General features: G+C 38.7%; 2 protein-coding genes across 2 annotated transcripts; both read right to left on the bottom strand.

Annotated features, from left to right (window-relative positions):
• Window positions 1-17,229: 17,229 nt before the first annotated feature.
• SLC15A1 (solute carrier family 15 member 1) lies at window positions 17,230-44,533 on the bottom strand. The gene is made up of 23 exons (XM_075717757.1): window positions 44,439-44,533; window positions 37,693-37,771; window positions 36,891-36,975; window positions 36,655-36,796; window positions 33,818-33,937; window positions 33,541-33,640; window positions 33,210-33,300; window positions 31,221-31,304; window positions 29,967-30,049; window positions 28,714-28,800; window positions 27,624-27,713; window positions 26,296-26,340; window positions 26,172-26,204; window positions 25,952-26,040; window positions 24,657-24,738; window positions 23,185-23,310; window positions 21,653-21,802; window positions 21,179-21,228; window positions 20,459-20,566; window positions 20,226-20,322; window positions 19,638-19,784; window positions 18,717-18,824; window positions 17,230-17,409 (listed from the first exon to the last, which is right to left on the bottom strand). Exons 1-23 carry the CDS (start codon window positions 44,531-44,533, stop codon window positions 17,230-17,232), a joined length of 2,271 nt encoding a protein of 756 aa, XP_075573872.1.
• A 23,279-nt stretch (window positions 44,534-67,812) lies between these two features.
• Window positions 67,813-203,769, bottom strand: DOCK9 (dedicator of cytokinesis 9). The gene is made up of 53 exons (XM_075712502.1): window positions 203,656-203,769; window positions 162,052-162,168; window positions 155,135-155,224; window positions 153,398-153,480; window positions 152,209-152,278; window positions 148,086-148,181; window positions 147,323-147,457; window positions 144,230-144,404; window positions 142,794-142,861; window positions 138,801-138,875; window positions 138,563-138,703; window positions 138,002-138,202; window positions 137,741-137,863; window positions 135,257-135,339; window positions 134,688-134,810; window positions 132,823-132,902; window positions 132,554-132,741; window positions 132,366-132,431; window positions 131,686-131,778; window positions 131,279-131,402; window positions 130,773-130,894; window positions 129,303-129,389; window positions 128,577-128,666; window positions 122,227-122,342; window positions 122,025-122,094; window positions 121,766-121,891; window positions 121,566-121,637; window positions 116,134-116,280; window positions 115,343-115,426; window positions 114,595-114,706; window positions 110,493-110,671; window positions 109,587-109,703; window positions 108,039-108,159; window positions 107,107-107,240; window positions 103,807-103,921; window positions 102,140-102,206; window positions 99,533-99,580; window positions 97,577-97,713; window positions 93,564-93,679; window positions 88,740-88,877; window positions 88,242-88,424; window positions 87,478-87,591; window positions 87,122-87,337; window positions 85,337-85,394; window positions 83,588-83,694; window positions 78,414-78,536; window positions 77,946-78,059; window positions 76,284-76,430; window positions 74,018-74,228; window positions 72,725-72,915; window positions 71,375-71,475; window positions 71,040-71,178; window positions 67,813-67,935 (listed from the first exon to the last, which is right to left on the bottom strand). Exons 1-53 carry the CDS (start codon window positions 203,767-203,769, stop codon window positions 67,813-67,815), a joined length of 6,270 nt encoding a protein of 2,089 aa, XP_075568617.1.
• Window positions 203,770-223,019: the final 19,250 nt, after the last annotated feature.

The following is a 223,019-nucleotide window of genomic DNA, read 5'->3' as shown; positions in this document are numbered from 1 at the left end:
CACTTGGAGGCTTTGAGAAAGGTCACGGTCATGCTATCGCTCTGCTGAGGTATATGGTTTCAGGAAGCACTTGACTTCCTGTCAGAAGTTGCAAAAGCAGTAAACCAAAATGTTTTTACAATGCTTCCTAAAGGGAAGAAGAGCGGGTCAGCACTCGGGTCTCCCACACACAAGAGAAGCCCTGGAGCCGTGCAAAACCCTTAAGAAGCTGACAATGTTATATTGGCCTATTTAAGCTGAGATTCAAGAGCTCCATTACACAGTTTCCAATGCACTATGGAACACCCCAAGACGCTCTCCTTCCCCCCTCCCCCCCCCCCCCCCCAAAAAGAAAAGCTAGGTAGTTTCAAGAGTGTTAAAATTACTGAAGCCTGGCAGCCAGTGCGTCTGGGATCCACAGGCCAGTGGTTCGCTGTCTTTTCAACTGAATTAAAGAAAGGCAGGAGCATCCACCGCAGCATAAATTACTTTTCAGTAGGTAATTCACTAGAGAATCCGTACAAATCTCTTAACAGCAGGAAACGCTTTAAAATATAAAATGGGCTTATTGATACGTGGTTAGACGTAAACTCCCACCAAAGTTTTTCCTATAGTTATGATATTCTTTGTTGTCTAATATGGGCTGAGCTAATGCTACACGATCTTGTTTTCCTGAAACTTGTAGAAACATCTTGGGTCTCTCAGATTCCTACCCCCCAGTCAAACTCAAATAAAATTAGCTAACAGCCTCATACAGGCATGCATGTGTACACACACACACTGATTGTTTCCTTGAGGCATTAGACTAGATATGAAACATGGAAAGGATGATGGATAGAAACTGTGTAGAAAATTGAACTATTGGAATTCTTTTATTAGTTGTTCATGAAGTAGTTGCTGGTTTCCTTAATGCTGGAATTGAGTTTAAATTATGGGGTTTTTAACTTTAGGAAATATGAAAAAGTTTCCACTGTTTACTGGTGTGTAAGCCATGTAAAAGATTTCAGTTACATCAGTCAAAAGGCAAATTAAATAACAGTCACAAGAATCGGTTTCAAAACTTTGTTTAGATTGTTTTCTAAAGCATTTTTGCAATCTTAAAAAAAAATAGAGCTTTAGTATCTCCATGGTTGCTCCACTCTGCAGTAAATTTTTTTAGCTTGCTAGGGAGAAAATCAATGGGCTACAAGTGAACCTTTTCCTTTGTCCCATGAATACCATTGAGCTTTCGCTACCTCACATAATATTAAAAATCCTCACTGAGAAAATGTCAGGTTCACCATTGCCTGTGCAGCTTTATTTTTGCTCTTTGCTATCTAGTCATTAGGATACAGATTTTTATCAGCTGCTTTACTTTCTCTTCAGTTGCACATTCAGCATAGAGTGAAAATAAAAAAGGTAGAAAAATAAGTTTTACCTTTTGTATTATGAAAGATATAAAGCTATTATTTTCTGTCCATCAGTATACTCTTTGGGACTTAAATAATTTTCATAAGGAATGGATACTTAATTTGCTAGAGTTGTGTATGTTTTATCTTGCTAATTCCCTCTCTACATTTAGTTTGTAGATTCTCTAGCTCAAGGCTCATAAGCACAAAAAAGTTACCATGTGCTAGCTGAAGTAACTTTCCCCATGAAAGCTCCGAGCCTAGGGCCACTGTGAGGTCTTTCTCTTGCTTGTATGATGTCATTGAGTAAAGATCATGGATTTATTTCATCTCAAGGTTTCAGAGTTCTGCATTACATCTTCAGCAAGAGACTGCGCCTAAAAAATGATTGTTTGAGCCAGTGGAATAAGCCCTGTGAGCAGATTTACTTGTTAAATACATGTAAACAAAGGAACAGATTCAAAATACAAACTCTATGTCATAAACCAGATACTAGTCTAAGCTGAGTTCTAGTGAAGTCAGAACAACATATTAGAATGTCTACTTTCTGCCAGTTTCTGTATTGTATACTGTATCTTATGTTCTGATACACTTCCAGTTTCTCCCCTGGACTTGAAGAAATTTTAACCAAAATAGTTTTGAATGTAATCTTAAAATAATGAACATGTTTCTGTTAGCTGTTAGTTTTGTAAATGCTAATCTTTCAGTCTAAACTTCAGCTCCATCCCCACAGACTAAGTAACAGAAGCCTTGCAAATTTTCCTCTCCTTTTCTCAACCTTTTCTGAGAAAAAAAAGGGTTTATGTATTATACTCCAAAGAAAGGCTGCTCTTGCAGAAATCTTTGTTAAAAATAGAATGATTACAGTTTCTGATAGCCCGCCATCCAGTACAGTGACAGAGACTTAAAAAAGAAACAGGTTTTATCATTAAGACGGTTCCCTGTTGTATCTTTTCGAAACCAGATGTTTCCAGCGTGCAAAGATTCAATTTATTTTATGTGTAGACTTCTCAATACCCGGTTTGCTTTCAATTTAAAATGATACTCTGAATATGCAGAAATTTTCTGCTTTGTTGGTTATATAAGAAAAAAATTACAAAAGAAAAATATAATTACATCATTGTAATGGTGGTGACTGTGAACCTCTATTCATAAACTACCTGTGAAGAAAAAACATCTTTCTTACTGACCAAGACCAAAACTTCTCAAGTGAGCAATGTAAGACCATTGATGTTTTCCAAGAAGAAAGGTGCACCAGAAACTTAGCTCTTTTAGAATTTGTAATATACCATAAATAAATAAACAATCCTATCTTGAAATAAATACACTACAGAAAAAGGACCATGGATTCTAACAGGCGGGACATTTGTCTACAAAATAGGGCGCATGAGAAATGCAATGCTGAATAAAGTAGCAGGCACAAATTTACCGGGGGAAGAGAGAAGAGTGAGGGGGCGGAATACATGACAATATTGCTTGCTGTAAGGTATGGCCACGGGATTATGGAGGCTCCCACGCAGCTAGGGTTGTTTGTCTGTCTTGTATGGCAGCGGGGGTATCCTGCCATCCTCGACCTGCGGGCTGTAGAGCAATTAACCAAATGACAGTACTATACTGTTCACCGCTCAGCTTGTTGCTGGAGGTTTTCTCTCGCTTCCTTACCATCTTTATCCACCACTGTCTTTTGTCTTTCCTCTTTTCTTTTTCTACACTTTCTTCACTGATCCATTTCTTAGTAAACTGTCTTAACAACCGGTATAAAAATGTGTCATTTCTTAACCATATGTATTAGGTTCCTAGTCTTACCCTTTTTTTAATTACCCTGTTAATAGCCTGATGGACTATGTGCTCAAAATGAAATTCTCAACAGTTTGTCAGCAATTTTTTGAATTTTGAATACTTATATTTTAAATGTATGACACCTGCCTGTATCATATAATGCAAAGCAGCTTTAACAAGGTTCTTCACAAATGGTCCTTAAAGAATTTAAGTGCTCCTGGGGATAAAAGGGTCCTCACATGGGTTTATAACTGATGATAGAGAGGAAAGAGAAAATAAAAACATTTCACAGTAGAGCATGTTACCAGTGGACTGTCACAGGAATCCATCTGGGACCAATCTTGCTTGGCATATCCATGAATGACCTAGAAGAGAGACTAAGGAGAAATGACAAAATAGTCTCACATTGCCAAGTATGGTGAGGTAAAAACTAAAATGAAGTGCAAGGACTGGCAGAAGAATGTCAGAGTGAGTGACTGCTGAGTGACATACCAGCAGATGGGAGTTCAGCGTTGACAACTATACGGGGGGAAAGTATACAGGAAAAGAGTTTAACTTTACATACTGGAGTTCTTACCAAACAAGAAGGAAATCTTGGCTGTCACTGGTTTCAAATCAGTCAGAAGATAGAACTACATTAGGGGTTGTTAGGAAAGGAATAAAAAATAAGGGAGACAACATTATTATACCTTACTATAAATCCATGCTGCTCCTGTAGACTGTATCTTCAATTTCCAAAATTATACCATAGCATAGAAAAAAGGTACCGCAAAGCGAAGAAAACCATGATCAAACGTTCAGAAAAAATTCTCTAGATAGAGAAATTAAATGCATTATGGCTCCTCAGCATAGGAAAGAGACTTTTCATGAGGGCAGTAGAGTTCTGTAACCTCATGAATGGCCTGGAGAAGATGACTAGGGTGTGACTGTATACTTTTTTTCCTAACAAGAGGTACCAGACAGAAACTTTAAAATAGAGAAAACAGGTAACAACACAAATGAATAATGGAGCTCCCTGCCATGAGATGTAGTGGGGGCCAAAAAAGAAATTTTTTTTTATTTAAAAATTGACAAATTCATGGAAGACTTGTTTGTACAACAGCAACATGTTAGAAATAACTTGTTCCTAGCTTCCCAATGTCAATCTATAGTCTTTGCTAAGACAAATGAAAAAGAGGATTAAGTTTTGATAGATGAGAGTACTAGAAGAGAAAAAAGTAACAGGACTCTGGAGAGTCCACTAAGGAGTAATGAAAATCAAAGAGAGAAAGTCAGGCTTTAAGCTTCACGTACAGTGTCTGAACAGTGAAATAATCAAATAGCCTACCTATGTAGCCAGATGGGTCCCATCCCTTTTCATGTGGTTTTATATTGACATCAGGAACAGAATTTCTCTGAATGAAAAGAAATAAGCTATCAGAATCTGCTCTTTTGACTTAGGTGAGGGCAGGATTAAACCCTCATATTACTGATTTGATATCATAATTATAGCTGAATTGGCACATTCCCATTTCAAAACTTTTTTTTTAAGTTTAAATAATCTGTATTTGCATGCTAAGCGTTTATTTACCTACAAGTTCAGAAACAAAACTGTGCATCCATTTCTGAATTGGGTAGAAATGCAGTGTGTCTAACACTGAAGATTTTTATTTGGGCTTACTTTGCCCTTGGTTAAATGGGACATGGCTGAAGGGATTTTTTTCCAGGGACGGAGAGTTGGTAGGGAACACTGCACTAGAACTTGTAAGCTGCAAGGCTGGGTATATGGTCTGCTAGCGAGCTATGCAAAAGTGGAAACAGCCGTTGGCTCGTATCTCACCCTTGTCATTAGTGCTTGTTGCAGAGTGGGATTTCCTCTTTCCGGCTGGGTAGGAGTCCTGCCCCGCTGTCACCCTTGGCTCCCTGCTCACCCTGCTGCTCCCTGGCAGGGGGTACGAGAGCCTGGCGAGAGAAATAAGCACGGCTGAACCCCACGGGCCTGGGGAGTCACCTCCTGATGGAACAGCATGTGGAGGTCAAACAGCAATAACTGAGCAGCCTTGCCCCTCCTAGGAGACTGATGAGGTAAAGGACTACCTATATCAGTCTCCTCCTCATCCCTCCGCTACAGCTGCGCACGGTATAAGAGGCTTATTCTCCAGGCTGCCCTCCGTACCTTTCTTCTTGCACTTCATAAATGACTCACCGGCTGTTCCACTCTCACTACGCTCTCCATCAAGAATTTGACAATGAAGATTTAATGGTCTGCCTAACTCTATGGCATGAGACCCCTTATGAGGTCCTGAACCCAAACTGCCTTTGAGATACAGAAATTTACACCCTCCAGCTCTTCTTTGGAAACATTTTTTAGCACTAAATATATTTAAAAAAATCCTACCCATGTCCAGGTCCTCGGTTCATCCATGGAAGAATAAGTCCCTGCTTGAGCAGACTGCTCAGAAAGTAGAGCAGAAAGGACTGGGCATTGTTCTGAAATGAGAACCCGTAGTCAGCATGACTCAGTGTGCAGAAATGAACTATAATTATATCTGTGGGTTTTCATCCACTGATTTAGATATTTCATGTTTATAAAGGTTGCCCAGAAAGCCTCTTTTCTTTAAGGCCTTGTTAAGGGTATTTACAACACCCATATTGGGACATTCTTCTACTGTGCTGAAGGAGAAATGCACATTTCCCTGTTAATAGCAAAAAAATATTCTTGTGTTGTCCAGGACTGATGTTTTCCCTGCCTTTAATTGTGTTTGCTCTACAAGATTAGTTTCTAGTGTGCTTTCAAACTCTGTGGGATCATACCCCTACAAAACATTGGGGTTTTCTGTGTTTCCGCCAAAATTTGAAACGGAAAAGGGGGTCCCTTCTACAAAGCTCATGCTGGAGCATTTCTTCCTGTCAACATGCCATGGGTAACCCTGCAGCCATGTATTTATGCCAGCAGAGGAAGCTTACGTAGCTTCAAAAGCACACAGATTGCCTTCTGCAACTAGACTCAGCCGTGCCTTCAAGTTCTGGTTCAACAAGCCATCTTGTCAGAAAATGATTTTGTCTATTACAGAAGCAGAGTCTGAAGTTCAAACAGTGACATTCTGCTTTAGGTCTCGTGAATGCTGAAGGGAAAAAATTGGCTATTAAATTATGTTCCCCAAAGAAAAATCCAGTATTTTACTATGTTTGTATAAAACATGCTGTTCTATATATATATTTCACTTCCTGCAGTGATGTACTTCATGTCATTCATAGAAAATTGCACATTTTTGAGAGTCTTATTAATAGGAGAAAATTCACTTTCTCATAGTATTGAGAATCATAATGGATAAGCTGAGATGAGGCAGGAAATGGAAGAAATGTCTCAAGTGTTGTATGCCCTTTATTAATAATGGGCAGAATGTAAGTGCCTGAAAGTATTTTAGTATTCCAGGCAGACAATTAAAATTAGATGGGGACCTAGAGCTCATTAAGAAACATGAGATTGATTATACTGCACTGTGCCTCTGCCCCCAAAGAGCATCATTTCATTAAATCGTGCTTTTTATAAACCTTTCTCTTGGCCCCTTGTCACGCAAACCAAACATACGCGAACAGAAGAAAACATACCTTCTCTCTCTTCTTCTCACATTTCACATTTTATAATGGAGACATCAATTTTTATCTCAGATTAATGTCTATGTACACAGCAGGCTAGCAAAATCTCCAGACTAAATGGATCCATTAAGGCTGACCCTGTAATTGTGATGAGATGCTCTAACCTATAACTATGTCCCTAGACAGTCCGTGTCATCACAGATCTAAAATGCTTGCTTGCAGGCTACAGTCATCCCGGCAGAAAAAGTTGCACGATATCTCATTGATAACTGATAAGTAGTGGTCTTATAACTGACTGCATTATTTCACTATTTTAATTCAAGAACTATCACATTTTACCCTTCATTAATCTCATGATATACCAGAAGCTACCTGTAAAATCTTGTGTTGACAGAAGTGTATAGTATTCATCTGTTGAACACAAAAATATATGGATTCCTGCAAGTTTCAGTTGTCAGTCGGTGTTGTTAACAAATGAAAGTGATCGTGATGTGATGGTTTTTTTAGGATACAGCTTCATGTTGCACTTAATCCAATTTAACTGCGGTCTGCTGCCAAAGTGCTGATCCTGCTCTTCCTTTCTCCCAGCCCTGGCTCCCGTCCTTGCATTAGCAATCACATGCCGGCATGGTGATTTGGATCAGTTCACCGATCCCACGGGAAATGCATCCATATCCTGCTGGATTAGTCTCCTGTGGCAGCAGTCTCTGGGTGTCACGCAGCATCGACACCATGTGTGTAGGAGGGAGGGAGGCCAGCGCATCCCATTCACTGGTAGCCCGCAGTTAGCTCAGATGAGGCGGAAGGTGAAACTCCATCCAGAATGTCCTGTATGAAGCGGGATGGTGGCTTCAGCTCTTTCATAACACAAAATCCACATCCTCAGCTTGCAGCAATGAATGATCCCACCTGTGGTTTAAGCCCAGAGCTGCGTATCTGGAGCGGTCGGTCTTTGCAGAGCAGGTACAGAAGCAAACAGCGGAGGGATGACTTTGCTGCCACTAAACAAACCTCTTTGCTAAGTAATCAGAGACCCTCAGTACTTAGGAACACCAGCCTGCAGCTTTCACAGCCCCAAAATTTAACACCCGAGAGAAAAGCCAAAAATCACGGAGCGCCCCAAAACGATGAGTTTGTTATTTTGGGAGGGTTTCTATTAGGAAAATAAATTACAGGTTGTAAGCTGTTTTCTAACATTTGAACCTACCATCATTCCCACTAAGTATGCGTGTGGGACAGTTACAGCCTGTAATAACTGTGCCCCCGCAAAAATGCACGTCCTGTGCATGTGCCTTCCCACCCTCCCCATCGCTCCCATCCCACAGCCTTCTAAAACTAGTTACCCAGTAAGTTCCTGTAGTGCTCACAGTGCTCTGACACGCTCCAGCCATCTTCCACCTCCTCCTACAGACCTCCTTTCATTCACAAAAATCTGCTGCAACCTCCCACTTGCGCCAGACCTTTGGCTAGATCCCAAAACCTCGCGCTCCTTTGGCATCTACAGTTGCCAGCTTGGTTTTCCTCCCTTCTTTTTCATGAGAGCAGGCTTCCTGGGGATTTTGGTCTTCTTCTAGCTGAGATAGTGGGTACTTGATGCTTTATTTGCGAAGAAGAGCAGATTTTGCTGCTCCATACCAGCACCAGTGTTCCCTGCTCAGAAGAAAATTTGCAGGGGCAGTTATGGGCTGTAGGCTCGTATTAACACTGCAACGGAGTAGCAGAGCTGCACAGACTTCCCATCCCACTGTCTCCTGATAGCAGAGGGATTTGCCTCAGCACCATAGCTGCTTGTAGAAATGATCAGAGGGAACTGCAGGAGGCCACAAATCTACATGTATTTTCTGATGAGGCTTAAGTGAGAAATATACAGATAAGCCCCTGAATCTGCTATCAAGAATTACCTGTATGACTCTGTATCTTCTGAATACAGCAAGAAATACAAAGATGATCCTGCTAGATGCTTTGTATAGACTTACTTGGGCTAAATGCAGATTTCTGCTACACTCAGTGTGCAGAACTCACCTAGACAGTCTGTTCTTCCTGGATCAGGTTCTAGTTTCTTATTTTAATACTGCAATTGTCTTGCACATCTCCTCTCAGTTCTGCTCATTCTGGTTCTTGCACCTAGAATATATCCTGCCCCAACTGCGCCTTCCTCCCAAACTCCCTTGGTGCAAATCATGAGCTTCCTCACCCTTCTCTTGAGAAACTCTCCAGTGCCAACGCACCACCCACCTGGATCAGATATGGAAAGGTGCTGTAGTTATGTGCACTGAGGGGCTCAGGCAAAACATACTGATATCAGTGGAAAGATTGTCATCAGCTTCACTGGACTTTCGATTTCTGCTGTTTGTAGGTAGAACATATGCGCCTCAGCCCATGGCACATCTTCCTTTCTCACTTGTATAGAGGCTGACACTCTAGCCACTGACTTATATCCATGAGCAATTTTCTCAAAGAAAGTAATGCAGTTCTATGCTTGCATTTATTTGTATTTATGAAAGTAAAATAAAAGTTTCTAACCTGTTCTTTATTACAGCTCAAGTTTTTACCACGTTTTTATGTCATTCTTCCAGCATGTTCTGGCTGTTAAACAAAGAAGCACTTTCAAAATATGCATCTCTGTGATTTTTATATATGTAAATTGTTTGTATTTAATGATTTGGGTCTTTAACCAACTTCTGTAGAGATTATTTTTAAAGCATTTCAGTTCACCTTTAAAATTAAATTCCAGGCTTCCACAAAGTCCATATGAGGATGAGGGGGCAGCATCATTAGGGGTTTTAACTGCTCAAAAACTGCCCCTCCTGGTGACCACCTCCTTCTTCAGCACTGGCATTGTTTCATATTAACTTAATCTGAGCTGGAAACCGCATCTCTTCACTACGGCAATCCTGAGCTTAAGTTTCCTCTGCTTTCCATAGGGCAGACACAGTGAGGACAGAGCAGGGAGGAGCAGCTCTGGGGAGAGGGATCAGGGTGCAGCAGTCCTTGCACACAGGTCTGTGGCCCCAACCTGAAGATCTGGTTAGAAGTGCCTCAGGGGTTGCCATCCAGTGACTCTTCTAACTCCTCCCATCCCAAAACTTCGGCACCCAGTGTCCCAAAGTCTCCTGCGTCAGCCCTTCCCAAACTATTTCAGCATGCGACACCAGGGTAATCCAAATCTCTCCTCCTAGCAGTCCTGCCTCCCAAAGCTCTCCCATCCAAGTCACAACTCACTGCAAATCCTTCTGCCTTGAAGACCTCCTCAAGACCAGTTGCTTGAGGGGCCATCGAGACCCTGCTCACAATGCTTTCAGCCTCTGCAGCAGCAGCACCCTCAGCCCCACAGGCTATGGAGGTTCCTTGTTGCCCTCCAAGGCCTATAACAGCCCTATATCCAAAGCTCTTTCCTAAGCATGTCCGAGTTTGACTCTGAAGTTTGCAGGATAGATCAAAAACCTGCTTCTGTATACACTTGAGAAGACGTCAGTGTGAAAAGAGCAGTGTTTAGGAGAGGTCTAAAACTGGATGTCATTCAGGAATGAGGTGCTCTTCCAGCAAACTCCCTCAATGGACTGTATCTAGCTGGCATGGCCTCACCAAGTGCCGTCTCAGAGAGCTGGGGCCCCTACCAAATGTGGTGATTGTGGCTTTGTTTTCAAGAATACAACAGATTAACAGCTTGGGAAGTCACCCAGGAGGCAGGAATCTGAAATCGGTGCTTCCTTAGTCTGTCAAGACCAAATGTAGATTCAGCCCAAAATCTGTATCTGCTTAAAAAATAATCTTTTGCTGGAGTGTCTATACATCCCTGTATTTACCATGGTGCTGGTTTCTCTGGGGATGAGTTTGCTGTGCCCACAGGAGCCAATTTTGCTTTGCCTGACTGCCATTTTGCTCAGTTACAAAAACTGCCCCGAAACCTGCTTGTGGCTTTGCTTCTTAGGGCAGGGTTTCACGCCCAGGGTTTAAGTCCTGCAGTTAAATTGGATTAGGCATGACATGAAGCTGTACCCAGTGATTTTATCGTCTTGCAGAGTAAGAGCGTTGGGTGCTGCAGCACAGTCGGCTTTGTTCTTGTTCTTTACTATTCTTCAATATCAAAGTCTCTTTTTATAATACCACATAGGATTTTGGCAGTTTTAACAAGTTTTTTAAAGTTTTAAGGAGGGGTGACTTCCACCGGCGCTGCCAGGGACCATCTCTTGCTTAAATCCATCCAGATATTTTTATTTTCCTCAACATACAGCAGCCCTATGGTCTTCAGACACAATGCTGATCTATGCAGGAGGTATTTTTGTAGCGATAACCTGCAGCTTTTGTGTTAACCACGAGTGAAAAATCATGGAGGCGAGGATGCAAGAGGGTTTCGTGGGAGGGCCCCGGCCCTTTTCCCGCTCCTGTGGAGTATTTTTCTGCCATCTTGTGGTGGGAAGCGACCCGCCGCTCCCGGGCGGGGGGTGGATTGCTGGGGACCTCAGAATGACCCTTAGAGAAGCTTTGCCTGAGCAAGGAGCCTGGAGTTGGTGAAAAAAAAGGTTAAATAAAGGTAGGAGAGCGTCATATAGTTTATCCCTATTAATATTACCTGGAATCTGTAGCGCAGGCTGGCGCTTCGTTGCAAAAATGCCCGATCTGGGCAAAGCAAATAAATCCCTCCTGTTCTGCAAGCTGCCTCAAGGCAGGTCGGAGATGGCTCAGGGTTTCTCTGATTCCTCCTGGTTCTCCCAGCCTCCCTGAGCTGGAAGTAGGTGGCACAGAGCGGCACCTTGGGGTCTGCATCCCACAACCAGGGTGGCAGCAAGTTAGGAGAGGGAGCAAGTTTCATCAGCTGGGTGCTGTGCGTAGAGTCGCTGGGCGCTGGGGCAGCCATCTGCTCGGACGCTGATGTAGTGGAGAAATGCTGACTCTCACTTGCAATGAATGCATGAAATAAAGAGCCAAAACAAACAAAAAAACCAAACAAAAGACCCCAAACCCCAGCCCGGGTTTCCGTAGCTCAGTCAGGAAGGTGATGCTAACTGACTGCAGCCTGGTCCCGAGCAGGAGGAGGAGATGGTCTGCGGCAGTAAGTTCTTGCCCCGCTGCGGCAGAGAATAGTGTGACCATTAGCCTCATATTCCAGCTCCCCGCAGAGCTGCAGAAGGCCAGGGTGCGAATGTAGAGGACCCGGACGTCCTCTCTCCCCGCGCCCAACTCATTTCCACGCTCAGTTTCTCAAGCGCGGTCCCCCCTCCCCGTGCCCCCCACAGGTTCAGCACTCAGCGAGGCCTCGCCAGCACGGAACATCGCCGGCTCTGACTTTAGTACACTCATGCAGCGGCGTTGCCCCACCACGTTTGGGATCAGATTTCAGTAAAAATGCATTCAATATCATTACTTCAGTTAGGCGGTTACAGAACCGATCTCAGGCACTCTGTTGAAGTAAAGTACCAGCCTGAAGGAGCGGCACCAATTGAATTAACCTTTACTTGAAACATTTTTTTGTAAGATAAGACCTTTAGGAAATAGGGTTCCCATCTAAGTAGAACACATTTCCAATTTTTACTGCCAAAGAAGCATGGCAAGACTCCAGGAGCACTGAGGGTTTGTTTGGTTGTGGGTTTTTTTTAAGTTTATCAGGCTTAAATAAATTATTTTTCCCAGCTGTAAGGACTGGATGTTCAATCTGGAGTAAAAAAAGCCCTATATGGGCTATGATGGAAAGAAGCTCTGACAGGGACATACATTGCAGTCAGCTGAATCTCACAGGAGGAGGACAAACACTATTTCACATAAGCAGACAGCTGAGATTTAATTTTAATGTCATGAGGGTTTTAGTCACCACTAACAGCAGAAGTGGGTCAAACAAGGGGTTGCAACAGCAGCTAGAGAGCGAGCGCTGTGAAAGTGCCTCACCCTATTTCATGCCTGGCTCTTGCATCATTTTTATTCATTTTTTTTATTTAGCCGTGCAGCTTCCACAACTTCAATTTTTATTTCGCCCTCACCCCCAAAATACAGCAATGGTGTTACAGAGACAGAGCCACTTTCACTACAGGTAATCCCCTTATGAGTGTTTCAGAAGGTCTTACGGCCATTTTGGCTTTGCAAGGTGTCCTGGTTTCGGCTGGGATAGAGTTAATTTTCTTCTTAGTAGCAGGCACAGTGCTGTGTTTGGATTTAGTAGGAGAAGAATGTTGATAACACGCTGATGTTTTTAGTTGTTGCTAAGTACTGCTCATGCTAGTCAAGGACTTTTCAGCTTCCCATGCTCTGCCGGGTGCACAAGAAGCTGGGAGGGGGCACAGCCAGGATAGTTGATCCAAACTGACCAAAGGGCTATTCCATACCATATGACGTCATGCTCAGTATAGAAACTGGGGGGGGTTGGCTGGGGAGGAGCGATCGCTGCTCGGGAACTGTCTGGGTATCGGTCGGCGGGTGGTGAGCAATTGCATTGTGCATCACTTGCTTTGTATATTATTATTACTATTATTATTATATTGTTGTTATTATTATTTTACTTTATTTCAATTATTAAACTGTTCTTATCTCAACCCAGGAGTGTTTCTCACTCTTACTCCTCCGATTCCCCCCCCCATCCCATCAGGGTAGGGGGAGTGAGCGAGCGGCTGCGTGGTGCTTAGCTGCTGGCTGGGGCTAAACCACGACAAGGGAAAGCCAGTTTTTTCTTTCCACAACGTCTGCTGGCAAAGGCAAGCCTATCTGATCAGCTTCTGCAATGATTAGGATTCCTTTAGGATGCAGTCAGTGACAGTTGTAACCCTGCTTAAGATTGTCAGATCGGTGTTTGATATGCCAATATGAAGGAAATAATGACATGTAGTTTCTATGAGCTGTCCCATTGCCAAAAGGCTTTGGGTTCTGCATCTCATTGAAAATGACCCTTTACAAAAGCACAAGTGGCTTGGCTACGTCCAGCCCAGCAGCTACCCAAGAATGCAGTTATGAAGGCTACACAAGGAAGAACTGTGCCTGCTGTGGCACCGGCTTCACCCGTGAGGGTGCACTGCCTACGCCCCACCTTTTGTCCGAGCTCACTCAGGCCCTGCTGCAAGAGACCTTCTCCCAGCTCTTCACTGAGCTCTCCACACTTATGAAACACATACTAGAGCCAAAAAGGTGACAAACCAATTCCCACACCCTGCCCATTTTTTCCCTGACTGACCCCCTTCACCCTCTATCTATAGAGTCATCACACCAGGATGCTGCTGAGAGCTTCCAAGTGATGGGGTTGGTGCCAGCAGCAGGTGTCATCGCACCACATTGAAAATGGGCCTACAAGCAGCACAATCCTTTCAAAGACTTCTCTATAGTTTTAGGCAAACATCTATACCAGGTTGTTGGGGTTTTTTTACTAATTCCTGGAAGTAATTGCAAGCCACCTATATATACTGTTACTCTACAAATTACTTTTACGTTTTTCTTTCATACCTTGACACAATGCTTTAGCGTAGTATCACTGACCATCTTGCAGAGATTAGAATATTGATAAAAAAATAACTGGATCATGCCTTAGAGTGTGAGAGAGAGACAAGATTGTCAAAGGGGAAGTAGCAACTCCTGAAACCATCCTACTCCACCAGGAGGTGGTTCAGGACAATCAAGGATGCCCCATTTCCAGCCTAATTCAATCACTGCTGTTCCTCCTAGAGACACCACTGCAGAACAGGATTTTATGGTGTTTAGCACAGTACAAAGGCAACATGAAAGCCCACAATTCAATGAACTCTCCATTATTGCTGTTAAATTTTTATCACCTTCCCATGCTCATTCCTAATCTGAGTCAAAGCTCTGCATAAATACCTAATGCCCACAGGTGGATAACAAGTCACAGTCCATGTCCCAGGGAGTTTAGCGGCTGATCTGACTGCATACAGGGGAGAGGGAGAAGAGGAAGACAAGCAAAACAGGGCCTGTGTTTTTCAGAGAGTAGCTACGTGGTTACCTGGATCAGTTCAAATCACAAGTACACTTTAAGAGGCTTACGTGAAGATCAGCTGCCACCTGCTGCTGGCACCAACCCCATCACCCCATGGTATATTTATAATATTAGTAAGCATACAGACATACACATTCCTGTATCTACCTGGCCAGACATGAGTGCAGATTTGATTGCTAAAACAGGCTTTCATAATTCACCACTCTTGCATTTTTTAAAGGTTTTTGTTTGTTTGTTTTAAATAAGAACTGAAGTTAGAATGATCAACTGTTAATTTTGTTGATTTCAGGGTATCTTCTCTGTAACAGAAAAAGATAGGTGAAAGACCCTCTCAGCAGTCTGGTAGCCTAGACAGCAGCTAAACACTGTCAGATTTAGAGGTTAACCTTGCCTCTTTAATCCTCAAAACGAAGGGACTGAAAACACTTGATTCCAGCCCGAAGACCAATTTCCTGCACATGGCTTCTAGACAGTCACAGCAATGCTGACAAGAGCTGCCCAGGTGTCCATACAACATTCCCTGATTTTTTTCACATCGAATTTTGACTGAGAAGGCACATAGATATTTTAATTTTAATTACTTCAATCCCTTTTGAAAATGAGATAAAAATCTTGTCACATACAACTGTCTCCATACTACATTACAGGGCTGAAGAGATGGGGGAGTTTGTTTTCTCCTCGTCAGAAAGCTTTCCCATCTAATTCTACAGCATTAGTGGCTTTCTACCTATAAAACACATCCATCCTTGTGGCAGACAAGTTAGTGGGTTTGCTAAAGTGCTAACGTCCAAGAGCTTATGATATAAAAAAATAGATACATGACCTGCGTACCAAAGGAAAAAAAAAAAGAAATTTTAAAATGCTAAACAAACATTTCACCTGGTATGGGCAAAATGGTGGACAGAGGTGCTATCTTGTAGGGAAACAGTTAAGAGAATTTATTTTGCTTAACTTGCATGGCGAAGGAAAGGCTGGCTAGTCTACCACAAGTAGAGCTGGTGCAAAACCCCCTTAGCTCCTCAGAGGATGGCAGGCAGCCAGCTCCTCCTAGGGATGTCCTAGGAAATCCTCAGCCCCATGGGCTGGGGGGACACCCAGCATCCTGAATCTGTGGGAAAGGCTCTCCCTGGATGCCCTTAGAGACCAATAGCGGCTCCTGCCTATGGGGTACAGGACTAACTGGGGTGTAGGGGAAGAACACCTTGGACTTGGCTCATCAAACTCCATTTCTAACTGTTTTCATGGGTGAGGGACTCTATTCTCTGTGCGCATGCGTACATGGAGGTCTAAGTGCCAGCAGCTGGAGTGGGAACCAGGGGGCACAGGGTCCCATGCACCTGCACTGCCTGCAGCACACACCTTGATTGAATATGTATGTCTGTGAATGCTTGCACATAGAATCATAGAATGCTTTGGGTTGGAAGGGACCTTGAGAGATCATCGAGCCCAACTCCCCTGCAGTAAGCAGGGATTGAACCTGTGAACTGGGCGTTATTAGCACCATGCTCTAACCAACTGAGCTAACCCGGCTGAGATATAAGCTGGACTTGCTGTAAAATAGGGTAAGAGTAGTGGAAGCCAGGTATCAAAGCAGCTATAAGTCTGGCCAGGCTACTGGAGGGGCCAGGGAGTCCAAGCCAGCTGCTGGAGAAAGTGTAGGATGTGGATCTGAAAATAGGAATTTTCAAGACTGGTACTCCATAACATGGTCCGCAGGGCTACAGCATCCTGTGTATTATAGGTATATTAAGATAGAGAAGACTGACACGGGCCCACTACCTTCAAGTGGTGGAACACAGATGAAGCAGCAGCAGAAAGGTGGTGTCAAGTTTTATTAACATACAACTGTAAGTCATACTCTTATATCACTTCATTATTTTGTTACAACAAAAAGTCTTACTGCTGTTGCTTATTCCAAATGTCATTTGCCATCATCTGTTTACCTGAGTGGACACCTCATTGATACATTTAATTAAAAACATAACAGGAGTTAAATGGGTAATTAACAGGCACATAAAGCATTACACTACAGTGCATGTCCACATTACTGCCATGTGGAGCACAGACAGTATTTTAATCTGGGCAATGCCAGAGCTTTGCTCCCATTATCCATCAAGAAGTACAAAAGATTTTAAGGCACATGTGACCTGCTGCTTTCAAGTAACAGTGAGGCTAGAGGGGTCATGCAGACGGCTTGGCTTCGATTACTATTTCTTGGCAATACTTGTTTCTTTCAGGATATAAAATTGAAATGCAGTATAAAAATACATCTTTCCACAGGGTCTAATAGTGCTGAGTGCAATTTCAGTATTTTAATGCTATAGTATTTAAGCTTGAGGTACATTAAGAGTGCAAATTCTGCTGAAGTTTCTTCAGGATACCGTGTTCAGTACAAGAGAGACTAATCTTTTCCTCTTGCTTCCCAAGAGAGGCTGCGCTTTAAGTGAAAACAGTTCTTCTTAACCTCTCCCATTGGACATATTATCCAGGGATGTTACTGGTACCATGATTCCTCTTACTGCAGGGGTAGTTAATGGGATACCATAGTTTACAAACACTCCCTGAATACACCTTTTACATCTGAGAGTCAGCTTCAGCTTGCTTTTCTTGATCATTTTTTCCCTGTTTCTTTTCTTCCTCATCAATTTGGGCTTCAATCTCATTTGGATCAACATAGGTATAAAAATAAGCCATGACAGCAAAAATGATGCAAACTGCCAACAGCAAGGCAGCAAACAGCACATATTCTGCCCACTGTAAAAAAAAAAAAAAAGTATAGTTTATCCATCAATATTTGTTCCTCAAAAGAATTACACCTTTTTACTGTTTGCAAGGAATGAAGTTAATTCAGAATGTGAAACTGAGCACCTGTAACAAGCACCATAAGACTTAAAGGATTAAGTATTAGATGTATATAATACATACTAAAGCAACTCTGAATTGAGGCCCTTTCAGCAGTTCTGTCTTTAATGAGGAGACAGAAGTTCTACAAATGCTGGAAAGTTCTACAGTATCCTCTTCCTGGAGGCATGGGAATGGAGCAAGAGCCTGAAGAGGAAACTCAGCCCCTCCTTTTGGTCAGGCAATTTAGTTTTTAACTAGGCTGGCAGTGATCCTGCTTCCATTTAGGTCAGCAGTAAGGTTTCTACTGACCACAGACCTGGGCAGAGAGCAAGACTGGGAACTCCACCTGGAAAGCCTCAACAGCTCTATTTCATGCTCTTTCTCGTTAATTTAGCTGAAACCAGGACTGCCAGACCCATTTCAAAGACAGGCTCTCAGCTTGCTCAGATCTCCCTTTTGATTCATTAGGGAGTGCCACAAGTGGTCTGAGAAAGTCTTGCCGAAGTGCTCTTCACCACGAGAGCCACAGCTTTCATGCCCCAAGGAGTAAGGTTCGAAACCAGTGGAGCCAGCAGAAGGGACATGGCAAGGCTGAGGTATGCAGGTGAAGGTTCATTAGCAGTAACTAGAATTTTGGTAGGTTTTAATCCCATTAGCCTAGAACTTCAGCCCAGAAGTTCACAGCATTTCCACACCGTGAGAAGCAATTTATTGTAGAGGTGCTAGAAACTGCTGCTTGCAAGAGAAGGGGCCTGACAGAACAAGAGTTAGGAATCGCAAACAGCAGATAAGAGGTAGAAACCTTTGCTGAAGTAGCATTTGTTGGAGTTATTTAAAGTTTGTGTATGTACACGTGTACACACATTGGGGGAGTGCTGGGGAAAAAGACCAACAGAAACTTTAGAAGTGGCTCCAGAAGACAAGTTACCACCTTGTTGTCACAGCCTTCAACACTACTTTTAATCCAGATAGCTTAAAGATTCTTAAATCCACTACTACATATTCTAATGAGATTCAGTCAAGCACTAGTTCTACAACTGACTGGTACACTCTTGTAGCTAACACTAACCTCCTACATTCCAATTATAAATGCAAATCCACCGTAATGCTGATGTTCAAAAGTTGTGGTTGAGGATTATCAGCCGTGACTCCTTCCTATATTAGAGCTGCTTTCTCATCGCGTAATATAGAAGCACGCCAATTGCTTGTGTGCTTACCTGCTCACTGAGTTTGGATGCTCCAGCCACGATAAGGACAATTATGTTTCCAACAGCCACCGTTAGCAGCCATCCCGCCTGCAGCACTGCCTTCATGTTAGATGGGGCCTGTAGAAGTAAAGGCACTTCAAACACTGCTATCACTTATTTCCTGCTGTTTACATTATAACAAACACTGGTTCTCTGGGGAGGATGGGGATTTCTTGGTTAGTTTACAGTTGGGATTTTTTTTATTTTAATTAAAAATTGCTAGAGAACTAAACAGGCCTGAGGAAGGCTTTGAGGAGCAAGATATTACTAGTACTAACTATTACACCTTTTACTTTGTACACACTGAGTAACTAACAGGCACATTTTACATCTGACTCAGTCACACATGGTACGCATTAAATCAAGAAGTTGAGTGCATTGTAGTCTAGCAAGCCACATCTTACAATGCAGTTTATAGACTCAGAATTAAGGGAGGAGATACACACAGCTAATAAGACAAACCAGAGTTGGAAGACAAAGGGATTAAGAGTATATAATTAAACTACTGCTAAAGACTGTATGGAGGAAATTGGTGTGAAGATAAGGTGTCAGCACTTTTTCATTTTATATTTGAGGGCTCGCCAGTTTGGTTTTACAGCAGCAGTACAGTTCCACTTATTTTCAGTGGAAAGTCACATGTGAGAAGGAGATTTGAGGACTAGTGGTCAAGTCTTCGATTGATATAATTCAGCATAGCTTTGTGGAAAGCACTGAATGCTATTGAAACAAGGCCAGTCTGCACCAGCCTGTAGTCCTACTAGGGAGCTCTAGAGGTTGTCATTGCTCAAGCAAAGCAGCAATACAGAACCACCACTTAAAAATAAATCACAGAAGATCTTAGTTTGTACCAGGTTTCTTAACACAATGAGAGCTCTGAAGGGTGAAACCTACCTGTGAGTAGGAAAACTCCAGCCCAGTGACAGAGAAGACTACTTCTGCACACGTAAGAATAAAATACTGAGGGATCTGCCAAGCCATATGGACTGTGTTGGGTGCGATATCTTCAGAATATGTTACATTAAGTCTGCCTCCAGAACACTGGAAATTAAAATAGCACATTAGAAACAGTGATAAAGAGTCTGTACACTAAAAGCACTCTAAGCAGTTCTATATCATCTCTATAATCATATATACACAAAGTTCTGCGTAAGTAAGAAATATTGTATATGAAACACTTCATACCTAGTTATAAAGTAGCAGTTATTTTACAGCAGACTTCATGCAAATCCTTAGTGTCTAACTGGGCTAAAGACTTAAGGCCTTTAATGATATAATGCAAGAATTCATGTTCATCACTATCATACCCATCACTATTTTTATATTTAACAATGGTTTTATGTTCTGTTTAACATACAATAATTGTCACATATATACGATTAAAGGCAAGAGGGATAATTCTACAACTGTTTTTTTAATTAAAGAAAATATTGACATGAAAAGTAATTCTGTCTTGTCCATCCAACAGCACTGGCAACTCACCTCATCAATTACAATTGTATAGGCACCGCCAAATCCAAGTGCTTTTGAAACAGCTGAACAAGGCATTGAATTTCTAATAGCCATAATCATATCCTTTCTGAAAAGGAAAAAGCATGGTTCAGGCCACAGGTATAGACAATTCTGTGTGTTATATAAAAGAAGAGCTCTATGTCCTTTTCCCAAGGAAAAGTACGCCCTTAAGTGTTAGATTCAGGTAAAGGAAAAATGCTTACCTTCCTCCTGGAAAGAGTCTGTAATTACTGGCAGAAAGAGATGCCAGTATTCCATAAGAAGTGTCACCCATAGTGACGTTGATGGGATCAGGCAAATTGTTTATGAACCTTTAAAATGCAAGAGTGATGAAATACTAAACAGAATATGCCTAAGTCAAAGAACACAGGTTTTACTTTTAATTATATACTGGCAGCACAACAAGTATCAAGTCTTCCCCTTTCACTTTTATCAGTTAACATTTTTGAAAGAACTCTAAATCTCTTAAAATGTGGCTAATGCAAAAAAACAAGTTAGACCCACATCAGCCCACTGCCTGCTTAAAAGAATGTCAAAAGCAAGCCTTTACTACAGCCAGTAGCAAATACATCTGCAAATGGAAGTTGCAGAAAAAAACCAGAGAAGTGGTAGGATACTTCCTACCCAAGGTTAAAAAGGAGATACAGACATGCAATCTGTGCTGGTTGTCTACAAAGAAGTCTAAACAATGAAGCAAAGCATGCACTTCCAATTTTAGCTAAATTATACCCAAAGTAGATACGCAAGATAGCTTAGGTGAATCATGCCCCAGAAATTCCTACACCCCCCCAAACATCGCGTGAGGTGTCCAGCAAGCAGAGATTTCCTACAGTATAGAAAGCTATGTTAAGCAAGAAGAGTCCACTCAAGAGGCAGATTGAAGTCACACTACTGTCAAAATCTAGGAGCAAAACAAACTCTACCTGATGAGATTATTTCCTTCTTCTGGTTTTGACGTGACATTGTCAGCCAGCTGGTGGAAGAGACCATTATCAAGATACTTCATTAGCATCAGCGAACAGCTTAAATGTGCACTATTACATGGCAGTGAGAATTAACAGAGGCTTCAGAGCAAGACTCCAGACCTTTCCTTTTAGGATCCTACTAAGATACATGCCTACTAGAAAACACTGTATGACCACACATTTAAGTCTTGGTGAAAGGATAACTGTCAAGTTAAATACTAAGTTGGTAATTTTCTTTACTTTTGTTTTTTAAACAACATCCGGCCCTGCTCTCTACAGCTCACCAGTCTCATTGATACAGCAGAAACATGGGAGACAGAAAACGAGACAAAGAAAAAGCTGCCCAGAGCAGCTTGTCCTCTCAGCTTCACACACTCCACATAGATAGCTGTCAAGACATTAATGTATATCTTGGGAATTAAGCACACTTACCAATGTAGCAACAATGCCTGTCTGAGTATTTTTAACTTCAAGAGTATGACGGTGTCCCCCTGGCAACTCCTTGTGTATAGTTTTACTTTGATTTCCAGACTTTATGTCTAACGATTGCAACTGAGAATTCTCAAATGTCATGTAGCCCGTCTACAAAGACAAATGAATTGCTATGAATTTCCATGCATGTTTGTCTACACCTTTGAGGGAGTGTTATGGACTTGGGGGGGGGGGGGTGTCAGCAGTTTACAGTGTTGTTACTTCTGAAGTGCCAGAGATTATGAGCATCTCCCAACTTCCATTTTTGTTAGGTTTTCTACATTAAGCACTAATTTCATTTGATCATTATTTTTTATTAATTTCTTGTGTTACACAAGCTTCAAAGTAACATGAGGTTCCCACAAGCATTATGGAATAGCTGTCATATTTTGCTGTGGATTTCTTGGTCCAAATAGATCAGGCTCACCACCACCACCACCAAGTAAAATTCTGTTTAGCTAGAGACAGCACTAGCGTAAGATCCAGCATTTTCCAAATGGCAACACCTCCTAAGAGATGCAAATGCAAGATTCACCTTTACAGTTTCAGCATAACAGGAGTGGCTAATACCAGGACACGTTTTAAATATTCTAAATACATTTCATCAGCATAAAATACTTAAAACATTAATAAACATGTTAATGTAGGAATAAAATAACCCTTCTGTTTTATAGGATTATAAAAAGCATTTTATAATCCAAAATACCTGGATTATAAAATGTCTATAGTAGGGAGTGGAGCATTTTACATCCTTCATTTTCAGGTGTGCATCATGGTTATATCAATTTCACATCAGCATAAATTTGGTGCCCTTATCTTCTCCTGACAGGTCAGTTTCCATGTGAGGCAAATTTGGAGAAGAATGGAATAGGGTTTCTCCTCTTATATGGAAACAGAACTGCAGGCGGTCAGAGAACACCCTTCCTAATATCCATTACTAAGAGTGTCCATCAGCTCCACCACATTTTTCTGTCAGTAGAGCTATCAGGGTTGTGCTGCAATAGAACCCAAGAAGGTTCTTTGACAGCAAAATCTGACGCTTACTATATGTGATGTAGCCACAGAAAAAGCTCCCTGTTCAAGTAAGTGATCACTCACAGTAAGAGCAGTGACTTGCTAGAGCTGAATGCACTTTTATTGAAGGACAGGGTGTTCTTGCTGTTAAGAAATTGTACCTTTTTAGCAAGAGTGAAATTTTCAATTAGTTCAAAATTGCTATTAAGTTTCTTAAACTTTCTCAGGGGAAAAAAAAAACCCCAAACTCTTGCCAAAAAAACCCTAGTACTACTTAGAATATTGAAATAACTACTGCTTCTTCATTCACTTTGTTTTCAGTTGATTGATTCTGCAATTAAAAAAAAAAATCTTTAAAATGAATAGAGAAAAAAGTAGAAAAGAATCAATTTTGAACCATTAGTTAAGAACCACTTTTACTTACTCCATTAGATTTTTTTTTTTTTTAAACTTACTATTCCCCTTCTCCCCTTACTTACCGAATCCATAAACTTTACATTCACAGTCTGAAGTTGAGGTTGAAACTGAACTGTTACATCTTCAGTACCTAGATTTATTACTTTGATTTGGGATTGCCTAGCTGTAGGGAAAACTGGAAGAGTTTTCTGTAGGACAGAAAAAAGTAAAATCAGTGCCCTACCCTAAGTCACATGGAAGAAGTACTGTAATTGCTGTGATCTTAATTATCTCATGATGAAGATTAGCATTTGCCTGATGATCTGTGATTGTCAGAGGGATGCAACTTTAATAATGGGTTTTGTTCCTAGTCTCACAAGCTGCCTTACTTCTGCCTCAGGAAAGAATTGTTTCATCCCCAACAGTGCCTCCACGGCCAGATGCGGTTCCTCTTTGATCATGTCCTGAGTCCTGGTTTCACCTGGGATAGAGTTAATTTTCTCCCTAGTAGCTGGTGTAGTGCTGTGTTTTCGATTTAGTTTGAGAATAATGTTGATAACACACTGATGGTTTAGTTGTTGCTAGGCAGTGCTGACACTAGTCAAGGACTTTTTCAGCTTCCCATGCTCTGCCAGGTGCACAAGAAGCTGGGAGGGGGCACAGCCAGGAGAGTTGACCCAAACTGACCAAAGGGGTATTGCATACCATACGACGTCATGCTCAGTATAGAGACTGGGGGGAGTTGGCTGGGGAACAGCAATCGCTGCTCGGGAACTGTCTGGGTATCGGTCAGCAGGTGGTGAGCAATCACATTGTGCATCACTTGCTTTGTGTATTCTATTATTGCTTTATCTTCCTCTGCTGTCCTATTAAACTGCCTTTATCTCACGACATGGGTTTTACTTCCCCCGCCCCACCCCCCCACCCCCCCCCGCTCCCAAGGTGAGCAAGCAGCTGTGTGATGCTTAGTTGCCAACTGGGGTTAAACCACATCATCCCGCAGCATGCTGCCACTACCAAGGCTACTCTGCAGTTCAAGGAATGGGCTTTTCCCACATGCTATGGCAGCCTGGGTTCCCGAGTTTCTTTGTACCATGTTCTGACTCATTCTCCCCCAGCACTGGTGCTGCTGAACTGGGCAGAAGCATGTAATGGGCACTGCCCGGTGTGATAACCCAGAGAAACTGAACTTCTGGAGACTCCATTTCCCATCAGATCTAACAGTAAATAGCTTCTGCTCTTGCAGAGCTGCAAGAGTTGTTTCTGTTTCAGTTCTGCCTCAACTTTTCCTCCCTTCCCATACTTCTGTCCGCTTCAATCTCTTTAAGTACACCACACAATAAAAACAGGTCCATCTTTACATTTCTGTAGGAAAGTATTACTGAAGTATATTGCAATAGTGCGATTAGCATAGTATTTCCCCTCCCTCTACTTCTGTGCTCATATGCTTTGTTCTGAATTTGGGAGTCTTGGCTCATTTTCACTTTAAAACACACTTTGTTCTGTATTAACAACTAAATATTAATAGTAAATACTTGCACGTGGCTGAACTTACGTCTATTTGCACTTGCACAAGGGCAGCAGCAACAAAAGCCAAACTTGCAAGGAACATCCCAACAGTGATCTTCCTCAGGGGCCTAGTACAGCAACAAAACACATACGTGAGCTATAAGACAAATACTAATTCAAAGCTTCAGCTGATAGTTATTTTCTTTCCACAGTAGGAAACTCAAATGGCCACAACTAGCACGTTATCACCATCTGAAGAGCTGATGTTGTTACAGAAAGCATTCTGCTAAGCTGGGTGCCTCAATTCATAGTTACACTATCAGGTAATACATCTTTCCTGCAGCATCGTAATAACCCATTACTCTGCATCTGCTGGGCTCAAACGTTGTGTGAACATAATTATTATGTTTCTGGAAAAGTCTGGTCTGCAGGAAGGAAAAATGAATCCAGTATGGTTGTTAGCTTTAAAACAACAAAAAGCCAAGAAGTCATGCCTTTTAAAAAAGGATAACAACTTGTGTTTATATTGCTATGTTTAAATCAAAGCAATATTGAATAGAAAAAGTCAGGGAAACATGCTGAATTAGGAAGCATCTACTGACATTCAGGTAAACTGTAAGGGTAAATTTAAGGTAGGTATTTTATTTATGGTATCATTTGTCAGATGTAGGGTGTCCACAAATGAATGATAATGTTTCCAGCAAAGCACACACCCCCTGCCAAATTTTTCATAACTAGATGGAAAACCAGCATTACAAGAATGTTTTAAGAACTGTAAGAATTGTTTTAAGAAGTATATTCTCTTCTACCCCTCCAACTTGCAAGCACTAGCCACTTCTTTACCAACGTTAAAAATAACATGCAATGCCCCCTGAAACTACACCTAGAAGTATCCAGTGAGCCAGACTCCTCACTGGGACTGAAGAGGAAACACATCTTGTCTCAGGTAGTTTTAAGCCCCAAACATGACACATGTTAAGGATGTGTGTTGTATTTCTACTTCTTATCCTTTAGGAGGGAGAGGGTATAGATGCAGGGGAAGTGGAAAACAGTAAAAAGCATCTCTCCTGCAGTCAAAAGACTTTGCCCTTAACTGGAAAATATTGTTACTTTGCTATTAGATTCTCTTCCTCTAGTCTGTGGTGCCTGTACATACCACTTGCAGAGTCCTATATTTATTTATTTATTTATTTTCATTTGTTTAAAATATTAACTCCATTTTAAATACACTATTTTCTCCTTAGCTGGATGCTTGCTTTTGTTATGTTAGGGCTGAAAGAGCAGCTCAAAGAAACCACTAAAATGAACCTCTGTTGAAAGCAGGTAAGTACATCAACTTACGTAAAGTTGATCTTGCATTTCTTGATTAAAGGATAAACCACAGCATCTACAACTGGGACCATTACGATAATCAGAATTGGATTCACAGTCTGTTGAATATAAACATAAGAAGGGAAAAAATTAAGTATGTTTCAAAGTCCTTTTTTAAATTAAGGGCAATTTTAAAAATATATATGTAATCTTTGGGAAGTACTTAGAATTGTCAGATAGATTACTATACCTGCATTTGGTCTGGCTGAATCTGAATAGCTCCCTGGTGAAGAAAAGATAAATAGGTTTTAATATTATGACAACAAATAAAAAGTAAATGTTAATTAAGAAAAAAACAATAAAAAGTAACCTACAAAATTGCCATCCATTGTTGTGGCTTGCAGTGTCCATCTTGACCCCTTAACAAAAGAAGAGAACGTTAAATGCCACAGTAAATCAATCCTCCAAAGTTCCTCTTAAATTGTTTTTATACATCAAGTGATGGGAAAGACATGCAATATAATAAAAAATAAAACTAGCTTGCTATGGGATTATTCTTTCTCTGCAATGTAAACATTTGAACAAAGTGATCCTTGTGGCCCATTTCACTTTATTTACTAGTTCCGTAGTGGAAGATAATTTAGATGCAGAGATTAGCCGGAGGGATGGCAGGGACATCCTGCACAGAGCACTGCCGCGTGCTGTGCACGGAAGCCACCCGAGCACCTTTCGTGCTGCCCGCCTGAGCCCGAACACCCCACACCACTGGCATGCCCATTTTTCCTTCACGCAGCCCAGCAGCGAGTGGCCAAGCCAGGGCTGGACCTGCCTTGAGCCCTCTGCCCAGAAAACCTGCCTAGAGCTGGGTCAGGAAGGGCTGCTGACTTTCAGCTTGAGCCCAGGGTGAGACAAGAACATGCAGCGCTGCATCTGTGGCGAGAGCCTTTAACCACCTGTGATGTACCACTGAGATGCGATAGTTACTATTCATGCAATGAGTATTTAGTCCTGCATTTCGCAGCAGGGCTGCCTATTTGTAACAGGTCACGCTGGCCGTTACAGCTCACTGGTACCAGACTAAAGCAGCACGATCCAGGCAATCTGGACCAAGCTTCCTACACTCTGCCTTGGATAAAGTTTTCAGCCCCCAGTTCTCTCAGATACCCTCCTAAATTCACACTTCAACACTTAACTCTGAAAGCCTGCTTTCATGAGTCCTGAGCGCTCAGTCAAACAAGTGAAGGAGAGTTACAGGCTCATACTTATGCTTGAAGGTGTGAGGTATTTATAACAAGTTTGAGTGATTAAGCCAACAGGCATCCAGCTCATTTCATCCCCAATTCTCCAGAGTATTTACACTAGGACTCTACATTGCATCTCCCAACTGAGAGCGGAAGAAGAGTTAGAACTAAGAAAGCTTTAAATTACTGTTTCATGCTCCGAGTCCTGGCTGATAAAAGATTTGGAGAGGCCTCAGTCACCAAACCAGTCCTGGGCATGCCCAGATAAACCAAGTTTCCTCCAGCTGCAGAACATCCCATACTAATGTGACTCAATAACTACCCCTTCCCATAAGAAACAGGTTAAAAATTTGCAAAGAATTTGCACCCTCATATAAAGACCTTTTATGTCTGGTGACCTCAGAGTCTATAGAGTGACATGGTACAGCCCTAATTGCCAAGCCAAGCATTTTCTACTTTACCTGCTGGTCAAAAAGTGCCCAGAACATGGGGAGAGGGATGTAAAGGAAAAGCACCTTCAACACCATCTTAGTCTGAGCAATCAGTAGTTTCTGCAGCAAACGAGAATTACAGAAGAGGAATTAGTGAAAAAGAGAGACAATTGCAGCCCAGCAACAGGTAAATATACATCACGTAATGTTTACCCGCATTCTGAACTTTCTATATTGTGGGTACTTCTGCTGATTTCTGTCAAAAAGCCCAAGGTCTGCCTATGGGTGTGGGAAGGTCTGCCTGTTAAAGGTGACATTGATATCGGAGAACCCTGCGTCTCTTGGCATGTATACGGATGGCAGCATGAGATTTAGCACTTAGTGCTGCTTTGTCTTTCTAGAAAGGAGGTGTTTGAATGATGGGTGACTGAGGAATGCATTTCACATATGAAAAATGCATATAGGCAAAAGGAAAATAAAGGGGACAGGCTAAGGTTTGTGCTGCTGCTGACAACAGGGCAGGGTAGATAGGAGGCAAGGGACATGGCTGGGGACTATGGGACACAAGGCTTTCAGTCATGGGAAGGAACTTGTACTGAGGCTGTGAGGATGCCGTATTTACCCACTCAAGCTGAAATTCCTAAGCATAATTCTGCCGTTTGATCCCAAGACAAGCATTATGGCCCTGGGCATTAACCATGACAGTCAACACCATGCCCATATTTCCCCTCTGCAGTCATTAAACCAGCATATTTGAAGCTGGTTTACTGAGAAAAACAAGAAGCTGACAGGGAAAATGCTTGCTGTTTTACTAATTCAAAAACTAAGAGGTGCTTGTATTTGTTCAACAAGGGAAACGGTCTTTTCTTCATCTCCCTCAAATTTCCCCAGGCAGCCTATGATCACACAGAGCAGACTCATACACAGCTCTGCTTTCTCCCACAGGAGCTGGGGTGGTAACCTGCAACCCCAGGGGAGCACTGAGGTTTGGACAGACCATTAGCTTCTAAATGATTGAGAGGCCCAAAACTGTTTGTCCAGCACTTGAGGAAATGGATCGCAGCAGAGAGGCTGAGGGTCAGGGGATGGCACGGCACAGGAGTGTTCACACAGTACTTACGTCATACTTCTCACTCGCCCAGTCTAGCCAGTGCTCTCTCTTGGGGTACTCCTTGCTGCGATGCCGAAACCGGTTTTTGATGGCAAACTGAGGAGAAACAGAATTTTGTTCAATGGCGTTACAAATATTTGTAATGCTCTAGGCTGTTTCATCATTAAAGATGACACTCCTGCTTTAGAGGGTGCTAGAGGTGACTTACTTCTGTTAACTGCTCTAGGCATCTAAAGGAATATTGCATTTAGGGCCTCCCACTGCATGTCCGGTGAAGTGTGCACCTGGGATTAGGTGAACCAAACAGCTCAGAGTAGTCCCTCTCAATGTGGGTTGCTGTTAGGAACTTGAAGACCTGCCTACTTCAGACTTACTTGCGTACAACAACAAATAGAAGAATGTCATATGCACAGGTTTTTCAGAGATGAATGGCTGTAAGAGTACATTTCACCACAAGAAGCTGCATCTTGTAGGTATTCCTCATACCTTGACACTGAATATGCACAAATATAGTCCTGAAGAACTCCTAAGACTTTCTGCATGCAATAACATGCAAGGCTGAGCTGGGCCTTAGAGGCAGCACTCTAAGCAACAGCAAAAGTCACCTATAGAGATTTGGTTTTGACGGTGCTTACAAGACAAGCAATGATCTGGGCTATAACAAGCTGGCAGATCTGTATGGAGAATGAAGCAACCCATAAATAAAAAAAAAAAAATCCCCCGATCTCAAAGCTGAGGCACTGCAAAGTTGGAAAGTACAGTGCTACTCATGCAGATTTAGCTCCCTTCCTTGCAGGCTTGCACCGACGTGTAACCCCCCGACCTTCTTAATACAGTAGGGATCAATATACATCTGCATTGTAAATAACATTCTTTTAATAAACAATAAGTTTTTGCTGATAAGAGCTACTGGTAGCTCTGTTCTCGACTCACGTCAGGCATGTTTATCTCATCCTACAGGGCTGCATAAGGGTCCACAAATGAGGAAGGAATCATTCCCAGAAGTTGAGATAAGCTTTTACACATGACTGACATCTTACTTTGTTTCCTTTGTGTATAAATTCAGATATAAACCAAGATATAGATAAATAAAAAGGCAGTCTGTAAATCTGGAGGTGTTAGTAAAAAGCCTTCTGTAAGGGAAAAAGTCAAACAACTTCAGAAGCTTTCTTTGTATTATGACAGATTTCTGATCTAGGTGAGTGCACTGAACAGTTCTAAAAATTGCTGTCAGGGTTTTGGGGAATACAAATAGTACTTACTCCAATGCATTTGGAAACTTGGATCATTATATTGCCTTGAGGTTGAACCTTCTTGTACATCCTGCTTCCAGCTATGAACACAACTACAATACACAAACAGAAAGCAACTCAGGATTAACTGAAAATCAGGCAAATGTGGTATGGCAACCTCTATCAAGGAGTTACATCAGGGTGGGAGTAAGCCTCCTAAGGAGGAATGAATGTGCCTACTGGCATGTTATCATACTGTAAAAGAAATCATATGAATACCAGCAGGTTGCTACTATTTAAGGCGAAGGACTAAATCCCGAAACTCTTAGGGCAAGTCCTCAGTGGGACATGAGTTTAATTGAGGATTGTCAAAACAAGGGCCACTTAGGACCTTGGCTCTGGCCTTGCTGTGCCAGATTAAGACAGCTTTACAGGCTCCCTTTCAGGAGTCAAGGGCGCTGCAGCTCACGTAACGCAGGGACACGTGAGGCTCTGCCCGAACTGCAGGACTCGCCGAGGTGTCCCAAGCTGCCACGCCTGGGCACATTCCCCGGCCTCGCCCTCCCACGTGTGGGGCAGGGCATGGGCAAACCCTCGCAGCCGCCGTCCGCCCTGGGTTGGGTGCGCAGGTAAGATGTGGTCACCAGCAGCTGGAGGCCCACCCTGGGTGGGCTCCCAGTCGGGACCACGAGGGGCCAGGACCATGAGGGATACCCTGCTACACACTGGCCACAGCGTTCAAAAAAGCTCCCTCACCCCCAAGTTTCTTGGTCTTTGTGCTGCAGTGGAAAGGCTTGGTGAGCAACCCATAGTGCAGATAGTAAAAATGCAGGTGTTTGAGAAATACCGACACACCGGGATGGCATTTCTCCAGTGCAGGCGCAGTTATCTTACGCAGTTCACTATCCTGGACTATAAGTAGTTTGCAAGAAAAAAAGCTGCTTTCCTGAGAACTCTCACACTATATTCATAAGATCTTATTTGTACACCCCGGCAGTCCAAGAAATATAGACAGTAAATTACATAATGTACAGAATTTAATGGTATAGTTGTGCCTCCCCCCAGCCCCACCAGTCTCTCCTTGTAAGTCAGTCTCTTCTGCAAAAGTGAGTGTTTCAGGTTAGTCCCACCCCCACGAAAAAATTTAAGTCAAAAATTGCAGAAACAATGAGGTATCGGTAGAGGTTGGTACCTGGAAATTTCTACCACTTTCATTATTCTGAGATCATCGTCATCTAATCACATCTGAAACTGAAGCAGCAAGGTGGAAACAGTTCTACTTACCCAAGGCAACAGCCATGAGGGCAGCAGGAACTCCAAAAGCTAGTGGGTAACACCGCTGTTTGCTATGAATGCCACACACTTGAGCTGAAGTACAAAGTAACATTAGATAAAAGTTCCAGTCAGCACTGCCAGTATTTTACATAGGGTTTCTGTTCTTTGCATTTGTTGTTGACGCAAGGAAAAAAAATCTCTGCTGATGTTATTGACAGGGCGAATGATCAGTATCAAACTTATCTTTCATTATCAAAAAGGGGAATTATATATCACAAAAAAAAAATCACAGAATGGTTGAGGTTGGAAGGGACCTCTGGAGGTCATCTGGTTCAATCTCCCTCCTCAAGTAGGGCCACCTAGAGCTGGTTGCCCAAGGACCATGTCCAGACAGCTTTTGAATATCTCCAAGGATGGAGACTCCACAACCTCCCTCGGCAACCTCACAGTAACAAAGCATTTCCTGATGTTCAGAGGGAACCTCCTGTGTTCCAGGTTGTGCCCACTGCCTCTGCTCCTGTCACTGGGCACCACCGAGAAGAGCCTGGCTCTGTCCTCTTTGCACCCTCCCTTCAGGTATTTATATACATTGATGAGATCCCCCTGAGCCTTCTCTTCTCCAGGCTGAACAATCCCAGCTCTCTGAGCCTCTCCTTATAGGAGATTTACATTTCATTTTACACTGAGGGGTGAAGAATCCTACTAGAATGGTCAAATGCATGTTCTTGGTGAGAAAGGAACTAGATTATAAAAGTCTGGGGACAAATTCATAAAGATATAAGTAACATAGTAAGTGTAGGTTGTTGAAAAAAATTCTCAAACAGCACACACACCCCACCAGCAGTAGTCAGTGATTTGACTTTCTAAACTTCATGCGTACGTCCTGAAGCGACGCTCAGAGTGTGGACATAGCTACTAACAGGGAAAACTAAAAGACTGAGCAAAACTGTTACCTTTTTGTGAATACTTCTTCTAAAAAGAGAATTAGAGAGTTTGATTTGAAAAAAAAAAAATTAGCTTGCAGCTAATTAATGTCTTGATTTAGTTGTATTAGCCTTTTAGTTAAGCCTTTACAGAATGTAATGGTATCACTTTGCTCAGTTGAATTCATCTGTTTTTCCAAGGTAGCTTTCCCCCTGCATCAGTATGGCAGCAAACTGCATGTTGTGCCTTATGCATAACTCCCTCCATTTCGGGAAAGGATAGAATTTGCATCAAGCAAACATCTAGAAATGCTTCTACACAGTCTGTTCCAGTCAAGAAATCCAAAGAACAGAATTTCAGCCCAGTGCTTTAGGGTTATTCCAGAACTCACATGCCATTTTCTTTCTTTGAGAAAAACAGCCTTCCTCAAACTCCTGTCAAGCACATCCATACAGTACCATCTGTGTAAGCTTGCAATGAAAATCCATATACATATGGATCAGTGATTTGTTTGCTTTTTGTTTAGGATCACACTATTCATTATAAGCAGAAGAGAAAATAACTAACTTTCTCCTTTAACGATATGAAAAAAACCCACAATTTACTTTGTCACATGGATATATGTGTTGCCATGTGCATAGTTGCTTCTGTACTTTGCATGGGCACACTTTAGAGTAGTCTCCACTTCCAGAGTAGAGGGCTCTCTGCCCCCTTCCCAGCAACAGTGCAACTCCTTCTTGTGTGATGGTTTTTAAGGCATTGGAAGAGGTGCCACATTTGTACCTCTATGAAATTAAAACATGTGTTAGGCATACAAGTTGAATGCTTCAGCATGTCTCTTCAGACCTAGTACTTCTGATCCTAAAGGCAATTCAGACCTCAGACTGGCTTGTTTTTGACAGTACCTCACCTGTTAGACATTGGATGACATACATGAAAACTTGACATCTTGTCGAGTTATCTAGCAAATAGTCTTCAAAGAACAGACCTTTCATTTAAACCGAACTGGAATGCAATCCAACACTCATCCTTTACTGATGTTCATCTATTTTAGAAACAAATGTGTGGCCTTACCTCTGAGAATTGGGGTGATTATAGTAGATAGGAGACTTCCAGCATTAATAGACAAATAAAAGATAGAGAAGAATCTAGTTCTTTGTTTTTCCTACAGTAAAAACAAAAAGATTTTTAGAAAGGCTTAGCCAGAACCACATTGTTCAATCTAGGCTGATCAATCAGCAGCTCTGTTTGCACCGTTCAAGACAAATAGTTATCCAGCTCCTTCAGCTACTCAGGAAACACTACAGTAAGGCACATGTCTAAAAACATATATTATTAGAGTATTATAATAGTGAAACATTAGTAAGTGTGTCTGTATGATTGAAAATCTGAAAGACATTGTTACCTGATCATCTTCAAACTGATCTCCACCAAACGCTGACACGCAAGGTTTGATCCCACCAGTACCAAGTGCAATGAGGATCAATCCAATCATGGACAGAGCACTGGAACAAAGTAGAAAAGAGAAAAAGAAAAAAAAAAAAATCACTTTGCTTTCTTACTTAAAACAAGTGTAAGAGACTGATTGCAAGACAGTTGAAATTCAAGTAGCATAAATTGAAGGCTTAAGTTGTCCCACCCTTTGTCAACCTGGAAAAAAACCCATGTACAAGGCAACTCACATGTGCACTGATACATTATCAGGAGAGCCATCCCGGTTGTGATCCGTCAGGTCATTTATGGAGCTCACAGACATGACTGTCTGCCCAATCGTATAGACAATGGACAGGGAGACAATGGTCCTGTTGTAGAGAGAGGAGATGAGTTTTTAGATATGTTAACACAATTACACATATATACATACACACCCACAGAGATAATGCAGACTTTTGCTCATTTCAAAGATACTTAGTAAAGAAGCATAATTAACAGATATGACAAATTATGGACTCAACTTATCACAAGCTACTGTAAAAATCTGTCCACATACCTCTGTCACAATATTCCTATTCTGTTTATTATTTTAGGTAGCCTTGTTTAATTAAGCAAGGCAAGATGACAGACAGGTTCTTTAGATGTCACCAGGTCATGGGAGATATTTAAGTATCTTCAGTGGTTGCCTTTTTAATAACCAGCTCGAGAATGCTATTAGCATATTTCATATATGATGAAGTTCAAATGGACTACTTTACAACACTGAAGCATGCAATTTGCACTGATTTTAATATTGTTTAAATATTCCCTATTACCCCACTCTCTCAGTTGCGAGTGTACCAACATCTTTAATCTCAGAGCTGAGCGAGACCAGCGCTGAAGAGCACAGAGTGCAGGCTTTCAGCCTGACTTTCCTCTGCCATGGGGTGCCTAGGCAGGTAATACTACAGAATTACCCACCCCGGCCCTGCCATTCCTTTAGGGTCTGTTCCTCTTTCCTGTATGTGAGAACACACTCCATTTTAACTTTGTTGGAGCTTAAGTACATGACTGTAGTTTAACCCACATTCATCCACTTCTTCGGTTGGGGCTCCATTCAGTAGGCACAGGCCCAGGTCTCTGGTTTGGGTGAAAAGCAGGAGAAATAGGATGCAACAATGTAACGTGTAATACCCTAGTTTGCAGAAGAAGCAGTCCCAAACCCAGTGCAGCCCATCACAGTGAAGGGCAAGGCTCAAGGACCTAGAACAATCCAAATCTGTTTGAGGAAGGCAAGAGGTCCTCACAGCAAGTTTGGGGCACCCCAATACAAGAGGAAGCATCACTCACACCATTGACCAAATTCTTCTCACTTTAAAACAAGAAGTTTTCTGACTTTTAAAAGTGCTTTTCCCTGTAGCAGGGTAAAAAATGGGGCAACAGTGAAGCCAAATCTCCTATTTATTGGTATTTATTAGATAAAATTGAACTTTTAAAAAAATAGCTCTTCCATATAGTTACTTCAGTTGCTTGGCTTAGGAACTTAGGAGAAAGTTTCCAGTGGAGACGAAACCTGAGCTGACCAGGAAAGAAACTCTGGGGTTTATTGGTAAAGCTCATAAGCATGCTGTGAAGACAACAGTTATATAATTGGCACTGCATAGATGTTTCCCAATTTAAAAAGAAAGAACAAATTGTAATTTCTGTATTGTTTTCCCCAATAACTTCACATCTAACAATACATGAGCAGGTCCCAGCATGCTCCTTGGCAGACATAGCATGAAGTACATGGACTGTGGAAGATTTGAGTCTCTCCTATAAGAATGTTTAACAGTGCTTGGGTAACCTCCTCTTCCTCTTGTTATCACAGATTTTTTAAATGAATTATTGTTTAAGCCTTCCACATGGTGCCCTGCTGTATTTTTGGGCACCTATACATTAAACCCAGAGAATTATTTCATTTTTTTTCCAAAAGCTTAAAGTTCCAGTTTCAAGCCCTGAGCCATCCTACTGAGTGCCTGTTAAGGGTCTGGTGGCCAAGGGGCTTGCAGCTGTGGCACTGGTATACACAAGTACCAGAGGAGAAGGGATGCAAGGTCTGCAAAGCTTCATCTGATAAAACAGGTAAAAGCCAAAATAGTTTTAAAAAAAAAAATTCATACCATCTGAACAAGTGAGTGCACATATATTCAGGCTGCAAGATATCAAGCTGCTTGCAGTGGCTTATATTGATCAGGCCAGCTCCACAGAGCACACCTGACAGTGGCTGCAGCCCCAGTCTCCCAGAAGCTGTCAACACGGCAGAAGATGGTGCAGCCTTCAGCTGACCAACTGCACAAACAGCTTCATCTCTAATCTCTAGGAGACCTTTGACAAGTCAGCTAATGTTCCTGACTCATATCCCTCCATAAAATCTTTATTGTGCCTTTTTTTAGGCAAAGTAAACACTATTAGAATCGCTACATCAGTAAAGGAGAGAGAGATCAGGCTGTTGGAAGTAATTTGGTTACATTTAAAGGCACTTCATTCAGCAGTACTTTTCTGAGCAACTCATACACAGGTAAAAACCCAGAACTGATCATTTAAAGAAAGAGTTGCAACTCCGTAAAACCTCCCACTGAGCTGTCAAGTCCATAGTGAAATCACAGAATATTCTAGAATATATTCTAAGTCCCGGTTAATACCAGCTAACACAGTATTTCACTATTTCATTGGCCACCTGCAATAGGTAAAGAGGCAGTCCAATGTAATTATAACCTGCAGTATCTATTTTCACAGCTTGGTGAATAGTTTCCCTGGTTTAGCTTATGTTTTTGTCCAGATGAGAGGAAAAACATACAGCATGCTTGGAAAGCGAGTTACTACCGTTAACGGATTAGCAGAACTGTAATATTTGCTAACTCACAGAGCAGTTTCAGGTCTGAGCTAAATCAATAAAACCTCAAGCTTTGGAGAAAAAAAAAAAAAAAAGCCCAAACTATCCTGGAGTAGCCAACACCAGCTCTGAAGCTGGTTGTTCTGAGCTGCTGCTTTAGGTGATGGGTTAAACAATGCTGATCTCAGGTGAGCTTTCATGATTTTGGTTGTTTTCTGAGGAAGCACTCACTTAAACTTCCCCAGCCAAGAGTCCGCAATGAGCGCTCCAAGGATTGGTGTCAAGTAGCAGAGAGCAACAAACGTGTGGTAGATGGCTGTAGACAAGTTGTCATCCCATTGAAGGAAATATTTGAAATACAAGATGAGCACCGCTGTAAGAAGAATAACAAAACAACAGGTTACAAACCAAAGTCAGGGCTGGGTGAGTAATGGTAGGCACGAGGACACACGGGACACAGGACATACCTCGCATGCCATAGTAGGAGAACCGCTCGCAGAACTCATTGATGACAATGAAGAAGATGCTCAAGGGGTAGCCAAAGCAGCTTGGCTGGAGGGAAGAGACAGACAGTGTGAGCTCAGAGCTGTGCGACAGACTGACATCGCTCACTGTGACCCACAGCTTGAGCAAGCTCAATACAGACTCAACAGGAGTGGGTAGGTACTCAGGGGTTAGGAGGCTGCACAGGCTTCTGTGGAACAACACTGTTTTACCTGAACCAAGAGTTAATTCTCATTTTCCCCTCTTGGTCCCCAGAGCCCTGCCAACTTCTCATCTGCTCTTAGCAAGAGATCTTTAGCAATGCTGTATTTGACCTTCAAGTGTTGCGTTATGCACATTTGAAGTCTTCAGCACCTAACCCTTAGGGCAGTCTTAATTGGTGTCCAAAAATATACAAAAAGCCAATGTTTTTGAAAACAGTCAAAATCCCAACTCAACAAAAACCCACCACACACCAAAGGTAGAAGCCTGGGACTATTTTTAAATACCTCCAGCTGAGACAGATAAACACATAAACATTTTGTTCAAGCAAATCTCTCAGGAAAGCTCCCTATCCTTACAAATACTCTGCTTGTTGAAGAATCCTTCATTTCTTCAGATTTACTGATAAAACTGACTTTACTCCTAATCTAAAATTGCATGGCATTAACTGCCAGATTTATTGAGCCGTCACCTGCTGCGATAGGCATTGCCACAGTCACTATCACACAGCTTGTGACATGGCTCTTGCCGTTACGACAAGGGGCAAAAGCACACATCACGTACAAATCTGGCATGATCAGTAGAATTGGAAGTTTCACTTTTCTTAGTGGATGAATACGTGATATCATTTCTATTAAAATTACTAGGAATGCAAGTTGAACATAAACCCATAAAAAAGGTAAAATTTTTAATAAGCCTCAGAACATCCCAGAGGTAAAACAGTTATGAAACTTAAGAAGCATGGACAAGGAAAAAAATATGGCATTGTTTGTCTTCATGTCATGAGGGTTTAGGAATCAAACCAATCCATATTCTGTGTGAAACAGAAAAAAAGTTAACTCTGTAGACCAGAAGGAAAGAAACCTTACGTGCGAGAATCCTGCCTGACATGAGTAAATTGGAGAGCCCATATCTCCAGCAAAGCCTTTGGCCAGAGCCTTAATGAACACCACAACACTTTGTGAGACTTGTGTGCTACAATGGGCTTTCTGTGAATAGTGCAAGAGAAATGAAAATGAGAGTGGTGAGAATATTGCTGACTTAGTCTGACTCAGGCATAAGGACGTCCAAGCAGCCTGAACAGCATTTGTCTTTGTTATCAGCTGAACCAAGTATATAGTGCACATCTTACCCATGGTTTGATAAGCAAGCTTCACTGAAAAAAACCCTGACTTCAGCCGAGGTGAGTGCCAGGTGGGGCTCATCTAGCTTCAGAGGAACAGAAATTACAGGCCCAAATAGAGACTTGTCACTCTTGATTTATCACATCCTCCATGGGCAGAAAGAAGTGCCTCTGAAGGGAGACCATCCACACATATCCCCAAATTAGATAAAATTCACTTGAAGGTGCCTACTTCCCTTGGCTGAAGATAGCAGGAGGTCTAGATGACTAGTCCCAACTTGGACACAGCTTTTGGTGGACTGGAGTTCATACAGAAGAATGCCACCCGGCCCTGACCATGCACCATCACTAAGCCATGCAAATGTTCATGCTCCTGAGGAGGTGGGTGGGGAACCACACCATGCAGGTTTGGCTCAGCACCCATAGATACACCCAAAAGGTTTTGATTTCAGCAGTTGTTGGGTCAGGCCCTAAAACAGAAACCCACACTGCGCAGCTGGTTTCTGCCAGTGTAATTGGGTATAGCCCAGCTGGGGAGGAAAGGATGTCCCCTCTGAAGCTGGTCTGCCTACAGAGAAAAAAGGCACAGAGCAGTCCTGGCAGGACCCATCCCCACCAGAAAAAAATCACAAAGCGTCACTAAAACCTTTTTGTCCTTCTTGGTGTTCTCAAACCTCCCCAGTATTACACCATCACACTGCCCAACAGCTTATTGCTTAAGCTGTGTTATGTGCTGATCTGGGGAGGTAACAAAATTCCACCAAGGTTGGGTTTCTGTTTTAAGGCATGAGCACTTATGTGCCTGGCCGAGATGTCCTGCAGTCACACGCTGGCACAGCGGCCATGGGTGGGATTTTCCCAGCTGCTCCTGAGCTGGCAGAGATTTGCATGTCACAGCTGGGGCTGAGCACAAACAGGGGCACGCAGGAGAAAGCTACAAGGTCTTTCCCAAGGTAACAGACCTCCTATTTTTCCAAGATGAAACAAGCAACAAGAGAATATGCAGTTATACCTTGATAATATATGACCTGTACTATTCTTGTTTTGCACTATACTGTCCTCTTAAACCTCTTGTGCATTATACATGCGCGTACACACACATTTATTGAAACGTCTTCCATTTTGAACCCTATTGACCAGAAAGCACTGGATCCACCACTGAAGAGGTAACCTGAAGGCTATGTTTTATAATGCTCTCCATAACCTTCCCCTGTCCTGGGGATGCCAGGCACAGGTCTGACACCACCCTGCTGCACAGCTTTGTGGCTGCTGAGGAAGCCACTAAGGTGCGAGAAAGCTGCGGGGAAAGTCTGTGGAATAAAACCTTGCGAGATAAGAAAAGCAGAGACACAGAGAAGGTTGCTGAGACAGGTGTTATTAGCAGTTCAAAGATTCAAGGGGAAGAACACTTACACCAAAAGGTAAAAGGGTCCTAAGGGAGAGTCAGCAGATGACAACTCAGCCACGTGAAGGGTGGGCTCCAGGGATCCTCCCCCTCCCAACCGATGTCTGCCCCGTCAGCAAAGGCTCTTCAGACATTTTATCAGGGTGGTGAGCACGCTAATGCTTAGCTAGGATTTAATGAGCTACCAGGCTGTTTTGTGTGTGTTGGCCAATAACTCATTATTTTATACTTTTAAAGTATGTTCATAGGATGATATTTTTTTTTTTTTTTGTGCACTGCTAAAGTTACCCAAACAAGGTAACCCAAAGATAGTCAGTGTAGCAACTTTTTATAAGAGAAAACAATACTTACCACTCTGCCTTTACTTTTTGCAGCTGTGGAGGGAAAAAAAAAACACAAGTTAATGGAAACTACTAAGTAACATTCCTTTAAAACCACTGCAAGACATGAGAAAAGTTCAGCTCGAAACAAATCATGAAACAAACACAGTATAGTTCAGGGTGAGTAAGTTCTCAGTTTGTTAAAAGGGGACTTTTTATGGTGCAAGGAGGTTATTAGGAAAAACTTTGCTTGATTGCCTTTTGTTCTTCAGGCTATGCATAGACTCACATGCACTCCCAGGGAAAAATCAAGAAGGACTGATGAGACAAAGCATCCCACTACGACTGCTCACCACACATCATTCAAGGTGGTGGTAGACCACCCTACCATGTACAGAAGATGAATCCTGGTTTAATTCACTCTCATTGATGTTATGCTTAAGGCAATTCAAGAGTAAGGAATAGACTGAAGATGCCCTGCCAGGGTGGATACCAAGTCCTGAAAAGGGACAATCTTCACATGGCTCAGACTTAAGGAGAGCTGAATACATGGCCCAACAGAGTGATCCACATTAGTGGGCATTCCCATAACCTGCAGATTAACCTAGGAAGCCCTGGAAGCACAGGAGGGGTCTCACCGAGGTCAGCAAGAGCAGAGAGCTGCTTGCAGCCCCAAAGTCACTTCCAGCTGCTCACGGTGGGTTCGCTACCCCAGCAGCCCACCAAGCACTGTCCTGCAGGGCTTGCTTGGCTCAGGGGACAGGCTTGAAGGCTGAGCTTGCATCGTTTCAGATAAAGGTGCTGTGGCCACATAGTGGGTGTCAGCATTTCCTGGAACACCACATGAGCGAGTTCTTTATCATTAAGACAGAACCAAGTACAAGATGTGAACTTTGAACTCCCTGCTTGCAAATGAAGTGTGCCCATAATAGATCTCTATAAGAAAAATACGCTTGCGAAGGTCATTATTTAGTCCATAGTGCACAACAGATGAAAACAGCTGACAGCAACACTATGATTTAGTGTTTGACATGATATTGAATAAAGTCACCTCCAAAAATTATTAAAACAAATTAATCTGATTCTTTCCTTCACTGCCACGGACAACTACCTTCACAATAGAGACAGAGGAACTATTATGCAGGTAGTTCAAGAATATATTTTCCTAGAAAAGAAGTAACATCCAGAAAGTGCTAACACACCAACATCAGGGCAAAGGCTCAGATACCTGAGTCATTAAAGTTATTGATAATGTCCCTTGCACAACTCATGTGAGCAGATATGCTGAAGGGTACCAAGGCATTACTGATAGACTATCTTCATAACAATTTCTTGATTATTTCCAATGGTTGGCCTTTCCAGCACACACGCATGATACTGCCAGTTTTTCATAACATCAGTTTGAGCAGCTCACTCCTGTCTGTTAGCTAAGCCTTGGGAAAAAAAAAATCAAGGAACTTGTAGTTGGTTGGGTTTTTTTCCTTTCCAGAGGGTAAAAGTATCAACTCTGCAAGAAACCCTACACAGAGGACATTGCACAGGCATTTTTTCCAGATAACATTGACCGACTTCAATGTTTAAGAGACAACCCTATTTCTCAACCACTTTGACTTTTCCCCTCTATTCTCCTTTTACAGCAACAGACAGGGAACTCCTGATGCCATTAAAGCCAACATTTCAACATAGGCACCTAAAATGTTTGAGGAACTCCACTGTTGGGCAACTTCAGGGTTAGACCACCAAAAGCACTGATGCAAAATGCTGGGTGCTCTATTTCAGTGATAAATCTGGGGTTTGCTAGTGGTGCATTGGAGCAGTCCCTCCTTTGGGCAATCCTTGGTACCTCTCATTCTCTCCCCACAAAGAATGACCTGCAGAAGTGCTCATTTTCACCACAAAATACTAGAGAGCTTCGCATTTTTCAAAATAAAGTTCTTTAGAACTTTAGTTCTAAAGCAAGTTCTTTTTAGTTCTTTAGTTATGGACTTTGTATTCCCTTAAGATATTAAATATTTTAAAATACTGTAAAGACAGAAGCCACTCAGTTCTTGGCTTGAGCACTGAATCTGAATAGTTTTTTATCGGTGGGTCACTCTCTTCTTCCCACATTTGCAGGCAAGGTGGGGGACAGGCTTCTGGCTCTGACCCCTTCCCCAGCAGCTCACACCAGTATGATTCCCTGCAGCCACAGAGATGCTGTGGGATGCTGCAGCTCTTGTGGCTCATGGTCCATGTCACAAGATGGAAGCACCATTGTCTTGCTCCATGCGGCCATTGCAGCAACTTTACCTGCTTGAAATACTTCATGTCTGTGGCCAGGCTAAATCTGTACACAACCATACTGTCACTTAGGATGTTCCTGGCTCCAAAGAAACATTGCTTTCCCACCACCCTACTCACGGCACAGCCAAACCCGTTGCTTCTGCCCCTTGGAGCAGCCTTAGAGCACCTACACAAGGATGCTGCTGCTACCAGGACAAGTAATTCCAGGAGTCCCTGCTTCACACCTCGCTCTTCCAGAAAGACACCGACACAGAAACCGCCAAAGGCAACCTATAATATTAGCAGCAAACCTGATGCTACATGAGCAGACCCAGCTGCACAAGGTTTCTCTCTCTTCCCAGAGCCATCACCATTTTTCCGGCTGGCTGCCCAAGTCAGCGAGACCCTGGTGCCTGCCTGGGCAGCAGCACTGCTGAGCTCTGCCTGCTCATCACTACGGTTGCCTGTCCCCAGAGCACAGATCTGCCTACTGAAGATGCAGTGGTACTTTCTCATTTTTTGGGCACCTCAGGTTCCTCCCCTATGGGAGACAAGGTTACCCCAGCCTGGGAACTGCTTGCTAGGAGAGGCACGCCAATGTACTCAGACACTGCAGGACCATCGCCTTTTGCTGGGCCCTCGGAGAGCTATACCACAGAAAAGCATCATTTGTGCCTTTACTACTCAGTGTTCCAGCTTAGACAGGAGCGAATCTTCAGGAATAACTAGCCAGATGGGCTCTGCCCTTATCTGAATCTTCCAGCTGCGTTTCTATGTATTTAAAGAATACTGATTAGGTCAACCCTAGGTAAACTCTCTTGTGAAAAAGCATTATTTAAGAGCTATGAGAAACACCACATTTAAATTGTACCAGGATTTTAAACTCCACATGCCTTAAAAGTTTGAGAGAAACCTTACTACCAGCTCGGGGTTCAGCCCAAAAAGCTTACAGAGGTTAAAGCAACACAACTCGGCTTTTGCTAGGGTTTCAAGGCAGGTTCATACAGCCTTTGCTATAGCATCGCCGGAGGGAGAGCCCCCCCAGAGGAAGAGGACTGATGAAGAAGCAATAGCTGGGGACTGCCCAGAGGAGCACAAGGCACCCAAAGATGCCCTCAGACCTACACTGAGCAGCAAGAGCCAGCCCTGGGGTCCGGGGACCCCTCAACCATGCTGTCAGCTCTCCACGGGCTGCTCACAGCCCAGCACGGACACGCGGGTCAGAGGGGGGTGACTTGGGGACCCCCTGGTACCCAGCCCGGAGGCAGCAGCATCCTTCCAGCAGCCCCCGCATCGCATCCCACCCCACCCCTGGGGCGCTGCCCCCAGCAGCACCTACCCATGCTGCCGGCGCGGTGTCGACGGGGCGCCGGGGAGGGCGGGAGGGCAGGACGGAGGGCAGGAGGGTGAGCGGGCGGGCAAGAGGGAGGATGCCCGGGGCGGCCGGGCTTTAAGGACGGCTCGGGGGCCCCGCCCGGCCCTGGCTGCTCCGGGGCGGTGCCGGCGGCTGGGGCAGTGCAGGTGGCAGGGAGGGGAGCGGGGCAGCTTCGGCGGGGGGAGCTTATCGCCAGGGCAGCGATTGCGGGGCTCACCCGCCCTTGACCCGCCAGTTTCGAGCCCTGCTGCGTTAGAGCAACGCGCCGGGGAGGGTTTGAGCTGCCGGTGCCAGCCCTTCCCGCCGCCCTCTGCCCCCTCGGCTTCTCCATGAGGAGTCTTAACTCTCGGCTCGGGGTTGTTTTTTTTTTTTTTTCTTTCTTCTCTTTCCGTGGCTATGAGAAAGCACAGAGCCAAGGCTATAAGCTAAATCGAGCACTGTGCAATACTAATGCCACACGTCGTCATCCCTTTGATGTCGACAGCATGATGGAAAACTTACTAAGTGAGTAAGTGGACTACATGCTGTGTGGAGGACGGCTTTCTGCCTCATTCCATCCTCTCCAGCCAGCGAGACAGAGTTTCTCCCAACCGCTGCTGCCAAATGCAAGAGAAAACACAAGTTTGCCGGCTGGCACTCGGTTTCTAACGATGACTGCAGCTCCCAGAAGTTGCCCAGAGAAGTTGTGGATAGCCCATCACTGGTAGTGTTCAAGGTCAGGTTGGACGAGGCCTTGAGCAACCTGACCTAGTGAAAGGACGGCCCTGCCCATGGCAGCAGGGGTTGGACTGGATGATCTCTATAAAGGTCCCTTCCAACCCAAACCATTCTGTGGGTCTGTATTTCAGTAACCCAGTTCGCTCATCATTTCGGTAACCCAGTTCGCTCATCATTTCGGTCTGTCCGCAGCAGATGGCCATCCTGCGTGCCGCGTGTGCCACCAATCTACAGGGAAAGCTGGGAGAATGCTGATCGGTATAACACAATGTACGCTTCGTGCTGAACTGTAGCGATGCCTGCATCTTACTCAATTAGATTTGTATGTGAAATAAATGGATGAGAAGTTTAGCGTGAGAATCACCAGAGCTTGAGGCCAACGAGAAGAGCGGATTAGGGAAGCTGCACAATACTAGGACTCGAATGTACTTAGAATGCAGAAACAGAAAAATAATAGTAGGTATTGCCAAAAAAATGAAATTTCTGAAAGAATAAACTCCTTTGGGGCTTGCTGATGTTGTGTTACACTGGTCTGTGGTTTATGCAATCAGTCCGATGGCATCTCCTACAGCGTGCACTTAATAATTACCTGGCTGCTGAACAGGTTGATTTCTTCTTAGGTACAAATCAAACAAGAGTTGCAATATATTGCAATGTGGAATATCTGCAGTCAGCACTTCAGGTGCTAAAAAAAGCTGCCATGATGTAGAGCTACAGCTGAACCCAGATATCTTAAACTGTGTTTATATGGGGGTAATCTGCTCAAAGGAGCTCTACTTTCTTATCAGCTACTCATGCTCTTGACTGTTAAAATTCATTAATAAATTCTTAAGGTAAAGAATGAGTGTGTGGTTATAGCTGTATTTATAGCACGTACTCCTGTAAGAAACACAAATCTTGCTGTATAAGTTCCACTGCCACAGCTGATGCTAGTCAAATATCACCGCTCTGTGAGAGATATATATATATATACACACAGATATATAGATATATAGAAATGGCCGCACAGCACAGGCAGTGTTACGTTTCTCTATCATGTTTATTCCAGCAAAACAAGCAGTCTGTAATGCAGTGAGGAATGCTGAAATCACTGATAGCTCCTTCGCGTACAGAAATAATTGAGATACTACCACCATTTTGGAGCTGTTAAAGTATGAAATGAAAGATGCCATTTCTTCCCTGAACATTTGGTCTCTTCTCTTGCATAAACAACAGTGGTGAATGGGAATTTCAGTTTGTTCCCGAGCACATCTTATATACCCCCGTGCATTTGGTGGAAACAAAGAGTAGGCCTTTGAAGTTTCTTCCTAGAAAGGGACATACCAGTAGGAAGCAGAAATTAAGAAAAAAACACCTGTTTTCTCAGCAATTTGAGATAAATGGGCTAGTTGGATTGCCCTGGCTTCTGCTCATGTTATCTTTCAATATTCAAGGTCTCTCTTAAACCAAAAATAATAATAATGATAAAAAATTACAGAAGTCTCCAAACAATACTAGAAAAGAATTCACCCTGATGAGCACAAATGTTTTAATTTGCCTCATGGAGAGAGATAAAGGTTCACACAATTGCTTCACAGCTACTTCTGAGGTGGATTGCGGTCTGGTTTCATTTAGTAAGCCGATGCCATGAGGTTGACCTCTGTAGGGCTATTTTGTGTTCTCAGAAGATCTGAGTTTCCTAGCGAGGCTCACTTTCTAGGAAAGCTCAGAGCACAGCAGGGCTTTTAAATATTCAGCGAACAAAGATGAAGATGTAATTCTGCTTTCTCCTACAAAGCTCTGAACTCACAGGAGTGCATTTTCAAGGTATGATCGAAAACTCAGGCAACATAACTTGGAATAAATAAGTATAAACCACAGTCAGTGTTTAGAAAGTACAGTATGTGATTTCTGTAAACTGCACAGCTTAAAATGACACATTATTCCAGGACCATATCCTAGCACCAACCGTTTGGCTGTGTGGGTAGACATTTTAATTGATGGGTACCTTTCTCTGTCATTAGTTAAATGCCACAAAATATCACACTCGGTTAAAGGTTGTAGGGAAGTTGGTAAGATTGTTTCTTTTTGTCTCGTAGGTAGGAAGAACATGATCATTTCAGAGAAGCTGGTGAGGTGAATCCATAACGTGGAATAACTGATCACAACTATTCATTATTTAAGTTCTAACAACCTGAATTAAGATTGAAGTATCTTAAAGAAAATGAAGACAAATTACTATTTGTTTAGAACATGTGCATTTTATAAATCTTAATAGATGTGTTTGACTCAGTATTTTAGATTGGAAAAATGATAATAAGCATAAAGAACTTGCAAGGGTGTGCAGCTCATCTTGGGATAGCCAGTATTGGGTGAGATGCTGAAAACTGATTTAGGTAGTGCATTAATGCCATTATGAACAAAGACCAATTTATTTTGCTCTATAACCACAATTTGCTTGGCTTTCATGATGGAGGTAGCCAAACACTAACACTAGTCACTTCCCAGTAACTACTCCTCCCAAGATAATACATCTTTCCAAGAGAAGCTTATCCCCACCTTCCAGACAGGGAATCTGAGGAAAAATGTTATTAGTGAATCAGCTGGTGCATACAAAAGCCTTCCACAGAGGCGCTGCACTTTCTAATGTAACTGAGGCATCCCACCAAAACCATGAATGTTCAGATAACAAAGAAAACAGAATTTGTTTGCTGTGGCCTTTCTCGTAGAACTGTGTCTTGTTTTCTTTCTTGAAGACACAGCTTGCCAGCAGAGCAAATAATTGGTGGGATGGTCTGGAGGAGACAGGGACTGGAGGGAGGGAAGGCAGCAGGGCCCTCTGAGAAGGGGTCTGCAGCAGCTCAGCTGCATTCAACCACCAGCAATCCAGCAACTGTGCGCTTTCATAAGAGGTGCTAGGTTTGGTATTTGAGAAGCTCACTTCATTTCCATGCAAAGATCAACTTCGGCCCCAAAACATGTGGACTAGCTACTTCAGAAGTTTGCTAAACCAGACCAGGGATATGCAGAGAAAGAGAAGTTTTCTAGCAGCCCAGCTCAGCAGCGTTTGGTAGGTATTCCTCCCCAGAAGAAGGAAAAGAGCTCATGTTCTGTAGCCCAGAAGGGACTTGGCTTCTCTGGCAGGTCTGTCTGTACACACTGAACGTGTGGGTGGAGGAGGAAGCAGGGGAGGGGGAACTAGAGCGGAGACCCGTACATAAATAAAGTAACTAAGTGAACTTGATTTACCTGGAGCTGCCCCACACTGATGCCAAAAACCTTTGTCTCCTTAGTAGTCCCTGTGGCAACACGCAAAGTTAACATAGCAGATGCAGACCTAATGAGGTAATGGTACACGATACATTGTGAAGTCACTTCTGCTAAAAAGTGGGTTTGTTTTTTTTATTTTTGCTGAAAACATAACTCATATCTTGAGGTCAATAACTCAGAGTGTTTTATTTTTAGTTCGTTTACTCTGTTTGAGAACATCATCTTCTGTTACATTCACAGGTATTTTTATTGGTGAGGAGAGCACAGGATGGATTGCCAGTAAGGGAAAGAGGCCCCGTGCAGATATCTGTCAAAAGTAGACCGCAAGGAGCAAGGGTTGTCCCCACTGAGCTGGGATTTACCCCTTAGTCCACTTCCCCTTTATATCCATCTCCATCATGACAACACCTTTGCTGCTTTTTTCCTCAGGGAATCCGAAGTGTTTTGTGCAAAGCCTGGATTTAATAGGGAACTTCCGTTCTGGAAGTGCAGGTCTGCATGGAAACCAGTGTTAGCTGACAGTTGCAAGGAAGTGTTGAAAAAAATCTTGATTTTTGGGCTTAGAGATGTTACCATCCTTTCCAGCCTTGAAATGCCTTTGTGGGTTCAGCCTTCAGCCTTAACCTTTATATCACGCAGTCAATAAATTAAGAGAGCATGCATTGTGTTGTGCCTGTGTAAACACATCAGGCATGAGAGCGGGAGAGCAGAAACATGCAGTTTTGGAGCTGAGTTACCGTCAGACCTTATGCAATCCATCTCTGAGGCTCGGAGATTCTCGCCTGCCAAGCAAGGGCACTCCCAGCAGGTATGTGGGGTAGACAAATAGGAGTGTTAGCATAACTATTAAGGGCAGCTGGTAAGGGAAGTAGGGCAGAACAAAAGAGTTCCTGATTCAAAGCCTTTCTGTATTCCCTTCTACTACAGAGAAACACATACTTTGAAGCATGTAGCCATATTTAAGAAAAAAGCTAACAACAAAGGTCTAAGTACCCTGCACCCAGCTAGGATTCAACTCTTTCATTGGGTAGTGAAAGCTTTTTTTTATTCTGAATTATGTACCTCTGCCTTTCTTCATATTAGATTTGAATTTGCCTGACACACAGCATCATCCTCTCTCATCTGAGGCAATGCAAGTTTGCTGAAAGTTGTTCAAAGCATACTGAAAGCACCCAAACATCTCTTTGACAGTTTGTTTTCTTTGTACTTCCACATTGATATTCTTCTTCTGAAACTTCAGATTTGTGTTGTGGGACCTGACATTTTCAAGTGAACTTTTTAGCTTTTCATTGTATTGTGTCTGCTGAAGTTTCATCACTAACATGTTTTCAGACAAACTGTACTTAGCTTTTTTTTTTTTTTTTTTTTTTTAAGAACAGCACATCAGAGTGTCAGCAGTGCAGCAGCTGCTGGGGCTGGCTGGATTATCTTGTCAACTTACGCAACCAGCCCTACAACATGAATCATGTTGTTGACTGGACAACGCAAGTACAAGTGTCATCTCTTGACCAATCTGTGTTTTGACTCAAGCACATGTTAAAAGACTGGAGTTAAACTAATCCAATATTTAGGAACTGAAGTGTGATTTCTATTTATCTTGTGGAGGTGATTATTTACAAGTGACACACACTTTTTTCCCTCCCTCAAATAAATCATAAGATTGGATGCTCACATTTTCAAGGGAAAACATCCTTTGACTTTGTACACCATTTTTGGGGTGGGAGAGGCAGTGCTGCTATACAAAACATGCATGACTTTGGATGACATCAGTGTCCACAGTGGAGAGAACATATTTTGAGTTCAGGTAATAGGACAAGATCATATCATTTTCTAGAGATGCATTTTCCAGTGTTGAAATTCTGCAAATGGAGAGCAAGAGCTGACACCACCTAGCTGTTGCAGCCCTGTTAGAAGTTTGCAGATGGGCTCATCCCTCCTAAAATAGATTTTCACGTTATTTACACAGACATTCATTTTTTCACCATAGGATACAAAGCTTCCTTCTTGCCATTACCCATAGCTCTACAGTATCTCACTGAGATTTAAATGAAAACTTTAGCAGCAGTATCTGACAGAATTTAATATGTAATTAAATTTCAGTGGATTCATTTATCTCACTGCCCTCTTGTGAAGTCACTATAAAGTAAATTTTCCTATTTCATCTCAGAAATCTTGGCCAGTTTTGTTGCTACTGAAAGATCCAAGCATTCAGGGCTCAACTGGATTAATTCAGCCCACTGTGTTTTGAGGGGTCAGTGAGAGAAGAGGATGGGCAGAAGGGACAGTGTAGAGGAGGAAAGGGCTAGAAGAGGGTTTCATGGTGGGGGTCCCACACTGAAGGGGAGTACAGTCTGAAGAGAGGGGCAGGAACATCTGTAGCTTACTAACCTGGGTAGGTGGTCAAGGAGGTGCTGAAAAAGAGAGAAGCTCATTGCCCACAGCCTCAGTGAAATTTAAGACCTCCCAGGTCCTTCATCAGCTGTGAATACCCACCCCAAGCCCTCCCCGTCACCTTCTCATGTGAAGCATCTCCCAGCCTCCAAACCCCTTTCACCCCTCCTGCTCCCCCCTTTTGCATTCGCAGGCCCTCACCTGGACCCCCACTCCTGCAAAATAGAGTTTGGTCTGCGGCAGCAAGAAATACTGAGATGGCGCTGGACAACATGGATTTACCCATGAAGCAACAAAAGCATCACCTGCACACTGCAGTATCTCCGAGGGCTTCCCTGGACCTCTACTTCTCTTTGGTCTTTTGCAGTAGAACCCTCAACATTCTTTAACTGGCCTCCTTATTTTTTTAATACTTGTCCAAATTAGAAAAAAAAAAGAGAGGTGTTACTATTGACCTATGCAGTTATATTCTTATATTCTTATGTTCTTTGTTCTTGGCACTCTCTTGAGCAACTGATTCCCAGTGGGCAGCACAACACCATTCAATTACTTTGTCCTTTCAGCTTTTAAAACAAGGATGTCCCCTTACCTTCTTAGGCTTGGAAAGCCCGGGATTAGCTATTACTTGGATTTGTTTACACTTCCTGCTAATAGCTCAGCCCATTTTCCCCTTAAGGGAGGAGAAGATTTTGAAAAGAAAGAAAAACAATTAAACAAACAAACAAACATACATACATCAAAAAAACAGCCAGCAACAGCTTTTTGCTCCTTGCAAAGGCTTCTGGGTAAAATGCATTCAGTACAAAGGTAAGGTTACAGTACGACAGTATGTAAACCACCTAAAATTACATAATATCTTTCATAAACGGAAACAGCAGCACATAAATAAACTAGTCCTGCATGTCAGTGTAAGGTGTTGCTGGGTTACTTGCCGCTTCCCTCAATGTGATGAGTTTTCCAAGAAGCAGGAGACGATAGTCTTCTGAGAAGAACCAGAGAGAGAAGTAGAAACCAAGCAGCACATTCCCATATTTTCAGGTCAGGCCAAAAGCAAAGCCTAGTTGCTTAACAAGTGCTTCTCAAAATGGTAAGACTTCTTCCTGCTCTGGATAGACTCGTCGTTGGAATACACCCAGCCATTTCTTTTAAGCGTGCATTTTTCTTACATGTTGAAACATATTCTCTTTGTCAGAAGTGGCTCCTGGAGATCCCAACAACCAAATGAAAGATAATTGCAAATCTACTCGCAAAAAAGATTGTATATGGCCTTCTAGCACTGTCCTCCCGAGAGAAGTAGCATCAGTAACACAGAGATTTTAATTCCATAATTAAATTGCCTGCAATTTTGGTGCTGGAAGCTATCCTGCAAAGAGTGAATGAAAAGACTCACTTTTTAGCAGCCTCTAGACAGAAAACATCTTTGATATGTACATCTGAGCTCATGTTTTGAAGAACAGTAATGTAGGGAGGCGAGTCCTTTTCCTCCAGTGGGACGTTTCACCTTCTGCTTCGTCTCAGCTCCCTCCTCCTCTCACGAGACTGGGAAGCAAATTGCCATCTCTCAACCTCCAGCTTGAAATCCTGTTGTTGAGGGAAGGTTGTGATGGGAAGAAAAAAGAAGGGTATAACATGTGATTGAGCTCTTGCAGTCTCCAGTTCTTCTGGTCAGCATGGCTGTTATGTATGGAAAAGGTAAGGATCACAAACCCTATGTCTTATGTTCACAGTTCAAAAAAACCCCGATAAATGTGATACTGAAAAGTAAATCAAGTTCTGCTCATAATTCACTTACTGTCTTGTGGTGGGAGAAGTGTCCAATTAAATCAAATGTAAGCACTGAATATAAGCATGGCAGCAATGTATCACGTTTTTTGTTGTCACAGATGTCACCTTTTGAGAATTCTGATTATTCAGTGCTAAAAAAGACATTTGAAGGTACAGCTGAAGTTTCAGGAGACTTTGGAAGTTACTCAAACACCTGCAGTTAGCTATACAAAAAATGAAATTGTTTAAAAATAATATGCTGTCTAATCAAAGGTTATACCTTCCCCAATATATTGATCAATACTTAGTTTTCACTGCTCTCTTAACTGTCAAGATTTGCAGAGTTTGTAGTTGTTTTTCTATTGCTGATTTTTATAAATGAGCAAGTTTTGCAGAAAGCCGTTATTAATCAGAGAGTACGGGCCTAATGGGTTGAAAACAAGGATTTAGAATTCACAGCTTTAATTCTTTCTTTGCTGTTGACCCGCTGACACTTCAGTGAATAATCTAAACTTCCTGCATGTTTTTCTGTCTGTAAAAACATAAAAGTTGTGAACCTTTGTTGATATTAATCAGATTTTGAAAGAGAAAATTTTCTACTCCTTTACCCTAAAAATGCTATGTAATATGATGATGCCTTGCATTCAAAATTATCTAAGTCTTCTTATAATGAGATCATGGGGTTAGCACATTGGAAGTCTTGAGATCCCACACACATGCTACATGAAAATCTTTCTTTTGAAAGATTTCAAATTGCTCAACCTATACAACAGATATACTATATATGTCTTCTATAATAGAAATAGTCCCTCAGGGTGCAAAACCAATGCAGAGCAATGTTTCCCTACAATCTATGTTGAAAAGAAAAAAAAAAAAAAAAAAAAAGGAAAGGGCATGCAAGCAGAATAAGTTGCGGAATAGATTAGCCTGCAATGTGGTGCTTTCTTACATAAACAAGCAATTATATCTGGTCAAGAATAAAGCTCTTCAAAACACTCCTAGCTAGTTATAGGTAAAAGCTCTAAAAAGAAGTAGCCTAAAATGGAAGGGCTCGTTATTATGGAAAGGCCTTAAGACACTTGAGCATTTTAGTGACAGGCTATAAGATCATCTTCCAGAGAACTAATATAGCATAAGCTACACAAACCACTTGAACTGGAGTGGTTGAGAATCAGTTTGTGTATCAGAAGTTAATCCAGGCTTATCCCTCCAGACCTGCAGATGCTTCAGATGAAGCAAGTACTAGAACAGAGCCCACCTTTATCTGTTTCAATACTGGAGCTGAACTTACATACTTTTAAGTATATATATACAAAGTTAAGCTTGTATACTGTTATTAGAAAGCTGTTCTTTATTAATACCAGTTTCTAGTACACTATTACCTTCCTTTTTACGAATGTAACATTAATCAGAAATGCTTTCTTTACCAAGCCCTGCTACTGCTGCAGTAATACCCGTCTTTTGCTTGTGGTAAAAAATCAAGTCTGTCCAAGCAGAAAAGGTTTATCTGCATGCTCTCCATAAAAAACAGGAACACCCGTTTCATTATGGTGTACGTGTCGAATAGCTTTGTACTTTGTGACCTGCTTTCTGATACAATCAAGTTGCTTATTTATTACAATCTCTCTAATACTTATTGGTGTGTCCCAATAAGAGGTATCCACAGCTATAGTCATCCTCGTATTGAAAAAGATTAATGTTGTTCTCTTTTTGAGAACATTTTCTAAGAGTGGATGAGAAAACAAGGTCAAAGAACACGGTGTCACCCTCTTGCTGGCATACCCATTCACTTACAGCTCCTGGAGACAATGAGCAATTCCTGGCTTTGCATCCTTCTAAAATTACTTCCTTTTCTTTCTGTTATCAGATAACACGAACTGCTAATGAGGCCTCTCAGCTATTGCTGGTTTCGTTAATATGCACACTGAACTTTCCTTTATGGTTCACTTGGGAACAGCTGACATGGGCATCTGCCTGAGACTTAAAATACTCCAAACAGTAACCCCTGAGGAGCTTCTCTGGAGCCCTGCAAAACCTTCCAGAAAAGGTGTCTAATTGCACTCAGCTGAGACCACAGATTTTTCAAACATTGCCTACTACAGAAAAAATCCGGTATCTTCAGAAACCTTGTACAGAGATGGATGCTGCCCCACCAAAGATCATTAATGACACCCCACCTTGTTGCATGGGGTCATTAATGAGCAGGAAGACAGTTCTCTGGTGCAAGATGATCCTGGTAAGGATGGATTGAGATGAGATTTAGGACACTATTGTAGTACATGTGCACAGTTTAAAATATTTGTATCTGGCTCACCTTAAACCTGATGAGCTGAACCATGACAGGGGGACGATGGTCAAGAAGATGTTCTGTCTGATGCTGACCACTACTGTTTTCTGAGCCTGAACGCTGCTGATGCATGCTATGAAAGAGGAGCTGAACGCCATGAAGGACTTTGGCTAAATGGCTTATTTGCAGGGAAGACAACTATTTTTTTTGGCCTGAACAAGGCCACCAGACCTGAAGAGAATGGAGAACGGACGAAGAGGGGTGTTCGGAGACTGGGCCTTGCAGATGGACTGCTGAGGAGAAAGACGAGTGAGCAGTCTCCCAAAAGGGAGACCTTATCTAAAGGAAGCTGTGGTACAGACAGAACCAAGCACCGAGAGTATCTCAGCAGTCAAACAGCTGAAAATTAACTGGAACAAAAGTCAGGTTGAAAGGTTAGTCCTGGCAGAAGAGGTATACTGCACCTGACTTGTTTTCCCTTCTCACGATCATTTATTTTTTACCCCTGCTGTTATGCAATGCAGTTGGACATTATGAAACCATTGCCACATCCTCCTAACAGGTGTTGCCGCATTTTGTATCGGGGTGAAGTTGGAATCATATGAATTGTTTTTTAAGTTATTTGGGATAGAGGGGTGCTATTTAACTTTCATTGTAGTAACTCAAAAAAAATTTTTTTTAACAGCAGTCTGGCATATTTTGTAATCAGGACAGACAGAAGGAAGAGAGATGATAAAATACAGCCAATTTTTTTTATTTAGTGGCTCAGTTCTCCTAGTGAAGAGATTCTCAAGAATCAAGACCTGCAGTAAGGGAGAAGCTAGGCCTGAGGCAAGGTCAGGAAGCTGGATGACACTGTAACTTAACCCAAGTTTTTCCCCTCTTACAGCACCAATAAATAAAAAAAGTATGTATCAGCTATTGTTAAATACAGGATCTCAAAAATGGTTCTGATGACAAGTGTACATACAAATTGCATACAATACATACAAAAAGGGAAAGGACAATTTAGTGCAGGTTTTGGGCAAGAATTTGTGAGCTTCAATGACAATATAACACATCCTACTAGGAAAAGAGGGAGATCTGTTAATGTCTTAATTTACATATAGTGATATAATTAGCTAAGCATAGAGTCAAGCTGATGTGTATTAATGTCTTAATTGAAAGGAATCATAATTAATTAAAATAGACAAACAAGACAAGTAGACTAAGAAAAGGGGGTTGAAACAGGTCGAATTGAAATGCTTTCTATCAAATATTTAACTGACCAATAACACCAATGTAATTCAATCATATGTAGGTGACTTGTAATTGGGGAAAAGGAAAAAAAATAGCCAAAATGAAAGACTTAGGATCTCCAGGAGGATGACAGCTCAATAAATGACTTTTACATTTAAAGAGGACAACAAAGTATATTGTGGAATTTTTCACATGCTTATTAATTTAAATTAACTCAGTTTTCAGTAGAGGCCCAGTCAGGTATCTGCAGCTTGAGCAAGAACAGCTGTCAGCCAAGAAACAGGAAAAGGTTTAAGCTCGTAGCTGTTCCCAGTGCATCATCAAATAGCTACATGAAGTTAGGTCAGTTTAAAAATGACAAATTAAGACACAAGACACCTCGTGTATGAAATTGGATTGAAGAATTCCAGGTTCTATGAATTTCAACCCAGGGCCTTGTTTCTTTTAACAGGTTTAGGCAAAAATCCAACTTTCATGCTGCATGGACCAGAAGGTTTAACTATCATGTAGAAGCTGCTACGTACCACCCAAAACTAGAATAATGTAACTTTCTGTCCTGGTTTTGGCTGGGATAGAGTTAATTTTCTTCCTAGTAGCAGGCACAGTGCTGTGTTTTGGATTTAGTAGGAGAAGAATGTTGATAACACACTGATGTTTTTAGTTGTTGCTGAGTACTGCTTATGCTAGTCAAGGACTTTCCAGCTTCCCATGCTCTGCCAGGGGCACAAGAAACTGGGAGGGGGCACAGCCAGAATAGTTGATCCAAACTGACCAAAGGGCTATTCCATACCATATGACGTCATGCTCAGTATATAAACTAGGGGGGGGTAGCCAGGGAGGAGCGATCGCTGCTCGGGAACTGTCTGGGTATCGGTCGGCGGGTGGTGAGCAATTGCATTGTGCATCACTTGCTTCGTGTATCATTATTATTATTATCATTATTATACTGTTACTATTAGCATTACTATTTGACTTTGTTTCAATTATTAAACTGTTCTTATCTCAACCCAGGAGTGTTTCTCACTCTTACTCCTCCGATTCTCTCCCCCATCCCATCGGGGTAGGGGGAGTGAGCGAGCGGCTGCGTGGTGCTGAGTTGCTGGCTGGGGCTAAACCAGGACACTTTCTCACTGCTACCTGAAAGGTGGAGGCAGAGGAAAGGAACGAGACTGAAGTTCTAGGTCATCCATACAAGACGCTGTTCTCCCAAACAAGCATCCCAGGCATTTCTTCACTTACAAGCATTTCAAATCGCTTCAAACACTGGAAATATTAGCACATAATTGCTTGCCAACTGCTTCACTAGTGCTTGCAGTCCAGGCTTCTGCTGTGACTAACAACTGGCTGAAACCTGGCAGCTGAGCACAAGTCTTTTGGTAGGTGACAACACGCTGTCCTGAACAAAGACCCAGTCAACAATAAGACCACTTCCTAAAATTATCGTGGTACAGACTGCATGCATCTGTTTTTCCAGAACGTTGTTATAAAATAGCCGCGAAACAGAACAAGTTAATAGTAAATAACATTAGCTTAAGACAGCTAATGATTTCATGCTATTTTTCAAATTTTGGCTTTAGCTTTTAGACCTAGGAGAGGCCATTAGCTCTGACCTAACACACACAGCCAGAGCTTTGTACCACAGGTTACCTATGCCTGAAATAAAGAAGTAATTAAATAAATAACATCCCCTTACTATAAAGAATATCTGACAGAAGACGCCCAGAACTTTGGAATTCAGCACCATCCATGGTGTTTGATGTAGGTGGTTAATGGGGATTAAGAGCCTGATTTGAATCACTAATCTGAATTTGCCTGGCTTCAGCATCCAATCTCTGCTATATCTTCCTTAACCACATCAAAAAAGCCTCGCAGCATCCACTATGCTCTTCCGCAAGATTGCTTTTGTATCGTACGCCCCTTCTTGAATTTCTACTTGGTAAGTCGAAACACTCTCCCCCAGATCTCCTACCAGGTAAGATTTTCCTCTGCTCCTTGAACTCGGGGGTTTGTGACTCTTGTATAAATTCTTCAGTTCAACATTTTAAAACCTTAACCCCAGTGTCTTCCCAGTAGCGGAGTGGTTTCACAGGTGCTGTAGGGCAGGGGCTAAAACCACCATGATACATTCTGTTTACACCCACTTGCTGCATTGGTCCTCTTTACCACGGAATTACATTAGGAGTTTGCTTATGGGAAGCTGTATGTTCAGAAAAATCTTTAAATCCTTTTCACTGGTGCTATTTTCCAAGAGACAATGTGTACATTTAATTTTCATTTCTTGTTCCTAGTAGTATTACTTCGTAGGTGATAACACTAGCATACTATGTTTAAACATCCTCGTTTGGAGCAATTCAAATCGGAGGGATTGAGCTTTGTTTTCATGCAATTTAAACTGGCAGGTTTTTTTTGTTGTTGTTTAAATTTGTTTCTAGAATACCAGTGAAAATGTTGAATACTACCACTATGACACCAATATTTTGGGGAAGTCTTCTAGAAAGCATCTCCATCGATGGTCTCTAAAAGCATTTGCCAGGCTGCACTTCAGCATCTGGACACACGCTCTGTTATAATGGCCCAATCGAACTATCGTGCCGTGCTGCAGGGAGCTGAAACAGAAACATTAAGATTAGTTTGAATGAAATATCAGTGGGAATTATTTATGTGAAAGCACGAGCAGCAGCACGGGTTGAAGGAACAGCATGAATTGATAACCAACGAAGTGATTAACAGCAATTAAACTGGTAAGCGCTGAGGAATGTGCTGTTTACATCAAGACCAGGAGACCTGAGCTCCAATAAGGCCACAGCAGGATGTCTTATCAGCGGAAGACCTGAGGTCTGATAACAAGAGGATGGCAGCAGGGTTGTGGCACACTGCATGCGCCAGTCCGGGGCTTGTTGTCCCAGCAGAAAGAAAGGCTGTAGCCATAAAGAAACCCAAATGAGGAAACCCAAACGACAGGTAGCAACCCTCCCAAAGGTTTAGAGGGGGTGAGGTAAGCAAGATTATGTTGGAAAATCACTTTGTAATAGCTGAAGGGTATAAATACCTGGATGATTGTTGTGGTTTAACCCCAGCCGGCAGCTCTGCCCCACACAGCCACTCACTCATCCCCCACCCAGTGGGATGGGGGAGAGAGTCAGAAGGGTAAAAGTGCAAAAACTTGTGGGTTGAGATAAAGATAGTTTAATAATTAAAGGAAAAAAACCACCCCGCCCCCCCCCCCCCCAAAAAAAAAAAAAAAAAAAAGAAAAAGAAAACAAAGATTAAAAAAACCAAAAACCAAGAAAAACAAGTGCTGCCAAAAGCCTAATTGCTCACCACCAACTGACCAATGCCCAGCCAGTCCCCAAGCAACTGCTGCCCTGGCCAAACTCCTTCCCCCCCAGTTTTATTGCTGAGCACAATGTCATATGGTATGGGATATCCCTTTGGTCAGTTGGGGTCAGCTGTCCCAGCTGTGTCCCCTCCCAACTTCTTGTGCACCCCCAGCCTGCTCGCTGGTGGGGTGGGGTGAGGAGCAGAAAAGGCCTTGACTCTGTGTAAGCACTGCTCAGCAGTAATGAAAACATCCCTGTGTTATCAACACTGTTTCCAGCACAAATCCAAAACACAGCACCATACCAGCTACTATGAAGAAATGTAACTCTATGCCAGCAAAAACCCGCACTGAAAAAGTTTTCCACTGCCAAGGAAGATCCCCAGTGACATGGCGTTTACTCAAGAGCCACCATTCCTTGTCTTCCATGGGGATCTCCAGCCTGCCTGGCCTGGCTGCTTGGACATGGGCTTCTTGGTGCTCACGAGCATGTGGGTGTGAGAATATGGCTGGGTGAAACCTATGAGAGACTCAACATGAGTGACTGAGAACAGTTTTAAATAAAATAAATACTGCCTTCCCTTTCCTTCTGGACCCGAGTTGAATTTTGTCACATTAATTTCCTACTGCACACAGTCAATGAACGACAAAATAGTCTCTAAATTTATAGTCTCTGCAAAGGAGGATAGCTGTTTGACCAGACCTATTTTCTGTATAAGCCTATTTTAGTTCTTTGTAATTCAAATCTCATAATAGATTTCCCAGTGTGGTGTTTCACACCAGTACCATGGCAACAAGCATATCATCATCCCACACGCTTTCTCGGAATATTGGGACAACGTGAACATTATTCCGAAATTTCTGTGAAGGAACATTAGCAGGCCAGTGCCTTTTCATCAACTCTTACTCCACTTGGTTTCGGTTTTTAGGCCTGTAAATACTGAATACCCAATAGAAATAAACTTCCTTTTAGATTATAAGGGAGCTATGAAATACTTCATTATCTTAATGCAAAAACACGTTTTTGTCATTTTTTCTATAGATAGAATATAACCACTTTGATGGTTACATATGTCCACGCTTAACAATTTGACCTTTGACCACCTGCGTAGTAATGAGGCTATATTGCAGCTAGCAAGTATTTCAGCAAAATCCCCTAGTATCTTCATCTGTATGAGGTCGCTTTTTCCAATCAACATCTGAGATGCCTTAGCAAATTTCCGTAATTTGTTTCCTTTGCTTTCCACTTAATACTTGATTTCTTTTTTTAAAGTGCCAGTATTTCATCACTATCCTCAGTTTGTCAAAAAGCAAAAGCATTTCCTCTCTTGCTGTCATAGCTTTGCGTCCATCTGGTCAACTTTTTTTTTAAAGCTTCTAGTTGTTACCAATTTATTTAATTAACAAGCTGAACAGATTTACTTTTTTGGGAGTAAAACGTAAATTTCTTTTTAGGGTTCTCTCTGCCAGTTGGTAACAAATATTACCAAGTTTTGATCACTGCTACCTAGACATGCACCAAAATCCAGTATGGTAATTGTTTAATTATAATCATCTATAATCCAAACAAGCTGTGTATTGTTAGATACAATGGTTTTCTACAAGCATATTGTAATAAGCGTATTTTACTATTGGCTGTGAGTCATCTTCCCCCGCAGATGTGCATGGCAAGTTAATCATCCAGTTCTGAGCTTTAACAACACAGCTCTTTGCCAACACATTGCTGCCTCATGCTTTACCAGCCAGTGCATTCCTTCATTTCTATTTTAGTGTCTATGGTTTGGAGTTATCAGTATCTCCAAAACAGATAACAACCAATTTTAGTGTAGGGTGTCACCTCCCCTGTTTTATCTTTCTTAAGTAAATAAGTGATTAAAAAAAAAAATCCCAGTTACATAAGTACTCTAGGCACATTTAAATATATTGTTTCAAGGTTTTATTATGTATTTTTACAGTCTACTAGCACACTATGATGAGAAAATAGTCAGCTGTTTCAAATTATGGATGCAGAACAAGGATCAGTCACTGGTGATGATGAGAGAAAAAAAGTTTTAAGCAATCTGGAAAAAAAAAAAAACCCAAAACCAAAAAACAACCCAAACCTCAACAGGCTGCTGATGGATGAACAGAAATTTTCCTTTTTGTCACAGGCCTTTTAAAAGTCTAAATAGTTATGTTGACAATTCTTCCATTTTATTAGACCAACTATAAAAGCTGTTTGTCCCCTTATGTGCCTTGCTATTGATTACTCTGGGTAAGGTGGCTACCAAAGCTTCACTAAATCAAATACAGCTGTGGACTGGTCTCTCCCCAAGCAACATTCACACAGTTCTCAAATTATGGAAGGAGCAATGGATTGAACGGGTTTGCTTAACTACGGGTTGTTTTTCTTACAGTTATCTGTACGTCCTTGGGAACTTCTTATCTCTTCCATTTATATTTCATGTCATTGAAAAAAATCACATTACTTAAGAGGTCTATCAGAAGTTTCTAGCTCTCTTGGTAGTTGTGCTAATAATGTTGACTACTGCAAGACGATGCAGCCAACTTCTGTTCAGATTTCTTCCAGGCTTTGGATTCCATTTTTTCAAACTCTAAATGCCAGCTCGAACTTACTTATTCAGCAGTTACCAGCATTTTCTTGTATATAGTCTGATAACTGTTCTAGTGTGGTAGACATCCGTTTTTCCTCATACACTTGAAAAAAATCTGATGTCTCACTTTCAGTAATTTGTCTGTGTAAAGCTGGTTAAACCTTATACCAATTCTTAAAATATTAAATGGAAACTAAACTAACCTAAAAGAATATTTATTTTGGGACATGAGTCTGTATTAAAAGTCTCTCAGCTGCAGTTCTGTCAATTTTGTTCACAATTTTCATGTCCCCCATCTTAATTTGTTGAGTCAAACATTCCCATTTTTGGCAGTCTGATATCACAGAGACAAACCTAAAAAACCTACATAGCAGTAGCTACAAAACCCACCATCCTAAGAAGCTACACTTGCTGTTCAGGTATCTAGTGTCAGTGAAGCTTACAGGACAGAGAGACAAAGTTAAAAAAAAAAAAAAAAAAAGTGCAATTTAAAACCAAACACGCATTACGTGAATTTGTGCAGTATTGTATTAAACCGGCTGCAGCAAACCTGCAGTCTGTGGCTGCATTATCCAGTATTTGGGGGAAGAAATAACAGACATGTCAACACAAGACAGAAGGGAAGATTCTCCACCCAAATGTTGGCTTTAAACGGTATGCTATCCATTTAGCCACAACTGCATGGCATTTAAAGTCACCCAAGGCCTCAAGCTTGATCAAAGTAGCAGTTGAATGAGCCCATGCATACAGAAAGGAAGATGCTGAAAGGATTCACAGTGAAAGATTATTTACCTAAATCCCTTCGGCCTCCTCTTTTCTGTCTTTTCCAGCTAGCTCATCTTTTATAGCATAATCCAAACAGCAAAACTGAACCATGCAGCTAGCAAAGCTCTCGGTGCTTTTTCATCATTCACAACATATATCAATTAAACAAGGTGTAGCATTCCCAAGGTACTTCACTAACATCAATTACATCTTTTTCTTGCAGAAAAAACAATTACAAGTTTTGCATAGAGAGAAGAAATTATAAAACTCCTTCTTATGCAGAAAATGCCAGCAGAACCCCTAATATCTACTACAGTTAACTTGAAAGGGAAATACTGCCTAATCACTAGATAGAATTTAAATTGTGTCAAGACCAAAAGATATTTAGAGTCTAAATGGCTTTTAAATAACTCATTATACATTCAATATAATACTTCAGAAAGGAAAATGCCACCATCAAAAGGTTTTAAAGGTGTTAAAATGGTCACTTCTACAAATAGCATAGAGACTACTGAAGTTAGTCATTACCTGCCTAAAGTTTCCGTTTTTTCTGCCCTTTGTCCACAAAGCCCCAGAACCCCTAGTCTGAGCACAGTTAAATACAGAGTTTTTTCAGTTCACAAAACACACAGAACACTAGTTTTCCCAAACTTCACCAGATAGCCTTCATGACAGACAGTGACTTACATGTCTTCTATTTACTGAAAAAAAGTCTTCTCACAAAGAAAACAAAGCTAAAAGAAACTGGGTAAGAAAAAAAAAGCATTCCTGACTTACTGGACTAGGTGTTTTCATTAAGAGCCAGGTTCATCTAAATACACTGTTTTATTTGAGATCATTCCATGTAATTAAACAGCATTTTAAAAACACTTATAACATTATGGTTAGGTTTAACATTATGTTTACCATGTCCAGCCTGAGAACTAATGGCAAAGACGCCCAAGACCACATTACAAGTTGCTATTGTATATGTAACACAGTAAAATAGAGCATGCTCAGCATCTCGAAAAAAGATTTTTGTAGCACATGTGTCCCAGCGGCCCAGTTTCCTGATTTGTCCGTACACCCCCTCATCTCTACTTGCCTTAAGCCCAGCTCGCCTCCTCATTCCTGTGACTTTACCTCCTCTCCTCTGCAGTACGTGTAGTTTTCTTTCCACAGTACACTACCTACCCACAGTACGCTGTGGAGTATACCAGCGTCTGGGGAAGGAAGCCATATTATCGCTTGTTTTGGGTTAAACTGATGCTAATTTATTGGGCACCCTGTGCATACTGATTTGGCCAGGTGGAGAGCAAGTCATGATCACATTGCAGTGCTTCCGTAAGCAAGGCTACGAATTTAAATCTATCACCTCTGCCAGGCAATTTTTTCATTAAGCGTGTAGAAACTCTTCAGCCAAATTTGGCAAAGATCAAGACTGATCAATGGCTTCAGAAGTTACTAGGGAGAACACCAAACTGTTGGATGAATAGAGTGAATTGCATAAGCAGAATTTTCTTAAGGAATCAGGCTAAAGAAAGAAGAATTAAAAATACCCCCACATCTCACGGGTAGGCAAAAAAACCTGTATCATAATAATCACCTGAAAAATTAAACAAAACATCATAGTATCTGCTGGTGAAGTATGCAAGAAAGCTGTTCTCCCCAAATTTTCTGAAACTGTGCCCATATTAAACGTCTTAGCTGTGCAAACATTTAATGCATGTTGAAATTTTTAAAGCTTCAAGAACCAATGCACTGTGATCACCCAGATCAGCCTAAATATTTTTAATAGGAAATAATGGAGAAAAGTATTATAATATTGTGATACATAAAGAAGAAAACTATACAATTATTATACAGTATAGACAGAAAAAATACAAGAAACAAGGCAAGGTAGACAAGCAATTGTATTTAGACAGCTTGGCTTTAGCTAATTAATATCTACATTCTTTCATGTATAAGACGCTGCAAATGTGTGTTACAGATATATACACAGATATCATTCCCTTAGTCTATGGGCCACCACTGTAAAATGTCCATAAAACATCCAATGAGTTCATTTAGTCCATGACTTCAGGCTCCATCTGGTTATGGTGGTCACTCAGGACCTTCCAATTCCTGACTACTGGCCCCAGTATCCCAGCAGTGGAGAAACCAGCTGGTAATTTGCTTTTCTGGATGATGGCTGGAATCTTTTTGCTCATCTCGCAGTTCACTTAGTGATCACGTGGTTTCTGACCATTTGTATGTCTTCAGATCCAGAGACCCTCCTCTTCCCCTTGAGGGTGCTGAATAGTGCTCAGTGGGCATATGCCAGGCCCTGGCACAGGGCAGTAAGTTGTGTCTCTGGCATAGCCAAGTCACCCTTTTTTCAAACATTCTATCACTTCATCAAGATCCTGCACTTGTTCGGGGGTGAAGTCCCAAACCATCAGAAAGGACAACCCTTCTAAGTACCTGCCCATATTCTCGCACATGCCTTGCTACCCATAACCATACTGCCTTGGGACATAGCCCTCTGTGATATTCCTAAAGAGTTGGTTAATCTTTGGAAAAGCTGGAAAGATATTCTTGAAGCATGCTAATAGGAGTATTTTGGTTACCCAAGGATGTTCAAGATACTGAAGAGTTATTGTAAAAAGGGAGAAAACATCTACCCTGCAGGAAGAGAAGGGGAAGGTGCCACTCCTTGTTTCATCCACTGATTAGTTCTTGGAGGAGAAAAGGGGAAAAAGTGTAATTGTTAATTGTCTTCATGAGACGGTTCCTGAAGTAAAGGGAAGGCAACAGTGCAGGGCCCAAATACCGGATTAGGCTCAAGGCCAATGTTTTTATCATAGTTCTCCTAGGCAAAACACAACCAAGTGCTATGCTGCACAGCAAATCGCAGAAGTCAAATACAGACTTTAACAAGCTCTCAAATTTGATGTACAAATGATGTGCAAAAAAAAGGGAGTATGGCATTAATCAGATAAACCAATGCTGAAAACAAGTAAATCAACATTGTGACCAGCAACTGTTAAACAAATAATAATTGTAAGTTCCCCCTAACACACTATGGTCAAATCTGTTATCTCAAACCCTTCAACAAACAAAAAACCCGATGGCTCACCACCAGCTGAGCAATGACCAGCTAGTCCCTGAGCAACCGCTGCCCTGCCAAACTTTCTCCACAGTTTTTATTGCTGAGCACGACATCACGTGGCATAGGCTATCCCTCTGGCCAGCTGGGGTCAGCTGTCCCGCCTGTGCCCCCTCCCAGCTTATTGCATGCACTCCCAGCCTGCTCACTGGCAGGGTGCTGTGAGAAGCAGAAAAGGCCTTGACTCTGTGTAAGCACTGCTCAGCAATAGCTAAAACATCCCTGTGTTATCAACACTGTTTTCAACAAATCCAGAACGTAGCCCCATACAAGCTACTGTGGAGAAAATTAACTCCATTCCAGCCAAAACCGGTATGGAGCCCAAGCCTTTATTAATAAAGAATAACCCATATTAGATACTTAATTTGCATGTTGTGGAAGTAACAGCAGAAAAGGGAGGCTGGTACAGAATGAATTATTCAGGAGGTAAAACCCAACAGTTATAATCTGCATATCTAAACCCAAAACAATACATTAGAGGGTGTGTTCTCTCATATAAGTGCATCATGTAAGATTATAAACAAGATGTCTGTAGACTTAGAGTTGAACACGTGCTAATTATTAATACTACCCTATGTAAACCTATGTCAACCTTTTGTCAACTACATTTCACTGTTTTTCACAGGCCAACTTTCAGCAAATAAGCAACACAGTTACAGGTATATTTAGATGTATATAAATATACATAGATACATATTCAATTATGACTACATACTACATTTATAGGTTGGTTAGCAGATACAACTCCGTCAAATTGAGGTCTCAGTACAACTAGGAAATTGTCAGTTCTGCTCCCAGGGACAAAGGGGAAGTTAGAAAAAGCAGGATAATTACAAGAAGCCACCACGATGTACACAATTTCTACTAATATATTGATATAGAAATCTTCCTGAATGGCAAAACAACTTTCCAGGATGTTTTCTCCTAATAATGAAATACCCTTTGAGACTAACTACACTGATACGTAACAAATTATTCCTCTACCCCTTTCCACAAATGAACAAAAAAGTGAAAGCATATAGGATGGAGGGGGAGAAAGGAGGCTCTCTCTTTATCACAGCATTATGGGTTCACTGTCTAGAAGTATTTATCTGGGGGTGGGGGTGGGGTGTGTGTGGCCTTTTGGGTTTTTGTTTTGGTTTTTTTTTTTTGAAAGGAAAAGAATTTTAAACAAACAGAAATTTTGTTTCAGAAACATAACTGGAAAAAGCAGAGTTATGCAGCATTTCACTGCCAGGATGAGCTGTTTTGGAAAAATCTTTGATGAGTAATAGCAACACATGAGTTTCATGCTACACTACAGAAAATGGCAGTAAACCTTATGTTATAAGGAAAAGATCATTTCTACCGTCATTTGATGAAAAGTTTTGAAGACTTCCTAATATTAACTGTACTGGTGAGGAACAACCTTTAGTTACTGTAACACGCTACTTAAGTCAAATGAGATGGACCCAAAACTGATGTCTTAACTACTAACCTAAATTCCCTTTATTGACAAGGAATAGGAAACACACCCTAGAAGTGTCTGCATCTCATCTCGTACTTAAGCTGCAAAAAGCCATTTTTTTTAAATCAAGCTTTCACCTTTCCCCAGTCTCAGGGATAAATCTGAAATAAAAACCAGAGCACGCAGTGAGAAAAGTAACTACTTTTTTCCTTTTAATATAGATGTAGTACAGAATGTTTAATTACAGCAGGACAGTGCTTCCAGTTAAATAAAATTAAAACCCTTTATTTCCCCCAAATATAAAATTACTAAATTAATGTCTTAAAAGAATAAGAATATGGAAAAAGCTTTAAATTATACCACCATTTACCACAGTAACCATGATCACCAATTACATACTCCATTGCTTTGGCAAAAAAGTTTTTTTCTTTTAATAACTGCATATAAACCTAACATAGCAAAGACTGTATACATCTTTATATTGCACTTATTTATACACAGGAATAAATGAACTGTAAAGTCTGCATATACTTGGAATGAGCAAAATTTCACAATAAACTGAAAGCAGAAGGATAAGAGCTGGTATGAATATTAAAAAAATGGTTAGAAATGTAATACATTTATGTACAGACTGTATGGACTGTATTAACAAACAATATGTACATAATGATTTACTACTATGATATTTTAGTGTAACTCAGTGTTCATTAATACAGACCTTTGGTTGTATTTAGTTGTTTAATAAGATCTAAGCTCACATACCTCCAAAATGCAACAAGGTATAAAATAAAGCACAACAATTTGCCAAATGGTACAAAAAACTACTATTGTCAGTTCCATTAAACCCAAAAAACTAGTGTCTCTGTCTAGCCCCAAAATAGTTCTTGTACTTGGAATCAGTCTCTATGTGCCATACACAAAAAGAACACCTGAATGTTACATATCTGCAAAATTACATCCCACAACACTTTTTTGTAATGTGCAATTAATTTGAATAATACTTTCTAATGCAAAAGAGAAATTAACTTCAACTTTATAATTTTCCAACACGCAGTTCTTCAATGACATTGTGAATGCTTTTAAATGTTACGAGCAACATTAAAAAAATATATGTGCGCCTCCCTTACTCTAAAAGGCTATTACCAGTAACTGCTATTTGCTAAGTGTGCTCAGACATTTGTATGAATTATGCAGCTTGCACGTGCCCAACATTTAGCTTCAAAATCATCCTGAGTTCGCACACAATGAAGCAAATCCACATACTTTAAAAAAACCAAACATACTTTCCTTTACAAAACAATCATGCAACTGAAGAAGAACTGGGCATCCCATGAACTGTTGTGCTTGTTGGAGTTCCACTTATGGCGTTGAAAATGTGTAGCGAATTAGGCATAACACTCGCCTTTTCTTCAACCGGAGTAATCTTAAAATGGAAAAGAGGTATTTACCAAAATATTACAAAATGACACAAGCATTTATAAAACAGCTAACCGATTTCCTAATGTGTTGCTTAGCAATTCAACTTTTTAGTACTTTCTCAATTGTACAGAACTTTTTTGGGGATGGTTACTCTTTTCAGCCATCCTCTACTAGATTTAGGAGGGCAGTAGTTATTTCTCCAGCATCAGTTCTCCTAATTTAGGTATTACACTATCCTCTCTAGAGGAAGATTGACTAGCTTCTCTCATTTCTCTTGTTAACATTCAAAAGGAGTTTCACAAGGGCACTGGGCTTGCTTTTTGCCCCCCCCCCCCCCTTTTTTTTTTTTACTTAGAGGTATGATTTGTGCATTTCTTATCAAAAGCTATCAAAGCACCAAAAAGACTTCATTCTTAACATACTGATGCTAAGATTAAATATTGGAAAGAAAGGAATTATATAAAGATTAGACAAACTAAGAGCAGAAGTAAAGAAAACTAATTACCATCCCATCTGATCATATTGGCAAGCAGCAGAGGAGAAAAAACAAAAATCTGTTAAGATTCTTTTCTATATTTTTCATAACAAAATTTTTGCAATTGTTTAAAATCCATGCTATTATAAGACAGCTAAAAGTTTTTTTTTTTTCCCACTGACATTAGAACAAACATTGTGAGAAGCTTTTTCCAAATACAGCAATAGGCAGGCATACAAAGGTGACATTTTTAAAGATTTCAGTGAATGGTCTCATGATTCTAAGCCTTCAGGGGAGTGATCAATCTAATTTTTTTTAAAAAAACAACCCAACAATATAGCATGTTTTAATTATTTACAACTAATTACATTTATATAAAAAGAACACAGTGGTAGGCTAATAGTACATATTACTGCAGTCAGTGCTGCACGTTCATATTCTGTTCACACTACCTTATAGGTATCAGTTGTTTGCCCCTTCTCTTTGTTTACTTTTAGACAATGTGTATTCCTGAAGTTTCCGGCATTAGATGCTTTTTCTTATTGCCAATCTTTGGAAACTCACACAGCTGAGCATTTCTTAAACATAGATATCTTGCACTGAGTTCAGAGTATTTTTTTCTTGTGTACAAACTGTCATTATATCCTTTTCCTTTCTCCTACACCAGAGGAACATTAATCTTTCATTTATTATCCTTATCATTAAATTATTTGACCAAAACATTTTCCTTTCTTTTCTGAAGGGGTCTTCTACACATCTGTCTAATTCTCCCATGTACTTCGTTCATCTTAATCAGCTGTCCAATCAGCTATCCTCCTTTTTAAAACCCTCCACTGCTTTCTGCTTTTCGATACATCACATGGAAATACAGTCAAACTGTCTCATTTTTGTAACCTACACAATCTGTTTTCCTGTTCCAGGGATCTTTCAAAACTGTTTTCCTCTACATGCATATCAGAAGGACACTTTTTTTTTTAAAAAAAAAAAAACCCACAACAATACATGGATTCTGACAAAATGGCATCACTCCCTACAAACCTTGTTTCACAATATTGTCTGTCATTAGTGGTTAAAAAAAAAGTTAGTTTTGTAGTAAGCTTTTCCCTGAGATGGTATAACAACAATAAGGGAATGAAAATAAAGCCTATATGCTTGCTGTAGTCTTGTGCTTCACTATAATTATATCATAGCAGAGAGCTACTCATAGCACAGTACCTGAGAAAACCACATCAGGAAATGGAGAGCAAGAAAGCGTGTGAAGTGAACTTTAGACACATGACACATTTTTGAACAGAAAAAAAAACCACCGTGAAACTTTTGGAAACCATCTAAGCAAAGGTAGAATAAAGGCAAACCTTTCTTATATAAGCCTATGGTTAAACTGTTATACCAGCAAGCTGACTAGCTTTTTGAGCAAGTATTTCTTGGATAATAATTTAAGAGATGTCAAAAACAGTAAATAGGTAAAGTCATTGTACGTAGAAAGGATGCAATCCTGAAAAAAAGCTGGAACATTAACACGGCATTTAAATGTCAGCTAGACTTAACACCTCACACCTCAGGTAGGTCTCAAGTTTGATTTTTCCTGTACAACTGGATTTCTGAGTAAAGCCTATAGTTTTCATATGGACAACAGAAACTCAAGAGCTCCTCTTTGTATCACCTGATTATCCAGACTAGGATGCATTGGTTCCTAGACTAAGAAAAGTTGCTATTATGGTCATACATCTAAGGAAGTCTCATAGACATGTATTTGTAAGATAAAATATTATCAGAAAACACAGGTATTTCTTGTGGGCCAGAAATGCAACTCTTGAGGGTTAAGAACTACAAGCCACTCTATGGCTCTGGGAAAAGATAATACAAATGACAGTGGATGAAAGAAAAGGAACTGGAAGTGATGAATATGATGAATAAAAATGTCAAGAAGGCAGGGATCAAGCATGAATCTTCAGCCCTTCCTGTCCTGGAAACAATATCCTTGCCTCTGAAGTCAGGAGACATTTCTACCAGAGATTGCAAATGCAAGGTCCTATACCTCACTCCACAAGAGTTCTGGTTTTTCTTTTCTCATATCTCCAGCTTGTCTGTAGTGGATTCCCCTCAAGAAAATGTGTTGGAATACCTCTTGAAAGATGTTTAACTCTTTATTGTAAAAGTAAATACTTACACCTCCAAAATCTGAAGACAAAGGGCTAAGCTAGCAGATCAAATCCCCCTACAGTTACCAGAAGGTATAGACGAAAATGAACTTTTTGGGCCACTGAACAGAGACCCCTGTAAATACTACACATATGAAGTAAAAATGACATATACATTCATGTCATTAAATTTGTTTTATCTTTACTGTAGTCGTCTTCTCCTTCAAAAAAATAGGCTGGTGCCAACCAGATTTACTTTCTTAATGAGGAAGACTTAATTCTGAAGATCAAGAAAGCATCTGCACAAAATTCACAAAGAGGGCAAAAAATGAGGAAGTTCCAAAATTCCATGATATGCTTATACTCCAACAGGAAAAAAAAAAAAAAGGAAACAATCCTTTTATGTAAAGCATTACATACACTTTTCCTAGTGGGTTCACATTACAGCTACATTCTAAATGCTCGTATGTATAATTTAATTTCAGCACATACTTGCTCATGCATTATTTCAGAAAGCTCTTTTGCCATTTCTCTGTAGTTGGCCTTCATTTCTTCTTGATATTCCAATTGATCTTCCTTTATAAGTCGTTCATTTACACCCAGAGCATGCCCACAAGCTTCAACAAATTGCCTGATTTAGGTAAAATAATAAAAGAGATCTCAATCAGGAATACAAAATCCAAAAGATTAATTCACAATGCCAGCTTGAAGTATGTTTTTAATGCAGTCAGAACACTATAAAAGGTAAAAGTTTTTAAAAAAAAAATTCTTATGATATCAGTCTTGGAGAAAAGTATCTTTTTTTTTTTCTTTTTCAAAAAACATACCTAAAAACTTCCTTTAGCAGCTTTACTTTATTGTCTGGATATCTTTTGGTGTTTGTGTCATCTAAGAAAGCTCTTGCATATGCTAATGGACCAGCATTAACCTAAAAAGAACAAGAATAGCAAAATAAAGTCAGTTCTCTGACATACTGTCTTAACTATTACAGATACTACAGGTGTCCTATTTGCTTTTCTCAGGAGAACACACTGATTTCAAAAAAGCAGGACTTATGAAATAAGATGACTCTGGAGTTGGAACATAAAAGCAGGAGAGGTCTCTACAGCACTTGTATGAACCTGTCCTGGCACAAAGAAACCACTTTGAAGATGTGGCAAAGTAACTGCTGATAGTGTCAATTTGTCATCTCTTTATGAAATCAGGGTGGGAAAATGAGGAAAATGAGCTAAATCTACTACTGTTTGGTCTGCTTATCTATTGAAAACACTCTTCCAAGCTGAAAATTCTGCAATAATTTGCAGAAATGTAGTTGCGCTGTTATGGCACCTACACGAAAAGTGGATTCAACAATTTCTGGCTCATTCCTATTATGCTTTTATATTAACAGTAAAAGCCCCTTCCCTTCTCATCCCAAACGCTAGCTTAACAACTTCCTGGTTCTGGAATCTTGTTTGGGGTTTGGGGGTTTTTTGTTTGTTTATTTGTTTTTGTTTATCTTCTTTCAACATGACAACAGTTCATTTCAGATAACTCAGTTTACTGTTCCTTTGTTTTGAACCAGTTAAAAATAATAGAGCAGTACTTTTGTCACTGCATTGTTAAGACCCTTACCATATTGATTTGTACATGCTACAACTGCTTTATGTACCCTAGTTTGGTGAATCTGATAATTTCTTTATACATTCGGTTCTTGCTTGCCTTCAGCAAAATGAAATGTTGCGCAGTGAAATTTTCTACTATTACCCTCCTCCTATATTTTGGCACTCCCTCTTCCTCTCCATAGGGATCTGACCAAAATACAAAAGCAATAAAGACCATGTTGAACCTACTGTGAGCAGACCTATATCTAGGCAAAACATGTTCATTCGTCCTCATATGGGAAGTCACTATTTTATGGTAGTTTCAGCTTTACACCAAAACCTGGTGGGGCTTATACCACCATAGATTCCAGAGATTAATCTTAATGCTTTCATGTAACTGTCCATGACCATTGTCTATATGAAATATTTTTATTGCTTTTCCTATTCTGGAAATAATTGCAAACAGTGAGCATATTTCTAATTTAAGACATTCTTGAATATACAGAATAGAAACTAATGATAAAATGCTACTTATATAATTTTGCAGGGACAGAAACAAGTGAAATAGCTGAATGGCAAAGTATATGGACTTACCTGAACACTGACACTTCCTTGTAGCTTCAACTGCAATTTGATCATATCTACTTCAGCTGAAGAGCAAAGCTGCCTAAGTTCTGCAACTTTTTTACTCATTTCATCAATGGCTACTTCAATTGGGTTTAAATCAGTATGGTGCTGGTACATTACTGGAATGCGCTTTTTCACATATGGGAAACAATGTATAGCTGTGGACAGAAACAAGTTTAATGTAATTAGAAAAAGGTGTGTTTGGATAGAATTTTATGCTAAAATCTCATTTTGATGTAATTAGTTGCCCAACTTAATAACATATTATATAATTAGAAATACTACCAAATCTACAGAGAAACAAAATATTGAAAATGTAAATATGCATAGCTTTACATGTATTACAGCAAAGAAAGATCATTGTCATCACTGCTACTAATAATAACCAAGAAATAAACCACTGGAACTTAATTCATATGAGAACTGTAAAAAGAATTGCTTATCATGCACATAACTCAAAAAGGAGAAGAATTAAAAATAGCAAAGCTGTATTTTCTATTTCCTCACAAGTATTAGCTATGGACAGCTGACATTATAAAGTCATTTAGTTAAGCTGCTTTTACCACTATATTAAGACAGTGATACAGAAGCTCACACTTAACAGAGACAAAACACAAAATAGGCTTTTTCTAAGAACCAGGAAAGCTAGACTTTAGATTCACAATTCTTGAAGCTTATGGAAAAAAACCAAACAAAATTACTTGAGGATTATCCCTTGAAGGAACCAGTCTGAAAACTTAGTTTTGGCTAAAAATAGGAGAAGTATTTTAGCTGACAGCTATAAAGGACTAAGTGAAATGGAAAAACCCATACAGAAGAGAGTTAGACCATTTGAATTAATGCTTCCAGTCAAAGCGCAACTTGTTATTTCACAAATTCAGATTCACACGTTATACAGAAACATCGCCAAACACACCATAACTTTTAGTTATGTCCCTTAAAAGTGCAATAAAATGTTTTGTATCACTGAACTAAACATCTTTAATCACACAATGATACACGTATTCTCAGATGGTAATTTATAAGTATTTGCATATCATTTATTTTTAAGTATGTACTAATTTTGAAAGGTTGTTTTGTCTAACAGTATTTTGGTATCCTTTGCAATTCTTATTACCTCCAACAGCCTTGTGTTAAATCTTCTACAGGATTTTTTCTGACAAAATACACATGTAGAAAAACCTAGTATCAAGAATTAAGTATAAAAAACACAATAAAAAAGCAATTTTCTTTTAAAGGAAATTTCCATTCAGTCAGTACCTGTCAAAATAGTCCGTCGCTTACACTGTTCTTCTACTCCTCCTTGTCTTTTACCAGCCTGAGTAAAAGGCATCTCAAACATAAAGCGACGAATATTATGAGTCCTTTCAAATTCTGTTTTTCTTTCTTGCAACTCTTTTTCTTCAAAGTATGGAATTACATGTGTAACTTGAATATATGCATATTTTGAATCTAAATCCTTAGGATTTACCTGAAAAACATGACAAAAAAGAATTCAAATAGCTACATTATGACTAAAGTGGATTTAATTGTAGTCACACAACTTTCAGAAATTAAATTTCGTCTCTTAACGTGTAAATTACTAAAAACACAGGAAACAATGCTCTCATGGGGCTTCTCCACATTCAGTTTCTAACTATTAGGAAGACAACACAGCTAGATGCATTACAAAATGTTGCGGGCGTTTTTTTGCCTTTTTTTTTTTTAAAAAAAAAAACCAACACCCATTATCAATAATTTCTGTATGCAGAACTGCAAACAAAAACATAATACAGAGTTATACCCATGATTAACACTGGAAGGCACAGATACAGAAAACCCAGAAACTAATACTTGTCCTCCTTGACAACTGATACAACAGCAGATTGGAGACCAAAATTTGCTAGTGATAAAAAAGGTTAATAATTAAAAATAAACCCCTACATTGTAAATAGTTAGATCTCACCTTCAGAAGGCACTCCTCCCAACCTGTCTGTCTCAACTCTGACACCCTATGAGGATCCCAAAGAATATACTGGTGGGAGCAGGGCAAATTAAAGGCTTCACTATTCAGTTCATTTTGTTTCTAGAACTGGATGAGTAAAAGCCTCATGGACTGGCAGATCTTTAATTTGGTAAAAGCAGCCACTAGTCCTCAGTACCAACAAATAAGGCCTCCTAAGTCTTTGACCAAGGATATTCTTTTTTTCCCCCGTAAATTCCGGCAACCATGGGATAAAGAGGGCATCCTAAACCTGTGCATCTTTCTAGAAGTTGTTGCCTGCCATTTTAGTTCCACACCAAATATTCATGTTATCTCTTCTTGTCTCTGAGCCATTTCACTTCTATAAACTAAGGGGGAAAAGCAACAGTGCAAATACACACATGAAGTCACCAAGAAATTCCTGGAGCAAACCGGGAACAGAGCTAAGGTCTCCCCCACTGTTATCCATTTTTATTGGAAATGCTGCTTGATTTTTTTTTTTTTTTTTTTTTTAAAATCTGCAATGTTTTCAAGATTATTGGACTGGAACTTACGTGGTAATTTATGTACTCATTCTGATACAGCTGATAGAAAATGTACAAATGCTGACAAACACATGCATTATAATTAATTGTAAAGAATTCAGGAGAGTATACTGGAAGAGCTGTGAAAAACTGAGATTACAGTATAAATCTCTTGCCTTCCATGGCATGAAATCTAGCCCTTGCATAAGTCCTCCTCTCCTTTTAAAGTTCCAATATTGAAAAGCGCACCATTGCTGCACTTTCAGGCTAAGAAGCACAGAGCTTTGTGATCTTACTGGTAAAATCAAGGAACAGAAGAGACAGGAAATTATAACAAGAGAAAATCACTATAAAGTCTGAATCCAAACAAAAACTGGCTGAGGAAGGGAACAAAAGGAATGCAGAGAGGCATCTTGTGCCATATGTGTTCTTCTCGGTGTACAGGATACTGTAGCCCTCTTCAGTTCACCAGTTTTGGAGCCTTCAATTACAAAGGAAAGGATTTCCTATGACAAATCTAGATTTAACCAGATGATTTCGAGCATATTTTTTCTACAGTTTAAGCATTTATAAAATTGAACAGGCCTAGAAACATAAGCAAAGGATAGCAAGAAGAACTGATACAGAGTTAAAGTGTTATTTACATATGGTACTTTTCTCAGAAGGGTCTGTTTCTTACTTCAGAGGAAAGTTTGGACTCTGCTCTTGAGGTGCAGAAAAGGAAAAAGCTTCCAAAGAATGACTGTGCATGAATTGGCAAGAAATGTAGCTAAAAATAACACCGGATATGATCATAATGCAAATTTGTTCTAAGATACAATTAATATTTTGAGACGTAACACTATGCAAATTAAGCTTTTTGGTTGTTCTTAAAAGGAAACTTAATAGGGCACGATATTTCTCTCATTCCCTTCAACCAGTATTCTTTAGACACATTTGTTTGTGTACCAAATGAGTAACAGACAGGGATCCTACAATATTTCAAGGGGATTAGTGGAAGTAATATATTAGAATTTTTTAGAGAGAATAAAGATCATACTTTGCCAGAGTCCTGAATCATTTTGACATTTTCAGATCCGAATTTGTCAGAGTAGAGTTTCTGGAGTCTTTGGGAAATTTCCGAGAGAGGCGTAAGTTTAGGCTCTTTATAGATATATTCCTTTCCGTCTTCATCCTCAAAGAATCCCTGTAAAAAATGAAGTAATCAAAATCTTGGGAAAAAAACACATAGGGCAATGATTTAGATGAGCATAATGTGTGTAGTACAAAGCAAATATAAACATTTAACATCAGGATTCAGGCAAATGTAAATAAAGGGAAATTAAAATTAAGTAAAAAAGGTTTCCTAAGAGAATAATAAAAAAAAAAACCCAACAGAAAATGTAATTATCTACTACAGAATGAGTGAAAGATAATGGAAACACACAATTAAAATTTTAAAGGTTTATTGTAATTTTATGGTGTGCCAAGCCTTTGAGATAACTTTTCTTCACTTTTAATAAAAGTGAACTTTCAAGCACTGTTTCACTTGCCAAAACAGAAATCTTGTTGCCCAGTAGGACTATCTGATTCACAAGTCTGTATTTTGGCATTGGTTTACATAAAAAAACCTGAAAAAATTCTTTATGTAGTAATAAAAAATTAATTCCAGAAAATGAAGTTTAATTTATGTAAAAAAATTAATTTTATGTTGTACTATATTGGCATATACTTCTTTATTTTTACAACATAAAGCATTTGTTTTAAAACCGTAACTAAATGCAATATAGAGTGCATGGAAAGTGAAACAGGTTATTGGTTTAAAACAACAAGCTGTGTCCCAGTTCATGTTTGAAATCACAAAATAAATATTTTTGTCATAAACAAAACAGACAAAATAGAAAAGCACAACATATCATGTATAAACACAGGCTAGATTGACAAAAATACCCACATCAAACTAAGGTGAAATGCAGTAGTTTTTACTGCATTGCTTGCTTTGTAAGCAGTTACTGTAATTACCTCAACATCTGTTTCACTGTCTGTAAACTGGTATTGCTATAAAGTTATAAAAGACAACAGAATACATGTAAAGTTATACTGCTCAGAGTATTTTACAATTCTCCATGCTCAGCTGAACAATTAGCAACTGGGCTATGCATGTAGAAAGTGTATTACTTGATACTGTGTGATACCATACTGACACATAGGCATTCTAGACATACATTAGAGGATGTCAAGCTGTCCAATACACAGCCAGAACTTTTGTTTGAAGCATGCAATACTGATGCATAGAAAAGAGTGATTTGTTCTCTAAATGGAACTTAATGGTTTTGTTTTTTTTTTTAATTGCAATGGCTATTAATGCATACCAATCTAAGAAGCAGCCTTGCAAACCACACTGTAGCACTACAGACATTAAGTCAATACATTGCTAAGAACCGACATTATAGAAAACTTACCGCTGCCTTAAGGTAGTAAATAAAAGAAGAAAAAGAAAAAAATGCAAAAATTTTACTGAGGAAAATAAGGAAGAACTGTATCGGAATTACATGTTCTAAACTATATTATTGATGGTGTTTAATTATTTCTTACAGACCATATTTCTTGTGGTTTTTATGTCATGGTATCGGTATGGATGACGAAATAGTATACCTTGTAAAATAAATTCAGGTATTTCTTACTGCATAGAGCAGACAAATGTAAGTTAAATAATACTCACCTGTCCAAAGAACGCTACCCTGAAATAAGTTCCCAGCAGTCTCTTGCCTGTATGCATAACTTCTGTTACTTTACTGTATGCTCGATGAAGAGTGTCATATAAATGAGCAAGTCTCTAAAAATAAAAGAAAACAATCATGGGGTAAAAGAATAACATAGGACTTCCTTATCTTAAAACAACAAGAATTATGTCCTTGTAGTTAATAACTAGAAACATTGTTTTATTGAAGAGTAGTAATAGGTTTAGCACTTGTATCATAATGACAATATGTAATATTAATTTGTAATTATTTATATTTAAAGAAAAACATTTTTAGTTATTTAAAATTAAAACAAAATTTTCAACATATTGATATTTCAGTTACAACTGTAATACTCTTGTTCTGTGAAGTGCAATGTGTCATGCAGTTAGACTAGAAAAAGCAGGATTTTTTTTCTTGTTCAAATTTACTTATGGTGAATTTATTACCTCAAAATCTCTCCGTTTTTCATAGATGGGAATTATAAGTTTATATATGTCAGCAATGAGTTCATAGCGTTCTGCCTTCCAGAGTCCATCAGCACACTGCTCCAACAATTCCATGAGCACATCCTAGATTTGGATACACATTAGAAAATGTAAAATAATTCAGTACTCATGAAAAGCATGGCAAATAATTATACCAAAGTTCTTCCCAATGAAAAAGGAGATCCTGCCTCAAAACTAAATTATCTACATATAGTAATTTAAATCATTGTGGCAATCAAAAATTGCTAAAAGGAAACAAAACAAAACAGAATGGTCTGAGTGTACACATGTACTCTTTGTATTCACCAGGAACAGCACTTTTCTTTCAGATACTCCTGACCTCTTAAGCCTCCAAATGACACCTGTATGAGAACCCAAACTTGTCTTACCTCATAACATGTTTTTTCAAGGTGTTGTTTCCTTGGGTTTTTTTGGTTTTGCACAAAGAACGTTATTTTAAAAAGGCAGCTATACAAACACTTGAATGTAATACTTCTGAAGGAAATTATCAAACAAATTACATTAACAATGAAACAAAAAGATACAATACCAAAATCTGTACTCAGAAGTAATTATCAAGGTACAACAGTGGAATTTGCTATACTTAGCCCAGAATGAAAAGATACATAACAACAGTTAGAGAAGCTGAGAAATCCTGAAGGGTCAAAACAGAGTCACAAGCAAGAAAACACCTTGGGTTTCCTGGGTTTGACCCCAATATCCTCGTAGCAAAAAAAGATAGTTATTTAAGGTTAAATAAGAACTATGCTTACCTGTATGTTAGAATGGAGGCATACATTTTGCATTAGAGCAGTTACATCATAATTATATAGTCCCTTCCTTCAGTTTGTCATAATTCTTTATTTTCCATGCATTTAATTTCTTCTACTTCAATAAGTGTAATGTGGCTAAGATAACATTATTACTTTGTTCTAATTTTCATAAATTTAAAATTACCTGGCTAACTCCATTAACTCAGTTATAACAAAACAATTTTACAGATATTATGGAACAGCTTATAGCTCCTGTGATGAAGCTGTCATATACTTGGTCATGGCTTGAGGTGACAGAACCACGGTGAAGAAGCCCATTCACATCCACATACCCTAACAGATCTCAGTCCTCTTCAGTCATGTCTGGAGCTCCAAGAACCTCCACGAGAATCCAAGTCTGAGACTGACAGGTGTCAGAAGACGTGACATTTCTAATTCTTGAAACCTTCTGGTACCACTCTTGCATTGTGGTGGTGAAGCCAGAAGCTGGAAATAACTTCTTTTATCCTTAGAAGGGATCCAGTGCTACTCTGTTCCCCTCCTCCCTTTGGTAGAGGACTAAGACAGCATAAAGACATCACTAAGAAAAGCCAACTTTAATACTGAGAGCAAAATAAAGACTGAAAAATGCTACCCTTATTCACGTGCTGCAATGGTCCCTAAAACATGTCCTCCTTTCCTCCAGTCATTACGGGGTTGTATAGACTCCCCAACATCTCCATCCTCAGCAACCAGGAGGTGAGAACTGAAAGAGCAGTGTCACTGCTGGACCACAAAGGCTGTCTACAAACACTGTTTTATGAGAAGAGTCTTAACTCAGACACCAGAGGGCATCCAAATGCAGCAAAGCTGTAAAATTTTGTTTGCACACAGGAAAAAAATACAAAGAGCAAAAGCTTCATGTGGAGAGCTGTTAGGAGGAAGGAAAAGAACACAATAGTTCTGGGCCACCTGTCTCAGTGTTATCCATCCTCATAGGATGAGGTTTTCTCCACATACCCAGAGTTTCCCTTGTAATCTGTGAGAACACCCCTTACTCTTCTACGGCGCACTGATTCTTCTACTAATCACCTTAGGAGCTGGGCTTTTTCCAGTTTGTTGGTATCTCTCTCGACTTCGGGGCGGGGCGGGGGGGCGGGCAGGGGCAGGGTGGTGCTGGGCACAAGATTACAGATGGGGCACCACAAATGCCAAGCACAAGGGGGAAAACCCACTTCCCTCCACCTTCTTGACTCTCTGCTCTTTCTAATACAACCCAGCACGCGGTTGGCCTTTATTGCCACAAACCTACACTGCTGATTCCCATTCAACCTCTTATCCACTAGAACTCCCAGGTCTTTCTGCAGAGCTGCTGCCCAGCCAGTCTGTCCCCAGCCTGTACTGAGACACTGGGTGATTTTTTTGCAGATGCAAGGCTTTGCACTTGTCTCTGTAGAACTTGGAGAGGCTTCTGTGTACCTTCAGTTTGAGGTCCCTCTAAATGGTAGCCCTGCCCCCCAGCATATCAGTCCCCCTCCATTTAGTTTCATCCACAAACTTGATGATATGCTGTAACCTAGATTGCTAATGAATATGTTAAACAATATTAGCCTGAGTATCCCTGAAGAATACCAGCCTTCACCACCATCCTTAAACTATCTTGTGTGTTTGGGTAAGTACCTATTTCTGTTTTTCATAAAGTGCTTTAATATATTGAATTACTCTGCATGTTCATCACTTACAAGAGTTATAATCCCATCTGAGCTGTGAAGCTCTTTCATTTACCAATCTGCATTTTAGAATGATTCCTCTAATGGAAAGTCATAGCTAATGAGAGACCAGAAAAAACAAATAGGAAGGTAGAGATTGAATTACTATCTGTGGTAGAGCTGTATTCTAGCAGAGTTTATTTTGGAATAAAACAAATATGAATGAAATTGTTTCCAACCTTAATCTGCATGGAATCTGGCACCTGCCACAGGCCTGTTAGCCATAAGTCAGATCTCTACAGATGGACTGCTTACAGCAAAGTCTAGCACAGAAACAATATGAGGCTCCAGGTTTTTACCTTCCTATTTCTGACACACAGAAGATTTTTTAGTTCTGCAAGGGCAATTTGACTTGTGCCACTGAACAGGCTGTCTGGGTACAACTGTTTTAATGAAACACATAGAGCAACCATGTTTAAAAAAAAAAAAAAAAGAACAAAATTTTGGTTTTACAACTGGCTAGTTTAAGAAATGAGTCAGGATAACCCTGGCCAGAGAGAGATTTCTTTTAAAATGAGAATTAAATAGAGAATTTTAAAATTTTCAATTTTTTAAATGAAAAACTATGTAAAGTTTTAAGACAAATTTCACTTAATTGGGAAGACTTTATATAAACTGGAGAAGATAAAAGACATTTTGCCTCTTTTAGAAACATGGAGGGATCCCCCCTGAACCCCCCATACTTGCAATTACTCTTTTGGATATTTAACTCTAAAGTAACTAGCATCCAGGGAAATCCTAAGTTTAAAGAAAGAAATTCCACATGACTCTTGTTGCCATGTATAGGAAGAATTCCCATCAGAGCATCATTTTGCTCAGTAGTAGTAACGTATAGCTTGAAAGACACATTTCTGCTTTCTGATTTCTGTACCCAATTGATCTGTCATATGATTTTTTTTTTCTTAGACTAATAGAGTTTTGCTTATGTAAGAGCATACTGAGGAAACACTCCATATATGAATATGTTCCTATTCATGAAGCAACTAGACTACCTGTTTTGAAGTACTTCTGTAAGATACTAGTCATCTTAATTTAACCATGATTTTTAGTCTACTAAAAACCAAACAGTTCTTCCCTACTATTACTCTTCCTGGAGTGAACTATAAGAAGTTATCTGAAAAATAGTAACTTTTTTCAATATTTAATCAGTTAGAGTACTACATGGTTAAGTCTAAAAAGGGTTGCATGCAGGGAAAAATGAAATTTGGCAAGGTTTGATCCTTTTGCAAGCTCCACAGGCTTATAATTTCAATCTTGGCTTATGTCCGTTCCATGGAAATACTGAGAGATGGAAATAAATTTGCGTAGGGTTCAATGACCCAGAAAAAGCAGTATATTCTTTTTGCAGGGACTGACTAATGAGAAAAAGAATAAAGACATTCCAATTTAAAAAATACAAAAGAATTTAGCTCTGACAAATGGTTTGTCAGGTAGACACTGACAATAATTTCTAACAGTTTCCCATCAGCAGTAGTCACTAGAAACCCAACTCTTGGCTCACTTCAAGCAGCTTACATTTTGCTTTGAGTAACATGCTAAATTCCACGCTGGATCAGGAGAATCAGTGGTTTAAAGAATATAGCACATAAAGTCAAAAAAGCAATCTGCTATTGAGTGTCTTTGGAAAGAAGCAGCACTGTATTTCTCATTTCAAGTAATTCCAACTCCTGTCTTCCCAGAAACAGGCAAGTCAACAATATTTGCCTTAAAACTATAGAGCAAAGCAGTACCAGAACTTAGGAGTAAAACACAGGTATCCTAGGCCTAAACCCAGGCTTAAACCACTAAGTCTTTAATCTCTTCCTCCTAAATCTGTTAGTATAGCCACAATTTGCACAGTCAAATAATTTTGTCATACACCTTTGCCATATACAAACTAAAACACAAAAGAAAAATATTTTTTGTTGTACAATTATGCTTATACACCAGTGATTTTTCCAACACAGCTACTGCAAGTAGTGGTCTGTCCCTCCCTCCCTCACCTATACTGGCAAATACATAGTTTACATGTAGCTCTTCATGAGCAAGATTATTCATAATATTTTATATAGGCTTCTTAATAGTAAAATTTACTGTAGAGTCAGCACAGATGGATCAGTGAAGACACAAGGAGTGAAACTTAAGCCAGAAAAAACACCCCAACATTGACGCAAGTCTAGTGTCAGTAAAACCACTTTCATTGTTAGAGCATATTTGCTTAGGGAAACCAGCAAAAACCAGTGGATACATTTTCATGATTGCTCGTGTTGTAGCAATCTAAATCAAAGTCAGTTTTAAAAAAAAAACAAACCAGATCTTGTTAACTCTCATAAATAAGCCACATTAGTGTTCATCCTGTCAACTAGCTTAAAAACCCGTTTTGTTTACTTTTACTCCAGTAGTGGTGTTGAGTTGATGTGCTAGTGCTTTATTTAAGATATATGTATATAGTAAATTCTCTAAAGCTGGGACAGCTCACAGAAATTTTTTATTTCAGTTTTAGGATAAGAATAGTGGCTAAGAAAACAATTATAATATCCATCGTATTAGTCAGCCTCCAGATTGAAACACGAAACTTGGAAAAATAAACAGCACTTCAATGTGCATCAATTCTAACACTCTTACGTTTACTTACTTCATTGAAGTGAACATCTTGCATTCCAACATCCTCCATCATTGAAGCCTCTTCATCTATATTAGGAGTGATTACTCTGAAAGCAGTACAACCTTGCCTAAACATCCCTGTCATTAAAAAAGAAAAATAGACAAATTTACTTTTCTCCACCAGGATCATTTTGTGATGCTGGATAAGGCACAAGCCATATTTAAATATACTTACCATCAAATAACTAAAAAAATAAATAAATCCAGCCTCCTACTACATGATTAAAATACTAGAGCTCACATTACTGTGTAAATATAAATGAGTTTTTAAAACCACAATATCTGGACTCTTACCTACCAAAATAAGTAGTGTCTGAATCTTCCTATTTTATCTTAAACCTATGTCTAATCTACCCCACCCTAAGCCTAAGGTAATCAAGGTAACTTTTACAGTATTTAATTAAAAACCCACGTGAAGTCATGCTGGAACTGTGTACACAAATGGGCCCTGGCACATCAGCTTTCCCAGTCTGAACAATATGAATGGACTGACATCAACCATACAAAATGATCAAAGGATGGCAAACCAGATTATTCAGCTGTAGATACAGAAAGCAAGTCTACAGGCAAGAAAAAAAACCCCAAACAACCACCCAGCAATCTAACTTCCTTTACTGAAATAAATATTTAGCAAAAATGGGGTTTAGAATGTTCTAACAGGAATCCTACCTCTTTTACCCATTCTGTTTAGCTCTTTTTTATTACATCAATTGCCTAATTAAGAAATCAGGATTTTTGGCCAAAAACTGTATTAATTAAAGCCCCAAGAGCAATCAGTAAATACCACAGAAGCACAAGGACTTGCACATATTTATTTCACAGCTCAGTCCTACAAAGATTCTTTCTGCTCAGGTGGGAGTCTGACCAGAGGTTTTATTGAATGATTGCCTCAAATGCATGGTTTTGTTTGGCTCCTGGAAATACCAGAGGTAGAAGTTTGACTCTCTGCATTACGGAGAGGAACTAACTTTCACACGACAGTAGACAAAAATAGCAGAGCACCCAAAGGAATCACAAATTAATACAGATTATCACTAGTTATCAGTCAGTTGCTATCAGGCTTTCAAGAGGACATAGTAACAACAACAAAACACTAGCTCAACATTATAATCAGTCTTAACAGATTTCTGAAGTTTTCTTCTAGAGATCTATTTTTCTTAATAAAAGCCATATAATCTTTTATTTTCTCAAATCCCTGACTGAGAACTCATTGGATCCTATAGATGAAAGAATTTTCTACTACCCTACCTCAAGAGTCATCAGAAACCCGCTCTTACAGACAGCTGCTAGCACAGAACACCGAGACAGGTGAAGCATTCTGAGCACTATTACCACTGACTCAGCATTTGAAAATTTGTACGAATTTATTTTGCCTTCTCTGGCAATGCCAGATTTCCATATATGCTGTGAGAGACTACTTGTTGAACAAGAATATTCACTGATAAGCTTGCTTTAGAAAGGGTCTGACCTCAGCTATTAGCAGCTCCGGTGTAAAATTTAAATTTTTACTTTCCTAAAAATTTTACTTTACTTTCAGGTGAAATGCTGCCCCTTAGATATGCAAATATACTCTTAAATATGTGCGTATGCTATCTGGTTAGGTCAGAATTTTTTCCTTGGTGAACACTGAAATGCCTACAACTTCCTTGGGTAAACTATTGCTTTTCCTAAACTATAATGAAAAAAATATAAACATTAAAGTAAGATTTCAAAATCATACCTTTTCGTGTGAGATATTCTGCAACCAGTGCTGCTACATGGACATAGCACATTGCCGCCTAAAACAGAAATAGTAACAATTTTATAAATTACAATTATAATGGAACTACTAAAAACAAGGTATATAAGAAAAGCCCTAGCCTGAGATAATTTCTTTGGTTTTCCTTTTTGCTGCTTTGCAGAAGACGTCCTATGACTGCTGTAAGAATTCTCCACCTCACTTATGTAAAACAGTAACCATGCAAGAGCGCTCACTCCTTCTTTACCAGAGCATTGAGTAGCATGGACAGGAGCACACAATCTGAGAGTGACCACAGATCACAAATTAGAAGGTAGGACTGCCATGCTATAATAAGAACAGGCAAATCTCTTTTGGGGATGTATTTTAAGTGTTATGTGAAACAAGAGAGCTATTAATTATTCTGCTCAACATTTGATGGTTCTTCTGCTAACCTGTTTTGTCTTCCTTTTGGCTCCAGACCAAGAAAAACGTAGAAAAAAATGGTGACAGACCATTTGAAAGCAGCAAAAGAAAAAGAGATCAGATCTGACCTATGAATGGAATTTGAAGGAATTTGGTTGGTGTAGTCTGGCAAACAGAAGAAAAAGAAGAGGGACAGAGTCGTCTTCAAATATTTGAAATGTTTTATGAAGTTGACACTGATCACTTTTCTTCACAGGACAAAAAAAAGTTAAGATTCTTCTTTCACTAAAAAGATTTAGGCTTACAGCAAAGTGTTATTCTAACTGTAGTTTTCAACAGAACAGCTTACATATGGAGGCTGCAGAGTCTCAGACACTGGAGGTGAAGGAAAAAGGTAAGTATCTGCCAGAAATTCTCTCCAATTCATACTTTGTATGGGTTTGTTGGGCTTGGTGATTTACAGAGGCTCTCATCTAGTCATACCAGTCAAAGATTTTAAGTTTTGTATTCAAAAAACAGACCTGAAAAGGACTAAAAGAGCTTGTCTTCTGAAAGAGCTGACGTTGTTTCCTTCAAAATACAAGCTAATAACAGAGTATTGTATATGCCTTCTGTGTTGCTACCATATAGAAGAACAGAATTCTGGTACTAAGACATGAGTAATACAGCAGCTACTACTTCTTGGAGACATTTAAACTTAGCATCATGTAAGCAAGTAACAGACATGTTTATGAAATTCAATAATGTCATGCAACATGATTTACTTTCAGACAGAACGAACTTCCAGAAAGAGACAAAATTTGTTCTGTATGATGATAAAACAATTACATCAAGACATAAAGAAATCCCACTCCCGACTCTCCTTTTTGCTAGAATTAAGTGTTTTAACAGCACAGTTAAATCAGATAGCTTTCTTTTTTCAAACAAAAAAATTGCAATTTGTCAATTTTAAGAACATTAGGAGTTTTTAGTAAGCATTCTGGAATAGAATCAAGCTAATTCTGTAAAGACAACTGGAGAGGAATTCAAGGAGTGGCTTTAAGTGTTTTAGCAACTGATAACAAAGATATTTTTAAGTAGAAGGTCTGTGTCTTCCATGGTTTGCATTGAGCGTTCCTGGCTTAGTAGCATGTCAGCTACAGTAGTTAAACATGTACATTACATTAGCAATCAGAATTGATTTACAGATGTACTTGGGTAGGACAAAAACTTATCAGAAACTAATCTACTAACAATTCAAAATTTATTAAAAATGCTTATTGTATTGGACACTAGCAACTACATATAGTACATTCCATTTCAATAAAGATATAAGCTTAAACTTATTATGAAGCTAAAACTAGTTTGATTTTTTCCTCTTACCTCCGAAAGATCTCCATTTTTAACATGGATCCTTGCCATGCTGTCTAACCACGTCTTCCTCAGCTCAGGTGTACTAGCATAAGACTTTGCCAAACTGTACTGGAGGTCTACAAGCATTTCTGGATCATTCTCATGCTCCTTCATCTGAGCTGTAGCCATCAGTACTGTACGAATCCGTTTTGTTAAATCCTTAACATCAGAAGGGAATGTAGTGTGCTAAAACATGGAAAAGTTAGGTTACCTACTATCTTTTTCTATTCTTTGCATAATAAAAAGTTGAAACATAACTGCAAAAGATGCTATGAAAGAGTTTTCAAGCATCCTTCTACAGTATGGAAAGAAGAATAAAACCAGACCTTTATAATTCTGTCGTTATTGGCACAATTATTGATGATGGAAAGAGACTGCTGAAATCTAGTTCCTCCAATTCCAACAACATCAGCAATTAACTGGCTTACTGAAATAATAACCTTGACAGAAACAAATGTCTTGTTAGTGCATATTTCATGAAATACCCTTGAGATGTACCTATGAAGCAATTACAAAGGAATTTTTGTCCTTTTTAATTAGAAGATTATTCCCTGAAGTAAAATTATATTTGATTTTTTTTTCCAAGTTACTTGTGCAATAACATAGGCAAGAAAAATTGTGTAAATTTAATGCACACGCATCCTCTGCTCTAAAGACTGATTGCTAGGTGAACTAGCGAGAGGTCATAATAGTAGTAAACTATTGTTCCCTGCTTTGTCAGAACACACAATTTTCTATGTATTCATTTTAGTTTAGACTTCTACGTGCTTGTTGCTGCATTCTTCTCTCCTCCAGGCGCAACAGGGTATGCCATTTAACAATCAAAATAACATCTACAAAACAGAACATTTGCTACTGACAAATAAAAGTTACTTCCTACACAACACAGGGCCATCCATTTGTTTTTAAGTATTTCCTTGTACTGAACACACTTTTCTTGCCATCTTCTTACTCTTAAAATAGTATCAGCCTTGCTTGAACCCAAAATTTCTTTTATGTCTTTATATGATGGGGCTTTGCACACTGGTATGCAACTGTGCATCTACAAACACAGTATTTAAAAAACGAAAAATAAAGGAAGTATACTAACTTGCAGATGTGTCCTAACAAAAGACTTCTTCCCTGTGTAATCAAAATTATTTCTCATTAAGAAGTACAGTAACTGTGAAGCTTCAGTACGAATTGAACTCAGTTTGGAATTACAATACTTCAGAATTTCATAGCACAGTGCAGAACACATATCAGCTCTACCTTCATAAAATGTAGAGGGAAACTGAGGAAAAAGTAGAAAAGAAAGAAGTTATTAATTAAAACTAGCTTCAGTTCTTGACAAAATAAGCATGTCAAGAAATATGCAAATACATTAATATACCCAAACTGTGGAAAAAAATATACAGCTATAGTAGTTCATGACACAAAATGATTTTCACAGCAATTCAAAGGACAAGTATTCTACACTGTTGGGATCAGATCAGTACTTACTCACCAATTTTAATTTAGGATTTTAATTCTTACATTTTTACATAGTATATTGTTTACTAGAGAACCGGATAAGTACTTTAAGATTAATTATTTTTAAACTTCTTACCTTAAAAATGAGTGCCCTTAAAGCAATGAAGACATTTTTCAGTGCTATTTCAGACTGATTCTTTTGAAGGAAGCAGAGGTATACATCAAATACTTTCTTCATCAGTGGATTATGCCCGTGATCAGCCAGTAGTTGATTCTTTAAATTGATAGTGAGAATTTAGGAGTTTTGTACAGTGATATTTTTATACTACTCTAAAAACATACACAGATCATCCAAAAGCAGGATATTAAAAAAATACAATCTGCATAGTATTACCAAGATGTTCAATAATACAAATATATCTGAATTTCAATTAGGTATTTCTAACACTGCATTAATCTTGCTTATAAAGAAAGTGTTGGCTTCTGAATAGACTTACAGAATACAACTGTTTTTAACAGCTGTTAATGAAATCAATTACTATTAACATTCCTTGAGAGGCACACTCAAAGTATTAACACACTTTGGTTACACTGGCTTTAGCAGCTCAGACAGTGGAATTTTCTCACAGCAGTACCTCCTACTACAATGCTTTCAAAAAAACCTCCCCCCCAAACCAAACCCCCACACACTCACTATCTTGCATTACTGTCCTAGAACTGAAACTGAAAGGGCTCTTAAGGATGAAGGTATTAGTTACTTTTCAGAGTTTTACCTGCATCAATATTCCACAGCTCATTCTGAAGCATGCAATACACAGGGTTACTCTTGATTTCTGTATCGCCAATAGCTGCCTTCCATCCAAACTTTTTTTGTAAATCTGGTTTCTTCCGATTTCTCTAGCATAGGCACTGGCTGTGCATCTACTTTTACCAGTTCATATCGCTTCTGTTTTGCTCTGGGGACCCCATTTTCTCCCTTTGATTACTGAACATATGCACTAGATTCCTATGGGACTCTAGGACGAAACGACAAGGTCTCTCCTCTTACAAAACACCAAACTAGGTTAATCAATTCAGGGACTGCTCAATCCAGTCAAGGGAGTCCAGAACTGAGAGGACCACGTCAAGTATTGCTCCCTCTGACTCCACTGGCCCTCCAACATGATCCCACTAGGTCTTGCACCTTCTGCAACTCCCCTCTGCACACTCCATTCTTCCTTGTCGTTGCTATATACAGGCATCCCAAACAGTACACTGCAAGGCAGCTCCATTACTATCTCAAGTAAGTTTTAAGGTAATTTTAACTCAAAGAATCTAGTTTAACACATTTTTTAAAAAGATTCTTGAGGCCCAGTATAGACCTGCGCTTTTGTAGCATGCCTGAAGCTCTCTCAAACATGGAAGAGATGTCTACCTGCAGATGTCTCCTTTTCTATTCATGGAGACACAGAAGAAATTCTTCAGGCTAAAGAATTTCAGCATAGCCCTAGGCATTTCATGCATTCCTCAATATTAAAAAATTGAAGGAGGCAGTACTCCATTGTCCTGGTTTCAGCTGGGACAAGTTAATTTTCGCCCTAGTAGCTGGCATAGTGCTGTGTTTTGGATTTAGGATGAGAATAATGCTGATAACACACTGATGTTTTAGTTGTTGCTAAGTAGTGTTTATACTAGTCAAGGACTTTTCAGCTTCCCATGCTCTGCCAGGTGCACAAGAAGCTGGGAGGGGGCACAGCCAGGATAGTTGATCCAAACTGACCAAAGGGCTATTCCATACCATATGACATCATGCTCAGTATATAAACTAGGGGGAGCTGGCTGTGGGGGGCAGCGATCGCTGCTCAGGGACTGGCTGGGCATCAGTCAGCAACTGCATTGTGCATCATTTGTTTTGTATATTCTATTATTTATTATTGTTTTATCTTCCTCCACTGTCCTATTAAACTGCCTTTATCTCAACCCATGGGTTTTACTTTTTTTTTTTTCTGATTCTCTCCCTCATCCCGCCATGGAGGGGGCAGGGAGGGTGTGTGTGAGTGAGCAGCTGTGTGGTGCTTAGTTGCCAACTGGGGTTAAACCACGACATCCATTAAAAGCCATTCTGATAATGTGACTTGCGGACCAGAAGAACTCAGTGTGGTTTCAAGCTTTGTGGATGAATGAATACAAATGCTTGCAGGAGACCAAAGATCTCCAAATGCTATGCAGTGAAGCCCCAGGCAGGTCATTTTAGAGGAAGCTAGACAAATGGTTGCATATAAGCCAGTCAGCCTATTTGGTCACAGGAAAAAGTTTTATCTCTTGGAACAGTATACAGATCTCTGTAGATGACCCAAACCTAAACACCTAACTGCAAGTTCTAAAAGATGGTAAGATTTACTACTACCAGATTTACACCAAAATAATGAAACGTCTTCTTACAAACCCCTATCATTATGAGGAAATTGATATAATATCTTTTCTTCAGATGTCCCAACATCAGAGGTAGGTAGTTCACTAAAACCACCTAGAATAGTAGGAATTCACACAGTATCAGTTAAAATTCTACCAAGAAGTAGACATAACTTGTGATTTCCCTGCTGCAATAGATAACAGAGATCTGGATCACTACTAGTGAAAGATGATCTTGAAAAAAAAAAAAGTTGTCTGGCGTTCTATATATTACGCTAATTACTCCCCAAAAGAAGCAGATTGGTTATTACTAATCTACTGGCCTTCTATGATGGAGTGACTGCATCAGTGGACAAGGGAAGAGCTATGGATGTTGTCTATCTGGACTTCCATAAGGCCTTTGATAAGGTTCCCCACCACATTCTTGCCACTAAATTAGAAACATACGGGTTTGATGGATGGACTGTTAGAAGGATAAGGAATTGCCGGGATGCCTGCATCCAAAGAGTTACACTCAATGGCTCAATGTCCGAGTGGTGTACGACGTACGAATGGTGTCCCTCAAGGGTCTGTATTGAGACCAGTACTATTTAATATTTTCATCCATGACACAGACAGTGGGATCGAGTGCACGCTGAGCAAGTTTGCAAACAATACCAAGCTGAGTGGTGCAGTTGATGTGCTAGAGGCTTCCCTGTAGCATGCCATCCAGAAGGACCTTGACAGGCTTGAGAAGTGGGCCCATGCGAACCTCATGAAGTTCAACAAGGCCAAGTACACCTGGGCTGGGGCAATCTCCAGGATCAATATAGACTGGGGGATGAAAAGATTGAGAGCAGCCCTGTGGAGAAGGTCTTGCTGATAATGGTGGATGAAAAAATTGGACATGAGCCAGCAATGTATGCTTGCAGTCCAGAAAACTAAATTGTATCCTGGACTGCGTAACAAGAAGCCTGGCCAGCAGGTCGAGGGAGGTGATTCTCCTCCTCTACTGTGCTCTCATGAGACCCCACCTGGAATACTGCATCTAGCTCTGTGGCCCCCAGTACATGAAAGACCCAGACATGTTAGAGTGGGTCCACAGGAGAGCTACAAAAATGGTCAGAGGGCTAGAACACTTCTCCTATGAAGAAAGGCTGAGAGAGTTGGGGCTGTTCAGCCTGGAGAAGGGAGAGCTCCGGGGAGACCTCACTGAGGGCTTTTAACATATAAAGAGCGCTTACACAAAAGATGGAGAGAGACTGTAGCGACAGGACAAAGGGCAACAGTTTTAAACTGAAAGAGGGTGGGTTCAGATTGGACATAAGGTGGAATTTTTTTTACAATGAAGGTGATGAGACACTGGAACAGGCTGCCCAGAGAAGCTGGGGATGCTCCATCCCTGGAAGTGTTCAAGGTCAGGTTGGATGGGGCTTTGAGCAACGTAATCTAGTGAAAGATGGCCCTGCTCATGGCCACAGGGGTTGGACTAGATGATCTTTGAAGGTCCCTTCCAACCCAAACTATTCTATGATGCTGTGATTTTATGTATTTTAGTGCAGTTGATTGAATAGGAGCTCCTGATTTTCCTATGTGTTTTGTTCGGATCTTGTAGACTATTCTGGTATAGTCTTACCTACTTTCTCAACATACTACATACAGATAACCTTAAAAGACTTTCATTCCAAGCATGATGGGCAGATGATAACTAAAAGATTAGTGTTCATGCTTCTTTAAATCTTTAAAACTAGGTATCTTCATTTTCAATTCTGTTATGAAGTCTGTGGACAGAACTGATTCTAACTCTATCTAATTAAATTACTAATAAAAGGAATCTCATTATAAATAAGCTCATGTTTTCATAACTAGATTAAAGATAAGAGTAAATTTGAATCTTCAAGCAAGGATCTGGATACACTGCTCTAATTAGGGGAGAAACCAGCTAGAGCTATCTTCTCTCCTTTTTATAGCTTCACCTTTAATGTTTGGAAAAGCTCAAAAAACCAGACAGGAAAGGGTATGCAAGTGGGCGTGCTATAAAAAGATTCCACAGGAGAGCTACAGTTACTGATACAACTAAAAAGAAGTCTTATTAGTGGACAAATTGAAATAGTTACACAAAAGGAACACTCAAAAATTACTGTTAATTAATGAGTGACTTAATATAAGAAGAAGCCAAGTTCAATATAAAAGTCTGATAGTGTCCCCTTATGAATTATGGTTTTGCCATACAATAGATCTTTCACCCCACATGGCCTTTAAAAGAAAGCTTTACCACTAATATTAGGTAGACACTAAAGTTTCTACAAATATTTTTAGGAAGTTAGGATGAGGAAGGAGCTTTTCCCACAGATTACTGCCGATCAGTAAGGAGTCTGCATGCAATGTGTAACGGAAGCCAAAGCATTTTGCTGCACGTGGTTATCAGCTGTTACATGGCATAATAATGAAATACAATGCTAGAAATGCTAAAAATACAATGCTATATTACTAAGCTATAAGATACAAATATAATCTTAAAATATTTTTTAAAAATATTTTTTTCTGAAAGATAGTTATGGGAGATGTTAACACCAAGTCAAGAACAAACCTTAAAAGCCATTGTGAATAATGATAGAGTATCCAGAATTGTAAGGCAAACTTCAGTGGCAATATTTGCTTCAAGTAAAGACTGGTGAAGAACATCTGCATCTGAATGGCCATAGCCTACAGAAATTCCAAATGAAGTGTAAGTGCTGGGTATACTCATTTAAATGTTTCTTATTTCCAAAAGACTTGCTGAATTATGAAAAGATTAACAAGTAAAAAGCCTGAGAGAAGTTAGTATTCAATGCAGAAAAATAATTCATATGTATTTAAATATTTTTCAAATATGTGGATATAATTGTTCTAATATAATTTGCACAAGATCATAAAACATATTAACTACAAACATCAACAACAGAAGCATTAAACAGCAGTTAAAACAATAGATGTTTCATATATATGTGTATGTATGCATACACACATGTATATATATAAATGTACACAGTTATATATATACACATATATATTCTTAAAATAAGTACTGCAGTAGGATGGAGTTACAGCTGAAAATATGTATTGGTAATTTAACTATATTATAATGATCTCAAAGTCAATCATAAGTCAACCATTATAAAAATACAAAACACTAAGTTTTGAAGGAATACAATCATGCACTTAATATGCAGCTGAAGACCCAAGTAATTAATTCTGCTCTGTAACAATACCATGCAATAACTCCATATTTAATCAAATTTTTTTTTTGCTTCTAGCTCCATACTGTATTTAAATAATTCTAAAAATATATCCTGCTTCAGCACTGGTTATAGTATGTTGTTTATGTTCCCTAACATTGATCTTTAAGAACCAGATTGACAAATGTGCCCTGGTTGCTTTATAAAAATTTGGTCTGGATCATTTCTGCATGTTAGATTTATAGTCAACTTAGCATCACTAAATCAACTTGTTAAGACCAAGAAAAGAACAGAAGAAATGACATATTCTTTTATAATGACACCTGGCCACTTTCTGCACCTTCTTGCTTCCCTGGCTGAAATACGCATGCATCCTCATAACCACCAATTTCTTTGGATTTATACATTCTTTCTGTTAGGAAGTATACATCTCTTTCCTATCATCTTTTGCATTCTCTCTGCCTCCACCTCTTCCTCCTCCCATGTATTTTCTCTGTGGTTTCAATCCAACTACATCCTTCACCCCTGTAATGATGGAAAGGAACAACCAGCATTTGGAAGCAAGTTTTAACACACCAGCTGTTTGCCAAATTCAAAGAAAAATCCTTTTTCATAGCAATCAACTTCATTTGACCAGGAATCCTTAAGTTAGCCTGTGGTTTTGGTAATGTTGAAGATACCAAGAGATGGTGGGTTTGGTAATGTTGAAGATACCAAGACATAACAACTATTTTGAGAACCGCACTGAGGACAGGGGAAATATTCTTTAAAGAAATACTTTGTTTGCTCTTCCAGGAAAGAAGAAAGGTGCAAGGTTTATTGTAAATACTAAGTAGAAATTGTAGTCAATGGACAGGATTCCAAACAGTTCAAATTTTGTTCTTCAGATAAATAATTTAGAACAAACAAATAAATAGGTCATTGATTGATTACTCCGCATTATTACTAGAGACAGAAATTTTGGGTAGGATGTAAACTTAAATGAATTGAGTGTTCCTTTGAAAGACGGATTTAGCAGTGTTTTTTCCATATACATCCTAAAAACTATCCTTGTTTCAATGTTCTATTATTTTAGAGAAGTTAATATTGTATTCTTCATGTTTAACTAACATACTGGATTCTATTTTTCACATGTAACTTAAAAAGAAAACTATGGAACTACAATTACCATATATAACATGGACAACTGCCTGGACATGCACATGAACATGCACCCATACATTCACACTACTGCAGAGTAACTGAATTTAAAATGATCTAAGAATAATGAAAATGGGATAATCTCTAATGACTATGAACTTGACAATGATCATACTCTGCTATTACAGATCAGCGTATATCTCTTGTATCGGAGTACGTTTGCATCTCACTATTCTACTGAGTATCCTCCTCTCCTTCAGCCTGAACAATACACATATACATCTACATTCCTGTAGTTTGTATCGAGATGCTTTAGAAATGTGAACAAAGGGCCTCATTTCTTTCATACTTAAGAACAGAACTATACTGAAATTCCTCAGCTGTGAAATATCACTTACACTGTTACTTCAGCTCTATTCCTTGCTTAAATGATTAGAAAGGGAAAAATTAAGTTTATAATTTACATTTATAGAAAACTATCTTGCCAAAGAATCACAGTTTTAGAAACAAGTAAAGCAACTATTTCCACCAGATACATCTTTCCTGTAGGTATCCCATACAGGATACCTACAAGATTTATTCAAGTTCTGAAAACTACTTTGGATACATGATACAGGCAGACTGACAACTAAACAAAACTAAAAGTTAGACAACAACAAGACCAAAGATATAAAAATCAATTTAATGTTTGATATGGCTTTTACAGCAACATATTTTCACTTTGTAAAACCTCAGTCAATACAAGTCTAATATCCTGATATCATTAAATGTCCAACATAAACCCCCCCCCCTTATCACTTTTATGCAGTTATCTGAATGAGACACCTTCCTTCATAATATCCTTCAGATGGAAAAGAACAGAAAGTTTCTTTTTACATAAGCATGCATTTATTAAAATCTTTCAGCTCCCTGTTTCCTAAAAATCAGTAAACTTTGCCAAGTAGTTCTGGAAGTATGAAATCTCTTTGCACAGGGCCCAGAAACAGCCGTGTTAGTTATTTCCCAGAGATTTAAAAAAAAAAAAAAAAAAAAAAAAAAAAATATCAGTTTTTATCTGCAAAGTATTTTACCTTGCTGAATGTGTAGTCATGTAGTGTAAAAGCTCTTTCTTTTGTGTATCAAGAAAATCTAGAAATTATTATGATACAGCAGTAGCAGACTGATTACAAGAAAAAAAAGTAATTTGCACAGCTATATAGTTTTCTGACATTTTTAAAATCAAATAACTGCATTTCTTATTTTTAAAAACAGGCATGAGAATGCATTTATAAACAGAGAGGTTTGGTGGGATTTTTTTTTTTTTTTTTTTTTCAGTTTTCCACTAGACTATGTGATAAGTCTTGTGCAGTTAGGCTAACTGTTGCTTTATATTACAGATAACGAGCTAAAAGATTTTAAGAGACAGTTAGATATGCTTTGGGAAATAAAAGGATGAACACAGTGAACACAGAGTTAACTCAAATAATTGCTTTACTGCACACAATTCTTTTCAGTACCAGTGTTGTATTTTACTGGATTAGTCAACCAGTTTCATTGTTTTTTGAAGTTGAAAATTGAAAAATGGCGCTTCAGAATACTTCACATACAGCATATTTTGCAATTTAAGAGCAGCATGTTTAAAAAGATAGGCCACAAGCAGATTTAGTTTTCCAAACAGCAGTCTTATACAAGCTGACTTCAACCTGATTAAATCTTACCATTGTCTACAGAAATTCCAAGAATACTTGATATCTTTCTCACACTGAAAACAGAAAAATCACTTCATTATTGGACGCTTTTTCACTTCTAGACAAACCAAATCATGGGCTTCACAATCTCCATAGAAATTCTAAGAAACTTATTTTTCCTTAGGGGATGTCAAAACATGGAGATATGGTCAGTGTGCACATTTTTACTTTTAGACTAATCATTTATAAGACCAAGTGGGGGAAAAAATGAAGCTTAATAAGGCAAATAGAAAAAATAAGTACATTTTGTAACTATGTGCAGAACAAAGTTGAAGTGCATGTAATTAAAAAAAAAAAAATTTAAAATACACTGTAGTTAACCATGCTCCATGTTATGGCATCAGCCAGCATTGATTGTTCTATCATAAGGCAGGGAACAGGCCATCGACCGATTCCAGCTATTTGCTTGACCTAGAACAATAAAAGTCATTGAAATGCACTGGTGTGGCTCTGGGACCTGTCTCTGGTGTTGTGGTACTGGTTGAGGATGATGAATGTTATCATGTCATGAGACTTACTGTGGTTAAAAGTGAGAGAGTTATCCAGGCTGCTCAGCTGCTGCAATCTGGCATGCATCATTCCTGTTCTGTTACGGGAAACAGGCAATGTCTGAGATTTTCGATCATGAACTATGGATCCCAACCCCTCCTGGTTCCTGCAAGATGGGTGAAATGGGATAGAAGCAAAAGTTAGACATGTCAAATTGCAGCAAGACAGGAAGCGTTAGTTAAGCACAAGAAGTTTTATAGAAAGAATTATAATGCAACCTATTTACTGTTTTATTTATAAAACAAAAATAGGTAGCTTTAAAAAAGCATCACAGCAAACTCTTTCTTAAAACCTCAAAGAATGAAAGCAAAAGCACACAAGCGGTCACTCTTGAAGTACTAAATTTACTTCAGAGCTTTTGAAAACATAAATTTTTGAGAATATATATATTCTGAAAATATTCAGAACCCAAAACCCAATCCTCTATTTTGACTGTAAAAATTTTAGAAAAAAGTTAGAAGTACATACAGTGGTAAAATTAGAAAGCATTCATGCAACAGAAGAGCAGGAATTAACTGAGGTATTATCATGTACATCTTACCCAAGCAGGAAGGGAGAAGAGCCATATACTTTGTTAAACTTGCAGCAATCAAGTGAAGAAAACAGAAAAGTGATCTGTGTTAGCAATCAGTACAGGCTAACTTCCTATCGTGTACCACCACCAGAGCTGATGAAAAATGAAAACCAGTGCTTGAATTACAGAATTCCCTGTTCCCTTTCATTCTGTCATTTGTGTATTTTAAGAGTACATGCAATGATTGTGATATACTTCAGTGTAATGACAATGTAAAAGACTAGAAAGCTACATTTACTGGGAAAATTCAGTATGTCTGCAGAACACCAGATGATTTCTATAGCTTAACACCTTTAGCGTTAACATGCAGTACACAGACTTGGTGATCAGTAAACAAAAAGGAAGTGTGATAGACTTCTCTACAAACTAGTCAAACAGATTAGTTTAAAAAATTTTTACAAAAAGCCTGAAAAGTACAGACTCCTGTAAATCCAGACTTTGAAGTACATTTAAACACAAAGGTTACAACCAAAACCTTAAGAAAGCCAGATTTATTTTGGCCTTGGATTTTTTTAGGATATATGAACAGAGATTAGATTTTTTTTTTCTGAAAAATTTCCAAGGAGATAGTCAAGTTTGTTGTTTGTAAAAAGAGATTCACATACCATTAAATCTAAATTAAAAAACAAAAAAGCTAACATTTTAGTTAGAATGCTTTAACACCCAAAGTCAGTAACAACTTTCTCACTGAGTTCAAGAGGGCCAGTATTTCAACCCCACAGATGTAATTATTACAGTATTACCATGTCAACCACAGTCTAAGGCCTAAACAAGTTGCTATATTTTACTCCAGTAAAAAACTACTTTGCTTTAAAAAACACACTCATACAAAGATATTCAAATAATTTAGTACATGTTTCTGACTCCTGCAGATTTTCTCCTAAACAGCCTTCAATGGGAATGTACAGGTATCTAATGGTACTTCGGACTTCAAAATGAAAAACAGCAGTGTTTGAATATTGACTACTCACCTTTCAGTAAAAACACTACATATAAAATTTCTAAAACATTTCAACAGCCATGGTTTTATGGCCAAGTAAATACAAAACAAATCATAAAATTTCTTCCCCAAAGACACTACTTCAAAGAAAAAAAAGCTGTAAAAGATAGCATTTCAGGGGCGGATTTTAAAGTAATTGGTAATAAACACAGCACACACATTATTCTTAAACAGGTACCAGACTTTCAGACAGGACACAGATTTGTTAATATAGTAACCAGTTACTTAACTTCAAACTGTTATGTATCATTTCACAATAACTCTTCTACTCATGCACTTTATTTGTAATAGACATTGAGGCCATACTGTACACATTATTATTCTTAGTGAAATTTAAATTCCACACAGTACCTGGCTATGTATCGTTTTCCCATGTACTGGAACTGATGTAAGCACACTCTGCAGAGAACACAGAAGTCAGAGAAACAACACTTAAACCAATCTCTTCTAGATTTACGTATATGGGAATTATTCAACTATTATTTTTGTTTAACTTTAAACTCTTACATCATAAAACTTCTTTATTTCTCCCACCCTTAAAATTCCCTTCCAGTCCCCAAGCCAGGAAAAGGTAAACATGGCTCTTCAGAAATCAGTCACAGATGGTTGTTGTTTTGGTCAAATTGGGATTAATAGCAAAAGGCACATAAAGCTGCCTCCAGTGCTCACCTATCTCAACACTCTGAATCAAAACAGCTAGTGTGAGTCTAATAGTGACAAGCGAGAAGGGCCAAATGGCGAAAAAAGAAAACACCTTAGAACTCACTGTTTACAGTTTTCAAGTGCTTCATCTTGGATAGATTTTAATTATTTATAAAGAAGAAATATTTAGCCTCAACTATCAGAGACAAAATTTCATTATGTGAAATGAGGCCCACAGCTATTTACAAATGCACATCAATCCAGGACAACTAACATGAAGGACTGCAGCAAAGACATAACCAGACACTACATATATACACATATTTTGCAAAATGTGTATAACGGTTCAAAATAAGGGCAATACATTTTGCTTTTTTTCCCCTTGGCCTAAACTCTCTTAGTTCCAGGTTGGGGTTTTTCTGTTTTGTTGGGTTGTTTTGTTTGTGGTTGTTGGGGGGCTTTTTGTTTGGTTGGTTTGGGTTTTTTGTTGTTGTTTGGGGGTTTTGTTTTGTTTTTAAGATTTCCAGATTCCAGGATAACAACAGGGCTTCTGACAGAACTATTTTCTAAAGGGAATCTGCTTTTACAATAAGATGTTAAAAATCTATACTTCAATATGATGTTATATTTTAAAGAATCATAATACTACTGGTTCAGATCCAGCAAGAAACTTGAAATTGTAACCTAATTTGCCACGTGCCTCTGCTTGTCTTCACAACTGGTAAGTACACAACACTGATGACTAATAAACTAGAAGTCACACTTTAAAAATCAAGAAAAATGGTTTGAATGAAGGCTGTAATAATTATTTTATTTACTCTTTTCCCACTGTAAGTAATTATCCTGATAATTCAGAACACTTAATGCAACTTCCCTTGTCCCTTGGGTAAGAATATTCTAAAAGTTCTTCTTTAAAGTGTAAATCCAAACTGAAAGCCAGTTTTCAGCTTTTCACTTCCATGTGCCAGTTGTGAATACGGGAGAAGAGTGGCAAATAGTCTCTTCAACTCAGCTCCATTGTGTACTCAGACCTTAAGCAGATTAGCTGTCTCCAAACTGTGGAGACAGAATGGTGTTTCCCTCCCCCAGACTTGCCACTCTATTTGAAAACTAACCTCAATTCCCCTTTCCGATGTCATCTTGTCTTTTTTAGAATTTAAGTTTTTCAGAAAAAGTTCTTTGCATGGCAAGTACCTACCTACCAGAAACACTGTCTTACTGAGGTAATGAGAAACTACTGTAATGACCTGTGCTAATCAAAACCATCATCGATTTTGCTATTTGCAAAAATGAACGGTATTTGCATTGGCAAAATACTCCTAGAATTGGAAGAGGTAGAAGACTTTTATGAGCCTTGTTCCTAGTCTGAGGAACTGTAATATCATCCACTGCACTAACAAGATGGAAATTTTATTCTGTATTCCATATACTGCTATTGTGATGGAAATCTTTGATAATTAGTAATTTGAGATTACTGATTTGATCACAAACCAATCCTATCCAGCCCTTTAATAAGAAGTATCTAATGGCAAAATAGCGTTCAGCACTGATTATGTACAGTTTACACCTCAGGCTTCAGAGACTCTACTAAGTAGACTGTCTACAACATATTCCTAAAATAGACCTTGAGTAGCACATTCCATAACACATTTAACAACTGATATTATATTGATTGAGCCTCTGCTACAGAAACAAAGGAAAGCAGTCCAGTAAAACAAGCAAGGCAAGCAGAAATGCTTCTGTGGCACAACACTTCAGGCAAACAGTGCCGCCTTCACTTTTTATTAACATATCAGTCAATTCTCATGAACACACTAAGTGTGCATAGGGATGGAGTGTAGCCATTGATAACAAATAATGGATTCATCCTATATCTTTTCCCTCACAGAATGGCAGAAGACACAAGAGGAATGCTAGGAGGACAGTTCATATCCCTTTGTTTCTGAAATTATGCAATTCAATCAATTTTGTTATGCAACCATATAATTTCAGCAGTTCAACGTTACAAGATGCATTTTAATGCAGACAGGTAACAAGACAGTTGGTTCCTCTTCCATGAGCATAGCAATATTCTGAGCACTACCTGCTGTTTAGGAACTTCCTGAGATCACTTCTGTATAGCCTAATTCCAGAAACTATCATGGAATTGGACAGACATGCAATTGTGCACATCAAGTTAAGGACTTCTAAACAGACCAAGATGGCATTATTTAAAACAAACAAACAAACAAAACCCCCAACATATATACACACTTATATCCACACTCATGTTTTTAACAGCATATGATTTTATGACAAGCTCAACAAAAATCTTACTCTGTAATCGTGAAAAAGTCCATGAGTTCAGATTTTGTAGCCTTGTTCCAATATGTAAACAATGCGTCTAGGAAAATGAAAAATATTAAAAACAAGACAAAGGCAGCAAACACACAAAAATATTAAGTAGAAGAGTTAAGATCAGTACTTAGTTTTCAGATAATGAGGATTCAGGAAACCTAAAAATGGCTTGTGGGGTACAGATAACTATTACTATATAAAGTTTTCCTTGAAGCTGATTATACAAATGCGCATATCAATTCTCCAAATTACTTTCTACAATATGCTTTTAATTAATCCATAATATCCCCATACAATTTCATATTTTAAACAGTAATAATTGTGTAGTCAGTGACTACAGTGTTCTAAAAATGTAAGACTTCTGAATACTTTGGACTGTTAGTCCTACAACCTGCTTCTTTATAGATTGGACTCAACATTTTTTAAATTCAAATTTATGATTTCTTCTTTTTTAATTTACAATGCCTTACTATAGATAGTTTTTCAGCACAGGTTTCAGATTTTCTTTATTTGCACAGATTTAAAAAATGGCTATATATTTTTTACAAAGCTTGTAGCTACATAGCCAAGACCTGGTCTCTTTTGCCAAAAATGTTCAAAATTAGCTAACAAGTTCAAAATTATTAAAGATGTGTGGCAAAGTTTATTTGACACTTGTTCTTTTCCTGGAGAACTGAGACCAAAAAATCCCCACTGTGCTTATGTAAATTTTAACTTCAATTTCCTAGAAATTCTGACTAATTTTTACGTATTTCAAAGTGTAAAATAGTGAAAAAGATATTTTGGACTTTTATTATCCTTTGCAATTAAAATACATAAAAATAATATTGATGTAATTACATGAAAATCTAATGGTGTGACTGGACATTGAATACTTGTTAACCTTTCAATTCTCATTCTTGATTAAGTGGTGTAATAAATTAGAGCTCAAGTACTATATACACTTGATGCTTAGAAATTAACATCAAAATAGGCACAGAAAATAAATTAACTACTTTTGATATGTTTAGTGCAAACTGAAAAATTCAATGTTTTTACCAAAAGGGACTTGCCCTCCTTTTAAAATATTGATCAGGGATAGGGATGATTCCGAGTTGTATGATCCTAGTAAAAAATTAAGTTTTGCCATTCATGCAGTATATCTATACTTCTGCAACCTTCTCCAGCATAATATGACTCTTTCAAAAATTCAATGGATCATCTCACAAACACCCCAGGAGAATGAAGAAGCACTAATATCCCCATTCCAGAAATGGAAATACACACAGCAATCAAATCATTTGGTTCCCTATCATACAGGAAGTTCTGCAGAATGGAGGAATGGACTAGCTCAAGACTCTTCTACTGATCAATGAACTACTCTTCTCCTCCATTTTCCAAACCAGCCTGTACATTCACACAAAAATATTCGCTTTCTTACCAAGTCCCTTAGTTAGCCTCACAGTTTGAAGGAATAATGGGTTATTTAATTCTTACAAGGTTTCAGTCAGAGTTTAATTTGATCAGTCACACATATTTGTAAAACACAGCACAACATGGTACCTACACCTAAAGTATTCTGCTCATTTTGAATAGGTATTAAAATCACAGGCATAAATCCAACAGATGATTTTGAATTTATGAAAAAAATAGGTGGAATTACCTACCTTCTGACATACTTCTTAAAATATAAAGGAAACACATAAGCAGACTTTTGATCTCTGCTTGGTCAAGTTTGTCATATCGAACTACAGAACTTCCTAAAGCGCTGCTCTGTTGATTCTGAAAAGAAAGCAGACATATTTTGGCTGAAGAGTTCTTAAACTGATAATAAACTAAAATCTTTTAAATTGCCTTATTAATTCCTGCAACAGAAAAAGGATCTCAGAACAGAGACAAAAAGGTTTCATGTAGAGACAGGTCACTAAAACACACATTACACACATGAAGTATACCAAATTAAGCCTCTTTACCTTTGTTTATTTTTATTTCCTTCTCCATATGATTTTTTCCCCCCCAGAGGGAGAAGTAAGAGGGAAAGTTACCTAACAGTGATTATTAATCTAGTTAATTATACATAGATACCCACATTATAGAAATCAGGCATGCCCCTTCTGCTTAGATGACGTACTTTAAAAATAAATGCTACTGTGTTAGGCGATACATATATGCTCCTTTGCTTTTGAAAAGACTTTATGCTGAACTGTAGACAGACCTGCCTCTACAAAATTCCTTCCATTTAAAGATGTAAGAACCCCAAGGAAAACATACATGAATGGCAATAGTATGCATTCTTGCCTGAAAAAAAAACCCCAAACCAACATCAAACCACCTTTCTGCCTGCTTCATTTGTTTATACAGTTCCTACACTTGGGGGAAGTGAATCAGCAATGCTCAATACTAAAGTCTATCCAAAAAGAAAAAAACCCTGTAACTCATCTTTCAAAATGTGTACCAAAAAAACAGAAAAAGTAAAACTGTGAGAATATATAAACTGAACTTTAGGCAAAGACTTATCTGTAAAAGAATAATTTCCACACAATCGAGTGTTACAAAATCCTCAGTCTGAGGCTTTTACAGATATACTATATAAATGTTTGTTTAAAGGATAAATTATGTCCTTTTTAGTGCCTAATTCTCACTTCCAATACAAGGCCACTTATGTGAATGAAAAATGAAACAGACATTTGGTAAGTTTTCTGTAAAGTCAACAGTCTGGTACAATTGATCTGTGCAACTCTTTGGTTCCTACAAGAAAGTTGGATCATCTTGGCTCCATGACCTTATTAAGGACACATACCAGTGTTGGAAGAAATTCTTCATATCAAGATTAGAAAAAAATAAAAACATAGACTTAAGGGAGAAAAGCACTTGGTTTCACAAACAAAGCAAGAAGTGCCAATACCTCAAGGGTATAACCACCCCTCCAGGAACGCTCCTCACTGAAAGCAGGAGACATGCTAACCCTTGAGGGAACATTTCACAGCATACACATCAATTGAATGCTGAGCCCTTGAACATATTCCATGTCAAAGGAACAAATTGCCGTCCTAAAACAATCTGTGTAAATCTGTCACATACTAGCCATTGAATGGATGCGCAGTGAAACTGAATGTGAAACTATGATTAATGCTAGCCAGAAGTTACTGTAATTTAGGAGGAAATGGACACCTACATAAGTCTTATTGCAGATTCTAAAGACCTCAAAAACTGTTTATCTTTGAAATATCTCTGGTGAACAAGGAGGTGCTACTGTACAGCTTTATGGATACTGAAATAGAGCAGGCAATTAATGGGTGGCAGAGCAGAAGCAGAATTTTAGTTTCCTAGACTTTCGGATACTGTCCAGAGCACTAGATAATATTCCCTCTAAAATAGTTGAACATATCCATGGATAAATCTAGGACTATAGCTACTCACAAGCTTAATTTAAAATCATGTCAATAACCTATAAAGTATGCACATATTAAAATAGAAACTGATATACTTCCAGCCAATTCTGATTCTACAAGTATAGTTCTACAGGTTATGAAAGAAAATTAGAACAAAAACATGGCTCTTCAGTAATAATATCAAGCAATGAGCAAAAACTCGAAGATAACGTGCACTGAACAACTGATCTACTAGAAAGAAAGTTTGGAAAGCAACGAATAATAAGCCAGTATTAAGTATTATTCAGGGAAAACATTAACAGCATGCAAAACATAAATCCTGTATTACCTAAATTGGCAAACCAGAGTAGAATTTTCAAAGGATGACAACTCCTTTGAAAACCCTTTCACTTGGTAAAAACACTACATATTAGTAATTAACAACATGACAACTAAGTAATAGATGACAGCATTGCCATTTAGCAACAGTGTATGCACAAGGTATTTCTTTATTACTTGGTCAATGTCAAAGAAGATTTTTTTTTTTAGTTCTATTTACATTAAAAACCCTAAGACTCAAATTCTGCTGATATTTAAGCTGATTGGATTTTTATGCTTAAATTAAATCATGTACATGAACTATTCCAGGTTTGGCATTTAAAGGTATTTTACATGGTTACATTGTAAATATTTGGCTTGGATTCAACTGTTGCAAAGAAGTGGCAAAACCACTGATCACACACTTCACTCAGAAGCTTAACTATACCAAGCACAAAAACCAAATACTTCTTGCAACTGAAGAGAGAAAGCAGCATGCAAGATTTTCTCTGGCAAAGCTGGAATTGTCAGAAGTGAAAAATCCATAGTAACACGGTTTTTCTTTGCAGGGTGAGAATTTTCTTCTTCTTCTCCATTAGGGCGCATAGCATGAGCAGAGTGCCTTCTGAGAAGCTTCTCTCTCTGCCACACGAAGGCATGTCATAGAGTCAAGGGGAAAAAGTTAACATGTTGTGACTTGCACAACAAGATCTAAGAAAATGAAATGTGATCAGTATCAACACAAGCTCTAGAAAGACATGACTGAACGCCTCATAGCTACTGCAGCCAGAGCTCCTAATTTGTAACAGCTTTAAAGTGAAATGATTTAGAAAAGTCAAACTAATATAAAAGAAATCACCTAAAGAAAGCACAGCAACTGGTTTTTCAACATTTTAAAAATGCTATGATATTGTGTACAGAAAAGGATGAAGGTCTTCACAAAATCAAAGAAGCTGTCCTAACTAGAATTCAGTTCTCTCAAGCGAAATTCAATACACTTCATCTAGTGCCTTTCTCTAGCAAAGGAAACAACTGCTTGGTTACGTCTCTACGTTGAAAATCTGTTTGTATTTTCTGCAAAACAGCTTAATAAATGCAATGCAAAAAGAGTTCATATGATAATTATTTTGCAAAAGAAAAACTTATGTAAAATACTGCTCTACAGTTATTCTAGAAAGCCCATTCCCAATGGAGATAAAGAAGGTAACTCCTATGAGAATTAATATGAAATTTGAGGAATACACTTTTGAGTTTTTTATTTCGGTTTGGTTTTTTTACCTTGTCAAGAGAATTACTCTTGTCACTGTGTCTTTCTGGGAGACTGTTTCCCGAGTCTGTACTTATAAGAGAGCCTCTTGAGTCAGCATTCCTCACGCTATTAATATTTGGAGTTGACGTGGTGTATGGGGAAGCTAAAAAAATCCAAAACAATATAAATATCTCAAACAATACATATACTGAAAAAAGATACTCCATAGTTTAGTCAGACTTCTAAAACCACCAAATATGTATGTATTTTTTAAGAAGGCAAATAACTAATTCCATTTACTTACTTTTAATGAAGAGAAACTTATTCTAGAGTTTCAGCAAAGTATATATGTATGTACATACACACAGACTTATGTAGCAATACATACACACACAAAGCAGCATGTATATTTAAAAAATTCTCCTTCCCCATTTTTGAGCTTTTTTTTTTTTTAAATTGACTATTAAGTGACACAACTAATTACAGCAGACAACAACAAATAGAAAAACACATTAAGATGACAAACAGGAGGATGCCCACAGGTGTGCACAAGCAGCAATCCACTTAGAGGTAGTCTCTAACATCACATACAAAATCATGGATTATAGCACTCTTGCCATAAGTGACTAAGCCTAGTCTTGTCTCCTATTTCTCTGCAACAAGACAAGAACTATCACCTTTGACAGGGAAAAAAACAGTTCTCTCCAGGAAATAGCTTTAGTTTCAAATAGAAAAGCAAAACCAAAAAGATCCCAAAAGAAAGATTTCGTGTACAGACTGTGAATTCTGACCCACGCTGAACAGTTGATTGCATTAGAGTTCTGTTAACGAAAGTAGCAGTAACATTCAAGTATATATGCAGAAAGCAACCGAAGTTGGACCACAGAACAATTATTTCTGGTAACAAATGAAAAAGGAAACTGGTTCTTTTTTAAATTATTTTATTTTTTTAAGCACTTACCAATACCAGAGATAACACCAAATAGATCTTTAGGAAGACTGTTATCCAATGTGTTTCCTGATTTTTGTGGTGTTACTAGCTGACTTGCAGTTGGCAAATTAAGTGCATCATCCTTTGCACTCTGTTTGGAAGGAGCGGAAAATGTGATTATTGTTTTCCAACGTTATGGACTTAATGAACATGACATACTTTAACTTCTAGAGCAGTATTTGTTATATAGTTCTTTCTTAAATTTTAATTTCTATTAAATATACTCAAAAGCATGGAATGAGATGTTTGGGTACTTACACAAGCTTGGGATAATCTAGACCTTAAGATACCTCAGGAAACATTGAAGAAATGAATATTCCATTGAATTTTAAACACTATAAAACAGGTATTTGCAAAAGACCCAAATGACTTTTATTTCAAACACCCAATCATTTCTCTTGTTGGAAGGGTATTGTGAATTTCTTTCTTAATACCAAATGGAACACAGCAAGATACAGAAAAAATAAAATACATTAATAATTAAGTCTTAGATTCAATAATTGTATGCAACTACAATGTATCAATATACACCTTCCCAAATTCCATTTGAATTCTTTCTCCTGTAGCCCTCTTACACTACAGCTGTTTCAAAAGCACACTCCTTCAAGGTTAAAAATTCTTCTCCAATTTCTAGAAAATTAACCATTTTTTGTTGTGGTCCATTTATTTCGGTGTTGGACTGAATTGAAAAATAAGATTTAAAAAAAAAAATCTACCACCAATATACAATCTTTTCTGCTGAACACCATCAGCAACTACTGTATCTGTTGGGATTTTAGCGAACATAACTAATTCTCTATGTGTCAGATGTCAGGGGAGTACCTCTTGCATAAAAATGAAGTATGTGCAAGTGCCTCCAATGCCAGGATCTACAAGAATAGAGGCAAACTGTTTATACAAACTGGCAGGCAGACTAAGGAGACAATTTAATGAAAACTCGTCTCACAGAATTGTGTCAAAACTGGGTAACAGATACAAACAGAAGGCCATTAAATTGCAGAAACAACTGATATTTTTTATTTCAGCTACACTGTTCCTTCAGCTTCTTTGGCTGCTCTTCTTAGAGGACTCAAAAAGATGCAGCGGGTCCAATCCTGTGTGGTCTACAGTTTATATTGAAATATAAGCACATGCACCAGAGATATCGAAAAAGCAAGTCATTACATGGCAGTATAATCACATGGCATTAGAAGGATGCTGTGGCAATCTGTGTAGCCTAGCATTCTCCAAAATTCTTCAGAGGTTCAGGTGGAGATCACTAAGGGCACTGTAACCTGTGTGTAGGACCAAACTAGCCAATTATCATGTTAGGCATAACTTAGCTGGACAAGAGAAACTGCAGCCAAAACCATAAAGGTTAATTAAGCTTTTAAGCTCAGAAAAAGCAAGGAGAACAAACTTGCAGAATTCTGAAGCTTATGAAACTTTGTTTGCCAGAAGTATGCAGGTTTCATATACATGTTACCAGTAAATTACAACAAAAATAATTCAGAATACCAAATAGAAACAGTCACTCACATTGCTGGAAGGGTTAACAGGAAATGGAGACACATCTTTAACATTGATTCGCTGAACATTTTCTATGAGTAGTCCAAAGAGCGGCAAATACATAGTGGCTATTCTTGCTTGATGGCTCTAAATAGAGTTTAACAGTGTATTAACAAATTACAGATTTAATTTTCAATCACCAATTATTTTTAAGCTATTGATTCCTAAATTACAAAAAAAGAGCATTTAATAAATATTTGCCAACCCAGAGCCCACATTCATAAGTTCATAAATGGCAAAAGCAGCGATCCTCACTGTATTTCATTCTAATTTTACAGAGGGGGGGTAAATTTTATTCCTGTTTTAATATAATGCAGAAAAAAACCCTATATTAACGTGATTTTAGCTAAGACTAACCAAGTAAATTAATATTATGTTAGCTTGATAAATTAATGATATCTTCCATTAAAATCTTATGGCTTCTCCACAGCACAGCTGATGTTAAAAAAAAGTCAGGAAATTAAAAATCACTCAAAATTTACTACCATGACTTGCAGCTTTCTTATACTCATTTTATGAATCACAGATGATGGAAGGACAGCTGCCAAATATTAAGAGATAATGTTTAATGAAAACAAGAAATGAAAATAAGAGCTTTAAAAACGTTCGTAAAAATCTGATTACTTTGAGAACAGCAGTTAATTACACTGTGGTACAATGTAATAAACACATGCAATTATGTTAAAAGGTGCTTTGTGCTTTCATTTGGTAAAAATAAGGGATTTGCAGATTGATTTTGATACAATTTTTGTACATATTTTCATCAGTCTAAGCAGTCTGCAAATTAACAAGTTTTTCTGTGAAAGAAACAACTTTCTGTATGTGTGCACACTTAATCACTTTTATTCTGTACTACTAGCATAGCAATGCACTTACCCTGGAAGCATATCTATCATCAAAAGAATGCTTTATCATCAAATTCTTGAGCACACTAATAGCAATCTGCCGCACGTCTCTGAACTCTTGTAATGCATTGCCCACCTCCCTTAGAAGCAGTCCCACTAAGAAGTGATTTTTACAGAACTCATCAGTTAATGAATAGTCCAGGTGAAGGTCTGGAAGTAAAGTACAAGTTCTATGTAAGGAATGGCATTATTTAAATCAATTTATCAATTAACTTAAGGCTGAACTAAAATGTTTCCAACATTATTGACAAATTCATACACGTTTCACATGCAAATATATAACTGTAGTTATTCATATGTCCCTTGCCCAATTCACTGCATAATGATGCATTTATTAAACAATGATTACGCATATTCAATCAACAGAAGCTGGAGAATTCTAAATACATTATTTAAAAAAAATACTTTAAATACTGTCTAATATTCAAAAGTATTCCTATTAAATTTAGCTGGATCAGCATCTTATAGCAACAAATTCAAATTTCAAATCTATATTCAGGCACTGAAAACGCACACAGTACACAAAGGTTGTGCACATTCTATCTTTCAGGAATTGAGTTGTATGGTAGAAGTAGAATTTAATTTTTAGTCTGTGGTTCAGTGTCATGTTAGTAAATTCAAAGGACTGCAAGCAAAACATGGATTAAGAAGTTTTAGATTTCTGTAGTGCGATTTTAAGTTCCTATCTTACACATGTATCTATTATGAATATAGACTATAAAGCCTGCTAACAACTGTGATCTTGGTTAATTGACATTCTCTAAGAAAATGGTCCCAAAAATTTGCAGTGTGTAGTAGAAGTGTAATGAAGAGACTGCATTTGCAATACACGTATCCAAGTTAAGCAATTTATTCTCAATATATCAGAACACAAAAGGACACAATAATATTTAAACAAGATAACTTAAATGAATCTGTGGAAATTAGACCTGCATTGTAATACAGTAGACAATTTTTCTGCTACAATTAAACAATACTGTATTTTCCAGAAAAATTTATATATTCAGTGTTAACTGCAACAGAATTGGAATTAAATAATATTTTATTTGAACATTTGTGCTTAAACCACTGCAATGCAATTTTATTTCATAAAGTATTCCTAGTAGTAACTAACTGTAAATCTATACTAAACCCCATGTAGATATATAGATATTATACAGACACATACACACACACAAAACCCCAGCACATCTGACACAGCAGAGTCAAACTGCTCTCCTTTAGAAGTACCTATTGTGTAATAAAATAATCCAGTTAATCTCTGTACTGAATATATGACAGCTTAAGAGAAACTTTAGCTTGAAGATCTTATTTATTAGAATGTACATATGTTTAAAATTTCAGCTGAGGAGGTGTTCAAGAGTTTCTCATATTCACTATCATTGTTCAATACAGTAATCAAAAAACAGATGTTAATCTCAAAGACCTTTCATTTTTCAAAGAACTCTCCCAGTAAGGGAATCCATTAAGTCAGAAACACATGTAAGACAGCACAGACATTCTGTGGGCCTTCTTGTAACTCACTCAAGAGCCAACCACATCAACCAAGACCTCTTTTGTTTGAGAAAGCAAAACAGCCAGAAACACTTCTGATAAAGGTCATCTTTCCTGGCCAAACTCCTGGTTCTCCAAAGAGCAACATTTTACACTGTTCTTTATTGCGTAATCAGAAACACTGTTTTCTCTAGTTTTGCTATTTTCCTAGGATCCCAAACCCAACAACTCATAGGCCCTTTTCTATGGAAATATTTATGCAGTGTTATTACCCAATACATTCCTGAAGGCTGAAAAAGCCAAAGACAGAAACAAGTTCTATGCAGCTGTCCAGCTCTTAGCCCCAAATCTTGTTCTACCACCTTGATGAGAGTGTTAATTAGTTATACCCAACTTTACTAAGCCAGCAGAGTCCACTGAATAAATATTTCAGACAAAAATAACGTAATCTACAAAAACACAAATGTTAGGCAGGTTTACTTGTTACTTGCAAAAGCACGTTCCTCAACCTCTGCTTATTGATGCCTGCTACAGTTCAATGCCTGGAAGAAATTAATAATGTCTTCACAGCCACAAATACAATAGCTAACGTACTATTTGTTTTGGTACAAGGCTAGATGTATCAGGAGCCCAGCTGGGCTAAACAGGGCATTCATGACTGAGCTCCAGTGCAAAAAGAAAGCATGAGGTAGAAGCAAGAACAAGCTACAAAAGAGGAATACAGAAGCATTGATCAAATATGCAGGGATAGTGCCAGGAAAGCCAAAGCTCAGCTACAGCTGAAACTGGTAACAGACATCTATGGCAACACGAACAGCTTCTACCACTACATTAACATTAAAAGCTTGAAAAAGGAAAACGGGATATTTTCTGAATGGGGACTGTGATTTAGAGACAGTGGACTTGGGTAAGGGCCAAAGTGCTCCATACCTTTGTTACCCTATCCTTCACTGCCATGGTTCCCAGGCCTTAAGAGTCTAGAGACTAGCTTCAAGAAAGAGAATTAACAGCAGTGGTTAAGGATCAGGCGAGGGATCTCCTGAGAGACCTCCAGTCATGCAAATCCAGAGCACCAGATGAGATGCTGAGAGAGTTAGCTGATAACATTGGAAACCACTCACCATCACCTTTGTTAAGCCATGGTGATCTGGGGTCTCCCATAATTGGGACCTTGCGATGACTGCAGGTAGACATTGCACATATCTTCAAAAAAGGGCAAGAATAATTCAGGGAACTACAGGCCTCACTTTGGTCCTTGGAAAAGTCATGGAGCAAGTCCTCTTGGAAGCCATTTCTTGGCAAGTGAAGGAGAAGAGTGTGACCAGGAATGGCCAGGATAGATTTACCCAGGGTAAAGCATGCTTGGTTAACCTGTCTTCTACAATGATCTCTACTAGATCTGTGGATAAGGGGAGAATGGCAGATGTCCACATGGTCACTGTATCCAAACCGGGACATTACAGTCTAGGTGAACAGACACTTAAATGTGCAAAAGAACTCAAAGGTTGGTGGTTAACAGTTTGTACTCTACTTGGAGACCAACTACAAGAGGAGTTTCCCAGGGTCTACCCTACTTAATACTACTTCATCAATGACCTGGAAGAGGAGATAGACTGCATCCTCATCAAGTAAGTTTGTGGACAGGGTACAGTTCATATGCTCAAGGACAGGGCTGCATTTCAGAAGATTCTACAGGAATGGGTCAACAGAAACATCAATTAAATTCAACAAGGACAAATGCAAAATTCCACCCCTGGGGTGGACAAACTTCCTGCAATGGTACCAGCTGTGGAATGACTAGCTTGGGAACAGCTCTGCTGAAAATCACCTAGGGGTCCAGGTGGACAGTAGCTTCAACAGGAGTTGGCATGGTATCCTGGCAACAATGAAGGCTAACAGCATACTGGCCTGTATCAACAGGATCATAGCCAGTATATCAAGGCAAGTGTTTATTCCCCTTTACTTGGTATTTATTAGACATATCCGTAATATCATGTATAGTATTTGGGCCTTGTAGTACAAGAAGGATCTTAGCTTGAGTGAGTTCAGCAAAGGACCACCAAGGTAATTAGAGGGCTGGAACACATGCCCTATCAGGAGAAATTGAGGGAACTGAGCTTGTTCCATTTGGAGAAGGAAAGGCGACCTGAGCAGGAGATTGGACTACAGACCTACTGAAGTCCCTTTTAACCTGAATGGGTATATGAAAAAAAGTAAGAAGTACACCAAGCCTCACACTGTACACCTACCTACAGGAGGAGTGTTGCAGGCTTCCGCAGCTAGTGAATGAAAAGCTAACTCATGAAAAAAAAGCAAACTTAATAATCATAGCAGGAAAAGGAGGCAGAGCCAAGGATGTTGTTTACCATATCTTTCAATGACTAGATACTTTGAATAGATTACTCTGCTACCTAAACTATTCCTTTGAGTTTAAATGAAAGGATTACAACTTTAGGTTTCCATTTAACAATTTTGAGGTTTCCAACATCTCATAGACCTGAAGTTACACAGTCTACATGTCCAATAATAAAAAGCTGACATCCAAGAAATACAGCATACACTTCTTTGGAAGAATTTACCTTGGTATCTCTGAACTCTGCCTTTTCCAAATGGCATTGGTAGATTCAAAGGTATGTAGTGCTCATGATTACAGACTACACGGAGAAATTCAAATTTGAATTCAAAAAGAGTCTGCAAAAATAATTTTAAAGTATAAATAAACAACTGATGCAGTGATTTGAACAACACATTAAAAACAGCTTTCTAACACAAAAGGGTGATTTCTCACAGTCTTGCAGTATGAGGGATATAGACCTGTCAAAGTTCCATATGTCAGTATAAAATAATTCCAGCATAATTCATACTTGACAACTGGATATAGTTCTATTTACTGTTCCCATTGTCCAAAGTTATTTAAGGTTACTAGCATATTATGTACTGATGGAAGAAAAGTTTGGACCCACAGAAGAAATTTTTTGGGCATCTGGTACATGGATTCACCACTACAGTAAATGTACAGAAACTTATCAGATATCACCTCTTCCAACTTTAGCCTTTCTCACATTCATGCTTAAAATTTCTGCTTAGTGTTGCACCCCCACTCGCCACCACTTTCGCAATACACATGCTCTAGGGTGGTAAAGTTGCATCTGAAGATAGGAATCAAAATATGAAAAAGTTATTTGATGGGGACAAAAATGCTCTAGGCACAGCACAGGGATTTCTAATGTAACTGGAAAGAAGTCTGAAGATTTAATGCAGGACTCTATCCACATGCATCAAGCAGAAGCAACTCCTAAAAACAGTTTGTTTAAAAACACTGAGTACCTTTGGATCTCCTGGGGCAAAGCAGCTGATGTAGTTATTGATTTGCTTGAAAACAAAGCCTCTATCCATAAAAGTAAAACACCTCTGGGGAAAACAAGAAAAAACAAGATAGAATTGATTTAATACTGTCTCAGTGCTCAGTAATTATATTTCTGTATTTAATAAGTTTATTTTCCAAACACATTATTGATATTTCAGTTTGAATATAAAAACCAATAGAACAAGCAAACTAAATATAAGTATACATATATGAATACCAAATCTTACCTTAGAGTACACAATGTAAACAAATTGCAAATAAAAAGCAGTTTGAAGAGAAGAACTCTGTCTTGACAGAAACAAAAATGACATGCCACTAGCACCTTTATCTACCTTTTTATGTCCCATCCTTTTTTCTCCCTGCTGAATCTTACTGGCTGAAAAAGGAAAGACACTGAAAGACTGTCTATATAAAATGCATGCAAATAAAACTTTACTCAGTGTATGAAGCTTTTGTAGCATTAGAAGGTAACCTAGATATTTTTAAAGTAAAAAAAAAAAAAAAAAAATCAAAATACATTTTGGATAAAATATGAATTCATTAAAAAAATAGCAAACTTTCAAACAGATGTCTTCTAGATTACAGATGCAAATTACACTTCAATGCATTTTAACTTGGACATGGAATTATATTTAAAAAGCATTATGCATATTCAGTTTTATATGAGTTGGCTTTAAGATTCTTTAAAATCCATGAGGAAGCAGTATTATTGAAAAAGTAACAACTGAGCCCAAGTCACTTGTGTACCTACTTTTATAAAGGCAGCAAGGCTATGGTTTGCATTTTTTGAAGCCTCTGGATTGTCTCTGTACTTCTGAGTGATGTGTGGCATTAGCATATTAACAACTGTTTCAACCGCATGATGAAAGGAAGCGGAAAATCTCTGGTTTCGCAGCAGCTAGAAACAAATTCAGATACAATATTTAATATGGTTTATAACACTAAATTATATCAGAAAATTTACTTTAGATAAGATACAGATAACCTGACAGGGAGAGGGGAGACAAAGAAAGTTTTCAAATTTTCTCATTTGTCATTTAAAGTAACTTTTTTTTTTTTTTTTTTAATTGAAGATTTTCCTGAGCTTTCTAGACTGAGGGGGGAAAAAAGGAAAAAAGAGCATTTGGTCAAAAGAAAATATTACAACATGCACTAATATCTGTTATTAAAATTCAAGCAAGGCAGTCTTTGATGACAAACACATGTTTAAAAGTTTAAGTGTAATGCTTTCATATTTTTTATACTACAATAAACTTGACGACAGAAGCTAAGAATAAAGGGAATCCTTTCACTTTATCTATCTTCCTTTCCAAAGCAGACATGAGCTGGATCACATATAGTAATGGCATTATTAGACTCTCTTTTCTGTCTTGAAGAAAAACAAAACAAAACAAAACAAACCCACCAAAACCACCAACCAGTTTTTGCTGTTCCACAACTATCTTTTTAATAACTCCTTTGCCTTTTGCCATTGTGGAAATCCTCATCCATGCTTCTTTCTTTCTCTTGCTTGTCAGCGACTTCAAATCTCTGCTCTTTCAGGCTTCAGAATCTTACTCTCCATGTTTTTAAGTTTCCACAATCAGAACCGTTTTCCCTTGCTTTTAGGTAGTCTGCCAATTGGCTTAAAAGATTTACTCTACATTCACAATTTCCTCCTTTCCACTCACCATCTACATTGTCTTCATCAATGATTTTGTACATTCTGACCAATATTGGTCAGTAAGTTCTCTTCAGCTTTTAGGCACTGCACAGTCTCTTTTATTTCTCTACATCTCACAATCTTAAATAACAATTCTGTCTTTTGTCTGAAGGGACTTAATGACAAGTGGTGTGAGACTGAAGAAGTTGACGTTGACAAAAACTGTTTCAACTGTACAGTCATCATGTCCTTCCTTTCTGAAAACTGAAACCAAAATATCCAAGTGCTCTGAAAACTTTGTTGTTTAAATAGTTTTTTGAACTATATTGAATGCAACATTCCTAGGCAGAACAAGTCATTGTCAAGGTCCTGCATAAATCAATAATTACACAATTTTCTCCCTTTGTGTTTGACTGTGCTCCAAAGTCTCTAGTTCTATTTTTTTTAAAAATATTTTTTGTTTCAATTATATTTCAATTAAGGTTGAAAAAGATCCTCATATAAATATCAACAGTAGTCATTAATGAAATAACAATTAAAAATTCTGTTGGTGGGTATGCCAGTCAGCATCCTGCAGTATCTTGTAAGTCAGTCTTTGTTGGACAGTAATTAAACATTTTAAAAAATACTACAAAATACTTGCTATAGAAATAATTTTGCTGCACCCAGAAATGCATCTTTTTATCAGATCTCATAAGTAGGAAATACAGAATGCATGCTTCATTTATTACTTTACCCAGTAAGACAGAAAAAAGCTAGCAAAATAATTTATTTAAGGGGCTTGTAAATCAAGAAGCAGTGTTCAGGAATGAGGATACATGCAAACAAGAGGTGAGTCCCGCTCCTTTTTCTTTCATGTCATAGGGAAGATGACAACAAGGTTAGTTCTAAAAGTGGAAACATCTTTTTTAACATGAAATGTGGAGACAACAAAAATCTGTCATAAAAAGTGATTCCAGTAGTTTATCAGCTATGAACCTTACTTCATGTTATTGCAGGGGAAGAGTAAGAAAGAACAGCAGTTCAAGGTGATACACAGCAAAGTACTAGAATCTAAAGGTGCATGTTAAAAGAATCTGTTTCCTTTGTACAATTGAACAGTTCATATTTGGGGGTTGCTTCTGAAGATATTATTAAAAACAAACAAAATACTAACCTGAACTGAATGGGGTTCCTATACAAGAAGTATACCTAGCATACAGAACACTCTATTGAGTGGAACATCAACAGAAACTAGATACCAGACAGGTATCAAGCTTAGGGTTTTGGTGGTGGGTTTTTTTGTTTGGTTTGGTTTTTTTTTCCTCTTCAGGTAGAATTACTGCATGTCTCTATACCTGTAAGTGCTAACAAAAACCATGGCAATATTTTGGTACTTTCAATGCTGCATAAGAAAATCTCTGCATGAACTGTTATCATCTTAGAAAGATTTATGGCTACAGAACCTACTAAATCTATAAAAAACCTCACTGTGCATCCTTATTTTCTGAAATAAAATGAGGTCTCAGAGAGTTAAAAGTGCCATCAACATTTAAATCACATTTTTGTGGTTTATCTACTACTTTAGAATCATAAATAAAATGTAACTAGCAATTAGTACTTTCTTTGAAGAGAGTTATGCTCTTTCCATGCTCAGTATTTTCTCAGCCCACCTTCTACAAAATACGTGTTTACAATTATGCTGTTAAGAGGTAGAGCAAACATTCATTAAAATGAAATTACATAAGTTTTTAGCCTACCTGAAGAATTTTGTAGGGCAGAAAGATTATGTAAAATGAACAAGACTTTTTCAGAATTTATATGATCATATAACCCCATGTGATAGACAAAATTTGATGCAACAAGTTGATGTAAAATATCACTTAAAAAAAAGGTCATAATTCCTAGACCAGTTTTCAGAAATATTAACATACACTGAATTGTCTCTTTTCTACATCTTTTGGTGCATTTTAATGAAAATCCTAAGCTTACTCATAACCACCCTTAGAAATCAATCTCAGAAGACCATAGTTTGTACAGCATGTAATTTATAGCATACAGTAAATCACAAAATGAACTGCTCAGTCTTTCAAGTACAGCAAACCTGAGGCCATTAGGCCTCACCTACTGATTGTTACTACTAAAAAAAGAAAATAACCTGTGACTTCTCTTATAGTTACTGAGGTCACTTAGACACCAAAGACATGGAGGTCTTTCCGAGTAATATCTATGGTTTTGCCTATCCCAATTCACACCATATTTCCATAACACCAGGTAATCAAATCAGTGTAACTGACACACTGTTCCTTTACCAACTTTGTTTTCCCTAAAATGAAAGTCATCTTAAATTGAATTTGTTCCTCAGACATATACGTGCTGGTGCTCTCCATATAATTTATCATCAGGATTACATGGGTCAGTAAAGACACATTAACTTTGAGCAAATGAGTCAGTATAGCACTTGTGGAGGAAAGAAATAATAATAAAAATTTTTAAAAAATATCAAGAAGTACTAGTAATGTGAACGCTCATCAATGGTAATATACCATACTGTATAAGAGATGCAGATTATATGGGAGAGGATACTAAAAACATGGACACTGGCAAAGTCATTCTGAAAAGTAAATTGCATTTGGTTTTTGTTTGTTTACACAGATTCCTGCTTCAAAAAAGATGATATTCTACTGTACTTATTTTATCCACCATCTGATCTCAATTTAAAAATGCAATCCCTATTGTAAGGAAGTTATAATTAAATTAAGGAAATGGGTTTGCATGACAGCAAGTTAGTGGTTTCTTTGAAGCTTTTTTTAAAATCAATATGCTGTTTCCAAACTTGTGAGGACTTCTGTAGGTTTGTTAAAATCAGGAAAAATTACATAAACTTTGTTTAGCCAAGCAAAAACAGCATGTTGTTGTTTTTTAGAGTATCACCTACAAAATCTAATAGAAAACTTCCTCAAGCTATGCAAGTTTCACACATGCCATGTTTTGAAAACCTTGCCCAGATGCACTACGTTCTGTAATTAGCAAAACTGTATCCTTCTCACAGAGCTGAATATTGTAAAATAAAAAGTACTGCCAATAACGTCAGGTCAGCATTGAGACCAACAAGAATTCTTTCAGTTTTTTTCAATATAATTTTTAAATTATAAAATTTTAATTCAATTCCAGAAGTGTCTAGAAAATTTCAGCTTTAAGTAAGAAGCAGTGTTTTCTGCTTTATAAGATCATACTTTCATTTCAGTTGAATTGATTAATTGAATTAATACAATTAATTTAACTGATTATAATAAACCCAAAATAGTGGTGTGAAAAGAAGCACAAAACTCCTTCTCAAGGAAGATCAAATCAATAATGGAAATTTAAGTTTAAAGATCCTGAATTATCTGAACAGATACTATGAAACAGAAAAAAGTGAAGAACAGGAAAATGTCCATCTGAATATTTTTCTTTGGTTTGAATTAACAGTATTTCTATTGATTAGCGGTAGAAAGTTGTAAGTCTTTTCTTTTTGCTATAAATTTTTGAGGAATTCCCAAACAGCTTATCAGTTAAAATGAGCAACAAGTTTGACATCTTAAATGCAAAAGGATGCACCGCACTACATGCACAGCAAACCCTTTGTGCATATATTTGCATTCTAAAAACTCCTAAACAAATGGTAGCTGTCACACTTCCCTAGACAGTTTAAGTTAGTGATAAAAGCTTGCCTTCTTCCACACTTCAGAAGATTCTTAAATCTGTAGTACTAGCACCATGTAAATACTCAACTTCCCCCCACCCACAAAAACTAAAGGCTTCAAAAACTTCAGACTGCCAGTTATGTTCTAAATACACAGTGAAAATACTGATAAAGATTTCAGAACAACTGGGTATGTTACTCAGCTAGGACTATTTTGTATACTTGAAACTTTACTTTCGAGACTTGTTTTAATACAGAAGTAAGTAAACTAAAAAGCTGTCACCAATGTAAGAAAAATTCTGCTTATACGCCAAGCTGGTAGAAAAATGCCTGTTTCTAAAATTTTAGGATTCTCCTTCCAGCATAGGAAATAACACAGAATTAAATGTTGATACTTCTTATCACATACAGAAGGACTGTAAACGGCATCATTCACTGTTCTCAGAGTCATTTTATATCACAGCTACTGTACTGCTCAGGAAAAAGCCCACATATTTTTGGGTAGTACTTACATCAAAGTCCACAGTTTTATCTATTGTTTCCAGCTTCATCGTACCATAAGTATTAAGAAATCTTCCTAGAGAGTCTGATTATTTACACAGACTGCTCTATTGTATGGATTTTAAGGGGTTTCTATCCTTTTACAGTAATGTTGAATCTAGCCCTGTATTTTTTTTCTATCTAATATTTCAACTGATTTCTCCTGCTGCTTTGCTCCTTCCCTCCCTTTCTTGCAAGAAAGTTATTATATATATAAATCATAACCACATATATGTAAAAATTTTTCTTCTAATATGCAATAAAAATATGTGATTGGAGAAAGAAGAGACTATACAAATTCTCTTTAGAATAACTTTTTTTTTAAAAGTTGACATACCTTCACTTTAGAGTTTTCTATCAAATGCTGAGCCATTGATTTTATCAGAACTTCAAAGAAAAACCATGAATACTGCAGAGAAAAGAAAACATTCTGTCAAATTGCCACATGCATTCAACAACTATTTCAATACAATTAGTTCCTGTTCTTCAGTTATGACCAGATAAGAACATACAGTAAAAGGATAGTTCAATATATACCTTAAGTAGCTTGTTGCTTGTAAGAAAGTCAGCAGATGGCTTTAAAATTGTTGTCATGGACTTTGTCAATTCTTCATGTACTGTCTTATATTCAGAAGCAACATAGGGTTCAGCTTTGTAAGCATACTTGGGGAGGAAAACCAGAATATAATATGAAACTATGACATAATATGAAACAATTGAAATTAAACAGATACAACAAAATTTAAATATACTCTTTTTAGAGAAATAAAAAAAGGAAACATTTACTTTTACCTACCTTGACATAAGATCTCAGGTAGCTATCCAAGCCTTCTTCATGACACTGAGCAACAATATGGATAATAACCCTAAACAGAAGTCAGAAAACAAGTAAGCCTACAAAGAAAACTATGATTGAAATAGCAAAAATGCTACTCAGTTACAGATTTATGTGACAAACCCAGTCATCACAACTCTATGAAGCACTTAAAATTCTTTACCTTGTCACATTGACTGCAACTTCCTCTTGACTTGCTCTAGTGAGAACTCTGAACAACTGGTTCAGAACAGTTGGCAGGAAAGCTATCATCACATGGCCTTCCATAGCATGAAGGCTCTAAAAGAAAGCAGTAGTACTGTCACTCCCTTGAAACAATGGCATTTAAATCACAAATTCTGAAACAATACAATTTACTGCAAGTCTTTTTCCAAAAATTTGGAAATTGCTTGCACTATTTGGTGTTAATTACACGAAATACTGCACAGAAAGCAATTTAGAATAGTCTCCAACATAAATATTTGGTAAATATTTTCTACATTAAAATAAATTAGGGATAAAAAAATAGGTTTTATTGAAAGCATTTTAAAAGACATTATTTGTACTTTTCCATGGAAACGCATACTAGGTTTCAATGAAAAGACTACCTGTGTACACCACAGCAAACTGACACTCTGGTATACTTTGCTATTTCATCCACCAATGCAGCCATTTAGCAAACAGAAGTTCCACAAAAACATACAGATTGCTGTGATAAGTGCAATACTAGTTATACTAGTTAGTGCAAAACAATGAACTAATATGTTAAAAACCAGAATGAACTAAAATCCCTAACTACATAATGCTGGAAATTGGAAACAGTGAATTACTAACCACTCAACTTCTTCATGATATGGCTTTGCATTCCATCACATGCAAAATATATTATAAACATAACCACCCTGACATAAAAGGCAGTGCATGGCATTTCATCCCACATCGCTTTATGCCACAAAATTCCCTGGAGTTAAAGGGAGTTTGACCAAAAAAAAAAAAAAAAAAAGAGTATATTTGCTGAACATGCACACAGACAATGCATTTCAAACATTTCCATTCAGTGTTAAGTAACTGTCTTGTCTTTGAATGTTTGCCTGTATGCACATTCACACTATTCAGGACTCAAAACACTCTTCCTTCCTATGTGGTCTGTGATTCTTCTTGGAAACAGCAGTCATATGCTACAGCATCTTTTCTATAAGCCTTGAATATCAGAGCATTGGGTAAACATGCAAACAGAACTTCAGCTCACACTTTTGTCCAGGATGCAGACATTTTTTGGTAAAGGTGCTCTTTTAAGTAGGACTCTGAAGTGGACTTGTAACCCAGCTTCTGATGCCTTTAAGTGTTCAATTACACTGATACTGCCAAAAATAGCTGTGCCCTTTGATCTCTCAGGCAGCAATGGAGTAACTACAAGCAGATATCTCAACTTATGAGGTGCTAAAGTAATGTTTGGGCTCATGAAACATAAAGGAGAGCATACAAACATCTTGAGTCCGGTGAGTCTCAGAGAATTGTTAATTAGAAGTGTCAGAGGGTGCTTACACAAAATCCTGTTGGGGAGGACAAGAGCAGAAAGAAGAGAGAACGCGAGAACACTTGTCAGGTTCGGTAACCCAAGCTACTCTGCCAGTAGCACACTGACTTCATGGAGAAAAGTAAATCCTAAGTATTTAAATGTGTCATTGCCATTATAGCACAGATATTACCTGCAGGAAACTGTCACCAGCAAACTGAAATGTTGATCTTCAAAAAACATTTAGCACTCAGGCTGGCCAAGTCTGGCACAGGTAGGTACAGGCTGACACCCAGAAGGCAAGCTCTCAATACACAGGAGAAGTAAAAAATATTTGGGTCCCTGTGAGGCCTCGCTAGACAGGAATTTGTTCCAATGGAATTGAGAATAGCCATAATTTGTAGCTGACACAGAAGATAGCATTTGTTTCCTGTTACCTTGAAGTGAGGCAACAAAGTCAACATGATGTGTTAATCTCATGGTGTGGAACATGTTCATACTGTGTGGTGAGTGTTCTGTTGTTTGATGACAAACAAGAGTTATAAAGAGGCTCTGCAGTTGCATTACTCTGTCCCAGGGCTTTTGGCAAGATATGGTCTTGTCACTGAACCTAAAGATTTTACTAATGTGGAATTAATATAAATAAATTAAGTGTTTAAGCAAAGGAACAAGCCACCCAAATATATTACAGTATATGATACCGGTCATCCCCAGGGTACTCAGGCCCCTGAGCTAGAGGATAGGGATGGGGACCAGAATGCAGCCCTCATAGTCCAGGAGGAAGCAGTTAATGACCTGCTACGCCACCTGGACGCTCACAAGTCTATGGGGCCAGGTGGGATCCACCCGAAAGTACTGAGGGAGCTGGCAGAGGAGCTCACCAAGCCACTCTCCATCATCTATCAGCAGTCCTGGTTAACAGGGGAGGTCCCTGATGACTGGAGGCTTGCCAACGTGACGCCCATCTACAAGAAGGGCCGGAAGGAGGACCCGGGGAACTACAGGCCTGTCAGCCTGACCTCGGTGCCGGGAAAGATTATGGAGAGGTTCATCTTGAGCGAACTCAACAGGCAAGTGCAGGTAAACCAGGGGATCAGGCCCGGCCAGCATGGGTTCACGAAAGGCAAGTCCTGCTTGACCAACCTGATCTCCTTCTATGACCTGGTGACTCGCCTGGTAGATGATGGAAAGGCTGTGGATGTCATTTACCTGGACTTTAGCAAAGCTTTTGACACCGTCTCCCACAATATTCTCCTTGGGAAGCTGGCAGCTCATGGCTTGGACGGGCGTAGTCTTAGCTGGGTTAAAAACTGGTTGGGTGGCCGAGCCCAGAGAGTAGTGGTAAATGGAGTTAAGTCCAGTTGGCAGCCGGTCACGAGTGGTGTTCCCCAGGGCTCAGTTTTGGGGCCAGCCTTGTTTAATATCTTTATCGATGATCTGGATGAGGGGATTGAGCGCACCCTCAGTAAGTTTGCAGATGACACCAAACTGGGTGGGAGTGTCAATCTGCTGGAGGGTAGGATGGCCCTGCAGAGGGACCTGGACAGGCTGGACCAATGGGCCGAGGCCAACTGGATGAGGTTTAACAAGGCCAAGTGCCGGGTCCTACACTTCGGTCACAACAACCCCATGCAGTGCTACAGGCTTGGGGAAGAGTGGCTGGAAAGCTGCCTGGCCGAAAAGGACCTGGGGGTGTTGGTAGACAGCCGGCTGAACATGAGCCAGCAGTGTGCCCAGGTGGCCAAGAAGGCCAACAGCATCCTGGCCTGTATCAGGAATAGTGTGGCCAGCAGGAGCAGGGAGGTGATTGTCCCCCTGTACTCGGCGCTGGTGAGGCCGCACCTGGAATACTGTGTCCAGTTTTGGGCCCCTCAATACAAGAAAGACATTGAGGTGCTGGAGCGTGTTCAGAGAAGGGCAACAAAGCTGGTGAAGGGTCTGGAGCACAGGCCTTATGAGGAGCGGCTGAGGGAACTGGGGTTGTTTAGCCTGGAGAAGAGGAGGCTGAGGGGAGACCTTATCGCTCTCTACAACTACCTGAAAGGAGGTTGTAGCGAGGTGGGTGTTGTGTTGGTCTCTTCTCCCATGTAGTTAGCGATAGGATGAGAGGAAATGGGCTCAAGCTGCGCCAGGGGAGGTTTAGGTTGGAAATTAGGAAAAATTTCTTTACAGAAAGGGTGGTCAAGAATTGGAACAGGCTGCCCAGAGAGGTGGTGGAGTCATCATCCCTGGAAGTGTTCAAAAAACGGGTAGATGTGGCACTTTGGGACATGGTTTAGTCCAGTCTACCCTTGTTTGGCTTAGAGTAGACTTGGTAGTGTTAGGTTAATGGTTGGACTGGATGATCTTAAAGGTCTTTTCCAACCTAAATGATTCTATGATTCTATTCTATATATGATCATATATGACTGAAATAAATGATGTGATTTGGGAGTGATCTGGAATTGTTCTTTTGAGCTTTCCCTAAAATGATACTTAAATATCTGATAATCACTTTCTCCTACCAGACTAACAAGAGTTGTGAATATCAAGAAGAGAATCAAGCCTTTGCTTCCAACCAATTGTCATTTTTGACGGTCCGCGAGTAGCAAGAGAAATCCGAAAATGCCATGCTAGTCCCTGGAAGAGATTTTGATTATATCAGATTCAAGTAGAGTGCTCATAAACTTAAGAAACAAAGTGTTTTCTCGAAGTACTATGAATCCCAATGAATCAAACAGGTCAGAAACTGACTGAGGGTTGTTTACAACTTCAACCTCTGAGGTAAGAATCAACCAACTGCCCACAAAGTACAGGGCTGTTCCATTCCTCATAACATGAACAGTCACTGCTGCCAGGACCCTGGTAAAGAGGCTCTCCATGGTGTGCAAACTGATTTTTTGATAGTAGTGATTCAGACTTGTCATGTGGGTAGAGACTGTAGTAATAATGGTTCTTTTCATGTAACATCTCACTGTTTCCCACACCAACTGCTTTATATTACAGCACCAGAAAGACCAAATTCTGGTTTTCACGTGAACTTAGCAGTAAAGACATTCAATTCCGTGAGGTCCAGTATGGGCAACAATCCTTCCCTTCTTCTGGATACTAGAAAACACCTGCCATTTTCTCTGGCACCTCAAGTAGCAGGAAGGCTACATTGCTTGAAAAAACGTGATGGAAATGATACTGACAATTTTCAAGAGCTTCAATGAGCCACAGGTCAGACTCCAAGACCTCTAATTCATGATGACAGATACTCAGAACATAGCATCTTTATTATACAGAAAGAAAAATGGAGAGGTTAAGTCCAGCGATAAAGGTTCAGTGTCCCAGCTGATCTCAAAACCACAACCAGAGGACAAGAAGGCAAAGCTGCACTAACGAGAAAAATGCCTTTTATGACTAGGACTTCTAAAAACCTGCATGACTCCTTTGTTTGTATTTTGATAGAACATGGGGAGGAAATTGAATACCAGCAACTTTAAATCCCTTGCCAGAAAAGTACAAATGGTAGGAAGTGAGAGGTAAAGAGGTTCCCTTCTTCAAACAGAAATCTCAGACAGCAGGACCACCATCTCCCAGAAAGATTACTTGGGGAAAGATGGAATATTCCACTTGGCCTCAAGGCAAGATGAAACAGTCTGAAGCAGCGGTGGTTCTCCTATCTCCGTTGGAAAGATTTCTTCAGGGCACAAACCACATGTACACAGTTAGAAAGACTGTATTTTGAAAAGCGTCATGATGACAGAGGATTTGCAAGTGTGGTATCAGGGAGGGATTCTGCACATCAGCTGCCTCTAACTCCAGGAGGCCCTCTTGATACTACAGAGTGCTGACTTTTAAAGCCAAAACACTACCAGGCTTAGTGCTAGTGCCATGTAACTGGGGACTATTTGGTACAATTACTGCTGCAGAAAGCAGTGGAAATAAGGATGGCTCCAGATCTAAAATTATCAAGGAACTCAAAACAGATACTTTAAGTGAGAAACACAGAGAAATGACATCTTATATCAAAGCAAGAATGTCAGTAGAAGAAACCCAAGTGAGAGGCATCTCTAGTGAGTCATTCTAAGTAACCATGGGGGATGATGAAGTTCAGATACAAGACTATTTGTTCTTTGCCTTACCCTTTTGATGTGAAGCTACCATGGCCAGAATCCCTTTTAAGGGGTTATATTATTGAAGTAAGCTTTGCCAGCACATTTTGGGATTGCAAAATTTCAGAATAGTAAGACAAATAAAAGACTGAGAAACAGGTCTGTCAGTAAAAAATGGTAATAATAATAAAAAAAAACTATTTCCAAATAGACTTATTCCATCTTCCTGCTGTGAATGTACTGTGATCTGGTTTGTACCAAAGTTGATCACAGAAGTCTTGGGGCAAGAAATATGACTCAGAGCCATGGTTTTGACATAACGAAGGTCACAAAGCAAGTCCTGTTCAGTAGTGTGCCACAATCAATAGTTAAGTTCTTACTTAATTGTCCTGAGCAGACAGTCCAGTTTTATTAATTGATGGTATTCAATTGCAACAATAAACTCTGTTGCACTTAAGAAAATCAGGAGTTACTTGTGATATCCTGCATAGATTTTAAGGTGATTAAATTTTGGGCTTTGTGTTAAAAATCTGGCCTACTTGGTTAAGACACAATTGCTGTGCAAACCATCCACTCTATTGATCTAATCCTGAAAGACAACAGTAGACATAACAATGATGAGCTCCTAAGCAAAATTTTAGAAAAATCAAGAGTCATCATTCCTTACCATTCTCATGCGCAGTTCAATTTGATTATTTCGACAAACTAAGCCATTAGTGTTTCAAAATTATCACTCATAAGGCTGAGCAATACTGTCTCATTATTTCCTCGTTGTTTCCTCTTATATTGCAATTGTAAATTTATCTAGGGCAAGAAATATCTTTTTGTTCTTTTTATACTGCGTATTCCATTAATGAGACCTAGAAAATGTCTGAAGTTCCTAGGTTTTGCAAAAGTATAAATGAATAATATAATCTGTTATCCACTGCCATTCTGTACCTTAAGATATTTTACAAGATCAGTTCCTAGAGCACGAGCTCCAGATTCTGTTTTCTGACAGTACTGAAAAAAATTATGCAAGTGCTGGTCCTGTCAAAGACAAAAAGAACAAGTTAAACAATATCTAACATTACTATCCATAATCCAAACCAGAACACATTAAAAATACTTAAATACAGAAATCCATATACGTGTCCATTCAAAAATAATTGAAGTGCACTACTCTGAAGACTAATTTAGTCTGCATGTAACATTGATTTTTTTTAACCCATATAAGAAATTTCTAGTGACTTTTTTAATACCCATTATATAAAATACCACCTATATTTGCTTCACATCAACCAACATGCAGAAAATAGCACACTTAATGTTAGTTATCCCAACCAATCATAATACGTATTTTATGAGCAGCTATAACAGGACGCATCACTTTGTAGACATGCCAGTAAATGGCTTTCAGACAGCTATGACCTCTCATCTAACAGGAAAATTCAGATTGGAATGGATGACAATTTTAGACAAAAGGCTCACATTTTGAATAGTTTCCATTTAAGATCTGCTGTTTTTCACAGCTGATGTGAGAGAGACCATGCAGAGTGTACAAGAGACAAAAAAGTAAGAGATCAGCATATTGAGTTTAAGAATCTTCCCAGATACTGGATACACATATAATAAACAAACATTATTCCTAAAACTTTCTCTAATTTAATTTGTTTTATAACTCACCTGCGTATACACAGTTGACACCAGATGAGTGGATATTTTTAACAGCTGTTTGCCTCCATCTACCCATTTAATTTCAGGACCAGAATGCTGCACACACACATGTGGAGGAAAAGTAAAATAATGTAGTGGTATGCTAGAGTAAAACAATTTTTTAATAGCCACCACAAACAACACTTTTTTTTCCCCCCCAAACAGGTTGAAGAAATGTGTGCAATGAATAAAGTCATAAAAAAAGGAAAATTATGCAGGCAATATTACCAAAAGCATTTATGAAGCTTAAAATATTTTTTAAAATTCCCACAGTAGTTTCCTCACTGGCTAACAAAATTGTTTTTCTATACGTCACAGATTTCATGTTTCCCCTACAAATCTGCAAAGAAACTTCTGACTAGAGAGAAATATCTACTAGTTTTCTGAGAAAAATAACACAAGAATTTCCACAGATACTGACACAGTTTAAGCCTTAACATAGGTCACTGACAGGCAGCAGCCAGTGATTCCTTCCCATCCCATTTCCAAAGAGCTGAGAATGGGAATGCTCACCTGTCTACCCTGACAACCAGTTAGGGAGAGATTTTACTGCTAGATCTACAACTAGTCATATTGGTCCTAACCTTCTACCCATAGGCATGAGCAGAGACAAACAGCAGAGGCATAAAGAATACACCTACAATGTGAAAAGATGAAAGATGTGAAGGAGACAATGGTTGGAAAGCTTACAGCAGAGTTTAAAAAAGAAAAGGTGGTAGAATAGGAGGAGAGCAGCACCTCTTGCTGTTGATTTTAGGTCTCTTCCAAACGGAGTCAATTTTGTCTCTGCATTTCATTCTCTTAGTCAAATCCCCTATCACATTTTACATTTTGTATCCTCCTCAGTATCATTTTTATTACTACAATTTTGCAAGCTTTCTGCTTTGAAAAATACAACCATAAATTTTACTAGTGAAGTATAAAGATCACAAAAATCAAGATGTGAGAATAAGACTTTTTCAGGAATAAAGGACTTACTGAAAGGAGACAGCATGAAATGCTAAAAAAAATTTAGTAAAGGACTTCAGATTATTTGCATATCTTCATAAACTCAAAATAGTTTAATATATTTAAAAATTACTGTAGCTTCTAGTTAATCATTACTACAAAAAATGAAACTTAAACATTTCCTAAGTACATCAGCTAAATAATAACAGAAATAAGTACTTAACAATTTAAACAAAAAACTGTATTAGGGCAGGTTGATTCAAATTCTCATAAAAGTCAGAATTTATTCGTAAGTTTTGTCTCCCATTTGTGTTTGGGTTGGTTTGTTTCCTGTAGTCAGATGTCTAACATTTGCAAAGCACTCCATTTCAACTATCAAAGAAAAAAATTTCTACTAGAAAATTACTTAAATCTTATCAGACTGGGGAATTACAACCAAACCTTCTCTCTACATCTTTTTTTGAAAGATTAGAGCAATTTTACATAACATACCTTTCCAACCCCCACTTCTTGATAACTAAGATAGCCTGACGGAAGATTTGCTGACACTGGGATGTGTTGCTCATTGGTCACCACTCTTCCATCTTTTATTAGAGGAAGCCAAGAATACCCAACTACAGAACACAAAAGGCAAGTAATTTAAAATATCTTATGAATCTTTACATGAACCCTTACAAAAGTCTTACTGTACACTTCTGATATGCAATTCATAAACGAGAAAATGTTACTGTAAGGGCCAAATAATTTGAACTCAAATGATTACAAGTAATTAAAAAGGCAAATTGTCACAGAGTTTGAAAAAAAACATACATTTGATAGACATTCTTAAACAACATTTGAAACATTTAAATTAAAAGGAATACTTAATGAAATCTTTCAGTCAGTATAATGTAATTAGAAAGCATTATATCAATCACAAAAATCACAGGTTACCAGATAAGCATACTTCATCAAAATCTCACCAGTAGTTACTGAAAGTAAAGCATTAGCATACAAACCTTGTGTTTCAACAACATCTTTCTTCTTGGTACTCCCTTTGCTTGAATTATCACAGCTGACATGGTAGAAGGTGAACAACAAATGGTGCTTTTCATGTAACTGAGTGGGCAATTCTATTTTAATCTGAAAGGCAAAGAATCACGACCTTTGTAGAAGTCTTCAGCTAGAGCAGTGACATGTCTTACTGGATGAACACTTAAAAAGTAATTCCAGGTTGTATGTTATTTGAAGCAAGATCAAGAATCACACACACAAAATGTACAAAAATTTACTTACAGTGAAAAGGGAGGGTCTGATTTAACTAAAATCATTATCAAGAACTTTGCAATCTTCAAATCCTTTCTTGTATTTTTGAAACTTACATAATGCTTAAACCAGTAAAAGTTACCTCAGAAAGGTAGCTTACCTCATCATAAAACTCTGGATTTTGATGGTGATGCAGAACAGCAGCAAACGCACTTCTAGTAAATACTGGTCCACCTGGCCTACCATAGATACACTAATAATAGAAAAAAAAGGAAAAAAGAACAAAAAACACCCCCTGTGATCCTTTTTCATTCTCTGCTTAGAATCTGTTTCACCTAGAATTTGAAATATTTTAATTTGTGTTTAACTTGGTTCCGTTGCACAGACAGGGGATTACATGATCTGTAGTCTGCCTGCTGTGCAGTAGAGCTGACACTGTGATTTCACCTCAGGATTCCTATACGTTTTTCTACCCCTTTTCTTCCAGGCACCTCTTATACACTGTGGTAGCTCATAAACAAAACACGGAGCTTGGCTCTGCAGTTGATCTAAAGCTTTACTGTTTTAACTTAAAGAATTGCTCCTGCGGAGTAAGCATAAGCCACCCTTGTTTGCAACAATTTTATTCTTGGAATTTTTGTTGATGTAAAGAAATTAAATGCTCTGAGGGTTCTGTAGTAATCTTTAATATCAAAAACAAGCAACTCATCTAGAAGTTACTCTTATGCCAAATGCAAAAGGAGGACAGAAAGCTGCCATCCCAAACTAGATAAATTAATCCTGTACAACTGTGTTACTGTGCTATTTTCTTCTATCAGTCACCAAAATCAAAAGACTAACCTTTAAAGGCAAAGAATCCTCTTCATCAGAATCCTTGAACTCAATGCATACTGCAATATTTCTAGCCTAAAGCAGTGTTTAAAAAAAAAAACCAAACACTTAATCATAAGGATCGTCACAGAAACATAATATGTAAACAATCTTAACCAAACCTGAGAAAGAAGAATGTACAGTTTTCCTGTACTCACCTTTGCAAAAGACTTTTGACTATCATATTTCAAGTGCTTTGGATAAACATAAAGATGATTGTTGTAGATAGTGAAAGGCTGAGTGTGTTTTGGTATACAAGGAACAAATTCCTCTATTTCAAACGTTATTAGTGTCTTGGTACTGTTTTCAAACTGTTTCATGGGAATGTATGATGAGTTAACATAATCTGAAAACACATAAAAAAACAAATAAAAAACTGAAGAGAAAAAGCCTGAATGTCCATTTAACAGTGTTTATTAATACTTACTTGGAAAATCTGGTGACACATTATCAATTGTAACATCCAGGTTTCCTAAAATAACAGGAAGTTTGGCCATCTTTTCAGGTCTATAGGAAGGAAAAAAACCTCAAAGTCAGGCTAATGCAAAACTATCAGATGCCAGAGAAAAGAGATAATAGGAAACAGAGGCAAAAGTAATATCCTGACATAGGGGTATGAGAGGAAAGGTAGTCTGGGGGCGGATGACTGATCTGGTCTTGCTTTTTTGCCTAGATTCACAGTGGTGTTCTCCTTTAAATTAAAAAAAAAAAAAAAAAAAAAAAAGGCGTTATCCACAAGTGTGGAAAAGGTTAAGAAAAAGCATGATTTTCTTTCTTTAAATCAAAATGAAAAACTTTGTTAAAGATAGGTTTTGTTTGCCATGTAATAACTCACTATCATTTGCAGCAAAGAGGGGACCTGTAAGTAAGCTTTTTAAATCTCAATGGCCAGTGATAAGCATTTATGGTAATGGGGTAAACTTGGGGGAAGAGCAAAGGGGAAGAGAAATCAGCAAGTTCACAGAATGTATCTTCTACTCAGCAATTTTTTTTCCTACCTCTTCCTTTTTCTAGAGTAATAATTCACCCTGCAAAATATTTACTATTAACTAGCTTACTACGAAATTTCTTAGATGCTATCATGTAGCTAATTCAGAAACATGATTTGAAGTAGGAGTATTTTCTATGTTAAAAAAAACAGTGCAGAACCCTTTATTAGTAAAGATAGTCAGCAGCATGATTTTTTTAAATTATTGCAGAGGAAGTGGATGCAAAATTTTCCAAAGTCCAATCCCGTGCTGTGAAGCAAACAACTTTTTCTGGTTGGAGTCTGGATTCTAATTCCAATAGCCAAGCCTTAGACATTACAATCTCCTTCTTACTAAAATTCCTGTGAAATACTGTACACAATTACTCAGATAGGATGCTGAAATAACCAAAAGCATTTCCTTAATTCAGAAAGTAAAGTGATGTGTCAGGCTAATTCACTATATTAGTTTCAGTTTCAATAATATTGTTTATGGCAAGGAGTATCAGTACACAGCAATTTCAATGCTATGTAAACTTCAATGAAACTTTAAGCAGCTTGCTAAAATGGAATTAAAATATCTATTACAAACCTCATCTCCTTATCAGATTTGGTAAGCAAGAATAAAATAAAGAAACTATAGCCCAAGCCTTTTGTGATCAGTGATTGTTGAAATTAATACAACTCCAGCTAACTGTACCATAACAGAAGTGGAAACAACTTTGTGAAGCAGCAAAGATTGCTCTATTATTTTACATCCTATTTAATACGGAAGGGGATTAGAACTCATTTATTAATAGGGTCATCTGTAAGCCTTGCACACAAACTGATGCAGTCGTTAGGAATACCTTGTAAAGTTCTGTTATTTAGGCATCCTGAGTCACATACACTCCCAAGGAAGGTGGGCTGGATACTGGCTTGAATCCTGTCCCCTAAGAGCTAGCATTCTTGGCCCAAGGTCAGTGAACATACGGATTTATGCTCATATTTGTTTTCCTTTGAGAACCAGAAAAGCAGATTGTGCAAGTGTAACTCCTAACACAGAGCTACTTCAGGATATGATGCTTACTACACGTTAGACATGGCATAATACTTCAGTCCTGCTTGTAGCCCCCAAACACTGCAAAGGAAAAATCTGTAGCTTGTATGAACGCGTTGATTACATTTATACAACTTCTATATTTGAAGTGAAAACCATATAAATACATACATCGAAAGATTAGATACTCCAGTTCAAAACCATAACAAAAAATGGTGGGGCTTGGGATGGTGGGGGTGTTAGGGTGTGGTTGCTTTGGTTTTTAAAGTGGGGAAATTAGACTTACTTCCTGAAATCTGCTAATAATTTCAGCATGTCTTCATTTGAAAGTTTATTACTGTCTTGTCTGAAAAGAGGAGAAAATCTTGCATTTTTGTCAAGGGTTCCTGAGGCATCTTTAAACAGCGTCCTGGAAGTCAAAAATCTTGCTTTCAGCTGAGTTTATGAAAGTATTGAAATTCAGTGTAAGAAATTTCTTTACTACGAATTAGAACATACTGCACCATCCTTCATATTAAGCATTTAATACTCTTGTCATTGTAGGTGAGTTTTAACAAACAAATAGCTCAGTCTAACAAATCAAGTGTGAACCATTTCATTCTTACTAAAATAAAAAAATATTGACAATAGAAAACAGTTGGCAATATTCAATGGTTTGAATAATAATATAATGAATGCTGATAACTTTTTTCCCTACTACAGAGCTGAAGTGTAAGTTTGTTTGTCAGAAATCTTTGGTTAATTGAAAGTAAAACAAGAAATAATTTAAATAGCGCATTAAGTTTTACAAGAAGTGAGATGCAGAAAATAAAAAAAAGTTCAGAAAAAATACAGATTGACAAGATCTGTCCTTACCTAGCTGCCCAGGCAAAAGGCATTCTATATTGACCTAATCTCTGGCATGCCTGCTTAGCGTTCTTCAAAACTTTCTGTGCAACCTGCAAGGGACATAAGAAATAGCCACATTTTAAAAGCTACATTTTTTTGTACTGTTAGTACACAAGGAAAAAAAAAAAAAACAGATATTGACACTGATATGAATTGGAAAAACTTGTTTAGAAGGTTAATCCTAAGTAGGCACGTGAAAGACAAATAAAAATACCTCTTAACAATTCATTTCAGGTTAAGCAGGGCCTGCTGATTTCACAGCATTTCATAGGTGAAAACAGACCCATCTACACTCCCAATAATACAGATTTAATTAACCAAGAAGAAAATTATTATATACAAAACTCATATGAAAGCTAGAGCAACATCCAACTGGTTTTTAAGACAAAATTATGACTCCAGATAAAAACATTTCCCCCACCACTACTTGCTCCCCTGTTCAACCATCCACTCTACATACCAGAACACATTCCTGCAGAGTAAATAGTAAAATACTCTGCAATACTTGTATTACAGGTACATACAGACTATGGGGAGGAGTTGTATGACAGTCACATGGATAATCCTATGTATGGACATTGCAATATTGTTTTCATTAAAGCTTTAAATTTTTTGGTTTTTTAACTTCTAAGTGGACAAGCAATTCAATTATATAGAACCAACATGCATAATAATCAGAGCTAGAAACCCACTAGTCTGAGATGTTCAACACTGAGCTGAACCACCTGAGCTAAAGCAGAAGCTCCTGACAGAGCAGTGGGCTTCTCTTTTCCAGAAACCAGCTTCTCCTATGTGCCTACACAGAGCAAAATTATTTGCCAGAGGCAAAAAAATGCAGAGTAAACCTGCCTGAATATTATCCCTGATTTATGCTGTTGACATTATGAAGAGCTGTTTCTATTAGTGTGTTGAGCCAACTCTCCATTATCCTTTCCTGTAAAAAGGGGGAAATTGCACTCAGAAGCACAGAACCTTGATAAGTGGTCATCATTAATTCACTGTATTCAATGTTTAAGTGGAGAAGTGATCTCACGGCTATAGAATTTGCTGCTTCCATTTTCCTTTTTTCTTGTCCAGAGTAGTAACTCTGCAGGGAACCGGAACTTGCTCATTCCACTGACACATATGGAGGCTTATATAGCTGGTACTGTTCTGTTTTGTTTCAAATTATTATGGTGTAATCCCAGAGAACAAGAACAGAAAAAAACCTCAAACTAAGTTCAATTGTTTAAAATTATAAGCAAATGAATACCAGAAATGCACGGCATAAGTTAATATAACCATGAATGTTCCTATTGGCTACTCCTACAGTACAGGGCAATGCAAGTCCAGCACTCAGCATGAAATTTGGGAACACTTGGGCTTACTTAACCTTCCCAGGTGGCTCAGGCCCAAGACCACCAGAAGAAGTTACTCAGTTCAGGTTTGTTTTAACTCAGTAACAGTCAGCATACACTTCAAAACCAGACTTCTAAAATACAAAGCTGCTGTTTTCCAACAATAGCTGAAAAAAAATCTCAAGTATTCCTGGAAAAGCAAATCAGTAGTCTGATCTATATTAAGACCAAGTGAAAAATACTTTTTTTTTTTTACGTGTAGCCTAGCCAGCATTAAATCAGTAGGAAAGAACACTGTTCCCCTGCAGAGACTGAAAGTTAACCCTTCCTTCTTCCCTTTCACTAGCTGAAAACAGCAAGAATGTCAACTGTAGTTGGCATTGCTTACAAAAAAACCTTTTCTCCTAGTATCCTGGTCCAACTATTTAAACACAATTGTAAATCAACAAAACTATTTCTTCAGTGACAAACAAGAAGCAGCAACTGACAAAGCTTCTTGTAGATGTTTCAGAAAACATTAAAATGTTATGTCATCCTAGACTCCTGCAAACTTAAGATGTTTCAGTGGTTTATTTCCAAAAGTGATTTGGAGTTCTATCAAATCTGCAAAACATTTTATAGATAAACACAGAGGCTTAACGATCTCAGTGGTTCTGAAGGAAAAAACAGCAAGAGTGCCTATAAAGTTACAGTAAACTATGGTCACCAAAAAATGAGACAAAGGAAAAGTCAACAAGAATAATACAGTAAGATGCATTAACTAAGAGAGACATAGTTAATTTCTGACCTATATTTAGTATTTCATTGTTCAACAATTTTCAACTCAACTTTCACATGGAAGTCTAATATTCTTTTGTCAAATCAATTTAAAGCCATTATAAAAATTATAAACTATGTCACGATTATAAAAAGCTACGTTTCCCAATAATATGTTACTTTATCTATAATGTTTCAATTAATAAGTTACTAGTAATAACTACAACTTACTAAATCAAATCATCTAGTTATCTGAATTTCCTGTAAAAGAACTAAGCTTTTGATTGATATTTATTAATTTGAAATCAACCTGCCTTCCCTCAGCATTTTTTCCATACCACAGAAGAAGATAACATACCTTTGAAGAATCTGAACTTTTCATATATGGTTCAGCACAATGTGTAATACTTCCCTGTAATACTTTTTCTATTCTAGCCACAAGGAAAATGTCAGCATGAGGACATGTAACTGAGAATATTCCCTAGAAATAAAACAAGAGATAAATATAAAAGGAAGACACACATTTTACATCACATAACAGAAAGCCATCCAAAGCATGTAGGAAAACTCTCTACTTGTATCCAAAATCCTACTAATTCTTTAGGTTACTAGCTCTTACCTGCTTTGGATATTGTAACACAGTTTCATGAATGTCTTGAATTCTGTGTAAGCTATCACCACTGCCATTCATCATTTGTTGAGATGCATTGGGTATCATGTGCCTTACTGAGGCGTGGTTCAAATCAACATGGAAATCTGCTGAAATCTTCCGATTGTTTTTAATATCAAATAATGATAATGTGACAAAGAAAGGTTCTACCTAAACATTTAAAAAAAAGAATCAAGTGTCATTACTGACATCTATATTACTGTAAAAATGTGTATTAAAGGAAGATGAGCAACATTTTATAAACAGTTACACAGTCATCACTCTAGATAATACTGACAAGATGTAAAAGACAGTAAAATAAAAATTCCACTTTCTGCAATACAACAAAAAGATTAGTAGCAAAGTTACTTTTCATAGGCTTTAGGCTCTCATTTTCATTTAAAGGAGCAGAAAAAACCACACAATGTAAGTTTCTCAATCACAGCAAGGAATTCCTGCCATTAAGAATAGTGCCAACAAAATTTTAAGACATACATTACCATATTAACAGAAAATAATTAGATTATTTACATTTGTCGTTGGTCCTTCTTCATTTTCTGCAACGCAGCTTTGCAAATTAAAAGATAAATCATTACACTTCACAAGAATTTTTTTGCCAAATTTCTCTTCAAATGGTTTCACTTCTGGTTCAATACCAGAAAAGTCAAGTTTCTTTAAAAAGAGAAAAGAAAAATCAACGTAAGTTCTTTTTCATCTCAAAAGGATCAACATAAAAGGAATTAACATGCTTCCTTGTAGAAAGTCTAACCTGTGCATCTGGATCCAAGGCAAAAAGTTTAACTCTGCTTTCACTTTTCAACTTGATTTCTGCTTCTCTGGTACTCTGGACAAAACAAGAAAAGAAGTCTTAGTATCACATGATAAATTAAAGTGGGTTTCAATTTTATTCCTTTTTCTGTGATGTTCAAAGCTTTACACGTTTTTAATTCATGCACTCTTCTCTCCCTAACTGAGCTTTGTACTGCCCTAGTTTAAATTGCTCCATCGTGTCGAGAAGACTCCTCTCCTCCAAAGGCTTTTCCAGGCCTAGAAACACAAAAACTTACATCAGCAACATGTAACCTTCCAAGCTCATGAGAAATATACTCCAGTGTAGCTCATATAGCGCTTTGCCTCCTTAAACAATAACTTTCATAACACTGTTTTATTTTTAAAAAAAAAAAAAAAAAAAAAGCGTACGAATGTAGGTTAAAGCTCAGAGCTATCCTGAGACCATAAGATTGCTCAGGAAACAACAGGTTACCTAAATTAAGAAACACCATCATAGCTCTCTTTCTTTTTTTTCTTTTTCTTGTTTGGGTTTGGTTTTTTTTTTTTTCCTTTTCTTGAGCTTTACTGCCAAAAAAGTGGTTTTCCTGTGGGTAGATGGAAAAACCTAAAACTTCCAAAAGATAAAACCCTCACACTCAGAAGTTACTTTACAGAGTACACTGCACATCCTGCCTGGGATCTGTGGATACCTACCTATTCACAGTAAAACAAAAGTAAAGCGGAACAAAATAGAATGTGAAAACTGATGGTATACATAGGTTACTTCTTCAAAAAAACGTATTAGTTAAAGAGTATTCTATGATTTTTAAAGTCACAGGACATGACAAATGGACATATGCATGCACCAAAATTACAAATTACCCATGTATGAGAGTTGCCATTCTCAAAGTAGTAGATGGCTAAACAGGGATACAAAGTATTACATTACAGAAAGGTGTCTATTTTTGGATCAGCCTGTATGGATTAAAAGAAGTTACCAACCCAAAATGCTCATCACAGCCCATCAGCTGAAAGTGATCTACTGGCTACATCTGCTTTGCTGGAGGTTAAAGAAACTCCTACTATGTCTCAAGAAAAAGAAAAAAAAATCAACCCACCACCAAACAAAACCCCATCAGATCTAAGAGCTCAAAACCCTATTTTAGGTTAATAACAATTAAAAAAAAAAAAAAGAAGTTTACTTAAAGGATGCATTACAGAAGAGGAACTTCTGAGGTGTGATTTTGAGTATAGATGCTCTAATGGATTTCATTTACTTTACCTTGTTATCTTTAACACACACAGGAGAAAAGGACAAGAGTTGCTGTGAAAGACATGACCCAGACACTCAATACCTGCAGAGTATTAGCAGACTTTGCTTGTTCAACAGCTGGCATGATTGAGAAATACAGGACTAAACTGTGAAGAAGTTTAAAGATGGCAAGAAGGTTGCATGTACGTTTTGGAAAGGGGAATAGTCAGTGGCAAGTACTGAAGACGAAGATGATCTAGTCGTAGGAGCAAGACAGAAACTGTTTCAGCTAAAGCATCTTGAATACTTTTAGATTCTTTGGTGTTTTGCGCACTAAAGACGAGATGACAAAAATATGCTTTTTTGACTGACAGATCAGGGGCAGTTGGACAGAAGTCAGGAAGTGAAAATGTACATAGTCATTGACCCTGGCTACAGCACGGCAGTGACTCTGTAATTCCATTTCCTCATCCGTTGTTTTACAGTCTCTGTTTTGGGACATTTTTTTCCTACCTCAAGGAATACTGGGGACCTGTAACGGTTAAGGAGGTACTTGGGCACATTAATAACTATGTGACTGTCATGATCAAAGATAGAGGTCTAATTTGTTTTCTCTGAAGATTAAAAAACAAACAAAAAGCCCCAACAAAAACCCTACATTCACTCTTGGTACTTAAGTTACAGATAAAAGGAACGTGAAATAGGCAGGACAGACAGACAGACTGAGATACAGGCGTGCACATCTGTGCACTACAGCGCACAATAGGATCTTATTTAGTTTATGTTATAAACTAACAGCTGTTGATAGAAAAAATGAAGTCTTGGAGATGTACTCACAAGGGTTAAACCTTTCCTAGGAAGACTGTTTTTTCCCCTATTGTCAGGTGCTCTGCAATCACCCCTGAAGGAATTTCTCTTTCCTCATAAGGATATGAGGTCAGCTATTGTGAAAATCTCCTCCTAGAACCAACAAAAATAATAGAGCAGCTATAAACTTTTCTAAAAGAAGGCTCAATGCCTTGTATGTCTTCCACTGGGGAACAAAGAACCAAACCCAAACCCAAACAACAGCTGAAAAGACAACGCAAGATAGAATAGAGGACAAAAAAAATCCTCAAAAGAAACAGCATTTATATAAAGTAATCAAGTTAAGGCACAAACAATGTACTAATTGAAATGGGCAGATTTTCCCCTGTACTTCTCCGCAGGGAAAAAAGGCTAGAAAAATACATTAGAGCAAATTATTTTGAAAGATAGTGTTTAGTAAAGATGAACTAGAATGGGAAAACCAAAAAAATTATTTTGAAGGGAACAGAAAATTAAATGGGTTATAACCATGGGATAAAAAAAGCCAGTGCTTAAAGAGCTGAGAAAAATAACACGCTAGAAAAATACCTAGATTAAAGAGCTGCACGCTTCCAATCACATGGCTATGGCAACAGGAAGCAGCATTTGTAGTACTAAAACTACATGCAGGTGCTGCATAAAAGTCCCCTCTGGAAGTCATATGGAACCTAAGCATTCCAACAACTCTGACTATAAAGAAAGAAAAATCTTCCATACAATAAGAACACCTAATTTTATAGCTGTTTCTGAAATAAATTTTCATAGCCTCATGTAAGTATGCTGTTTATTGCTTACAGCTCTTCCAAGGAAAACTTGATTGTATGCACCACAATCACACTTAATTTCCGAATACAGCCATTGCTGGAGTTAGGTTATCGCATAATAGCTTTTTGCGTACATGTGCTAAGTTGATTACAAAGCAGTAGCAGAAAGAATTAAGTCAGCCAACCAATTTGGGTGCTAAAAGCCTGTTAATGTATTCTGACTGGATCATTTGATAGGTTAGCTATTGTAACAGACAGAATTTGTTTTACTGCTTATTCTCATTTTACAAGCTGCAATCCCTTCAGGAGTAGTTACTAGGTCAGACAGATCCTCAGAAAAGAAGGGGAGAGGATTCCAGAGCATGGTCAAGCAGAAAAATTTCAAGACTGCAGACTTCTGCCACACAGAAGAGTAAGGAAGTCACAGGAAGGAGTTTGGATTCTGCAACTTCAATAGAAAAAGGTCACCAGCTCCAGTCCGTAGATGATTTAACAAAAATTTCTCCCTTAGAGAACTTGCAAAACTTATTGCAACACACCAGTCACTGATTTAACTGAAATAGTCTGTAAATGGGCTGAGGAAGACTTACTGTTATTTTCTATTTATTTTATTCTTGTTTCTATTTTCACCAAACCTCTGTAAGAACAAAATTGAAAAGCAAGAACTATGGCAACACAGGAAGTATCCATGAACTTGCCAGCTTGTTACAAACACAAGCATCTTAGAATACATTCACATCATCACTGCTATTAAACTCCTCTGGACTTCTAACTATAAAAATAAAACTTGACGTTAGTATAACTAGATTTCTATAGAAATACTTTAGCACTTACCTGCATGCAATAATACAAAAGATGCAAAATACAACAAACTAAAAAAATAATAAAACATGCTGCTTTTAAGTAGCATGTCAAGATTTATATAAGCAACTTTAAGACAGTAGTTTGCTTCCAAAAGCAGAAAATGAAGCAGCTCAATAAACCACATTGATTCATGAAAGAGCTTCTAAGCTTTCAAAGCATCACAAACTCACTGGAAGCTAGAAGCCAATACCTTACCGTTACTGAAAGTTCATATGGCTAATGTTTAGTATTTCTATCCCAAGTTAGTATTTACAATATATATTACCTTGGCAATTTCAGGATAGTAGTTATCAAAACTACTTGATGAGCTTTCCATTTTGCTTTGTTCATCATCTGAAATTATAAAACCACATTAAAAAAACCCCTAAAAACCCAAACAAACAAATCAACCCTAAAAAAACCCCAAACTACTCACAAAATTCTGTAGCAAAAATATTTCTGATTTTTTTTTTAACTCCTACCACCTCAAAACAGACAATTATTAACATAAACAGGTTGTGGGAGACTCCATCATTTCATTTTGATGCAGTGACTTCTTGAAGGATGTAACCAGTTACATAAAATGGTAAAGTAGCAGTTATTTCTAAGCTTACCTAGAACATAGCTTTAATATTAATTTTGATATCTGCATGGGGAAAGGGGATACTCAATGCACAAATTTACATTACTCTTTCCACTATACGTTGTAACTCGATTTCAAAACAAGTTCCCTCTGTTCATTAGGTTCCCAGCTCTACTCTCCAATGGTTACTGGATTTACAAAGCAACCATTCAGTTAGCTATAAGCCTCTTGCAGTTCTAAGGTCAATTGGGGACCACTGACTAAAATGTCTCTCTAAAAGACATTCTAAAAATTTCTCTCTAAAAAGAGAGCTACAGGCTTCTCTTTTTCCGATTTGCTTTGGTTGCAAACATCATGTTAAATTCCAGCAATCTTCACCAAAGCCTGTGAAATCTCGTTTTAAACTCTAATGATCCCTTTTGGCATACTGTGCTATTCATAAGCAGAACAACTTTCTACAACCTCTTCCAGGTCCTTCTGGATATGCATACACTTTGGTCTCATACCAGTTGCCCTCCCCATCCACTCTCAAGAGGAAAAAAGCACAAGAGGACATCTAGACTGTCCTTTTGTCACCAAACTACCAACTACACCTACATCACATTCCTTACAGATATCTGCCTTACCTATTCTTAAAGGGCTCCAACAGAAAAGATGCTACACCCAAGCAATCTATTCCAGTACTTCAGGGAAATGTTTATGGTCAAGGAAATTACATCTAAATTTAAGTTGCTCAGTGCAACTACAATTTCTTATTCTTCTACCTACAGTGACCACAGAACAGATTATTCCATTTTCAGCAGCACTGTACACATTTCAAAACAAGTCCCCCCTAAGTTTTCTCTTTTCCTTAAACTGCCTCAGTCCTGATATTTCATTGTGGGTTCTATTTTTCTAGACTTATGATCAGTCTCGTTATTCTCTTCTGAACTTAACTCAATTGGAATCAATACAGAATAGTGCTATTTTAATGCCAAAAGGTCAAAACTCTCATCAGTTCAAACCAACAGTGAAAAGGCCTATAATTTTTATGACCAAAGAAAACAAAAAAATTTAGCCACAATAAAGCCTTTCTTTCCAAATGCATGTACGCAGACATTGTCACATAACTGTATTAGCATTGCTGAAACCCTGCTTACCTTCATGAGACTCTCCATTTCTTTTTTCTTGCATTGCAGCCTCAAAGTTAAGCTGAAGGATTTTGTTCAGAGTGTTTATCCATTCTTCCATTTCAAGCTCACTATCTGCAGCTAAAAGGTAACTACTCTTGTCTTGCATCTTGAGCTCAAATGCAAAACGTCTGACTTTATTGTTCTATAAGAAAATAAAAGATCTTTATAATATCTTCTCATAATGTCTACTCACAATCAAAGGAAGTTATATATATTTCAGATCTTTTAACACAAATATGCAGTTTGATATTTTGAACAAGTGTGTAATCATAGTTAGACTACTGCAAAGTACAGTGACTGGGGTCCTTACAATTTTTTATTTTATTTTCCTCTTCTATTAATTGGAAATGCAATTTCTACTGTGTAGACACTGCTTTTTTCCCATATGAGTTTCTAGGTGATAATACAACACCAATAATAAGTAAGAGTAAAACAATTAATAAAGTAAGATCAGCCAGAGAGGATACAGTACATAACATAAAATAATAAAATCACACATCTGGAATAGGGCCATTATGTATAATATTTGACAGTTCAAAATCTCATTTACTTGCCCCTCACCAACAATTCAAGTGAAGAAAATAGCTATTTTCAAACCCTTTTATTCTAGTCATTGAATGACTTCTTGGCTTCACAGGTGAGCATTACTGGATTTTGATTATGCACCTGATGTTGACCCATATCTAGTCTCAAATTTCTACATGAAGTTCTGAACATCCAGATGCCAAGATGAATGCTGATGGTACTGTAGAATACAGCATAGCATTCAAGACGCAAGCCAACTACAAACTTTAAGAGTCCAAAGTACAGTTTCACTTAAAGACTGCTGTATCAGCCCAGAACCTTACTTGCAGTAGAACAAAGGAACAGTAATTTAAAAAAAAAATTTAAAAAAAGCAAAAAAAACCAAAAAGTACTTCTGATAGAGTCCGAGGAAATTGGAAATTTCGGGTTACTTGAATTGAACTGATGGAACAGAAAGTATGGAGAAGTATTTCATGAAGAGATGATATAAAAAAAAGGGGGATTTTCAAGATTAAAAACCCAAAAACGTAGAATCACAGAATGGTTAGAGGTTGGAAGGGGCCTCTGGAGGTCATCTGGTCCAATCTCCCTCCTTAAGCAGGGACACCCAGAGCCAGTTGCCCAAGGACCATGTCCAGGCAGCTTTTGAGTATCTCCAAGGATGGAGACTCCACAACCTCCCTGAGTAACCTGCCTCGGTCACCCTCACAGCGACAAAGTCTCTCCTGATGTTCAGAGGGAACCTCCTGTGTTCCAGGTTGTGCCCACTGCCTCTGCTCCTGTCACTGGGCACCACTGAGCAGAGCCTGGCTCTGTCCTCTTTGCACCCTCCCTTCAGGTATTTATATACACTGATGAGATCCGCCCCTTGATCCTTCTCTTCTCCAGGCTGAACAGTCCCAGCTCTCTCAGCCTTTCCTCATAGGAGGGATGCTCCAGTCCCTTCATCATCTTTGCGGCCTTTCACTGGTCCTTCTCCACTATGTCCATGTCTTTTGTACTGGGGAGCCCAGAACTGGACACAAGACTCCAGGTGTGGCCTCACCAGTGCTGAATAGAAGAGAAGGACCACCTCCCTCGACCTGCTGGCAATACTTTGCCTAATGCAGCCCAGGACACCGTTAGCCACCTTTGCTGCAAGGGCACATTGCTGGCTCATGTTCAACTTGGTGTCCACCAGGACCCCCAGGTCCTTTCCTGCCAAGCTGCTTTCCAGCTGGGTGGCCCCCAGCACGTACTGGTGCCTGGGGTTGTTCTCCCCAGCTGCAGGACTTAGCATTTCCCTTTGCTGCAGTGCCTTCCTTTCATTTGTAACTTCTGAAAAACTCAATGTTTTCTGATGATGTAAACTAATATTGTAGTGCCCATAATAGTCTACTAGAGCCACATGCCGAGAATGAGAAACAAGCCATTGCCTAAGTGGGAAACAAAAGGGGCCAGAAACAGCCCAGAAGATGGAGAATAGATATTATCAGAGAGAGTGACACCAAAGCAGAGGAAGCTGAAGAGCAGAAGGAAAGACATATTTTAAACACAAGACAAAGACTACAACTGCATTTAGGAACTGGTTTTTTTGTTTGTTGGTCTGTCTTAAAAAGACAAATCAAACCCATTTCAGTGGAGTTGTCCAGGATTGTACCCCTAAGGCAAAACAATTTGTGTAAATCCGTATCTAGATCTTGCAATATGATTACATTTATTACAGTTATAAGACTTTCCATGCAAACTATCTATTAAATGCGTATCCAAAAAACATTATTACAATATTTGGAAAAAAATAATCTTCTGTAAAGCTGTTGTATCTCTCTGCATAAATCTTCAAATAACTTTATACTCAAAAAAATATTATTTAAGAAATACATTTTTATTAAACTTTGCCTATTTCTATCCAAGTTAACAAAACCTTAAACCCAAGAGCTTTTTCCAGGTATGCTGTGCCTAACAAAACAGTTACATGATGTACTGTAAATACATAACAGAATCACAAGGAAAAAAATAATCTTTTCTTTGGCACTTGCTACTGACAAACATTTTACCAAAGCCCTTAACTTTTTAAAATAAAGAAAAGCACATAAAAGTAATGTTATAAAGGTCAAATGAAAGCATCTGGAAGGGTGACTGAATTTAATACAATTCCCACAACAAAAATCCCACACAAGAAGCTATGCAAAACATTTTACAGCTCATGTAAGCACAAAATGTAACTGAAATGAACTTTAATTTTATGCTGTCATTACTTTGCTGTGATTTAAGGTTGGGGGTTTTTGTGAGTTTGCCTTAAAATTTTGTTTGATATTTTTGATAAACACTTGACATCAACTAGTAATTTATGCTCTTTTCAGAAAGATTTTTAAAATTCAGCCTCCTGCCCTTTAAAATCTTGTTCACTGTTTTTGCAAGATGCAGCATGTCCAATTGTTCTTCTGCATGATAGGTACTTATCTACCTCTGACAAAAGTTATCTGTATTTTTAAAAAATCCATTTGCTATCAAATACAGAATTAACTGGAGAACAGGAAGAACAATTATAATTACCTGAACCACTCCCATGCATGAATCTAGAAATATTGATCCTTTAGGTTCTTTTGATATTTTTTCATCTTTGTAGAAATTGAGATTATAGGATCCATCACCAAGTTGGATTAAGTGGAAAAATCTTCTTTTAAATGACTAGTGAAAAGGAAGAAAGAAAAACAATTACAACATTAGTATTAATCAGCTTACAGAACCCGTAAGTGCTATTTACAGAGTAGGTTATAGAAAAAAAAAAAGTTTTATTTACACACAATCTAATCAGTATCCTCAGAAAATAAACCAAAAATAATTTTAAGAAAAATTAACTTAAAAACCTGCAGCAAGATTGTACTATATTATTTGAAAGTACTTTTGACCCATGGAAAGGTATTTAAAACTGACTCTACAATATTATACACAATAGATATTTATTGTGATAACTGTAAAAATAACTTGTTTGTTTCTAAATAAAGAGGCAATACCAATAAAACCTCACATTACATAGTCCCTTTTCTACTAATAATACACCAGGGTCCAGTTTGGAAAATTATGTAAAACACTGGACTTCTCCCACATACTGGATTTTTAATGCATTTTTTTCTAATTCAAGCAGAATAAAAGGAAAGTAAGATTTCACAGATATAAATTACATACAAGCTTCCCTCTGTCATCCCACACTATTTTTTTTAGAAGTAAACCACATACAAATAAACTTCTCAAAGGCACAGTGATATTTAATATTGCTGTTCAGTTTTTACCACACATAAGACATTCTTAAACTTACTCTCATTGTCACACTGATTGCACTATTCATGTTGCCTTTGTACAGCCATCCTTGTTTTGTTATTCCACCCTTCTGAGACCCAAGAGATGCTGCATCCTGGAGATGAAGAAAGGGAGATGGGGGGGGGCGCAGAAGAAACGTTTTGCATCACAGTCTGAAACTGCTGTATTTATTGAAAATTTCAGAAGTCATTTTTAAAAGATGGAACAGCTATGCTTATAATGTAATGATAATAAGGTACTGTGAGCCCCTGCGAAATTCTATAGCTTCCTAATTCCAATTATTTTATTTAAAGACCAGGGATGAGATTGGCCTCATCTAATTTCTGATAGGTAACCTGGCTACTTATATAGGCTTTCTCTATGGCCAGCAGGATGATTCAACTTTGAGATAGCTAAATATTAGTCAAGGTAAATCCCACCAAAATAGGGGAAAGAAGGAAAACTCAAAACTTTTACTTACATTTACTTTGTAAGCTTTTTAGTCTAATTAATTTTTTATTCTAATCTTCCTGTGCAAGAATTTTTACCAATTTCTATTACCAAAAAGAACAATGTGAATTTATGCTTATCCAAAACTTCAATATGGTTTGAGAAATCTCGTTTGCTTTATATGTATTACTTCAAAGACATTACTTAAGAATTTACAAAGAACTAAGTCTTGAATTTTTGAATTGGATCTGCCCTTTTACAGATCAGAATCAAAGCTTTCTAAAGAGAACAAGACCAAACTTGGCAGTAACAGCAAGTTCACAAACAGCAGATCCAATTCATGCATCACACATCACACCCACTGCCTGTATACCACTTCCATCTGCCAGTTGATGGAACTTAATAACTACATCAAAACCCATAGGATGTTAACAGCTACCAAAAAGCAGTACTCTACTATCAGAACCAATCAAAATTACACATTTATAATTGCCACAGAACAAATATTAAATCACCAGTTCAAGTAATCTTTTAGAGCAGTACCAATCTGACTTTACCATGGTTTCCAGGTGATGTAACCCATTTTGACACAACAAAACCAGTAATGAATTAGACATGCAGGAAGATTTTAAACCATCTAGAGGAGAAATACTACTGATAATTTATTATCCAAGCATTCAAAATTAGCTGAGTATCCAGTTGAAAAGAAACCCACAAAACTTCAAGTGCCTCAACTACTTTTTCTAGTTCCTTTTCTCAGCTATTAAGAGAACATACAATAAAAAGTGATTGCATATGGTGAACAGAGTCATTAGTTCAACAACTGAACATTAAACACAAATTTTTTTAATAATACAAATTAGTTTCTGGAATTAAATGAAGGAACATTCTGTAAAAAGTTACTAGTAAATTTATTTACAGCTTATTTAGTCTGTGCATATTCATATGCACATGCGAACTTCAAAAAACTGCAAACAGAAGGCAAAAGATGCATCAATCTCTTTCTTCAAAAATTCTGGTCAACTTGATATGGAAGGAAATTAGGCCCAGTAGGGATGACATGGTCACCAACTATCAGAGGATACGATATACTGCTCCAGAAGCATAGATCCAAACTACTCAGTAAATGTTCATATGCCCCAGTGAATCTCATTGTCCAAGCAATACAGTCTACTTGTGTCACATTTTCAAGTCATTAGCTCCCACCCCTATTCTATTACCTAGATAACTATTTTTCTTGTACAACAATCAAGATACAGAGACAACAACTTAAAACACTGGGTTTCCAACTATGATTCTCCACCTCCACTGGTGGGCGTTATCCCCAAGGAAAGGATGGTTTAAAACCACCTCTACAAGTGTAAGATGATGAGTAGATGATGAGTTACCGTCAAAACTTGGCACAAAACAACCAATGCTTTTCTGTAATTTCACAAACCATACATAGGATCACCTGACACGACAAGAATTCCTTCATTACCTGTGTTAACAAAAATTAAGATTTAGCTCTATAAAGACTCTTTTTCCAATTCCAAGTCTCCGAGGTGCACTGTTGCCCAACTCTGTTGAGCTGCATGCTCTTTTCTAACAAGAAAACTGACTGTCATTTGGTCCTCTCTAGTTACACCACTTCTTTCTGTCAGGCAGAATTCCTGCCTACAGAGCCAAAAAGCTATTGAATCTTTCCAGCTGACCATCTGTTAATACAAAGGAACCCAGAACCCAGTTAACACATGACTTTTACACTGAAACATACTTCCTGTTTCCAACTAGTAAGTTAATTTCCTCACTTTTATTATTACTGCTGCACACCGTGCTTCACTTTTTTTAAATGAGCTTTCCCACAAACTCAGCTCTGAAATTTACTTCAACAGCAACTGTTTCAACAAAACCAACTCCTTATCTTGATCCCATACCCCAGGCTGATTTAAAAATTCCATTTACAAATATCAACCTGATGGCCTGATAGCCCAAATTAGTTTTGGAAGGTAATTCTCTCCTTTTTAATGATGCCAGATTAAACTAATCCTTATCTGGTTTTCCTCCAATTGTTAATCACTTGCAGCTTTTTGTTTTCTACCATTCTCTTAATAAATCAGTTTTCTGAAAAGAAACCCACAAACAAAAGTGAAACAAAAAGACCACCAAACAACTTTTAATCTAAGATTTGCATTTATACTTTTTGGCATACAAAGATGTTCATGTTTGAAAGAAAAACCCCTTGCATTAATTCTTCCCTTGAGGAAAGAATTTATGGTCTCCCCACCCTATTCCCACTAAGCTCCCTTTTCTTCCTAGCATCCTTTTTTCTTGTGTTTATATTTTAAGTTCCTCAAAGAGTAGCAGACCTCTTCTCCAGTGACTGTACCTCTGAAAGTGATACGATGTTCCTGCTTGCTCTAACAGGAAACTGGGCAGAAGGAAACAGGAAGTCCTCTCCATTTATACTTCCTAGTAAAACACATACCACCTGATAACAGCCAAGCTATAGTTTTTCAGTGTTTAGCAAACTCGAGCCATAAGTATTGTTCCCAATAACAATCACAGTCAATTATATCTCCATGTAATTTTCTTCATATTTCACTCACTGTTTTCTTAAACACTTCTGTTGACAGAAACATTATCACAGTAAATAATGCCAAGACTTTTTAATGTCAGTATAATAGAAATCGTAATTATTCCCATCTTATAAATAGAAAGATTTGGATACAGATGCATGAAATTATTTGTCCAAATATCACAGTGCAGATCAACAGCAGCACTGGAGAAATGGCAACCTGAGACTATCTGTTCAGGAATCTACCCATTCAGGTGCACTCCCTGAACTAATTTTTCACGTTTAATCCAGGAAAACTTGTAAGGAACTACTTTTATTTCATGTGCAGCAGTTCTGAATACAAGGAATTTAGAAGCAAAGTAACTGTCAAAGTATAAAAACCACAAAAAATAATTTCATATTATTTTAATTCTTTTCTGTGATGCAAGAGTTCAAGTACTTGCACAAAAAGACAACAGTGGCATTTAAAAACTGTGTTTTCAAACAAGGCGTGGTAAAAATTAAATAAGTCACACAAATAACAGAAAGAGTTATTGAGAAAAGTCTTTGACATCTGAAACATACTTGAAAATGGCTTGAAGCTATAAATCTCTGGTTTCCCTAAGCCAATGACAAAAAAAGAAAATACCTTAGAGTTTTAGTCAATTTTTTTAGCTTTTGTTTCCATGATGGATCTCCAGGTCTTATCCTATACTCAAATTTGTGACAAACTAATTTTAACTCACACTGTACGCTATACTGTCATGCATTCTTGTGTGTGTGTACTGTCATGTTGGAATAGATTCACCTATGATTGTACTTGACTTGGCGATTAAACTGCATGAAACATTTCTCTCTACCATTTACATAGAAACAGTATGTTTTATGAAAGCTGAAGTATGATACATCATCAAATATTAAAACTTCAATTTCACCATCTGTCAAAACTTGTCCTACTCACATGACGGATCTCAGGAGTACAAGGCTATTTGAAATGAGATAGGTAAAATACCTGCATTTGTTTCCCAATCAAGCTGTTCAACCTAATCTCTGTTTTCATTTACTGACATCAACATTTAATGCAACTTGTAACCTCTGCTCACCCAACAATTCTTTACTGAAAGCAAAAGAAAGTAAGGAATTACTATTATATCACCTCATCTTTATCTGCTTCTTCATCCACTTCATATAAATGAACGGGAAGCTTCTCTGGTTTTGTCCCTTTACTAGAAAAGAAAAAGCTTCTAAAATACTAGAAATTTCATGATTAGTTACATATTTTATAGCTGCAAAAATAAAGACATTATTTTCCAAACTGAAGAGAAAAAGCACAAAAATAACTGTGTAAAAGCATGTATTTTTCATGAAATATATTTCTTAGGCAGCAATTTTCCTAATTTGCACATCTGCCCACAGTCTTTCTTTTGTTCTGCTTGTCACTGTCCCTATGTGTAATTGAAGAGAATCAAATTCCTTCTCATTCACTGCACTTCTAATATCTTAGGAGCAAGAATTCATACCTGCAACCATTGGCTCCTTTTAGGACAATGCATTTATTTAAATTCCTATTGACTGTTGTGGTTTCTGTTCAGGGCAAGTAAAAACCAGGTACTGACTTTTACAAAACCTGTGAGTAGATCAGAACTTTTTACAGGGAAAGCAAGCTATTTCTTAACTGATAGATGCAGGAGAGTAGGTAGGGAAGACATAGATCTCCAGCATTGTGGGATTCAGAATTTTCACCCACCCTCAGATATTTTAAGGTTCTAATCTGTACACTCTCCTTACAAAATTTTGAAAAAGTTGGAGAAGATTTCTCTAGCAGATGGTTTAGAAAGTCTGTGATAGATGTAGATTAGGCTTTTGCTTTGAATCATCCTGTGAAAATCTGCACTAGTTCAAACACTTGCTCTAACCATCTGGGTTAGGTTCTATTCCCTAAGCTCCTAAAGAGAACTCCAAAAGCTGCCTCTGAAGCTACAAAACCAGGGTATCACCATTTTAGTTTCATCTAAACATTAGCCTGTTTTAGTTATCATACTTACATTCACATTGTCAATGATATAATTCCTTGGTTTGACCTGCCTATTAATAAGGCAGTATTATTTCAGTATCTTTCCAGAAAATGGTTTAACAAGATTTTACACCTTCATGTTCATCAATATAAATTCCATCCCAACACATCTTTATCACCTCTACTGACTATTAAACACTGATAGAGCATGTTTCATGTTACATATTACATGTATTAATACATTTCTGTAATAAATACATTTATATTAAATACAGTTGAAGTCCCTTCACAAATTCAAAATCTTTATTATACCACTAGATAACATACATACTTTGGAAGCTGTCGAAACTCTCCTGAGTAATCTTCGTATCTATAGTTAACAACATGCCAGTCTGAATTGTAGGTTTTGATGCACTGTTTTAATGAAAACCAAATATCAGTTTTAATTGGAAAAGGATTAGTAGCATTCCCTAGACACATACACAAAAAACCTCTTAAGATATGACTGTTCATGAACTACTATGGTTACATGTCGATCTCTGAAAATTCTACACACTTCCCTTCTTTTGCAATACAGTCTAGTGCTATACAGCTTTTTGCAACAAGTGATATGTTTCAATATGACGTTATCATCTGCTAGATGTCTATTTTATAAAACCAGAAAATGGTGAATACACTCAGCATCTGGATTAACTATCTTCAGTTGCCTGAAAAGTTCAGCTGCAGCAAAATGCTGCTTTAAAACATGACTGAGCCTCAGCATTAAAATACAGATACATTATTAAAATCGAATATTCGATTTCACACATACTGATACAGAGAAACTAAAAACATGTTTTCCTTTAAATTTATACTTCTAGTGCAATTAAATTAATATTTAAATTTAAACTGGATGCTTGCAGCTGTTGAAAAGCAATTATGTCATTAAGCTCTGGTCTAGATCACAGGAAATACCGTTTTCCTCCACCCATATTGCTACAACATAGAAGTACTGATTTATCTTGGCTTTGACTAAAGTAACATAAAACTGACAAAATCTGCTGCCAGAAACCATACGGTACAAAATTTTATATGTTACACAAATAGACTTACATGTACACAAACATAGCATCTAATAATTCAGAAGTATTTTCTTTATATTTCAAAATACAGGGTTAATACTTGCCAAGCAATTGTTTCTGCAGAAACTCATTAAACTTTATGAATTACCTATAACACTCCTCCCTCCTTGTCTACCTTCTTCAAATTTATCTTAGGACTGTTTAGGTTAGGTATTAAGGGTATGTATCACGGTGGATAAATCACTTTGAGGTTTGAGGTAGCTATTTGGAGCTCCTTCAGTTTTCTTGGAATTACAAGACATTTACTCGTTTCAGATGCTAAAATATCAGCTTAAAGTATATCAGTAGCAAACCAGTAGATAACATAAAAAAGACAAAAATTTTAAACTTTTCATTCCTGAAAGGCTTCGACGAGACACTAAATCAAACACAACACCACAGTCAGAACCAAGGGAATGCCAACATAAGCAAGCAGTTATGAGAAACTTTAGGTTTGGGGCTGTTTCTTCTACATATAGCGTACAAATTGAGTAGTCATAATGAATTCTGGCCCCTACAACTGTTACAGTTATGAATACCTCTGTTCCAGCAAACTATACAAGAGTATTATGCATAAACTAAGAACGACTGGTATGAAACACTTTATCAGGAAAAACAAGTCACAATGGTTCATTCCAGATTTACTATTGCTCCCAATATTATATATGGAAGTCACCCATGTTCATCTGGGGAAGCCAAAAGCATAAAGAAGGTGGGGGAGAAGCTTCTGCAAAAGCCAATTACACAAACAAAATAACTCAAAGCTATCCTGTAATTCTCTTCCAGCTACCAGTGGAAAAAATACTCGGCTTTCCTGGAAATTGTGCCTTGAAATAATTGACAGGTAAATAGCAATAAATACTTAATATTTTTTCAAAGCTTTTTTCCCTGTTTTTTAAATGGCAGATGAAGCAGAAGAAAAACAATTCAGGTATAATACACACAGCCACATCCAATTCCAATATTACCTCAGTTACAAACAAGCTTTGAGCTTCCTTCTCCGCATTTTCAGGAACTGTTGAACAAATGTATCGACTCTGCCGCTTCAATAATGCTGTCTGATAAACAACAAAAACAATTATTGAAACTTCCAGTTAAAGCAAAGATGACACATTATAGCAACACTCAGTTATATCACTATAAAGCAGAAGCTCAGCAGAAAACATCCTGTGAATACGCTGTTTCAGAATAGCCAATTAATGAGAATTTGCTTTCATTCAAAGATTAGCAATGTGTTCCTTCTTTCACAGCAAGGGCAAGATTGGAATCAGTAAGAAATAGATGCCATAGAAAAGTGTTTTTCTCTATTTTGTTAACATAGGCAAGAAAATACTAGCAAAAATAATTCTACCATGATGACATAACTCCAATTATTTTGAATACAGTCCTTAAGGTAGTGTTATTACTACATATAAAAACTATTACTCAAGAAAAGTAACAAACCCACACCAAAATAAGAAGAGCAGTTCAACTGCAGATCTCAGGTGGCAAAAAATGAGACTTGCATTGTTGAACTGAAGGTTTAGAAAGAAGGCCTGGATCACTGAAGTATACACTTGGGCTAGAAGGTGTTTTCATGTTCTTGACAGTTTTAGCAAATAGCTCTGTTTCTGAGGTTAAAAAAAATAAAATATTTTACTGATGTTAAAATCTGGCATGCAATTTTAAGTCATCCTAGTCCCCCTTCCCCATGCTTTAGGGCAAAGTAATAGCAAGACGGACAGGGTTCTTCTTAAGACAAACATGCTTGTACGTGGCACTAAAGAACTGCCAAAAGACAGCTAAGGATTTTATAGTGAGGTGTCTTAGCACAATGCATACTTAAGTATTTAAAATGAATGTATAAATGCGTAGCTGTGGTGGGCCTTTTTTCAGGTCACAGTTTATACAAAAGTCAATGCTGCAAAGTATGAATCAACAAAATCAGTCTTTAGTTCTATCAAGATGAAAAATAAGCATGTGTAAATTTTTCATATACAAAACATTTAATAAAATTTTTAAAAAGTCCAAAATCAAATCACATACAAAGAAGTAGTTCTCAAAATTATTCTCTTCATTTTGGGAAATAAGGTGCCAATGCCTACATTTCTACAGCAAAAAATAATGGCAGATCTTAAATTTCCAGTGTTTTATCTAGTGTAGGAAGGTATCTTCCGCAGCAATTCTACACTGAACAACAGGTCCACATGCAGTTATTTTAGAGGAAAGGACTATAGTAGATGTAGGTGAGAGACAGAAGCCAGCCAACACACAACATTCCTCAAGTCTATTTGACCTGTCTTCAGACATGTCCATTTTGGTTTGTTATTCATTAGCTTTTGCCTTTCTCCCTCCTGTGTTTTTAACACAGGTGGTTTATATTTTTCTCTCCACTGTGGAGGTGTTCAAGCAGTTTCTGTCATCTAACAAGGTTCTGCTCTTCCTGCTCTGTAAATCTGACAATGTCTACCTAGTGACAGTACTCTTATTCTGTGCAAGTCTCAGCAGCTACAGTGAACAGAGAAAGTACAAAATATTGCTGCTGACACCACACACTCACTGCCAATACCTGTTTTAAAATTATTTTTTCCTCTTCACACACTCTTTCCAGTGTTGGCTGTTGAATATGAGCTAGTAAAATTTTCCCCCAAGACCACTTCCCCCTCCACATCCCTTTAGGATGCTTGAAATTATGGTTATTAACAGTTGGTTATTTAAAATATTGGGAAAGGAATAAAAAAAAAAAGCCACAAGAGTGTACAAGTGTGTGTGTGTGTATATATATATAACCAATGGAGATTATTAATAAAGTCCTGTATCTTACTGGTAAAATAGGGACTATGCAAAATGCAGGAAAAATGGGAAGAAAAGTACAGGGTTTCAATTCAACAGTGACATACCCAGGCCATCCTTACTTTAGATGATGTTACAGAGGCAAATGCTCAAGAAGTAGTGACAGAAATTGTTTTAAAAGAGTCGATGGAAAAGATGGGATGCTGTATGTTAGATCATGCCCTTAAAGCTACTACGTGCCAGAAGAGACTTATCAGTTGTATGGGAAGCATCAGAACCTGTATTATAATGTAATTTCCAGACTAAATTGAAGCCTTGATTTAGAATAGTTGCTTGTACCGTCTACTTAAGATGTGCCTTCTTGTAGAATAACCTGGGTTAACTTTTATTTCTGAAAATAGCTATTATGCCAACTTTGCAGAGGTACTTGACTCGCATTAACTAAAAGCCAAGAGCTTTAAGTGAAAGCGTGCTAAATCCATATGGCTCAAACCCAAAAGTAACAAAGGTGAAACAATGTCTAAGCTAGGCACCAAAATGACTTCAAAATAACAGCAGGATAACTTTGTAATGACATTTAATTTGGGTAGGAATGTACCCACATTGTATTTGCTACAAGTAAACTTATCCTGTATTTGGAAAAATACTTCCTATATGAATGGAGGTAGTACTTAGGTATTTTGAAACAAAAGCATTTATATGCAAGGCATCTTATTGCAAAGTAGCAATAAGCTAGCACAGTTTTGGGTTAAGGTTTCTTTTAATAATTTACCTGCTATGCAGTTAATGTAAACACCACCAATTTTGCAGTCATTGAGCATATGATTTTAACATGATCCATGAAGGTAGTCTGTTTTAGAATAATGCTGTTTAGTTATGAGGCCATTTCATTACTGAATAAATTACTGAAATTCAGATGACTTGGAATAATTATAAGCCGCCATGAAGAGGCACAAAATTGGATACCAGAGTACCCAATGGATATAGTAATTCAAGGGTATGAAAGACAAGACTCACTCTTCTCAGCAAGAATCCAGAAGAGGTACAGCCTTGAAAGACTGACAGCATTGTAACTGAGAGTAGCAAGAATATTCATAGGAGATGGACATGCTCCAGTGGGTGGTGGGAAAGTGGTTCTATCTTCTTAAACAAACACATTATATGGGGACCATAATGAAAACAAAATAATGACAAAAAAAGCAGCTAGAAATGAACAGACTACAAAGCACGAAGTACTGAAAGTTTAGACAGCCCAGTTACTAAGAATGAAAGCCAATTCAGTGATGTTAACAGTAAAAAGGATCTTCAAACACGACTGCCCCTATAAATGTGATGAGAACAAGTTAGGGAATAACCTGATTAGTGAATTCAGTGCAGAAAAGTCAGAACTTGAGCTTGTGAAAAGCAACAATCAAGAAACAATCTTGAAATGGTAAATTAAAAAATGACCCAATATGTGAAGAGAAAGTTGCTGATAAAGAGCTCTTCTGGAAACTAGAGAAAAGCAAATCTTGCTATTGTTTGGATATGATGGCATCAAGGAAAATGCAGAAACTCAAAAGGAAGAAAAAAATTACAAGCCTACTTATCTGGATTTGAAGATCAGCACAAAGCAGGATAAAAATCATGCTTTTCTGAAAAGTAAATGAGCTGCTACCAAACATACGTAAAAGGAGAGAAAACAGGACTCATAACCTCAGCTAACCAAGTTTAGGATGATGGCAAATGCATTTGAGTGGAAATCTGGAAACTAGATCAGTTGGCTGAATAATAATCCTTCAATCTTTACGAGTTTTCCCAGAGCAGAGCATTTTCTGTTCCATCCTTGCTCAAATACTTTTTTGGTAGCAGTTTGAGCTTAGAGCTGCTTCTGACAGCATGTTTGGAGAACAGTCGCAGCTGAACAGAAAAAGGTGACTTACTGGTTTTTTTCCTTTCCCTCAGTAGGCAAATAACTTTCATCAGGAAAAAGAAAGAAAAGCAAGCTACATGTGCTCCAAAGAAGTGAGCTGCTGTGCAAGCTTTCTTTTCTGATACGGACTAACAATTCATATCAGTTCTTAAATATTTAGCTTCTCTGAGGTGGTAAGAGTTACAAACTGAATGTGGCACTGACCATGACTACAGAACAAGACATTAAAACATTTGTTACAAAAATCTTGCCTTTGAATTCCTGCAAGTATTGTTACTAGATATATGAAAAATACACTTATTAAATTACATTTCAGTTATCTATCTGCATTACCTGAAAAAAAGTTATCCAAATTATGCACAAACATTTGTCTCCAATTTCTCCCAAAATAATTTCAACTTTAGTACAAATTCAATAGTGTTATCAATCTGCCTTTTTGACACTACGTAACTTCTGTAATCTACCGAAAATTGTAGAAGTGGTATCTAGTCCTGAAAAGTAGGTATTTTCTGTGCTGTTTTAAGTGCTAGTTTTAAGGCCATGCTGGTAACAAAATAACCTTACTCTTAAAGGCTTTATAAATTATCAGGGCTTGGCTTCCTTTTTAGGCAAGTGTTTTTTAGATTGTAATCAGTTTAACCTAAGCACGTGGAAAAACTTTGTAAAAATAAAAACTAAATCCTCTAAGAGGAAATGGCTTGAACAGGTTTTTAGACAATGGTAGGAGTTTCCACGTATCAACTCTTTTATGTGTGTATACAGGTAGTTTTAAATACTGTAGCTCACTATTTAAATTAATCTTGTGGGGGATGAGGGCAGTACCAAACATTTGAGCTGAGGCTTACTTACCCAAAGGCTGCCCACGTATCGTGTGACAGCAAGAGGTTAGGAAAACGGAAATGAAAAAAAAAATATGTGAAGCAGAATGGCAAATACATAAAATATGCCATTATTGAAAAGCTTCAAATGATATTGGCAACCATGTCAAGACTAACGGTTTCAAAACCATAAATATGGTTATGGAAAACTGCACAGGGTTAAAACGTTTAATTTGCAAAAAAAATAAAGAAGCACGTAAGATATTTTTGTTATCTGACTGGGTAATATTTTCTTAATACATTGAGTGACAGATTTAAATGCATTGTGTTGTTGACAACAAGCTAGATAAATCAAAGTAGTACTGGAGAGTCATGTGTACAATAAAAATATTTGGAGTAAGCTCGTGCCAGCAAATCTATAAGGAAATAGAAGTTTGATAGCATAATAATAAAGTTTGATAGTACAAACCAGTCTTCCTATAAATCGAGTCAAAATGAGACTCTGACAAAGACCACATAGGGGAAACCCAGAAAATGTATTCAGATATTACACTGCTGAGGGATAAAGAAACAGGAAATCTGACTATATTCCAAACTTGTGACTACCTGAAGGAAATCCTCTGATGTTACAGACTTTAATGACTGCCTTGATGAAAATCTGACCATAGAATCCAAACAAAGGATGACAAAAGACATTACAGTTTGTGAACAAAATTCAGTCATTCTTTTTAAAGGATCAGACTGAGAACTATGGACCAGCTTCAGTCATATAGGCCTGAGGTTAAGAATTGCAGAAGAGGCCACTTGAAACAGCAGTTAAACGCTTCAGACATCCCCCAGACTGCTCAAACAAAATGCCTGAGAATATTCTTGACAGGTTTGTTTCTTCTCCATTGATAATTCAGAGCTGTTCACCAGAACAAGCCCTGGTAATTGAACTAGTCAATTAGATAAGAGTACACTTAGCAGAAGTATCCTTGATTCCTCTTGACCTGCAATACTGAAGAGCCACACTGTAGGAAGGGGATCCGGCTGATATAGCCCACACATGCTTTTCAGTCCCAAAGCCAATACCTGGTGTAGGGCATCATCATGAGTAGTCTAGCATTTCAGCACTAGTATCGTTACATAATGTTCATAGGCAGTAAAACTTCATTTTGTAAGAAGTCTTACTTGCAGTCCTTCAAAACTTTCACGTGTGGCTTAGAACACATGAAGCCTAAACTACTCTCTAAATACCTGCAGCTTGCTAAAACCAAAACTTTTAGCTCAGAGTGGGAAGGCTACAAGTAGAGTTATTCGTGTAAGAATCAGTAATAATGAAGCACACAGACTATGTTAAAAGCAGAGTCCAGGTGCACTCAGGTAAATAATACACAAGAGAGAACTTGTAAAAAACTTAACGTGTAATTTATGGGACTTTATATCCCCTTCTGTAGAAATACACCAACTCATCACCAACTTTCCCCATGATAAACATAAACTTAGCTTCAACTGCTTGGCTGAATGAAGTGCTCAACTTTTCAGGTAGGTTTTTGCAGAACAATTCTAAGGTATTCAACTATGATACAATCCCCAGAAGTAGTTAATCTACAGACAGTTCAGATGCCTGCATACTTTTCAAATATAGGCAGACATTTTGACTGCAGGTATGGGCATGTGTGAAAGAGACCTTCCTCACTATTTACACCAACTCCAGTCCCTCAGATGTTTGGTGGTTATCCTAACTGGATCTAAAACAAGATTCAAAAAAGTGTATTTAAATAAATTATTTATTTAATAAATATTGTTATTTTATAGAAATATATAAAGATGATCACAAATCTTGGTAAAGTCTGGCTTAATCAAGTCAGAGCCCTGTTATGCAGGGAATATTTTGCCAAAACCCAATTTTGGCTGGTAACACACAGCTGAGAGTAACAGCTTTCATTTGAACAGCTTCATGCCCTTCACAGTTAAGGAGGGGGGAAAAAAAAACAAACCCAAAACCCAATCAATTTAAGAATTAAAGCATGACAAAAAGCAGATGCTTTTTTTTGAACATCACATGGTTTCCTACCTCAGAAAGGGGGGGGAATATCTAAAAATGACTGATCACCTACTTCAAAAGGCAGTAAAGTTGCTGAGTTGCAGAAGTAGACCTTATAATCTGAACAGATGAAGAAATTGTGCTATTTCTTCTCCTGTAACCTGACAGAATAAGTCGAGCAGTGTAAAGGGACTCATGGCAGATTTTTTTTTTTTGGTAGCTAGAGTTAAAAAACAAAGAAATGGGAAGTTATCATCTCATGACTACCACTGCTAAAAATCTGTCTTTTTAAAAAAAATAAAAACCCAAACAAAAAAAGCCCAAAAAAACCAAATGGGGGAAGGATTAAATTACCTGAAAGTCATCATAAGGGAACAGCAGCATCTCACGTAAAGCATCATTCAAAATCTGCGTTTTCCTCTGAACGATGACATTTTCATACTCTATTGGTTCTATGAGTTTCGGTTTTGCCTGGGGAGGGGGGGGAAATAAAAGGAAAATAAATTCAGATATATTGAGGAAAAATTACAATTGTTGACTCATTTTAAGAAGTTACTCTTTAAAAAGTTGGCAGAATAAGATTTCATCTACATCGAAAACTTACAGTATTCAAAATGCAGACTTTATGTCACAGTATACCATAAGTGCAACTGATGATTAGAGACAAGCATGCTATTCGCCTCACAAGGAAGAAACAGAACTGTTTCACAAAACACACTAAGTCAGAGCTTATCAGAATAATCAGGTATGTGTTTTCACTGCAAAAAAAATTATAAAGAAATTACTAGTCTGTTATATCAGCGGTTACCTTTGCTTGATACTACCCGGAAAGCTCTGGTCTGGGTTTAGCAGGGATTAAAACAATCTTAATTCAAAGCTAAGATTGAACTTTGTTTTTATTCAGTAGTAAACCACAGTAGGGGTAGGCTAACTGACATTCCTCCTTCTCCATAGTTTTTTTCAAAATTCCCATAGGTCATTTGCTTCCTCTTAATTGCATGAGTAGCTTTCATCAATTACTATGCATTGATTCAACATTTAAACCCTACACTGCTGTCAAGGCATTACAGCTGGCTGTGCACAATCATAGAAAAACCTTCACCCTGCCAAGCATTCTGTTACGTGGTCAGATGGAAAAGCAGGTTTAGAGAGCTCTCAGTGTGGCAGCAGTGCCTCAGAGCATGCAAACTAGTAAAGCTGGAATTATAATCTAGCTTGCAATTTCTGCGACTAAAATTGTCTATCACAGTATCAGACATAAAATCACTTTTTTTTTTTTTAACAAGTGGCAATTACAAGAGACTTTCCAATTGATACTTTATTAAGATCAGTGGTACTAGTTTCAAAGTAAGGTACATTAAACATAAGAATAGCAGCAAGGCTAGTTTATGCCATCATTATAGCTGATCAGACAAGATGATATTTATACATACATTTGCATAACTTATGTTAATAACCTTTCAAATTCCAGAATAAATATCTTTATGTCTAACAGAACTCCAAGGGTTGTAGTGAATGGGGCTACATCTGGCTGGCAACCAGTCACCAGTGGTGTTCCTCAGGGCTCAATTCTGGGGCCAGTTCTGTTCAATACATTTATCAGTGATCTGGATGCAGGAGTTGAATGCACCATTAGCAAGTTTGCTGATGGTACCAAACTGGGAAGGTGCTGTTGACTCTTGAGTGACCGGAGCCCTTGCAGAGGCATCTAGGTAGGTTGGAGCATTGGGCTATGATTTATGGGATGAAATTTAACAAGTCCAAATGCCGGATTCTGCACCTGGGACAGACGAACACCAGGCACAAGTATAAATCGGCAGAGGAGTGGCTGGAGAGCAGCCCCGCAGAAAGGGATCTGGGGGTGCTGGTCAACTGCAGGCTCAATGAGTCAGCAGTGTGCCCTGGCTGACAGGGCAAACCACATCTGGGGCGCTACAAACACAGCATAAGCAGCCGGTCAAAAGAGGCGATTATCCCGCCATATTCAGCATTGGTGCAGCCTCACCTGGAGCACTGCGTGCAGTTCTGGGCCCCACAATTTAAGAAGAATGTGAAGGGCCTTGAATGTGTCCAGAAGAGGGCACCAAAGCTGGTGAAGGGGTGGAAGGCATGTCCTGTGAGGAGCAGATGAGGACCTCATAGGCTTGTCTAGTTTGGAGAGAAGGAGGCTGAGGGGCAACCTCATTGCTCTCTACAGCTCCCTGAGGAGGGGAAGTGGAGAGGGAGGTGCTGAGCTCTTCTCCCTGGGATCCAGTGACAGGGCATGTGGGAATGGTTCAAAGCTGCGCCGGGGAGGTTTAGACTGGACATTAGGAAGCACTTCTTCACCGAGAGGGTGGTCAAACACTGGAACAGGCTTCCTAGAGGTGGTCAGTGCCCCAAGCCTGTCAGTGTTTAGGAGGCATTTGGACAATGCCCTTAACAACGTGCTTTAACTTTTGGTCAGCCCTGAATTGGTCAGGCAGTTGGACTAGGTCATCATTGTAGGTCCCGTCCAACTGAAATGGTCTAGTCTATATTCTATTCTACTCATTAGTATATCAATAATATTCCTGAGAAACCATACAGGTCTTTCCTTCATCTAAAAATGAATCAAATAAATTCATCTCTGAAGGAACTAGGAAAGCTTCAGTCAGAGAAGGTTACCAAAGTTTTCAGGCTTAGTTCACAGGCTACTCAAAAGTTACTTAGGATTCCCTCATATCTACCATATGGTAGTTTTAATGTTAGGAAAAATGCAAGAACATAACAGTGCATAACAGCTGAAAAGGGCAAAAAAGCAAAAGCTACCAAATCTACCCAAAAATGATGAACAAAATGTAGCTTTGTCAACAAAAATAGCTACCATTTACAATCACACTGGAAGGATTTACTAAAAGTACATCATCAGCTATCTAACAACGTGCTCAGCACAGGCCAATACGTGCTGAACTTGCCATCTTTCCCCTCAGAGGAGATGGCAAACAGCTGTTCAGTTCGCTGTATATTGTACCCCAACATATTTTGAGAGCTCAGCACCTGAACCACAGCTGCTGCTACATCTTCTCTCATTCACAAGCATGGCTTATCACAAAGCCAAGAACGAACACCAGTGTCCATGAGAAAAGGCTTAAGCTTATGTTCATGCACGCATCTGTAGCTGCAGTGGTTGCGCCATTTTGACTTAGCTCAGAGAAGTATAAAAGAAGCATGTAAACACAGCATAAGAAAAGGTTACATTTTCTCTAATGTACTAATTACACAAAATATTTTGGTTGCAAGAAAACTTTAAGTCTGCCTTTGAATATTCAGACTGCTGCAATGAATCCCAAACTACTGAAATGGTATGTTCCAAGCTTCCTTAGTACTCAGGTGGCCAGATGAACCTTCTTCACTCAACTATTTGACGTATTTCCTAGATGCAGGCTCTACCAAATTACCCCTTCACAAAATTTCAGGTTGAACAGCCCCACTGTGTCAGATTGTCATAACAAGTTGTGATTCCAAAGAAATTCCAGCAACTTCACCTACCATCTCCAACTCTTTACCAAGGCAATAACTGCCAGTATAAATTTGCTTCCTTAAGTGCACAAGATAAGGATAACACAGAGCATGAAGAGCCCCTCAGACATTACTGCTCTTTAAATGACAACAAGACAACACTTATCATTCAGAAAGCAAGACACCCTTTGCTCATCTTTCTCCCACTTTCAGTGTAAGTAACAGGTCTCTACCTACCTACCCAGGCAAGCAAGATGCTCACCTGTTAATCACTGAGCTTGAGCTCTTGTGCAGTATATTCTTATGTTAAAAAAAGGTTTAGAGACTACTACAGTGCTATGGCCAAGTCAGTCTGTTTGGTCAAGCTGGCCTTTACCACGTGGCCATTCCTTCTGAAGAGTTTGTCATGAGAAATGATATGCAATGTGCTACAGTGACAGGTTGATTTGAGTGTGGTACAGGATGATGGACCTTTCAGACAAACAAAATAAATACACCAAACTAAACCAGGTCTAAGAAATGCGTAGGGGAGAAAGACCATTTGAGTTGTGTATACAGTCAGTCTCTTATGTTCGATAAAGATTTGGCTTCACAATTGGCTTAAATTAACTGAAAGGAGGGCTGACACTAGAAGCACCCTCTCTCTCTCACAGCATGTTCCTGAGCCTTCTCACACTAGTACCAGCAACTGAACACTTGTATTTTGAGACAGATTAGGAGTAATCTGGCTTTAGAGGGTTCCTCCCAAACAGCGAGCTTTCAGCCAGATTGGCTCTCTGAAATCCTGATCAGATGGCTGCATGACCACCTGTGCCAATAGATGGGAGCTGATGGGACCCTTTCAGAAGCAGAAGAGATTCAGATTACTAAACAGAACATGAAACTCTGTCCTTATGAAAAGCTATTGCCAAAGCGTTTTTTAATTCTGTTACTCAGCTTCAGTGCAGCTCAATTTTTAAAATGTCCTTAAAAAAATTAACCCAGGCCACATATTTTAATATACTTAAAATACAATTTGGGAAGCCTTTTAAAGGAAAGAACAAACATATACACAGCCAATACAGTCAGAAGATTCACATATCAGGACATCTACTGTCTGAACTAGCAAGCAGATAGATCATAGCACCAATTCCACTAACTGGTAGCAAGCGAAAGCCGTCACCTCAAATGGGTAATGGATTTTTATGCGGTGCTGCACATAACCAGCATTTTCATCCTTTTCTCCCTGCTGCTGAAAAGCTACATCCATCCTCCTGTTAATTCTCTTGGGAAGGCAACAGGTGAAGACTGGAAGAAAGCTAGCTCTGGCTTCTCCCATTTTACCAGCAAAAATAGAGGAAAAGAGTTACTTTTAAAAACAGTGTAACTAAAATTAGTTCATGGGCACACACACACACAAAAATCACTTCTCTATCACAGCTAATTCAAAAACCAAAGATGCATATACTGCAGCTTCAGAAAGCATCCAATTCATTGCAAACACGTCTCGACCTATAATCACAAAATGGGTCTGCTACGACCATAAAATTGATAAAAAAGAATCTTAAAAAGACAATGAGCTTGGCTAACATTTTGCTGACTTGCTGTAAACACAAGATTAAAAAAAGAATCCTCCCTCATTAGAAGCTTTTAAAGAATCTAAAGCTCTCTGGAGCTGAGGCCCTGAATATACATCTCTCCTCTAAGTTAATGGAACACAGAGGTAGTTAGTGGTACCAGAAAACCACACCATCTTCCTATTCAATCAGTATAGTACTTGATTTGCAGAAATATCATTTCTGTAAAAATTCATGAAGAATTTGCTTCCCCGGGTTTGTCCAAAGTGTTACTCATTTCTTTCTTAGTAATTTCTCAGATTCAAAAGGAAGAGGATGTTTTATCAGTTTGAACCAGACATGAAAAAAGAAAACAATAAACAGCACACTGACGTTGGCATTTAGCCAAACCTTCAACACCACACGGAAGCAGATTCTCTCTCAAGCTCTTCTTCTTCAAAAAAAAAAAAAAAAAAAGATTTTCCGGTCTATTATTTCCTGTAATATAAAAGAAAAGACGCTTGGTAGGTACAGCACTGTTGAATATGATTTATGGACCAGCTGACACAGATAAAACTCAGCTCAGTCAAAACTGCAAAATCAAGCTTACAGGCACTAAAAGTCAGTCTTTCAAACAAGGCTTAACTTTTCCTATTAATCTGCAACAAGCAACATTTTTATTTCCATAATCTAAGAAAATGCTAAGAGCATAGGGCTTCATGGGGTCCAGCACTTGAGCTAGCCAATGCCATATTTGTAGGAAGATAAAACAGCAAAGTATCTGCCATACCACTTTGGGTTTTGCCAGTGCTTATAGGCATGGAAACTTACCAGAAGCAAGCAGCATTTCAAAACTGCAGTCATGACACCCACACAGTAACCATTTTAATCTGTCAGATTATGTTTTATATATTTGGACAAACAGTGTCAAAAGCCATCAGATAAAAGGAATTTTAAGTTAGGAGTTCAATGATTGCCTACATTATATATTACAGAAAAAATAATACAGTATATTTTTTCTTATATGTTTAAATTGAGACAAATGTTATCTTCCTCTTGTCTTCTCACAAAACAAAGGATGGTCAGGTTAAGCACACTGGTTATTATTAGCCTCATACTACAAAATATCATTTACCTTATAAAAACATATTTAGCACATACACCTGCAAATTAACAAGTCCCCAGAAAGACTAGAATGGAGCTACAACCACCAGCAGGCAACACAGCATATGAACTGATGAATATATAGTGTTACATATTACTCGACATTAGCCTGAGGCGAGCCACTTTGGACAAAAAAGACGACTATTTAATACTAAACATGGGTAACAGGTCCCTGTATCTTATTGTCCCACGAACACAATAAACTCAAAACAAATTGCCCACATAGTGTTAGTTTTTAGTCAACTTAAAAATCCATTCAGAAAATTATATGTATCCTAGAGCTTATTCTTAAATATTACATTACTCATTATCCCCTTTCTTAGGTATGGTTAACTTTGTGATGTAAACTTTGGGGCAGTGGGAGGGAATAAGCTGCTATAGGTTTATGTAAAAACCTACCACTATACATATATTTAAGCAACAATATGTTTTCATTGACAAATTCAAAACTTTTAAGTCTCTAGGACTTAAAAGAATGAAATGCATTAAGTCACCTGTTCTCATGCTTACATAAAGACCATAAGCACTTACCGGGGCTACAGACATGGAGCGAGGCATACAAAGAGTAGAGTTATACAGGCTTTTTTGCATAGTGTTTCTTTAAAAAACAATAATTAAGTTTTCCTTTTTTTTTCAGTTTAACCTGAAAGCCTGAAAACTCTTGTTCTATTATTCACCCAAGTCTTCAGAAGGCTGAAACAGAAGAGAAATGGGAGTTTCCAAAACTCAATGAACACAGTCTAAATTACAAAGCGTTGTGCTTTTATTTATAAGAAGTATTTCATTGATGGTCAAGGTCCATTTAAACACAAAACCACTTTTCAGAGCTCAAACGTTTTGATAAGACCTTCTGTATTGTCAGTATTTACCTCAGGTTGTTAATGTGGATGCAATTCCAGTTGTTTAATTTCTAGTCTCCTCTGTGATTTACTTTACCTTCAGATGCAAAGTAAGCATGCTGTGTCCTATCGAGTTCTCTTATCAGCACAAAAACTTCTAACACTTAGAATCAGACTTGGTCAGGGCTCTGTTGGACAGAGGAGCTCAGGTGTCTTACATTTTACATTGCCTGTGTGTTTCCAAGCTGAAGGATGGCCTCCAGAAGTTCCAACTTCCCAGAAACATCATCTGATTTGATAAGCAGTTACTACTTCTGACTATCAAAATGCAACTGGACACCACGTGTACTCATCTGGTAACTTCTACAATAGCTAGTACCACAGCAGTTCATCCCAAGCAAGGTTTTGAGGCACCACCCAGAAAATCTAAATGCTTTTTCCATGGGCTCTTCTTGCTTGTTAACCTCAAAAGCAAAGTTATGACACAATCTAATTCAAATCACAGGAAAACAAGAGACCACATGTACTAATGTACTGGCACTGAAAACAGCAGATGACTGCTTTTGTGAACTTACCCAGAAAAAGTTAATTCAGGCACAGTGCTCAAATAACATTGTTTCAATAGTAGATGTGATGCTTACAGTTAAAAATGCTCGGTTCCCTCAATACTCTAGCAAACTTTCTGTGAACTACATTTAAAAGAATTAAATGAATATCACAAGAAAACTTGTTGTTCCTTGAAGTCCCTGACAGCTGATTCCGTCTCATCTTTATAAAGAATACCCCAAAAAACTCAAGTGCTAGGTAAATCACATCATAATTACCCATACAAAAGGAACACATCCACACTTGAAAGAATGTTTTAGGCAAGTCAATGAGAAGTATTACTAGAGCAAACCAGAAGCCTCCTGTTCCAAATGCTTTTGAGGATTGCTATCTAATACAATTCTAAGGTTTCTAATCCAGAAAACAAGAAGTTCTGCTGTTTACATTTTGTTACGCCAACTGGCAATGTTATCAGTCTTTCTTACTGTCTTACTGCACCCTATACCAGTGAGAAAATACCTACTTTCACTGTGGCAGTAAAAATCTACTACAACATTACAAACCAACGAAATAAAAACGGACCCAGATGTCGGTATTAAATGAAACATAGCACCCTACTTTTTGCTTTGTGACCAGCAGTACACTTAATGCAAAGTGTCCTTGCACCACTGCATCTAGTTTTCCTCAATAAACTAGACAAAAGCAGGAGGAAAAAGGGATATTACACCATCTATAATTATATGCCATACATAGAGAAGCGTATATATGTAACGGATTAAGACCAAAATAGCAACTAGAAGGACAGCAAAGACATTTTTTATGTGACCTATGTGGAACCTAAATGTTCTTCCCTTGAAATATTGACCTTTGTTTTGAATGCGCTCACTTCATCTGAAAATGAAAAAAGGGAGGGCAAACACTGGAGGTGTATTAATCCATGAACATTAAACTAAGTAGTGCCTTGCAAGTTATAAGGATGTACTTCATAAATGGTTATAAGTAAACACAGTAATATTTTATACTTTTTAAAGTAAGTACATACGCTTGCTGATCAACTGCAGTACTCTAAGTATCTGCAGAAACACTAATATCCTCTCTGAGTATTCATGGGGGAATAAAAACAGTTCTAAATAAAGTTAAACATTCCAAAGGCAGGAAAGCACACACAAGATTAGCTCATATTGTACTGATGAAAATCTGGACCAGAAATCAGAACACACCCATACAAAAAAAAAAACCACTTTTTACTAACAACGGCTCTGAATAGAATGAAACTAAAGAAAACAGTGTAAAAGAAAAGAAAATGTGTCTAACACACATGTACGCTTTCAGTTATATACAGTAACAATTCCCATAAAGTTACAGATGTATATTACAAAATATACACAGCCAAAATGTTTTAGTTCAGTTCCTAAATGCGTAGTGTGAAGCTCAAATAAGGGGGGAACACCATAATTTGAGGGTCACAGCTCCCACTAACTTCCACCACAGCCAGACAAATAAAGAGGAGACCATCATCCTTTAATTTAGCAATTAAATATGAGATATTACTAAGTAAAATTGGAATTTTAGTAAGAACTATCAAAGTACTTCTTTCTACTGATATGTAAGTTATTAGTTTAACAATCTGCCTCTGTTATTTGAAAAGGTTTATTGTCCTAGCTAGAGAGAGTTGGTGGATTCATTACAGCTTGCTTATTATGTTCTCTTGCTGTACTATTAAAATGCCAACAGAACTAAGCGTGTAGCAATATTAAAAAAAAAAAGTTCTTATTTGATTACTTCCCCCACTTACAGAAACATTCCCTCTTCCCTCACTGGAAGCTACTCTGAACTTTAAATTCCTAAATAATGCGCATTGAAAGAATTGAAAAATAGATCCTTTAACAGAAATACACCTGAATTGTTTAGAAAGTTCTTAGAACATTTAACTAAAATTTAACCATTACACGCACAGTCTTTAGAGAGTTCAAATATATTTTAACAATTCTTACCAGCACTACCACAGGACTCTCCACTTCTACTTCACAAGGACCTGCATCCCTGCACTGCTGCGGAGACTCTATAATAAGCTCTTTCTTAGGATTTCTGTTTGTTCTTGCCTGCATTCTTCGCTTGAAAACACAAACCAGCAGCAAAACCGTATGCTTTTTGGCATCAAAGTAATCAACATGCCAGTGATCCAGTGAAAACAGCAGCTTTTTCCTCTGCACAAGCAGCAGAAAGTACAAACTAGTCTAACTTCTCAGCTGCAGTTTGCTAAATCTGTCATGGTGGGAATGCATGACAGACAAAGGCCAGCCCCTAAGCATGTTGTAGTCCTCTGGAAGGGGAAGAAGGAAAAAAAAAAGGTGGATCCATTTTAATGTCTTAAGGTTATGAGTCAAACACAAAAGAGAACGTGCATTCCTAAAATGACCACGTAAAATAGACCAAGTCTTTCACAGCACTTATAAAATCAAGGCTTCGATATTTTTATTGTAAAAATTAGCCACTTACTGACAGCTGGGCCTCTTTAGAAGTATAAAACCCTAAGTGTTACCTTTTTTTTTTTTAAAAAAAAAAAAAAAAAAAAAATCACATTAATATCACTTACTTGGGTACTATCAACAACCAGCCACTAACCAAGTACATTCTCCAGGACCAATGCCCCGAACAGATATGTTGCTCTTTTTTGGCAGCAGGGTAGGGATGCTCTTTTTAACCTTAGTGCTAAATCCGTATTAAAAACCTACCTGAACATCAAATCATCTCCACAGTAAAAATCTTATACACTCTACAAATATACTAACTCAAAAATAAAATAAATTTTAACACCTCTTTACACCTTCAACTTTTAAACACCTAACTATTCAAGTAAACTACCAGTCTCCCTCAGCCTCTTTCCTTGCTTGAGCCCATTAGCTCACTTCTGTCCTGCACATTAGTGCTCTCAGCTCATTCCTTTCTCCTCAGAACCCTCCAGCATTGCAGATGTCCATCACCAATCACCCTCCAAAAAAACAAGACGACAATGCAACAACAAACAACAACATGTCTTGAGTGAAGTCACTTGACAGAACCTCAGTTCTCCAGCCATGAAGACCAGCCAGCCATCATTCACTGCCTCTGGCTTCCATAGGATTTTCTGTCTGCTGACAGTACAAAACACTGGCGGGTGTCTTCCCTGTCTTGTTTTCAGAAGTGTCTCTTGGCCTCATGATTCAAGGCTACACAGTGCTCAGTGGCTAGTATCTTCCATTCCTGTCCTTAACTGCAACATAAACTCAAGTCATGCTTTGACAAAGTCAAACTTTGTTTTTGTAATCCAATCTACTCTCCTACTATATCGTTACTTACAGACACTGTTCAGCATACACACACCGGGGGAAAAAAAAAAGAAAAAAGCGCAGCAATTTTTATTGGGAGCATTTCTGTACAATTCCTTAGGGTAGTGCAAAGCAATTTCATATGCAACCTAGCTGACATTTTTGGTCCTTTTGAAGGTTTGACTAACCTAGCTCCTCCATGCAGTAGTTGTAGCATATGATTGTATGCTAAATTCCTCCTGGAAAAAGTGAACTGTGATAAGCAGTTTTCTCCAGGTTTTGAGAGGGGTATTTTGGTTTTCCCTTTGTTTCTTTTTAACACTAACGAATTGCAACCTCCAAGTGCACAAACCCCAGTGGCTGTACTTACCAAACAAAAATACATCTGAAAGAAAATTCAACTCCCCAGAGAAGCACATCCCTATTTTAGACTCCTTGTCCACTAGAGCAAACAGACAGCTGTGGAAACTAAGCCACCACCTTCATTCAATTCTCAACTCTGCTCCACTTCTTTGGACAGTTAATTATCTCACTTCAATATAACTGACATCCTAAATTTAACTTGACATTAATTTTTATCTATTCTCTAATAGAAGAGAAAGTCACCTTAATCTGTAGAAAGCAGATCAAGTTGTGGAGAAGCACATATATCCTCTTTTATTGCTAGTATTTTTAAGAAGGTACAACTTCAGGCACACATTTCTTACCCTTCAGACCTAACATAAGATATTAATAACCCTTTCTCTTCCCCTTCTCTCTGATCTCACACCTGCATAAGATATTATTATTTCAGCTTACTGCAATTGTGAAATTGAGTCTGACCAAGAGCTTGCCCACCCCATCCACAATGCAAGCACATTTCCAATGAGTGGACTGAAAGAAATAATAAAACTAACTATTAGTCAACACAACAATGATTTACTATGCTTCTGTCTTTTTCTCTGGGAAAAACAAGTTCAATGCGTTTACTTTTTAAGCAGTCTCTCTAATATATAGACACCAAACTCTAGAAAACAACACTCTATAAAGCTTCTTCAAGAGTTAAGAAAGAAACTAGCAGTTTAGTCAAATTTACAAAAACAGCTCTTCCTGTGTAAATCAAGGTAGACAATAGTTCAAGAACATTTAGTTACACTTCACTTTTATTTTGCACCAGCTCCTTTTGTTTTCAGAAAACGGAAGTACAGAACAGCTTAGACTAAATTATACCATTACTTGAGGATGCAGCTGCCAAACAGGAATTTGTTTCATTGAGATGGACTGCAATTATACTTAACTGCAACCAGAATGCACAACCTTATTATGCACAAGGCACTTTGCAAACACTCATGCTAATAAAGACTTAAAAATGTTATGCACTTTAAATAGTATTCCTCCTGGTTAATTTAACAAAGCATTCTACTTTCAAACTGCAACACTGTTTTATCCTGGTCAGGTACTTCTCTTGAATGCATCTGGATTACTTTAATTCAGTATAAATGTGATTTTCTTTCCCCATCATTCTCCCTATTCTTCTCAAAACATGATGAAGGACAAAAAGAAAGCCAACAAGCCAACATTTTTATAACATCAGTTTAAAGATACAAAAGTTATTTCCCCCACTGAATGGTTAATGTAAATTCTAGCTTGCATTTCATTAACATACATATACCATTAGAGGAGGTTCTTTTATTTAACAGCAACAAAAGCATGAAGGAGTACCTCCAGAGCTATATCCTGCATGAAATAGACCTTAATTGCTAAATTGATGTGCATTTCCAAAATTTATTTTCTGCTGAGGACTTGGTGATTATCTCAATAATTTAATTCACAAAAAAATACATAAGAAAAAAAAAAAACAAAACAGAAACAAACAAACAAAAAACCCAAACCCAAAACCATGAGATACTGCTTACCCAGGCACCACATAGTCAAAAGAGGTAAGTTACTTTAATGAAGAGGCATATTAAAAAAAAATTACCAATAACAAATTATGATTCAAAAAGAGAAAGATGAAAAACAGGACTAAAACGTGCTGAAAATTTATCAGCTTGTTACATGACCTGTAGTTTTTTTTTATTTGCAGTTAAATGGTTTAAAAACAAACAACAAAAAAAACCCTACTCAATTTGTTGTATCAGGCAGTTACCTGAATAAGGATCAACACAGAATCCAGGAAATCAATGCATGTATAAAAAGAACGTCACTGTACAAATGCATTTCCAACATGGCTCCCAAAATTGCAGAAAATTACTAGCTAAATAGAGACCTATCTGCAAAATAACTCAGATTATTATGGAAACAATGCATTTCATCTTTTTACAAACACAGGGGCTTGAAGGACTGCTCATGGTGCTTTTAACAACAGTACTTTTTGTATTACTTCCAATAGCCAAATAGTTGGCACTCTTCTTGCATCATATACCCTTAAGGGATCACCTATGTAATTACAAAATTACATAGGTAAAAATGTTCTCAGTATTCCCAGCACACCTCAGTGATTCATCCAGCAAATTTGCTGCCCAAAAGACAAGTTCCCCATGTACACCCTATTATTCCTTCAAATCACTTTTCACTCCAAGAGCTTGCTTTTCTAATGCGCAATACCGTATAATGAAGAGTAAGTGACAGCAAGGGAACAGGCAGCACATGAGAACTTCCTCTGAGCTTCGATGGAAGAAAGGATGAATACCCAGTCTCACTGTACGAACAGGCTAAAACCAGAGTAGTTTGGTTTAATAGCATTTCTTTTGCTCCAAGTCCCACTTAAAATCTGCGCCAAGATCACTAAACCCTGTTGAGTGTCCAATATCAGCATTCACTAAATCTATGAGCTGTAATTACAGCTATCAAACTTGTCTCTGTTAGTTGTTCTAGGCAAAGAACTGTTGCTTAACCTGTAGCAACTGTGGGGAGGAGGGGAGGAAGGGGTAATACTGTGGCAGGCTTGCATGTCCTGTATACGCGAAAACAGAAGGATTTGACAACAAAACCCTGTTCTCTGCTCCTTTGTGGTTCTAAATTCCCTGGCAACTCAGAGCATCTCTTAAATAACTTTCAAAACTGAGAGGGATAGATGACTGGAAGGATTTTGATGCTTTGTTTTGTTGGGGTTTTGGTGGGGTTTTTTCTTTTTTGGTTGGTTGGTGGGTTGGGTTGGGTTTTTACAGGGTAGCTCATATGAAAATATGGACCCACTTTAGCAGAATGACAAGCACCATTAAAAGCCAGTACTTCTTGCTCTCATTGTATTAGTAAGAGACATTCTAGCACTGCCTTCCCACACTTGGCAGCCTGCCTTGCAGCTGTATTAAAGGCATAACATTTCACATGTCAGTGGAAGATTCAGTGTTGCAGCTCTACATATCTTAATACTGCCAAGTTTCGTAAGTGACCAACAGATACGGGCTTGCCCTGGAAGAATATATTCACAAGTTCAAGAGGAAGGCTCAGCCAGTTGATAGCAGGTAGAATACAGCATGCAATTTACCTGGCAATTCCCTGCCATATGCATTACATTCAGATGAAATACAAAAAGTCACAAGACAGAGAGTTAGGAAGACTCATTCCTCCTATGGCAAATACTGCAAATGTGTAACTTGCAGTCCCACCAATAGGGAGTACATTCTCTAGCAAGAAAACCATCCAAAAAAAAACCAAAAGAAAAAAAGAAAAAGAAAAAAAAAAAAAAGAAAAGACACAGATATGAGTGTGCTATGTATTACGTATCTTTTCATGTTGTCAACATTATACCTAAAATATTCCCATTTCACTGACTTGCCTTGGTAAAGTAAGAATTACAGCCATTCTGGAATAGCTAGAGTCACAATCCCTCTTTGGAGGGGCAACTCTTTATATTAAAATGAATTATATAAATCTCAAATTTTGGATTACAGTTAAAATTACTCTCAAAACATTATTTTTAGGGAGAGATTCAAGTAGCCTGGACAGGACAAAGATGCTGAGACACCACATAGAAGAGATCTCTATCATAAGTAGCTTGCATTAATGAAAAAAAAGATAACAGCACCATAGAGGTCTGTATTACTACTCAAGAAGCTGGAATAAAAAATTTATCTGCCTGTTTTCGTGGCAGCATGAAGTTAAAGGATTCTTGCAGTCAGTGCCTTTATTAGGTCCGTAATGTTTCTGTACAATGCATTTTTTAAAAGCTCTTTATTTCATGGAATAAGAGTTTGGCTAAAGTTGTTAATACCAACATAGCATATCTCATTAATATCCCTCAGCTAGACATTACTATCTGTCAGATAAGATACAGTACCTTGGTCTGGACACACTTACTCTGTGACAAATACAAACTAAAATGAGTTTAAAATCACAGCGGAGCTAAGCAAAATATAGATTAACTTAAGTCTTGTCCATGCCACACTTTTGCATACTGTTATCTATGAAGTACCAACTTAAGGTGCACTTCCTTGACTCACTGGTGACTGATTCATTTCATACACCATCTTAGTAGATATCTTTCTGTTTTCAGGGAAAACCTGACTTCCTTATGGTCCCAGGGGAAAGAAAAAAAGAGGGGGGGAGGGGAAAAGAAAAATTATCAGTAGAAGTTAGTCAGGATAGGAGACTTCAAGATTAAAACCGCACTTCTGCTAAAGGATTTAACTGTCATTCTGACACGCCTCCTTATAGTCAGGACATAGAATCATAGAATCATAGAATCATCTAGGTTGGAAAAGACCTTTAAGATCATCCAGTCCAACCATTAAACTACACTACCAAGCCCACTCTAGACTAATCAAGGGTAGACCAGACTAAACCATATCCCGAAGTGCCACATCTACCCGTTTTTTAAACGCCTCCAGGGATGATGACTCCACCACCTCTCTGGGCAGCCTGTTCCAATGCCTGACCACCCTTTCCGTAAAGAAATTTTTCCTAATTTCCAGTCTAAACCTCCCCTGGCGCAGCTTAAGCCCATTTCCTCTTGTCCTATCGCTAGCTACTTGGGAGAAGAGACCAACACCCACCTCACTACAACCTCCTTTCAGGTAGTTGTAGAGAGCGATAAGGTCTCCCCTCAGCCTCCTCTTTTCCAGGCTAAACAACCCCAGTTCCCTCAGCCGCTCCTCATAAGACTTGTTCTCCAGACCCTTCACCAGCTTCGTTGCCCGCCTCTGAACACGCTACAGCACCTCAATGTCTTTCTTGTATTGAGGGGCCCAAAACTGGACACAGTATTCCAGGTGCGGCCTCACCAGCGCCGAGTACAGGGGGACAATCACCTCCCTGCTCCTGCTGGCCACACCATTCCTGATACAGGCCAGGATGCTGTTGGCCTTCTTGGCCACCTGGGCACACTGCTGGCTCATGTTCAGCCGGCTATCTACTAACACCCCCAGGTCCTTTTCGGCCAGGCAGCTTTCCAGCCACTCCTCCCCAAGCCTGTAGCGTTGCATGGGGTTGTTGTGACCGAAGTGCAGGACCCGGCACTTGGCCTTGTTGAACCTCATACAGTTGGCCACAGCCCATCGATCCAGCCTGTCCAGGTCCCTCTGCAGGGCCATCCTACCCTCCAGCAGATCGACACTCCCACCCAATTTGGTGTCGTCTGCAAACTTACTGAGGGTGCACTCGATCCCCTCATCCAGATCATTGATAAAGATATTGAACAAGGCTGGCCCTAAAATAGAGCCCTGGGGAACACCGCTCGTGACCGGCCGCCAACTGGACTTAACACCATTTATCACTACTCTCTGGGCTCGGCCACCCAACCAGTTCTTTACCCAGCGAAGAGTATGCCTGTCTAAGCCGTGAGCTGCCAGCTTCCCGAGGAGGATATTATGCGAGACGGTGTCAAAAGCTTTGCTAAAGTCGAGGTAGATGACATCCACAGCCTTTCCATCATCTACCAGGCGGGTCACCAGGTCATAGAAGGAGATCAGGTTGGTCAAGCAGGACTTGCCTTTCGTGAACCCATGCTGGCTGGGTCTGATCCCCTGGTTGACCTGTACTTGCCTGTGGAGTTCGCTCAAGATGAACCTCTCCATAATCTTCCCCGGCACCGAGGTCAGGCTGACAGGCCTGTAGTTCCCCGGGTCCTCCTTCCGGCCCTTCTTGTAGATGGGCGTCACGTTGGCAAGCCTCCAGTCATCAGGGACCTCCCCTGTTAATCAGGACTGTTGATAGATGATGGAAAGTGGCTTGGCAAGCTCCTCCGCCAGCTCCCTCAGTACTCTCGGGTGGATCCCATCCGGCCCCATAGACTTGTGAGCGTCCAGGTGGCATAGCAGGTCATTAACTGCTTCCTCCTGGACTATGAGGGCTCCATTCTGGTCCCTATCCCTATCCTCTTGCTCAAGGGCCTGAGTACCCTGGGGATGACTGGTCTGGCTGTTGAACACAGAGGCAAAGAATGTACAAGCAGACTGACTGTGAGAACAGTATTGGACTAAAGATGTTTTTTTTCCTACCTGGACAGTACCTTACAAGTACCAGAAACTAACAGGACAGCACAGACACCAAACCGAAGACAAAAAGTGAGTCAAAACCCCAATTCTGAAGATCTCTCAAACGGAAGCGGCTCTGTGCCAAGGAAGCCTGAGGTAGGATTCTTCCCACTGTGTAACACCAATCGTACAAGTCTTTTTCCAGGAGCAATTTGCTCCTTGAGGAGATTGTTAATTCACCTCTGTCCTCGGGCTGAAGAGTGCATCTTGGTTTGCCTCTAAACTGAAATACAAACCTGTCTCAGACTTCACAATGTAGAGTTCTAAGAAACAAGAACATTGCAAGAGTTAGCAGTTGGCTCCCAGCTTTACCTTAATTGCATTTAATTTCATGCCAGAATAGGATACCTGCATCTGTAGATGATTCAAATGAGCATTCCAGGCTGTTCCTAAAGCAGGTGGAAGGAAGTATTAATCAGGAAGAAAGAGCAGAGAGGTCAACTCCTTCCTGTGTGTTCACTCAGTCTAAACTCTAGTTTTGAAAGCACCACCCACGCAGCTTCTCCACCATAGAAGTCTTCTTCCCATTCCTCAAGATCATATAAGGCTTTGAAGTTGCTTGTTTGGTGGTTTGTTTTTTGGGGTTTTTTTTAAACCCCAGTCATCTTGCTTGCTTTCAAAGCAGGATATCAAGCTCCCTCAAGAGTCCCTGCTGCTACATTCAAAGGGAACATGTTGTCTACCTGGATGCAACCTAATGACATATTCTTTGGCCCACATATCTTTCTGTGCTAGCCCAACCTATCTTGTCACGGATGAACAATGGCTTACGCATATTGGCTTGACCAACTTTCCTCAGATTTCATCCTCAGTCTTAAATAATTTTTACTGAAGATACAATGTTTAATCTTATCTTTTGCACACAACCTATGTCTGATGATCCGCTCACATGCATCTTTCAAAGAAGTTTATTTGCTGCAGGAACTACATGTTTGGCGGATCTGTGCTGCAGTTTCCCCTGCTGAGAGGGCAGAGGGACACCAGAGATGGACATTCGAGCATTCTTCCCTAGGGGTCTAATGAAAGGTCAAAACAAAAAAATTCTACAGAAACCATCCGGAGATTTAGCCAAAACTACAAGCCAGCACACAAGACACCAGATTTTTATTCACCCAAAGATGAAAGGAAATAAAAGAAGTGCTCTCAGGCAAATGACCCGTGAAAAGCTATGCAACAGTTAGATGCTGTACTCAAACATGCCTATTTCTTCCTCATTAAGAAGCCTAATGAGGTCTAATGCTCCAGTTGCTGATGAATAAAAGCCACTTGTAATACAGTTACAAGTTAAAGCAAGTTATAAGAGTGAAATAACAGCCTAAGCCATACAAATTATCTGCACACCATTAGAGAATTGCTGCATAAGCTGTTTAAGCCCATTAAAAAAAAAAAAAACCAACCCCCACTTACTCAGCAGAATGACTTCCTTAGAACTTTCTCCTTTATATATAATCTACTTTATTTCTACTAAACTTTTCTACTTTGAATAAGCAAGTTGATATCAATTTTTTAATTCAGACAGCAAGGACAGCCCTTAATATAAGGCCTTTTAATAAATGAATGTTTTAAGGTTTACATTAAACACATCACATGTTAAATCAAGAAAACAGTCTTTTTTGAAAGTCACACACATATAATTTAAAATTATTCTGAAATCAAAATATTTGCAAGTGAATGTCTACTGTGGAGTTATTTCCAGTATGACATAGCTCACTGCTGTCATTTATCAATCTTCCTGCATGAACAGACTCTGGTATATCTTGAAGATATCACACTTTATTAATAAACCAAATGACTCAGAAGCAGCACAGAAAGAGCAGTCACACAAAAACTCTGTAACACCTACTGATGGTATTGGTGTCAAGTCAACAGGTTACATGGACTAAGAAACTGCAGTTACTAAAATACAAGGTTGGTGGTTCTGTTTCCAGTAAATACCTAAATCTATCCTATTAAAAGCTGGACATACACTATTTCAAAATGCCCTGCATTTCTTCTTGGAAATTGTATAAGCACAAATGAAGTAACAGTTATTCAAATTAAGGATATTTTCCACATCAGACTTAATACTTAAAATTATTAGGCCACATCTCGCACATGCTACAGCTACTAAACTACATGAAGTAGTTTTACTAAACTACAAGGTTATAAAGTTTAATGAGAGAAACAGCAGTGTTGAATAGGTCATAAGAAGCAAACTGAGCAGGGGAAAAAAAAAATTCAAGCATGGGAAAAAAGCATGTTGCTTTCTGGAATTTTCAGACAAATATAGAGAAAGGGAAAAAAAAAAATTAATGTCCTTCAGCCCAGTCTGTCTCACTTTAGAAGTTTCTAGCTCCTCCATTGGCCTTGCTAGTACACTCAGCTAGCCTCTTCCTTCAGGGAATATTTCAACAGGCTTATTAGCAAAACCCAGACTTTTAAAATCTCCTTAGTTTTATTGTCACATCATTCTCCTTTGTTCATTTTTCATTTTTGTCTATCATTTGAAACAGCTGTTTAGGCCCTAAACTGTGGAGTAATACTTCACTCTTAGATAGTCATTGGTTATACAATGATTACCAATGAAATGGAATTTGAATATAAAAATAAAGGCCATGAGGAAAAAAAAAAAACCAAACAAAAAACAAAACAGTCTCCTAACTCTAAGGTACTGCAGCACAGCAGAAATAACAAAATAACATGTAACATCATAGAAACATAGAAGCGTTTAGGTTGGAAAAGACCTTTAAGATCATCCAGTCCAACCATTAAACTACATTACCAAGTCCACACTAAACCAATCCAGGGCAGAGTGGACTAAACCATGTCCCAAAGTGCCACGTCTACCCGTTTTTTGAACACTTCCAGGGATGGTGACTCCACCACCTCTCTGGGCAGCCTCTTCCAATGCTTGACCACCCTTTCTGTAAAGAAATTTTTCCTAATTTCCAACCTAAACCTCCCCTGGCGCAGCTTGAGCCCATTTCCTCTCATCCTATCACTAACTACTGGGGAGAAGAGACCAACACCCACCTCACTACAACCTCCTTTCAGGTAGTTGTAGAGAGCGATAGGGCCTCCCCTCAGCCTCCTTTTCTCCAGGCTAAACAACCCCAGTTCCCTCAGCCGCTCCTCATAAGGCCTGTGCTCCAGACCCTTCTCCAGCTTCATTGCCCTTCTCTGAACACGCTCCAGCACCTCAATGTCTTTCTTGTACTGAGGGGCCCAAAACTGGACACAGTATTCCAGGTGCGGCCTCACCAGCGCCGAGTACAGGGGGACAATCACCTCCCTGCTCCTGCTGGCCACATTATTCCTGATACAAGCCAGGATGCTGTTGGCCTTCTTGGCCACCTGGGCACACTGCTGGCTCATGTTCAGCTGGCTGTGAATCATGCTGTGAATGGGTTTTAAAAAAAACCATAGGAAAATCAAAACAAAGTAATGTAGTTCAAGCATACAAGCTAATATTATGAAAGTGTATTCTTCAGCTTCCGACAAAACTTAGCAAATGCGAACGTTTTCTCAGTATCTGCAGAAAATAAATATGCCCTAGGTGGACATTTGTGGAAAATAAATTTTCATTAATTTTGATGCAACTTTTAATAGTGTCTCAAACTAAATTTATAATCTTTTACTAAAATACTGATTTTTTACCCATGTGGACCTAAAAACCCTAAGAGACCCTGTGTTCTAGCAAGACAAAGTGTATGTGACAGGCTAGAAATGTTCGTATCCCCAAGATAAGAAATAGCATTTTCACTGCAAGCTTGAGTGACATCAGATGGATAGAAATAAACTGTACTCCTGAGAAGACATTCTCACCCAGGCTTCATTTTATCTTTGATTTCCTTCATGCAAAAGAGCAGACCTGCTTAAGACAAAACTTTCATTAGATTTAATAAGACTTCAGCTATAACCTCCTGACCTCTGGATTACAGGTTAAATAAGAAAAATCTATGCTAAATCAACTACTTCTGCTTCCTTATTTCTTCACAGGAGATTTTTCCTTCACGGAGAACTGCTTCCCGGGAGCTTTCTGTTCACAGAAATTTTCACAGATATCCAACAGTGGCTTTGCAAGACAATCGATGTGTTCTTAAATTAAAGGACTCCCTGAAATTAACTGGTGTTGTGACAACAGCTCTGTATCAGGAGATATTTGATCCAAAATACCTAAATAGACCAGACAGCAGGTACAGCCAAAAAGTCAGAGGTACAAAATTGCAGCTCGAGTATGTGTTACAGCACAGACAAACAGGTAAAGCCATACACCTACGCTTGCATCTGTTGCAACAGCCACCAAAATAAAAGAAAACACTGAAGTGACACACTGCCGGCTCTCTTTTGGTCTTGGCCATACACCTTCTCTTCAGAGGAAGAGGATTCCTGTAGTCTTCACCTGCCTGCACGGCTTCTCAGCGAGAGGCAAGGTAATTTCTCCTCCTGAAAGCCACCTTTCAGAGGAGGAAGAACTGGCCAAATAAGCTTTTATAGCAAAGAATACAAAAATGATGCCATTTAAGAGTTCCATGTATATACTTAGACAAGTTTCATAAAATAACTTGTTGCTGTTGCCAGGACTGCAGCACCTTTCCCCCTCTTCCCACTCTTCAGAGAATCCTGCTTTCCACCCTTCAGGGCTAAGTCAGTAGCAACTGCTCCCCAGCCTCAGACATCTCAGAGAGCGATAGCCAGTGCCAGCTGTGACTATCAAGAGCATGACCTTTTAATGAAGTCCATTTCTTTTCTTGTAAATTCTGACTTATGTTCTTAGGGACTGCACTAGTCCAGTACAAACAGCAGGAAGTCATTCTGACCCCTCAATTCCGCACACTCTTCCATACTAACTTTCAAGTATTTATCCCAGGAAGAAACTTATCTCTATCCACTAATTCCAGTTAAACCAAGCTGACAAAGCCATACAGGAAAATAAAAAAAACCCAGTATCAGTATTTAGAAGCAACTAGAAATTTTGGAGTTGAAAAAAAAAAACCCCGTAAGTGACAAATGTGGAACTTCAGTTGTGAATGGCAGACCAAGTGTACCACATGCTTAATCTTGCCAGTTTGCAAACCAATTCTGTAGGGCTAAATTAGAAAGAAATTATTGCTGGAACAGTACCACATGAAACTAAGAAGGAAAAAAACCAGTCATACAATACAAAAAATTGTCACTGCACCCTCCAAGTTACAATAAATCATACTACATTTAAAGAAAAAAAATTATTTCTTCATTCACTCATCTAACTATACATAGAATTTAAGGCCAGTAAAGGAATTAAGTCTTAAATTCAATGGAGTACAAAAGTTATTAGAAGTCTTCATTGTCCAGAGTTTAACATATATCTAATAACCATCTGTATGAGGCTAATTTAAAAATGGCTAACAGTGTAAAAAGGCTTCTAATACCTAGAGGAAGCCATTTTATTTCTAATATCAAACCATACTAAGAATTTATAAAATGCAATACTATCATGAAGGCTAATACACACACTGTAAGTTATTTTAAGCATCTGAAGACAGTTCAGATTATTCTGTATTCTTTCCTGGAAGCTTATGTGTGTGTATCCATGTATATAAACATACATATGTGTGTGCGTGTGTCTGCATATAAATATACACATACACACATATATATCAACACACAGATACATACATACACACACCTTTTTTTTTTTTCTTATATTTGAGTTCAGCAAGAAAGGATCTGAATATCATAATGACAACAAAGCTTTGTGAAATTTCTAAAGGCTTTCCATAAGTGCAATTGCACAGCATGGGTACGCCAGCAGGCATAACAAGCTTGTCAAAATCTGTCCAGTTATTTCAGTGTACCACACCCCTCTTATTCCAACTATCTAGTCAGTGACAAAGCAATTAACAAGTAACCCCATATTATTTAAAATAAATATTTAAATCCTTAAATAGCCCAATTCTGAAGCAAGCAGTACACATTAGCTATTGCAATTCCACCCCCTCAAGCCTAAATGCAATACATCTGACGCACAAATGCGTCATTAACCTGGGGGGTACAAAGAAGACAGTCTCACTTTAAAGCCTGTTTTCTTTGCATCAGGCAACACCTAAAAAAGCCTTTGAGAGCAAAGCAGGTTCAGAAAACAGTTATTAACTTTAACCATTTTTTTTTCTTCTAGAATGCTCCTGTATCCCTTTCAGTAAGTTAAACAGAAATAGAACCGTTTCAGAGAAAAAACAGAGAAAAAAAATGTACTCAAAACCATCTGAAAAAAATAAACCTTAAATCCTGGGTTACTGTTTTCCCAGCAATGCATTCCTTAGTTTTTCCAAATAACGCAATCATCTGTTGTTCTCCAATTGAAGTGCCAAATGCATTCCAAGAGTATGTTTAGAAAGATCTAACAGCAGACGATCTTCTATAACAATCCTGTTTATGGATTGCAAATTCTTCAGAGCTATCAATACAAATCTAAATGATATAATGAATATTAATCCTAAGCTTTAACATTACAGCTGCATGCACACATGTATTATATGTCACATACATGCACTAACATCCTACAGTATCAGGACAAGATATATTCATGTCTGTACACAGCAGATGTTAAATAAACATGGTATCCTGGTTTTAGTTTAGCTTTCAATTAGCAGATAAAATTATTAATGAAACAAGTTTGTATTTACCAGGGATGAATGAATCAATATTCCTGAATCTTCATTTGGCAAGCTGAACGCTGTGTATTCAAGGGCATTGTTTTCCCCTTGCTGTTTGCAAATATAACCACAGTTTCTCTCAAAAACTGTGCGAATGCCTTTAAACAGAACCACACTTGTAGTGCAACCCATTCCAAATCTGTTGAATTTTGCATTTCTAGCAGCCCTGATTGCATTTGCAGAATGTCTTCTTCCTTTGCTCGACTCGAATAATTTTCCTGTGCTTCACAGAAATACTTCTTCGTACAATCTTCATTACGTCCGACATTTAGTATGTTCCTCGACTAGAAACCATCAGCTACTGAAATGTAATCCTATTTGCTTAAGCCAAACACTGCCAAATTTCCAGCCGCAGAAGACAAAAATCAGAGGGTGATGAAAAGCAAAGGATACTTCAACTGTAGAAGATAGGAGGCTTTCAGCATGCGCTATGCTCCGCAACAGAGATGAAAAGATATTCCGGAGGGTCAGGGAAAGAGCTCCTATATTTCAGAGATCCTTAGAACATAATCAAAGATGAAAGGAAACTGCAAAGATACTGCTGCAGTTTCTGCTGCCAGCCACAAAGAATCCTCATCTGCTGCAAGAAAGCACTCTCCCAGAATGCTTAGCACACAGTTCGTACTGGCAAACATTTCTTTGCTTGACCTATATGTGCTTTTTAGTGTTTAAACGAAAAAAACTTCAGAATAAAACACTCACATATGAGGTGAAAATTCTTAAGTCACTGCTGCTATGGGAAAAAAAGCAGCGTGTTATATAAACCTATTTCAATCAAATCTATATGTTACCAGCATGCTATTATCAGTTCAGGCAAACCACGAGGGAGCTGAAGGCTGTCTTTACTTTTTCCTTTCTTCCTCACATGCAAAGTGATCAGTCAATTCCCACCTGCCAGAAACTGACTTTATCTAGTCCTTGATTGCAAATAGCCAATAGTCATAAAAAAAGGAAAAAAAGAACACAGCTGACTATCTAGTTCAGATCAACATCCACATCTAAACCAAAAATACACTATGAAATTTAAAACACATAAATTTATTGGTTTTATAGTGAATCACACCTGTATCGATTGCATTTATCACTACAGGATTCTGTTCCACATACCGCACTGGTATCTGTCACACAAGTATGTAAACATCTTTAACTGACACTGAGAAGGAGTGTTAAATTTTTAAACTATTTTTAAAGGCAAGGAATTTGTAAAAAATAACTGTCCCAATCCACACTGCAACAGTATCAATCACCCTGATTAGTTTTATATTTCTGCTAAACTGAAAGCACTGAGATGTATTTACGTACTTACCAAATTGTAAAACTGGATGCAAGAGTGAACTTACAAACTCAAATTGTTGCAATGGAGTTAAAACAAGCTAAATTAAAAGGACTTAAGTGAAGCATGAAGGGAGGGAATAAACAGATTAATGATGTCAGCTAAAGATTTGCCCCCATTCAAATTAACTTACCTCAAGGAAATACATGCATGCTATAAGGAGACATTTAGAAGAAAATTTAAGATTTATTAGCATTTTTCCCTAACATCTGGCTAGTTAATACATCCCAGTATGCTTCTCATTACATTTCTAACCTAAATACACCATAATAACATGCAGACACATTGATTTTTTTTTTTTTAAAAGTAAATAAAATCAATATTTGACAGTGATCCAAGTAGTTCCTGCCAGTCCCATATTCTCAAAGGCAGCGGTTAGCGCATTCTCCATATTGTAAGAAATACAAATTTTGTTAATGCAGTTCTGTTAACAAGGAATAGCTTTTTGTGGGGGGAGAATAAAGAAGGTAAAGATGGTGAAGAATTTGGCATAAATTCTACTCTGAAGGGCAAAGATAATTCATACATAACCTTGAACCTTGCACAGCAATGTCTCTGAACCTTCTTCTATCTACCTACCTACCCTACCCTCTTCAAAAACAAGAAGCAGGACAGTGAGGGAAATGTTTTACTCCATTCACTAAGGTTGGATAAAGACATCCTTGCAAACATGTGAGGGAAAACAGTAATCAGAATTACCATGGAAGGCACCCCCCAAAAATACATTCAAATTAACTGTTTCTAGTGCAGAAGCCCACTTCATTCCCATCTGGAATACAGGACTACAGAGACCTGACAAAGTTCAGGTTCCAAGCGTGGTACCAAAAGTCAAGAGATCATTTAAAAAAAGCACTGTTTAGAGGGTTGTTCCATGCAATTTCAGAAACTTCATAACTGGAAATGTCTCTAGCAAAAGTAGAAAAAGTAGCTCATGCCTTAAGAGAGTGTGAGAAAAATAAGTCAGCTTACAACAAATTATCATGCACTACACAGTTCCTTCAAATGCCTAGAAAATGACCTCACTTTTAAAGCACTAGGTAGGATGTGGGGAAACAGGAAGACAAAAGATTTCATTCAGAAAGACAAACAGATGACAGAATCGTAGACTAATTCAGTTTGGAAGTGACCCTGGGAGGTGTTCCAATTCAAAACCAATTAAGAGCAAATTTAATTCTGACTATACCTTGAATAAATTTAGCATCATGTTTCTACAGTATTTTAGACAAGGAACTGAAACTGACTTGGATCAACACAGTGGTAACAACAATGACATAAAAAGCATTCCAAATAGAGCTTGAAAGGGAGATAAGTATGTGGACATGAGGGGTGGGAAGAAACCACAGGGAGGAGGAGTTTGACCAGATGCTTAAATATTAATATTACGAGAAATCTGAATAGTATGCTATGCAAAGCAATCTGCCAACAAGGAGACTTTTTCCTAAGACATTAGCTTGGTGCAAAGTGGAAGTTTCCAGTTTCACTAAGGAGATTCCTGCAATTGTAATGAGCAACCACACTGCACAAGCAGTGAACATCCAGACAGAAATAATATTACATTGTGTATTTTATATTTTTAGATATATAAAATACATATATAAATATATATGTTTTATATATACACTATATATTATATATATAAACTTAATATTACAATGCAATATTATCCATTACAGTATTACATCTCAAAGTGAAACAGAAGGCTGGAAAAATTCTTGTAAAGGTCTGACAGAACTTTCTCTACCAACTGAAGAGAGCTAGAGGACAGCCTATGGTAGGTAAAAGTCTTAATCCAATGGTAAAAAACAGAATTAAAAAAAATCAACATATGAACAAGCCCAGACTGTACATCACCTGAGCAGCAAGCTAGATGTTGCAAACTGCCTTTAGCTGAGCCTGGGTTATGAAAAGGTCTTTTTTCATATGGAATAATAGAGGGGAGGAAAGGAAGGTTGTAAAGAGGAGAGATCACTAATGTCTGTCTTCTCTTGGTTTGTGAAAAAGGGTCTGCACCAGAAGGCATGCAGACTTATGAAGAGCTATTTGAGTTCGTATATATTGCAAATACTCCATCCCTTAGCCAAACCTGTTTATATGGGGAACAACAAGCTCCTCCTTGCTGTATACTATATTGAATCTGTACTGACTGCACTATGAGATTCCCAAAGACAAAAAGATTAATTAGTTGTGGTAGCTCCAAGTTGTCCAAAATTGTATGTTTTTGAGATGTGCTCTCTTGAACATACAATAAAGAAGAACTCTAGTTCCGCTCCAAAAAATTGTTGGGAAGGGTTTAACAGTACAGTTAGACAATTGCTTTAAGGGTCTAACCACCAGTCCTCTTCTAATTACAGTAAATGCCTAACAATCACTTCTCACTTGAACTGGAGAACTTCAAATCAACATGTTAAGCAACCCTTTGACAACCAAATGAGTTCCAGCAAGCATAGTCATACAGGTACAAAGTAATCATGAGTGCTAGACATCAGACAGTTCTAACAAATGTTAACAAGTTGCAGTTTGACATCAGTTAACACTGATGAAGGTAGAAGTCTTTAGGGAATAACTATCTGGGTTGATTTAAAATCTCCAGGGGATCCTATAAAATTCTTATTAACAAAATGAGAATTTATTACAGGCACCTAGACAGAAATTGAACAGCTGTGAGAGTACAGATCAAACTAGGGAGACCTTCCAATCAAATGTGTTACTAAAAACAACATGGACATTCTGTCTTCAGACATGCCATCACTATAGCAAAGCATTTCATAAAGACGCAGGCCCGTATCTGCAAGAGAACATAATGCAGGCAGGATTCAAGCATCTAGGTCCTAGCATAATATGCTTACTCTCTTAAAATTACAAGTAGGTACTTACATTTTTACCTACAAAGTTGTCCTTGGTATTTAACATGCCCAAACTGATGCCATCTTGACAGGAGTGAACATCTGGTTCCTTAGAGATCTTAACACATCCTGACTGAATTCAGCTTTTCACAAAACATGACAGTATCTGTAGGTGGAGCACTACCTTCCATCTGGCAGGGGCCTGTGTATCAGCTCAGAATGCTAGAGATGTGGGCCTAAAGCCTCCTCAGCCCAAAGAGATTAAAATCAACATCACTTATCACTCTTTGGAGTGACATAACAACCAGATGATAGTATACCAAAGCCAACATACTTGCTTGTGCTTGAGAAAGCTATACTGCAGGAAAGAACCAAAGATCCAGTAGTGCTGTAAGAGGGAAAAGAAGCGTATATACAACAGTTCATACTTACTAGGAATGTTCCTAGAGGAGAGGAAGAAGGAAATTCAGGTGCTGGTTCCTGTTGCAAGGACTGTTTCTGCAATGACTGCTTCATGCAAATTTCATAGAAGAGCTTTTTCAGGTAATTTTCTTCAAAAACTCACATTTCTTCAGAAGGAAGGAACTGTGCTGAAAGCTGCTTTGTGGCCACAACAGTGAGTTTTACCCTGTCTTTAGAGTAAAACTCTTAAGCACCTGACTTGCCAAAACTAGCGCAGAGTGTCTGCTTGGGGACGGATTATTCTTAGTAACCCTCATATGCACTATCTAGAACGGCAAGGAGGAGGATATGGGGAACTACAGGCTGGTCAGATTCACTCCAGTCTCTGGGAAAATTATGACACAAACCTTCCCAGAAGCCATTTCCAGACATATAGAATATAAAGAATAAGAAGGTAGTTCCAAGCAGACAACATGGATTTACCAAGGATAAATTACACCTGACCAACCTGTTTGTTTTCTGTGATGAAATGGCTGGCCCTGTGGACATGGAGATAGCTCTGTGGACACTGAATAATGTTAGCAAAACAAGGCTTCTGACACAGTCTCCCATAGCATCCTTGTGGCCAAATTAGACAGATGTGGTCTGAATGAGTAGATGATAAGGATGACACCCTGGCGGACAGCAAGTTGAACGCACTGAGCAGGCTTCTCAGTACAAGAAAGATATTTAAACACTGGACTGAATCCAGTGGAGGGCCATCATGATGGTTTAGAGGCTGCAACATACGATGTATGACAAAAATCTAAGAGACCTTGGATAGTTCAGCCTTAAGTGAAGGCTAAAGGGAGATCTTATTGCTGTCTGCAACTACCTAATGGGAAGGTAGAGAGAGGATAGAGCCAGACTTTTCTTGAAGGTACCGTCAGAGGACAAGAGGCAACAGACAAAGAATATTCCATCTGCATAAAAAGATTTTTTTTTTTTTTAACCGTGAGGGTTGTCAACTATTGGAGTTAAAGTATTTCCACCTTTGTGGATATTAAAAAGAGATTGGCATGGTCTCTGAGCAACCTGCTCTAACCAGACCTGCTTTGAGCAAGGGATTGCACTAGGCAACTTCCAGAGATTTTCCTTTCAACCTGTAAGTATCCATGATGCTGTGACATTACATTGGGTAGCCACACACTAACCACAAAGAAAGAGAAAGAGAAAAGATCGAAGAGAATTCCGTCCTTCAGAAGAAAGCCAGTATGATTAGTCCAGGAGGTAGTCTTCAGAATAGCATGCTTGGATTCCCATGTAATTTTGACTGAGAATCTGCACACTCAGCAAGGCCTTAAGAAGAGATTTGCATTGAACAGAAACAAAAAACTACTGTGGCATTAGAAATACTAAATATACCACCAGGCTGAAGACCAGAGGCAGTTTATAATTCATATGAGAGGTCCCTAATGTCAAAGATCATATCAAAAGTCAAAAGTAATGCTTATGAAAATTGGAGGAAGATTAGTTCTGTCCTATCTAGTCAGGGAAGCTGTCATAGCTGGCTAATATCACAAGTTTCTTTTAATAGACAAACAAGGGAATGTTTGTGTCTGTTACGCCTTCTATACATTTAGAGAAGTGGGAAGGAGGCATAAATGATACAACCCAAGAAATGCTATTCCAAATCTTGTATACACAGTATTATGTATGTGCTGATGGAGAGATGCACACAAATTTAAAACCCTGCTAGTTACAAAATGCTAAATATCTTAGCTAATAGTTTTAGATCACATAGTTGAGAGCTGCAGAAAGATCAGTCTTCTCACAAGTCCGTTCTTACATGAATAGCAATACATTTTCATCCACAGATGAGCAATGGGAGCTGCCAGTAAAGCATGTGCCTCGAGTTCAAAGTTAACTCAAGTATACCTTGAGGACAGACATACCAAGAATAACCCAAAGAACTCCAGGAAGTTGTCTAAGTAAATCTAAACTGAACAAATGAACATTTATTGTTGAGTGTGAGACACAAAACACCTAGCCCTTTTAACTGTTTTATATTTCAAGCCATAATATAGGATTTCTAGTATTGAAAATATGCTCACTGGACTCCATCTAGTGGTCACATAACTTTCAGCTTTCTGCAGCTGAAGTGATTATTCTGGGCTCTTAAATGTAACTACAACAGAAATTTATTATTATTAGAGAGCTACAGAACAAGTCACTAATTATAGGATATTATTTACAGAAACACTAATGAAACCATGCCAGAATAAATAATGGTCAACAGGAAAGTAGACTTGGGGGGGGCGGGGAGGGAAGAGTTAAAACCCAGTTTTTGAACAACCTTACTGTGTTCAGCAAAGACCAGCAGGAACTTCAGGGCTCATACATCCTTTTATACTTTTAATCCCTCTATGGAGGTTATTCAGATTCAGGTCTTTCTCATTCCCTTTGTTCCTAGTTCAGTCAGGAACAAGTTTCAACTTCCCCTCCAGCAGACCATTAGCTGCCAGAATATTACGCTGGAAGCATTGTCGCTTGAACTTTACCAGCAAGACTGGATACAGCAGGATTTTTTTTTTTTCCTGTTAGAAACGTCATATTTCATATGAGGAAAAACTTACTGGGTCACGCTGTGCATTCTGGCTGGGAAGAAATTAACATATAACAATTACTGGCCCATCTAAGGCCATATACAATACCAGGCAAATAACTCCAAGGTGATAACAAGCCTGGCAAGCAAGAATCCCAAGACGATTTCTGAAGGAAACTAGAATAGCATGCTTCAAATAGTTATGATGTGTGTCATCTCTTCATTAACCTCAATGCTCTTTTTAAACTCACTGACGTTTGAGGTTCAACATGAATTTAAAATCCCTCTTGGACTAGCAAACAGTAGGAGTAAAGCCTCCTTGAACATTCTTAAAGGCAAACATACTACTATGATCTTCAGCTAAACCACCTATTAAATCAGATCACATTACACTACACAGGTATTAGTGCCAGTGCAAGTGAGTGCAAATATGCCTGGCAGAAAGAGGTCTGAAATACCACTTGTCGTCATCACTGTAATGGTGCAAGTGAGGAACAGGCTACATGAGGTGACTTTCAGTCTTATTTTCACAAAGCTTTGGTTCTGTATTATTCTGTTGCCTGGCTGTAGTCACTTAGAACCATGTCTACAAATGAGCCCAGAAAGGCATCAAGTGAAGTGCAAGCAGATTCTCTGCCAGTATCAGTGCCCTGGTGAAGAACAGTACTTCTGAAACCAAAGGATATAAAGACATTTATACAACATTAAAAAAACAAAGACTACAAAATAGCATTGGCAATGCCATCAAACCGGAAAGCGGATGACTACCTTCCCATCACTTTAAAACCAAAGCCTCTTTTCTGTATGTTAGTATCCACAATGCTAGCTAGCATTTCCATTTGACTTTCACAAACCTGTTAAAATGAGACTGAGAGCTATCTTACCAGCCTTTGCCTCTCCCACTGAAAACATCCAGCTCTTCCTGTGGAGTTTCTGTTTTTCTTATTCATGTGCGTTTCAGTACTCCCTTCAGCATATGAAGGGCAGCTGTACCTTGGGTAACCAATAAGGTAGCAAGCTCATATCTCTTAATGTCAAGACACAAGCATCCAAAGGCAGCGTAGGCTCTAGACTTGCAATCTGAAACCAAATTAAATGTCTACAAACTCATGTACATTGAAGTCCAGGCTCCTGAAATCAACTACACTTCACTTATGACAACACAAAAATTGCAATGTATTACATCCTGCACTGATGTAACCAGATATTTAAATGCTTTCTCAACTTAAAATTATGCAAGCATTATCGATTCTGAGTATAACATGTAGTCACCCTTTGCTGGGGGATTAATTTTATAGTAGTAAAAACATAACACACACACACACCCCTTATTCACCAAATAACTCCTTCCCATCCACAGCATGCCTGGTAGTACCAAAAGCAGTTTAGTCTGTGCCTCAAATTTCCAAACCTACACCAGTATCTGCCAACATGCTATCTCTTTTTAAGTCAATAGCTACATATGAGTATCAAAAAGCACCCACAAGTACACAAAGCAGCAGCTAAGGATTATTTATTTACACTGCACTGATGGATCTATATTACAAGCTTCCCTGTATTCTAGCAGCTCTGGATCAGCATTAGTCCGTCTCAGCTTTGTTGTGACTAAACATAAATCTTTACTTTTTTTCTTCAATAGTTGGGGGTGGGGTGTTTTTCTTGGGTTTTTTGGGTTTGGGGGAGGGTTGTGTTTTAAAGACTATTTTGGTTGCTTAGTTAATTTTATGTGAGGTCACTTGATACTCCCACTGCATGAACAACTATGTATGTAGAAGAAACTTCAAAAGGGACTATTTGATTTCAACTTCTAGGGACTGTAACATTGTTTATGCATAAATTCATTCATCACTGAAAATTTCAAACAAGTTATAGAAGAGTGAGCTATAATTTTGAAAAGTGAACAGTTTTGTTGATTTAGTGCCCCATAATTTTTAATCTCTAGTATTCTTTCCTAGAATCATCACTAGAAGAAACTTTTCAGGAGTACTACAAAAGCAGTTAGGAGAAAAAAAGCCAGCCTAAACGATGTTTCCTTGATTTGCTCAGAATTGCAAAGTTGATATTTCTTCCAGAACTACCAGCATTGACTATATTGTACATAATGAGGTCTACTTGACATTTCACCTTTGCACAGAAATCCTGTGAATCAGATTTTTCAGACAATGTTCAGTCTCAACTGACTTATTTCTTCCTCCTCATTGTCTCAAGATAGAAAAATGATCCAGAACTTTCATGTTCTTTTTTGACACAACAATTCCAAGGGCTGAATAACAAATTTCCTTCTTAAACTACCTGACATCCTTTCCTTCTCCTTCAACTGGTAAGCAGAAAGAAATTCTAGCTGGTCCTCTAATGGGAATGGGCCTTTTTATTCAGAGAGGCCCCCAAATCAAAGCTTGGCCTGGACCCAGAGGCTTAAAACTAGAATTCCAGATAAGGCCTCAATTTACACTGACACCAACAAGTACTCCAGTCTGAATCAGCCTGTGATCTGCTTGCTTCCTCAGAACACAGAGCAAAGATTGCTTTGTTCTTAAAAAGCAAACTGACACCTTAGAGAACAAGTACACAGAAGAGTCCAGTTCTAGGCTCCCCAGTACAAGAGAGACATGGACATAGTGGAGAGTGTCCAGGGAAAGGCTGCAAAGATGATGAAGGGACTGGAGCATCCCTCCTATGAGGAAGGGCTGAGAGGGCTGGGACTGTTCAGCCTGGAGAAGAGAAGGCTCAGGGGGATCTCATCAACGTATACAAATACCTGAAGCGAGGGGTGCAAAGAGGACAGAGCCAGGCTCTTCTCAGTGGTGCCCAGTGACAGGAGCAGAGGCAGTGAGCACAACCTGAAACACAGGAGGTTCCCCCTGAACATCAGGAAACACTTTTTCACCATGAGGGTGACCAAGCACTGGCACAGGTTGCCCAGGGAGGGCGTGGAGTCTCCATCCTTGGCGAAACTCAAAAGCCATCTGGACATGGTCCTTGGGCAAACAGCTCTGGGTGGCTCTGCTTGAGCAGAGGGTTGGACCAGATGACTTCCAGAGGTCCCTTCCAGCCTCAGCCATCCTGCGACTCTGTGAGAGAATCATAGCACCCCTTCACATCACATGTCCCGGAAAGATCTTTCCTGCTACTTTTTTTTCTACTCTGGATAATCACCAGCAGCCCCAAGGCAACGCCACTACCTTAAATAGAGCGCTACTCACAGAATGGAGTGGTTAGTTTCACCAGTCTCAGGTGCTGGATCCAGACAGAGTTTTCAACAAAGGCTCTCGATTTATTCTTTCTCATTTTTCCCTCACTTGAACTGCCTGAGTCTCCACACCAGTCAGCAATCTCTGGACACAGCAGGAGAATGCAGAAGACAGCATCTGGATTCCCCATTCCTCCTCTCATATCTGATTCACTGGGCATAGATGAGGAGATGACAAACTGTTCTAACAGACGCACTAATTCATCCTTACGCCAACAAAAAATGCCCCACCCCTGCAGTCAGATTAAGATTTTTAATTTCTTAATGTTTCTGCAGCAAAGCTGCTATTTCTCTCAACACATTCACAATGGGAATATAAGATGTTGGGTTTCTCCGACCAAACCTTTGTGCTCCAGAACAGCCTTCTTCATGAAAACCCCTTCAGACCTTCCGCTCAACTTTCTGAAGACCTTTAGATGTCTAGTAAACTTTTTTCCAAAGCAGAGTCCATTGTACCAATGAAACTCTGGCCCTTGCTTAGTACAAGAAATCCTGTTCATAATATTAACCAGGTTGGTTTTTAAGGCTTCTAAGACTGTTAATTTATTGGGTTTTTAATATTACAGGAAGTCTCTATTTTGAGATAATACGTTCATTCACATGAAAAGAACTTTAAGGACCCTTACAGAAAAATAAAATAAAATAAAAAAATCCCATAGCTTTCTCACGATGCGATACCTACTGCTATTTCACAGATTATTAAATTTAAGATACTAAGCACATCAGTGCCTTTGGACTAAAACAGAATGTAAGTCTCCCTTCACAAACCTATCTATCCTCTAAATTAAGGTCTACAATAAGGTACATGGTCAGAATTATTGGAGTATCTTCTCATCTATAGATATAAGTTATTTCAAAAATATTTCAATGAGAAAGGTATTATGTAATATATTGACTACTTGTGCAACTTTATGCCTTTTCTGGCTTGTATAATTAATGCTTTTCATGGACACAGACAACCTAAGGGGGGCAAGGGAGAACAAATTTGTCTTTACCCTCTTCCAAATGAAGGAGTTTTTGCCTTCAGTATCTAAGTCAAGTGAAGTACTTGAGATTATTCAACTGCAAAATCAAAAAAAACCACTAGCTAAGGAAGGAAGTTTTATGTACATTTTTAATATACAGTATTTTTTTAAGATCACTGCACTAGGTAAGTTCTTCAACCGCCATCAGAAATTTCAGGTCTAAATAAGAGCTTCCTGGACACCAGCACTGAAGATCTTACAGCTTTTCTTTATCTCCATAAAGAGCCACTGGCATCAAATCACCTCTAACAATTACAGAAATACTTAAATAAAAGCAATATAGCCAATACATTTCTCAGAAGGACACAATCAAGCTTCTTGCTATCTGGAAAACTGAACTCTCCCTACTTGCTTCAATGACTTACCAGTAATTTTTCCTTACTATTTTCAAAGCAAACACACATGAATTTGGCAGAATCTTAAAGCCACCTCAAAAATACAAATATCTGGTTAAACTACCAAATTCACAAATTGTTGAGCTTGCATATACACGCATATATCTGATGGTTATTTAATCTCAGGCACACACTATGTACATACAAGTGACCACTCAGTCCAATAACCATATATGCTTACAAGTAACTTGAACATCTATACTTATGCAATAGAAAAAACAGTTGACATTAAAGGTCTAGTTGTCAAAACAAGTAATTACAGACCTTCTTGAAACATTTGCGTAGAAGCACAATGCAGTGTAACCAAATGACTTCAAGTGGGATACATGGGTTTAAGTTTATTGCACAAGACCTTCAATATGGGGGGGGGGGGGGGGGGGGGAGAGAAGAAATTATGGAGTTGTGAAATTCCCAAGTTTAAATTCAGGTGTAATGAGTTCTACTTCCATTGAGTTACAAATACGTGATCCTGATTGAGTATTCAAGGGCATGAGTAGGAGGAAGAGAGGAGAGAGGAGGTATGCTGTGGTACTCCATGCTTCATGAGAGCTGCTGCCACCATAGACTGAAAACCCAATCCAGCATCACCCTATGACTGATATTTGCTGTATTAGAAACAATTATTTTTAAAGTATTTACTCTTCTATTTTAAACATAATTATCCTTATCTAGTGGGCTAGAAAAAGTTACAGAAAATAATAAAGAAATAAGGTGCAGCTAACAAGAATGATCTAATGTTGTTGAATGGTTAAATGTACTTTTGTTCACACAGAAATTCAGCTGTCCTGTATTTTTCCCCTCACATTTCTTTTGTGAACAAGAAGCTTACTGACATTTAAAATTCAAGTAAGTTTAATGGTATTTATTAATAGAAACTTTAGTACTATAGTCTCTGAATCTTCACAGCCACAGAAATGCCTATTATACCCAGTAAGTCTTCTTAGCAGTCATCAGACTTGCCAGAAACAACACATAGTTTTCTTACTAGTGTTTTGCATGCAATCAAAAAGGTTTTTACATGCACTTCGCTGAAATAAAATTAGCACCTTTATCAAAAAGATCTTATTCTCGGCCAATTTCTATTTCCTTTAGGAAAGGAAAGTGGCACATCCCATAAACTAAAGTAACTTCTTCAGGGCTGAGTATCAGGTTTTTCCCCCCAAGTAAAGTTCAACAGTTCACAGACTGACTAAATAAGCAGTACCGTTCACATCGAGTTCCTCCAAGATGAGATGTGTTAGGATGATGTTCATTGTCAGCAACGATTTTTCCTTTAAAATCTTGAGTGTCAGTTCTCATCTCCCTGCTTTCACTCATCCATTCATAACAATTTGCTTCTTCCAAATTCCTTACATATACAATTTCACATTCCTTAATGGAAAGCTCGAGCCTTATCCATGTTTCCAGCTTTTCTGTACCCATCAGCTCTAAAAGATCCCAGTCCTCACTCATCCCCTCAGCATTACATATCACTTTTTAATTCCTACTTTTCTAAAGCAAGCCATCAACTCTCTCTTTCTACACAAACACTGCAACTGAAATCTCGCAGCTGATGAGGTTCCAAATACTCGAATCATTGTATACAGAGAAGCCGCTTTGCAAAAACGCACACAAGCCCTCTGTGCACGGGGCATACGAAAGGATACATATCAGAAAGGAAAATACCAAACCAAAATTAATACTATGTAATCCTCCCAGTAACTGTATTCTTGTAAAAATACAATGTTAAAACATTGTAACAATATAGCATAGAGTGCACCTATCCATCTTTTTAATGGAGTTGACATTCACAGAAAGCAGAGATTAGGATTGGAAAAACAAAGTTGACATCATGTTAAAACCAAGAATAAGTCTTCTTTAAAAAAAGAAAGAACATAAGCGAGTCTGAGATCAAAGACTCATTAGGAGATCCAAGCAATGTCTTTGATACACTGGTTTTCCTCCACATCTGAAAAGCTCAATTTCTGCAAGAGTTTTAGAACTCAAGAGGTCTACCAGGTACCTGAAGTTAACATATAAAGCCCAAGACCATATTAAGACATGATGATTTCAGCCTTCAAATACTCAAACCTACTTTATACACCCAAATCAAAAAGGAGAACTTCACAGAACAATCTGGGAATCACTCAGATTTCATCCCGTTTTCCCATATCTCCATTTTTTTCTGTACAATGCTAATTTTGACATTGCATTATTTGGTATATTTAAACATTTTCATTATCTGCATATTTGATAAGGGCATTTTATTGACAGCTCGGCAAAAGCAGACCAAATCTGATATGCCAAACATTCTCTTAATTGCTTACTATCCTTAAGCATCAGCTTAATTTAATATAGGGTAGAAAGCATTGTCACTGAGATAAGTTATCATTAACATATCATTGAACAAGATGCCACATATCCCTCCAGCAGTGCTACTGATTTGTAATACAACATGTTTTGGGTAACTCATCACCACTTAAAAAGACTGCTTCCAATTATGTGTAATACTAAAATTGCATTGAAAACTGCTTTTGGTAAGATTGCTGGTTTAAGAGACAGACTTGTTGTCCCCATAGTCTTCCTCTCCAGAGATAAATGTATCTGGGTGGTCAGAGGCATCACATTAAGTCACGTGGCTAGTCAAAAACACCATCAACAATGCACAAGACCATATTCAGCAAGGATGCTACTCTCAAGCAGAAAATGGCAAAAGCTGAACCCAAATAATCAAGATATATATTACATGCTTTATACCACAGTGAAAAGCTGATTGCCAAATAAGTAGTTTGCAGTTCAGCCAACCAAACTGTACTTGTTGGTTCAGCAAACTGAATCTAACAGAAAGAATGTATGAGATGTCAAATGCTGACAAGATAACTTGCTTCATTCTGTAATGAAAACTAGCTTGGTTAACCACATCTGCTTAATGTTTTTTTTACTATTCAGCCAAGCTATTTAGTCTGTCAGTTGGATGAAAATCTCTTGACTTTTAGTTCCAGTGAAGAGCAATCTGCAAATTTAAGATACTCTATGCAATCCTACTGACATGCTGTTCTCCGTCACCTTTCATCAGTATGATCCTAAGAACACTTACAAAGCAGAAAAGACAAGCATATTTTAGAAATATGATCTAATAAACCTCCTTTAAAGATGGGAAATGACTTTTCTGGGGGGTTGGTTTTGGGGGGGGGGGGTGTTTTGTTTTTGGGTTTTGGGGTTATTTTTGTTGGGGGGGGGTGGGTTGTTTTTTTTTTTAAGTCTAGCAATACATTCTTGATGGTAGAAATGGATGGAACTGTTAAATGGTAGCCACAATAAGAAGTTAGAGAATCTATGCAACCTCAGAGGTATTAGCAGTTCACTTTTATCTGCTGCTGCAAGTAACGACTGGATGATTTGCATCACTGCTCAGTACATTCTGCTGCAGAGATGTACAGCCAGAAGCAATATTTGGTTGTACATATCTGGACAGATCACCCACCAAGAACTGCTAGTTTGAATTCATTCTTTGCTGTCTCCAGGTTCTACACTGCAAGCCTAGCCAATGGAAAGCAGCTTCAGTATTTTTTCAGTATTGGAAAATGTCAGTATTTGTTCATGAGCAAGTGATGACAGTAAGATCACATTAGTTTACCAATGCTGAACGATGTTTTAAGAAAGACATTTTGTTGACAACCCAGTTCAAAAAATCCTGGTGGGGTACTCTATCGAAGAGCTTTGAGAGGCAGCTTAGGAAAGAAAGTGGGTCTTCCGTTCTTTAAAGCCACACATCTGAATAGAGTATTCCACAACTACTATAATACTGGTAAGAATCCTATGTTCACCAGGTCAGCCTAAGAGATTTTTCAGATAATAAAGCCCAGAAGCTCCAACAACTAAGAAACAGGGCAACCTGTCAAACTTACAGAAGTAAATATTTTTTTAAAGTCTTTTTTTTTTTTTTTTTTTGGGGGGGGGGGGGGGAAGGAGAAAAAACACCCAACCTATCCCACCTAAACTCCATTTCTTTAAAAAAAAAAAAAAAAAAAAAAAAAGGTAAAATTTCATTCCAAACATCATAATGCTCAACAAAAAGAGTTACAGTACATTCAAAGGAGGAAGAAAAGGTAAAAAGGTAAAGGTAAACTGCAATCAGTAGCCTTTTATTTCATGATTTAAACAGTGTGTGAGCAGGAACATAGGAGTTCAGTGACAAAATGAACAGCATTTATGACAGTAGAAAGACATAACAGACATATGGCTGAAACAGGAAGGTGAACTTCAGCATAAGACTGTATGGGAGAGAGCTTGGGATTTTGCTCCATGTGTCAAGCTAAGAGAAAAGGATCACAAACCTGACATGATATTTAAGTCACCATAAATGGTAAGTCACTATTTTTGCTTTCTAAAACAGTGATGGAAGATCTTATCCAGAATAAGATTGAGCCAGTATGCCACTTCACACCATCAATTCTTTCACCTCCTTAAAATTCTGCAGAATATGCTGTTGTGGCAAAAATACCTGGAATGTTAGTCAATACCATCCTATTATGCATTTGGGCAACCTGAATGAATTAAAGGATCAGATAAATATTTTCCAACTCACCTCAATGACACTAGTCATAAGTGAATTAAGAAAAAAACTTCTAAAGGGGAAGGGGTGGAGGGCAGGGTTGCGAATTACTGCAAAAGAAACATTTATTTGTGTCATGAAAATACCTAAATCCCTTTCACGCTCCCTCAATATGAAAAATACTTTTAAATACACATATCCTTCTTCTGCTCTTCCCAGGAAAGACTTGATCCCTGCAGAAGTGTTAACATATACTGGATGTTGATTACACGTATATGTGCTAGCGTTTTGTGGAAAGCTGTCAGTATTCAGGTGGACCTTGAAGTATGCATATTAGGTCTTAGGAATATTATATATTCCGTGGCCCACAGTTAAATAAAGAGTAATTTATTTTTAGAGCCCTCGTTTTACGAAGGAAGGGTATTTGTCTTTGAATTGCAGCTAAAGCATTTGTTACTCTCACAACACATAGCTATGACAAGACAGTGTTCTGACAAGCAGTTTAAAAAAGTTAGGCAAGACCATACTTGGCATTAGCAAGAGGGAAAAACAAATGACAGATCAGCTTCCAGTGTCAGGAACCCCAGCACCAAAACCTCTCTACTTACACAGGGTGAAGCGCTTACTAAAACATTCCCCTTGGAGATAACAAAACCACATGGAAAACAAATGCATACCATGAATAAGAGCCTCAAGAGAGAAGCGCTGAAAAATCTTGCTGAGGCTGTTTAAGATGTCGTCACCTAGGTGCAGCCAGGCCAAAAAACCATACTTCTCTTTCTCTCGGTCCCAGGTGCCTCAGTTCACCATCTACCACCTTCACCCAAATTTACTTTCAGCAGTTTAAATTAAATTGATGCGCCCAGTTGTGAACTGGTGAGAACAACTACCACGTGCTAGCACAGCGCAGGCAGCAGGGACAAATAGCGTATTAAAACATTCCTGCTAGACTCGCCAGCGCTCATCTTCCATGCTGCACGATCCGCGCAACAAAACAACGGGCTTCAGTCGTAAAGCGTGCAGACAGCAGCGAAATGAAAAAAAAAAAAAAAAATCACTTTTGCACCACTAGTTTCACACACGCGAAAGCACTTCGGTCAGAGGCGGGCAGGCGCCCGCTCTACAGGTGGAGGGGAAGGGAGGCAGGCGGGCCCCTCCGCCCGGCCCCCGGCGGGTTACGGCGGGGAGGGTGCCGCTGCTCCCCGGGGAGCTCCGCTCGCCCTGGCCGCCCCGCACCGCCTCACGCCGAGGCGAGGTCTGCAGCGGGGCGGGCGGGAGCGGCCGGCAGTGCCCGCCGGGCGCCGCGTCCCATGGCGCCCGCCGCGCAGCTGCCGCTGGGAGCGTCCCCGCCCCGCCTGCGGCGGCACCCGCACCTCAGCCCGCCGGCAGGCGAGGAGCCGCCCGCCCGCCACGGGGCCGTGCCCGCACCCCCCCCCCCCGCCGCCGTGACAGCCCGGGTAGGATCAAAGGGCCCGTCTCCTCCTCCGGGGACACCGCCTGCCCCCCCCCGCAGCCCCGGGAGGCCCCGGCGGAGGCTCCCCCCCCGCAGCCTCGCCCGGGCCGCTGCCGAGCCGCCCCCCCCCGCACTCACCAGGAGGACGGAGCCGCGCACCACCTCGGAGACGCTCTGCCGCAGCTCGGCCGCCGTGCCGGGCTTGCTCAGCGCCCGCGTAAACTTCCGAGTCTCCGGGGCCACCAGTGCCATGGCTGCCCTCCGCGCTCCTCCGCCCCGGCCCGGCCCGGCCCGCCGCTGCCCTCAGGGGCCGCCGCTGCCCTCAGGGCCCGCCGGCCGGCCGGTGCCTCACGCGGCGGCGGGAGGCGGGCAGGGCGCGAGGCGCAGCCCGGCAGGTAGCCCCTCCCCCGCGGAGCCGGCGCGCGCCGCGCCGCGCCCCCACCTCCAGACAGGGCCCGCGCGCCGCCGGGCGGTGGGGGGGGGGGGGGGGCGAGAGCGAGGGGGGCGCCGCTGCCGCCGCCGCCGCGGAGGCCGATTGGCGCGGCGGGGCAAAGGGGCGGGGCCGCGCGCGCGGCACGCCTAGGCCCCGCCCCCACCTGTTCCCGGCGGCGCCTTTCTGATTGGGCGCCTGGTTACCTGCCCGGCTGCGGCTCCCCACCCTCATTGGCTTAGCGCGGACCCGAGGCCAAGGTGAGGGGCGGGGTCGGCTGGAGCCGGAAGTTCCCGCCCTTGCCGGGCAGGCCCCGCCCTCAGCGGGGCGGGCTGTGGGGAGCGGCGCCGGCCGCGTCCCGATCCCGGGCCCTGCCCCGGTGCCGGGCTCCGGGGTGGGGGGTCCCCCGGGGTGTGGCGCTGAGCGCGGCTCCGTTCGGCCCCGAGCGACAGAGCCGGGGGCAAAGCGCGGCCGGAGGACGCCGGAGCGGCGAGTGCAGCCGCCGCGTCCCGGGGATGAAGGGCCTGGGCTCTGCGGCGGCGGCTTCTGCTCGTGTTTGTACCCGTGCCTCTGCATACACGCGCGTACGTGGGTCTACGCAAGCGCGTGATGTAGCCAGAAAGTCAAAAAGTAGCGAGGTTGTGGCTGACGCTACAATAGCCGCGGTTCGGAACGAGCGTGTCCGCTGTCAGCGGGGCTGCTCCTGCGTCCTCAGGAAGCCTCGTCTTTGAGGTTTTTCCTCTGTACGGTTTTCTTCTCCCAAATAGTTTCCATTCGTAAGTAAAGCTGCGCGCATGTGCCCAGTTGCATGAAAGCGTGCCCGGCTCTTGCTTTTTGAGTGGCCGTGAGCTCCTTCCGAGAGCCGGGTTAGGAGTGCCCTCATACTCGGAGGGCAGGCAGGCGCCAGCCGCCTCATGACTGCACTTAAATGCTCGGAGCATTGCAGAGCGTTAGGGCACGCACGCCTTTATCTTTTTCATGTGAACTAAAACCACTTTCCTACCCTGAACTGTGTACGGCTTACCACTGGTGGAGGGAGTGAGGGAGTGCTGTGGCCAAGGCGGGGGGCTTTTTTGGGGGGGGGGGGGGGGGGGGGAAGATCACAAAGTGCTTGCATTTGAGGCTACGTACTCAAGAAATGCCTGCCAGAGAAAGGGCCTACTTCTTTGGATGCTTCCTAAATACATCTGCAACTAATAAGATTCCAAATAATTGAAGCAATTCTTTCAGAAAGATGGAGGATAAAAAGTCCAAATACACAAATGTGTAGATTACACCGACTGAGTTTTTATCAGTGAAGGATCTTTCCGCTGATACTTTGCAGACCTGTATCTAAGGCTCATTTATTCAAATGCGTGGCCTATTTTTTTTTTTTTTTTAGTAGGATGTCTGTCACAACTTGAGTGTTCCTATTACTTTATACCTTCTTTAAGAAAGACGGAATGCACGGAGAGATAGGCTCATCAGGCTCATTAAAGATACCTAGAGTTCCTGATGTCACAAATCCAAGACCTGGTTTATGAGTCAATGTTTACGAAGATAAATCAGAAAATTGGATACTGGTGAGACAGATTTATCTGAATACAGAACTGGATGAGCAGCTATGTAAACATTTAGCTAGAATAACTAGAATGAGCTATCTTAGGATCATCTTTTTTGGTTTTTTCATCTCAATCTGTAGGGTATGTCTAGATCTCAGACCTCCACAAGTAAACATGCCCTAGATTTTGTATAAATAATAGATGACCATTTTCTAAAATAAAATCATATATTATTTTCAAAGCACTCAGCTGTTTTGAATTCTGACAATTCTGACCAAAAAAACCCCAAACCCTAATCTACTGAATTTATGTTTGCTCAAGTGTAAAATGGCATAATTTAACTATATTTGCTATATATAAATATTTCCCATATATATTATGCAGCTTTGCTGGAAAAGAGACAGTGTTCCAAGTCTGAAGAAAACTCTGAATGGTACTTGTATAGGTAGAGATACATAGGAAAAATACATCAAATAGGTAGATGGTAGTTTATTTAGGAAGACTGTACAGGATACCCAAAAGATGATGTTACCACAATCACTAAAGTTTCTTTTCAGCTGAATGTATTCAGTTAAGGAAAGAAAATGAAAGCGACAATTAAAATGTGTGTGAAACAAAAGGAAAAATATGGAAGCTGATAAGCAGAAATGATAAGTTAGCAGCTGTGAAACAATGAGAATGAGTAATAGTAGCTAAATATATGAATGAAAAGTCTTGGCTCGTTGCCTAAAGGACAAGGGGAATACCTTTTTTAAAATGTCAGGATCAGGAAAGAAAAAATCTTGGCAGTGGCATGGTTTCCCTGCTACTTTGAAATATTTCAATTTTCGGTAACAATGCCGATGTGCAAAAGCGTTTCTTTTCTTCATTTGATAGAAACCTGCATAATACAATAATACTTTATGGATATAATTGCACATGTTTTATTCTATCATTACTTAGTAAGGATGCTAAATAGCAACAGGTAAAGGTAAAAACATTTAAACTTTCAGGACCAACTAAGTCATGTCGCGGAATTTTATGGGATTCTGAATCATTCATGGTGATAATCCACCTGTCTATGTTCGTTCCAGAAATGAAAGAGAGAAACTGATTTGGTGCCCATTAGAAATGTAAAGCAAAAGGTTATTTGAGCTAAAATAACATGACGAGAACCTTTGGCAAAATCATGGAAATCAAACATAACAATCACATGTGGGAATTAAAGAATTACTGAGTTTCTAATATCAGGAGGATTGGCTGGAATTTAGGCCTGTTTAATGGTATTAGTATCCTATCTGGCAAAGGTAACCGTATAATTTTGAGCTTCCATGAAGACAGCTATGCAATATTCTATTTAGTGCCAATGTTCTATTTTAAAATATTTTTATACAAAACTTGCAACATACATTTATCTGAACAAAAAAAATTACCCAGCAGATCTGAAAAGTAATTATATCTTGAAAATCATCATCAAATGGAGACCTGTTTAGCAAAGTACAATGACGATTTGATTTTATTCCAATCATCTTTATTAACTTATGTACAGAAAACACAAAATAATCACTAATAACATAGATGCAGCCATAAATATTTATAGGGAGCTGTTACTTCTGAAGCAGAGCCTGCTTTTTTTTGCAGGGTTGGGGCGTGGAATGAGACTTACCCAACTGTTTATTTGAATACAGATGAGTGGAAAGACATCTAAGTACAAAGAACATTAAGTCAAATTACAGAGGTGTTATAATGTGGTTATGAACAACTCAAAAGGATTCATGCTTATGGTACAAGTCTTGGATGTAAAAGCAGAGGAATATTAAGAAGTAGTAATAATGTTGTTATATATGGCATTCATCAAACTATTACTGAAGTAGTGGTATTGCATTTTAATACAAGTAACTGGCAAACTGGAAAAGCCAAGAGAATCCGCCTTGGCAGCGAGAGACTGAAGAAGCATCTGTTTAGCTTATAGAAAAGCTTGATCATAACGTGCTAGGATTTGCAAGAGAAGAACATTTCAGATATTAAAAGGCTCTTTAATCTGTCAGGTAAGATGACAGTGAGAACCAGTAACTGGCAGGTGAAATTATGCTGACTTATTCAGAATAAGCATAAGATCCTTTTCTTTTAGCCATAAGCAGGGTTGTTTGGTACAATATCCCTAAGGACCCACTAAACTCTATCTCCCAAATTGTAAATTAAGATTCAGTATCTTTTCTAAATCCTGGGCTCTAATTCATCCCTCAAAGCAAAATTCACGATATAAAATTTCTTGGCTTATATTGCTATGGAGGTCAAGCTAGATGATCATAATAACCTTTCTAGTCTGAAAATCCATTCAGTTAGGAAAAGAGCTGACAAGCTAATGGCCACCAAATCATAACAAATTATGTGGTCGGAGTAAGTGCTAAAATAGAGGAAGCAAGGGAGTACTCATTAGACATTAGATATTGCAGACAGTCTGGAGGTTGTACAGATAATAAACAACTTGGAACTGGATCTTAAAATCCAGAGAAGATGTGTTCCTTTTGTGTTCTAAAAGGCAGAAGCATAGAAAGCTGCATTTTGTTAGCATTTTGTCAGTATTTTAATTTAAAATGACCTGCTAGTTCTGTACACTTGTAAAAATTAAAGTAAAACAATACCACTGATGGATGGCTTTCTTAGCATCTTCAAACATACTAACCCATTCAATGATGTGCTGAAGCAGGTTCGTTTGAGCTCCTTCTTAAAATTCTCCCAATGCCCAAAAGGAATAATGAAGTGTTTTTTCTGCATCTGGCTAAGACTGACTTTTTCCCAGATACAGCTGATCTAGCCTTCCAAATATTATGCAAGCAGCGCACACAGATATTTCTGAATACCAGCTTTTAGGGGGGGTTTGGTTTGTTTTTTTTTCCCCAGTAGAATAGAAGAGCATGCCAAAGTTTATGTACAGAACTGTACAGACATTTACAAATTACTTTGATTATACAACACTAACATACCCCATGAAATCCATAATACGCATTCTTAAGATAACATGGTTTTTTATTAGACAGTGTCTCCAGGTCTACAAAGTCTTTTATTCATCTTAAATTCAAATACCTGAAATGAGCTGTTTAGTAAGGTAGAGGAAATGTGAATTTCCACTGAGTGGATACACCATAAATTACTTTGATGTTGTTTCCTTTGGTTATATTAGTAAGAAAGAGCACGTATGTATATGTGTGTCTCTATTGCTCATAAAAAGAAATGCAAAAAAACTTCTGGTTTATGCCTTACCTGGAAATCTGGGTATATCATGTGGTGAAGGGCAGGAAGATTTAGTGGAAGTCTCTCAGTAACTTCCAGCATGTTACTGTTCATACAACTACATGCATTACCTGCTTTGCAGAATGATGTCATCAGTTTCAGTGGAACTCTGTGTTTTAGGCTTAATTATTGTAACCCTGCCAACAGAAACTTGAGGAAGGACCAAGTACCTGATCTGTAATCTTTCTACCCATTCAGGTGCAATTCTAAAAGCTCATTTTTCCAATTATATTACCCATGTTCAGCAGAGGTATTGCAGGATTAATATAAGCAACTAAATCTTTCTCTGCATTGATGCACAGCATAAGTATAGCTTCTTTTTTCTTAAAAGCAGAGGTGGTGTTACCTCTCATGCTCTGGCTAAACTCCCACTAGAGCAACTGTAGTTCTACATAAGTAAATTCCTGTGCAAGTTCAGGAGAATACAGAATAATTTGCTTCCTGTCTTTTCCACTGATTCATAAGTCAATTATGACACTTCTTTCAGTTTATCAGTCAAGTAATCAGTTTAATTGAGGCTTCAGGGATAATATGCCTTCTCCAGTGTTAGTTGTAAGAGCTTACCCATAAGTATTAGTAACATCTTCTGGGGAGTTAGTCATGTAATGTGAGCAGAATTCCACATAATTTTCTTATGTTTTCAATGGAGTACAACAAATGTGTGATTTTAAACCTGATAGGAAATCGATGCAGAAGTTCCGAGTAGCTACTCTGAATTTGGTTTAGATTATCTAGGTTTGTATAAACTCAGTTTAGATAGTTTGTGTTAAACGGAGGTAATGAACATTTAACAAAAGTAAAAACGGATGCATAAGGTTTCATACCAATTAAATCAGATTTCTAAATTATTTAGAGTTTAACTTCTACAAGTTAAATTGTTTATTTATTTTCACAGCTTTCATTGGACTGCTGTCTGGGGTTTCCATGCACTTTTAAGAGAGGCCTCGTGTCATGTCATGACCAGCAGCAGCAGCTTAAGTGCATACCATGGGATACATCTTTCTTCTATTATCAGCATAAGGGTTGTTGTAGCCTTTAGAAGAGGATTTTTCTGCTCAGTGGTGATGGAGATTTCCAGCTAAGCCAAACCATATGCTGATTCCCGGATTTCTTATCTGTAATCAGTCTTTCTTGATGTTGTCAACGATGTTTGCATTAAAACTGCTGAATGATTCTGGGACTTCAGTTCTTCAGTGTTCAGCTACAGTATTTATTACTGTGAGACTACATCCCTTACTACACAAACCAGTCATATATTTCTTGCAGTGCTAGTGTTTGTGACTCCCCACCCACTTTAAACTAAGAACAGCATGGAGAAGATGGCTGATAACCTCTTAACACATACTGGCTAGGTCTCCTGCAGACACTGTAATTCAGAGTAGTCTTTACGACTACAAATCCTCCGTTATTGACTTGGCTGCTCGTTCCCTTAATTTGGCATAGCTCACACTTCTTTCATTCTGAGTAGGTAACTTCTTCATACACGGACAATTTGGATAAGTGTTCCTTGTTTTGAGGTCAGTTTAGATACAGTTCCAAGACACGAGCTGAGAAATAAGTAATAGGATGTGAGCTGTATTCAGCAAAGCGATCAAGCGGTGATTGTTTACACTGTATGTGAGTCCAAAAGCTCATAGTTCTTATCTCCATGGCAGAGTAACTGATGCAGCAGAGATCTCTGCTGGCACCAGGGAACAGTTTTCGCCATATGCTGTTCACAAGAAAAGGAAAACAGAATTTTTTTGTATAGTGCCTGCTTGTCCAGTATCCATTACAGTAGTGTATTTAGGAGCTTGTTTCTCCAGTATAAATACATACTCTGAAATGCTAGGCTTTGGCTCCTATGCTTTCTTCCTTGCCAGTTCATCTGACTGTCATTTATAATAATCATAGCAGTAATACTATCACAAATAAATGTCATATACTGTCATAAAATAAAATAATCTATGCAATATTTTATTGTATAGATATTTATATTTTTATACAATATGCAGGTAATAAAAATAGCTGCATAATTTCTAATTTCTACTGGCTAAAGTTTTGGCAGATTTTAAAACTGCTTGCTATCCTCTGGTTTACTTAAAGTAAATCAGTGGAAGCAGTTTTTAAACTTTTTAAAGCTATTTTTAAATAGCTGCAGGGCAATCTTAAAACAAAACAAAACAAAAAACCCAAGCAAAACCAAAAAAAAGAATACATATCCAAACCCAAAAGAAATTATTTAAAGGGTTTGAAAGTTTCCTATCCCTTTATAATTTTTGCATATTTGTAGCCTATGATGGTATACCACAACAATAAGTGTCATTCATACGGGTAACCACAATGAAACTGCTAGAAATAATCACATGAGGAACAGCTGCAAGAGTGAATTTGTGGGTGTGGTGTAAATAAGAAAATCGTAAAACAGAATGTTGAAATTATCATGGCTAGTACAGAATGAAAGGGCAAAAGTCAGACATCTTTCCAAGAAATAGATAAATACTTCATAATCAATCCTGGACTATACAACAGACTTCAGAATTTATAACCTGGTGCAATACTACCTAAAAGCAGTATCTCCTAATCAAAATAATAATTCAAATGAATATTTGAAACCTTTCAGATGTGACCAATGGCCAGCACGACTTAGCATAAAACTCAAATTTCTTAGAAGGGCAATTGAAATGTGCTTCACTATTAAGCACAACGGTCATGGAGGAGGATCCCTGCGCATGAATCAATACAGACCGGCTCAAGATGCCTACTGTCTCCTGTTTTCCTATGAAACATGATGAATGGAAGCTCATGAGCATTTGTCAGCTTTCCTTTGCAAGGACAAAGGACAATGGTCATTTTAGACTTGGTTTCCTAGGTTTTCCTGATGTGCTGTTTACTATGTATTTGTTGTTTCAAAAGGAAAAAAAACCCCACACACAAAAGGAAAATAAATTTACATTGAGAACTGGTCTTGCTTGCTGCAGAGGATTTACGTCACTTAGATTTTACTCTTCTGTCTTACCAAAACTACCAAACAGTCTTTACATTTAATTTTAATTGCATGTGTGAACAAAATAAGTTGTCAACAAAATGATCAGGTTATTGGCTATTTGCAAGCTACAGTTACCCTGTTCTGTGTAGTATTATCTGTAGCAACCATAACATCTAAGAGCCTTCCAGAAGCTTATTAAGCAATGTGACTAATGTGGGGTTTTTCTCATGGAAAAAAGCATGTTTCCTGGAATTTTTTGATTTTTTTCTAATATTCCATCCATTCATCCATCCACATTTTTTTTTTTTTTCTGTTAGACAAGAAAAATTCACAGAAAGAAACCTTCAAAGCCCCTGGTGTAGAGTGGGGAAGTAATTGCAGGACATCCCTGGAAGGGTCTGTCTCCTCCACTGGAAGTCTTTTCTCTGTAGAAAAGTCTCCCGTGTCAGAAGATTGAGTAGCCAAACAGTTTTATTTTGGAGCCATGCTGTCCTTAGGTTCTCTCCTAAACACACCACAGCTGTCCTCTAAACTGATAAATCCTTCAGAAGCTAACATGGCTTATACTCCAAATATAAAAGCAGCTGTAAGGAGACGCGGGGCCACAGATTTACTGGCGCGTTCCAGTGGCTGCAGCAGTGACAAATTGTCTGTAAACCTCACATTTGCTGTACAACCAACCATATAAACATATCTATTATTTCTGTATTTTATATGCAGAGTAAGTAAGCAAACATAAATCTATGCGTGTCATTTCTTCTGACGCAAATTTTGTTTCCATTTCTCAGCACAGTTGCTCAATGCCATGATAACAGTGAGTAAAATCCGACTAAATACAAATGCTACTTCTTTCAACAAGCTTTGCAATTATTTTGCAAAGAACTCAATAATATGTTGGGCAGCGAAAAATAGGTCTTCAGGCCTTACCGTCTTTCAGATCTATGTTCGAGTAACAGACGGATAGGATCAAACGAACTGTCCTCTGTCCCTGTGGCTCGCTCAGCCAGCATTCCAGCCCTGTCCTTCCTCACTTTCTCAGGGTCATCTCTTCGCATCTTAATTTTAAGAAAAGGGGTCATTCGAGTTTACAGAGCAGGGATCTGTTTGGGATACCACCCGTCTTGCAGTATCATCCCTAGATTTGTCGTTTGCTGAGCCTTATTAAATCATGTTTCCATTTCTTCCCTCAGGTTTTATATTATCCTCTAGTTATCTTCACTCATAGTTTCTCATTGTCTAAATTATTTTTAAGGAAAAATCCCCGTGTCTTTCTTCCAACTGAATCCACCCATTACTTTCTTTCCTTCTCTTCCTTTAGTTTGTGACGTCTCCTTCAGTTTTGTTCCTTAGAGCAACCACTGGTTTTATTGTTGTTATCACAGGCTTTCCTGCTTACATTCTTCTTGGGATTACTGACCATGTAATTAGGAAGCCTGGAAAGGAGTACAAAAAATGTCTTTAACCTGTTTTAAAAAATTGGGCATTTCCCTAATAAATTGAAAGGAGTGAGTCCTGTAACCTGGAAGGGCTGTTAGAAAATGCTGGTTTAAGTAGATAATCCAGTATAAGGTAAAAGAACCAGACCAAAGAGCAAATAGTTAGAGGTTAGGATCCAAAAAAAGAAATCACACAAATACCAAAACAATGTAACAGAAAAAGAAAAGAAACAAAGCATTTAAGCCAGCTCATTAAGTGATGTCCAGTTAGAACTAAGCATAAGAGGAACAGTGTAAAGGAAATTCTGACTTCCAGTTAACAATTGTAATTGTAACCTAAGAGTTTCCTGGAAACTCCTAGCACGGAAACACATTCAGCCTACTGAAAGGCATACTTTGCAAGCCAAACATTTTACTCGATGCTAAAATGAACTTGAAATCTGAATTTAGTCCATTTTTTTAAGTGTATCACACTAGGTTTTATAAAGCTAGGTAAACCTAGTTTTATAAAGCTAGCTGAACCAAGGTAAATGGTTACAACACCTGTAACTGTGAGCTTAAAAAAGAGCAAATTCATCAGACAGAAAAAAAATATAGTTTTGTTTGAGATCAGTGAAAAACTACTGTCCTATGGCCCCTTCTCCTTCAAAAGTTATCTGTTCCCTTGTCCACAAGTCTGTATCAGTTTAGACTGAAAAGAGTGAATAACTCTGATTTAAAGAGCAGTGTAAGCAGGTCTCCTAGAAAACTGAGACTGTGCCTTTCCTTTCAAAAGAGTATTTTGTTCCAGCAGCCAGAGGAGCTAATGAAACCTAATGGTCCGCTCCCTGAGCACGGGTGGGAGCACCGATGCGGGGCTGCCCTGCAACAGCGTCATTCCTACCAGCTCTCCTTGGCCACAGCTGCTATCACAGCATGTCATTTCCAGCCAGATCTCCAGCCCCTGTAGCCTTCCCATAGGCTGAGCTTCTCTTAAGCTGTACCTCGTATCAGCTCCAGGTGTGGCGACAGCGGTGTTGCCATTGTGTGGAAAAGTTGATGAGGTCTGGAGCACCCCATGGAAAAGGAACTGGGCTGTGCCAGATGCAGTATATCGGTGGAAAATGTTGAGGAAAAGCCTACTGTAATGGCTGGATACAGCAAAATCTGAACTGCAGATACTGGCTTCTACCACAGCCTATGGGAGCTGCCTTCATACAAATGGGCAACAAAGCCCCTTGCACCGGTGATTTTTATTATCCTAAGAATATTTTTGGGGTGACATAGAGTTGGCAGAATGGCCCCATCATGCCCTTTCAGAATACCTGAAGACAGCAGCACAGAGACCATTTTGGGTACAGCAATAGCCCGGTGGTGTACGCCAGAGGGGGTGTCAGGTTGGTTGGGTTTGCACTGAGTCCTGGAGATGTACCGCTGCAGTCTTGGGGAAGCTGCAAATTTCCACTAACCTTGGCATCCCACCAAAGGCTTTGCATGCAACTCCCGCGTGGTGGAGGCCTAAATGGCTTAAATGGCTCAGTTCTGTTTTCAAAACAATGTAGACGTTCAAGTTGGGGTACATCTCACCACCTAAATAGTTGCCTAAAGCCCACTATATAGATCAAGGACAGCAACAAGTATCTCCAGAGGGCAGTTCATTTGATCTAGTTCAGCCATTTACCTTAGAGTGAGACAAATTGCTCTCTGGAGGTGTCTTTTTTCCACCAGTATAATGCAACTGGTAGAGATCATAGAATCGTTTAGAATCGTTTAGGTTGGAAAAGACCTTTAAGATCATCCAGTCCAACCAATATATAGATATGGATATCCATCTTTTAGATACCTAACTTTCCTCCCCACGGCTGTCCTGTGTGAGATTCTCTCTCGAGTTGCAGCCTGAGGGAGAATGAAAGTGTAAAACTGGAACTTTGACAAGGATACTGATGGGATATGTTTAATCAAAATTAATTGTAAAATCACAGCCTAGCTCCTCTAGTTGATACAGTCGTGTCGAAGAGGTCAGCACAGTGCACGTAACCTCTGCCCCTTACAAGACAAACACAGGATTGCAATCTGAACTTTTCCTGAGTAGTAATTTCCTTTGGCACTTCAAAATGTATTTGATTGTTCTTTTCATTCGGAGGTGCAGAATGGAATAAACCTTCTTCTGTTTTATACTCAGAAACACACATGAGCAAAACACCCTCGCCGTGTAGTCTTTGTTTGGGCTTCCTTAGATCAGGTGCCTATCTTTCATTTACTTTTAAAAAGAAGAAGAAAAAAAAAAAAAGAAGGAAGAGAAATTACCCATGGTAGTATTTGCATTAATAGAATTTTGTGGATTGTTAACAGATTTTTCACAGCTTAGTAACATTAGGCTCTGAAGTATGTTACACATACTTCAATTATTTGACTGGTAAAATGAAACTTGGGTGTTTATATAATAGAGTTTGTTGCAGATAATCTTTCAGTGGAAGCGTCAAAGAATGACTTATCCCTATTCATAACTAGTTCTGGTTCTAATAAATATATCAAAGACTTAGCAGAATTTAAACTTACCGTTTTGAACATAACATGTAAAAATAAACTCCTATAAGTTATTACATATATAAATCAAACATCATATAATATTCAGAGAAATCTAGCAAATGCAGTGATTTGTTTACTATTAAAGTCTACCACAAAAGTGTTGCCAGTTGTCACACCAAGAAGCATCTTTCTCCATGAAAAGTCCCCTTGAAATAAAAATATTTGTTGGAAAATACAGTAATAATCCTAAAAAGATGTAAAGTTAGGGTATTAGAATTGCTAGTAGAATCAAACTCGATTTAACAACAGTATATCTGCAAATATAAAATGAATTAACCATTCAGGCAGTATTTTACCTACAGCTGATGTGCTGTGGGTATCAGCCACTTATACACAACAATAGGCAAAAACATGTGTTTTATTTAATTGTTCTAGATATCAAAAGCCCTATGATTTTGTAAAAGGAACTGTTTTCTGTAGACAGGTTGATTTACCTACAACTGATGTTGACAGAAAATTTCAGAGGACATCTGCTGTGATAAGAACAACTACTACTTGTACTGGAAAACTGTTTAAGTGTAAGCCAAGTTGTATGAGGAGTCCGGTTAAGTATATGCTTAATTGTGTGAAGATAATGTCTTTCAGGCTGACTGAGTCTTTCCTTACACCTTTAAATCCAGTTTTAATGATGATTTTCTAACCTTGCCCTTCTCAATAACATTCTTCCTTTCGAAAGTCTACATCATCCATAATATACTCTTCACTTCTCATTGATTCAGCCGCTGTTAGTGTTGCCATAACTGGCAGTTCAATTACTTTATTTCTGCCTACCATTTCCCTTTCTCATTAAAGCTGAACATGCAGCTTTGAGAAGGAGCTTTTGCAGCACACTCCACATAAGATGGTACTCAGAGGTATGAATGAAATAGCTGACAATGGTGATAGTCCTTTGTGAAGGCTTTGCATTGATGCTTGAAAAGCTGCAGTGCTTTCCTATTTGTCACTATTTGTATATCGGCGTGCTGCAATTGGATCTTTAAAGTGCTATGTGGTCTGGATCCCATCTATTTACAATGCCACTTCCGTCCCAGTGACAGCTGAGATAATCACATCTGCTTTGGTGTGCAGCTCAGATACTATTAGGTGACTAAAATAGTAAAAAGAGAGGGGGAAAAAAAGCTAGAAAGCCCACCTCCAAGCTGGTGTCAAGTCCTTGACTCTGTCAGCGGTTAATCCAACAGTCCAAGGGCATGTCACAGAAATTAAAATAACTGTGTTTTAAAATGTTTGCTATCATACTTGCGATAGCGTGAGATTAGACAGGACTTCATGGGACAAATACTTTTATTTCAGGCAACACTAGGACAGAACCTGGGGCTGACCACATCCACTTCCAGATGTGGTCAGGAAAAAAAACGTTATTTTGTTTTTCTTGCAGTAACTGTGGGTCTTTCTTTGAAAAACTCTCTCCACAGATTCCGGTGCACGTGAACTCACCGGTGGTGTGAGCTCCCACCCTGAACAATATGAGTACACAGAGCAGACTGAATCATCATTTGGCTTCCCCTACAGTAAAGGATCCCATAGCTGCAGGAATCTGTGGCACTAGGGAAAAAATGTGGATTTTCAATTTTGCGTGGGTGTCACTTCTCAAAATGTTACAGCTACTTTTTTTCTCCATTAGGAAGAAACATTAACAGAAATGCTCTGTTCCTGGTGGTAGCACAGTTATCTAATGGCTTGTCGCTGAGTAACAGATAGCCTACGTAGTGACTGCATGATGTTCCCAAAGCAGCACTGGCTTCCGACACGGAGGCTTTGCTAAGGAGTAATGTCTGGCAAGTGGGTCTCGAAAGTTCTCCTACCTGCTCTGCAAATGTGGGCTGGTGGGCAGAGCTTGGATGGGCACACGGAGCTCTGCCTGCGCTCCGGGAGGATGAGCTGAGGCTCAGCCGAGGCTTAGCCATAAAATGCCTCAGCTTGGCACCAGGTTATTGTGGATAACCTCTTAAAATTTCCCCTTCTCTCCTTCTGGGAATAGCACTGGCATATCCTTGAATTATTTTTCTTCAGTCTCAACTGAAAACCCATACAGCATTTATTTGAAGTCATATTTTTCTGGGGTGAGGCCAAGTTTAGGAAAACAAGTCAAGATGTGGGAGCGATTTTCATGGAACTTCAAGACAGCTGGAAATGGGGATAAGCAGGATTGACTGAAATATTGCAAACATTGCGTACTTGAATGCTGTCATGAGACCCTGGCACTTCTCTATCCTCTGAGACGATGTATTGGTTACCAGAAAGGCAGCCTTCATTGAAATTAAGAGCTGACTCTTCTAGTAACGTACTCCGGGCCCAAAAAGAAAAGTCCAGAACTAGTAAAAGGAGATGTGATGTGGGCTGAGTGGCATCTGTTATGTTTTCACAGCCCCTCACAGTACTACACTTCCCAAGGGACAAGCCTTGGCTTTCACTAGAAAGTGCAAGTTCCAGAACTGGATGAAAACCTCTTATTTTTCACCACCGTGAACACGGTGTGACCTGAGCTTTGTACTCAAGGACGTCACAAAGGTTTTGGAGGCTCAAGGCGGTGCAGTGAAGGCCTCTACTCTGCCTTGTAGTGTATGTGGGTTGTCTACACAGCATGTGAGAAGATCAAGTCTGGCCAGCTCAGTGCCGTGGGATGGAAAGCCATTCTGGGTGGCCACAGTGCATCTAACCGCAGCGCCTGGACGGGTCAGATACGCAGCGCACACACACGGGGTCGGCTGAACGCAGTATTGGAGATATGGCTTGTGTACACTTTATCCATTTAAGTGCAGAAGCTGCTTACTGACAGTCCCCAGGAGCCCACCACTGTTTCTGTAGCCTCACAATCCTTGACAAAGGCACCTTTCTCACGGCAGGTGTTTCTGCATTCCCCTCTTGCTAGAGGTAATCCTGTAGTTTTACCATTTTTTAATTCAGTCCCTGGATGCCAACCCTCTTGCCCACCCCCGGCTTTGCAGATGCTTGCAAGGTAGTGTTAAGCCAGTAGTGTTAAATACTTCTTTCCAGGAATGTGTGACCAGAGTCTTATGAAGGTGACTCTGAACATTTCCCAAACGGCTCCCAATTCACCTAGAGATAAAGCGAACAGCAAAAATCAAAAGATACGCTGTTCGTCTCCTGCCTAAAGCCTTTCAGTGTTTGCAGTCCTTGCTGCACAGAGAGGAACTTCAGATTCCCCACAACCACCCCATAGTCCTGCCTCAGTCTCTGTGAGATCACTCTCCTTAAGGTACTTCCTAATGATCAGCCAGCCAGAGTGAGAAGAGATATTTTTCCCTTGCCAGCCTTCCAGTGCTGTAGATTTTCCCGAGTTACCAGTGGCCTTTGGCATCATGCTGGCTTGCACACCTGAGTGCAAATATCCCATTTGTTCTCCAAACAATGCTTCCTTCTTTCCTTCCTTGCTTCGCTCGCTCATTCGTTCCCCTGGTGCGCTGTACAGTCAACACTTGTACAAAGCATTCCTCTGAGCTGGTGGGGCTGCTGTCATCCCTCCGAGCCTGCTGCGAGCAACCTGCTACTGCTGGCAAGCTCTTGCAGAGTGATGTAATCCTGCGCAGATCTTACACCACCGTCCCCATGCCAGACATTGTGTTGGCTCATGTTGTTTGTTACAATGTGTATAGCTCCTTAATTTATTTTTTTTTTTTTCCCCCCAATGGATTTGAAATTTCATCCATGCTTGTCTTTCTGCTTCTGGGATTTTCTGTTGGAGAGCACTGAAATCTCTGTGTTGGCAGCTGTGCAAGGCTATTGTCCTTCCTCTTGTATGTTCCAGCTGGGCTAGGTAACTTCCTCTGTTTCACAAATTCTAGTTGTTTTGTTAACAGAGACTTAACATAGATTGGATATTAGGAAAAATTTCTTCACGGAAAGGGTAGTCAAGCATTGGAACAGGCTGCCCAGAGAGGTGGTGGAGTCCCCATCCCTGGAAGTGTTCAAGAAACGGGCAGATGTGGCATTTCGGGACATGGTTTAGTCTAGTCTACCCTTGATTGGTTTAGTGTGGACGTGGTAGTGTAGGTTAATGGTTGGACTGGATGATCTTAAAGGTATTTTCCAACCTAAACGATTCTATGATTCTATGATTCTATAAAGTCTTCCAGCTTTCCAATTCTTATGTGGAATCTTATGTTCCAGATTCAAATAGTCTTGCCTCATCCAAGTCAACTATTCAAAATGGTCAGCCCCAGATCAGGCAACCTTCTCCAGCATTTCACCCTCTTTATCTACCTTCTGATGAAAACAGCTTTCTTATATGCTTCAATTCACTTTTACATTTTCACATTCTGTAATACTCTTTTGTAATTCATCTGCCTGGTTTCATGAAACACTATCAAAAGTATTAAGAGCTTCAGCTCCTTGCTAGAAATGAAACTATGACCTGTCTGGTTTCCATTTTGCTGCCATTGTTATATTCAGTATTGTTATAGTCATTAGCCTCCAAGTACCCAGGCAAAATAAATTTTGTAACAAAAAAGGCAAAATACCTTTCATTAGCCTGACTTTTTACTAGCACCTCTCTGATTTCTCCTCTCAGATGAAGGTCAAAAACGTCCCCACTTACCCTCTATGCTGCCAGATGGTTTTAGCACTAGTGGACCAACATGCAGCTCCACTGTCCTACTCAGACATTTTCTTAGTTTCTTTTCTACACAATAGTGTTTGTTTGCTCAGCAATGACTCAGAACAGAAAAGTACGAAAGAGGTCAACCTATTTCAGTTTGTCCTCCTTGTAAGGGTGCAGTCATCCACCCCAACAGGAACTACAAGGCTTCTTTGTGAATGGATGTTACAGAGGTATAGAGGCTAGAGAAGTCACGGTGCCGTGGTCTATGTAGCATGTGTGTGAGGTGACTTGGCCTAAATTAATTACATTAATTTAGTGGAGGTAAGAATCTTCTTTGAATTAAATATACTGAACAGAGAAAGGATTTACAGACTGTCCTAGGAGGAACCTGAAAAGGGTTTGCTCCCTTCCTGTGCCCTAAAAGCCCGTGCATCGGTGGCAATAGCCTGGAAGGAACTCATGCAGGAATCCTTTCACCAGACCCATGCTAACCCCAAAAAAGTTAGAAAGGTGATTTGTTCAGGCTCAGGGTGGGTAAATAACTTTAACTGTACAGCTTATATGTCACCAAATGAACCAATATAAACAAGCCGGTATTACAAATCGGCAGTCATCGTGCAACATGGGAAAACACAGATGTTCCAGCTGTGTTTGTAAGACACCTCACACACAGCGGGGTCTGAATATCGAGGAACACCATGGAGATGACTGGAACCTTCCCCATCTGTCTAAACACATCTGGAGCTGGATCAGCAAAGCTCACTGAAGCAGATGCGTGCATTTCAGGATTTTACATCTACCCTCTGACTCAAGGTTACAGTGTTGACTCAACCTCCAGTTTACTTCCTCTCGGATTTCCCCATCTTCAGACTTTTTTTCCTATGTCTATTGTAGGAGTGAGATGTTACAAAACAGGAGTTGAGATCCTTTTATAAACATTGCTTTTGCAGGTTGGGGGGTTTTGGGGGTTTGTTTTGGGTTTTTTTTTTGAGGATTGACACTGATTTTTTGTCCTGGCTGAAGGAGACACAAAACCTTGATTCTGTGCTATCGGCAGCCCTTCGGCAGCACACTCTTCAGGATCATGCACCTTACTGTGATAATTCCCTTCTAGCAATCTGCTTTGTAATCCATTACTTTAAAGTAACAAAAATCAGATTTGTTTAACTTCCACAGAGCAACCACTGAGAAGTGATGAGTCCCTGTTTCCTCTTTTCTACACAGGATATGGAGAAAGGTGCAAGAAAATTTTAATTTGGGACAATATCTGTGCCATGTAATATTCATAAGTACCTAAATCACACTTTAAGTGTTTCAGGTGCTTTGTCTACGCTATTAATAAATCCTTACGTGACTCTCATTGAGTGACTACCGTTTGGGGAAGGAGAGGCAGGGCAACCTGCCTACGGCAGCACGAGTCACAGGTGGAATGAGGATTACGACACAGGATTTCCTGCCTCCCAAATCTCTTCTGGTTCTTCCAGACCAGGCTGCCTCCCAAGCAGGTAATTATATACATAACTGTCACACCTCTTATAATTTTCTTATCTTTATTTATGAGCTGTGATTCTCCTACTTAACTCAGTTGTACTTCACTGTATTCATTAGCTGTGCTTTACAAAACAACTCAGAGAAGTTTTTCATTTGCGTGTTCACGAAGTCAGCTCCAAGAAAGGTGTTAACTGAGCTTGTAACAAGGCTAGACAAAAAAAACCCCAAAGCCCAATTACAAAATATTTAAAGGTGCTTACCTCTCTGCCAACCAAATATGGCAAAGCCATTTAATTGCCCACAACTATGAGGGCAAATTAGTCACAAAAAAAAATATAGCTGCATATATTGTGTTCAGGCAAGAGAACCACATGCTTAAACAAAATGAACTTTAACACCTTTAAAAGAAACTCATACATTTTGTAAGTGAGATGCTGCTATATAAAGTGGTAAGAGGAAGCTGTATCTGTGCTCAGTTATGGAGGAGGAAGAAGCCAGATCCTCCCCTGCAACAAACTGATTTTGGTTCAAGGAAATGAATGGATGGGGCTAGATTTACTTAATCCATCTAAGGTTCTGCATCAAATTGTCTTATAAACACGAAACTTATGAGACTTTCAACTCATTTTGACAGGGGGAAAGAGAATGGCTGTGTGAAAGCAATCTTGCTTACACATTGAAGAAACTGGCCAATTTTGTTAGATTTGTTGTATTGTTTCATTTTCCATGTCATTGAACAATTCTGCTCTCCATTCCTGTCATGCAGTATTTTATCATTTGGGGTTGGTGGGTTTGTTTAAAAATACTTCATCCTTTTGACGGTTTATCCAACCCAAATTGCTTTATTGTTTCTGAAGAATTCTTGCCTCTCTGTCTTTGTTGAAGAAGGGGCAAATAGCACGAGGGATATCAGCTGTGCACACCAAAACAATGGCTAGATGATACCCCCCAGAATACCTAGAGATGTGAACATAAAGTCTGAGCACAGAGTTTCTGTATGCTTTCAACTATTTTGAATGTATACAGGCACAATCCATTTCTTAAAATTAATCATTCTCTGACCTGCTGCCTCTGACCCCTTCTGATCTCCCCAAAGAAGAGCTGTGTTGGCTAGCTGTGTTTTAAGATCACCAGTAGGCTTGCCCAAGAAGTTCAAGAAAACACAACAGAACCATTGCTCTATCCTTTGCATAGCTGGTCTGGCCCAGGGAGCAGACCATATTGCAAAATAAGA

Source organism: Pelecanus crispus, chromosome 1 (genome assembly GCF_030463565.1).
Source record: "Pelecanus crispus isolate bPelCri1 chromosome 1, bPelCri1.pri, whole genome shotgun sequence".
Classification (NCBI taxonomy): Eukaryota; Metazoa; Chordata; class Aves; order Pelecaniformes; family Pelecanidae; genus Pelecanus; species Pelecanus crispus.
Note: the sequence above shows the minus strand (reverse complement) of the source record. Positions and strands in the feature narration are given on the sequence as shown.

Bases quoted from the DNA above. Each gene is read 5' to 3' on its own strand.
- DOCK9 (XM_075712502.1), bottom strand. From the start codon at position 203,769: ATGGCACTGGTGGCCCCGGAGACTCGGAAGTTTACGCGGGCGCTGAGC. The intron at 131,779-132,365 runs GTTAGTCTTTTG...TTCTATTATTAG, and splicing joins AGGATTCTTTGCCTTTAAAG to TGTATCTATGGTAGGCCAGG. The intron at 129,390-130,772 runs GTATGTTATGTA...GTGTGTGTGCAG, and splicing joins AAGAAGTGGGGGTTGGAAAG to CATTCTGGTCCTGAAATTAA.
- SLC15A1 (XM_075717757.1), bottom strand. From the start codon at position 44,533: ATGGCCATCTGCTGCGGACAGACCGAAATGATGAGCGAACTGGGTTAC. The intron at 31,305-33,209 runs GTAAGGCCACAC...TTTGTACTTCAG, and splicing joins AATCACCCCAATTCTCAGAG to CTCAAGTGTGTGGCATTCAT. The intron at 30,050-31,220 runs GTAAGTAGAACT...TGTGTATTGTAG, and splicing joins CCTCATGGCTGTTGCCTTGG to TTGTGTTCATAGCTGGAAGC.